Source organism: Schistocerca americana, chromosome 3 (assembly GCF_021461395.2).
Source record: "Schistocerca americana isolate TAMUIC-IGC-003095 chromosome 3, iqSchAmer2.1, whole genome shotgun sequence".
NCBI lineage: Eukaryota > Metazoa > Arthropoda > Insecta > Orthoptera > Acrididae > Schistocerca > Schistocerca americana.
In genome coordinates, this window is record NC_060121.1 from 915,211,389 (window position 1) to 915,499,746 (window position 288,358).

The following is a 288,358-nucleotide window of genomic DNA, read 5'->3' on the forward strand; positions in this document are numbered from 1 at the left end:
AGTGGTCCAACTAAAATATTCTTATCTCTTTACGTACTACACGAATATGTAATAAAAAATAGGGGTTCCTAATATAAAAAAAAACGCAGTTGATATCCGTTTGACCTATGGCAGCGCCATCTGGGGGGCCAACTATAGCGCCATCTGGTTTCCCCCTTCAAGCTAGATACGTTTTTTCGTTTGACGCTTATTTCGTGAGATATTTGGCCCGGTCACTATCAAGGGACTACCTGTATATATACGTAATCTGAAAACCAAATTTCAGTAAGGAGTGTTGTTAATAACACATGATGTTTAAAACATGGTGGACGATTGCTTCATTATCCACTGGTACGTCCGTTTTAAATATGTTGAAATTCTAGAATGTTTCTAAGCTTAGATCAAGGCCCTCTTGTGAGGAAGGCAAGATGTACCAACACAGAGTACTATTAGGTACTGTATCTTTCAGACAACGGTTGTATATTGTCTGTACCACGCTTATGTAACAAACTTAGAGTCCCGACACGGAACTGTGTCGTGGAAAAAGGAATATTTATGTCGAGAGCGATAGGTGGAAAAGCATATTTTATGCCGAAATAACTAACTAGGAAAGATGAAGAATTCAGCGTGGAATAGGCGTTTATCTTCGTCTAACTGCAATATTTCAGACTCTCTGTCACAATAAGTCAGTTATATTCTGTTTTACTGTCAGTTATCAGAAGAAATTGCGGTACACGAAGGATAAGTTACACTTTTTAACATTTCAATGGTCAGCCTGCTGAGGATTTGGGAAAATAAAATAACTAGAGAATTTTACTTCAGGGCATTATCACTATTAATCATTCTCTTATATGCTAACTAAAATGCAACGTAAAAAGCAACGACAATTTTCGTATAATTTGAGATGACTGCCAGTATCTAAAAATAAGCGTTAATGTCTCCTTTGCTAAGACCCTGAGCCTTTCAAAACCACATTAAATTAATGCACTAATGAAAGCGTTTCAGATTCCCAATGTACAGGGTGAGTCACTAACTATTGCCACCTAGAATAACTCCGAAAGTATGATACTAGCTGAAAACTTTGTGGGACAAATGTTGCATGGGACAACGGGGGCCATAATATGACATTGATTTTTTGTTGCTAGGTGGGGTTGCGTCAGAGATATGAAGGTCAACTTGGTTTTTTTAAATGGGATGCTATAGTTAGGTACTTATTTTCTGATAGCGGCTATAGAGACGAATCCAATGATGTGTAACACTAAGGTCTTTGAAGGTCAACGAAGGTCAAAAAAGTGGCATGAACGTCCATTTACAGAATGTGTTCGAAGTAATGACCATTGGTATCAATGCAGTGCTTCAATCTTCTTATCATGGATTAAGTGGTATTCCTTATCTCAACTGCACTTATCGAAGCACTTGCTCTGACAATTCTCTCTGCATATCGTGCAAATAGTAAATATTCGCCGAATATGGCGTATCTATCTAACGTGCCATTGACGTGTAAACACCATTCGACGGTTTCGCAATACCGCACTAATATGAACGCTAAGACTATTATTGTCGAATCAAGCGAATGTGAATGATGTATTCATTCGAAGAACATGTCGTTATGCTCTTCATTTACGGAGAATGTCAACGAAATTCAGTGAGAGTCAATGACTTATACGCTGAAAGATATCCTCAACGTACGCACCCTACTTGTCGTACATTAATTATGTGTATAATAAATTGAGAACAACTGGATCGTTAACGCGTCGGAAACATGCCCAACAAAGGAAAGTTACTAACGAGGAAATGGATATTGGTACTCCTGTCACTGTGGTTCATGATCCTTGTGTTAGTTCGCGTCAAATCGCAAGGGAATCTGGCATGAGCCAGAGTAGTGTTGTTCGTGTTATGCATCGCCATAAATATCATCCTTACCATATCGGTCTCCACCAAGAATTATCTGGTACGCATTGTATGCGTCGCACTGAATTCTGCCGATGGGCTCAACTTTAGATTCAGACGGATGACACATTTATTACTTTGATTTTATTTACTGGTGAGGCTACATTCAAGAACCATGGAAATGTCAATTTGCATAACATGCATTATTGGGCAACTGAAAATCCAAGTTGGCTGCGGCAAGTTGCACACCAAAACTCGTGTCCGGTGAATATATGGTGTGGGACTCTGGAGGACAGAATTATAGACCCCTACTTCATCGAAGGAAATCTTAATGGTAGGAAGTACACGACTTTCCTGTATGAAACATTAGCTCTGTTATTGGAAGAAATACGTTTAGGAACAAGGAACAGAATGGGGTATCAACACGACGGGCGTCTGGCACAATTTTTGCTGATGGCTAGAAATGAGTTGCAGAGACAATTCCCAAATCGTTGGGTTGGACGCGGATGAGATGTGTCGTGGCTGGCCTGTTCGCCCGACTTGACGCCTCTGGATTTTTTCTTGTGGGGATTCGTAAAAGACATTGTTTATAAAGACATTCCAGCTACACCTGATATTGTGCGACAGAGGACAGAGAATTGTCAGAGCATGAGTTTCGATGACTGCCGAAGTGATAAGGAATACCACTCAATGATAAGAAGATTGAAGCACTGCATTTATGCCAATGGTCATCACTTCGAACACCTTCTGTAAATTGACGATCATGCCACCTTTGTGACCTTTGTTGACCTTCAAAGACGTTACTATTACACATCATTGGATTCGTCTCGATAGCCGCTATCAAAAAATGGTACTAAACTATAGCACCCTATTTAAAAAAACAAAGTTGACCTTCATATCTCTGAAGCGACCCCACCTGGCAACAAAAACCAACGTCATCTTATGGGTCCCGTTGTTCTATGCAACTTTTGTCCCTCAAACTTTGCAGTTCGTATCATGTTTTCGGAGTTATTCTAGGTGTAAATAGTTAGTGACTCACCCTGTATAGTGTTTATCCGTAAAAATATATATCGATTCTAAAATCAATAAATTAATCACTACTTTTGGAAGACGAGTGGAACAAGAAATAAATTTCTGAAGAGTTGGACGGGAAGGGAAACACAGTTGGTGCCGGCCTTGTCATACGAAAGTGGAAAGACAACTGGGAATAAAAAGAACGAAGAGATAACTCCTACCAAAAGAATTAAAAATATACTTTATGATGTTGTGACCTTCGATCTGAGCACGATAGTCTATCCAGTGCAAGTATCTTCATCTCTGCATAACTACTGCAACTAATATTTACATATTCATCCCCGCTCCCTAAACTTAGTTCCAGTGCCAAATAAGATATTCCATTATGCTTCAGGGCGTCTCGTATCAACTTATGCATTCTTTTAGTCAGATTGTGGCTTATTTTTATTTTTTCGCTGATCCAGTTCAGTACCTCTTCATGGATTATTTTCTTTTTCTTTTTTCGCTGATCCAATTCAGTACCTCTTCCCACCCAATCTTCAGAATTCTTCTGTAGTAAGACATTTCAAAACCTTCTACCTACTTCCTACCTGTATTGTTTATGTCCACGATCCACTTCCGTACAAGGCTACACTCAAGACAAACACTCTCAGACAATCTCCCTAACACTTAAATTTGTGTTCGACGTTAGCATACAGGTATTCCTATATATCGGAAATACTTTTCTTGCTATTGCAAGTGTAAATTTTATATCTGTGTGACTAAAAGGAAACAAACAGTATTTTGCATAGGGTGGATTAAAAAAATTAAAATAGCAAACAGGATAAAACGTAAGAGGAGCTTTCAACCTCAGCAAGATTTTATATACGAGGGTTGTAACTTTAATAGTGGCAACTGTTTATTTACATCTCGTACAAAATAGATATACGTTTCAAAGTTTTATTTACCTTCAAAGTAGTCACCAGCATTGTGTATAACCCGTTGCCAGCGATGTGGATGTCGTAGGAACCTCTTAGCAGAGCCACTTATGTTGACAGTTCGAGTGGCGCGGTCTATTGCCCGACGAATTTGTAGCAGTTCTGAAGCGACTACCGTGAAGTGTTTCCTTCAGTTTAGAAAACGAGTTGAACTCACGTGGGCTTAAGTCAGGGGAGTGCAGTAGCTGGTATAGCACTTAGCAGCCCCATCAGTCAAACAATTCAGTAACAGCTTGCACTGTACGTGCTTGAGCATTGTCCTGCAAAATGATGGTCAGTCCTGCAGAAAGTGTCATCACGTCTGTGTGTTGTTCATTTTTGGAACACAACCTACTACCAGCTTTGTGACAGAAGTGATGACACTTTCTGCAGGATCTGACCATCATTTGCAGGACAATGCTCAAGCACGTACAGTGCTGTTTCTATTTGCAATCGAGGCGGATTCTTTATAATCATTAAATTATTCACGATTGCTGACGCTATGTTAAAAGTTCTCATGTCACTGATTTGTTTGACTGCTGGGGCAGCTAAGTGCTATACCACCTATTGCACTCCCCTGACATAAGCTCTCGTGAGTTCAACTCGATTTCTAAACTGAAGGAGACACTTCACGGCATTCGCGTCCAGAGGAAAACACCGCACATACGCCTTGGGTAACCCTAAGGAACAAGCAATACATTGGCAGCCATACAATCTTCGCATACCCCAGCTATTATATTCACATTGAAAATAATGTAACGAACGCGAGCGTTACACCCGACTCAAGCAACCAACTAAATCATCTGTCTCCAGACATTGCGTCGCCTGTGAACGTGAAATAAATACCGAGATACAGTCGCCTCTTGCCAATTCGAATCACGATAAATTTGATTTATGTATAAACCTAAGTTGGTTCTCAATTTCCGCAAGGTTGAAGAAACCCTCAGTATTTTGATCCACTCGATATGTCGAAGCGATTGCCATGACATACCGTCCGCAAGCACTCTCTAACTGAAATTCGGCGGCCATCTAACACTCGTTAATTCTAGTTGTTTCATCAGTTTCGTCATTCAGCTCTTCGCATCACCCTTTTGTTTTTTCAACGACACATGACTTACTACACTGGACCTACTGAATCAGTCGTAAAAATGACTTTAAAGGAATACAGCGTTCGACTTTCACAGATATAACAAACCCTGGGACGTGGAGTGAGAAAAAAGTGGCAAAAAGTTTCGGAATTCGTCGTCCACACCTTCGAAAATTCTGTAACATAGAGACAAGATTCCTGAAAAGTATCGTAAGGAAGGAGGAAATGGAGAAATGAATTCCCGCATCTTGCAGGAAGCTTATTGAAATGACTTATTGTTAGTCAATCTATGTGACAAAACACATCCGTCGCTGTTGGTTTCGCCACTGATGGAATCGCCACTTGTTGAGGATGACTCACTAGTTTAACAAAACGTTAACTTCGTTTTTATGACGATTTGTGGAGAAAATGCGAGCTTTTTTGACACAGCTTGTTCAGATGGAAAAATGAAAGAAATCAAAATTCTTATTTGTACATTCGGAAATTTTCATATCTCCCTCGTTGTTCCGTCTGTATGATACCATAAATCTTAGAAAGTACTGTAGGAATTTTGATAGGGTTTTCACCAACAGGCAGACTGATTCACGAGGAAGATTTGTTTACATAATTTAATATTTATAGTAATGATGTACGTCTAATATATGTACTTCTATCTGTTCCATATCGAACTGGCATTTGGAGTAACGTGTGTAATAGATGAGCTGTTATCTGTTCCAAAACGAGATGACAGTTATAGGAATCGAGGAGCATGAAAGGGAAGCAGTGGTTGGGAAGGGAATGATACTGGGTTGTAGCCCATCCACGATGTTATTCAATCTGTATACTGAGCAAGCAGTATAGGAAACCAAAGAAAAATTCGGAGTGGGACTCAAAATCCACGGAGAAGAAATAAAAACTTTGAGGTTCGCCGATGACATTGTAATTCTATCTGAGACGGCAAAGGACCTGGAAGAGAACCTGAACGGAATGGACAGTGTCTTGAAAGGAGGATATAAGATGAACATCAACAAAAGTAAAACGAGGACAATGGAATGTAGTCGAATTAGGTGATGCTGAGGGAATTGGATTAGGTAATGAGACACTTAAAGTAGTAAATGTGTTTTGCTATTTGGGGAGCAAAATAACTGATGATGGTCGAAATAGAGAGGATATAAAATGTAGACTGGCAATGGCAAGGAAAGCGTTTCTGAAGAAGAGAAATTTGTTAACATCGAGTATAGATTTAAGTGTCAGCGAGTCGTTCCTGAAAACATTTGTATGAAGTGTAGCCATGCATGAAAGTGATACATGGATGATAAATGGTTTGGACTAGAAGAGAATAGAAGCTTTCGAAAAGTGGTGCTACAGAATAATGCTGAAGATTAGATGGGTAGATCACATAACTAATGAGGAGGTATTGAATAGAATTGTTGAGAAGAGAAATATTGGCACAACTTAAGTAGAAGAAGGGATCGGTTGGTAAGAGATGTTCTGAGGCATCAAGGGATCACCAATTTAGTATTGGAGGGAAGCGAAGACCACAACAACAACATCGGTTCCATACGTAACGCATTTGGAGTTACATCTCGTGGCAGTGACGGGAGCTACGATCAGGTCAGCTAGAGAGAAGGCAGTATGTCGTGGGACAAGCAGCAAACAGCCACCGCAGCTCCAGAGGTAGAATCTACACGTTAGTTAAAACCCCTTTCCCGTTTTTGTCTTTGTGTAAAGGCTAATCCCAGAAACTACTGTGGAGATTTTGATGTGGTTTCCTGTAACAGATTGACTGATTCATGCGGCAGGTCTGCGAATATAACTATGTGCAGAGTGGAACAAATGAAAATGGCCCGGAGAACAGCATTCCAGGGTACAAAGAAACACAGACGAGGAAACCTGACTATAGCAGATGTTGCAAGTGACCACCATTCATCTCTTGGTACCTTTGGACCGTGGTCAGCAAGTTGGTGAAGACGGATCGAAGCAGGACTGCTGGAACTGCTGCAATCTTATCAGAAATTTTCTTCTGCAGCTCGTGAAGACTATGAGGGTTGTTGCGACACCCCTTAGACTTGAGGGCTCCTCATACAAAGTAATCGCACACTGACAGATCATGTGACCTGGGTGGCTAGTTAGTGCCGCATCCAGACTGATCTATATTAACAGTTCTGTCAGGCATGAAGTTTCCGTAACTGTGCCCCAGCGTTCGGCCGGCTGTATTGGCAGTTTCTCCAGCCTGTTGGAAGTAATTATAGGTCACTGGGTGTAGTTGTGTGGATACATTCACGTTCTACCGTATCCATTCGTCCAGGCCACTTTTATTTGCCCTACCCTGAATTATAAACAAGTCGTCCAACCATGATACTTCCTGCTGGCGCTAGGAAGCTGGGACCAGTAGCTAACGTTAAATAAATAACTACCGTCATAAGCGTCCGCAAGGGGCGTCGAGAGCGGGAACTTTGACCACACTGGACTCTGGAGCACAGAGATTTTATTCATTGCGATATTCTTGTAAATATATCATACACGTCAGTTCTCTATGATACATTGAGTTTACTGTGTCACCCAAAAAAATTAGTTTTTGTGGCCTGGCACGTCTGACCAGTTCATTTACATCAAAAATGTCTATTTTAGAGAACTGTTCCCTACTCTCCTCTCTCCCCTATCCCACCTGTTGGATAAATTTCTGCGAACGCCCACGAGTTCGTAGGTAAAAATTCAACTTTCTTATATCTTAGTTCTAGTTATTACTTTCTGCTTAACTTTGTAAAAAATATGCTTGTTATTGAAAATGGGGAGCATTTATTAACTTACACTCTTATTTCGACTTTTTTCATGGTTCCACCTTGTTACTCAAACTTCGTTAAATCGGACTCTGAATTATTACCTTTTGTTATGTCCCTTGAACTTCGCATTATCGAGAGTCGACTGAGTCATCATGCATGGTGCAGGAGTCGAATTCTGGGGCAGTGTATTAAAGGAGGTAATCGAGGTTATAGCAGTGAATAATTTAAACGATACGAACATAGGTTTTAATTTACGTAAAGCTTGGAAAATAGCACTCAGTTTACTTCAGTCACGTATGAAAACATCTCTACTCTCTCTCTCTGTTTGCTCGTTGATAAATTCCTAATTAGATGCATTTTAGTGAAGGGTTTTATCTTTGCCTCACATAAACGCTTGCACCTATTGACATGCTTTTCTGTTAGTTTTGATTTTCTGTAGACTTCGTCATTGTTGAGGGCTTTGGAAAACAGTCGATAGAACGGTGTGCAGCGTGTCCCGTTGAAACCTTCCCGTCATATAAATAAAAGAAATTATTCAACTTACTTTCCATCTAATGAAAGAAAGAAAGAGAAGTGAACTTTTTGAGCCTTGCAGCTTTCGTGTCTGCACTTACTTTTGTCAACGTGTCTGTCTTTAGCGTACACAATTTTGTACGCCTTGTGCCTTTATTGGTAACAATATTAATGTGATTGATCAAAAGAAGATTAATTCGACGTGAACACATAAGCTTACGCCGTGGCACTTAGTAATGGTTGTCTATGCAGTGAACCTGGATAACGTCATCTGACTGCATGTCTGAATATACTCACTCTACTCTATTGTTGATAATTATTTGGGTTGCCATTCATTTACTGGGATTGCAAATATGTGAGCTAAAACTGTAATTATTATTCATTTGTTTTTTGATTGAAGTTACTGGAGAAAAATTCAAACTCATTATTAAATAAAATATTGAGAAAACTCAACAGAAGTTAAATTTTGTGGTTACTGGGTTCAATGATAAATTATTCGATATTTACTGAGATAAACTAATCTATTCTGAAAATAATTGAACATAAATTTTTAGCTCTTTATAATGATTCACTTTATAAAACTTTAGTTTGACGATCGTTTACATAACACAGATTAAAAATGTAACAATGAACTTACAATAGTGCAGTAGACCATTTTAATGAAAATTTATTATACTTTAATTTTTGACAATACTTAGTTGTAACAGCCAAGTAACTAGCTACTGTGTGAATGATGGATGTGTGGAAAGCAGATATAAGTCTTAAGTCAGTAACTAGTGGAAGTTTAATTTTAAATCTTGTACATAATCTGACTGTTCTTAACTGAGGATCACTGAAATGAATAATTTACTTTAATTTTTGACAATACTTGGTTGTAATAGCCAAGGAACTAGCAAATGTCTGAATGAGGGATTTAATGAAAGCAGATGTAAGTATTAAACCTGTACATATTAGAAGTTTAAATGTAATTCATGTAGATAATTTTACTGTTTATTGTCTGCGGATCATTAAAATTAATGGAACTCAAGTTTTTCTAATTACATTTCTGTAATGTGTTTATCTGACGTGTTCCACATCCAGGAGGAGGCCTTCTTTTATGGGTCTATGGAATGAATAATTAATCTAATCTAATCTATTCTAATATGCAGTTAGCGCTTAAATACCTTTGATGACTTCATGACGTTGATATTTAATAACTCATAAATAATTACGATTATATAATTATAGTATTCTTCAAGTAATATATAGCTGGTGGCGAACAGGCACACTGCTCTGTCTCTACACACAACTTCACCGCACAAAGGTTGACTCAAGACTGTTCTATCGACAATGCTGCGTGCTTCTCGCCACGCTCCCTATGTATCAATGCGCGGGCTCTCCCGCCAACAAAGAGCTTGGTGCAGATACTTCACTGTCACCATCTATACGCAACAAACATAAATAAATTTCACAAAACATTTTTCTTAACATTTTCCTTACACACTATATTTTGATTTCCTAGTGACATATTTCACCGTTCAAAGATGAGTTGGATTCCACTCAGACAGCAACCAAATCTGCATTAGACACCTGACAAGGACGACGAAAGAAGTTGTCAAAATACCGTGAAACAGAATCACCACTCAGATTCAAACACCAGAACTTCGGGGTTAGAACGTCAGCCACTAGGATTATGTAGATAAAAACACGATCTTACAATTTTTATTACATTTTTCTCAAAATTAATGCCACAACTGTGAAAACTGAGACACAAATGAGAGCTCAGGAATTTAAGATTGCTTATTCATCAATCTTTTAACATATTTTCAACAAACAAAATTTTCCACTCCATATCTCCCTACACATTCCTCTAACACCATTATTCAGATTTCAGTGTAGTTTGCTGAAATCTATGACACATATGTCTAATTCAGAAGTTTTTCAAGTAAAACATAATTGAGTCTGTAACAGCATTTTGAAGTTACTGTACACTGAATTAACTTTATCTGGTACAATCATGTGCATTTCTCAAAACACTTCATCAAAGCAAATAATTCTAGAGTTTTGGATTTATCTTCTGACATACAACAACTGTTAAAACTTGCAGTCTGGCAGGTGTATGCTTTCAGTTTTTATATGCAACTGAAGTTACTAAGTTTTAATCTGCCAGGAAGTTTCATATCAGCGCACACTCCGCTGCAGAGTGAAAATCTCATTCTGAAGTTACTAAAGTTAGTTTTTGGTAAAATCAGTGTCCATATACAGCTAAAACGTTCCAGGGTCATAATCCTTTGCCTCCCTCTTCTTATTTCTTATTTACCCTTTTTGACATTCCTGGTCCTTTACATATTAACAGAAGTTTCCTTTCAGATTTCATAACACCTTCTCAGTTGAAGAGTAACAATGCTGAACAGTAATTGTTTTCTGAAACAAATTTCCTGGCTTGAGCTCAATCATTGAAGCAAATAACAGCTTCAAGAAGAAGAATTTCCGCCCAGAAACACTGTTTCTGGCAGCCTTTCCAAAATACTCTGGTCGAAGCTTTCATTCGAGTTCTGCATACAACCATGAATTTATTTATTTACTTAGCGCCCATTTTATCACATTCATGAGATTGGAGTTGTCAACATACAAACTGGTACAAAATTTTACATACTTCCATTCATGTACAGAATAAAGTCACATGTAAATAGTAATATTTGATCAAGGATAGATGATGGAGTGCACAAAAGAGAACAGTGAGAATAATTAGTGGTGTTCACCCAAGGACGTCATGTAAGCACCTTTTCAAGAAGTTAGGTATTTTAACTGCACTATAAGAGTACATATATTCGCTAATGAAATTCGTTGCAAATAATCCATCTCAATTCTCAGAGAACAGTAATCTTCATATGTACAACACTAGAGGGAAAAATGACCTTTCCTAACTGTTATTGAAGCTGTCAGTTGCTCAAAAAGGGGTACATTATTCAGCAACAAAAATTGTTGATCATTTGCCCAACAAAATAAAGTGTCTGGCAGGTAGCAGATGAAATTTTAAATCGAGCTTAAAATCATTTCTTTTGGACAACTCCTTCTACTCAATGGACGAGTTTCTGTTTCAGAAATGGTAAAAAAAAGATTGTACCTCTAAATATACTTGCATTTGTAGAACTAAAACTTTCGTTAATATTAATATTACCACTACTCATGTGTGTATATATATCTTGTAATCTGACCTGTTCTATATCATATCGATAAAATAATTGGGAAAATGATCTATGGAACATAACATAACTAAAACTAAAACTAGACTAAACTAAACCTTCTTATCAACACATCTTCATGACTGTAGTGATATAACAGTTTTGTACTTAATTTGGCATAAGAAAATAAATTTTTGTATATACGTTTAGAGAAAATAGACATATTGCTGAAAAATTACTTAACAACTAGGTATATTTTACTGAAGTATTAAATATTGTAGTTAAATAGGTATAATAACAAGTAGAATTTCAAATCAATGTATATGGCACAAAAGATAGGCACATAATTAGATACAAGAGTACATTAGTTAAAGGAGTTTAATTTTACCTAGGAATACTTCGATAATTATGAATTTTTGTTTAGATAAATTCTGAGACAGAACCTACAGATCTAAGCACAGTTGCAGATGTTATCTGGCAATGCACTGCAGAGGAATTTTGGTCTGTAAACTACACTGTCCTAATAAATTCATTTTCTGTGCGCGTACCTATGACAGTCATCCCTATTTCTTGTTTAATAATCATGAATCTCACTGTTCAATGCTGAAAACTCTCTGTGCCTCTTAATGAAGGCTATACATTCAAATATAAATATAAATGGTAGGATCAGGATTTTTAATTCCTTAGAAATACATCTACATGGGTCTCTGTAAGCCACATCCTTTATTAATCTAACAGCTTTCTTTTGAAGTTTACACGACTGTTTGCAAAACAGATATTTCCTCAAAATATTGTGCCATACCTTAGCAGAATATGCATGTAGGTATAATAAGCACTTAACTTTGTTTCAGCATTGCAGCAATCTTAATGTCTCTTGCTTAGCTTTTTGTTAAGCATTTCTTCATGTTTTGCCCATCTTAGATGTTCATCCACCAATAGTCCTAAAATTTTAATGTGATTCTTTCACTGAATTTAGCTGTTCCGTAATGTAAACTTTACATCAGGCCTACTTTTGTTCCTTATATGGTTGAAGTTAATCCATACAATTTTCTTATGATTAACAATTAGACAGTTATCTTTACATTTTATATTTTTCCTGCTGTTTCTACAGTTTAGTCAGTTTTTTGCTGCAAGTCATCATCATTTTTTCCTTTTACAAAGAAGCTGGGATCATCAGCAAATAATACAGTATCAGCTGTTGAAAATTGTTGAGGCAGGATATTAGTAAAAATCAAGAACATTGAGGGCACCCCCTAATTAACTTTCTTATATTAAATGTGGAACACATTACCATCCTGAAAAATTTGCACTCTTTGTTTCTGATCTGATAAATATGACTTGAACAACTCACAGGGAACGACTCAGACATCATAACTGTACGGTTTTAAAAGTAGTGAGTAATGATTCATAAGGTCAATAGCTTTGGAAAGGTCCAAGAACAACCCACAAATTAGTTCAATGTCCTCAGTAGGTTTGTAAACATGTTTTAGGAAATTGAAGACAACTGTTTTATGTTGATCTTCCTTTTCTGAAACCTTTCTGTGCATTTACCAGACCTTTGCTTTTGTTTAGGAATTACAGCAATCTATCATACTTTTTTCTTTCCATTACTTTTGAAAATACTGGTAATAATGACAATGGCCTAAAATTTCTCATCTCAGACGTGTAAACGCTTTCAAAAACTAGTATTGACGTTGACAGCTTAAGTTTACTTGGAAACACACAAGTTCAAAGGAATCATTGATTATGTACACAAGTTGAGAGACAACACTATTGGCACTATATTTAATAATTCTGTTAGGGATACCATCAACTCCACAGGTCGTTTTACTCTTTAGTTTACAGGTAGCCCACTGTAATTCTGTGGATGCTATTGGATATAGGTGCATTGTCCTTTCACTTATTGGATTTTCTATCTTCATCGTTGGATTATATTTACTTGTGATCAGGTTTTGAGTTACATTAATATAATGATCATTAAATATATTAGCTATTACAAGTGACTCATCAACAATTTCATTTATTTGTTTTATTGTGATTTCATTACTTGTTTTATCATGTTTGCCTATGTGATCATTAATAACTTTCAACATGTATTTAATTTTGCTGTTTGCCTTTCTGATTATGAATTAATTTACTTCTTTTTTGCTGCAACTATAGATTTCCTGTAGTAGTTCCTAAAGTACTTCACACATGGTTTCATGGTGGTGTTTTGCTTTGCACTGTTATATAGCATTTGACGACTTTCTGATGACTTTTTAATTTCACTTACAATCCATATATTTGATTTATTTACTAATTTTCGTTCTCTTCAGAGGGAATTAAATAGCACAGCAGTATTTATAATTAGACAAGAACATGCTGGAGAGTATTCAATAAAACTCTTCTGGGTTTGAGGCCGCTTGGTAACTATAAAAATCCTCAAACCCAGAAAAGTTTTATTGACTGTGACAACAGCCGCAGAAGCCTATGTTTATACAGGCTAGAGAGTAAATTATCGATTGCAAGGTCTGTATATGCAAGTTTTATTACCTCCATCACAGCTGCTGGTAAGTAATGTTTGTGTTGTTGGTATATATCTACTTCAGAAATCTATTTATGTCATCTGCCCCTAAAACCCAAGTCTTTTGAGCACAGTCCATGTATTGGGTCCTCCTAGGTAGCCAAATTATGAAAATAAGTAAGCCGGCCACGGTGGCCATGCGGTTCTGGCGCTGCAGTCCGGAACCGCAGGGCTGCTACGGTCGCAGGTTCGAATCCTGCCTCGGGCATGGTTGTATGTGATGTCCTTAGGTTAGTTAGGTTTAAGTAGTTCTAAGTTCTAGGGGACTTATGACCTAAGATGTTGAGTCCCATAGTGCTCAGAGCCATTCATGAAAATAAGTAACCCACACTGCCTTCAACTTTTTTAGATTTCTAGTATTAGCTCTTATGGCTAAGCCATAGTACATCTGGAGCTTATCTGTTTCACCATCTGCTACCCTTCCCTTTCATTTAATTGTTTTCCCATCTGACAGCCTCTTTCCTGATAGCTCTTTTTGTAGTTATTGCATTCTACAAAAAGCAGCAGCAACACCTTTATGCCTGTCACTAGCAGAAATGCTTCCTCTGCAGCTTTTATCTTGGAATCATCAGAAACATCTTTCAGAGCCTTTAGGATTATATTGTTACATATACAAAACTTGGCAAGAGGAACTTGCCAATAACTGGTTATCAGGTCAGTGGTACTTAAACATTTCAATAAACTTTACAGGCGCAGAAATAATCAATGTGTCTCTATTGTATGTCATTTGACTCAGAAAAGAGTTCTCTATAACACAGGTCAAAATAGAAAATTGGTATTTTTTGGCCATTTTCATGTCACCACCTTCATATATATTTTGGTGAGGAATCTTGAAGGATAAACACCAGGAATACTTCTGTGTATTTACTATTCCTTCCACCTCATCATATTTAAAATTAAATACTGGTCAGGCTAAGTAGCCAATACATTCAAGTCTCTGATACATCTAACATAGCTTGTTAGCTTTTGATTTATTATTGCAGAATACTTTGTACATCTAAAATATCTTAAAGTGCAGTGTTAATGTCAAATTTCGTTTACTGATTCCAAAATTATTTTGTTTATTTGTTTTTTATTTAATTATTTATTTATTTATATCTTTTTTTAGAAAAGCAGTCAGATTCCATATTACACTTTGTAAACTATGAAAAGGTGTTTATGTTTGATACTGATGCTCATGCCACCTGATGAACGAAATACTGTTTTACAGAATATATAACCAGCTTTGTGACAGGATTCTGGACTCCCTACAAGACAGAACTCAGCATCTCATTCTTAACAAGGTGAAAGTTTCTTACATGAAAGTACCTAGTTACTTAGCTTCATGTTCAATACATCGTTTGTACTGTTAATGATAATGATGTGAAATGTGTCATTTTATACTCACATTATATGAAGACCTCAGCGGTTAACAATAGTAAGTGACAAGATAGTTGTTTTGAGAAATTACACAGTCAAGTTTCAATAAAATCTCATGAATAAGATATTTAAAGTACAGCCATTGTTACTTTTTTATTCAGATAAGACATTCTTTCAAATATTTTTAAAATTGTTAATTCTATGCAAAACTTCTTAAAATACATTAAATTGCAAACTCCTTGCACCTAACAGAGTTCCCATCGAGCTATCGCTGTTTTGTTGCTGTGCAAGTTAACGAAACATTACCGCCAAATCTCTCAAAACTATAAGTTTAAAAGTTCCAAATTGTTTCAGTTTATGGTACTAAGATATGCGTTCGTAAGCTTTGAAGTAATAAAGTGAAACTTCCTGAGAAAGTGGTCTATGATATTGAGGATGTCCTTTAATATTTCTGCCATCACAGTGTCACAGAAAGTCAAATAAACAACGAAAGGGGATATTGTGTACTTCCATGATGATTTATTCACATTTAATTGATTAGCAACAGCTTTTGAAGCACATCTTCGTTCAGGAATAACTTCGGTATCCTTATCTGAGTCATAGTTACCCACGTCATCCTAGGCTTTGTGCAAATCATCCCTGAAAAGCGTTCTCCTGGCATGAACACCACACATGTTATTATCATTAGCAGCCATATTTTTGTCACTGAGAACTTTTTACGTGCACACAACTGACAAAATTACTGTTAACGAAGATCTGAAATTAGAGATAGGGCTGCCTTTTCTCGCTTTATCGCGAATTTATCGACTTATATAAATAAAGCACATTGCATACCATGTTTTACGTGCACTAACTCTGCTCCTCATTGGTTATCCCTTACCATTTTTTACAGCTGAGGTCTTCATATGTAAATATGGATACACGCTGACTATTTTACCACCATTTGCACATTACAAAAATACCCAAACCGCACTGTTGTAGGACCGTTTGTGTTCACATTGTGTATGGATGATTTGCGCATAACGGCGGACGCTCCAGCGGACAGTTCACGCATGATTCTGTTGTATGTAGGGAAAACACAATGCTAAAGCTATAACGAAATGCAGAATGATTTGAGGGGATCGATACTTCGTACAGGGAACATCTGTTGATCGTCAACATAACCAAATACCATTGTTGTTCGATTAGACTCTTGGAAATCAATCTCTGAAAACAGTATCAATCATAAAGTATCGAACAACATGCGTCTGAAGTAATGTAAAATAGAACAACCTCATAAAATTAAATATAGGGAAAACAGATGCCGTGCAGACCTTATCAGAAATTCTTTTTACTTGTTTTATTTTCTATCTATCTTCCGAATGGTGTGATGTGGACTGCCAAAACTTACTGTTCTCTGCACTTCAAAGTAGCACTTACAACCACTGTCCTTGCTTATTTGTTGGACTGCCCCAGATGGGGTCTTCTTCTACAGTTGCTGCCCTGTATAGCTCCCATTATTACTCATATTCGTATCTTGGAAGTTACTTCCTGATCTCTTAACAGATACTGTCACTCTGTCGCTTTTTTTGGTTAGCCTGTTCCACTTATTCAATTTCCCACCGATTCTGCGCAGAACCTCCTCAGTTCTTATCAGTCCACTTAATTTTCAGTGTCCTTCTGTAACGCCTTAATATAAACTCTCTAATTTGATTCTTTTCTGATTTACTGACAGTCCATGATTCACTTCCATAGAATTCTGTGCTCTACAGATATACTTTCCGAAATTTCTTACTCTGTGTTTGATGTTAACTGACTCCTTTTAGCAAGCAATTTCCTCTTTGCCTGTGGTGGTCATCTTTTTATATCTTTCTTGCTTTCCCATCATGCTTCATGTTGCTTTTATTTTTACTTGGAACGTAGCAAATTTCCTTTGTCTACTTTGTGGTCCTCAATTTTGATATTAGGCTTATCGCTAGTCCTTCTGCTGTTAGTTCTCATTAGTTAACTATTGTGTTCCTTCGCTTTACTCTCAGTCCATAAAGTGTGTCTACTAGAATGTTCATTCCATTGAACAGGGCCTGCAGTTCTTTCTCGCTGTCACTGAACAGAGTAATGTCACCACCCAATCTTATCAGGATATTCCTTAACCCTGAGTTCTAAGCCTACTTATGAATTTTTATTTTTTTCTTTCGTCAATGGTTATTGGATGTACATTGCGTCTTGTATATATAGTTTAGTATGTATCATCCTCTGTAGCTTATATCTGTCTTTCTGAGCATTTCAGGCATCCAGCACAATTTTATGTTGATGAATGCTGGTTCTAGTTCTAAAAGTCCCAGAAGGTGCCTTGATTTTTTAAAGTCTTGTCTGTATTATCAACGTAAGTAATGCCTTCATGTCTTCTTTATGATTCCTGAGGCCAATTTGTCATCTTCTAATAGAGCTTCAGTTTCTTTTTGCATACATATGTATAGTTTCCTTGTCAGCAACTTAATTAGCAACTAAGCTAATGATGCAATAGTTCTTGCACTGGTTTACCTTTGCTATCTTTGTAATTATATGGGTGATTCGTCTTTACATAGAAGAAAACAATCAGCGTCTCAAACGTTAAGTAGGGACCAGACACTTCTGAGGCCCATTAACAACTTAGATGCTAGGGTAATTCGACTTGAAAAGTAAGTAAACGACTTTACTGTAAAGCTTGATGGAACTGAAAAGAAAGTACTTGACTTAACAGTAAAGTTGATAGAATTACCTATTAAAACAAAAACAGGGAGGGATCTTGCACAGGTGTTTGAGCTTTTGTTGCAGACAGAGACGATTCGATATCTGGATAGTCCTCAAACTGATCATGGTGGAACATTTTACAGTAGGTATCTCAAGACCGTGATGCATCAGTATGTAATACACCACTACTCAACATTCACCCACCTGAAGGCGAGCATCATGAAACTTCTGAACAGAACAATAAAAGATCAAATGTGGATGCATTTGACTTGGTTAAAGAACCCAGGGTTCTGCCAATATCCAAGACATCGGGTTGAATTATTCCCTTCCTCATTCCTGCGCTCGTATGTCTCTCAGAGATGGGTTCACTGGATGGTGGTGCTACGGCTGCTACCAGAACAGCCAAGACCGCACAGAATATACAGGAGCAGCTAGAGGAGGCAGGGGAACATAACTGCGTGATGGAAGCAGTAGCCATCAGAAAAGGGCTGTACCTGAAACCATATAAGAAAGTATTCGGTCTCTTCATAAACAAAAAAAGAAAAAAAAACCCGTAGCCATCCTACCAGATACACCGCTTACGAAGACAGATCTGCTCAGGTTATTTGGGAAAAAATCAGCATTACAAGATTCCGCGGCATTCCAAGATTCAGCGATGTGTTTATGTGAAACACATTACTAAAGACTATGTAGAAATCCAGATAATGTGTAATTGCCTGAGGACCTGGAACCCACAGAGTGGCGTACGTTAAGAAAAAAACAAATAACGTATATGATCTCGACTCATCTCGAGACCTGCAACCACCAGACGAGTTGCAACAATACTTCAGCAATAGTAAATGCATGTTCTAAAATTTTCATTGCTACTAAAACTTTAGCACTTACCTGTGCAGACATCTACGCATCATGAACAAGGATATATAAGGAGGTTCATTAAGCATCCACTGATTAGTTGAGGTTCAGATGCAATGTTGTATACTTTGACTGTAAAAGAACAATCGTTTGCATTAAACGAAAAATTGCTTCTCACCGATTGATTTAATCAATAGAGAGTGGTATATTGCATTGATTGGACTGGAGACGTACAACAGCTTTACAAATATTACACGGACTAACAGTAAATTTCATCTGGATATTAATGGTGGAAAAGAAATTGTGGATATCGAGCCTGGTGCATACAATATTGATGATTTAAAGAGATTGTGCTACATGTAGATATTAAGACACTTAAATCTGACATAAAGACAGCGAATGCAATGATTGGCTTTAACTAGGTAGGTTTTGTAGAATGACTACTGGGTGTCACAAAAGGATAGGTTTTGAAGAAGGATCCCAATAAATTTTACAGAGATGATCAGGTGGTAAATATACTTCCTGTCATACAATCTGTGTCGAGTATAACATTCCAGAAAACTCAACAATAGACTGATTCATGCAATTTACGGATTCTTTCCATCAGTTGGAACCAGGTATAAGATTAGTGAGACCCCTACCAACGCTACATGCCTCCCAGTAACAGACCAGATATTGGTCTATCTGGAACTGTATATTGTGGACCAGGGTAATCAAGTTGTCGACTTTCGTGGTGATGAAATCATTGTATGACTACATCTAAAGCGGAACCGTCAGTGACATCGAATGAGCAGAGACCAGGAGTGACCTCCAACTGGTCGGGACTTGCAGTGGATCCGTCCCCAACCCCTTAGTGAGAACAAAGACACCACCTTGCCTGGGACACCGGAAATGGCAATGGTGACCTTCAACCAGCCGAGCCTTGAGGTACGCTGGCGGTGAGAAGTCAACGATGGGGGTAAGATGTAAAACCAAAGTGTGTATTCCACGTCAGGAATACATCCACATAAACCTTATGCTTCACTTCATTTAGCAATAACGATGAAATCAGGCTTGTCATCCAAAACCAAGACGCATTAATCCTCCCACGTAGGAGTTTCATATATCTTGATGGTACTGCTACAGTAGGATCGAGGCTTACATATAATGTTTTAGATTTCCTGTTTCAAGAGATACAGTACGAACTTCATGGGGTTGAAATCGAACGTACATGTAATTTAGGCATAGCGTCAACTCCTGGAATGTACGCCTCTACTTCTCCCTCGGATTTGAATGACTTAGAAAATGATGGGTCGTTCATAGATGGGCCAGTGGGTAGAACAGCTGAAGAGTCCATGAGATTTACTGCATATATATACGTCTAAAATTCCTGATTCCGGGATACTTTGAAGACACGCAACGACAATTTTGAACGCTAAACAGGAACTTATTCTGGTATGGGGTTTGGAGTGCAACAGATAACAATTCGACCATTCAGAGAGCACAAGAGAAGAACGAGATTACCATCAATAAAGTAATATAAAAAATGTCGCACATCACTGTATTGGATGAGCAGCATTTGAAGCTTTTAAAAGTTTTGAATTCAGGTGTAATTCTACCATTACCTTTCCATTCATTGGAGCTTTTTGAATACCCAGTTCTACCGTCTACAAGCAGACAAACACGGGCTATTAAAACCTCTGCTCAATTGGAGACGCCTAGATTCATCATACTTGCGTTCCAGACCAACAAAAGAGGGAACATAGCAAATGATTCCACCAAATTTGATAATTGTGGGTTCACTAATGCAAGAGTCTGCCTGAACTCTGAACTCTATGACTACAATAATTTACACCTGCAGTGGAATGAAAGTGCTTATAGTCTAGCATTTGACATGTATGCATGGTTCCATGCTTCTTACTACGAAGATGAAGGATGTCTACTCAGCCCATAGGAATTCAAGGAGCTGGACCAATCGTCATAACAGACAGCTCAAAACAGAACAAGATAATTAAATTGGGGCCTATGGGTGTGAGAATTGAATTTGAATCTTTGGTAAATTTCCATCAACACACTGCAATATTTGCTCTAGGTCTACATGATCATGTGATTAACTATTACCCGCTCACTGGTGTTGTGCGACAAGCTGTATGAATGAACAAGTGTTGTGCCATACCCAAAGTACTTCACAATGGCATCTCAAGGTGTTAACATCACTGCACGCGTTCAGCGTTTCCCTAATGAAGAGCATTGTCAGTTCATATTTGAGGATGTTACATTCTTAGCATACACAGAAGATGCTGGCATAATAGAGACATTCTCAGCACTTATTGCATCACTGAGATGTTTCAAAAATGTGAAGTATTGTAAAACAAGGACGAGAGTAAAGTGGCTAACACATTTCTACCATGGAATTCACTGGGATGATCCTAGCATACCCAAAAAGATATGGTGACACTGCTTCGATTGTTTGACCATATGGATACCATCATCTACGTCAAAGTCGAGGAGAAGGTCACATGGATACATCGGATCTTCAAGTTTGCTGATATTCAAGACCTTGAATTCTACAGATGCCCTGCTTTCCATCGACTCAGGAAGAAGTCATTGTATGAAATTAGTGTTGTGTCTGCTTATGAAAATGTAAAATTACTTTTAAGCTGGACGTGAAATAAATGAATTTTTATCTCAGAATCTGTATGTACTTCATTTCTTTCACGCTTTACCCAGATGCCATGTCTGTAGTTCTATTGAAGAACAGGAGATATAATTTTAGACATGTTTGCTATACTTCTTTCGAAGTGGACATGGTCATGTTACACTTGCCTCTACAACGAAACGTGTGCAGTGTGATAGGCATAATCCCATGCAATCATTACACATATTTGCTTGTTCTCCATCTTAAACTTCACCTCCTTAATAGGAGTCATGTTCAGAACTAATGTCACTTGTCTAATTTGCATCCGTTATGTATACAAGTGGGATACGTTTTCTGTGAGAAACAACAACAAATACGTATGGTAAGGAATTTTTTTCGCTTATTCCAACTTACAGATACAATTTGTTCTTGAGATACAATTTAGTTCTTGAGATACAATTTGGTTCTTCTAGACGCGGACATGCTTAGTAATACAATCTGGTTTTTTCTACATATTGGTTCCTGCGATACAATTCATAGATAGAAATAGTTTCATGTGATACAATTTTTTTATTTTTTTGGAAATCAATAGAAACACTGGATGTATCCAAAACCTATGTGAGTTGTATTGAACAGGGAAAAAGAAACAATTAAAAACTGATCGCACTGGAATGGCTAGTAGCAGGTGAAACATAAAAACTGGACTAGTTTCACATGTGCATGGCACACATTTTTATATGACGTGCTGTCAGACAGTTTATGAAAATGAAATACATTACAGTTCTTTTTTCAAATAGATTTACTAATAATTTTTTATAGTTCTATCATTATTTCTGTATAGACACACCTAAACTATACACAAGGCACATATGGTGTGCAGACAAAGTGTGACCCATATGGTGTGCATGAAAAAAGAAATACTAACATGGTGCTAAGCATATGAAAAAACTATTTGCACTATAACACAGACATTGGTCAAACTACTACTATTTACACACCATGGTAAACAGGTCATACTATTCCACACGTATTAATTTCTCTTACTGATGTGAACAGTACGAGTACAGGCGGGTTACAAACCCATTCTCATAAATTACCACTTATTGTCATGAGGCAATAGGCCGATTTTAGACTGCAGCACAGTGTACATCTTGTGCCCTCGTAACTGAATACTAGTTTGCTACACCATGTGCCACAGATGTGGCGGAGCATCACAGGCACCACCATAAAGGCACCTCAAATAATCTACATTTATGAGGGCCCTTGATGCAACATGCGTGATACACATATATCTTGGATATTAAACCTAAAAATTCCGCCATTGGTAAACCAATTTGCCACGTCTTTCATGAGGCCAATCACCTTCTTCTTCTGCAGCAGTACCGGCCGTGAATTATGATGTGTTGAGCTCATCACCATAGTACCTAATTACTGCATATGGATTGCAGCTCATCATCCAGTGGATGAAACTATCTGTATCCATATAAAGTAACTTTGGACTAGCGAATTGAGTTTTTGCAAACTCGTAATGAAAGTGGTACACGTGTAGTTTGGATAGGTCTAGTGCACAAATTCCCACAAAGAGAGCTTTTGCGAACTTAACTGCAACCTTCGCCACCTCCACAGTGACGAAGTTCTTATTGAACTGACCCATTTGAAATTTGGTCTGACAATGCATTTCTGTACGCTATAACGCCCATCCCATTCGGTTCTAATATTAATGTCGTGGCGGTTTCTTAAAATCTCAATATTTTTATCGGAAATCACATTATTCATTAAGTTAAAAAATCTATTTCGAACTCACATGCTTCAGAAGCTCTCTGTCTCTCATTCAAATCAATATACTCTTTCAACCAGGGGGCTGCTAGAAGGAGATAGCACACATAATTCCAACCAGAATCATCTGTAACTGAAGACATTGCTGGAGTTACGGTAATGAATAATGTACCTATGCTTGCCTCCCAGAATTGTTATCAGCTTTGAGATGGAACCAGTGCCTCACAGAGCTAGTCACTCTGGACATAGCAGCAAATCAGCATGTGCACCATGCAAACTAATAGGGTATATGAGGTCTGCCACCACAACATACCCTACATCATAATCATTCGGCATGCCACTTTTTTTTAATATCTCACTTAATTCTTTGAGATTATCTTTGGGCACCCCTTGAAACCCACCAACTGGCAATGACTGTTGCATGTCGTGCCCATATAAGTCGTACAGATCGAAATACGTGATATATCAAGACTCATCGGAAATGTTGAACATCTCACCCCCCCCCCTCCCTTCGGGTTATTTTCCTTGGTGTGCCTATGGACACACTGACAAAGTCCCCCATAGATCCCTCTCTCAAAGAAAATAAGCATGTCCACATCAGTCACTATCTCGATGGTTTTGTTCATTTTCTTGAGCACTGCATCCAAAGACAATCGAGGTGCTGTCTAATAAACGGCAGTATCGAATTTGCATGTGGTCATGCATACAGTCTGGAATTTCTCTAAAATGTCCACAAGCAAACGTACATCCGTGTCCATGTACAGTTTTGCTTAATGGCCCAAAGTTGGGATATGGAATTCCTGCCAGAAATTCACAGCAAGTTCATACTCTACATCCATTATGGGGTCACCCGAGAGACTGCTGGAGGATGTAGCTATGTTGGTTAGTCTTGTTTCGTCGAGTTTTGCCATACTATCCACATACTCATATGGGAAAACCCTCTTCCTATTTACAAGCTGCAGTTTCCTCATCAGAAAACGCATATTGGATAATATGCATATCCTTCGGAGATAGAGTTTTTACAAGTTTCTGGAGCAGTGCTTGCAGAAAACGTAGCGAGCTGAGCGAGTGAAGCGAAATTCTAGGCGTCATTCGCTTAATTCTGCCAATTACTCAACAAGAAAGTGAGCATCATACCTACTGAAATTATGAAGAAAACGGGTAAGTGTCGCGGTGATTGATACTTCAAGTTGCATGTATTGTGAGCTGCACCGCGAAATTTCCCCATATGATGACAGTAGTTCTTATGACGAGTCTAACAGCAACCCACAAATATGACAGTTAACTGTGTTTTGTATGGAACAATATTCTCTCGCAATTCGGTCATGGAAATGTTGGTGCTGTAAATCGTATCAGCCTCCTATGACAGTTTGTCGAGGTCAGTGACCAATCAAATCACAGGATTCTCCCCCCCCCCCCCCCCAACATATGATCAGTGGCAGCTGAGATAGGAATCAAAGTTACATACCACCTGGTACACGACCGCACAGAGTACGTGTTCCTCAGTGAAGGTCACATGTGAGGCTGTAGGATCCCCTTCGCATCGTATCACAGGAGTGAGTAGGTGCTCAAAGTCAGCATACATTACAAACGGACATTGCTCCTGGTGATGGTGGTTCTTAAACTTTAAAAAATTGTTTTTTTTCCGCATTTGAACACGTACCGCATCCACCGAAGAGCAACAATAGCATTCTCTGCTAACGATTTACTTGAGAAAAGTAGTTGAGGCACCAGTAGCAAACATGCTTTTTATTCTTGTGTTTATTCTGTTGGGAGGAAAGGAGTCAGTACATATCCTTGACTTACATATAGTGCTGATCTTCATTCTCATCTGACATTAGCAGTATCTTAACATGTCGCTAGTGCTGACCTGTAAAATCGGGTAAACGGAGGGCTCTGACGACTTTGTGGGTGATTACACTGTTACCATCTGGCTTGTTGTTTTTCAGGCCAAAATTTGTAACTGAAATAGCCTCATTTTGATTCTCGAATCTGGATACGTCCTGAAGTTTTATGGGAAAATCAATACCACCAAAGTTGTAATACCCATTAATAGTATCACCTGCATTGTATCTTTTAGGATGCTCCAGACGTTGATTATAATTAATTTCACAAGCAAGGACTGGCCGCGTGAAACAGGCCTTATTCTGAACGTTAACACACGCCTTATTGTCAGCTATACCTTTTGGTAGCTTGGTATAGCTGGACCCTCACGTATCGGGAGGTGTGTCACAGAACCGCTCAGTGATTAAGGTGCTCTGTGATATCACACCATTTTCCCTTTAAAGATATGAAATATTTTTCTCTTAGAGGACATCTTTCTCTTTGGGAGGATGGGATGTGATATTTTCTAGCATAGTATGGCACTGCATTTCACGGAGGGATATCAAGGGTCATTTTCGAGATCGATGAGCTCTCTCTTCACGACAGGGCGGCACGCCAACAGGAAACTTTTATCTCCTTGTACCACCCCTCCTGATTCTCAGTCCTTGTAAACAGGATGCTCTCATCAAATGTGTCCTCGATTACTGTGTAGTCTAGTTCTGGCATGATGTTCTAGCATGACATTCTGGCATGACTTTCTGGAATGACATTGGTAATCTGACGTCCTGTAATATGACAGGGGAGGGGACAGCTAGTAGCCATATCATTATTAGTACTACTACTACTGCTACTAATACTACAACTAACCAAACGTGATGGTGATGGCGATGGTGTAGGACGCTGATGTGGAGCACTGGAAGCCTGGCTTGGCCAGAACAAACAGCCAGGTTGCAAAGATGCCAGCCATTGTGACTGCAGTTGCGGGCTGCAGCGTCACTGTTTCTCTGGCCAGTGGCATGTGGACCAGTCCATGATGGGTTCAGCAAGCTGGAAACGCAACATCCACACAGGGGTCAAGTGCGGATGTAGCTTGCTACCAGATACTGCTGGCTGATTAATTGTAGTATGAAAAAGTACATTAATTAAACACATGGATGCATCGACTGTAGAAGGAGGAAGAAAAATGCATTGGTTAAAAAAAGCAACACTGATACCACAAAGAGACAACATGTGTGAATATAGTAATTTACCTGAGTCAGCAACACTGCTAATTTCATGATTTTGGTGCCAGGAGGCGATCATCTCTCCCAAATCATCAGGCACTGCATGGCCCAAATCAGGTAGCAGCAACATATAAAGTGGTGTTACTCTTTGCACATTGTTATTATCAGTAGCAGGTATGTGTATTGCTATTTTTTAATATCGCTGCAGTTCTCGTTTTCGATTGAATACCCCATGATTTCGATGCATACACTACTGTTTTAGAGGTTTCTTTCAGTTATAGATTCTCATTGAGTCTTCTTTCTGCCAATTCACAAGTGGAGCAGAGAGATTTATTTCGACCTGTAGGTGAAGGAAGCGTCCTATGTAATGTTTCTATTTATTTTCAGTCTGCCACCTACTATTTTCGAGGGGTATTATGCTTCTTTTCCCAGCAGGATAACACCATTTACAACAATTTTGAACCGTATTGGGATTTTAGGCACACATTGTGTAGCACTATGTCTATAGAAGTGTAATTAAGAGCGATCTTTACTTTAGTTCCCTACCAAAAATAAATAAAGTACACAAACCTAACTTCCCTTCCTACAGCTCAGCACAGTCTGACCGTTTCCCGCCATTTCCAGGGGAGGGATGTTGTTGCAGGAGGGTGGCATCATAGAAGTGGTGGCAGGGGTGGGAGGGGTTATTTTAGTGCATATACTCCAGCTGCCACATTTCCCACCGAAATTAGGATTTCCCGCCATGATGTCAGTGTGACATTGCCACATTTATGACCGCCATCTTGTGTAAATCTGGCAACAGTGCAAGCTGTCCAAGACACCACGTATCACCACTGGTAGTGACCAGTTGTAGTTCTCTGTATTTATACATGGATGTCATTCCCTGATGTCTTAACAGATGTCCTGTCATCCTGTCCCTTCTTCTTGTCAGTGTTTTCCATATACTCAGATGGTTCAAATGGCTCTGAGCACTATGGGACTTAACATCTGAGGTCATCAGTCCCCTAGAACGTAAAACTACTGAAACCTAACTAACCTAAGGACATCACACACATCCATGCTCGAGGCAGGATTCGAACCTGCGACCATAGCAGCAATGTGGTTCTAGACTGGAGCGCCTAGAACCGCTCGACCACAGCGGCCGGCTCCATATACTCCTTTCTCACCTATTCTACATAAATGCCCCACATTACTTACGTTATCAGTCCACCTAATTTTCATCATTTCTGTCGCACCACATCTCAAATGGTTCTATTCTCTTCTTTCTAGTTTTCCCACAATCCGTGTCTCACTACTACACAGTGATGTGCTCTAAATGTACATTCTCAGAAATGTCTTCTTCAAATTAAGACCATTGTTGGTTCTTGTAGATTTCTCTTGGCCCGGCGTTCCTATACTTCAACTACTTCATGAGTGATTTAAAATGGAATGATCATATAAAGTTGATCGTCGGTAAAGCAGATGCCAGACTGAGATTCATTGGAAGAATCCTAAGGAAATGCAATCCGAAAACAAAGGAAGTAGGTTACAGTACGCTTGTTCGCCCACTGCTTGAATACTGCTCAACAGTGTGGGATCCGTACCAGATAGGGTTGATAGGAGAGATAGAGAAGATCCAACGGAGAGCAGCGCCCTTCGTTACAGGATCATTTAGTAATCGCCAAAGGGTTACGGAGATGATAGATAAACTCCAGTGGACGACTCTGCAGGAGAGAGGCTCAGTAGCCCGGTACGGGCTTTTGTTAAAGTTTCGAGAACATACCTTCACCGAAGAGTCAAGCAGTATATTGCTCCCTCCTACGTATATCTCGCGAAGAGACCATGAGGATAAAATCAGAGAGATTAGAGCCCACACAGAAGCATACCGACAATCCTTCTTTCCACGAACAATACGAGACTGGAATAGAAGAGAGAAGTGATAGAGGTACTCAGGGTACCCTCCGCCACACACCGTCAGGTGGCCTGCAGGGTATGGATCTAGGTGTAGATCACCTATTACTAGTTAAGTTTTTCGCTGTTCTCATTTCTGCTACTTGTCGTTACTTTCGTCTTTCTTTGATTTACTCTCACTCCATATTGTAATCTCATTACTCACTAGACTGTTCATTCAACATATCCTGTGATTCTTCTTCACTTTCACCAAGAATAGCAATGCCACAAACAAACCTTAGTACTGATATGCTTTCATCTTCAATTTTAGTTGAGAGGCACCCACATGCCTTGCTCATACTGAGGCATCAAGCAGTCAGGCCTGCGAGATGAGTGGTCTGCCAAGCATGTGGATTCATTCTTATTTATCGAGTAACATGAACTCTAGAACTCGCACTTAAGTTACAAGTTATCCTCCTATATGTTTAATACGCAACGGAAACACGCATCTGACTATCAGTGATTTACAGAACTCTGACTGTTCACTACGCACTGGGAATACCACATTTTCTTTTTGTCTTTTATTTAACGGCTTTTATCAACACGTGGCCACCGCACTGAATATGAGTGGCGCACATATTATAAACATACAGTTCGAAGGAAAAGTCCACCAATCCTTTTCTTTTCACTATCTTCTTTATTCCGATAAATTCTATAACCTAAGCACGCATATTCTATAACCTACAACAATTACACATGAGAAATACCGCACAGTGGGCATGGCTTTACATTGGTGAATCTCTATATTATGGTCTCGTAATTATTTAACGCTGCAGTGCACTTTCTGGATAGGATGGTGGATCTTTTATTATTTCTCGCACTTCGACTCTCACAATCATCATCATGAAACTTTCCTCCAGACTGAGCCGTACAGAAGGAACAAGCATAACCCACTAATCTTTTGAAACTACCTTGCTACTCACCCATGCAAACCACACATACCCAAATTACATGACATACACCACACTACAATGTGAAATATTACACAGAGAATAGTCACAACACTATCACTTTCAGCTTTCCCACTTCAATTAATATTTATCCCAGTTTCACACGACACTGCCCCACTTCGTAATTCTACTTTCCTACTATGAACTCTGGAGAAATATGCACGTCTTCCTGTGCAATGCAGGCCAAGTGGCGTTGCTGGATAGACGGCCGACTCACCTTGCTTCTCTCTCAGAGTTTGAATCTAGTGTCACACGGAATCATATCACGCAAAGTAATATTAAGAACGTATTCATCACACACGCGAGTCCTCATCTGATACCATGGACGAGTACTTCTCTTTATCTTTTGTCTCATACACAGTTTGAGACTCACACAGTACTCACCACGTGGAAGTACTCATCTCTAATTTCAAGTCCTGCACACGCCATTTCTTAAATATTTCAACTTATGGTACACACGCTATTTCTTAAATATTTCAACTTATTGTACACACGCTAGTAATTCAGCTTAACTTAAGCACACGGAAGTATTTCAACTTATTGCTACACATGGTTTCATTGTGACCGTTGGTCACTTCCGAAGATTACTACAATCCCATTAATATTACCTGCCTGACATTTAATTCTCCCCACAACAGTTCCTGAAATAGAGAAAATATTATTTCAAACTACTCTTAAATATTCCACATGCATACCATGTCGCCACTCTTTCGTCATTACGGAGCACAACTAAAACAGGTCTTAACAGCACAAGATCCAGCGGCAGAGTGCTGAAACATGGCCGTTCTCTAGGTCATCTCGCACCTATCTTGAGGTGGGGGAAGACCATGCTACCGTATTGGTCAGCCACATTTCAGGCGCTCAAAGCTCAGGTAAATTTCATCTCTTTGGTCCCACCAAAGGTGGCCAAAGGATCGTCTCAAAGATGATCATATATTCACATTCACTATCTGCGGTTAGCAGACGACCATACATTCATTCATTTCACAGATCTCACCAAACTGGATGTAGGGATTTACTTTGTGGGAGTGCACATGTGATCAATTAAATAAATAAATTGTCCTTCTTTCCCACACTGGTATCTGGCTTCGCTGTATCAATTGAAATTGAGTTATTTTTACAAAAAAAATGTGTTGTTCTGACAAGAATAATGAAGTATGTTGTACCTATTTTCAATGTCGGGCGGTACTGTACCCTTTCACCACCGGCTACCCATGCAGAAAAAAATGGCACGGTACTATCCTTGCAATGCGAGGGTAGTTCCTAAAATTTTTTTAGGAAAACTGTATTAGAACAAACATAGCAAGTCATCAAAATAACCAGGAGGAGACCTTAGCCCCTGGTGACCTCAAATTGACGACCAAATGTTGTTACTTTACCAAATTATTGACACAGTTGTTGCATTATTGTACTCTCCGCAATCCGGAGTAATGTACACATACAAATTTACAACAATCCACATGACAAATAAAACATTACATCATACAAATAAAAAATAATGGTGAGATAAAAATTTGCTTAGTTACTGGGATCTTCGTTATTTTTATGAGTAATCCAAACTTCACTAATTTTATGACAAATAAAAAAATACTAATTGTACTCATGAAATTTTAAATAGCTCACCGTCCAAACACAGAGCAAGTAATCCGACATTCATAAATTGCGTTGTAACAATCTTTACACAGCAATGTCTAAATACAAGACAAAAGAAAAAAAATTGCATACACTAGTTACACGTAGAAGTCTGGCTCCATATCAATACACGCAATAAATAGCAATAAGTGCTTGAATTCACCAGTAGCTCTCGTATCTTACTCTACTGCTCATTTCTCTGTTGTCACACATTTAGACGACAAGAACTTGCATTTTGACTAGCCTTCATTAGACTTTAATGTGAAATATCACCACTGTGATGATGCAAATAAGTGGCTTCGGTCAACACACCAACAAGATTATTACTGTCCGCGACATCAAAATACATCAGTTAATTCCAATATTTGTTGTGCAATGCAAACTCTTGTCCCCTGTGTCAACCTTACTGACCAATGCAACAAGAGCCGCTACGTTAGTATTACGCCACTGGCTAATAATTAAGGCATCATTGTACCAAATATTCTAATAAACATGCTACGTGAACTTGATAACCAAGAACAAACAAAAAACAAACACTAACTATTCTAAACACAAATGTTAATGAAATACAATTACACTTGCTGTCTCTTTTCGAATGAAACATATAAAAAAAAAAATTTACGGAATTTACAAATACATTATTCCCTATCTTGCGAGTCACACGGAATCATTTCATTCTGTGATTTTCTTGGGGGTCAAAAAAGTTGCTGACAGGTTCCCTAGAAACACTGTCTCGGTGTCAAAGCTCTCCCATGGTTACCCGGACGAAAGTCTTTAAGTCACTCAAATCGGCATTTTGAACACACACTGAACAGTAAACTGTATCTCACATTAAACACAAATGTCATAGTCACTCTCAGCGTACCATCCACACGAATCTGGTCGTCCAGAAATAGCCATACAACTACTATTACTCACGGTTCTGTCCTTTCAGTTCATGGTGTAATTAAAAGTCGTAAGTTCCTACAAACAGCACTTATTCCCGCACCAATTCAAGAAATGTCTCCTACTACAGACGCAAATGTCAATGTCCCACTCTAGTTTCTTGCGTTCATACAATAATTAGTGACCAAACGACAACTGTCCTCCTTAAGTATACCAAGTGTCCCACATGCAATTCACAAAGCACACTTAAGAAGTCACTGCCAAAAGTTTATGGATCCCACCGTTCAGTGGTCAAGAGAAAACAAAACAATCGTCCTGTCTGCTAAAGACAAAATCTTTTCCACCACTCACAACGTGGAAACACCAGTCCACTTTCCACCTTATGGAGACGTAATGAGCAGTCATCTTGTTTCACAGCTCCACAGTCCAGTACTAGTTAATAGTTGCTGGTAACAAATGCCCGCCGGACTCTGCGTCGCATCGTTCATTCTGCCGTGGTGCCGCCGTGCGACTCGTTGAGCTGCAGAAACCACCCGCTGTTGCCTCCGCGGGATACTTTCTCCCATCGTAAGGGTGGCAGAACTTATGAATGGCCAGTGGTACGTGCGTGTCGCCCCAGGCCGTTGACCTGCTGTAGCGGGCGCGTGGAGTGTACCCCGACCGGCAGTGGAGTGGGGAGTGCCGCGGCTCTTATGCAGGTATGGGCGCGTTCTGCATGAGCACCTCAGCGCTGCGACACCCAATCAGTCAGACCCTTCCATGTATCTCGCAACATTACACACAAAAGGATATTCTTACAGTATTTAAAGACTCATTGATTACATGTATGATCTATTAGATACATTGGTAATAAAAGAATCTTTGTTCTAAAAAAAACATAAAATCATACACCCTAGTTTTCTACACATACAACATCAACACTTATCCCTTTTCTATATACAGCCCACACTTGTGCTATTGATTGTACCTGACGTCCCTCATACAAAACATGAAAGTATAAAAAAAAACAAAAGGAATAATAAACAATCTATACAGCTCATAATTACAATATCAAATAGTAGGCTACTCTAACATCCTATCACAATGAAAATATTAGAAACTGTTTATTCTAAAACTACAATATACAGTGAACCTTTGTGCTTGCGACAGACTGAAATTAATGCCCCTTGAAAGTGTTCTAACAAAAAAAAATAAGAAATAATCTACACAGCTCACAATTACCTACCACATGTTATTAAATAGTAAAGTACTTGAACATCCTAACACAATAAACATTTTAGAAACTGATGACTCTAAATCTACAACATACAATGCACCTTTGTACTTGTGACAGACTGAAATTAGTATCTCTTTATACATTTTACGTTTTATTATATATAACAACATTTCTAGGACATGTATGGGCCATCCACATGTCAGAGCCTGACCTGACATCGAGGTTCATCCCAATCAAACAATACACAATAATGTTTTAGTTACCGATCGGTAGCATCCCCTTTACAGGAGTGTGCGGATTGATCACACTACTCTACGACTCTCACTCACCAGACATCACATTTTCCATCTCATTCAATCCATTAATACACTAACAGAATAGGTCTAGAAGTCAGCTAACCTTAACACCACCACACTCACGACAACATACCATACTTTTGGTCCCTTATACTCATAACACCACCACTCTCACGACAACATACCATACCTTTGCTCCCTTATCCTCAACCACATAACACATGAAGCTGTTTCGGAGATAGCATTCCAGTCTCCGAATTCGTCCTTTCACTCTGGCACCTATCTCCATCGACTTACCTCTGCATTCACTTTACCGATTATTCATCCTGCTAAATATCAACTTAGAATTGCGACATTTCATCTAAGAACAAAAAATACACAAATTATTCGTCCTGCAAAATAACTGTACACATTCTTAGTACCGTTTTGTTTAGTTATACTGGTACCAGGCTTCAACAACAACGAAAAAACTATTTTTGCCAAATTGCAAATCTTATGCTAAGAATTAGATTTACACTTATAGTACATCCTACGTCAGTATTCCACAACGTTCACTATCTGGATCTCATACTCCCTTTATGGCCTTTCACATTGTGCAGTTGTCCTCATCTCTTCATTCGTATTTCGGCTCTCCATCCGTCCATTACTCCATCATTTCCTGGTCTTCCTTCGCCATTGGCATCAATCTCTATTGCAGCATACACAGGCCTCTCTGTAACATACATCTAAGACATCTCCACATTATTAATTCTACTCACCTTTATTTACCACTGTTTCATCACGTCGAATCTCTCTTTATTAATCACACTGCTTCTCGTCGCTTCTCTCCCTAAATATCACCTTTGTCCACTACTATTTATCACGTCGCTTCTCTATCTACCATCTTTATCCACTCATTAATCATCACGTCGTTTCTGCTTGATCCTTATTCATATGACAAAAAATACGTACATACACCACTCTTTCGACTCCTGTTCATGACTCATTCGACCAGTCTATTCCGTCATACTTCCTGACATCCCGCCTGAAAATTCTTATGTTCGATTTGACCCTGCACAACGTTACAAACCACAAATAATTACATTGACTATCTACCATAAACTGCCTACTTTCGATCTATCTTTAACTTTTCCATAATTTGATGTTAGAAATGTGATGAAGCCCACGAGATTGTTTTCCCTTGATCGTATCAATCAGTACAGCATTTTCACGGACAATCCGCCTCACTCTGAATGGTCCACTGTACACAATAAAGGATTTGTTAGTTAGGAATCTGTGCTTACATGAAAATTAAATGTGTGCAGAGAATATACAAGCTGGGAGAAATGAGCACCCCAAGTGTTAGAAACTTTGGTGCTAGTGGTCTCTTTCCCTAACACCAGATTCCGAACAACCATACGCAGCACCTCATAACAGATGCCATTACTGGTGTTTTATTCTCTGATCAGAAGTATGGTATTTGCATTCCTACATATTAGTAGAGTATGTCTGTTACATAGACAATTTTCAGTGCCAGCGGCAAGTGTTTTAAGGCAAGATGCTAAGGGCTGATATGTTGGATTAGTTTCTCCTGTTCTTCAATCCATTATGACAAGAATGAAATGCCAGGATTCCATGCTCTCCTGTCATTCTGATAGTTTCTGCCGTTCCTATCCTCGACACTATCTGACCTATGAGTCGTGTCTCTGTTCACGATATTGCTCTCATTACCCAATTCTTGTAACAAGTGCTGAAATGACGCAGAATCGTCTAAGCCTCTGCCTGCTATCGCTATATCTCTGTGCAATTTCACTGGCAACTTCGTTATACTGATCCTAATGAACTCCCCAGGTTCGTATGGCACATCCAAATACCTATTTCGTCTCAGCATTTCCTGATAGCACGACACTGGATCTCTTATACCACCTTCGTTACAATTTGGCATCATCAATATGCTTTGCTTAACCTGGTCCTGCTTACTTTTCGACCAGAATTCATTTAAAAACTTGTCACAAAATATCTTGTAGCTACTACAGTCTTTAATAACTTCCTGCATTTTCACTCTAACCTCGTCCCTCAAATGGTTACACACAAACTTCATTTTGAGGAGCGGTCCCCACGATGAACGTAATGAATCTTGAAATTGAGACAGCCACAGGCATGGATGTTGGTAATTATCAGGATCCGGAAAACAAGTGTATGTTTGTACCGACACGAAGTGCCTCCTACATTCTTCTTCCGCATTTATGTTTTCCGACCTTGGACTATACCCAGTTGGGTTTGCCACCTGTTTTATCCGACACAACCGTTCTTCTAACTCCCTGAGTTCGTCTTCCTCTTTCTGCCTATTTTCGTTTTTTGAATTTATCTCACTCTCCCTCTGCAGTCTACCTGGTGGTGTTTCACCTTCACTTCTGCACGCTAATTGCAACTGTGCAAGTTCTTCCCTATGTTTCCTATTTGTTTCTAATTGTGCCTCTTTAAACTGTAATAGTGATTGTATCTCCTCCTGGTCGGCATAAACCTCTCGCTGCGTACTGTCAGAGCCTGTTTTGCCTCTCATACTGATCTTTTCTACATCTGCGCTAATCGTATTCATTCTGACCACTACTTCTTTGATTCGCTCATCCAGCAACATGTCCCTACGTTCTGTAAAATCGCTCTCTATTGCACTTATTCGTACCTCCAAATTATTGGCTTTCTCTTTCACGGCGTCACATATTTGCTTCAATGCACCCAGATTCTTCTCCTCCTCATCTAACCGATTATTAACTGCGAGCAGACGCTCATCGATAACTGTGTGTAGCTTCCTCATTGCCTCTTTATTTCCCTTATCCATTGCCTCCAGTCTTTCCTTATTTGCTTCCAATCTTTCCTTAGTTGCTTCAGATCTTTCCTTATTCTCCCTATCTCTCTCCTTATTCTCCCTATTCATCGCTTCTAATCTTTCCTTATTATCTTCATTCATCACTTCTAATCTTTCCTTATTATCTTTATTCATTGCTTCTAATCTTTCCTTATTATCTCTATCCATCCTCTGTAAAAACTGCAGTAGCACACTGTCACTTGCTACTTTCGGTGCGCTCACCTCATTCGCCTGAGAAACCGTAGCTTCGCTAAGGGTAGCTGCACTTTCACTGCATACCTGACCTAGTCCCGGCTCGCCCGCGTCATCGGGAAAAGCCCCCGATTGTGAACAAAGCCCGCCGCATAAAGGATCACCTAGCCGCGGTCCGCTGAACAATTCAGCCCCTTCCGAGTGTTTGTCGTCCCCGCTCATTAGCCCATGGTCGACACATACTTCCTGCTGCACTGCTACATTCAGCCCAGAATCGCTATTCTCCATGGTGGCTACCCTTTTCGACTGCGACCTAGTTACTATGGACATTACGCAAAAAAAAATTATACCACGATCTTCCAGCCTTGGACGATATAGCAATTAATTACATAAAAAAAAATAAAAGATCCTCACCAATCCAGAAAGAATTTGCAAACAAAAAAAATTTTGCTCCTTAGCGGTATCACAATATATTCCATCAAAAATAAAAAAAATCTTAACAGCAAACCCTAACAGCAGAATATCCCGGCAGGGTCGAAATTATGAGAGGCACCCACATGCCTTGCTCATACTGAGGCATCAAGCAGTCAGGCCTGCAAGATGAGTGGTCTGCCAAGCGAGTGGATCATTCTTATTTATCGAGTAACATGAACTCAAGAACTCACACTTAAGTTACAAGTTATCCTCCTATATGTTTAATACGCAACGGAAACACGCATCTGACTATCAGTGATTTACAGAACTCTGACTGTTCACTACGCACTGGCAATACCACATTTTCTTTTTGTCTTTTATTTAACGGCTTTTATCAACACGTGGCCACCGCACTGAATATGAGTGGCGCACACATTATAAATTCGGGACATCATGACAACATACAGTTTGAAGGAAAAGACCACCAATCTTTTTCTTTTCACTATCTTCTTTATTCCGATAAATTCTATAACCTAAGCACACAAATTCTATAACCTACAACAATTACACATGAGAAATACCGCACAGTGGGCATGGCTTTACATTGGTGAATCTCTATATTATGGTCTCGTAATTATTTAACGCTACAGTGCACTTTCTGGATAGGATGGTGGATCTTTTATTGTTTCTCACACTTCGACTCTCACAATCATCATCATGAAACTTTCCTCCAGACCGAGCCGTACAGAAGGAACAAACATAACCCACTAATCTTTCGAAACTACCTTGCTACTCTCCCATGCAAACCACACATACCCAAATTACATGACATACACCACACTACAATGTGAAATATTACACAGAGAATAGTCACAACATTATCACTTTCAGCTTTCCCACTTCAATTAATATTTATCCCAGTTTCACACGACACTGCCCCACTTCGTAATTCTACTTTCCTACTATGAACTCTGGAGAAATATGCACGTCTTCCTGTGCAATGCAAGCCAAGTGGCGTTGCTGGGTAGACGACCGACTCACCTTGCTTCTCTCTCAGAGTTTGAATCTAGTGTCACACGGAATCATATCACGCAAAGTAATATTAAGAACGTATTCATCACACACGCGAGTCCTCATCTGATACCATGGACGAGTACTTCTCTTTATCTTTTGTCTCATACACAGTTTGAGACTCACACAGTACTCACCACGTGGAAGTACTCGTCTCTAATTTCAAGTCCTGCACACGCCATTTCTTAAATATTTCAACTTATGGTACACACGCTATTTCTTAAATATTTCAACTTATTGTACACACGCTAGTAATTCAGCTTAACTTAAGCACACGGAAGTATTTCAACTTATTGCTACACGTGGTTTCATTGTGACCGTTGGTCACTTCCGAAGATTACTACAGTCCCATTAATATTACCTGCCTGACATTTAATTCTCCCCACAACAGTTCCTGAAATAGAGAAATTATTATTTCAAACTACTCTTAAATATTCCACATGCATACCATGTCGCCACTCTTTCGTCATTACGGAGCACAACTAAAACAGGTCTTAACAGCACAAGATCCAGCGGCAGAGTGCTGAAACATGGCCGTTCTCTAGGTCATCTCGAACCTATCTCGAGGTGGGGGAAGACCATGCTACCGTATTGGTCAGCCACATTTCAGGCGCTCAAAGCTCAGGTAAATTTCATCTCTTTGGTCCCACCAAAGGTGGCCAAAGGATCGTCTCAAAGATGATCATATATTCACATTCACTATCTGCGGTTAGCGGACGACCATACATTCATTCATTTCACAGATCTCACCAAACTGGATGTAGGGATTTACTTTGTGGGAGTGCACATGTGATCAATTAAATAAATAAATTGTGCTTCTTTCCCACACTGGTATCCGGCTTCACTGTATCAATTGAAATTGAGTTATTTTTACAAAAAAATGTGTTGTTCTGACAAGAATAATGAAGTATGTTGTACCTATTTTCAATGTCGGGCGGTACTGTACCCTTTCATAGTGTCACTCTTGAACCTTTATTTCCGTCAGTGCTTCTTCGATGTACGAATTGAACAGTAGGGGCGAAAGACTACATTCCTGTCTTACACCCTTCTTAATCCGTGCAGTTCTTTCTTGGTCTTTCCCTCTCAATGACCCCTTTTCGTTCTTCTACATATTGTGTATTGCCCGTCTTTCCCAATAGCTTGTCCATATTTTTCTCAGGATTTCGAACATTTTGCACCATTTTACATTGTCGGAAGCTTTTTACAGGCCGACAAATTCTATGAATACGTCTTGATTTTTCTTCATTTCTGCTTCCATTGTCAACTGCAGCGTCAGAACAGCCTCTCTCGTGTCTTTATCCTTCCTAAAGCCAAAGTTGATCGTCATCTGACAGCTACTCAGTTTTCTTTTCTATTCTTCTGTATATTATTCTAGTCAGCAACTTGGATGCGTTAGCTGTTAAACTGATAAAGCGATAATTCTCGTACTTGTCGGCTGTTGCAATCTTGCGTATTGTTTGGATAATGTTTTTCTGAAAGTATGATGGTATACGGCCAGTCTCATAAATTGCGCACACCAACGTGAACAATCGTTTTGTTGCCACTTTCCCCAATGATTTTAGAAATTCCGATGGAATGTTATGCATTCCTTCTGCCTTATTGGATCGTAAGTCATCCAGAGCTCTTTTAAATTGTTGTTGTTGTTGTGGTCTTCAGTCCTGAGACTGGTTTGATGCAGCTCTCCATGCTACTCTATCCTGTGCAAGCTTTTTCATCTCCCAGTACCTACTGCAACCTACATCCTTCTGAATCTGCTTAGTGTATTCATCTCTTGGTCTCCCTCTACGATTTTTACCCTCCACGCTGCCCTCCAATACTAAATTGGTCATCCCTTGATGCCTCAGAACATGTCCTACCAACCGATCCCTTCTTCTGGTCAAGTTGTGCCACAAACTTCTCTTCTCCCCAATCCTATTCAATACTTCCTCATTAGTTATGTGATCTACCCATCTAATCTTCAGCATTCTTCTGTAGCACCACATTTCGAAAGCTTCTATTCTCTTCTTGTCCAAACTATTTATCGTCCATGTTTCACTTCCATACATGGCTACACTCCATACGAATACTTTCAGAAATGACTTCCTGACACTTAAATCAATACTGGATGTTAACAAATTTCTCTTCTTCAGAAACGCTTTCCTTGCCATTGCCAGCCTACATTTTATATCCTCTCTACTTCGACCATTATCAGTTATTTTGCTCCCCAAATAGCAAAACTCCTTTACTACTTTAAGTGCCTCATTTCCTAATCTAATTCCCTCAGCATCACCCGACTTAATTAGGCTACATTCCATTATCCTTGTTTTGCTTTTGTTGATGTTCATCTTATATCCTCCTTTCAAGACACTGTCCATTCCATTCAACTGCTCTTCCAAGTCCTTTGCTGTCTCGGACAGAATTACAATGTCATCGGCGAACCTCAAAGTTTTTATTTCTTCTCCATGAATTTTAATACCTACTCCGAATTTTTCTTTTGTTTCCTTTACTGCTTGCTCAATATACAGATTGAACAACATCGGGGAGAGGCTACAACCCTGTCTTACTCCCTTCCCAACCACTGCTTCCCTTTCATGTCCCTCGACTCTTATAACTGCCATCTGGTTTCTGTACAAATTGTAAATAGCCTTTCGCTCCCTGTATTTTACCCCTGCCACCTTTAGAATTTGAAAGAGAGTATTCCAGTCAACATTGTCAAAAGCTTTCTCTAAGTCTACAAATGCTAGAAACGTAGGTTTGCCTTTCCTTAATCTTTCTTCTAAGATAAGTCGTAAGGTCAGTATTGCCTCACGTGTTCCAGTGTTTCTACGGAATCCAAACTGATCTTCCCCGAGGTTGGCTTCTACTAGTTTTTCCATTCGTCTGTAAAGAATTCGTGTTAGTATTTTGCAGCTGTGACTTATTAAGCTGATAGTTCGGTAATTTTCACATCTGTTAACACCTGCTTTCTTTGGGATTGGAATTATTATATTCTTCTTGAAGTCTGAGGGTATTTCGCCTGTCTCATACATCTTCCTCACCAGATGGTAGAGTTTTGTCAGGACTGGCTCTCCCACGGCCGTCAGTAGTTCCAATGGAATATTGTCTACTCCGGGGGCTTTGTTTCGCCTCAGGTCTTTCAGTGCTCTGTCAAACTCTTCACGCAGTATCATATCTCCCATTTCATCTTCATCTACATCCTCTTCCATTTCCATAATATTGTCCTCAAGTACATCGCTCTTGTATAGACCCTCTATATACTCCTTCCACCTTTCTGCTTTCCCTTCTTTGCTTAGAACTGGGTTTCCATCTGAGCTCTTGATATTCATACAAGTCGTTCTATTATCTCCAAAGGTCTCTTTAATTTCCCTGTAGGCGGTATCTATCTTACCCCTAGTGAGATAGGCCTCTACATCCTTACATTTGTCCTCTAGCCATCCCTGCTTAGCCATTTTGCACTTCCTGTCGATCTCATTTTTGAGACGTTTGTATTCCTTTTTGCCTGTTTCACTTACTGCATTTTTATATTTTCTCCTTTCATCAATTAAATTCAATATTTCTTCTGTTACCCAAGGATTTCTACTAGCCCTCGTCTTTTTACCTACTTGATCCTCTGCTGCCTTCACTACTTCATCCCTCAAAGCTACCCATTCTTCTTCTACTGTATTTATTTCCCCCATTCCTGTCAATTGCTCCCTTATGCTCTCCCTGAATCTCTGTACAACCTCTGGTTCTTTCAGTTTATCCAGGTCCCATCTCCTTAAATTCCCACCTTTTTGCAGTTTGTTCAGTTTTAATCTACAGGTCATAACCAATAGATTGTGGTCAGAGTCCACATCTGCCCCTGGAAATGTCTTACAATTTAAAACCTGGTTCCTAAATCTCTGTCTTACCATTATATAATCTATCTGATACCTTTTAGTATCTCCAGGGTTCTTCCATGTATACAACCTTCTTTCATGATTCTTAAACCAAGTGTTAGTTATGATTATGTTGTGCTCTGTGCAAAATTCTACCAGGCGGCTTCCTCTTTCATTTCTGTCCCCCAATCCATATTCACCTACTATGTTTCCTTCTCTCCCTTTTCCTACACTCGAATTCCAGTCACCCATGACTATTAAATTTTCGTCTCCCTTCACAATCTGAATAATTTCTTTTATTTCATCATACATTTCTTCAATGTCTTCGTCATCTGCAGAGCTAGTTGGCATATAAACTTGTACTACTGTAGTAGGTGTGGGCTTCGTATCTATCTTGGCCACAATAATGCGTTCACTATGCTGTTTGTAGTAGCTTACCCGCATTCCTATTTTCCTATTCATTATTAAACCTACTCCTGCATTACCCCTATTTGATTTTGTGTTTATAACCCTGTAGTCACCTGACCAGAAGTCTTGTTCCTCCTGCCACCGAACTTCACTAATTCCCACAATATCTAACTTCAACCTATCCATTTCCCTTTTTAAATTTTCTAACCTACCTGCCCGATTAAGGGATCTGACATTCCACGCTCCGATCCGTAGAACGCCAGTTTTCTTTCTCCTGATAACGACATCCTCTTGAGTAGTCCCCGCCCGGAGATCCGAATGGGGGACTATTTTACCTCCGGAATATTTTACCCAAGAGGACGCCATCATCATGTAATCATACAGTAAAGCTGCATGCCCTCGGGAAAAATTACGGCTGTAGTTTCCCCTTGCTTTCAGCCGTTCGCAGTACCGGCACGGCAAGGCCGTTTCGGTTATTGTTACAAGGCCAGATCAGTCAATCATCCAGACTGTTGCCCTTGCAACTACTGAAAAGGCTGCTGCCCCTCTTCAGGAACCACACGTTTGTCTGGCCTCTCAACAGATACCCCTCCGTTGTGGTTGCACCTACGGTACGGCTATCTGTATCGCTGAGGCACGCAAGCCTCCCCACCAACGGCAAGGTCCATGGTTCATGGGGGGGTCTTTTAAATTATGGTTCTAATATCGGATCCCCTGTCTCTTTCCTATCGACTACTGTTTTTCTTCTACCACATCACCAAATAATCCGTCCCCTCATAGAGTTCCTCAGCGTACTCTTTGCACCTATCCGCTCTCTCCTCTGCATTTAACAGTGGAATTCTCACTGTTACCGCGCTTGCTTTTAGTTTCACCAGAGTTGTTTTGACTTTTCTACACTCCTGGAAATGGAAAAAAGAACACATTGACACCGGTGTGTCAGACCCACCATACTTGCTCCGGACACTGCGAGAGGGCTGTACAAGCAATGATCACACGCACGGCACAGCGGACACACCAGGAACCGCGGTGTTGGCGGTCGAATGGCGCTAGCTGCGCAGCATTTGTGCACCGCCGCCGTCAGTGTCAGCCAGTTTGCCGTGGCATACGGAGCTCCATCGCAGTCTTTAACACTGGTAGCATGCCGCGACAGCGTGGACGTGAACCGTATGTGCAGTTGACGGACTTTGAGCGAGGGCGTATAGTGGGCATGCGGGAGGCCGGGTGGACGTACCGCCGAATTGCTCAACACGTGGGGCGTGAGGTCTCCACAGTACATCGATGTTGTCGCCAGTGGTCGGCGGAAGGTTCACGTGCCCGTCGACCTGGGACCGGACCGCAGCGACGCACGGATGCGCGCCAAGACCGTAGGATCCTACGCAGTGCCGTAGGGGACCGCACCGCCACTTCCCAGCAAATTAGGGACACTGTTGCTCCTGGGGTATCGGCGAGGACCATTCGCAACCGTCTCCATGAAGCTGGGCTACGGTCCCGCACACCGTTAGGCCGTCTTCCGCTCACGCCCCAACATCGTGCAGCCCGCCTCCAGTGGTGTCGCGACAGGCGTGAATGGAGGGACGAATGGAGACGTGTCGTCTTCAGCGATGAGAGTCGCTTCTGCCTTGGTGCCAATGATGGTCGTATGCGTGTTTGGCGCCGTGCAGGTGAGCGCAACAATCAGGACTGCATACGACTGAGGCACACAGGGCCAACACCCGGCATCATGGTGTGGGGAGCGATCTCCTACACTGGTCGTACACCACTGGTGATCGTCGAGGGGACACTGAATAGTGCACGGTACATCCAAACCGTCATCGAACCCATCGTTCTACCATTCCTAGACCGGCAAGGGAACTTGCTGTTCCAACAGGACAATGCACGTCCGCATGTATCCCGTGCCACCCAACGCGCTCTAGAAGGTGTAAGTCAACTACCCTGGCCAGCAAGATCTCCGGATCTGTCCCCCATTGAGCATGTTTGGGACTGGATGAAGCGTCGTCTCACGCGGTCTGCACGTCCAGCACGAACGCTGGTCCAACTGAGGCGCCAGGTGGAAATGGCATGGCAAGCCGTTCCACAGGACTACATCCAGCATCTCTACGATCGTCTCCATGGGAGAATAGCAGCCTGCATTGCTGCGAAAGGTGGATATACACTGTACTAGTGCCGACATTGTGCATGCTCTGTTGCCTGTGTCTATGTGCCTGTGGTTCTGTCAGTGTGATCATGTGATGTATCTGACCCCAGGAATGTGTCAATAAAGTTTCCCCTTCCTGGGACAATGAATTCACGGTGTTCTTATTTCAATTTCCAGGAGTGTATATGCTAAGTCAGTCCTTCCAGCACTCATTTCTTTTTGGATTTCTTCGCATTTTTTACGTAGCATCTTCACCTTAACTTTCCTGCATTTACTGTTTATTTCATTGCTAAGTGACTCGTATTTCTGTATTCCTGAATTTCCCGGAACATTTCTGTACTTCCTTCTGTTGTCGATCAACTGGAGTATTTCTTCTGTTACCCGTTGTTTCCTCGCAATTACCTTTCTTGTGCCTACGTTTTTCTCTCCAACTTCTGTGATTTCTCTTAAGCAGAGATGTCCATTCCTCTTGAACTGAACTGCCCACTGAGCTATTCATTACCGCAGTACCTATAGCCTCAGAGAACTCATTCCTTAGTACTTGCGTATTCCAATTCTTTGCACATTTATTCTTCCTGACTAGTGTCTTAAACTTCAGCCTGCTGTTCATCATTATTAAATCGTGAGCCGAGTCTCTATCTGCCCCTGGATAGATCTTACAATTGAATATGTTATTTCTGAATCTCACCCTGACTATGATGTAATCTAACTTAAATCTTTTCCAAGTATTCCCCCTTCTCTTGTGATTCTTGAACAGAGTATTCGCTATTACAATCTGAAATTTATTGCAGAACTCAATTAGTCTTTCTTCTCTCTCATTCCTACCATCAAGCGCATACTTTCCTGTAACTCTTTCTTCTACTCATTTCCCTACAACCACATTCCAGTCCCCGTGACAATTAGATTTTTATCTCCATTCGCATACTGAATTACTTCTTCAGTATCGCCACGTACTTTCTCTATCTCTTCATCTTCTACCTGCGACGTCGGCATGTGTACTTGAGCTCCCGTAGTCGTTCTTCGTTTGTTGTCGATTCTGATGAGAACATCCCATTACTATAATGTCCACCGTATCCTATTCTCAGTCTTACCTTCCGAACCCTACCCCCGTTATAGGATTTTCTGCTGCTGTTAATATTACCCTACACACATGTGTCCAGAAATCTTCGACATCTTTCAATTTCACTTTAATGACTCTCGCTATAAATCATTTTCAGATTTTCCGTCTTCCCTACCACGTTCAAATTTCTGACATTCCAAGCCCCAACTAGTAGAACGTTATCCTTTTGTTGGTCATTCAATCTTTTTCTCATGGTAACCTCCCCCTTGACAGTCCCCTTTCAGGGATCCGAATGGGGCACTAGTCCGGAATCGTTTGCCAATGGAGAGATCATCATGACACTTTTTCAAATACAGGCCTCCTGTCTGTGGATGCAAAGTACGTGTCTTCAATGCAGTGAATTTCATTGCCTTCTGAATACTCATGCCGTCGATCATCGCTGATTCTTCCACCTTTGGGATAGTTTTCCAGTTTCTCAGTCAAAATATATCCCTGTAAGATGGCCATCTACATTAGATGTTAGTATACAACATGTTTATATTAATTAACTGTTATGTGCACTTAAGCGCATTCACGCACGCACGCACACACACACACACACACACACACACACACACATTAACGCAAACCAGGTGTCCCTCTTTAGAGCCGTCAGGAACATTTTCAAGCGTTGTTTCCCTTTACAGATAAAATGATTCTTAGAGGAAGATTTTATGTGCCCATTCGATAGGGTGGTCTCAACTTAGTCTAGTGCGTATATGTATCGATAGGCACAGTAAACCACGAAGAATAACAAGTATTACAGCAGCGACTGAGCAGCACTGCTGTATGTAGATCAGCGAGGGCCAGGGCTATACTGCCGGCACTGGAGTAGAGGTTACTCTTCGTGGTTTACTGTCGCTGTCAATACAAATAGATAAAACGAATATCGCACTACGCCAATTCTGGACCGTTCTATCCAGTTGGTCCCTAAAAACCATTTCGTTTGTAGTAGGAAACAAACACTCACTTCCCGTCGACGCCGGGCGTCGCATGAAAGACTGATAAGCAACATTTGTTTGTGCTGACTCCAGGTGCACTTTACAAAAACGAAATATTCTACGTTGCAAAAGCAGTTGTTACGCAAAATTAATATCAGTTTAATCACCTCACTTTAATCATAACAGTTTAAAGCTGTTCTTGTTCTCACTAATTCACTACCGTTACGGAAGGTGTCGAATATTTTTAATTGAAATAAGTTATACAAGAGCTACTAATCGCTAAACTCGTGGTTATTGAACGCTAGATTACTAAACCCTCGTAAAATTTACGATTGCAGTAGGGTATAAGACAGGACATTGTGTACTTAATTTGGTGTGTAAACATACCATTGGAGACCTAATTGTTCTTTGTGATCAGTTCAGTAGTTTTCAGTTGTTTCACAGATAAACTTACCACATAGAGGCCGTACCCTCAACGTATTGTCTACTGACAAAAAATCTAGATGTTGCTACGCCTGCTCTGAACGATGTACACCGCATGTAGTCCATATTGCACAATAAAGAGTAGATCTGCGCACAGATATTATTGTAAAGAATGTTAACGAATGGTGATTCATGAGCTATCGCTCTGAATAGCAATAGCTGGCATTGCCTGCAAGGGAGCGACTGTTAAACCTAAGTTTTTGAAAATAGCCATAAGCAGCCCTTAGTATTTTTTATTTACCGGTTACGTTCATCAAATGAATGACAACATTATCAGAATATCCAGTTTAAAGTTGACTGTAATTTAATCTTTCGCGCTATCTGTGTTATAATTTACTATTGTTCTTTAAACGTACTTTAAATGCAAGTTTAATAACTATTGTACAGCCAGTTTTAATCTTTACAGCCGTCAGCCAACTTTAAACGTAGTCTTAGTGCCGTCAACCTACTTTGAACTGTATGTTCTGATTATGCTCTCTCCCATTTGAAGAGCGAAACCGGTAAATAAAAAGAACAAAGTGCGTCTTGTGGCTCTTTTCAAAAACTTATCATTCTGTAGCTCTTCTTCAGAGGAATATTATCTCCTTTCAGTTGCGACATTCGAAGCTCCAGTAACCGGAAGTTGAATTTCAGTAGTCATGGTCTTATATCAGTTACACCCGGATTTGTAATCCTTATTCCTATGGCCAAGATGTAGATTTTTTCTGTTGGCTTCCAACGGGGTGATACAAAAATTATAGCGTGGCACATTGTCTAAGGAGGATGTCAGCTGATGCTCGGCTTGTCTGATGGTGTTTCATTCTGGATCTGGTGATAAACCGGTGTGTGTTTACGCGACAATATATTCAATGAGTGGGTTAAACAAAAGTTTCGGATCGCCCATAAAGGAAGTATTAATTTTCAAAGCGCAAGACTACATCTTCAAATGTGCCGTGTGATGAAGAGTTTTGTAAAGCCGGTGTCAGGTTATCGTATCTCCTTCCCTCCCCAACGCGCACACACGATTTGTGAAAGACTACAAAAGAACATACTGCAATGCCTATCATGAAGCTTGTTACACACATCGGGCCAGCACTGTCTATATGGTTACACTGCAAGGAAAAAGGATTCGAATTGTAGTCGCGGTACGGTAGTGGTAACTAGGTTCCGCGACGGTTTTTCGTCGGTTGGTGCAGAACAGTTTGTATGTACGGGATGCTCTGCTGACTACGTAGCCGGTCTCTGTGGAAACAAAATGTATAAAGACAATTTTTTTTTTTTTTTCTTCAGTCTACTGACTGGTTTGATGCGGCCCGCGACGAATTCCTTTCCTGTGCTAACCTCTTCATCTCAGAGTAGCACTTGCAACCTACGTCCTCAATTATTTGCTTGACGTATTCCAATCTCTGTCTTCCTCTACGGTTTTTCCCCTCTACAGCTACCTCTAATACCATGGAAGTCATTCCCTCATGTCTTAACAGATGTCCTATCATCCCGTCCCTTCTCCTTATCAGTGTTTTCCACATATTCCTTTCCTCTCCGATTCTGCGTAGAACCTCCCCATTCCTTACTTTATCAGTCCACCTAATTTTCAACATTCGTCTATAGCACCACATCTCAAATGCTTCGATTCTCTTCTGTTCCGATTTTCCCACACTCCATGTTTCACTACCATACAATGCTGTACTCCAGACGTACATCCTCAGAAATTTCTTCCTCAAATTAAGGCCGGTATTTTATATTAGTAGACTTCTCTTGGCCAGAAATGCCTTTTTTGCCATAGCGAGTCTGCTTTTGATGTCCTCCTTGCTCCGTCCGTCATTGGTTATTTTACTGCCTAGGTAGCAGAATTCCTTAACTTCATTGACTTCGTGACCATCAATCCTGATGTTAAGTTTCTCGCTGTTCTCATTTCTACTATTTCTCATTACCTTCGTCTTTCTACGATTTACTCTCAAACCGTACTGTGTACTCATTAGACTGTTCATTCCGTCCAGCAGATCATTTAATTCTTCTTCACTTTAACTCAGGGTAGCATTGTCATCAGCGAATCGTATCATTGATATCCTTTCACCCTATATTTTAATTCCACTCCTGAACCTTTCTTTTATTTCCATCATTGCTTCCTCGATGTACAGATTGAACAGTAGGGGCGAAAGGCTACAGCCTTGTCTTACACCCTTCTTAATACGAGCACTTCGTTCTTGATCGTCCACTCTTATTATTCCCTCTTGGTTGTTGTACATATTGTATATGACCCGTCTCTCCCTATAGCTTACCCCTACTTTTTTCAGAATCTCGAACAGCTTGCACCATTTTATATTGTCGAACGCTTTTTCCAGGTCGACAAATCCTATGAAAGTGTCTTGATTTTTCTTTAGCCTTGCTTCCATTATTAGCCGTAACGTCAGAATTGCCTGTCTCGTCCCTTTACTTTCCCTAAAGCCAAACTGATCGTCACCTAGCGCATTCTCAATTTTCTTTTCCATTCTTCTGTATATTATTCTTGTAAGCAACTTCGATGCATGAGCTGTTAAGCTGATTGTGCGATAATTCTCGCACTTGTCGGCTCTTGCCGTCTTCGGAACTGTGTGGATGATGCTTTTCCGAAAGTCAGATGGTATGTCGCCAGACTCATATATTCTACACACCAACGTGAATAGTCGTTTTGTTGCCACTTCCCCCAATGATTTTAGAAATTCTGATGGAATGTTTTCTATCCCTTCTGCCTTATTTGACCGTAAGTCCTCCAAAGCTCTTTTAAATTACGATTCTAATACTGTATCCCCTATCTCTTCTAAATCGACTCCTGTTTCTTCTTCTATCACGTCTGACAAATCTTCACCCTCATAGAGGCTTTCAATGTATCCTTTCCACCTATCTGCTCTCTCCTCTGCATTTAACAGTGGAATTCCCGTTGCACTCTTAATGTTACCACCGTTGGTTTTAATGTCACCAAAGGTTGTTTTGACTTTCCTGTATGCTGAGTCTGTCCTTCCGACAATCATATCTTTTTCGATGTCTTCACATTTTTCCTGCAGCCATTTCGTCTTAGCTTCCCTGCACTTCCTATTTATTTCATTCCTCAGCGACTTGTATTTCTGTATTCCTGATTTTCCCGGAACATGTTTGTACTTCCTCCTTTCATCAATCAACTGAAGTATTTCTTCTGTTGCCCATGGTTTCTTCGCAGCTACCTTCTTTGTACCTATGTTTTTCTTCCCAACTTCTGTGATGGCCCTTTTTAGAGATGTCCATTCCTCTTCAACTGTACTGCCTACTGCGCTATTCCTTATTGCTGTACCTATAGCGTTAGAGAACTCCAAACGTATCTCGTCATTCCTTAGTACTTCCGTATCCCATTTCTTTGCGTATTGATTCTTCCTGACTAATGTCTTGAACTTCAGCCTACTCTTCATCACTACTATATTGTGATCTGAGTCTATATCTGCTCCTGGGTACGCCTTACAATCCAGTATCTGATTTCGGAATCTCTGTCTGACCATGATGTAATCTAATTGAAATCTTCCCGTATCTCCCGGCCTTTTCCAAGTATATCTCCTCCTCTTGTGATTCTTGAACAGGGTATTCGCTATTACTAGCTGAAACTTGTTACAGAACTCAATTAGTCTTTCTCCTCTTTCATTCCTTGTCCCAAGCCCATATTCTCCTGTAACCTTTTCTTCTACTCCTTCCCCTACAACTGCATTCCAGTCGCCCATGACTATTAGATTTTCGTCCCCCTTTACATACTGCAATACCCTTTCAATATCCTCATACACTTTCTCTATCTGTTCATCTTCAGCTTGCGACGTCGGCATGTATACCTGAACTATCGTTGTCGGTGTTGGTCTGCTGTCGATTCTGATTAGAACAACCCGGTCTCTGAACTGTTCGCAGTAACACACCCTCTGCCCTACCTTCCTATTCATAACGAATCCTACCCCTGTTATACCATTTTCTGCTGCTGTTGATATTACCCGATACTCATTTGACCAGAAATCCTTGTCTTCCTTCCACTTCACTTCACTGACCCCTACTATATCTAGATTGAGCCTTAGCACTTCCCTTTTCAGATTTTCTAGTTTCCCTACCACGTTCAAGCTTCTGACATTCCACGCCCCGACTCGTAGAACGTTATCCTTTCGTTGATTATTCAATCTTTTTCTCATGGTACGGATTATTTAACCTTTTATAGGTTTGTGGTCGATTTTTCGACCACATCACGTAGGGTGCAATTTCTCATTGATTTACATTGTGATTTAGTCCTTTTGGCTCCAGCACATCAGAGAGATGGTTTTGTGGTTGGAAGAGTAGCCACAACGTAGTTCGCTAAATTCTCAGTAGGATCACATAGTCATTGTGGTTGAAAAATCGACCACAGAATGTTGCCGACCACGTCAGAGGCATTTGTCGCCTTTGTTACTTTGCAGGCAAGCGTATTGTTGTTGTTACATAAATTTTAGCCATTGTAGTCGCTCTCTGAAGTTTTATCTTTGGAAAAGTGTGAGTAGTGTCTTGAAATCGAAAGTTAGTAATCTTGAAATAAACGATTTGCAATTACCTTGTTCAGCAATCTCTTCATTACAGGCTGTCTGTTTTTGTAAACTGTGACCCAGAAAGGTGTGGTCATCATTTTCATACACGCTTTTTGGTAAATGAAATGTTGAAAGAACATCACAGAACTTGACATACAGCCAGTAACTTTACCACTAAGATGTTATTTTCAAGTAGTATGCACATTTGACGTGCTGCAGTACAGAGATCCTACATATTCTTCTGCTTGGCGTCAAGACCATTTGCTTTGAAGTAATTCTTATTTACGAAATATCTATCGTAGCTGCTTGTACTATGTACTACATGAGCGTTCAATGTTTTTATGGTTATTATTTTCTTTTGTGGTATATAATGGGTACATTAGCGTAATTTGTTTTGTAGTGAAATGTATAGACAAAGACTGGACGAAGCAGAGATACTGCAAATTCTTGAAGATTCATGTTCTGATGTTTCTTGGGATGATTCTAAGTATGGGGGTGATACAGATGCAGAAGATTCACGGATTCATCCTGATCCCAGGACCAGTCAGTGCCTCCCCGATACAGTTCATCCTGTGCAGGGTGGCAGTTCGACAGAGGAATTAGACTTCAATGACAGTACCTGTGATGAACGTGAAGATCCTGCAGTTTTTACTCAGCCTCCACATTCCTTGACAAGTTCTGCTACTCATTCAGATAGTGACTCAGAGACTGGTGGCACAGCAATAACACAGGGGCAATATCAGTTCACTAAATGTGGAAGTGAACCAAGAAAATTCAGTGACAGTGTTTATAGTGAATTTTTTGGGCCAGATGTTCCAGAAAATTTAAGTTCCCAATCTGATATATTGTCACTGTTTCTTTCAGTGTTTATAGTGAATTTTTTGGGCCAGATGTTCCAGTAAATTTAAGTTCCCAATCTGATATATTGTCACTGTATTTTTCTGACACTTCTCTCAGTTTCATAGTTGCTCAGTCCAACGTTTATGCTATTCAGAGAAGAGCAGCTCTCAATCTGAACTTGAAGGAACTGAAAGCTTTTATTGATATACTAATTATGATGGGATTCCATTTTCTTCCGAGAATTCACCAGTATTGGTCAACTGACCCCCAACTTTCACGTACCAAGAATTGCAAATATAATGTCACTCAAACTATTTCTAAAAATTGTTCGTTATTTGCATCTGAATGACAATGAAAAGATGCGCAGTAAAGGCGCTCCAGGCTGTGACAAACTATATAAAGTAAGACCACTTTTGAATCGTGTGAATGAAGTTTTCAGAGCATCATTCAGTCCAAGTAGATTCCTTTCAGCAGATGAAAATACGATAGCATTCAAAGGTATGACCTCTCTCAAGCAGTACATGCCGCTCAAGCCAATAATGCATGGCTACAAAGTTTTTGCTATACGCTGCTCTGTAACAGGATACATGTTGAACTTTCAGATTTATGAAGGAAAGACTAATGAACGTTATATACCCCTTTGAGGGAAAGTAGTATTGTCACTTTCATCAGCGTTCCAACATCATGGATACTGTTTGTTTTACAATCGTTTCTTCTTCAGCTTCCGTCTCCTATCTAAACTGTTCCAGAAAGGTATTTTCGAGTGGGGAACGATTTTATCTTGGAGGAGGTATTTCCCAAAGTGAATTCTTTCAACCGATAAAGAACTTAGTATGGGGAAATCTGACTTCGCTATGTCAGGAGATGTATCAGTAACAAAATGGAAAGACTGGGGTACTAAGTCAGTCATTGCTGCAAGCAGTATGCAAAATCCTGCAGAGAAAACATTTGTTACACGTCGTGACAAGAAGGAGAGGAAGCAAATGATCCCTTGTCCTCATGCATTTGCTGATTACAACCGCTATATGGGTAGTGTAGATAGATTTCACTAGCATCACGCATCCTATAATGTAGCATGCGAGTCTAGGCGGGGCTGGATGAAATTTTTTTATTATTTCATAGATGCAGAAATAGTGAATGCCTATGTTCTGTACAAGGAAACTAGCCATGCACAGCAAACAGCAGTTACATTTAATATTCCGGAGCATATTGGCAAATGATCTAAAAGGTAGTTTTTGTTCCAAATCAATGACGGTAACTATATCTCATCCAAAAGTCCTTATTAGTAAGAATAAATCACACATCACTTCCAAGGTCAGCTTGTCTCCTACCACTGCAGCACACATACCTGTGAAACATACTTCAAGGAGGTGCACAATGTGCAGTACCCGAGCAAAACCGAAAAGAAGTTCTCTTAATTGTAGTTCCTGCACGGTAGTACTTTTGCAAGCAATGCTTTGCGTCATTTCACGGTATGAAATGATTGAGTGTTATTGGATGCACTTTGCTTCGTTATCAAAATAATTTTGAGAGATGGATATGCTTACACAATTTAGTTAGAAAGGTAAAATTTTTATTTTCAATAGAAAAATTGTTTTGAAAATGTGAAGTTTGTCCGAAGTATTTGTTTTAACGTCAAACCCAGGAATAAAATTGTTTACCTCCTTCAAGATATGAATTTTTCTATATATGAGCTAAATTTATGAGTCTAAAGATTGTGGTCGAAAAATCAACCACAAAACATTCAGGTAATGTATGTGACCTTAAATGGATTGTAGCCTACTTTTAGCCAAGCAAAGAAATTCGTAAAAATTTCCTTTTTGTTTCTCAGTGTAGAAAGCTATATTTCCTGTTTCCATGTGTAAATAGAAGCTTAGTAATGTTCGTGTCTGCTGCTTTGAAGGAAAAAAATTCTGTGTCCTATAAAGGGTTAAGGAAGCCCGTGGAAAATATAATTAGAACCTGAGCATTCTGTTGTTCTCGGCCCAAACTTTATGCAAAATTTAATCTGTTGTCGGGTTAACATTCTTCTTTACAACAACGAAGCTAGAGCAAAAATTCATTCGAAAGGTTTTTTTTCTCTTTATTTCTTTTTGCTGTTGACAGACGACGTTCAAATACAGTGTGAGCGAACACAGACTGAAAGCACAGTGGTTATTAGCACGTAGTCGTGATCTGCTCCTCTGTCACCAGCCACCGATGCGGAGTACAGCGCCTCGCCGCGGCCGCGTATGATATTAACTCCACGGCAACACATCTCGGTAGACGCTTGCCGCGCCACACATTGACAGTTTATGTAACTACTTGCGTACACCATTTCAGCTTAGCGTATACAAACCGAAGATATTTTTTTAATTCTTCGAATGCCACTGTTACAGGTCATTTATTGATTATCAGGTCTGGAACATCGCCAGTAGTTTCCTGTTTTCATAACGACGTCGGCCCTTAGGTGGTAGTAATTAACTCAAATTCTAAAATTCTACCTTAAATCTAATGATGGTTCTACAAAATTGACATATTTCTTTGACTTTCTTCGTCGAAAATCTAATGATTTATAAAAATATACATATCTAGAAATAAACTGTAAGCTGTAAAACTTTAAGTTGTAATGAGGTCGATAAGAATGTCTCTCTACCAGCCCATTGCGTACAGTATTTTCCATCGGTTACAGTGACAGACTGTCCCATTTTCTTCATCTTTCTCATAATTCAGTGATTTTGTTATCGTTGTAATTGTGACCAATATACAGGGAAGTAATTCTACCCGTTGATTATTGAGTCATTCTCATGTTTGTTTCATGCACTCAAGGTATTTTTATATTATTTTTTCTCGACTATCACCCTGTAAATAGCAATCATTGAGTCTGACTGATAAGTTGCGCTTCCTATTTTGCTAGATTTTTGGTGCCATATTCTGTCCCAATCTCTGATATACTCGATGTGAGATAATACCGAGTTATATGTCACTACAACAAAATGGTTCAAATGACTCAGAGCACTATGGGACTTAACACCTGAGGTCATCAGTCCCCTAGAAAATAGAACTACTTAAACCTAGCTAACGTAAGGACATCACACACATCCATGCCCGAGGCAGGATTCGAAACTGCGACCGTAGCGGTGGCGCGGTTCCAGGCAGAAGCGCCTAGAACCGTTCGGCCACACAGGCGGGCCAATGCAACAGGAAATGTTATTTATAAATGGAAAAACTGGTAATACAAACCAACTACTTTCGCTAAAGCACAACTTAACAGTTTTATAATGTGAAGGTCCTTACTAAACAACCGAAGCTCTGATGATGAAGTTGTGACTTTGAAACGTAGGAGAACTCGGGGCGGAACGGGATACTTAATGTTTAACAATTTGTATAAAATAAGGAAACACAAGGAAACACTTCTTAAAGTTATAAAAAACACCTTGTAGTGTAACCTAATGTACCTTATTTTAAAATCACTTAAAACAATACATTTTGCAGTTTTTTACAATTTTTCAAAGAAAGTCTTGCATACTTCCTGTTCCGCCCCACCCACGGGGCAGAATGGGATAACGTTATTTTTTGTTAAATTATTGCATAAACGTTGAATTTGAATTACGAATATCGTATTAAACTACGACAAAATGTTGTGTAAAAGGCAATTCAGACTAAGGAATGTGTAATTTAAACAATTAAAAAGTCATTCTTCCAAATAAGAAAATATTTTAATGTCATTTTGAAAATTGTACAATGGTTCATGCTGTGGGTTCCTGTAGTCATGTCCTAGTTCATGAACCACGGGCAACGAATGAGTGGCCAAGTAAGTGGTCCCGACAGTCGGGATACCAGTTACTTTGGAATAAGGCTGGGCATCTCGGACATATTCTGAGTCGTGGTCACCTTTGTGCTCATACGCCTAAGACTACCAAATCCACCGGTTAGTCCCTCAACCGTTAGGGGTAAAACCCAATGGGACTTGGGGCAAGTAAGGCTAGCAACCTGCTTCCCTGGTACTTTAAATATGATGCTGGCAACAATCAGAGCAAAATGCATCGGACCTTTGGAGGTGACGGAGTCCCACCTCTAACTGACAAACCAGGGACTCCTAAGATACGACTTGGCAGACAAATGGTAATGAGATGGGGAGCTATTAATATCAATGGGGGCTACTCTGGGAAGGAGGTAGAACTGACAGAGGCTGCAAGTAAGATGGGGCTGGACGTTTTAGCTGTTAGTGACATTCGGGTAAGGGGTGAGTAAGAAGAGGAAGTGGGAGAATACAAGGTCTACCTGTCAGGAGTCAAAGCAGGAATAGCACAATTGGGTGCAGGGCTTTACATCAGGAAAGAAGTGGAACCCAGCGTAGCTGCAATAAGGTATGTAAACGAACGACTGATGTGGATAGATTTGACAGTGTCTAGCAAGAAAATTAGGATTGTGTCAGTATATTCGCAATGTGAAGGGACAGATCAAGATAAGATGGATAGTTTTTATGAGGCACTCAGTGATGTAGTTGTTAGAATAAAGGACAAGGACAGTGTTCTGCTCGTGGGTGATTTTAACGCAAGGATTGGAAATCGAACAGAAGGGTATGAAAAGGTTATGGGTAAATTTGGAGAGGATATGGAGGCCAACAGGAACGGGAAAAAACTCTTGGAATCTGTGCCAGTATAGGCTTAGTAATCACAAACTCCTTTTTTAAACATAAGAACATTCACCGGTATACTTGGGAAGGCAGGGGAACCAGATCTGTCAGTGACTATATAATAACAGATCAGGAATTCAGGAAGGCTGTGAGGGACACACGTGTATTCAGGGGATTCTTTGATTACACTGATCATCATTTAATCTGCAGTGAAATAGGTATTGTGAGGTCGAAAGTGCAGGAGGTCAGGTCCATATGTAGGAGGATAAGAGTGGAGAAACTTCAGGATAAGGAAATCAGGCACAAGTACACAACAGTGATCTCATAAAGGTACCAGTTAGTTGAATGTAGTCAAATACAGTCATTGGAAAAGGAATGGACAAGGTACAGGGACACAGTACTAGAAGTGGCTAAAGAATGTCTTGGAACAGTAGTGTGTAAAGGTAGGATGAAGCAAACAGCTTGGTGGAATGACACAGTCAAGGCAGCCTGTAAAAGGAAAGAGAAGACATATCAAAAATGGCTACATACTAGAACTCAGGTAGACAGAGAAAGTTATGTTGAAGAAAGAAACAGAGCCAAACAGATAATTGCAGCATCAAAGAAGAAATCTTGGGAAGACTTTGGAAACAGGTTGGAGACTATGGGTCAAGCTGCTGGAAAACCATTCTGGAGTGTAATTAGCAGTCTTCGAAAGGGAGGTAGGAAGGAAATGACAAGTGTTTTGGACAGGTCAGGAAAACTGCTGGTGAATCCTGTGGATGCCCTGAGCAGATGGAGGGAATATTGTGAAGAGTTGCTCAATGGAGGTGAAATTGCGATCAGTAATGTTTCAGATTTCGAGGTAGAATGGGATAGGAATGATGATGGAAATAGGATCACATTTGAGGAAGTGGAGAAAATGGTCAATAGATTGCAGTGCAATAAAGCAGCTGGGGTGGATGAAATTAAGTCGGAACTCATCAAATACAGTGGAATGTCAGGTCTTAAATGGCTACACAGGATAACTGAAATGGCCTGGGAGTCGGGACAGGTTCCATCAGACTGGACAAAAGCAGTAATCACACCAATCTTTAAACATGGAAACAGAAAAGATTGTAACAACTACAGAGGAATCTCTCTAATCAGCGTTGTGGGTAAAATCTTCTCAGGTATCGTTGAAAGGAAAGTGCGAATATTAGTTGAAGACCAGTTGGATGAAAATCAGTGTGGGTTTAGGCCTCTTAGAGGTTGTCAGGACCAGATCTTTAGCTTACGGCAAATAATGGAGAAGTGTTATGAGTGGAATAGGGAATTGTATCTATGCTTTATAGATGTAGAAAAGGCACATGACCGGGTTCCTAGGAGGAAGTTATTGTCTGTTCTACGAGATTATGGAATAGGAGGCAAACTTTTTCAAGCAATTAAAGGTCTTTACATGGATAGTCAGGCAGCAGTTAGAGTTGACGGTAAATTGAGTTCATGGTTCAGAGTAGTTTCAGGGGTAAGACAAGGCTGCAACCTGTCTCCACTGTTGTTCATATTATTTATGGATCATATGTTGAAAACAATAGACTGGCTGGGTGAGATTAAGATATGTGAACACAAAATAAGCAGTCTTGCATATGCGGATGACTTAGTTGTGATGGCAGATTCGATTGAAAGTTTGCAAAGTAATATTTCAGAGCTAGATCAGAAATGTAAGGACTATGGTATGAAGATTAGCATCTCCAAAACGAAAGTAATGTCAGTGGGAAAGAAATATAAACGGATTGAGTGCCAAATAGGAGGAATAAAGTTAGAACAGGTGGACGGTTTCAAGTACTTCGGATGCATATTCTCACAGGATGGCAACATAGTGAAAGAGCTGGAAGCGAGGTGTAGCAAAGCTAATGCGGTGAGCGCTCAGCTACGATCTAGTCTCTTCTGCAAGAAGGAAGTCAGTACCAAGACTAAGTTATCTGTGCACCGTTCAATCTTTCGACCAACTTTGTTGTATGGGAGCGAAAGGTGGGTGGATTCAGGTTACCTTATCAACAAGGTTGAGGTTACGGATATGAAAGTAGCTAGGATGATTGCAGGCACTAGTAGATGGGAACAATGGCAGGAGGGTGTCCACAATGAGGAAATCAAAGAAAAACTGGGAATGAACTCTATAAATGTAGCAGTCAGGGCGAACAGGCTTAGATGGTGGGGTCATGTTACACGCATGGGAGAAGCAAGGTTACCCAAGAGACTCATGGGTTCAGCAGTAGAGGGTAGGAGGAGTCGGGGCAGACCAAGGAGAAGCTACCTGGATTCGGTTAAGAATGATTTTGAAGTAATAGGTTTATCATCAGAAGAGGCACCAATGTTAGCACTGAATAGGGGATCATGGAGGAATTTTATAAGGGGGACTATGCTCCAGACTGAACGCTGAAAAGCACATGAATTGTGTGCCCACTTGAAACATCTCTGGTATGCGACCCAGTCCTCATTAGAAACGGAGTAGGAGTCCCCACAGTAGAGACACTCAGCATCCTCTCTCTCCGATTCTCTCTTCTCCATCATCTTCTTCCTTTCATTTTTATTAAGGTCTTCTTTGATTTCCTCTGTTTTTTTTTTTTTTTTTTTTTTGGGTGTACAGTTTGATATTTTTGCCTTATGTTGCATACCACCTGACGTCTCTGTCCTGACATTGCCGTCATATTTGTGCACTCTCCTTCTTTCTGTAGGCCTACTCCACGTGCGACAGCATTCTGCAGTTCCTCTTACAAGGAGAATCTGTTAATACGACGGTTTTTCCTTTTTGACTTGTAGTCCGCCGAGTGTTTTGGCAGATTAGTGGGATTGGAATGACAGCCTCGGGCGATATCTGGAAAGCTGACTTGTTCGGCGAACATAGCTGGTTGGGCCAGTGATTGAGCCTTGGCCAGTCTTAGTCGTAGGCCTATTAATGGCAGGTTGAGTAGACACTGGAGAGCCTGTAATCAATGTTTTAGATTGTCCATCTGTAGAGTTTGTAGTCGGACTTTCGCAGTTGTCTAAGTGAATATCTGTTGGCGCTGATGGGAGGTAGTCTGCGACTGAAAACACATTCAGGTCAGACGGCCATATTCCAGTTCTCGTAAAGTCATTTATAGCCGTCGGCATCGTTGCAGCACGTAAAAACGCGGCCCAAAATAGCTATGATATTTGGAAAAGAGTGACAACTTTTCCTGGATGGTTCCGTAGGCATTTTTTTTATCTCTTCACTGTAATAACAACCCAGGGGCTTGAAAAAAGTTGCGTTCAGGAGTTGTAATTTATGTGAAGTGTGTGGCGGTAAAGAAAGGAAGACTACACCACCGTCTGTAGCCATATCAAGCAGCTACAGGTTTTCATTGTGAGTTGAATGTCCATCAACAATTAGAAGCACAGGTGATTCTTTCGTGGCCTTAGAAAATACTAGAAATAATTCGCTAGTGATCCACGCTTAGGGGTGAACTTCAGACCAGCCTCCTGGAGGCAATCCAAGCTCAAATTCTTGTTTCTTCTTCTTCCTTGAAAAGATAAGCATCGGCGGCATGTAGAACACAGATGCACACATACAGATGACTGCTGTAACGGTTTCTCCACGTTCTGAAGATGTTACTGTTCGTAGTTGCCTTTTTCTCTTAAGTGTTATTATTTTCGACTGACTTATAGGATTAACTGTCAAGCCACTTTCATCACAGTTGAATATTTTGTCAGCAGTAAGCTTGTACTTATCGATAACATTATTGAGAAGAGAGTTAAACTGTGAAACTGCTACTTTGTTGAATCCCATTGCTCGAGTACCAGAAGTATTTTCTGGCTTGCGAATAGACAGTGTAGGATGCCTCGTAATAAATCCTTTAACCCACACTTGTACAGCTTGACAAGTTTGTTCGTCAAATCAGTGTGGTAACCCATTTCTTTTGGCTAGTTGATAGGCTAGTGATCTGAGATCTTTCATTGTTAGACCAAAACGTCTGCTTTAGATTGACTTGAGATATGTTACCAGCTCATGTTCTTGTTCTGCAGTGAACACCTTTTTAAATTTCCCATCTGATTTGTCAATTATGTAGTCAGGATTATTCGTAGCTTTACGCACATATTTCCAATGTTGATTTCAGTACGCTGAACTGCTTAGATGCTTTTAAAAATCCCATTTGCGAAGATGAAACGGCTGAAACTGCCATTTCCATCGCTTTTACGTCCCATTGCTGTCTATCAGTCTTTTTCACGTACGTTCGCACCATCTGGAACAGCAAGGGGGAAAGAAAAAAGAACATAGTTTGCTTTCTGCTTGTATCAAAATATGACGGGGCAGAACGGGACACTATCCCATTCTGCCCTGTCCCGTTCCGCCCCAAGAGCACTTTTGAGGTTAACAACTTTTATGGAGTGTAAATAACTGACGTATTTAAACGCATTAAATAACTAAAGTATAACAAATGTCATGCACTTTAAGGGAATGTGTCATTTTAGGGTATACAATTAACAATTAACAGCTTACCTGGTGTTGAAATTCACCAAACGTTAGAACAACGCAAGCGGTAACGTGTCGGACAACAATTCACTTAGATCTCGCACTTCAAAGTAAACCAAAATGGCTACCCTGACTTCCCTTCCATTCGGAGAAATAGTTACATACAACAGGTTGCAGCACTGTCCAGTCTAGAAAAGAGCAATTTCCCATTGTGCCCCACTATCCCGTTCTCCACCGAGTTCCCCTACTTTGACGTAAAACCGCTATTAAGAAGACAATACTGTAGACTGTTTTCATTATTATCTTTTAACTCTTCCATTCATTTCACTGTCTACATTTGCTCAATAGTAGCCTCTGTGGTTGCCGTGAAAAATTATTTATGATTTCTTGAAATTTCGTTCAGAAAAAGAAACTTTTTTATTTTGAATTTCAGACGATAGTTTCGATTCCGTTACAGGCAATGGTATACACTGATCTCTACACACTTTCTCTGACATCCAAGGTAATTCTTTAAGGAGAGATCATACTTCGGAAGCTGATGCATTGACATACTCCAAACACGAAGTATTTTTTTATTTTACAAACATTAAAAATAATTTGTTTGATGCAAATTTTTCTCACTGTCAATGGATTCAGTATTCCACTGAACCCTCAGGTCGACCTTTTCTATATCTAATTGGAGGATAAATCTATCACACTGGGGACCGTAATTCAAAGAACTGAAATATCCACCGAGAAGTGTAGCAGTAACTTCTGAACACCCTATGCTTTTGTTGATTTAAACTTTGCTGTGGTAAGGTGTTTTATGTGCCTACAGACTCTGTTTTTCAATGAGAGAAATTTCAATTTCCTTTCTAGCCTCCAGGTTTTTTTAAAATCGGTATTGCACCATTATTGTTGGAAGTGGAAAGAAAACGAAACGCTTTTTCTCTCCATCCACAGAATCGTGTGTAGAGATGGCATGTTAGTTCACCTGAAACTTTCTCTTTTGCGATATGCGGAATGATGTTAGATACTGCACCACGGAATTATGAATGAGATGCAATTACTGTGTGATCAAGAAGCCCCGATTTTGTTCTACTAGTGGGAAAATGGGTTCTAGATTCCAGATTTTAGGCCATTATGTTCCATCTGTTTGCACATTCTATATACTTCTGATATACCGAATTATTATTATGGAAATATTGTTTACGGACTTGTAAACAAGAAGCTGTCAGACTTGACTCCCTCCTGAGATGCTCATCTTGTGGCTATCGCTCACTTTTTGTGCGTGTTTGCCTCCTAACACACTGAGGTGACAAAAGTCATGGGATACCTCCCAACATCATGTCGGACCCTCTTTTTCTCGGCCTAGAGCGACAACTCGGCATAGCATGGACTCAACAAGTCATTGGGAGTCCTGTGTGTAAATACTGAACCATGCTGCCTCTAAAGCCGTCCATAACTGCGGAAGTGTTGACAGTGCAGGATTATGGGCACGAATTGACCTCTCTATTATGTCCCGTAAATGTTCAGTGGGTTTCATATCGGACGATATGTGTGGTCGAATCACTCACTCGAACTGTTCAGAATGTTCTTCAAACCAAAGGCGAACAGTAGTCGCCCGGTGACGATTCCATCGTTGTTTGGGAACATGAACTTTTCGCGGATGATGCTGTAGTATACAGAGAAGTTTCAGCATTAGAAAATTGCAGCGAAATGCAGGAAGATCTGCAGTGGATAGGCACTTGGTGCAGAGAGTGGCAACTGACCCTTAACGTAGACAAATGTAATGTATTGCGAATACATAGAAAGAAGGATCCTTTATTGTATGATTATATGATAGCGGAACAAACACTGGTAGCAGTTACTTCTGTAAAATATCTGGGAGTATGCGTGCGGAACGATTTGAAGTGGAATGATCATATAAACTTAATTGTTGGTATGGCGGATGCCAGGTTGAGATTCATTGTGAGAGTCCTTAGAAAATGTAGTCCATCAACAAAGGAGGTGGCTTACAAAACTCTCGTTCGACCTATACTTGAGTATTGCTCATCAATGTGGGGATCCGTACCAGATCGGGTTGACAGAGGAGATAAAGAAGATCCAAAGAAGAGCGGCGCGTTTCCTCACAGGGTTATTTGGTAAGCGTCATAGCGTTACGGATATGTTTAGCAAACTCAAGTGGCAGACTCTGCAAGAGAGGCTCTCTGCATCGCGGTGTAGCTTGCTGTCCAGGTTTCGAGAGGGTGCGTTTCTGGATGAAGTATCGAATATATTGCTTCCCCCTACTTATACCTCCCGAGGAGATCACGAATGTAAAATTAGAGAGATTCGAGCGCGCACGGAGGCTTTCCAGCAGTCGTTCTTCTCGCGAACCACACGCGACTGGAACAGGAAAGGGAGGTAATGACAGTGGCACGTAAAGTGCCCTCGCCACACACCGTTGGGTGGCTTGCGGAGCATAAATGTAGATGTAGATGTAGAAGTCCATGAATGGCTGCAAATGGTCTCCAAGTAGCCGAACGTAACCATTGACGGTCAATGATCTGTTCGGTTGGACCAGAGGACTCAGTCCAATCCATGTAAACACAGCACCCACCCGTATGGAGCACCCCCTGCTTGCACGATGTCTAGTTGAAAAATTGCGCCAACGGCTTCGTGGGGTCTGCGTCACACTCGAACTCTACCATCAGCTCTTACCAACTGAAATCGGGACTCATCTGACGAGGCTACGGTTTTCCAGACGTCTAGGGCCCAACCGATATCGTCACGAGTCGAGGAGAAGCGCTTCGGGTGATGTGCTGTTTAGCAAAGGCACTCGTGTCGGCCGTCTGCCCCCATAAACCATTAACGCCAAGTTTTGTCCACTGTCTTAACTGATATGTTTGTCGTACGTCCCACGTTTATCCCTGCAGTTATTATTTCAAGCAGCGTTGCTTATCTTAGCACTAACAAAAACCATTGCTCTCGGCTGTTAAATGCGTCGTCCGTGGTGAGATGTAATGCCTAAAATCTGGTCTTCTCGGCTGGACACTGAGGATCTCGGAATATTGAATTCCCTAACGATTTCCCAAATGGAATGCCCCATACGTCTGTCTCCAGCTACCATTCCGAGTTCAAAGTCTGTTAATTCGTGTCGTGCGGCCATAATCACGTCATAAAACGTTTCGCATGAGTCACGCGAGTACAAAGGACAGCTCCTCCAAAGCACTGTCGTTTTATACCCTGCGCACACGACATTACCGCCATCTGTATACGAACATATCGCTATTTCGTCACTTTCGTCATCAAACATAAATTCTTCTAGCGAAAATGAATGACATGTAGAGAGGGCCTCTCAGCGGGTTGACTAGATCGTATAGTGCAAATCTTTTGAGGTGACGCCACTTCGATGACTTGTGAGTCGATGAGGATGAAATGATGATGATGACGACGACGACATAAACCCCCAGCCCCTTAGCGGAGACAATCTCCAACCCAGTCGGAAATCGAACCCGGGCGCACGGCATGACAAACTGGCGGGCTGTCCACTCAGCTAGGGTGCAACATCCGAATACGTTTCTGTGAAGTTTCAACATCGTCAGGAGATTCATTTCCCTTCTGTCAAATGATGATGATGACGACGACGACATAAACCCCCAGCCCCTAAGCGGAGACAATCTCCAACCCAGTCGGAAATCGAACCCGGGCGCACGGCATGGCAAGCTGGCGCGCTGTCCACTCAGCTACGGTGCAACATCGGAATACGTTTCTGTGAAGTTTCAACATCGTCAGGAGATTCATTTCCCTTCTGTCAAATAACATGTAAAGAAATTTTGCATGATAATACACGCAGTTATTAAGGCTATAGTGTTTACAATTATAATAAACAGAAAAATACTAAGAGAATAAATAGGTATCTTACTACCATATGCTGACGTTTGTATGCCTGTCTGAAATTTACAACACAGCTGATTTTTTGTTCTAGCTTGTTATCTGAAATTAATGAGGATTTTTCAATGGTGTGTTACATATATTTACCAAACCGTTGGGTTCAAATGGCTCTGAGCACTATGGGACTTAACATCTACGGTCATCAGTCCCTTAGAACTTAGAACTACTTAAACCTAACTAACCTAAGGACATCACACAACACCCAGTCATCACGAGGCAGAGAAAATCCTTGACCCCGCCGGGAATCGAACCTGGGAACCCGGGCGCGTGAAGCGAGAACGCTACCGTACGACCACGAGCTGCGGACCAAACGGTTGGGCCCAAAATGAAAAAGAATAGCTTCTTTTCCTGCTTTACTAATGTTAGGTTACATTACTGTCATTATATTACATGCTGGTGTCAACGATGGCTTGCCTTTTATTCGTTAACTATCGTTTGTTAGGTTAAACTAATATTTCTCGAAAATTTTCGTTATGAATGATAGTTGTAAATCGGCGAGTGCTCCTAAGAGGTTGTGTCACTTTAAATAATTACGTTAAAATATTTAATTTCCGCTTTACGGCAACAATACCACATTGTTGTGACAGACTACTATCTTCCGAAACATTTTACCAGTCGTTAGTGGCTTCTGCGACTTTTTTAGTTCCCATATATTTTAGTCTCGCACAGCGACGTGTTTAAGTGTAATTGTTGTGAGAAGCTATATTTTACAAAAATCTTAGGCAGTTCGAGAGTTAAAAAAGCACTTAAGGTGTGTTAACCTTATAATTCGTAACTTTAACATAGTTGTTATCATGCAGATCAGCGCCTGTGTAAACGGCCGCACACATGAGCGGCAGATCGCAGCGATTTGTCGCAAGCAGGGTCGCGTGCAGTCGGGCGCTCGCCTCGACACCGCAACACACGAGCGACTTGCCAAGCAATTTCAGCCAGTGTTACCAACACTGCTGTGGCGAGAAGTGCTGCATGGAACATCAACTGGTATTTTTAGCAGCAGCGGTAGTTGATCTCCGTATCTCCGCAAATGCCTGCCACAATACTTTTTCCTTAAAAAAAGGCGAAATGTAATTTATTAAACTTGTTTTGAAATGCTTTTCTTGGGATCTGTATGCTACTTTTCAGAACATATTACATTTTTCACTGACGCCAAGTGGCTTGCGTACGTCTTTCCAGTGTGCTAATTCAATTCATTTTTCATTTATTAGTCCTTAATTCGTTTTTAATTCATTAGTTTTATAGTTTGCCAACAAATATTTACATAATTCGTTTTGTAATCTCGATCTACCTTTAGAAATGTTGTCAATATCAGCACTGATGATTACAATAACTCTTGTCTGTATGCGGGATAGACGGTTTATATGAAATGACAAGGGACGTGAGTGTAGATTATAATAAATTTACTTAAAATGCGAACATTTTAGGTTAGGCTTTACCGCGACTGTTACTGACTTACATGAAACGTCAGTCACTGTTTATTTATCTCCACACAGCATTTCAAACGTTTAAACCTCCATCATCAGGTGGATTTACGTTTGTTAGTATGATATTTGTGTGTGTGTTGTATTACGATTTTTTGAAGGAACTTCTGGCACTGTCTAGTGGAGAACACAAACCACTGTTTTTTCAACCATGTTCTGCAATAGTGTTTTGTTTTCTCCACTAGACAGTGCTAGAAGTTCCTCCAAAAAATCGTAACACAACACACACACTAATGTCATACTAACAAATGAAAATGCTCCTGATGATGGAGGTTTAAACCTTTGAAATGCGTCGTGGAGGTAAATAAACAGTGACTGGTAGCAGCAAACTTGTTGTTTCATTTAATAATAATAAATTTGCCTTAAAGAGTTAGATTAAAATCTCCACTTAATGTTGCGGAACATCGTTCTGTTTAGAAATTATAAACCTTGATAATGCGTGTAGTTGTTTCACGAATAACCCTAATCATCAGATGGATGATTCAGTGTATCGTTAATACTGCCTTGAACTTCCCATCACTTCCACTTCTACATCACGAGCACCAAAATGCTAATCACTGCACAGTCGGAGGATGTTAACGTTTTTATATTTGTATTACTTCTTAACACAAATAACAACTGCGGCCTCCGCTTGTCACAGTGGTTCGTGCTCCCTGAACATAAATCATAATTTAAAATTCATACTCAACGTGTGCAGCACGAAGCGAAACAAAGCTACACAACCACACTTAGTGATTGGACAAATGAGTCGCGGTCAGGCAGCCATATTGCTACACATCGCATGTGATTCTTCAGATCGCAAGAGAATCCTGAGAGATCAGCGATCGGTCACTGGGGTCTACATCTTGCCCACACACGTGAGACTTCCGGACAAACCGGTACACAGCGCGTAATCTTTTAAATGTCTCATCCCCAAACCACAACAACTAGAGAACATTCCACTGACGGGTGCAGAACCCATTTATTCCGTTTTTCAAGATTACTTTCTGTGTGGAATTACATTTTCTACACGCATTTCTCCCAATATTTGGATGTAACCTCTGAAGATAAATAATACTAGTCTTGAGAATTCTGTTAGTCTACAGAAAGTTCAGTTTAAATAGAAACAATTTCATTGCGTTTTTCCAAAAAAAAAAAAAAAATGGCTCTGAGCACTATGGGACTCAACTGCTGAGGTCATTAGTCCCCTAGAACTTAGAACTAGTTAAACCTAACTAACCTAAGGACAGCACAAACATCCAGGCCCGAGGCAGGATTCGAACCTGCGACCGAAGCGGTCTTGCGGTTCCAGACTGCAGCGCCTTTAACCGCACGGCCACTTCGGCCGGCACGTTTTTCCAACTCGATAATTTATTACAATACATTACCAGATACTAACATATGAGAAAAGTCACAGTCAGTGATTTGGAGACCTCCGGCAGCCCTGCATCAGATGGCTAATTACAGTGTGTTTGTTGTTGAGTCTTTCAATGAGTCAGAAATCGAACTGAGTCAAAAATTGAATTTTCCAGAAAAGTGTATGACCGTTCAAGATCCAGCTAGCTGAGCTCAATATGATATTCAATGCTCGGCATATCTACTACACGTATTATTCACTCCTGAAACCCTAACAGTTGTCACAAACTTAAAAATTATCCGTTTCTCGAGTGTGACGTAGCGATTATTATCCATTATCAGCAATAATTATTTTCATTCAAACACACTGATAGTACTCTTCAGATGGTTGACTGCAAATAATTATTACTGGAGCCAGATAAACACATGGAATTACGAGTATGACAGTGTGGGGCAGTTATTTTTAACTTGTCAAATACGATTGTATTAGCCAAAATGGCGATCTACGCGGTGGTACCCGAAATTTTTCGAAATTTGAATTTTGCGTGCAATATCTTACGACTACATTGATATACGACTGTTTGTTTCCCCAAACATTCATCTTGAACCGGTGTGGGAGGTGCCTTCCAACAGAGTGGTTTTGCTTAGTTGACCGTCGTGTTTCCGTGAGTTGGCGATTTTGCTGTGGTTTACGTCAAAAAGCAGTGCGTTTCTATAAAGTTTTATTTGGAACTTGGAAAACCCGCTGCAGAAAGGCACCAAATTTCGAAGCAAGCATGTCAAGACAACGTCCTAGGTCACTTCTAAATACGGGCCAACAGCGACTGATAACGACCGTTCTGGTAATCCGCCAACTGATATCACACTAGAAAAGAGTTAGAAAGTGAGGGATCCGACTCTGCAAGATCGTAGAAGACTGTCCAAGACTTCTGCAACAAGCCTGTGATCCTGAGGCAACAATCGCCGTAATGCAAGAGTCTTTCTTCACCTCGGCCAGAGACAGCTCTACAAATCGAGAGTAACTTTAAGTCCATGTTATTTTTTTCATCTTAAACGTATATACTGATGGGGCTGCTTGCAAAGATTTCGTTCCCTCTCATCAGACAGTCAATAAGGAGTTATAGCGCGACAATCTAAGACATTTGAAGGAGCAGATGAGGATAAAAAGTCCGAGAAGTGGGATGGGGGCAACTGAGTTCTCAGTGATGACAATGCATGATTGCATATAGCCTACATTATACATGAATTTATGATTAAAAACAAGGTAACAATTTTCCCTCCTCGCTTTACTCATTAGAATTCTGCTCCTTTGATCTCTTCCGCTTACCAGTGATGAAAATCAAGTTGAAGTGGGAAGGTCCAGGCGGAATCGCTGAATTCACTACATACCGTAAGAAAGAAAATCTTCCATGATGGCAGAAATGTTGGATAGGTGTATTTGCTTCCAAGGGGGACTGCTTTGAAGTTGATGGTGAAGAATAAGAGATGTAATAATTTTAATTAACATATATCTGGAACTTCTGGATACTACCTCGTGGTAAGAGACAGTCTTCACTATTTCCGATCTGATTATGTAAGTGTAGAAAAGTTGTGGAATGTTTTTAAAGAGATAGTATCGACAGCAATTGAGAGATATACCACATAAATTAATAAGTGATGGTACTGATCCCCCACGGTACACAAAACGGGTCAGATCGTTGTTGTAGAAGCAACGAAAAAAGCATGCCAAGTTTAAAAGAACGCAAAATCCCCAAGATTGGCACAGTTTTACAGAAGTTCGAAATATGGCGCGTACTTCAATGCGAGATGCTTTTAATAATTTCCACAACGAAATTCTGTCTCGAAATCTGGCAGAAAGCCCAAAGAGATTCTGGGCATACATAAAGCACACCAGTGGCAAGACGCAATCAATACCTCCACTGCGCGATAACAACGGCGAAGTCACTGATGACACTCCGACTAAAGCAGAGTTATTAAACACGGTTTTCCGAAACTCCTTCACCAAAGAAGACTAAGTAAATACTCCTGAATTTCAATCAAGAACTGCCAAGATGAGAAACATAGAAGTAGATATCCTCGGTGTAACAAAGCAGCTTAAATCACGTAATAAAGACAAGGCCTCCGGTCCAGATTGTATACCAGTCAGGTTCCTCTGAGTATGCTGATAAAATAGCGCCATATTTAGCAATTATATACAACCACTCGCTCACAGAAAGATACGTACCTAAAGACTGGAAAATTGCTCAAGTCACACCAATACCCAAAAAGGGAAGTAGGAGTCATCCGCTGAATTACAGGCCCATAGCACTAACGTCGATTTGCAGTAGTGTTTTAGAACATATACTGTATTCGAACTTTATGAAGTAAGTACCTCGAAGAAAACCAATTATTGACATATAGTCGCACGGATTCAGAAAATATCGTTCTTGTGAAACGAAACTAGCTCTTTATACTCATGAAGTAATAAGGGCTATCGACAGGGGATGTCAAATTGGTTCCATATTTTTAGATTTCCAGAAGTCTTTCAACACCGTTCCTCACAAGCGTCTTCTAACGAGACTGCGTGCTTATGGATATCGCCTCAGTTGTGCGACTGGATTCGTGATTTCCTGTCAGAAAGGTCACAGTTCGTAGTAATAGACGGAAAGTCGTCGAATAAAACAGAAGTAATATCCGGCGTTCCCCAAGGAAGTGTTATAGGTCCTCTACTGTTCCTGATTTATATTAACGAGATAGGAGACAATCTGAGTATCCGTCTTAGATTGTCTGCTGATGATGCTACCATTTACCGTCTTGTAAAGACATCAGATGATCAAAACGACTTGCAAATTGATTTAGATAAGATATATGTATGGTGCGAAAAGTGGCAATTGACCCTGAATAAAGAAAAATGCGAAGTTATTCATATGAGTACTAAAAGAAATCAGCTAAATTTCGATTACGCGATAAGTCACACAAATCTGAGTGCTGTAAATTCAACTAAATACTTAGGGATTACAATTACAAATAACCTAAATTGGAACGATCACATAGATAATATTGTGGGTAGAGCAAACCAAAGACTGCGATTCATTGGCAGAACACTTAGAAGGTGCAACAGGTCTACTAAAGAGACTGCTTACACCGCACTTGTCCGCCCTATTCTAGAGTATTGCTGTGCGGTGTGGGATCCGCATCAGGTGGGACTGACGGATGACATCGAAAAAGTACAAAGAAGGCCGGCCGGTGCGACCGTGCGGTTAAAGGAGCTTCGGTCTGGAACCGCGTGATCGCTACGGTCGCAGGTTCGAATCCTGCCTCGGGCATGGATGTGTGTGATGTCCTTAGGTTAGTTAGGTTTAATTAGTTCTAAGTTCTAGGGGACTGATGACCACAGATGTTAAGTCCCATAGTGCTCAGAGCCATTTGAAGTACAAAGAAGGGCAGCTCGTTTTGTATTATCGCGAAATAGGAGAGATAGTGTCACAGACACGATACGTAAATTGGAGCAGCAATCATTAAAACAAAGGCGTTTTTCGTTGTGACGGGATCTTCTCATGAAATTTCAATCACCAGTTTTCTCCCCCGATTGCGAAAACGTTCTGTTGGCACCCACCTAAATAGGGAGAAATGATCATCACGATAAAATAAGAGAAATCAGGGCTCGCACGGATAAATTTAAGTGCTCGTTTTTCCCGCTTGCCGTTCGAGAGTGGAACGGTAGAGAGACAGCATGAAGGTGGTTCATTGAACCCTCTGCCAGGCACTTTATTGTGAATAGCAGAGTAATCACGTAGATTTAGATGTAGATGGTACTCCAACGGGCACGAATTGTAACGAGAAAGAAACAATAATGGAATTTTATAAAACAGCTGTTGCTGCTATCTACCTATACCGAAATTAACACTATGTAATAAACGAAAAATCCATACTGTAGAAGTAAGATTTTTAGTTTAGTTTTGTGAACACAAGAAGAGGAAGAGTGAAAAAAACGTGAGACGGACGGAGTTGAACATCCTGAGCTCAGGAGAAAATATTGTAAATTATTAAACAACTTATGGAACGGCGCACGGCGGACGGAAGATTATGCACATGGCCACCAAAGTGAAAAAAGCGTTGACAGGGCAAATGGCACACAAATCCAACTGCTGTAAAACTGTGCTTGCAACGGAACTTTTGTCTCTATTGCAACGGACCTTTCGTGTCTGTACTTGATGGAAGAACAAAAATAGGAAGAAGACGCTGTAGTGACGTCATTCTGTTGTAGATTTTCTTTGGTTTCTTTTAATCACTCAACCTAATGTAAAAACGGTTATCAGGAGGCACTACCGTGTAAAACTCTATATGTTATTTCGAAATGTTACAGACAGCTCCACCGTGAAAGGACTGCACTCACTGCAGGATACACTACAACTGTTGGGGAGTACATAAACTAATGTTCTAGTTGAAAGCATGTCCGTTGATCAGACGAGGTAAATTAATCTGAAGATAATTTCTAACGATAATTTTTAACATTTTTATGCAGCGACAGCAACTGATATTGTTTATATAAGAATATACATAAGAATATATTTCTAACGAACCTAACTAGGTAGACAATGGGAATGAGTTTACTGCGTTATAGTGAAAAGTGCAGGATGTGTTTGTACTAACCTCATAGCCTGGCCGCATTAGTTTGCCAGCCTAAAATCAGGTCAGACCTACAGTTACGGCTGGGTCATCCCCATGCACTGAGCTATGGGCCACGTACATTGCAGTACGCACTGAATGAATGGGAAGGTCATTTCCGTAGCCGTGCTCTGTTCAGTAAATAACTGAACCCTGCCTCCTGAGAATACGTGGTGGCTGACTCACAGATAACAAAATTTTAGCTGTGCTTTCGAAATTCTGTTCGGGATCTTTGCCTGCTGATGATACATTTTTGATCTCGACAGCGAAACGCCATTGTCGGCCAAAGAGATGGACAGCAAAACCGACTTCTAAAAGTACATCTACGGCTACGTCCATGCTCTGCAAACCACGTTTTCTTACCGTTCCACTCTTGTATTGAGAGAAGGGAGAGTAGCTCCTTAAACGAATTATGCGTGCTTTAATTAGTCTTACCTTGTCTTCGCGGTCCCTACGAGAGTGGTACGAATGAAATTGTAATGTATTCTTAGTGTCCTCACGTAAAATGAATTGGACTGTCATGTGTTCCTAGTGTCCTCACGCACTGCGGGCTGCTAAAACGCAGAGCGTAGGCTGTTACTGGGTAAATATTATATGGAACATTGTCCTAGGGTAAACAGCGATCTAAGGTATGTCAATAAAATTTTCTAAAAACAGTCTTGATCGTATAAATATTTTATGTAAACTGATATTGGTTTCGATGTATTATACTTAGCTCGTCTTCAGACCTTGTACTCCATGTTGGTGGCAGGAACTAGGCTGGCTGGGCAGGCTGCTCTAGAAAGCAGTCGATTACATGACGAAATAAATCTCGGGTGAACAGCCTGGTATTAGTGTGCATACAGACTTCCAAATACTGGGACTGTGTCATCAAAGAAGCCATAGAGGTCAGAGTAAGAGAGCCACAACTAAATCGTGACAGCGGTTACATCCTTAGCAAGGCGTGGGAAGCCGCGGTCACCCGGATGAAGAAGAAAAAGGATATTTCCCAGAGTGTACCGACTTCGGGGGAGGAGGGAAGAATTACGAGAGCGGTGCCGGCAGACCCTCCTGAACGAGAGGACGTAGGACGCAGCGCCCAGACGGCGGGAGAACGGACGCTGTACCTGGACCGCACCGACTCATAGGAAGCGCCTGTGGGAGGAGCGGGAGGGGGACTGTCCTATATTTACATGGCGCCGGCCCACCGCACCTGATGATGGCAACGTGGTCGATTGCCGAAATATTGTGTCCTATGCACACTCATACCAGGCTGTTCACCCGAGATTTATTTCGTCGTAAAATACGCCTGGAGAAATTGAAGAATCACAGTCGATTACATCTCTCTAGAGCAACCTGCTCAGTCAGCCCATCTCCTGTCACCACCATGGAGTACAAGGTCTGAAGACGATCAAAGTATAACAGATCGAAACCTGTCACCAGTTTAAATATAATATTTATGCGATCAAGAGTGTTTTTAGCAAAATTTTATTGTTATTGGGTAGTTGGACTCAATATTCAAGCGTCTGCCAATTCATCTTCTTCAACAATTCTGTGACGCTCTACCACTGATTAAAGAAACGTGTGAATATTAATGTTGCTAAAGGTCTTTCCGCATGGTAACTTCGGTTCTTGTCTGATCAACGAAGTTAAGCGCTGAGCGGCTCGGCTATAACTTGGATGGATGGTCGTCCGAATCTGCCGTGCTCTGTTGCCAACCGAGGTGCACTCAGCTCTTGTGAGGCCAACTGAGGAGCCAGTTGACTGTGAAGTAGCGGCTCAGTTCAAGAGAACTGACAACGGCCGGATGCGCGGTGTGCCGGCCCCTGTAGCCGAGCGGTTCGAGGCGCTTCAGTCCGGAACCGCGCTGCTGCTACGGTCGCAGGTGCGAATCCCGCCTCAGGCATGGATGTGTGACATCCTCAGGTTAGTTAGGTTTCAGTAGTTCTAAGTCTAGGGGACTGATGACCTCAGATGTTAAGTCTCATAGTGCTCAGAGCCATTTGAACCATTTGATTTGAAGCGCGGTGTATGACCACATGCCCATCTGTTTCCACATCCAATGATGCCGATCGGCTTCGGATGACAATGTGGTCGGTCGGTACCGTTGGGAATTCCGAGGCCTGTTCGGACGGAAAGAGAGAGTTGTTACTAACGCTGACCATCGTTGTATACGTTCCTGCTAGTCCTATGCCTTATGGGTCCCATACGGTTGTGCAAAATTCTAGGGTTGGCCGTAGGAGTGTTTTGTAAGCAACCTCATTTACAGGCTGAATGCAGTTTCCCAACATCCTAGCAATGGACCGAAGTCTGCCATGTGTTCCCTATATGATCATTCCATACAATACGCTCATAATTTGTTACATTCGATTATTTGCATGGTTTGACTAATTCCAGTTATGACTCACTGTTTTTTTAGTTATAGGATAAATACTACATTTCTGTATCTTACATGCACGAACATGAAATCAATTCTCGATTTTTAGCAACACTTTGCACTATCATCAAAGTCTGCCACGACATTTGTGGAGCCTTTTTTCAGATAGTGCTTCAGTATAGATAACTCTATCATTTTCAGAAAGCCAGAGGTTGACGTTACTATAGTCTGCCAGCTCATTAATATACAGCATGAGCATCAAGGGGTCCGAAACACGTCCCTGTGGCACGCCTGAAGTTACTTCAACATCGTCAAAGACTTTCCACCCAAGATAAAATGCCACGCCCTCCCTATCTAGAAATCGTCAATCCAGCAACAAATTCCGCTTGATAGCCTATACGACCATAATAAGCGTAGGAATGGTACTGAGTCAAATGTTTTTCGAAATAAATAGTGCCACCTTCTGATTGCCTTGATCCATGGCTCTTATGATGACATGGGAGAAATGAACAATGAAAAACGGTTCCGGAATCCACGCTGGTTGCCATGAAGGAGAAGGAGGTAATTCTGTCCGAGGTACCTCTCCACATTTCAACTCAGAATATACTCAAAGACTGTAGGGTAGTTTTGCGAGTCAATACTGCTACGTAACTTGAAGACATTTACGAACCGTATGTTCTTTATTTACCGCCAAAATAATTATCCCGTAAAGAATGTCACACATTGTTCGACCATCTTGATAACAAGAGAATTTATCACTTCTTTCAGCATTCCCATATTTCAGACTGTTCACGTTGTACCCGAACCCAGAAACAGGTTACAACTAACATTCTAGAAAAACGTCAAAAGCGTGTCCTTATGTCGTCCTGAGTTGTAGACAGCCGCTTGTAGTCGGTCTTCCGTCACTTTGGTAGTCAATCAGTCTGTCGAAAGTTGTGTGTGAGGTGAAATTAGCATGGGAGTTGTTCCGTCTTTTGCGACACTATGCAGTTTTATTTTGAGGAGACGCGTGTTGCATTACCTAAAGCATATTTAGTGGCCGCTGTAAAATTGTGGTTTTGTTTTCAAATCGGTTTAACGAGATCATAGCCGGCCGAAGTGGCCGTGCGGTTAAAGGCGCTGCAGTCTGGAACCGCAAGACCGCTACGGTCGCAGGTTCGAATCCTGCCTCGGGCATGGATGTTTGTGATGTCCTTAGGTTAGTTAGGTTTAACTAGTTCTAAGTTCTAGGGGACTAATGACCTCAGCAGTTGAGTCCCATAGTGCTCAGAGCCATTATTATTAACGAGATCATAAACAGATCTCACGTTTAAAATTACTTTTATTATTCACATTTTACGGCCCCTGCAATATGTTTAAGCGTTCTTCTATACACAAGCGTTAGATCTTTAGCACAATGCACTCAACTGACGCAAAATGTTTTCTCGCTAGCATGTTTTTATATACCCACATTAACATCGTGTGGATCGCGCGGAATGTCTGCTGTGTATTTCTATGTTTTCAACTCGTGTTTGTGTGTGTGTGTGTGTGTGTGCGACCGATCTGTAAGCAATAACGCAGTTGCCACAGTATCCACTGATGATGCTTCAATTAGAGCAACACGTGTCTGCTTCGAATAAGACTATATACAGTCGCAAAAGATGGAATAACTCCCATATTACTAGTAAAACTGCGCCTGGAGAAAAAAAGGTCACAAAAACAGAACGACAACATGGATGTGTCTGGGGGAACCTACAGCTAATTCTGCACTCCCCTTCACAAACTGTGATTTGAATAACTTTGTGATTTACATTTCACCGAGTCGAGTGGTGGGGGCCAGCCACCAGCCAATCACAGTCTTTCTACAGCGGTAGGAGCTTCCTGTATTAAAGGACGTCAGGTTTGCGACCCATCGACAGCGATATCGTTAGAACCAAAGTGCTCTCTCAGATTATGGAAACGGCAAGAAGGGATCAAAATACGTCGTTTTCAAAGCAACCAGCGCCTTCAGGGAAGTACCGGGAAACCAAAATACGAACCATTGTCCTGGCGAATAAGAGCCCATAGTGGTAACTGGCTCGGCTCCTGTCAAGAGGACCATCTTTAGTTACTGGTCGGTAGTATCCACTGGCAACGACACGGAGATAGCTCTGTCAGAATATCCGTTATCACATAGTTTGGGCCGCTATCTGATAGACTCAGTCGTGCAGTGACTCGTTGATCAGGTGAGAGTAGGTACCCGCTGGGGAAGTCGTCTAAAATGTGAAGCAATCTAGCAGTCACTAGTACCACGGTTCCTTTAGGAATACAATGCAACTCCTTGGCAGATACACGCTGGTTATTCCTAGAACTGTGTCAAACTGCCATGCCTCAAGTTCCTAGGATGATGGGCAATCTCAGGCAGTGTAACATGTGTGGTACGGGTAGAGTCCAAGCGCCCTCGTCGGTTACGCGTCCATCATGGTGAGAGAAGCCATACTAACGTGAGAAATAATATATTCATGGGTTTGAAGGCTAATTTCTCGAGGAACTTGGATAAACTGGACTAAATCCTGGCGAGCCAGAGAGAACAAGGTTTCGACAGTTGGCAGGTCTGGTCAACTACATTCTGTAGCCATTTAAAGGACAAAAATGGTTCAAATGGCTCTGAGCACTATGGGACTTAACATCTGAGTTCATCAGTCCCCCAGAACTTATAACTACTTAAACCTAACTAACCTATGGACATCATACACAGCTATGCCCGAGGCAGGATTCGAACCTGCGACCGTAGCAGTCGCGCGGTTCCGGACTGAAGCGCCGAGTGCCGCTCGGCCACCGCGGCCGGCATTTAAAGTGCACAGTGCGACAGCTATGGAAGCTGAGTTACATAAACGCAAAGGGGCAGTTTGACTTGGCGGAAGTGGGGACCTCTCCACGCTGGGTCCACACAGGCACCGGCTACGGTGTATCCAGGCGGCTGGGGCTAAGTGGGCTCCTCCAACTGGAAATCTCAATCTCATTTTTAGGAATAGTTTCCATATTGGTAGCTGATGAAGCTGCCAGTAGATGAAAGCATAGACCTAACACCAGGCCAGAGAACTAAAGACAAGTAATGTGTTGTGCACACCATGCAATAGCGAATACCAGGTCTGTGTAGTAACTGAAACAGACCTTAAGCCCATTAACCTATTTATACGTTCGAACATCCACACCACTAGGGTGGGCTCAACTCCCAGACTGACCAGCCATATTCACTGTCGGGTGTAGGCTAAACCAGGTTATTAGGCAGTTATTATGACGCCCATGTAATATTACGATTATTTATATATTATTTATATATTGGCGAGATTATTCCCACCACTTCTGAGGAGTTGCCGGCGAGGATCCTTGTCCACATGTTGCAAAGTCAGACTTGTGCAGTTGAGAACTGGTTTAGCATGCCATCAGCCCTCAACACTCTCGAGTATTTGTCATTATACAGAGCCTGTCGTAAGAGATAAGGGCGTCAGAAATGTCAAACACAAGTGTGCTTAAGAAAGACCGTTTATTGTACAAAGTTCACACATGGAAGGAGAGATGTTAGGAGCCGTCACGCTGGACGAGCGCGAGCACGTCGTTGAGGACGGAGAGGACGCTGTCGAAGGTCTCCTCGCTGGTGGGGACGATCTGGTCTGCGGGCAGCAGGTGGCCGAACTCGCCCGTGTCCCGCAGTTCCCATGCGAAGGGGAAGCGTTTGCCCTGCACGCCCATCAGCCAGTCGATGCTGCTGCCGGCCGCCGGGTCTGAGGCAGAAGCGCGTCCCTCAAACACTTTACAAGTTTCTCTACGGTATCATGGTCAAGTAAGCCGTCAGGAAGAATCCATTAGTAAAGAAGTTTACACACGAAAAGCACAAACATGTCATCATTAGACTACTGCCGACTATATTCATAAAAGATCAAACAGCACTGGTGACCAACTTTGACAGGATATTATACGTAGAGACTGAGGTGCAAGAACAGAGAAAATGACATCTTTGATAGTGCAATTGTAACATAATTGAAAGCATAGAAGCCAAACAGTAAACAAGCGTGAAAGAGCTATACCATAAAAGATTAAGATTAAACTTAGACAAAACAGTGATCTGTGTGTGTGTGTGTGTGGCGGGGGGGGGGGGGGGGAGGGAGAGAGAGAGAGAGAGACAGACAGAGAGAGAGAGAGAGAGAGGGAGAGAGAGAGACATGTGGTGAGGCGAAATAAGAGGACGACAATATGAGGAAATAATATACTCAACAAAGAGCAGAGATACATGTGGACAAAATAACAGAACAGCCCATACAGAAATTCAAATTAAATTGTTAATATCATTAAAATAAAGTAAAATAAATACAAGAATATTGGAGAAAAGCCTGGAAAGGAATAACACATGGAAGGTGATGCAAAAACAGAGTAAAAGATAACACTAATAACTATAACGCGATAGTATTGTATGTACAATGTTTAGGCGACCGAATCAGTCGTCTTCTTCAGGTACTGCGAGATTTGCTGTCACATTACATTAGATTAGTACTTGTTCCATAGATCATGAATACGACACTTCGTAATGATGTGGAACGTGTCAGGTTAATAAAACGTGTATATACAAGATATTACGTTACACAAAATATTACATGACACTTAATATTTTTTATTTTTTTGCGGGGGGGGGGGGGGGGTTGGGAAAGTTACCCACTTACTATATCCAAAAATTCATCTAATGAGTAGAAGGAGTTGCCATTAAGAAATTCTTTTAATTTCCTTTTAAATGCTATATGGCTATCTGTCAGACTTTTGATGCTATTAAGTAAGTGACCAAAGACTCTCGTGACAGCATAATTTACCCCCTTCTGAGCCAAAGTTACATTTAACCTTGAATAGTGTAGTTCATCCTTTCTCCTATTGTTGTAGCCATGTACACTGCTATTACTTTTGAATTTGTTCGGATTGTTAATAACAAATTTCATAAGTGAATATATATATTGAGAGGCTACAGTGAAGATCTCTAGCTCTTTAAATAAGTGTCTGCAGGATGATCTTGGATGAGCTCCAGCAATTATTCTGATTAAACACTTTTGTGCAATGACCACTGCTTTACTCAATGATGAGTTACCCCAGAATATGATGCCATACGAAAGCAGAGAATGAAAATAGGCATGGTAAGCTAATTTACTCAGATGTATATCGCCAAAATTTGCAATGACCCTAATAGCATAAGTAGCTGAACTCAAACGTTTCAGCAGATCCTCAGTGTGTTTTTTCCAGTTCAACCCTTCATCAATGCATACACCTAGAAATTTTGAATATTCTACCTTAGCTATCGATTTCTGATCTAAGTCTATATTTATTAATGGTATCATTCCATTTACTGTGTGGAACTGTATATGCTGTGTTTTGTCAAAGTTTAATGAGAGCCCATTTGCAGAGAACCACTTAATGATTTTCTGAAAAACATCGTTTACAATTTCACCAGTTAATTCTTGTCTGTCAGGTGTGATAGCTATACTTGTATCATCGGCAAAAAGTACCAGCTTTGTATCTTCGCGAATATAGTATGGCAAGTCATTAATATATACATTAAGAACAGCAGAGGGCCCAAGACCGAACCTTGCGGCACCCCATTCTTGATTGTTCCCCAGTTTGAGAAATCACCAGTTTTTTGCATATTATGTGAACTGCTTTATACTCGCTGTCTGGACTCCAACTGATGTAGCACTTGAAGAAGGCGATTGGGTCGGTCGTCGAAGTATTGCGCATAAGTTTTAAAAAACAACTTGGCAGAACACCCGGAAGAACATTTATCAGTCAAGCTGAGAAAACTTGACGTGACATGGACACAACAAGTCTTTAGAAGTCTCCTGCAGAAATACTGAACCATGCTGCCCCTATAGCCTCCCATAAGTGCGAAAGTGTCGCCAGTACAGGATTTTCTACATGAACTGACCTCTCGATTATGTAGCATAAATGTTCTATGGGATTCTCGACTGGCGATTTGAGTGGCCAAATCATTCGCTCGAACTATCCAGAATGACCTTCAAACCAATCGCCAACAATTGTGGCCCGCTGACAATTCCATCGTTGTTTGGGAACATGAAGTACATGAATATCTGCAAATGGTCTCCAAGTAGTCGAACATAACCATTTTCAGTCAGTGATCGTTTCAGTCCGTCAGGGGACCCATTTCATTCCATATAAACACAGCCCACACCATTATGGTGCCACCATCACGCTGCAAAGTGCTTTGTTAAAAATTTGGGTCCATGGCTTCGTGGCGTCTTCGGCACTCTCTATCTCTCCCATTAGCTCTTACCAACGCAAATCGGATCACGGTTTTCCAGTCGTCTAGGGTCCAACCGATGTGGTCACAAGCACAGGAGAGGCGCTGCAGACAATGTCGTGATGTTAACAAAAGCACTCGCGTCTATAGTCTGCTGCCATAGCCCATCAACGCCAGATTTCGCCGCACTGTCCTAACGGATACGTTCGAAGTACCTGCCACATTGATTTCTGCGGTTATGTCAAGCAGTATTGCTTGTCTGTTAGCACTGACAATTCTACGAAAACGTAGTTCCTCTCGGTCGTTAAGTGAAAGTCGTCGGCTACTGCGTTGCCCGTGGTGAGATGTAATGCCTGACGTTTGGTTTTCTCGGCACACTCTTGACACTATGGATCTCTGAATACTGAATTCCGTGACGACTTCCCAAATGGAATGTTCCATACGTCTAGCTCCGGCTACCATTCTGCGTCCAAAGTCTGTTTATTCTCCGTCGCTATCCTATGCGTTTTTTATCACCGCAGTGTATAACGATTTGGAAGACATTGACAGTCGCAATAAAATAAATAAATACACGGAGAAATGGAAGCATAGAATGTAACGTATAGTGTGGGAAGAATTGAAGATATTTTGAGCTTAAGTGATGTTAAGATAGGGGAAGTATTAAACTATGTTCTGTCATGTAACATTAAATGAGGATTGTGTGTGTCAGATGTTTATTGATCTCCAGGGCTTCGGATGGATTCGGTTTTCACCCTTTGCTTGCCAGAAAAAGGACCTCGGACTGTGGCTGGCACACGCTCAGCCAATGTGTAGTCAGAATTCTACGACTTCGAATTGCGTCAATGGTCAGTCATTATTTTTGCTATGTCTCTGCCTGACTGACGCATGTAAAACGTATTAGTCAAGATGAACCAGTTTACATCCACCACTGTCGTCTATTCAAAAATGGTTCAAATGGCTCTGAGCACTATGGGACTTAGTCATCAGTCCTCTAGAACGTAGAACTACTTAAACCTAACTAACCTAAGGACATCATACACATCCATGCTCGAGGCAGGATTCGAACCTGCGACCGTAGCGGTCGCGCGGTTCCATACTGTAGCGCCTAGAACCGCTCGGCCACCTCGGCCAGCTCTGTCGTGTATTAACGGGGTCTTGTATGTTGAAAATATACTGGATTGTTGCTTTTCTCAAATAGTAAAAATCTTCACACATGCAGAATTTCAGTGTTTTAGCTACAATCTACGGCACTTGTCCTAAGTGCGAGATAGTACACCACCTTTTGCAAACACTGGAAAAAACAGCTGAGGAAACATAACGGAAGACTGTGGCTTGGTTTTTCGCTTGTTGTGTTACGTGTGACCAATCATGACTGGGTTATAGCCTATGGTTGACGCAATAAATTTCATAGTGTCTAACTCTCCTCGGAAATCTTCTTTGGACGCTGGACCTGGTATGAGATGGTGCACCAATGAATCGAATGCTGCTTGTTTGTGAATGACTGGGTGCTGTGGACAAGAAATTATTAGACAACAGTGTCTGCAGTTATACTCTTCCTATATATTTTGCCTTTGAGGCCTCTGTTCCATTTACTGACAACTTTGCGAAATCTAAATTAAAGAGTCAATATCCGCAATGGGCGGTTCAGATGTTTCGCTAAAGTGTTTCACTTTTCTAAGACTGTTATTATAATTATAATTATTACCATTATTATTATTCTTATATTTATTTTCAAATCTTTTTTTTCTTTCGTTGGATGTGAGATGCAATCCCAGATCCTTTCAGTTCAAACACCGAAAGCGTGGAACAATCAAAAGCCGTTGTAATGAATATTGATTTCGAGGCAATTAATTTCCGTCAAGCGACCATCTTCAAGACACGGTTTAACCCACACAAGCTCAAGGCAGATTCCTTTGCGTAAAATATGTATTTATTTGGTTGCAGCATCTGACGCATAAACTAGCTACCAGTCTCCGTAGATGTAGTTTCAGTGACGCAAATATATACGTAATACTTTTTTTCTCAGGATACGTGCAATTCCAAAGAATAATATGTCTGCATTACCACTGCCGAATAATAATTCCTATTAATCTAATTTTTGATCTTATGGTGAAACACGTACGTATTCGGTAGCAGCGATGGCGAGGCATGACAGAATCTCTGACCAGAGAGTTATTTATCGTTGCTAGTCTGCGCTTGACCGCGAGAGAGTTCTGTTCTGTTGCGAGGCAGTTGTACGTAGCGAGTCGCGAGAGCATGTAGTTCAGTCAGTGCTAGTAGCGCGCGCGAGATAGTCGGAGTTGTGTGTGAGGAGTCGGCGGTCGTCGACATGGGTCTCTGGTCAAGGTTCAGGACGAGGTATATTTTAAATAAGGTAATGAAGCAGCATTGCGCACATCTGATAACGTAATGTATATTAACTATAATTAATTTGTTCAAGAATTGCCCCAATAATAATTTTGTTCTGCAAGCAATCGTTTTAAGAAAATAATCATTACAATTGAAACAATATTTCCTTTGCTTTTCCTACCAGAATCAATTTATCAGGTTGATTATTGCACAGGGCCTAAGGTCAGCGCAGATGACCTTATATAAATTTATCAGGTTGATCTTAACGTTAATTTTGTGGGGACTTAGCATTTTTGCACATTTTTATTATCATTGAGTTTTATTACTGTGGGAAGCTAACACTTGGCTCTATTTGCAATTCTATTCAATTCTTTTCATTTTGCTTATTTTTACCGGGAGGATACGTTTAGCACGATTTTCATTATCATTTAAACATTGTCATTAAAATTTTTGTGGGGAGGTTACACTTGGCGACATCCGGTCCAGGATCGTATTTCGTTGAGAATCTTCTGAGAAGTAGTTAGATATTTGCTCTTATTTACTTAATATAATTAGCATTTGGCGCAACGCTTTTACTAATTTTATGACTTTCTTTCCTCAGATCATCGGCAATTCGTTGCTCTGTTGTATTTGTGTTTGTTGCTTTTTGCATTGTGCTTATTTCATTTGTGAATAATTGTGACTACTGTAAAAATGCCGCGAAAGACTGTGAATAGTCTATCGCGAAGTATAATGAGTGAAATTACTAACTTAAACAACTTCACTGATAGTACTTGTGACACGCAGAGTAATGATGACAGTCCTGCGTTCACTGACAATCAGTGCGTTCCAACCACTAATGATGATTTTTATCTTAATGATAAACAAACGAAGTCAATTGTGTCCTCTGTTAATAAGACGACAATTGATGATGCGGGCACCCTATTGTAATGAGCACTGCCCAGCTTAACACACCCGGTTTGAAAAATTCAAGTGACGAACAGACAAATTTGTCTAATGAAAATGAACAGGATACACAAAATAGGACGGATTTATTTAATTCCGAATTAGTGACCGACTGTGTACATTTGACTGGCAAACAATTTTGTAAATTACAGAATGACCAAATGGTCACACAGAACGCGACAATCGCAGGTACGGCACTAAACAGCACAGAGAATAGAAATACTAATTTTGATTTGGAACAAATTATGGCAAAATTGCTACAACAACAATTTAGTGAAAATTCAAACAACTTAATGAAAAACTAGATAACAATAAAGAAGATTTCAAACAACTTAGTGAGCAGAACAAACAGTTTAATGAAAAATTAGACAACAATTCCAGACAGCTTAATGAAAAATTAGACAACAATTCCAGACAGTTTAATGAAAAATTAGACAACAATTCCAGACAGTTAAATGAAAAATTAGACAACAATTCCAGGCAGCTTAGTGAACAAATTAGAGCCGTTGCCGCACAGTGCCATGACACTAAGGAACAGTTACCCGAGGAAATTGAGGCTTGTTGAAAGAAAAGTAGCGAAGAAATTAGATCTGTTGCTCAAGAATTAAGGGATATGCAAACAGTTACAACAGAAACACTTAGAGAGGAAATTAGCGCAGTCGGTAAACAATGCTCTGAAAAAGCTACACAATTACGCGACGAATTTAAATTAATGACAGCAGAACTTTCGCGCACAATGGACGCAAAGATAGACGCGAAATTTCAACAACAGAACACTCAAATTGACGAGCGCTTTAATCACCACATACAAAACAGTGATACGCGTTTCCGCAAATTTATACAGGATCAAAATAAAGTAAAACGTCAAGTAATGGAAACAATCACAGCACAGAGACAAGAAGACAAACGTAAATTGTTTGCGAAGGCAAAAACATACGTAGACAACAATATTGCTACAGTGTCCGACGAAATTAATACCACCAAACAGTTGAACATAGAATTACGTGATGAAATTTCTGATCTTAAATCAAAAACAAATACACACACAGCAGATATTCAGACAGTGACAGACAGATTCGAACAATTAGAACTAACACAGGATTGCGATGTCATCAAAGCTGACGTTAAAAAACTGAACGAAACTACACGTAAATTGCAAAAACAGATTAATGCTTCTGACAGTAAAAACGATGATGAGGCAAAAATACTGACTGAAAAATATGATGAATTGGCCAGTCGTATTGATGTTATCGAAAGTACTAATGACAATAAATCAGACGATACCTCACCGGTTTCATTTAATCAAACACCTGAATTTCAAAATCTTCAACAGACAATCAATGAGATAGATTTATCTAATAAAACATTGCGTAGAAAATTGTCAAGTTTACAGCAAGAAGTAACAGAGATGAAAAATATTTCAGTTAATAACACATCACAGCAGACGCTACTTTGCGAACATTTGTCAGACTCACGCAGCGCGTATAATTTGGGTAATCTACAGAGAGTACGGGACTTAGATTCCGAACAACCACAGTTCAATAGATTCTCATACAATCATGAACCTGTTCCATCATACAGAGACGATAATTTCGATTACAAACATTTTCTATCAGTGAGAAAATTTAAAGTGTTTAAAAATGGCAGAACACAGATTCATCCGCTAAATTGGATACAACAATTTAGCTTTGCTTTTCCACCGACTTGGCCCGTAACACACAAACTTGAATTTATTTGCAGTTTTTAGGAAGGCGAACCGGCAACTCGTATGAGACCGATCGCGAGACAATGCTATTCGGTAGAAGAGTTTCAGAATGCTTTTCTAACAGCATATTGGTCGAAGACGACACAGCGTGGGATTAAAGATCAGTTAATTAGTTTACCGAATTATGAGAAAGCAAATTTTCCCAGTGTCACGCAATTTTTTGAGCACATGGTCCAACAAAACCAGTACTTAAGTGAACCATGTAGTGAATCTGCACTGATACAATTATGCATTTCTAAATTACCACGGTCATTAAGAGTGTCACTTTTAACAGGTCAGCAAAAAGAAAATATTTCGGCATTCAGGGATCTGCTGCAGCTTTTAGAAGTGCAGCAATCAGATTATTCTTTCGTAAACAAAAATTTTTCATATAACAACCAAGGCCAACAAACGTACGGCAATTACGATCAGCCACGTAATTTCAATAGTAAAAGTAACAGACGGTTTAGGAATGACAACCACCAGAACTTTAATAGCAGACAAAATTTTGATTATCAATATCGTCAAAATTTTCAGCAACAGGAACCACATTTTAGTAACAATAGAGGTTTTTCACAACAACAGCAACAAAACCAGCCGGTTAGCATACCTAACCAACAATGTAGTACACAAGGTCAACCTAACATTAATGTTTCGCCGCGTGGACGTATAGTCCCAACTGCAACAAATAGTAACGCACGCCGGCAAGGAAATAATTACGTGCAGAAAACACAATACTTCAATTCCTATCGCAATGCACCGTATAGGAATGACTATTACGACAGACGTAAAACTAACGAGGACAATTTTCAGCGTACATCTAACAACAGGCGGTCATACCAACAGCAAAATTATCCACAAGAACATATTCTCATGAATGAACCCGACAGTAGGTATCATCCAGAGCGTAATACGTCTGGAAGAAGTAATAGAACAGTTCAAATAGTGGAAATGCCACAGAATCCTCCTGATAATAATAACACGTCAGATAGAATCTGACTAGATACTGTACAGGTCGCATCTTCCAGTAACACAAGCACTACCTTTAACACGCAAAATGTTGTTCACGAAAATGTTATTACTTTTGACGACATCAGAGATACTCTCTTGCAGGAAAGACCAGTTGTTCAGAAAACTATTTCACATCCTGTCATCGAAATTAAAATTGGTTCATCGAAATTTTCAGCAGTAATCGATTCTGGATCACCTATGTCAGTTAGAAATGAGGAGACTTTCAACGAGTGCAACAAAGAGAATACATATCCTACATTACCATTAGGCAAAACGAAAGTAAAAGGAGCAGTATCGAGTAAAGGTGTAGACGTTAAATTACAGACGCATTTATCATTTTGTATTGCAGGTCACACATTCCACTCAAATTTTTGGATTGTTCCTTTATTGACAACAGACGTTATTTTAGGTAATAATTTTCTGGTACAACACGACGCAGTTATTGATTTTCAAAATTCCTATTTAATGTTGAAGGATAAAAATGTGCAATTGGCTTTAGAATTTCAGCATTCTTTATCGGCAGAAGAAGAAACAATTAATTGTACAGAGGTCATTTCCGTATCACGTAACATAGACTGTAATTCTATATTGTTCACTGATACGTACGTGCACAACTACACTCCTGGAAATGGAAAAAAGAACACATTGACACCGGTGTGTCAGACCCACCATACTTGCTCCGGACACTGCGAGAGGGCTGTACAAGCAATGATCACACGCACGGCACAGCGGACACACCAGGAACCGCGGTGTTGGCCGTCGAATGGCGCTAGCTGCGCAGCATTTGTGCACCGCCGCCGTCAGTGCCAGCCAGTTTGCCGTGGCATACGGAGCTCCATCGCAGTCTTTAACACTGGCAGCATGCCGCGACAGCGTGGACGTGAACCGTATGTGCAGTTGACGGACTTTGAGCGAGGGCGTATAGTGGGCATGCGGGAGGCCGGGTGGACGTACCGCCGAATTGCTCAACACGTGGGGCGTGAGGTCTCCACAGTACATCGATGTTGTCGCCAGTGGTCGGCGGAAGGTGCACGTGCCCGTCGACCTGGGACCGGACCGCAGCGACGCACGGATGCACGCCAAGACCGTAGGATCCTACGCAGTGCCGTAGGGGACCGCACCGCCACTTCCCAGCAAATTAGGGACACTGTTGCTCCTGGGGTATCGGCGAGGACCATTCGCAACCGTCTCCATGAAGCTGGGCTACGGTCCCGCACATCGTTAGGCCGTCTTCCGCTCACGCCCCAACATCGTGCAGCCCGCCTCCAGTGGTGTCGCGACAGGCGTGAATGGAGGGACGAATGGAGACGTGTCGTCTTCAGCGATGAGAGTCGCTTCTGCCTTGGTGCCAATGATGGTCGTATGCGTGTTTGGCGCCGTGCAGGTGAGCGCCACAATCAGGACTGCATACGACCGAGGCACACAGGGCCAACACCCGGCATCATGGTGTGGGGAGCGATCTCCTACACTGGCCGTACACCACTGGTGATCGTCGAGGGGACACTGAATAGTGCACGGTACATCCAAACCGTCATCGAACCCATCGTTCTACCATTCCTAGACCGGCAAGGGAACGTGCTTTTCCAACAGGACAATGCACGTCCGCATGTATCCCGTGCCACCCAACGTACTCTAGAAGGTGTAAGTCAACTACCCTGGCCAGCAAGATCTCCGGATCTGTCCCCCATTGAGCATGTTTGGGACTGGATGAAGCGTCGTCTGACGCGGTCTGCACGTCCAGCACGAACGCTGGTCCAACTGAGGCGCCAGGTGGAAATGGCATGGCAAGCCGTTCCACAGGACTACATCCAGCATCTGTACGATCGTCTCCATGGGAGAATAGCAGCCTGCATTGCTGCGAAAGGTGGATATACACTGTACTAGTGCCGACATTGTGCATGCTCTGTTGCCTGTGTCTATGTGCCTGTGGTTCTGTCAGTGTGATCATGTGATGTATCTGACCCCAGGAATGTGTCAATAAAGTTTCCCCTTCCTGGGACAATGAATTCACGGTGTTCTTATTTCAATTTCCAGGAGTGCATAATACTCCAGACGAAGCTGACTACGATGTAATGCAGATGATTTCTGATAAAGTTAAGCAAAGCAGTGCAAATACAGACGACGAACGCACGCAACTACACAAAATTCTTTTACAGCAAGCTCCAGTTTTCGACAACATTCCTGGTACTATGTCCGGTTTTATGTATGAATTTCAAGTTAAACAGCACGATACATTTAAAGCTAAACATTATCCCATTCCATATATCCACAGAGAACAAGTTAAGAAAGAATTGCAGGATATGCTTGACCAAGGAATTATTGAACCGGCAGTTAGTCCGTACATAAACCCGCTGCATATTGTTAAGAAGAAAGATGGCTCACTTCGCCTTGTACTTGATTCGCGTCACATTAATGACATTATTATTAATGAAACAGATCGACCACAGACACTAGAGGAACTTTTACAGAAATTTCATGGTACTGCTATTTATTCCACACTAGATTTGAAATCGGGATTTTGGCAAATTCAGCTCCATCCGAATTGCAGAAAGTATACAGCTTTTCTCTGTTTTGGTGACTGTTATCAATTTTGCAAATTACCATTCTGCTTAACTATTTCTTCTGCAGCCTTTATTCGCGGTTTGAACACAATACTTCGGACAGAACTTGACAGAATTACGACGTACGTAGATGACATTCTTATTGCAGAAGCTAACTGGTGTGAACACAATATGATTCTTGAACGTCTGTTACAAACTTTTCATGCTCAAGGACTCACAGTTAATCTCAGTAAATCGCATTTTGGTAAAACTTATATAAAATTTCTTAGACACGTAATTTCAGCAGAAGGCATTGCGCCTGATCCGGAAAAACTTCAAGCTCTACGTGACATTACTGTTCCTACAACGAAGAAACAACTACGCAGTTTTTTTGGGCTTAATTAACTTTTTTCGTAAATTTATTCATCACTCTGCTTTAGACACACCTAGATTATGCCAATTAACAGGTAAAAACACTATTTGGTCCTGGGATAAGCAAGCACATTCTGAATTCATGAACCTGAAACATGCTTTGTTGAATGCACCACTTTTATCGCACCCAGATCTTACCAGCGCATTTGCAAGTCGCATTCTGTCACCTGCTGAACGAAATTATTCCGTTACAGAATTGGAAACATTATATGTTGTTTGGGCTTTCACGAGATTTTGGCACTTTCTTTATGGAAGACATACCACCGTTTACACAGACCATAGAGCAATACAATTTTTACTTTCGGCTAAATTTACACACGACAAACTCGGCAGATGGAAACTTTATTTACAGGAATTTAATTTTACAATTGTTCACATTCCCGGCACACAAAATATTATAGCAGACGCACTATCCCGTTCTCTCAGCAACAATCAGCAAGACGTCGCAACCAACTTCTGCAAAGCAAATTTCAGCGTGATGTACATTCAACAAGCTGCATTTGAAAATTTTATTTCGTCGTCATTACAGGACATAGCAAAAGAGCAAAATAAAGACAACGTGTGGAAACAAATTAAACATCTTTGGCAAGATAAGAATAATGTTACGATTAGAAACCACTACACTGTACGCAATGACATTTTGTTTCGCCGCTCTCATCCAGACAGCAACAGTTGGTTATTATGCATTCCTGACGAACTGGTTAACAAATTAATCTGGTACACTCATTTAAGTTATGCACATTACGGAGCCAGAAAATGTTTTCTTATACTGAGACAGAACTGTTATTTTACCAACATGGAGAAACGTATACGACGACTTTTAGCGTCATGTAAAATTTGCCAGAAAGCTAAGTCAGACACAACTTCACATATTCCTCCATTACATCCAATTGTACCTGTTAAATTAAGACATATGGCCGCTGTAGACATTTTTGGTCCGATTCCGAGAACTAATAGAGGTTTTTGCTACATCTTTGTCGCTGTTGAACTCACTTCAAAATTTGTTACTTTCACTCCGTTACGCAAAGCTACTGCTAAAACCGTTTCGAAAGCATTTGTAAAGCATTTTCTATTTCATGTAGGGCATGTGTTGAAAGTAATTTCTGACAATGGATCACAATTTCGTTCTGCTATATGGACACGCATGTTACGAGCTAGAAACATTTCTCCGATCTATATATCCAGGTACCATGCTTCTTCGAACTCTTGTGAACGATTAATGAAAGAAATTGGTAAACTGTGTAGAATATACTGCCACAAAAGACATATTGATTGGGACACACACATATTCTCATTCCAAGATGTAATTAATTCCATTCCAAATAAATCCACTATGCTATCTCCGTCTGTTATACTGAAAAATGCTGAACCACCTAACAAAATTAAAGAATTAGTAACATTTCCTACATCTCGTCGATTACGACACCACGAAATAATTGACATTGCGCTGAACAACAACAGACGTGCCGCAGAGCGCCGGAGAAGACAGCAAAAACAAGTTTGTATACGCCGTGACTTTCACATTGGACAGAAGATATTAGTACGTACACACTATTTATCCAACAGAATAAAAGGTAAGTGCAGTAAATTTGAACTTCTATACGCAGGTCCATATCGGATTCGCAGCATTCCTCACCCCAATGTAGTACTCGTCGAAACTCTGAGAACCAGAAAAAGTAAAGGCAATCACCATGTCTCCAACATTAAACCCTTTATTGAATGAACATACTTTATGATTTATCACACTGTAATGCCATTTACTAATTTTTATGACCACTTATGCAATTATATTTATGTGACTACTTATTGATGATTATCGTATTTTTTTTGGCAAAGTGCCCGGCAAGGTAAAGTTAGCAGGTCACTCTTCTTGTCGTTACACATCAGACCGTGCACATTTTTCATTTTTTTTATGTATGTACGATTGTTTTCATGTTTTGTTTCTATGCACTGTGAAATAGTTAAGATATAACACACACCAGTTGACTTTGACATTTTTTTTTTGCCCTATGATATCTCAACATCGTGACTGTTTTACAATTTTTTTTTTTTTTTTTTTTTTTGCATTGTGATATTCTGTGTACATTTTTGCATCTGAACACTGTCAATGTCTTTGACATATTACGTTTTCTGTCATGGTATGCTGTATGCTCAAATTATGTTACTATAAACCAGTCATTATTTAATGGGTATATGATTTAAATGCAAGACATTAATCTTTGTTCATCATTTTCAGAAAGAAATAACGTGTAAAGGAAATAAATTAAACAGATATGGAATTTCACCTACGGAATAAACGAAAGAAGATGCAAAAAAAAAACCTTATGAGGAAGAGTAAATGGATCAGACTTAACAAGCATTAACAAGAATATACTATACACATCGTAGAATAGCAGTCTTAACTAATTTTTTCTTTCAGAACACAAGGCGATTGATGCAGGCTGTCAGACAGAACTAGACACCCTAGTTTTAGTGATGAAATGTGCTAGAGATAAGGAATAGTTATATAATGAGTAATGAAGTGATTTTTTTGCAGACGATAATGAATGCTGATGAATAATGATGAAGAATATGTTACTATGGACAATGAAGTTTTTCTTTACAGGTGATGCTAATAATGGAGTTATGATAATATAAGTAATGAAGTGATGGATAATGAAGTTTTTTCTTTACAGATGAGGATAATGTGGAAGTTATGTATTCATGCTATGTAGTTATTTAAGTATTTGTTGCAGTTCGCTTTGACAGCAGGTGTTATATTGCATAGTATAATGACCGAAGGTTTTGGAAAGGACAGCTATGGAACACATTTTAATACACATTTCACTACCTGTTAATTCGAAGTTCACTACTTTTCAGCATAAAATGCATTTCTTCTTTCAGCTTAATAATCCATTTTTTGTATATTTTTGCAGGAGAAATTATTTATGAAGTTAATGTGCTATAAGCACATTAATTAAATCTATGTCATCTATGAATGTGATTACATATACTCTACTTGCTTCATAATCTTGCCACAGCTGACTTATGACGAATGATGTTACACATTTTCATTTACACCAACAACCCAGAAGCAAATTTTTCTCTCTTGCTTTCCCTTATAATTACCCAACGCAATGCATTGCTAACAAAAAAAAATGTATTACCAGTCCCAAATAATGATACCAGTTTAAGAGAGTTCTGAGTAATGCTGATCAGCTATGAATAATACGTCACTTGAAAAATGAATGCTACTAATTACTGTATAGAGATGACCAATGCTTTGTAACTAGGAAATGAATGCTATTCATTATGCTTTGTAATTGGGGAAAGAATGCGATTATTTAATAATGCTTAGTAACTAGAAAATGAGAAGGCTACTGATTATGCTTTGTAACTGGGAAAAGAATGCGATTATTTAATTAGGAAAAGAATGCTACTAATTATGCTTTGTAACTAGAAAATGAGAAGGCTACTGATTATGCTTTGTAACTGGAAAAAGAATGCGATTATTTAATAATGCTTTGTAACTAGGAAAAGAAGGCTACTGATTATTACTATATTGAAATGACAAATGATTAATTAATAATGCTTTGTAACTGGAAAATGAATACTATTAATTAATAATGCTTTGTAACTGAGAAATGATGACTGTATTGGGATGACCAATGATTGTGTATCAACATTATTATTGACTACCTCCTGTTTTAAGTAATGACTTCTGATGATTTGTAATTAGAGAATAGGTGCAAATATTCTATGTAAAACAACTAATGAACATTTTTCTGTAAGACTACATACATGGTACAGAAATGTTCAATAACTGGCCTATGAATGCCGCAAACTACTAATGTAATTCCTAATGAAGACTAGTATGTGACTTAATGTCCTTCACCTTCTGACCTCACTACCCTGAATTATTGCAATGTCCATTTGTCCTGTACACCCTCCTGATCATGGAGCACTATATTTGGTTTTTGCACTAATTCTACGTTGGTGTGCCTTGTAAGAGCGTGGTGTTGACACGACATGCTGTCCACCACCGTGAGCGATGGAGACGTTATTATGGTCGCACTCTTTGGTGTACCTGATGTACTGCCAAAATGATAACATGGAATATTACTAAGACATTTCAGTGTCTTGGGTACGCTGATAAATACTTCTGGGAAAAGAACTTCAGATTGTCTGACTTGGTGTTGTACTTCTGTGGAAAGGTATGGACTTTCAGTGCAGCTGCGTGCAACCTAAAAGTGCTACAACCATGATGCAATCCTTCCCTTTCCCATTCTAATTCTTGTAACATAGTGAAAATCATTTTTTGCTAACATCATTTATATTCATGGCCTATACATTTTTTTCGATTTGCTGAACTGCAGTACATGTGCACTTATGTCACTTATAAACATGATTTTTTTTGCCATTATGTTTATTTGTTGTGAAAATGCTAAAGAGTTGTTCAGTGCGTGTGCATTTATGTCATTTGTTTTGTACTCACATTTGTCATTGTCTAATATGTTTTGCATGTGCACCATATTTCCTTCATGTTCTATATCTGTATATATGCTGTAATTGTAAAGTTAATTAGTTAAGAAAAAATTTGTTGCTCATGGCAAGTCCAAATGACTCACCATCGCTGCCAAATTTTTGCCCCCCCAGTGGAGGGTTAATATGAAACACGTATGTATTCGGTAGCAGCGATGGCGAGGCATGACAGAATCTCTGACCAGAGAGTTATTTATCGTTGCCAGTCTGCGCTTGACCGCGAGAGAGTTCTGTTGTGTTGCGAGGCAGTTGTACGTAGCGAGTCGCGAGAGCATGTAGTTCAGTCATGCTAGTAGCGCGCGCGAGATAGTCGGAGTTGTGTGTGAGGAGTCGGCGGGCGTCGACATGGGTCTCTGGTCAAGGTTCAGGACGAGGTATACTTTAAATAAGGTAATGAAGCAGCATTGCGCACATCTGATAATGTAATGTATATTAACTGTAATTAATTTGTTCAAGAATTTCCCCAATAATAATTTTGTTCTGCAAGCAATCGTTTTAAGAAAATAATCATTACAATTGAAACAATATTTCCTTTACTTTTCCTACCAGAATCAATTTATCAGGTTGATTATTGCACAGGGCCTAAGGTCAGCGCAGATGACCTTATATAAATTTATCAGGTTGATCATAACGTTAATTTTGTGGGGACTTAGCGTTTTTGCACATTTTTATTATCATTGAGTTTTATAATTGTGGGAAGCTAACACTTGGCTCTATTTGCAATTCTATTCAATTCTTTTCATTTTGCTTATTTTTACCGGGAGGTTACGTTTAGCACGATTTTCATTATCATTTAAAAATTGTCATTAAAATTTTTGTGGGGAGGTTACAATGGTATTGGGAATTTCAGTATTGAGGAGAGATGGAAAGAAGAAACATGCTGTCCAGTCATGGGCTATGTTGCCGCATTTCTTGCAGGCACGGAATGATTCTGGAGTAAGCAGTATCGCATATACATCTGTTTAGCCGATTATGTACAATAGGTTGTGTTTCAAGAACAGTGAATAGCACTGAAATGTTACAGGAAGGTTAAATGTCTTTCAAAGATGCTGTAAGGAGACGGGCGACTATATGTCCCATCTTCCTCAAACCAAACCTGTAAGTATGTGAATGACTATACATATGAATTACATAATTTTTGTTGTTCTTCAGTTGTAATACTACAACATATCCGATATCCCCGTAAAAGTGATCTACGGATGAATAAAACTACTAATGCTACAATTATTATATATTTTTGAACTGATATCTTTTTAGTTGCAATGGCTTTTGTTATTGGTGCACAGTATATTGTTGCATCAGAATCGTGTTGGTACTCACAGATAGTGTCCACAATGCTGCCGTATGTGAACTGGGTGCCGTATCTGGAAGCCAGAACTTCTGCAGCCCTACCCGCTATTTCAAGCTGGAAAAAAGCGGAAACATTCGTTTGAGTCATTTTTACGTTAGAATACAGACTGAAGCAGTTGTAGATTTAGAGAAGGCTTTTTATAGTATAGACTGGAATACACTCTTTGCAACTTTGAGGACAGCAGGGCTAAAACAAATAGAGCGAAAGGTTATCTACAACTTATCCAGAAACCAGACTGGTGTTTTAAGAATCGAAGGGTACGAAATAAAAGCATTAGTTGGGAGTGAGACGATGTTAACTAATCTGTACAGCGAGCAGACAATAAAAGAATCCATGCAGGAATTTGTAAAAAGAATTGAAGTTCAGGAGAAAAAAATAAAAACTTTGTAGTTTGCCAATAACACTGTAACTATGCCAGAGACGGCAAAGGACTGACAACAGCATTTTAACTGGAAGCATAGTCCGCTGAAAATAAGGCGTAAAGTGAATATCAATGAAAGAAAAACGAGGGTTGTGTAGTCGAAATGTAAGGGCGATCAAAAAGCTCCCGTTCGAGGGCGTTGCTGCACCGTACATGCAACATAGCGCTACTCCGATGCGTGTGTATAAGAAGCAACACGTAGGCAAGATATTAGTGTAGCATTCGTGCCTTTCCGACGTGTGTGCAGTAAATGGAATCGTGAGCTATGCCGACGTTATTACCAGATGCGTCCAAAGAGAACCAACGACGTGTTATTTTTTTATGGACTGCCGAAGGACCAACACCGGCAAACATCCATCGGAGAATGAAGAATGTGTACGGGGCAGCAAGTCCGTAGAAAACCGCCGTTGTGGAAATGTGGTGCAAGTACAGTGCTGGATGTTGCTGTTGCATGACGTCGCACGTTCCCGCATCGCAAATATCGTAACGCAAAGTTACGCCAACTCGTGGGAAACACTGGAACACCTACCCCAAGGCCCTGGTCTCCCCAGGCAATTATGACGCCTTCGATCCCTTAAAAAAGGCCTTGAAGGGTCTGCTACTCCTTTCGAAAGAGAATGTACAGCAAGCAGGTCGCTTGCAAGGCCTCAATAATCAGTGTGTCCATCTTTCACACGGATAACAGTGGGGAACCGTAGTGGCGTGAAAACAATGAGGTCTTGGTAGGTCTCTGGAGGGAGCTGACACCACATCTGCACACACACACACACACACACACACACATACACACGCACATACACACACACACACACACACACACACACACGCACACGTCACCCAATTCCTGTAAACTCCGTGGAGGGGGGCGATGAGGTCTGACGTCATCCACAATCACATCCCAGACGCGTTCGCCCCAGCTCGAATCTGGCGAGTTGAGGGGCCAGAACGCCAATGGGAACTCGGCACTGTATTCGTTGAACTACCCCCATCACGCTCCCGGCCTTGTTACATGGCGCATTACCGTCTTGAAAAATACCACTGGCTCTAAGCACAATGGGACTTAACATCTGAGGTCATCATTCCCCTGGACTTAGAACTACTTAAACCTAACTAGCCTAAGGACATCACACACATTCATGCCCGAGGCCGGATTCGAACCTGGGACCGTAGCAACAGCGCGGTTCCGGACTGAAGCGCCTAGAACCGCTCGGCCACAGAGGCCGACTGCTGTCGGGAAACACGATCGTCACGAAGGGATGTATGTGGTCTGCAACCGATGTACGATACTCCTCGGCCGTCATGGTGCCTAGCACGAGCTCCGCCGTAATCAAATTGCGTGCATATGGAGTATCGTCTCAGTTGTGTGACTGTATTCGTGATTTCCTCTAAGAGAGGTCACAGTTCGCAGTGATAGACGGTAAATCATCGAGTAGAAAAGAAGTGATATCTGGCGTTCCGCAAGGTAGTGTCATAGGCCCTCTGCTGTTCCTGATTTACATAAATGATCTAGGTGATAATCTGAGCAGCCCCCTTAGAGTTTCTGCAGATGACGCTGTAATTTACCGTCGGTAAAAACATCAAACGATCAATTCCAATTACAAAATGATCTAGAGAGAATTTCTATATGGTGCGAAAAGTGGCAATTGGCACTAACCAAAGAAAAGTGCGAGGTCATCCACATGGTTACTAAAAGAAAACCGATAAATTTTGGTCCGCAGCTCGTGGTCGTGCGGTAGCGTTCTCGCTTCCCAAGCCCGGGTTCCCGGGTTCGATTCCCGGCGGGGTCAGGGATTTTCTCTGTCTCGTGATGACTGGGTGTTGTGTGATGTCCTTAGGTTAGTTAGGTTTAAGTAGTTCTAAGTTCTAGGGGACTGATGACCATAGATGTTAAGTGCCATAGTGCTCAGAGCCATTTGAACCATTCGATAACTTTTGGGTATACGATAAATCGCACAAATCTAAGGGCTGTCAATTCGACTAAATACCTAGGAAATACAATTACGAGCAACTTAAATTGGAAAGACCACATAGATAACATCGTGGGGAAGGCGAAAGAAAGACTGAGCTTTGTTGGCAGAACACTTAGAAGATGCGACAAACCCACTAAAGGGACAGCCTATATTACATTTTTCCGTCCTCTGCTGGAATATTGCTGCGCGGTGTGGGATCCTTACCAGGTAGGTTTGACGGAGGACATGGAAAAAGTGCAAAGAAGGGCAGCTCGTTTCGTGTTATCACGCAATAGGGATGAGAGTGTAACTGATACGATACGCGAGTTTGGGGTGGCAGTCACTGAAACAAAGGCGGTTTTCTTTGAGCCGAGATCTGTTTACAAAATTTCAATCACCAACTCTCTCTTCCGAATGCAAAAATATTTTGTAGACACCCACCTACGTAGGGAGAAATGGTCATCATAATAAAATAAGAGAAATCAGAGCTCGAAAGAAAAGATTTAGGCGTTCCCATTTCCCACGCGCCATTCGAGAGTGGAATGGTAGAGAAGTAGTATGAAAATGGTTCGATGAACCCTCTGCCAGTGTGAGTTGCAAAGTAACCATGTAGATGTAGATGTAGACATGAATGTTTCCGAGAGTGTAATGGAGCCGCCGCCAGCTTGTGTCTGCCGAGCAATACAGGTGACAAGGAGCCGTATCCCTGGAAGACGACGGTTTCGCGTCCTCCCATCTGCTGATGAAAAAGATATCGGGACTCACCAGACCATGCAACGCTCTGCCACTGCGCCCAAAGTCCTGTGTCGATGGTCACCTGCACGTTTCAGTCGTAGTTGCCGATGTCGTGGTCTTAACATTGGCACCTGCATGGGTCATCGGCTGCGGAGGCGCGTCCTTAGGAGTTTTCAGTACATTCCGTGTTCAGACACACTTGTACTCTACCCAGCATTAACGTCTGCTGATAGTTCCGCTACAGTTCGCCGCCTGTCCTGTTTTACCACTCTGCCCAGCCTACGACGTCCGACATTTGTAGTGAGGCGTTGCCGCCCAACCCCACGACGTCTATACATCGTTTCACATTGGTTTCGCCCCGTGTTGGAGCACTCCTCCAACACCCGACATGTTGTGCAGTTTTGGAAATGCTCGTCCCGAGCCTGAGGCCATCACAATCTGCCCTCGGTCAAAGTTAGATCGCATGCTTTCCCTATTCTACACACGGACAGCGCGCTCATATTACATGCACAGTGCGTGTCTCGGACTAGCAGTCATTCCTCGCCAGGTGACGCTGCTACCACCCGGACGGGTTTATATCGATTGTAAGTCGATGGTGATAATGTTCTGGCTGATCAGTGTAGGTATAGCTGCCTTCTCAGTGTTAAAGAGAACTTAAATAATTTTAACCTTATAATGACTATGCACTAGACAATCAGTTCATATACCCGGAAGTTGGGTAGCTAATGTTAACAACAGCCACAAATATCCAGGCAGCAGGTTTTTCAACATACTTCCAAAGCTGCCCATTCAGTTCCCTACAGTATATCAGAAAGTTGTTTTAGCAGAATGGTTTAAGAAAAAAGCGTGCTACTTCAAAAAGAGTATGAGGGATTAGACTGAAGTGACATGAAGTTCTCACTAATTACTGTCATACTAACTTGTAAGTTGTTACAAGTCGTCGGTTAGTATATTCCTGTATATATGATTTTCACGTTATGTGTAACGATGTGCCACTGATATATCGTGAAATATTATGTGCCTCTTGTATCTTAGCTTTATATATAAATATTTACACCAACAACATGTAAAATGTTAGAAGATATACAAACTCTGTACTACTCTATTCTTCTTTACCCAGCAGTAGACGCTGTTTTAGCAAAAAGATATTTTCCACCTGGTACATCGGTGGGATGGTTGCCTCAGTGCCCGTAGCGGTTTTTCCTGATTGGCGTACCAAGTCTGGATTGTATGGCGTTCGAACAGAAAATTTTTGATTGTCCGTTATAAATTTGGTGATACAGATAGAATAAGATTATTAAATGAGATCCTTCATCCATTCACTGAATTTTGCTATTCTGGCAGTAAAATAATTGTCAATGGCCGAACTGAAGAGGATCTAAAACACAACCTAGCAATTGTAATAAAAGGGTTTTTCAATAAGATAAATTTCCTAACGTCGAATAAAAATTTAAGTGGCAAAAAGTCGATTCTGGAGGAATTTACCTGGACTGGAGCCTTGTATGGAAGTCGAAAAAAAATGGTTCAAACGGCTCTGAGCACTATGGGACTTAACATCTATGGTCATCAGTCCCCTAGAACTTAGAACTACTTAAACCTAACTAACCTAAGGACATCACACAACACCCAGTCATCACGAGGCAGAGAAAATGGAAGTCGAACATGGACGATAAATAATTCTGGCAAGAAGAGAATAGAAGATTTTGAAATGTAGTGTTATAGAAGAATTTTGAAAATTAGGTGGGTGAATCGAATAACGAATGAATTATGCTGAATAGACTTAAGGAAAAAAGAAATTTGTGGTCCATTTGGACTAAGAGAAGGGATCGATTGGTAGCTCACATCCTGATACATCAAAGAATCGTAGTTCCTTAATGGAAGGAAGTATGTGTGTTGGGGGGGAGGAAGGCGGGGGGGAATCGTAGAGGGAGGCCAAGACTTGAATACAATAAGTAGATTTAGGTTGCAATTTTTATTCAGAGATGAAGAGCTTCGCACAGGACTGAATAACGTGAAGAGCTCCATCGAACCTGACTTCTGATTGAAGACCCCTGTGACAAAGATTCATTTTGCAAGGCTGTTTCTTAAGAAACACGGACAGCAAACAGTATGAGAAGTTTGTTATTTATCCCTGCTTAGATTGGGGAAGATGGTGGTATTATCAAACAGAGTGAAGTATGAGTGCACTGCAACAGACTGGAATGGTGCTTCAGCTGCCTCACCAGCTCGTCGTAGTTGGGTGCGACCAGACTGGAGAGTCCGTAGGGGAACATGAGCATCTGGCCGTAGCTGTGGAAGTCCAGGTAGAGCTGGAAGTCGTCACCGAGGCTGGCCAGGAACTGCGAGTAGGTCCTCGTCTCCACCTCCGAGAACGGCGCCGGCCCGGCAAAGTAGTTGGTGCAGCCGGTCGTGTTGGCGCCCTCCTCTGTCGGCACCAAGGTAAATTCCATTGTTACTGAGTAACTAAAAAAACTTCAACTGCAATAATACAATGTAAAATGGACATGTTTCAAAATCTGTCCTCCTCATCGTTTCGATTCCGCTGCTAAGATCTCCTTCAGGATCATCACTGCTCAATGATTGAATTTACTCAAGAAGGGTTGCCCTAAAGCAAATTTCAGAAGTGAGAACAGACGGCGAGGTGGAGAAAAAAACGTGTGCCCAACAATATGCAAATGACTTTGCAGTGGGGTTATCCTGCCCGCATCTCGTGGTCGTGCGGTAGCGTTCTCGCTTCCCACGCCCAGGTTCCCGGGTTCGATTCCCGGCGGGGTCAGGGATTTTTTCTGCCTCGTGATGGCTGGGTGTTGTGTGCTGTCCTTAGGTTAGTTAGGTTTAAGTAGTTCTAAGTTCTAGGGGACTGATGACCATAGATGTTAAGTCCCATAGTGTTCAGAGCCATTTGAAGTGGGGTTATCCGGCGCTGTCAAATCTTGTTCTAAACACGAAAAACTTTGGAGTACGTCACCAATCAGTTCAGTAAGTCCTTCTGCTATGGATCCGACACTAATATCGTCCGTTTTGGATTTTTTTTATGCCTTCTGTAAGCGTAGAATTGTGTCGTTGACCATCGATAGTCGCCTCTCTGCCGAGCGCAGAGCAACAGTTGCGAGTCGTGGCGTAGCTTTCGTGGAGCGCGGGCGGAGTATTGTGTTGATGCCGTGGCTGCAGCACGTATCTTACAAGCTTTGGTGAAGCAATTGAAAATGTTTGCCACAAAAGTTTTACGTTTAATTTCAATGTTCACGACGCAGTGCCAATGTTTATCCGAAAGGTGATGTTTCTCGGTTTCGTGTGTCGTGTCGGGAGAACAACAATGAACCGCGTCGCGACGGTTACGGAAAAATAATGTGAACTGGTACGATCATGATTGCAAGTTATAAGTGAAAGAAACACATATCGTTTTGACTGGCTGAATATCACGAGCGCAGGTACTTTCGCGTTCGTGTCGTACCCGAAATTTTATGGAGCATTCGCGTAGCGGTTCTGTCACGCGCATGCTCATGTTATAAGCTAATAAACTGCTCAGTACTGTTGGAAGAACTGTGCCAATCGTCGACTGATAAAACATCCGTCGAACAGTGATTATCTTGTGTTCTACGCATCGTGTTTTTGCATTGGATGTCATCATTTAGACAGCAACCTTATACGGCGCAACGGACACGTACTTGGAGTACAAATACTGCTCACGTCCATTGTGGAATAATGTTAGTTGTGAACAATGCAGCCCCACACTGTGCGAGTGTTTAACGGAATACAGTGAATTCTACCAGATCAACTTGGTGTTGTTGCTGTGAGTGGCTCCTCTCCCTGCTAGATAATACTTATTAAAGGACGCATCATAGCAGGCAGTGCAGAGAGCAGCAGATCAACCGCTGCGGGAACGACTAGGTATGTGTGTTTAGCACACGGTTGTTAAATATCCAGCCCCGTTCCTGTGTCTAAGGAGTGCTGTATAGTATCGAGTGCTGAAGGCTAGCTTTTATTAGTACTGCATATGCACCCCCTTTCCTCCCGGGCGCGTTACACTACCCCTACACACACTGACCACATCCCTTCATCTACATCTATACTCTACATACCACTGTGAAGTGCAAGGTGTACAGTATTTCCCACTGTATCATTTCTCGTTGTTTCTTCCTGTTTGATTCGCGTATGGAGTGTGGGAAGATTGCGTGCTTAAATCCCTCAGCTAATCTTGTCTTCGCTGTCTGTACGAGAGCAGTATGAAGAATTGGTTCAAATGGTTCTAAGCACTATGGGACTTAACATCTGAGGTTATCAGTCCTCTAGACTTAGAATTACTTAAACCTAACTAACCTAAGGACATCACACACATCCATGCCCGAGGGAGGATTCGAACCTGCGACCGTAGCAGCAGAGCGGTTCCGGACTGAAGCGCCTAGAACCGCTCGGTCACATCGACCGGCAGTATGTAGGGGTTCGTAGAAAACGTCCAGAAACACTTGCATTGCAGAGAGTATTTGAGCTGAAACTTCCTGGCAGATTAAAACTGTGTGCCCGACCGAGACTCGAACTCGGGACCTTTGCCTTCCGCGGGCAAGTGCTCTACCATCTGAGCTACCGAAGCACGACTCACGCCCGGTACTCACAGCTTTACTTCTGCCAGTACATCGTCTCCTACCTTCCAAACTTCGAGTTTGGAAGGTTCGAGTCTCGGTCGGGCACACAGTTTTAATCTGCCAGGAAGTTTCATATCAGTGCACACTCCACTGCAGAGTGAAAATCTCATTGTGGAGTATTTGGGCTGTTTCCCGTGACGTTACGGTTACACTTCTTGTTTGGAGTGTTTCAATTTTATGTGACTTTATGACGTTCATATCAATGAACTTGTGGGAGTCGCTGCAATCAGAGAAAATAAATGCACAGCGAATCAAAATGTTGTGCTTTGGAGGGAGTAGAGCGACATCATTATTACTCTTTGTTTTTTATAACACTTGAATGTTTTTTAAGACGGCCGTGAAAGCGGTGTGTTGACCACATACTTCATATCCGCATCCAGTGACGCCAATCGGCCAAGGATGATGCGGCGGTCGGTCGGTACGTTGGGCCTTCCGAGGCCTGTTCAGATGGAGATCATTGTTAAGAATTTGTTATTCTCAATTTGTTATCGCATAGCTGCATAAAGAGTTACTTCATAGCTTTATGTCGGTGCGTGTTATTTGCATAGTATTTAATAGCGAGCATGGCCGTCAACTGTTATTTGTTTATTATGTTTATTTATTTATCAAACACAAGAAAGCCATTTAACTGGGGCTTGAATGCTTGGGGTTTAGCACTCTGTTCTTTCCGTTCTTCTGAATGCCCACTAAAAATGAAACCTGCTAAAAAGTGCGCACCTATCTCTACAATGCTTAAGCACTTGTTATACAAGAGCACATCGTCTCGACTGAATGAACGTAGCAGTTCACTCTGAATGATTCAGTATTGTCAACAACAAATCCCATAAAGGAATAGATGCAGAAGGATAGCAGTGTTAAAGTCCGCTGCACGTGAACATCGGCCTACACGAAGTTCGCGAACTGACACTGCAAGTCGCTCTGGCCGCACTATTGTAAGCTAAGAATATCCCTGTCGTGCACACAGAACTGCCCCAAATATGATACCAACGGCGATACTAGAGTGAATGTAAGGAAAGTAAATAAGTCTTCTTCTTGTTTCAGTGTCAGAGGCGCTGGAGATCATTTTTACAGTGAAGATAGTAGCACTAAGTTTCTACACAAGTTTTTGAGTGTGGTTCTTCCGAGCAGACTTTCTGTCTGTCCTCAGTCCTATGAATTTAAAATGGTATTCATTGATTGTCTGACCACCTGGGCCGGCCGGGTGGCCGAGCGGTTCTAGTCGCTACAGTTTGGAACCGAGCGACCGCTACGTCGCGGGTTCGAATCCTGCCTCGGGCATGGATATGTGTGATGTACTTAGGTTAGTTATGTTTAAGTAGTTCTAAGTTCTAGGGGACTGATGACTTCAGAAGTTAAGTCTCCTAGTGCTCAGAGCCATTTGCACCATTTGACCACCTGGTGACAGCAAAATTTTACTTTTACAGTAGTCCCTGTAATAAACAGTATGCGTCGCAGTTTGCGTCACAGTTAATCAATAATCTGTTCTCTGATAGTCACTTGCTGACGTACCTGACTAACTTATTAGCTACAAGATTTACATTATGTTCCACCTCTTTGACAATAACGTTTGTGTCGTCTGCAAAGAGTAGCTGTTCTGAGTCAGTTGTCATGGGAGAATAAAGTAAATACGGCAAATGTCGTTTAAGACCAGTCCTTAACGACGTTGTCCAGTTTGAATGGGCAATAATGTAAATTTAAAGAAGTTAATAACAATACCCTAGCTACCTGAGTGGAGATGTTTAAAACAACGTTCTTCAGGCAATTTCGCAATTTCCTCAGTCTCCTTGGTTAATCTGCAACGAATGCTCTATTTGGACGACAATTCGGGGAGCGGGTTCAAGAAACGAAAATGCTGGTATAATTATAAAACAAGGCGATGACAATGTTCCAAAAAGTCAAGAAAATGTTTGCAGGAACGAGCAGCTAAAATGATGAGACTACCATCAATCAGATTTCCACCAACTGATAAAAAAACAACTGTACGTGTTCCCCTATCAGATATGGACTGTGTTCGAGGGTCTTCCCGAAATCTACTTTCTATGGCCGCAGGAATTAAAAATGGGATGTATGAGCACCCTTCTACAATGGGTATAGCTCTACAACACTCTCGATAGATATTCCGGCAGTAGTAATTAAAATAAATATGGTAGCCTAAAGTTAGTTCGTGGCCGTGGGCTGATGGATAAGGGTAGTAGGGTCGGAAGGGCAGATGTTGCAACAATATCACAGTGCTACTTTATAATATTGACATTAATTTAGGTTCCACTGTAGTCAAAATCATTGTAGGCTTTTAACATGCAAAAATGTATTCTTTTTAACACAAATATGATGCTGTCACCCCCTCGTCACACAAGCTAATGATTGTTAATTTCTGCAAGGTCAAAAATGAAATAGTAATCGTCACGCGCCACTTCGATGACATATGTGCAGGATGGCCAGAAACAGTTGAAAACCTTGTAAGGATGTTGCAAGGGAGGTTCTGCTGAGAAATAACTGTTAAGAAAAAATTCGTAACGTTGCTCCGTTTCCGAGTTAAGTTGCATGTTCATTTTATCATACCTCTTTTATTTTACACGGCAGTGACTAAGTAATATACTGTACTTAAGTTTATATGACACTCTATACGACCATGCTGCTAGAAGTAAGAAAAAGTAAACAAAAAAACATAAATTTTATGCCGACGAAGTCATTCAACTCTTCAGGACTTACCCAATTGGACCGGCCTCCCGCAGTTCAGCTAAATGGTGGTCGTCTGATCCAGCGCTGATGTGTCAAAGGCACACTTACAAGCATGACCTGTGTTTCCTAATACCCTTTGGAAGGGAAACTTGTCACAAGACTGGCAGGAAGCAACAACTTTCAACTACTATGAGCATTAGCACGGAAGTACCAACTGAAGTGCCTAGATTCTTCTCTGGAGGCTGGTTAACCGAAAGGCCTGTATGTTAAAATAATATCGTGGTGCGGTTTAGGTTATCGGGAGTCAATCGGCAGTCCTCGCGACGGTAGAACGGGAGTCGTGAGCCATGTGGGGCGAAGCTGACGTTTTAAAAGTGTTAGGTGCGTAAAGTCAACATTCAGTTATCCTCGGCGAACAACGATGTTGTTTTCCGGTTTTTAGGAAAAGGGTATCGACTTAATGAGGGAGCATTTGCTAGATGGTCAGAGATCTCATATAATAATATTAAAGACATGGATTAGTGGTATGGAAAAAATGACCTTTTTGACCCTTTTTCACCGGTCAAAGCGTGGCTGCCCGCCCTTATTTTGCTTGACAGTATGTCTATGGAAGTGCACAGAAATGTACGGCCCAGTCAATAAATGTTTCGGAGGACGTGTACAGAGCAATACATCACGTGATTTGTCTCGTGCACCGCATGGCACAGTTAGTGCGTGGATTCGCCGCAGTGGCGAGTAGGACTTCGCCAGATGCTACGTAAGCTCCGAGACGACAGATGAGAGGCAACGTCTATTACAACTTGGCCAATAGCAGGGAGTATCTTAGGTAACAGCCCACTAGAGCAGAGGTAGCATTTTCACAACGAGGGTTGTTGCAATCCGTCTGCTGCACAAACGAAAAGAATCCCATGCACATGAGGACGACTTTACGAACAATGCGTTATTTGACGAAGTATAAATAGACAAGTCTCAAATTTAATAGTCATTGTGTCCTTTAAAAGTGCAAATTCCGGAATAATCACGAGCTACTTGTGGTCAAACAATCTAATGGCGTTCACTGCCGTGAAAGGGGCGATAACAGCTATGCGTCGACTGAAATTTGTACATAATCATCTCTTAAAGTATTATACCTATTTTCTGTGTTGAAAATTTAGTGTAACATCGGTCCTATAAATGACATAGTGATTTTATAGCTTAAATGCTGACTGTTCGTGTTTACAATAAATTCTAACAAATAAGAGTTACTTCTATTCAAAATAAACTCTTCTCGACACTGCATTGTTTTCAAAGTAATACATGCCGAATGTTTCCTCGTTTTTCGCGGATATTACAACGTTTTTTTTTTCATGTGGTGGAATTAAAAAAGTGTTATTTGGTTCAGATGCATGTTGAATGAAATTGGTTGACGTGTTACTTATCAAAATGTTTTACAAGGAAAATTTCAGTGCTACCGACACATGTTCAAGTACTAAATGTTAGTATTACACCGTTACTGACTAAATATATGAATGCGTTTAGAACAAAACAGTGACAGACTTCTGGTGCTTCATCATTATCACTTAGAAAACATACTTAACACCCATAGACTTCCTCCAGACTCAACATGATAAACTAATCATTCGACAAGGCAATCTGTAATACTTGCTTTCAAAATTACACCTCAACAGACTCTGAATTCTGTCATGAATTGCTATATCTTCAAGATGTATACTGCCCTTTCTAAATCAGAACATATAGTGGGCACCAGTGAGTTACTCTTCTTGCTTATAATCGTCAGCTCTGCTATTTCTCCAAATAACGCGGAGGTTTCTCGAAGCTGACTCGTATGCGGGAGGACAACGGTTCAAATCCCAGCCCGGCCATCCAGATTTACGTTTTCCGTGTCTTCCCTAAATCGCTCCAGGTAAATGGCGGATGGTTCCTCTGAAAAAGGCACGGGCGATTTTCTTCCCCATCCTTGCGTAATCCGAGCTTGTACTCCGTCTGTAATGACCGCTGTGTTACGCGGACGTTGAAATTGACTCTTCCTTCCTTCACTCGAAGCTCTTCGTAATTACGCAAAATGTATTCGAAAAAGTCGCCAATGTTACCAAAAAGTGTGCTTTAGGAGACGCAGGGAACCGGCAGGTGCCTTACCTGCCCAGTGGAAATCCCAGTTGCGGTTTGGATCAGCGCCGTAGCACGGCGAGTAGGGGGTGCGGGTCCTGCGCCAGTTGCGATCCTGCGAACAGAAGTCCGTCACATCAGACGCGCAGTAACAGCTGGGAAGCACTCTAGTTCTGACAATTTGACGAGGCATTAGGTATCCGAACGTCAGATCGTGTAATGTCTCCATAACCGCTCACTGTAACAAACAGTTAACAACATTCAGGAATCCGAGTTGCACGTCAAAGTAACGAACATTTACTATGAAATACTTGACTCATTGACACCGACGAGGATGTCAAATGTCTACTTCATCACATTCAATGGTCTATAGTAAACCATATCCTTACTCTCTTGTTTTATTGTTACAATGTGTACTGATTCACCCTCTAGTTTTGTGTAGTGAGTTCTAGAATATCGATTTTGGATATATCAGATTACTGTGAATAGTCAATAGTCCAGACTTCACTACTAGCAAATCTGACACCCAAGGTTGTTGCTGCTTTGAGGAAGCATCAAAATTGCTTACAGTTTACAGTGCAGACACTGAAAAATCGAATCACGAATTGTCGTTAACTTCAATTTCGAGTCAGTTTACTATTTTCTACAAAAATTTATGAAAGTTTCTATTGCATGCCAACCATTATAATTTTCCAGACAATTATGAATATAAATCAAACAACAATTGGACATAGAATTTTCTAGTTAAGGGGTTATATATCGAAGGTCTCTGACGATACTTTCCCATAAAAATGTGTGAATTTTTAATAATCATTTACTTTTCCATCTCAGCTGCACATGTGCAACTGTAACGGAAAAATAAATAATGTATAACATTTTTAATGTCGACACAGTTGCTGAATTTTCTCGTGACGAATATTTCGGTTATATTGACAACTGTATTTTTATTCGTTGTTTGAAAGGTGCCTATTGTATAGGCAACACTGTGTATCTAATAAACCATCTTTCCACATGTCATATGTTTCAGCTAAAATACGACATTTAGATGTTGCAAAGGAGACAAAGTAAAGAAACAGAGCATTGCTGTTACAAAACATAATGCGAAGGACATCAAATTTTATGCAGTATTTCAAAAATACATCCCCTCGCTTAAGCTTTCGAAATTTTGTCTGTGAGTATTTAATAACTTCAATTAACATAACGTTATGACGGACACGTAAACCAGTTTATTCGCTAAGCCGCTGAGGCCTTTGAAAGCATGCTGTTTGCTTGTATCAGCTGTGGCAACGTGAAACACCCAGCTGTATGAGTCTCAGACAAATTGTAGCCAGATGACTAAAATAAAGAGAGTGAAGCCGAATAAAGACTACCCCAAAGAAAACATTTCGAACCAAGATATTTTCTATTAGCCAGCATGTGATTACAACAGTAACATTTTAAGTGAAACTACACTGGTGTCCAAAATTAAGGCAACAAACCGTTATTTCCCCTTCCTGTGTATAATTCAGGTTATAAACATGTTAGCCATCAACCAGATGTTCGTACGATCTTGTTCTGCACGGAAGTTGGATTTCCGGTCAATGGACAACCATGCGAACGATGTCGTCAGGACACCTATGAAACGGGGTTGTATTTGCTGGGTAGTCTCACATCCACAGTCGCTGCGTACACAGTCACAGACGGTGCAGTATGGCACAGAGAATATGCCTACTAGACTCTCTGCCATGGGGGGCCGTAGAAAGAACGGAAGCAGGTCAATCGCCCGATGGCTTAGTGTGAATCGTTCCGCTGTTTATCAGTTGTGGCGACAGTTTGTAGAGACCGAAACTGTCTCCCGAAGACCATGGCAGAGCCCACCACGTGTGTCTTCAGAAGAGAGGACCGTTATTTGGCTGTAAGGGCACGACGGTACCGCCTTAGTACTGCTCGGCAACTGGCAGATGAGCTCGCAGCGTCCGCTGGACGTGTTGTATCGAGGCAGACGGTGCACGGAAGGCTTCGGCAGAGTGGCCTTTGTTGGAGGAGACATGCTGTACGTATTACGAGGGCAGTTCAATAAGTAATGCAACACATTTTTTTTCTCGGCCAATTTTGGTTGAAAAAACCGGAAATTTCTTGTGGAATATTTTCAAACATTCCTGCTTCGTCTCGTATAGTTTCATTGACTTCCGACAGGTGGCAGCGCTGTACGGAGCTGTTAAAATGGCGTCTGTAACGGATGTGCGTTGCAAACAACGGGCAGTGATCGAGTTTCTTTTGGCGGAAAACCAGGGCATCTCAGATATACATAGGCGCTTGCAGAATGTCTACGGTGATCTGGCAGTGGACAAAAGCACGGTGAGTCGTTGGGCAAAGCGTGTGTCATCATCGCCGCAGGGTCAAACAAGACTGTCTGATCTCCCGCGTGCGGGCCGGCCGCGCACAGCTGTGACTCCTGGAATGGCGGAGCGTGCGAACACACTCGTTCGAGATGATCGACGGATCACCATCAAACAACTCAGTGCTCAACTTGAGATCTCTGTTGGTAGTGCTGTCACAATTGTTCACCAGTTGGGATATTCAAAGGTTTGTTCCCGCTGGGTCCCTCGTTGTCTAACCGAACACCATAAAGAGCAAAGCAGAACCATCTGTGCGGAATTGCTTGCTCGTCATGTGGCTGAGGGTGACAATTTCTTGTCAAAGATTGTTACAGGTGATGAAACATGGATTCATCACTTCGAACCTGAAACAAAACGGCAATCAATGGAGTGGCGCCACACCCACTCCCCTACCAACAAAAAGTTTAAAGCCATACCCTCAGCCGGTAAAGTCATGGTTACAGTCTTCTGGGACACTGAAGTGGTTATTCTGTTCGATGTCCTTCCCCATGGTCAAACGATCAACTCTGAAGTGTATTGTGCTACTCTTCAGAAATTGAAGAAACGACTTCAGCGTGTTCGTAGGCACAAAAATCTGAACGAACTTCTCCTTCTTCATGACAACGCAAGACCTCACACAAGTCTTTGCACCCGAGAGGAGCTCACAAAACTTCAGTGGACTGTTCTTCGTCATGCACCCTACAGCCCCGTTCTCGCACCGTCGGATTTCCATATGTTTGGCCCAATGAAGGACGCAATCCGTGGGAGGCACTACGCGGATGATGAAGAAGTTATTGATGCAGTACGACGTTGGCTCCGACATCGACCAGTGGAATCGTACCGTGCAGGCATACAGGCCCTCATTTCAAGGTGGCGTAAGGCCGTAGCATTGAATGGAGATTACGTTGAAAAATAGTGTTGTGTAGCTAAAAGATTGGGGAATAACCTGGTGTATTTCAATGCTGAATAAAACAACCCCTGTTTCAGAAAAAAAATGTGTTGCATTACTTATTGAACTGCCCTCGTACCTCTGACGCGTCTTCACAGAAGGAACGTCTAGAATGGAGTCATCAACACGCCACCTGGGCAGTCAAACAGTGAGCCAATGTTGTTTTTACAGATGAGTTCCGATTTAGTCTGGAGAATGATTATCGATGGATTCGCATCTGGTGGGAACGTGGAACACAATTTCGGGACCCAAACATTGTGGAAACAGACCGATATGCTTGCCACTCGAACCCCTTTTCATGAAATTGTACGGGTGGCTCGGCAAGATTTAACTGCTGACAGGTATTGTGACGAGATCTTGGGATCTCGTGTACATTTGCTGCGAGGTGCTGTGCGGCCAGACTTCGCATTGATGGACGGTGATGCTCGACCTCATAGAGCATGAGTGGTTGATGTTTTCTTGGAAACGGAAAATACTGCACCCATGGAGTGGACTGCTCGCTCTCCAGATTTGAACCCTATAGAGCATTTCTGGGACGCAGTAGGGAGATGGTTTGCACCGCATCAGAATCCACCTACTACTCTCCAAGACTGCGAGCAGCTCTGCAGGAAGAATGGGCGCTATAGCCTCAACATGAGACTGATGACATCATTTACAGCGTGCCTGTCCTTCTCAGGCCTGTATTGCAGCCAGAGGGGGACACAACCCATACTGAGCGCATTAACCAGTTATCGGAATGTGTGTACAAATCTGTTAAGTTGGAAAAACGAAGAACATTTTTGTCTACCGTTATGCAGGTTGCAGTTGTTGACGTTCTGAATTCTTTGCATCGTTTCTACATTACAATCACCTGTTTATACTGTTTTGTGGCAAAATAAAAGCACCTTGCGAAATTTGCTTTTGTTTCTTTAATTTTGGACACCAGTGTAGATGCTGAAGTAGATGTGTATTCACGAAACCCAAGTGAGTTGTTTTAAGTTATGGCGGTGTGCAGAATGATAACTTGTCGCAACTATTCAACATATCTTGAAAAAAATTCAAAGCCAAGATTCGGATAGCTTCTCACCGTAGTCCAGGTGTACTCGTAACCGTCGGGGTTGAGGTTGGGGAAGACGTAGAAGTTGAAACGCCTCACGACGTTGCTGATCGCCGTGTCGTTAGTGGTTAGCATCTGGTTGACAAACCACGTGACGCTGGCGGGGCCGATCCACTCATTCGCATGTATACCTGTCGAGTCAGAATTCCGCAAATTATACTTTCGGTTAGAAGACGTTCACATGCCTGAGACTGAATACTGTCATGAAATGTTACCATACTTGTTCCCAGTATACAACCTAATATACTGATTTTTTCGTATACTTTGAACTTATGGACGAAGAAATGATAGTGCCCACAGGCAACTGTTGAAAACATACTTAATTTGTTTCACACTGGAGATGTGTGAGTTAAGTCACAAACCAATATAACAACGTCATTTCGTAATATAGCTTTGAGACAATACACAACTTCAGTTGAATCTATCTATCCGCTGTCATAATTCATTCTACATGATTTTGAACAGCAAAATGCAAGACCTACTAGCATGGATCAAGTGATTCAATTATACCGCTCTCTGAAGAAAACTTCCAAATTCCAGGTAACACTTGAAGCTCCCCTCTTTTCTTTTTTTGTTAGAATATAGGACTACAGCTTTTCTGGCATATTCTAATAACTTTTTGCACTGCAATTCACCACACATACTAATTACAATTGGGGTTATAAGCCATTAATAGCGATGTTGCCCAACCCACACGTCACCGAACCAGTTGGTACATCTGTTAAGGCACTGGCCTCACATATCGAAGAAACGAAATTCAAATCGCGTTCCGACTATCTAGATTTCCCATTTCATAAATCCTGTGAAAGGTTAAGGTCGGTTTTTAACCTCCCCACCCTGCTCCTCACAATCTCTTGACACATTTACTGTCCAACAAGCATTTTTCCCGGAGAGCAGAAAATGCTCCTCCTTGACTTGCCCCTGTGATATCGTCATGTCTACTTATACAGTAACAGTTCACTCGACAACTGGCCGTTTAATAATTCTCAGTAATAAGCGACAGTTGAAAATAAAAATTTAAAAAAATATTTAAGCAAGAAAACCGTTGGAAAAAGACCACACGGCCCTGTGTCATTATATGTAGAACACCGTATTAAGCATAGCGAATAAAAAATTAGTCGATTCCCAGTAGACATCACGCTAATACCGCGTAACATTCCATATGATGACCTCAGTTCGGTGAGGAAGAGAACGCAAAACTTTCTTCAGATACGCCGCATCAATCTGAAGACGTACACTGATTGGGTACGTTAGAGCTACCAAATTACGGAGATGTTGATCGTTATGTTTCGGCTAGTATTCCACATAATTCTGGGGATCGTTATGGGTTAAGATTGGTTGATTTGACAGGCCAGTCGATACACGACAGGGTGCTTGAGGATTCGTCAAACCGGAAAAGTGTGCGTGAAACCTTTGAAGTCGGCTATTGTCGCCTTGGAATACGAGACTGTTTATTGTGTACTAAACGTGAAGATGTAGAAGAAAGATCAACCTGAAGTAAACATCCGGGTTTTTGTTCAGGGTAACCTGAATGAGTGATCGCAAGTCGTGGTATAGAGAACACCCTCAGAACATCAGGGAAGTATCCTCTGCCATAATTACACCCTCCACACTGCGGGGTAAGCACGACGTGGGGCCGTCGGTGTACTCGGCGCCTTTCACCATCCGAAAAAGAGGTTCAAAAAATGGTTCAAATGGCTCTGAGCACTATGGGACTTAACATCTGAGGTCATCAGTCCCCTAGAACTTAGAACTACTTAAACCTAACTAACCCAAGGACATCAGACACATCCATGCCGGAGGGAGGATTCGAACCTGCGACCGTAGCGGTCACGCGGTTCCAGACTATAGCGCCTAGAACCGCTTGACCACTCTGGCCGGCCCGAGAAAGAGGCAAAATCGTGACTCATCAGAGCGTAACAACACGTTGCGTCAGATTTGTGCTCAACTGAAGACTGTTTCAAAATCGTGCAATGATCTTATCTGGAAAGCTGATGAACTCAACGAACCCTCTTCCTTTAACTACACCACAATGAATTTCTTGAAACAGAGTAATAATATACACGGTGATTTTTTCCACTGTGTACAAACTCTTGGGGTTGATCGGTGTGAGGATACGAAACAAAAAATGTCTAACGAAATTATGATCGGAAATGCATGCTTTTCATACTACAGACCATTTTTTGAATCATATTTTGTTACAGACACTGCGCTGTACCACGCAGCCACAGTTATAGAATGCATGGTTCCCTCCTAGAGGATGGCACTGTTGCTCATACGTCATGCTCTAGCACCCTCTGCTGCCATAGCAATTGGTAATGTTGTGTCCGATTCATTTCTCTTGCTGACTCACCTTGTAGTGAATGTGATACAGTGTTGTACACAATATTTCCGTATTCGAATCGAGAGCTTGCCGATCAGGTGTTTTCTTACGGAAAGGCAAGTAGCAACGGGCGGTGGGCAGCAAGGTTGTGTCAGGACACCTATCTCCTACGGCAACAACCACAGCATTCAACGTCTACAACATTGTTTCGCCGTTTCTCTAGACAGGATCGTTTCAGAAAGCAGGAAATCATGAAGGGAATACCCGCAATGTTAGGCACCAGACTTGGGGGAAAACATGGTTAACACTGTGGCAGGTGACTGCCGTGTCAGCAACAAAAACCTGGCGTGCCAGTACAGGGTAAGCCAGACGACCGTGTGGAACATTCCCCATGACAACTGTTACTACCCTAGTCGCTTACAGCGTGTGCAGGACTTACTAGCGACAGACTTTCCGCTTCGGGAGCAGTTTTGTCACTGTTTTCTTCACTAGGTAACCACGATTCCCGAACTTGCTTATCCACTCTATTCACAGATGAGGCCACATTTACGCGGAGTGGTATCTTACACTTTCATAACAGTCATCTGTGAGATAAAATGCAAGACCCCCATGATATCTTGGCAGCGAATCACCAACAAAGGTGCAGCCGGAATGTGTGGACCGGGACAGCTGGTGACCGCATTTTGGGGCCAGTCTTCCACCAACGTCGCCTAACGGGCCGGAACTACCGGAGTTTCTTGCGCGTGACTTTGCCTCCCCTGGTGGAAGAAGTGCCAGTGATAATTCGAAGCGTTATGTGACTGCTGCATGACGGTACTCCAGCCCACTCCGCTGTTAACGCCCGGATTCATCTCAATAGTGTCTTCCCTCGTCGGTGGATCGGACGAGGGGGTCCATCTGCGTGGCCTACTCCTTCACCGGATCTCAACCTGTGCGATTTCTGGTTAAGGGGGCATCTCAAAAGTATCGTGTATGCAGAGCCCATTCCAGATGTGGAGGTAGTGGAGCAGCGCATTCGTGCTGCCCTCTGTCACTGTTCGGATGCAGCCTGGCCGGTGTGAACGTGTGAGACAGAACATGCTCCGGCGCGTACACGCATGCGTTGGGGCACATGGAAATCATTTTCAACACATACTGTAACCGTGGCTGCATGGTACAGTGTGTATCAGACTGCAGTCTCTGTAACAGTGTATGACTGAATAAATGAACTCTAGTATGGAAACCATGCATTTCCGGACATAAGTTCATTACGCCTTTTTTGCTCCGCATACTCTCATCGATCAGTCCCTAGTGTTCGCACACGGTGGGAAAAATCACCCTGTATAGAACTATAAATTTCTGTCATTAATACATTAAAAATGTACTGAAGCTTTTATTGTGATGTATTTTTCGTTCTACGAAAAATGGTTTAATTATTTAGTATTAACTTGTGTAGCGACAACAGTTCTTAATAAAATCAATTCAGTTGTTAAGTGAAGCCGGCCGGGGTGGCCGAGCGGTTCTAGGCGCTACAGTCTGGAACCGCGCGACCGCTACGGTCGCAGGTTCGAATCCTGCCTCGGGCAAGGGTGTGTGTGATGTCCTTAGGTTAGTTAGGTTTAAGTAATTCTAAGTTCTAGGGGACTGATGACCTCAGAAGCTAAGTCCCATAGTGCTCAGAGCCATTTGAACCATTTTTTTGTTAAGTGAACCTTGAAAATCAAAGGTCCTTTGGTAATACTTAATATCACACTATCCGTAAGGATCATGACCATACCCGGACACCATCTACCAGAAACATATCATATGAACGGATTTTGTGTACTATGTAGTATACGAGATGCAAGCATGGTATTGGAAAGGAATATGCAGTGTGTTTGTCATCCTTTGAAGGAAAGGAGAGTTACAAGCAGTAATATTTTAACGCAGCGCGAAACGTAATACAGCATAATGAAGAAATCTAAGTAAAGCAGCATATACGGAACATGAACTTACCATAAATATAACGTCGCGTAGAAAGTAAGCATCAAATGAAGTTTGTAGTACGTTTCAGAGAAGAAATACCTCGTCGACAAGAAAAATGGATATCACAATGACATGCATAACATCTGAATGTTGAAAGGATATTACGGATAATTAATGCATGAGATCTAAGCGAAAGTTCCTTCCAAGAATTTTATCTGCAACGCAATAAGCATTCTTGAGTGGAACCGATCATATACAGTCAAACAGGGCGAGTTTTCACCAGGCAGGGTATCTTTGTACCATTTGCTACTTTTGTTTCAAATGTCTGCTGCTCCACCTGCTTTCATTATTTTGCACTAAAAGCAAGGGTTTTATTGCCTCTGTGATTTCTAGTTAGTATTTCAGTTGTGTTCTCACCTTCATATAAGCTCTAAGGCTTTCGATTATCCTTTAACTGTATTGGCTGTGAAGAGAGCTTCTGGCGATAGTGATTTAAGCTGAGCAGTGACAGCTCGATACAAATAGGTTGGCATTCCAAAGTAAACCTACACTACCGAATTAACACAATTTTTTTTACTTCTTATTAATACCTGATTTCTTTCTGGAGTGATCTAAAGTTACCCAGAGCATAAGACATAGGAAAAATACTATACTTTTTAGGACAGGTCTAAAGTTACCCTACATGACAGGGTAAGAGTATTAAATTTGAAATTTTACTCTACTAGGTCACAGTTAGTAAACATTTTAATTTTCTCAATCACTCAGTAACTTTAGATGTAAAATGTTACAATGTGTGCTCTGATGGGGAATTTTTTTTGTGTCCAGATTTTGAAAAAAATGGAAAAAGTGATACATAGTAACCTCGATTGACCGTAGTCAAGAGTGTATCTCCATGAGGTTTATTCTAAATAAAACATATGTAGCAAGATACAAGCACCGCTGGGTGGTAACGGTTAGCCAGAATCATTGAGTTCAGCTCTCTGGGAAAATCAGGCCGTCGGTGGAAATGCGTGTATTTGGTTAACGGCCGTTATCAGACTGAGTATTCTTCCATACATTTCTGTCCCATGTCGACAGGACGTTAAGAAATATAACTTTAGTTTTACCGTTTACTATTGATTATTACCTTAAAAATTATGCTACTGGCCCCTGAACACGTACGAATGACTGGAATAGTGTGATATAAGTCTTATCACTTCTCGTTAACTCGTTTACGGAAGCGCAATGGAGAAACAGTCCAGATGACGCAGGACTGTCGTCAGCCATCTTGAATAGTCAGTGTGGTCAGAGTACCGAACGAGGTGGCGCAGTGGTTAACACACTGGACTCGCATTCGGGAGGACGACGGTTCAATCCCGTCTCCGGCCATCCTGATTTAGGTTTTCCGTGATTTCCCTAAAATCGCTTCAGGCCAATGCCGGGATGGTTCCTTTGAAAGGGCACGGCCGATTTCCTTCCCCATCCTTCTCTCACCCGAGCTTGCGCTCCGTCTCTAATGACCTCGTTGTCGACGGGACGTTAAACACTAATCTCCTCCTCCTCCTCCTCCTCCTCAGTGTGGTCAGATAGATATGTCAAGATGAGAAGACGAGATGGCAAGAACTTTTCTATGTTAAAATTTTGACAAACCAGTGCCGGTTTAGTACGCAATAAGTGAACAGCGTAATTACTAAACGTATATGAGATATTTAGAACACTGGATTAAGCCATCAAATTATAATTAAGATGTATGTCGGAAGATAAAACAGAAATTGTAACAGGGGTTTAACAAATTAATTTACTGTTATTGTCTAACAGCTTCTCCCATACAAAAAATAGAAGTCGAAAGTAGGTTTTCCAAAGTGAATTAAAATGAAATTTTATTGTGTTTATGTTGGTGTGTGTGTGTGTGTGTGTGTGTGTGTGTGTGTGTGTGTGTGTGTGTGTGTGTATGTGTGTGTGCGTGCGTGTGTGTGTATCTAGGGAAAGAAGGATGGATGCGTGTGAAGCTAACTATTTTAAATATCTTCTCCTCCTCCTCAAAGCATTCACTCTGGATTTATTAAATACAAATTAATTATAATTTTCAGATCCCTAAGAGTAGGCTAATTGTGTACGACAATAATTAAATTCATTTCGCGCTATTTCGACCAGCTTTTATCAGTGCCTCCTTGTTTTTCAGATGTTAGTTATAGAATTATTGTTTAAATGTCTCCTGGTTAAACAAGAAAAAAGGAAACTGAACGTTTGGTGTGAGAATTTTATGCGTCAAATTGTGAATATAAAATCTGTGAATGAACGCAAGGCTACGGTGCTGAAGACTGCTATTAACTTTCATTGTTAGAAGGGCTCATAAATTCTTGAAAGATATGTTATCCACTATGATAATGATTCTGCATCTGTTGTGATTTTTGACAATACTTTAAAGGGACTAACAACCGCATCGAGATTTTTAGGTTTGGCTACTGATAGAAAACTTGTGTTTTACTCACCTCCCTCAATGACTACGATGGGATTGCCCGGTGCGAAGGTGATGTTCACACCCAGGATCTCTCGACCTTCGTAACTGGATCCGCCCACAACCAGTGTCACAATGTCCGGGTATGTCTCCGACAGAGAGTTCAGCCAGGCATGAATCTGTAAATCAAGCTTTTGGTTAGAACTGGGGTAGGCTCACCTACAGCTATTGCAAAGGAATGACTCTGGCAGTAGTGTGAGGATTTGGATGAAACTCATAGAAAATATAGTACTTGGTACGTACTTTAACGCCTCTGCTCTTCAATACGTGCTGGTTGTCTTTGTGCGTGTTTTGGTTTGCATTTCTCAGGTAAGCTCTTTGAACAGCTTCGTTTTCTTGATGAGCCAATAAGGTGACGATGATAAATGGAGAGCATTCAGTGGGGAATGCATGAAGTCACATCAATGCTTGGGAACATACGGGCCAATCTTTTGATGATAACTATAGCTATGGGTAGTTTGTCGCAGAAGTACTGACGTATTTCTTGAGAAACTTCCTGGTACACTCTCGATCATAAATTAAGGATAATTGCAGAATGTGGTGCCACACATACATGTGCCGAAGTACATGTGCACAAAACATTACTGTTTCTTGCGCATGTAACACGACATCAATATGGGATATGGTCACCATGTACACGTACACAGCCCGCACAACTGGTTGGCATACCCTGGATCAGGTGGTCGAGCAGCTGCTGGGGTATAGCCTCCCATTCTTGCACCAGAGCCTGTCGGAGCTCCTGAAGTGTCCTAGGGGTTTGAATATGTGCAGCGATACGTCGACCGAGAGCATCCCAGACGTGCTCGATGGGGTTTAGGTCTGGAGAACAGGCAGGCTACTCCATTCGCTTGATATCTTCTGTTTCAAGGTACTCCTTCACGATGGCAGCTCGGTGGAGCCGTGCGTTATCATCCATCAGGAGGAAGGTGGGACCCACTTCACCCCTGAGGCGGACATACTGGTGCAAAATGACGTCCCGATACACCTGACCTGTTACAGTTCCTCTGTCAAAGACATGTAGGGGTGTACGTGCACCTATTATAATCCCACACCATCAAACCACGACCTCCATACGGGTCCCTTTCAAGGACATTAAGGGGTTGGTATCTGGTTCCTGGTTCACGCCAGATGAAAGCCCGGCAAGAATCACTGTTCGGACTACATCTGGATTCGTCTGTGAACATAACCCGGGACCACTGTTCCAATGACCATGTACTGAGTTCTTGACCTTGCAGGTCAGACTATACCTGGACTCGTCCGTGAACATAACCTGGGACCACTGTTCCAATGACCATGTACTGTGTTCTTGACCTTGCAGGTCTCCGGGCGAATAAATCATCTCTGTTCAATCGTCTGTAGACTGTGTGTCCGGAGACAACTGTTCCAGTGGCTGCGGTAAGGTCCCGAGCAAGGCTAGCTGCAGTACTCCGTGGCCGTCTGCGGGCACTGATGGTAAGATATCAGTCTTCTTGTGGTGTTGTACACTGTGGACGTCCTGTACTGTAGCGCCTGGACACGTTTCCTGTCTGCTGGAGTCGTTACCATTATCTTGAGATCACACTTTGTGGCACACGGAGGGCCCTTGCTACGACCTGCTGTATTTGACCAGCCTCCAGTCGCCCTAGTATTCTACCCCCCATAACGTCATCAATATGTGTTCTTTGAGCCATTTTCAACACACAGTCACCATTAGCACGTCTGAAAACGTGTGCACACTTACTCGCTGCACCGTACTCTGACATTCACCAACATACTTCTGCGTATGTGGACTGCTGCCAGCGCCACCGTGCGACGACCGCAGGTCAAATGCACCGCTTGGTCACACCCCGAGGTGATTTAAACTCGCAAACCGCCCATCAGAGCGTTGTTTCACCATGTATTAGCTTTATCCTTAATTTATGAGCATGAGTGTAGAGTGAAAGTGTGTACCGGACCGGGGCTCGAACATAGGGATATTTCCTGTGAGTTGCCAGTGATATTTTCGCATGAAACTGACAGCCATTCGACAGATAGATCCCACCCAGTTTTATAAACAGTTCGTTCATGTCGGTTCTCTTGCTGCATGTATATCACTGAAACTGAAAATTGCAAGATTCATGCACTTCAAAACATGGAAAGAAAAATTTAACAGTGTCACCTATTTCACTAAAGTAGGCATTAAAACGAGCACTTTAACCATAATCCAAAATTTATTTCCAACAAAGATCTTGATGCAACCTGTAGAAATGATCTGAAGTAGTACTATAGAACGTAGACAATCACAGTGGGACTAACAGCTTTGAACTGCTTGTGTACACGAGTATATGTGAACTGTCCAAGTATGGGACAATGTCCAAGAGTATAAGTAATGCTGTAGTATCCTCCCCCAGTGGCGTAAGCTGTTGCTAAAATGGGCACTCGTTGCACAGCTTTCTGTCGTGACCGTGACCGCGACATCAGCTCCCTCTTGTAGTTACCTCGACCTCTAGCTTAATAATTGTTATTGTATTCAAACTACCAATAGCAATTATGGACAGGTAGGAAGATTACAGAGCTACAGAAGTAATATTCGCGGACAGACTGAAAGGAACATTTCTCGAATACAACCTTCACATACAGGTAAAGGAAAACAATTTCATCAAATCAAATGAGAGCATTAAAATGAGTGGTAAAATATGCTTAAACTGTTCAACTTGTACGGCTTATTCAATTGGCAGCCACACGTCAGTAAAAAGGAGAAAATCACACACGATCAGTGCTAAAATGAGAAACATAGGTAAGCCAGAGAGATTCTGTCAAACGATGTTGTGGCGGTGGAAGACTTTACCTGAATGGCAGCGTAGATGGGTCCGACACTCGGTTGCGCTCACATTTTGGAGCTATCATCGTAATGTTTATTAATCAAGTTGTTGCGCCATACCAGCAACGAGCACGTTGAAAACTGGAAGCCATGACCAAACTTATGACGCTTCAGCACTCAGGAACCTACTACAACATGGCGCCTGCATGTGACCCACAGGCTGACTGTCCTTAGCGATGAAAAACAGCTTGACGTCATCGAGGAGGTTCAAAAAATGGTTCCAATGACTCTGAGCGCTATGCGACTTAACTTCTGAGGTCATCAGTCGCCTAGAACTTAGAAGTAATTAAACCTAACTAACCTAAGGCCATCACACACATCCATGCACGAGGCAGGATTCGAACCTGCGACCGTAGCGGTCGCTCGGTTCCAGACTGTAGCGCCTAGAACCGCACGGCTACTCGAGCCGGCCATCGAGGAGGTCCAAAACGTGCTTAACTGAAGGTTACTGCCCGCTCTGAGTGCTTTTTAAAGCCTCAGCTCACAATGACGACAATCGACTCAGAGAAGTAGCATTATTTTTTATGATCAACCTGTCTTTTGCAGAAGGACCACTGGAAGGACCACCAAGTGACCTTACTTTGCCAGGTACAAACGTCCCTTAGTTGCGGTTCTGCGCTAACCCGGACGAACATCTTCAGCAAGTATGTTGACGAGCTCCCACTCTTCCAATCTGGAGAGGCGCAGTAGTTTTACTCTTGGCGTCGTAGTGCTGGGAGCCATCGAGAATGACTTCAGGTAACGGTGGTAGTGATTTAGGGACACGTCACTGACACCCCGCGTCCTTACATGTCGCCGGCCGTGGTGTCCTAGTGGTTCTAGGCGCTTCAGTCTGGAACCGCGCGGTCGCAAGTTCGAATCCTGCCTCGGGCATGGATGTGTGTGATGTCCTTAGGTTAGTTAGGTTTAAGTAGTTCTACGTTCTAGAGGACTGATGACCTCAGAAGTTAAGGGCCATAGTGCTCAGAGCCATTTGAACACTAGCTGCTTCATAAGGAGTGGCGCCTGCTCTGTTGCAGATATGAGACAGAACGCGATACCTATCTGGGGACTGATGACCTAATATGTTAAGTCCCATACTGCTCAGAGCCATTTGAACCTTACATGTCACCTCTCATGCAACAATACCAGTGTGCCATTTTTCAACAGGACAATGCTCATCCACACATCGCACATGTCTCTATGAACTGTCTGCTTGATGTTGCGGTGCTCGAGCGGTCACAACCACCCCCAGATCTGTCCCTGATAGCACATGTGTTAAGACCAGTTTGGACATCAACTTTGTCTCAGTGTCAGTGTCCAGGAAATTAAAGACCAGTTGTAACAACTGAGGGTTAGTTTGTCTCACGAAAGGACGCAACTGCTTTATGACATCCTTCCTTACCGAATAAGGACATGCATCCAGGCCAGAGAAGTTGCAATGTCACACTGACAAGTGGCTCATACTGCCAAGTTCTTTGTAAATTTTTCTCGATTTTGTAATCATGAAATAACATCAAATGACCTCTCAACCCGTAAAATTTCATTTCATTTCCTCCTTCTATTCTGCATGCTTAACGTTTTCTGTCAGGCAGTAGATTTATCATCTGACCCATCCAGATAGCCGCGCACGTTAGCACGTTCATTGCAGAAAAAAATTTGGAAATTTGTGGTAAGTACTATGGGACCAAACTGCTGAGGTCATCGGCCCCTACGCTTACCCACTACTTAATCTGACTTTAACTTACGTTAAGGACAACAAACATACCCAAGCCCGAGGGAGGACTCGAACCTCCGACGGGGGGAGCCGCGCGAACCGTGACAACACGCCTCGGACTGCGGGCTACCCCGCGCGGCTTCTTTGCAGGACTCGGGTAAATTTGCCGTCCCCGCGTCGAATCCTCCAGGCAGATTAACAACGAGGGCTGGTGTCCCGGCCAACCTGCCTGTAGCTTTTAGGCGATATCCCACTTCCGATTAGGTGAATATCGGGCTAGTACTCAAGTCCTGTCTCAGTTACACGAATCGTAAAAATTTCCAAAATTTTCTCACGCTTTCATGTGGAATAACAATAGACGCAGAATGATGTCGTACGCAGCTTCCGTCCCAGGGAGAATAGGTGGCGACAGAAAGGGCTTCCATCCACCGTCAACCATTAACATCACCAACATCTGAGGTCATCAGTCCCCTAGACTTAGAATTATTTAAACCTAACTAACCTAAGGACACCACACACATCCATGCCCGCGGCAGGATTCGAACCTGCGACCGCAGCAGCAGCGCGGTTCCGGACTGAAGCGCCTAGAAACGCTCGGCCACAGCGGCCGGCCCGTGAAAACACGGCATATGGCCTAGAGAAGGAAGAAGGGTGTAATAGTAAGGCAATGCTTCTTTTTTTTTGAAATCAGGTTAGTTTTGTCCAGGATTCCAATACACAGTATTATTGTGCACTCTTTTGGCTACAAAACCTTATTTTTCAAAATAACCTTCATCGAATGCGGCGGCCTCGCGCCACCTCACTGGGTAAGCCCACGTAATTCCACCCTACTGGTCGATATCGGAGCCAACTTCTTGCTGCATCAAAAACCCCATCATTCACGTACCGCTTTCCGCGGAGTGTATCCTTCATTGGGCCAAACAAAGGGTAGTCGAAGGTGCGAGATCCGGGCTGCAGCGTGGATGAGCAAGAAGAGTCCAGTGAAGATTCGTGAGCTCCTCTCTGATGCGCAGACTTGTGTAGTGCCTTGCGTTGTCAGAGAGAAGCACACGTGCGTTTGCATTTTTGTGGTGACGAACAGTCTGAAATCGTTTCATCTGTTTCCTGAGGGTGTGTGATGTCGGCCGGCACGCGGCAGATAGGACGGATTTGTCCGGCCTTCTTACGATGATGACAGACGGAAATTGAAAATTTGTGGTAAGAACTATGGGACCAAACAGCTGAGGTCGTTGGTCCCTAGGCTCACACACTACTTAATCTAACCTAAACTAACTTACGTTAAGGACAACACACACACCCATGCCCGAGGGTGTTCTCGAACCTCCGACGGGAGCAGCCACGCTAACCGTGACAAGGCGCCCGAGACCGCACGGCTACCCCCCGGGCGATGATAGACGCCTCGCCCAACAATTCACAGTTCTTTTGTTCACCGTCAGGTCTCAGTGAACTTTCTGCAAGTGCCTATGAATACCTGCGATGCTCTGGTTTTATACAAAAGGAACGCAATGACACCTGTCTGCTTGGAACGCTCCTCCATTACAGACGCCATTTTGAATCCTACGTATAGCGTCGCCACCTTTCGGATGTTATGAAATTACAGGGGCTGAAGCGAGAATATTCCACGAAGTCATACAACAAATTCAGTATTGGCCGAGTAAGAAATGTGTTGCGTTACTTATTGAACGCTCCTCGTATTATCAATCAGTTACCATGGCATCACACATAAAACTGAAATCTTTTTCTTTAGTCTAGTTGGTTCTAAGGTTTTGTCGCCACAGTACCGTGGCTCACGTTCCCGAGATTTAAGTAAGTTTTTGTGCAAATAAATGGACAGGAATAGTAGCGTTGCTCATTCGAGGGTTGGATTCCCTCTCTTCTTCATCGAAGAGTTTCACTGCCTGGGCTACTCTCAGGGTGCACCTTCGACGTGGAAGATCCGCGCCGTTTCCCTGCCGTGTCGTCTGCTTGCCGTCCATACTGCCTGCCGCCGCCGCCGCCGCCGCCGCCGCCGCCGCTTGGTCGCCGCCTTCCGGTCCTCGCCGCCGCCGCCGCCGCCGCCGCCGCCGCCGTCGCCGCCTGCCGGGGCTCGCCGTCGCCGCCTGGTCGCCGCCTGCCGGTGCTCGCCGCCGCCGCCGCCGCCGCCGCCGCCGCCTGCTGATCGCCGCCGTCGCCGTCTGCGCCGCCGTTTGGCCGCCTTCCGGTCCTCGCCGCCGCCGCCGCCGCCGCCGCCGCCGCCGCCGCCACCGCCGTCGCCTGCTGGTGCTCGCCGCCGCCGCCGCCGCCGCCGCCGCCGCCGCCGCCGCCTGCCGGTCGCCGCCGTCGCCGTCTGGTCACCGCCGCCGCCCTTCTCGCGCGCCGCCGCCATGTCCCAACCCACCACCACCACCACTATCATTTTCACCTCTCCCTCCGCTGCTGCAACCACCATCACATGGAGCTCCTCCTCCACCCCACTTCCCGTCCTTCCTTCTCTCCCTGTCCACCCCACCCCTGCACCACATTCGGCCGTAACCACCCCCAACTCCTCCTCCCCTATCACTGTCGCCCCATCGACAGCTACTGACTTTCCGCCGCTCCCCGCACCGCCTCCGACAGGCTCCAAGCCAGCACGGATCTCTGCTCGACGTTCCACAGTCTCAGTGACACCCACGCCCCCACCGTCTGCGTCATCCGCTGCTCAGGGTGGTCCTGCCCCCCACCATCTCCCCCTGCACCCCGTACCCCTGCCCCCTCTCCACCCGGTCGTGTCCGCGAAACCTTCAAAGCGCCCGAATGCTGACCCTTCCCCTGCAGTCTCCTCCAAAAAAACCCCCAGCCCCCGTGACCCACCCACCCCCATGGACGCGGCTCCGACCCCCGTCCCCGCCCCGCCTGCCACCCACACCTTTGTCCTCTCCAATTCTGACCCTCAATTCCTTGATGCCCGCTCCCTCACCCTCGCCATCCGGAAATACTACCCCAATGCTCCCATCTCCCAACTGATTCCTCGCAAGGACTCGGTCCTCATCAAATCCCCCAGTGCTTCCCTCCACACCGATCTCCTCTCCCGCATCCCCCGTATCCAATTTGGCCAACGTGCAACCCTCACCCCCTACCACACCCCGTCCTCTCCCCGTCAGCCTCAACCTCCCCGGCGTCCACTGACCTTCACCGCTGTGATCACGAAGCTTAGCCCCGTGATCACGGAGGCTGAGGTGTTGGCGGAACTCAACTCCCGGCCCGACATTGAAATCCGCTCGGCCCGTCGCATCTTCAATGATGCCGGGCCGACTTTTCTCATGCAGATATTCACCGAATCCTCCTCCTCCATTGACCGCCTCCTCACCGAGGGAGCCCTCATCTACAATCAGCGCCATAAGGTGGACCCCTCCCGTTCCCCCGTCCAATCCTACCGCTGCCAACGCTGTCTCACCTACAACAACCACGTTACCTCTGCCTGCAGGAACCCCCCTACTTGTCCCCACTGCAAAGCTTTCCACTTCCTCAAGCATTGCCCCAACCTCACCTCTCCCCCCTCCTGCAACACTTGCAACGAACCACATCCTACCTACTCCTCGAAGTGTAAAGCGAAACCTCCACCAGTAACCCCTGAGCTCACCATGCCTGTCCGTCCTGTTGATGACCCCATCCACCCCAACAACTCGCTCCGCCCTCCCCCTACTGCTGAGGACATCATCCGTTTCACCACCATTGTGCTCCAAAACATCCACCCCTTCCAGCGCTCACACACTCTTTCCCAAATCGCCCTCGCTGCCCGTTCCATCTTCCATCTTACCACCTATGCCACATACTCCCACAACCAGGCCCACTTCACCTTCACCCCCCTCACCACCCTTGTCTAACTCTCCACTCCCATGGCACAACAACCGTACCGTATCCTGTACCACAACATTCGCTCCCTGCCCACCCACAAACTCCTCTTCCTCCACAACCTACGTCAGCACCGCGTGGATGCCTTCGTCCTAAATGAAACCTTCCTTCAACCCCGTCTCTCCGTCTCCACGGCTCCTTACACTCTACACCGCACCGATAACCCGTACCCTCTCGCGCGTGGCGGAGTTGCTATAGGCCACCTCAAGCACCTCCCTGTCCGGCCCCAACCTCTCCTTAACAATCCTGCCGAGCATCTCACCCTCAGCCTCTTCTTCCCCACCCTTACCATCACCTGTGCCACCATTTATGTCTGCCCTCGCACCCCCATCCCGTACGATTTCCTGGCCCACATTGACCGCACCTTCTCCACCTACGTGATTGCCGCTGACCTCAATATCCACAGCCGTGATCCTGCCGACCTCCGACGGTGGCATCAGTTTCTCACCACTCTCCAGGGAGACCTGGTTCCCCTGCCTCAGCACACCCGGCCTGAATCCAACACCACTCCTGATGTGGTCCTTGCCTCTCCAAACCTCCTTGGGCGCATCACCGCGGATGTCCTTGACCTCATTGGCAGTGACTGTGCTCCTGTCCTCCTCACTATCTCTAACGGTCGCCATCCCCGCCACACTCCTCGCCCTGACGTCCCTCCTAAACTTGTCCATGATTACTCCCATGCCAACTGGGATGCCTACCGGGATTCCATTCACACCCAGGTTGACGGCCATGACCTTACCCTCCAGTCTCCTGATGACATCGCTCGCGCTGCTGCCTTCCTGCACCAGACATTGTCTGACGCCGTCGCCACCCATATCCCCACCAAAGCCATCCACCCTCACCGCCCCGCCCTGCCTCCACAGGCCGTCCTTCTCCTTCGAGAGTCCCGCCGCCTCTACCGCTCTTTTCTCCACACTCGTGACCGGGATACACTTACCCGCCACCGGCAATTACAGCGCCACATCCGCAACCTGCTTGTTGCGAAGAAACGCCGAGCCTGGCGCCAGACATGTACACGACTCAACACCACACTCCTCATCAACTCTTCCAAGTATTGGTCTGCCTTCCACCGCCTTACTGGGAACCGCCCCACCCCCCAGTACCCTCTCCTCCTTAATTACCGTCCCTTTCCTGACAACCTCAGTAAGGCCAATCACTTTGCCTCCCACCTCTCTGATGTTTTTTCCATCCCAGATGATCCCCACTTTGATTATTCCCTCTTCCCTGATGTCATGGACCGTACGAATACCTCTGTTCCTCCCCTTGCTCCTAGCTTCCAGTACTTGGGCCACACCCCACCTTCTGCACTTAACACTCCCATCACTACACAGGACATCAGCCTCACACTCCGCACTAAACGCACCACTGCTCCCGGCCATGACTGCGTTACCTACCGCCACCTCCAACACTGCCCTCCCTCCTTCCTTTCCCTCCTTGCCACCCTCTACAATGTCATCCTTGCCACTGGCTTCTATCCCGACCTGTGGAAAACCTCCCGTATCCTGATGTTCTCCAAACCCAATAAGCCTCCATCTGATGCCTCTTCCTATCGTCCTATCTGTCTCACATCGGTGTTCAGCAAGCTCTTGGAATCCATCCTTTCCCGGCGCATCCATCTCCACCTCCACCAAAACCACCTCCTCCCAAACACCCAATGTGGCTTTCGACCCTCCTTCTCTGCTGATGACCAACTCCTCCGCCTCACTCATCTCCTCTTCCTCCAGCTTAACTCCCGTCGCTCCGCCATTTTTGTCTCACTTGACCTCGAAAAGGCCTACGACCGTGTCTGGCATCCCGGTCTCCTGTTTAAACTCCAAACCTACGCCCTTCCTATCAACTACATCCGTCTGGTGGCCTCCTTCCTCTCCCACCGCCCCTCCTATGTTACCGTCCAACATGCCAATTCCCACACCTTCTACCCCTCTGCCGGTGTGCCCCAGGGCTCTGTCCTCTCCCCTCTCCTCTACCTCCTGTACACGGCAGATATGCCCCAACCCCCCCCCCCCCCTCCAGTACACCTCTTGCAATATGCTGATGACACCGCATTCCTCACCCTCGCTCCTACCCTCCAACGGTCCCAACGCCTTCTCCAGAATCACCTTGACCTTTTTGCTGCATGGTGTAGCCAATGGCTCCTGAAACTCAATCCTTCCAAGACCCAGGCAATCATCGTAGGTCGTACCACTCGCTCCTTCCGCCTCCTGGATTTCTCCCTTACTGTCTGCGCACGTCCTGTTCGCCTCACCCCCACCCTCACCTACCTTGGCCTCACCATTGACCGTCACCTCACCTGGATACCTCATCTCCGCTCCATCCAATCCAAAGCCCACAACCGCCTCTGACTCCTCAAACTCCTCTCTGGCCAGACATGGGGGTAGCACCCCTCTACCATCCTCCACACCTACAAATCCTTCATCCGTCCCATCCTATGTTATGCCAGTCCTGCCTGGATATCTGCCCCCCCCAAATTCTATCAGTCCCTCCAGATCCTTGAGCGTCATGCACTCCGCCTTGCCTTCCGTATCCGCCTCCCGTCCCCCACACGGATCCTCTATGATCTCATTCCTTTCCCCCATCTGCTCCTATTCCTCGAACATATCCGCATCCTCTACACCTCCCGCCGTCTTGAACCCCCTCACCCCCTGGTTGCTCCTCTCCTCTCCCGTCCCCGCCCCCTGCCACGTCTTCACCGTTGTGTCCCCCCTACCCTCCATCTCTACACCCTTCATCTCCTTTCCCAAGTTGGCTTCCGTCACCTCCCCCTCCCGGATGATGCCCTCTCTCCCTCCATTTATCCTTCCTATCAACTCTGATCCTCCATCCCCCTCCTTTCCTCTGTCCTTTCCCTGGGCTCCCTCTCCCCCCCCCCTTCTGTCCTGTTTTTCTCCCCACTAAACCTCTCCCTACCTCCCTTCTCCCCCCCAGTCCTTTTGTATTCCCCTCCTCTGCCTAACCCACTCCCTGTCGCGTCTGCCCCCCACCCCTCTTATGGGTCCTCATCCTCCTTCAGCTCCTTTCCCGGCTCCCCCCTTCGCTTTTACTCTCCTTTCCCCCCCTTTTTCGTTTTCCCATCTTCTGTCCAGTTTCCCCCCACCTGCTCTCGACTGTGGTGTCACATTTGCCAACTTTTTAGTGCAGTGTTCCAGTGACTATTCAGTGTTGTTTGTCTTTCTCGTGTTGCGAACAGAAACCATGCTGTCGCTCGGTGTGAATTTTATTTCCTTTGCGAACAGAATCCAGACTGTCGCCATGTTTTTTAATTGTCTATTGTTTTCCCTGTCTACTTCGTATGTATTTATTAGCGTCATCATCCCTGTGTTGTTGTTTTAAGTTCCACGACTTCTTTTCGCCTTGTTACTCTCTAAATCTCCGATTTTATCGCCCGTTTTTTTTTATTATTTGTTCTCTTGCTCTTTGTCACAAAATCTGTCGGCTGAAGAGCGGCGTACTAAGCCGCTGCCAGCCCGCCCCCTTCGGGGAATTGAAATTCAATAAATGAAAAAAAAAGCGTTGCTCATACTGAGTCATAATTAAACGACAGCTGTGTGAAGTTTCTCATCACGAGAAATGAGAAGGAACGATCTGTGTCTACTTCACAGAAATTCTTACAGTTAAGGTCTCGCTCAAAACTATTTTCTATTGAACGGTTTCGACAGGTACAGCTCTCATCTTCAGATCTACCAAAACTTTTTTGGTTGTACGTCATGTTCCATTGTGCGTTCATTACTTATGCCATACTAAAATGTGTATCTTACATGCCGCACAGGTCTATCACAAATAAAATTTAAACAGGTTTGTCACAAGTAAATGCAACTTCTAAAATTTGTCATGTCCAAATACAGAGCACTCGTTTGATGCTAGTCAGTTGTTAAACTCCGCAGTATATAGTGAAAGGGCACATTTATACCAATATCTATATTTACTTGACGAATGAAGCACATCTTAGAACCATCTCATTCGAAATACGTAGCGCATAGAGCAAGTTTTTGAAGATCTCAAGATCACAGTTTCTACCTTCGAAACCCGTCAATAAAAGATAGTTTTGAACGCGATCTTGGCTATGAACATTTCTTTAACACGAATCTCCATGATGCTGGAATTGCTGTGGGTCAGCAATTTCTGTTAATCATTACAACAAAAAAGAAGCCAATACTGGTTGGTATGCGCTGTAACTGTACATTCTCACATTTTTGACATGATTTTTGCATTTTCGAAAATGGCTCCCGGTCCGAAACTAGTCATCGAGTGAATAAAAAAAAGTGAAATCTGCAACTTGGGCTGGTTTTTCGTTGCACTGTTTTCTTTAACAGTTAGTTGTATGTATCAATTTCTTGCCCTGAGGATTGGCATCGATTATTATCACTTTGGAGCCAACGGCTTTGTCGTGTTGATAACTCCGGTTCCCGGCTTATCACTGAAGTTAAGCAACGTTGGGCTCGGCTAATACTAGGATGGGTGACCCTATCAAAAAATACCGTGTTACGAAAAGTATAAGTAGAGTGTTCGTAGCAAGAAAGCGACTCCTCGCTACAACAGTTACCATTGTCAGAGAGTGTTAACGGTGTTGAAAACATTTAATACAGAAATCCGTTATGAGGGGGGGATGACATGTTCAGTACGCTCTGTGTGTGTTTGCTGAATAAAGCCACTCTGCCGTTCTAAAGAGCAAGTGGTATCTACCATCGTAACGTCAGAGTCACTAGTGCCTCACGTCTGCTGTATCCTTCTTGACAACAATACATAGTATATACGCGATGTAAAGAACATACCTCCGTGAGGTTGTAGTAGTCGTCCCATCCAAAGGATTCTCCTTGTCTCCTGAATCCTCTCTCGTTGTCTATAAGTCTGGAAGAAGAGATACGTGATTAGATGTGCCCAGCAGATATATTCAAGATATAACACAAAGATAGACAAGATGTAGAAAGTAGGGCTAGTCTTGTGTTTCAGTCTTTGCTTCGGAGGTCAAATCAAAACAGTATGAATAGATGAATCACCTTCTTAGTTATATAGCAACAACGTGCTTATTGAATCTATTATTCGAAAGTTAACATGGGGTGTGTCAAACCTTCACCTACAGCTCTGCTGGGGAACCTTTCATAGAGGTTTCTGAATGTATCTGCAGGAACGGTAGACCGATCTTCCTCAAGAGCCTAATCCAGACAAGAGGAGGAGATTAGTGTTTAACGTCCCGTCGACAACGAGGCCATTAGAGACAAACCACAAGCTCGGATTTGGGAAGGATGGGGAAGGAAATCGGCCGTGCGATTTCAAAGGAACCATCCCGTCATTTGCCTGAAGTGGTCTAGGGAAATCACGGAAAACCTAAATCAGGATGGCCGGACGCCGAATTGAACTGTCGTCCTCCCAAATGCGAGTCCAGTGCGCTAACCACTGCCCCCCTTCTCGGTTCCAGAGAAGATATTGAGTTTGGACGCAGGAGTTTCAAGTGGAGTCGACATTCTGACTCATTCTAAAGGAGTTCTGGGTTCAGGTCAGCACTCTGGGCAAGGCAGTTCATTTCATGAATGTTTCTGTCCACAAACCACTGCTTTATAGCAGATTGCATTGTCATGCCTATACAATCATCGTCTACGAACAGTTGCTCCACTGTACACTGTACACAATGCTGCAAAATGTGTTCATATCCTTCCAGATTTAGCTTTTTTGTAAGTGCAGTAAGGACCACACCTTAACCAAGAGAAACACTCCCACACCGTAAACACCACCTCCTTCGCACTTCACTGTTGGCACTATGCATGATTTCAGATAACATTCTCCAGGCATTTGCCAAATGCAAATCCTTCTCGTTTCCACTTCACAATCACACCACCAACAGTCGAGCAACTTTGGAAGGGTTGAAATGTCCCTGTTGGATATGTTACTCATGTGACATCCAACGGGTAGGCCACGTACAAAGTCACTGAACTCTCCTGATTGACCACGCATTCTACTGTTAATACTTCTCTTACTGACAGTACAGTATTCCCCGGTTCATTTTATACTGGCAGGTCTGCCTCACGTGGCATCTAGTGGTCAATTCCGCTTTGCATAGCAGTGTCGAAACACTTTTTATCAGATAGTGTATTTGCAAGATCCTAGATGGAACACTGGGAGAGGCCTTGGGAGCCTTCTGTATACCAGCTTCTACAAGCCCTTGGAGCAGAACTGTGTATATCTAAATAATCAGTCAGTTCGTTAGTTACACTTCTCAAGGGTTAACTTTGGTCCATATATAGTAGTGTCGTGGAACGACTTGGTTTAAGTAATATCACCTAAATTTTTGTTTAAACATGGCTACATGCCGACTATTTTTCAAAGGAGTCCACGTAACGGAGAACAATATTTAGTTTAATAACGTGTTTATGTATGTACATATTTCAATTACATACGCCAAAATATTCGAAATATGTAGTCCTGTTAACACTGTTCTATATTTCACTCCGCGGTATCGTAGAAAATAAATATGGTATCAATCAGTAGTATGCACATACTTTTGCACGTTGTCCACGTAGACAGCCGCCTCCATGCCATAAATTTGGATCATCTCCAGGAAAGCACCCTCTATCCGCGGTGATACCATGACATCCACCGGTTTGTTCACGGCTTTGGCTTCCTTCCAGAACTGTATCTGCAACATAGTGTTAGATTTACAAATAATGCTGAATTAATCTACAAATGTCACTAAAATAATTTTTAAGTCATTGATTACTGGGCGCATCTCTGCTACTTCTTGAGCCCAGACTTCTATTACTCAGGAAAGAAAAAAAAAATGGTTCAAAAGGCTCTGAGCACTATGGGACTCAACTGCTGTGGTCATAAGTCCCCTAGAACTTAGAGCTACTTAATCCTAACTAACCTAAGGACATCACACACATCCATGCCCGAGGCAGGATTCGAACCTGCGACCGTAGCCGTCGTGCGGTTCCAGACTGTAGCGCCTTTAACCGCTCGGCCACTCCGGCCGGCTCAGGAAAGAAAATCAAATAGATATGAAGTGCAAAATCAAAATTATTTTTTGTGACTTTTTAAAAGTCCAACTTCAGTATGCAAATTACGAAGTGTGTTCGTTTGTACAAGTCTATTATTAGTTGGCTCTGAGCACTATGGGACTTAACATCTATGGTCATCAGTCCTCTATTATTAGTTGTAACACCTCCACTGACGAGTCAAAGCATTATGTTCACCTACTTAATAGCTTGTCTGTACGTCGTTGGAACGAAATACATCGCTGATTCTGCTTATCAGGGATTGCACAGATTGTTCGTATGTTTGTGGAGGAATGTGGCATTAGACGTCTACGCATAGGACATGTAATTCCCGTAAATAACGGGCGCTGATCTGCGTATGTGGTGCTGGCCCTCGATAGCGACGCAGATGGGTCCCATAGGATACACATCAAGCGAATTTGGCTGCCGAGACATCAATGTGAGTTCACTATAATGCTCCTCAAACCGCTGAAGCATGGTTCTGGCTCCAAGACACGGGCAGTCATGCGAGGGTTATTCGGAAAGTAAGGAACGATCGGTCGCGAAATGGAAACCATAGTGAAAATCCGATGAAGTTTTGCACACGTATGTTGGGCAGTGTCTCTAGTATGCCCATCGTTGTGTTTAGTTCTGGCCGAACAGGGAGCACATAAAGATATATAGAACAATAGTGTCTCCCGCCAAGTAGGAGGGCCTGGTGAGAAATTTCGCCTGAAGCTATGCAGCCAACATTACATGACTGTCATGCGTTTTCTTCTTCAAGACTATTCTCAGCCGCATTCTGCAGGGGCAGTCGGAAATGTTTGATCACCCACAATTCAGCCCGTACTTGTCTCCGTCTTAGTTTCATCTCGGCTCACATGATCCGCTGGCTATGAAGACATTTTGGCACAGACAACGAGCTGTAGGCCAGCGTAGAGAATTGGCGAAAAGCACTGGCGGCTGCCTTCTATAACGAGGGTATTGGAAAGTTCGTACAAAGCTACGACAAAAGTCTAAATCGGATTGGCGACTATGGAGATAAGTAGCTGGGAGTTGTAGCTAACTGTTGCAAATAAAACAGTTTTGATTTTCACTGTGGTTTCCATTTCGCTACCTATCGTTCCTCACTTTCCCAATGGCCCTCGTACTTCTGAAGGATGACATCGCCGTCGGTGAATACATCATACGTGAGGGATGCAGGTGGTTGGCAGCTGTCAGCGTGTCTTCGATTACTACCAAAAGTCGCATGCAAGCATGGGAGAATGTCTTCCATGGCTTAATACTACCAGGCTGTATCCGTGACATGCTGCACCTTTCGAGCCACCGTTCACCTCGATTACGGCGTTTGTGGAGACGACCAGCGATTTAGCGTAACAAAATGTGATTCACTCGAAGACCACCATATATGTTACGTTTCCATTGATCGACGGTCGAATCCAGATGGTCCCGTGCCCACTGCAATCGTAACTGACGATGTCGTTGGGTCAACATGTGCACTCGTAGGGGTGGTCTGCTGCGGAGCTCCATGTTCAACAATATACGCTCCGAAGCACTCCTGCGTGGACCAGAATTGTGCTCTCTCGGCATAGATGCCACAGATCACCATCTGTCTTACATTACAGAGCAGACAAGCCTGCAAACCCCGCGTTCTGTGAGGAGTCGTGGACGTCCAACCATTTAGCGCCTAGTGGTAGTTCCACAGTCGTTCTACGTCTTTCCATAGATGCTCACGACAGTAGCACGTGAACATTCGATCAGCTTTGCCGTTTTCGAGATACTCGTTCACAGGCTCTGCGTAATAATAATCTGCCCTTTGTCAAAGCCGCTTATCCTCAATGAATTTCTCCATTTGCAGCCCGTATCTTCGTTTGGATGATACACCGTCCGTGTCTGCTACGGTTACATACGGTATTTTTCGTACCGCATCATGTGCCCGCAACGGCAGCAGGCGCCATCCCACGTCGCAGAGAGCAGTGGTCATGATGTTTTGTCTCCTCAGTGTATATGGCTGTTAGCTGTATGTTTAGAACTCTGACGTTAGCATTGTAAGTATCACTATAGCAAGTTGTTGTTTTGAACCAAACAGTAGCTACCGAGATACGTTGCAAGTCTTCCGAAGTAAGAGTGATTTCAGGTGTGCCGCAGGGTAGTGTCGTAGGACTGTTGCTATTCACAATATATATAAATGACCTTGTGGATAACATCAGAAGTTCACTGAGGCTTTTTGCGGATGATGCTGTAGTATATCGAGAGGTTGTAACAATGGAAAATTGTACTGAAATACAGGCGGATCTGCAACGAATTAACGCATGGTGCACGTAATGGTAATTGAATCTCAATGTAGACAAGTGTAATGTGCTGCGAATAGATAGAAAGAAAGATCCTTTATTATTTAGCTACAATATAGCAGGTCAGCAACTGGAAGCAGTTAATTCCATAAATTATCTGGGAGTAGACATTAGGAGTGATTTAAAATGGAATGACCATATAAAATTAATCGTCAGTAAAACAGATGCCAGACTGAGATTCATTGGAAGAATCCTAAGGAAATGCAGTCCGAAAGCAAAGGAAGTAGGTTACAGTACACTTGTTCGCCCACTGCTTGAATATTGCTCACCGGTGTGGGATCCAGACCAGATAGGGTTGATAGAAGAGAGGTGTGTGTGTGTGTGTGTGTGTGTGTGTGTGTGTGTGTGTGTATGTGAAATCTTATGGGACTTAACTGCTAAGGTCATCAGTCCCTAAGCTTACACACTACTTAACCTAAATTATCCTAAAGACAAACACACACACTCATGACCGAGGGAGGACTCGAACCTCCGCCGGGACCAGCCGTTAGAAGAGATAGAGAAGATCCAACGGAGAGCAGTGGAAGACTCTGCAAGAGAGACGATCAGTAGCTCGGTACGGACTTTTGTTGATGTTGAAGTTTTGAGAACATACCTTCACCGAGGAGTCAAGCAGTATATTGCTCCCTCCTAAATATATCTCGCGAAGAGGAGCATAAAATCAGAGAGATTAGAGCCCATACAGAGGCATACCGACAACCTTTCTTTCTACGAACAATACGAGACTGGAATAGAAGGGAGAACCGATAGAGGTACTCAAGGTACCCTCCGCCACACACCTTCAGGTGGCTTGCGGAGTATGGATGTAGATGCAGATGCAAATGTAGATGTAGGTTTGTACACAGGACTCAGATCCGGGAGGAAGATGGTTGAAATGTCCGGCCATTCAGATTTAGGTTTTCGGGAAATGCCGGGATGGTTCCTTGGAAAAGGTTCAAATGGCTCTGAGCACTATGGGACTCAACTGCTGTGGTCATTAGTCCCCTAGAACTTAGAACTACTTAAACCTAACTAACCTAGGGACATCACACCTTGGAAAAGGAAACTACAGATTTCCTCCCCATCCTTTCGTAACCCGAGCTGTATGTGTTTTTATTTGTCTTTCCGTTGCTCTACTGATCATGGGAAATCACTACGTACAGCTACCTATGTAATTTAGGACGGCTGAATTTCCAGTATAGCTCAGTAGATTGCCATGTGACTCGAACGGTAAATGCGCCAACGCGGCACACATATGCTGTTGGATCTGTCAAAGTGTCTCTAAGAGTCATTTCAAGCGTAGTCCAGACGCGCGTTGCTATATTATGGCAAGAAAGGTTGCCCATAAGAATTGGCGCACACGACTGGGATGTCATTCAGACATCCAGCCGCTGTCGCCGCACACAAAAGCTAGAAGATATGTCGCCCGTTGTGAACACTACCACCTAAGGACCAAGACGTACAGGTTATGGCTCGTGGTGTAGCGAATCTTAAACACTGTAGGACGTGAGTCGCGTTGTGACCCCAGGTGTGCCAGCCCTCGCACTATCTTATAGACTGGCGGCATCGTCCTGCTGTGCACCACGGTTCGTGTTAAAGACATATGAAAAGCCAAACACTAATACATGGCAACGCTAATGGTCAGCCTGCAGACCTCGCCTGAAAATCTCAACATCCGTAATATAAATACGCTGGATACTACAAGTATAATTAAAATGCTTGCTGTGATTCAGTAGTTTATTCTGTTGACCTTATAACAGGCAAGTAAAATAACTGATCGTATATTTATGGTTCCAAACTCAAGATTCATCTCTGCACTAGATGTGGGTACTGTGAACTACTAGCTCAACTTGCTTGAACCACCATATACGAGGGTGAGTCAAATGAAAATCTTAAATTTGTAATAACAAATCGAAATTTAGCGTCGTTATCCTGTAAGTTGGTAAGCGTGCTACAAACAGCGTGCAGAAGGGCCTGTAGGTGGCAGCATAGTGCAGATGCACACATACCGTCGCAGTGTCAGTATAAAGATAGCCGCCCCACTTGCGACTTGTACGAGGGAAGAACAGCGTTCTGTTATTCGGTTTTTATAGTGAAGGTGTGGAACCTATCGAAATTCATCGACGAATGAAGCTTCAGTGCGGTGATGCATGTTTGTCACAGCAGCAAGTCTACGAATAGAGTAGGAAGTTCGCAAATGGTGTGACCAGTGGAAGATGCTCCTCGTCCAGGTCAGGCACAACGAGTTGTGACTCCACAGAACATTGCAGCAGTTGAAGCCATAGTGAAGGAAAACCACCGAGTGACACTGAATGACAGTGCACCATGTTTACAGATTAGTCATGGATCAGCACACCACATTGTGCATGATGTGCTCCAGTTTCACAAAGTGTCTGCAAGATGGGTGCCACGGCAGCTGACTCCTGAAATGAGAGAACGACGTGTTGATTCTTCGGCTGTTTGAACGAGAAGGTGATGGCTTCTTTGCAAGAATCGTTACTGGGGACGAAACCTGGCTTCACTTCCACCAACCGGAAACGAAGAGAGCGAGCAAGGGATGGTGCCATTCCTAATCACCAAAACCAAAGAAGTTTCGAAAAGAAACATCAGCAGGGAAGGTTATGCTGACTCTCTTTTGGGACGAAAAACGCGTCATTTTGGAGCATTACATGCCTAGAGGAACCACTGTCACCATTGCATCATACACAGATCTAATAAAATATCATCTGCGATCTGCAATAAAATCAAAGCGACGTGGATTGCTGTCAGCAGGTGTCCTTTTGCAACATGACAATGCAAGGGCGCACACTGCCGGTACAACAGTTGCAACAATCAGAGACCTGCATTTTGAGTGCCTTCCTCGTCCACCATACTCACCAGACCTTGTCCGAAGTGATTTCCATATGTTTGGACCACTAAAAGGCGCAATGGGAGGAAAGAAGTTCCGATCTGATTAAGAGGTTACGCGGACTACCAAAAGAATTCTTTTCTAAAGGAATTTATGCAGCCGGCCGGAGTCGCCAAGCGGTTCTAGGCGCTACAGTCTGGAACCGCGCGACCGCTACGGTCGCAGGTTCGAATCTTGGCTCGGGCATGGATGTGTGTGATGTCCTTAGGTTAGTTAGGTTTAAGTAGTTCTAAGTTCTAGGGGACTTATGACCTCAGCAGTTGAGTCCCATAGTGCTCAGAGCCATTTGAACCATTTTTGAATTTAAAAAAATATTTAAGGTTTTCATTTGACTCACCCTCGTACGTTACCGGTGTGCACTACTAGAGCAGGTCCACCTCCTAGTTTGGTCCGTCACAAAGTGGCCGAATTTATCAATGCTTTCACGCTCCTTTTAACTGTGGTAAAAAAGTATTCTGGTGTGTGCTGAGCCTAGCGTTCTGGCGATCGTTTGAACTTCGAGAATGGAGCGTTTTCACTCACGCGGTAGTTGGCACGCACAGTATGTTGGAGCACCCAGCAGGGTTGAGTCCCGCTATGTTCCGGGAGTAGCCCAGCTTTTATTATTACGTAGGTCAATTTGTTTACATAATTTCATTCGCACAATATCTGTGGATACAAAGGAAACAGCGAGGAATGGAATAAACTAGATGTGCGACTGGATCATTATGCCTGTAAAATAGAGATCATTTTTCACGAAAATGGGAAGTAGTGAGCGGAGGGAATACTCACGTCTTCGTGGAACTGGTCAAGCCCGGCCAACAAGTGCAGCTGTTCCTCGTCCGAGGGCAGAAGCCGGTAGACGCGGTAGCCGTCGTAGCGGACCACGTGACCGCACGCCGCCGCCACGGCAGTCGCCAGCAGAAACGCAGCCCTCCACAGCATGCTGAAACTTCAGTTCAGACCACTTGTGACTTTTGGTATCAGCTGCATCGAGCTGCCGTGACAAATGGAACGAACCTAAATGTAATAAAGATAGCATTAATCACTGTTCTGCGAGATACGAATTTACTGTCGGCAATATTTTAATGTAAGTACGAAGTATTTAATTTCTGTGGCCTTGCTGCACATCCTAGCATTTATCTCTATAACTCAGGAAGTACGGCAAATCACATGAAGAACAGGTTGAGATTAAACTTTGTCGAGTAATGCTTACGTATCTCCACTTGGACATGCACAGTAGCATTCAATCAGAACAGAGAGTTTATAACAGTTCAATACAGGCTTTAACAGCTGATATTTGCGTCCTTGACGATTTTTGTTTTATGGTCACCTGAAAGTGTTCCATGGCATATTTCTCCATCCAATGTCCCACCTGATGGCGTGGCTATGCGGAAACCACCCAGCTGTGTTGTAGCGAATCTTTATACGGCAAAATTTGACGAAACTGCCCTTCAGATGGCGAAGAAGAAACCTTGGCTTCGCTACGTTGATATTTTCGCTATATGGGCTCAGGGAGAAAAGGAACCCTCTGAATTTTCAAATTTTCTTAATGATATTAATTCTAATATAAAGTTTACCATGGAAAAAGAGAAAGATGGTTAAATTTATTTTCTGGTCCTACATATAATTAGAAAACCATAATCAGCTTTAGGGTATAAAGTTTACATATACCCTACTCACGTGGGTAGATGCTTACACAAAAATTTCAGTCACTTTCCCAAGCAGAAAAGCGGAGTGGATCGAGCTACAAAATCTGTGAACCACAGCTCGATCATTTAAAAACTGCTTTCAGGCGAAACGACTGCTCTGACAAAAAGATAAATAGGACACTATTGCCTAAAACATCTGGAGCTTCTAGTAATAAACAACCCACTATGGGATAGCTTTCCTCTCATTCACAAAAGCAGTAAAAAAATTGCAGCAGCAGATATTAGTGATACGGTTAACCAACAAGAGAAGGACGCGAATAGTTGAACACTGCAAAGCACCTTCACCCGACGCCTGTCACGGGAGTACTGTACAAAATTCCATTAAGTCAAGTGTAAAATTGGAACTACAAAAAGAAGTATTACGACCCGACGTAAGAACCACAAGAGCCATTTTCGTCTGGAAAACAGGAATGAATCAGCAGCAGCAGATCATGTAGTGGGACCAGGAACAAACAAACTCGTTTCTCCGATACTATGGTTTTATCAAGAACCAATCGTTACTATGCAAGGATATACAGAGGGGCCATAGAAATTCAAAAGCTCAAAAATAACTAACAGAAAATAAGAAAGGTTGAAGTTACACAAGTTGTTGGCCTTAGTGCCAAATAAAGCAAACAGCACCAACTCCTCGCCACTGCCAAGTTCCTTAACCCACAACGCCGTGACTCTGCGATCTTAGGCTGGGGCCTGATGACGTCACAAATCGACCGTTTCGTAGATACGTAAAAACAGGTCATTTTATTGAACTTGATTAAAGTTTGAAACTGCTATCTGAGACTTCATACCGTCTGATAATGCCTCCAGCAGTGGGAGACTAAACGTTGGGAAGAGAAAATGTCATTGGACCTTGATATCACGTTCACAAAACTAAAACCACCAAAGGTTTCATATTAATTGTTTTTATTTTTAGTTTTCTAAATATACATTAGTTTTCAGTACATTATCAGATGTAAAGAGAAATTTTTAATCAACAAGTAACAGTAAAACGCAAAAATAACGTTATCTGTAACGAAGAAGTTCAGGCTGTTTCAGGATAATCGTTGCTGTGTTTTGTTGGCAACATCACTGACGGCCATGCTGCACACTTCATCAGGTTAACGGCTTTGCGCACCCTAATATACGACAGACGGTGGTGTAGCAAGATGCAAGTGTGTTAACTGCACATAAAATTCTGCAGCTTCCGCTGACCTAGAGCCGACACCGACGTTTCGACAGCAAATACGCTACTGGACATTAAAATTGCTACACCACGAAGATGACGTGCTACCAGACGCGAAATTTCACCGACAGAAAGAAGATGCTGTGATATGCAAGTGAGTAGCTTTTCAGAGCATTCACACAAGGTTGGCGCCGTTGGCGACACCTACAACGTGCAGACATGAGTAAAGTTTCCAACCGATTTCTCATACACAAACAGCAGTTGACCGGCGTTGCCTGGTGAAACGTTGTTGTGATGCCTCCTGTAAGGAGGAGAAATGTGTACCATCACGTTTTCGACTTTGATGAAGGTCGGATTGTAGCCTAGCGCGATTGCGGTTTATCGTATCGCGGCATTGCTGCTCGCGTTGGTCGAGGTTCAATGGCTGTTAGCGGAATATGGAATCGGTGGGATCAGGAGGGTAATACGGAACGCCGTGCTGGATCCCAACGGACTCGTATCACTAGCAGTCGAGATGACAGGCATCTTATCCGCATGGCTGTAACAGATCGTGGAGCCATGTCTCGATCCCTGAGTCAACAGATGGGGACGTTTGCAAGACAACAACCATCTGCACGAACAGTTCGACGACGTTTGCAGCAGCATGGACTATCAGCTCGGGGGCCATGGCTGCGGTTACCCTTGACGCTGCATCACAGGCAGGAGCGCCTGCGATGGTGTACTCAACGACGAACATGAGTGCACGAATGGCAAAACGTCATTTTCTCGGATGAATCCAGGTTCTGTTTACAGCATCATGAAGGTCGCATCGTTGTTTGGCGATATCGCGGTGAACGCACATTGGAAGCGTGTATTCGTCATCGCCATACTGGCGTACCACCCGACGTGATGGTATGGGATGCCATTGATTGCACATCTCGATCACCTCTTGTTCGCATTGACGGCACTTTGCACAGTGGACGTAACATTTCAGATGTGTTACGACCCGTGGCTCTACCCTTCATTCGATCCCTGCGAAACCCTACATTTCAGCAGGATAATGCACGACCGCATGTTGCAGGTCCTGTATGGGTCTTTCTGGATACAGAAAATGTTCGACTGCTGCTCTAGCCAGCACATTCTCCAGATCTCTCACTAATTGAAAATGTCTGGTCAATGGTGGCCTGGCAACTGGCTCGTCACAATACGCCAATCACTACTCCTGATGAACTGTGGTATCGTGTTGAAGCTGCATGGGCAGCTGTACCTGTACACGCCATCCAAGCTCTGTTTGACTCAAGGCCCAGGCGTATCAAGGCCGTTATTACGGCCAGAGGTGGTTGTTCCGGGTACTAATTTCTCAGGATCAATGCACCCAAATTGCTTGAAAATGTAATAACATGTCAGTTTAGTATAATATATTTGTCCAATGAATACCCGTTTATCATTTGCATTTCTTCTTGGTGTAGCAATTTTAATGGCGAGTAGTGTATTTATGTAGATAGCCATCCATACCTGTGCGGCTCGCGACTGACCGCTCACTCCAAAACCCTGACTTCTACCACCTAAGGTATTTCACTAACGCGTATTAACATTTACGGTCGAACCATAATTACAAAACAATATTTCTAATAGGATATCTTCCTTTTTATTTCACAAGGCATTGCAATCATTATTTGCTTCACATCCGTTATGGTTAGGCGCAGCGAAAATATAGGATCAATCTCTCATGAAGAAACCTAAATTATTTACTTTATAAGTTTTTCTTTTATCTTCCTGACATCGTTACTAATAATACAAAAACGTTCACTGAGTGAATTTTCGCATTCGAAGAAGAAATTTGGTGATTGAAATTTCGTAAAATATATGTCCTCAAAGAGAATCGCCTTTGTTTTAATAATTGCCGCTCCAATTAGGTTATCGTACCCGTGGCACCTCTCCTACTTCGCGATAATACAAAACGAGCTGCCGTTCTTTGTAATTTTTCGATGGCCTCCAACAATCCTATCTAATGCGGATCCCACACCCCACAGCTGTAGTTCCGAAGAGGGCAGACAGGTGTAGCGTAGGCAGACTCTTTACTACACCTACTTATCTAATTGTTACTCCAGTAAATAGCAGTCTCTGATTTGCTTCCCCCACAAATTGTATCTTTGTGATCGTTCAAATTAAAGTCATTCGTAATTGTAATCACTAAGCATTTAGTTGGATTGACAGTTTAGTTATGTGTGATTCATCGTGTAACTGAAACTTAGCGGGTTCCTTTTGGTAGTCACGTGGATGACTTCACATTTTTCATTATTTTGAGTCAACTGCCACTTCTCGCATCATACAGATATCTTGTGTAAGTCTCTTTGCAACTAGTTTTGATTACCTGATAAATTTTCAACGCCGGCCGCGGTGGTCTCGCGGTTCTAGGCGCGCAGTCCGGAACCGTGCGACTGCTACGGTCGCAGGTTCGAATCCTGCCTCGGGCATGGATGCGTGTGATGTCCTTAGGTTAGTTAGGTTTAAGTAGTTCAAGTTCTAGGGGACTGATGACCACAGCAGTTGAGTCCCATAGTGCTCAGAGCCATTTTTTAAATTTTCAAGATGGTAAATGACAGCATCCTCTGTAAAGAGTCTAAGAGGTCTGCTCAGATTGTCACGAAAATCGTTTATGTAGATGAGGAGCAGGAGAGCGCCTACAACATTTCCCTAGGGAACGCCAGATGCTACTTCTGTTTTACTCGATGACTTTCCGGCAGGAAATCACGAATCAAGTCACACTACTGAGACGATACTCCGCAGTCAAGCTCTTTCACTAGGAGTTGCTTGTGAGGAACTATGAAAAAACAGTTCTAGAAATCAATATGGTATGAACTTGACACCCACTGCCGATAGCACCCCTTTCACCGTGTGAACACCGGCCTTGCTGCAAGCAAGCCCATTTCCTTACGCAAGGTCCATGACGTGGCTGTGCGATGTTGTATAACCGAGCGAACAGTATGTCTGTCTTCCCGGCCACTAGGTACACGCGGACCCTGAGGTGCTGCATGGATCTGAATATGGCCTTTCTGAACCCACGGAGCCAGTAATAGCTCGACAGTCGCGGAAACCCGACCAGTTGAGAGTTTATGTCTGACGAGAAGCGTGCTAGGGTGGTCCGCGCGATTGTTGTGCTCACTGTGTCTGGATGGCGTAGTGGTCAGCGCATCTGACTATTGGGTTCGAGCCCCCTCCATCACAAATTTTCAGCATTCCCCCTTGATGAAAATCAATGCCCACTGGCAGCTAATGCCTTTAATTCCTTTGTGCCTTGCCACTAGCAAGGTCGCGGGATGATAAACCGTAGTCTGTAAGGACGACGAGGCTACCGCTGTCGAATTGCAACACGTGCTGGTAACCGTCTCTCTTTCTCACACGAGGCATAACAGAATCCTCTGACAGACAACACTGAAACACTATTTCTGCTTAAGGAGTCCGCTACAAAAAACTTCTTTTATACACAGAGTTTAGATGCCGTTATACCTGTCTCCTCTGTGTGGTTGATGTGAAACGCAGATGGTACGCATTTAATGGATTTCATATCAATTTGACGTTTTTGCTTTTCCCCTTTATGGTGCTCTCACTTTAATGACCAGTGGCGTACAAGATCAACGCTAGCTCTATAAACCATTGGTAGGCTTTCGAGTTTCCTACCGCAGTCGCTCACCGGTGTCCTCGTAAGGGTCATGCTGATTTCTTTACGTCACCGAATATGAGCATGATGCAGTAAAGCGTTCACACGTTTTCTGAAACGGAACTTACGTGTTCTGAAGCTCCAATATCATCACACTACGCTTCGTGCCAGTTGTATGGATACGAACAGATTATTTAATTCGTTATCTCGCAGTTATCAAACTATTCTGGACTAGTCTACCGCGAACAGATTGAAGAAATTTCTCGTGTAAGAAGGAGAAACGTCTGCCGGCATGTTGTATTCATCGTTAACTTAAAGTTAACAGGAAGCGAACCCCCGCTACAGACTTCAGTGGCTATAGGACAGTTCCATAGCTGCACGCGTACTACTGTCACGTCATAGCTGAAATAAGAATAAATAATGTATTAAAATAACTAGCTGTACCTGGCCACGCTCTGCTGTGGCTCAGACTGCTTAAATGGAAAAGAAAGAAAATATGTATGGGAATTGGATATACGTCCTAATATCCTTCTGTCCACCGTGTCTGTCAATCCCTCCCTTCGCTTTTCTTTGTCCATCTCCTTCTCTTTCCTCCTCTCTCTGTCCATCACGTCCTCCCCATCCTCTCTCTCTCCCCTTCTCTCAGTCCACCAACTCCTCCCCCCCTCCCATCTACCCATTCTCACCATCTCCTCATACAGTCTCTCTTTTTGTTCATCTCCTTCTCGTTTTGTATGTCCATTTTCTCTCAACCACATGTCCATCTTTTCGTCCCCGTCTGAATTTATGTTTGTAAATATATATATATACGAGGGTAATCTCAAAAGTAAGGTCTCCTATTTTTTCATTTCTGTCGATGCATTTTTGTAGACGCTTTGGCAGTTTTTGCATGCCCATGTCATACCAGCTCGCCGCCATGCTGTTCAGAAAGTTATGAACGTCCTCTTTCACCTCGTCATCGGAGCTGAATCGCTTTCCGGCCAAATGTTCGTTTAACTTAGGGAACAGGTGATAGTCACTGGGTGCGAAGTCAGGACTATAGGGTGGGTGGGTGATTATGTTCCACTGACATTGTTGCAGGAGACAACGGTGTGCGGAGCGATGTGTGGGCGAGCGTTGTGATGGAGAATGTGTACATCCTTGCTCAACATTCCTCTTCTCCGGTTCTGAAATGCCCGTTTCAGTTTTTTCAGAGTCTCACAGTACTTGTCAGCGTTAATTGTGGTTCCGGTGGGCATACAGTCTGAATTGCAACAATACCCCTTTCCGATCCCAAAAAACGGCTGTCATGACTTTACCGGCAGACTGTGTTTTCTTGAATTTCGGCGGCTTTGGCGAAGAAGGATGCCACCATTGGCGTGATTGTTGCTTTCTCTCAGGTGTAAAGTGGTATGCCCAGGTTTCGTCACCCGTGACAATTGAATCCCGTAAGTTGTCCTGTTCGGCTGCAAGGCGGTGAAGAAATGCACGGGAAGCATCGACTCGTTGACTCATGTGATCCTCAGTCAACATGCGTGGCACCCATATTGCGCACACCTTCCCGTAGTTCAATGTTTCCGTTAAAATTCTGTGAGCGGTGCTTCGGGAAACCTCAGAAACCAACTTGCAGAGATCATCCAAGGTGATCCGCCGATCTTCACGCATGCTTTGCTCAACCTTCAACACTGTCTCCTCAGAAATTGACGGTCTCCCGTTCCTTCGTTCGTCGTGAATTTCGGTCCGACCTTCGAAGTGTGGAGTCCATAACGATGTGGCTTATGGTCTGAGGCACGTCTGCACAGTCGTAGAAAGTGATATCAGCAATCTTCCACTTGTGCTTACAAAACTGACGTCTGCCGTGTTGGGTTCTTATCCAGATAAGTGATGTCCAGATTTTCCTGGGATGGTAGAAACCAGGGGGTTGCTTGGTTGGGTCCGAGATCAGTCCAGATTTGTCTGGGTTTGGAGACAGACAGTCGCTGTGCAAAGCTTGACTTACTGTAAACTTATCCTGAACAAGCTTCTTTCCTAGAATCCAAGAAGGGTCCCGAGATTTCAGCCTGAGATCTTCATGTAGACAGTCTTCATGTATTTGTAACAGAGGGCTGTCACAGCACTTATGCCATTCTTTCTTCAGTGCTAATGCTCTTCGGCAAAGAGGTGGTGGAATGTTAGAAGGTGCCGGTAGCCACTTCTGAAGTGTAGACTGGATGGTGCCTGATATAATCCTCATTGTGTCATTCAGCTGCCGGCAGTGGTGGCCGAGCGGTTCTAGGCGCTTCAGTCTGGAACCACGCGACCGTTACGGTCGCAGGTTCGAATCCTGCTCGGGCATGGATGTGTGTGATGTCCTTAGGTTGGTTAGGTTTAAGTAGTTCTATGTTCTAGGGGACTGATGACCTCAGATGTTAAGTCCCATAGTGCTCAGAGCCACTTGAACCATTTTTTTGTCATTCATCTGGACATCTACCTTCTTTGTATGGGTACTGCTAAGCAGACACTCAGGAGGGCAATAGGGCTATAATCTTCTGCATTTCTCCACTTTTCCCAGGTTTCAGTATTGCGACAATTTTAGCTCTTTTGAGTATTGGTGGTAGCTGTCCATTGCGTAAGATGTGTAAAATTTAGCAAGCCATTCAGTTGTTCGAGGGCCACAGTCTAATAGAAATTCTGGATGACTGAAGCTCAAAATGGCCCTTCTCTCTGACCTTGAGCCTTGTCTATTGTTACTGCAAATTCAGATTCTGTAGTAGTATTCTAATTGTAAACCAATAAGCCATAAATACAACTTTCCTGTTTGATAACAACCATTAATTATTGTTTTATGACGTTTTCCTATTATTAAATTTATGTAAATTTGTGTAGTACATATGTTTAAAAAATAGGTAAATAAAAACACGAACGTATGGCATTGGAACATTGTGCCAAAATTCCGAAGCAATCGGCCAAGAACTTCCGGAAATACGTGATTTTGAACAAATGGACTTTTACATTTTTGTTTATGTTGATGTACTCATACACCACAATATGCTGACATTTTACTTTGTTAAGAAGGCCTGGGGCTGAGGTAAAGTTCTGAGGCTAAGCCAACCTAACGCCGTAGAAGGTTATGAACTTACTGTAGTTCGGTTTGGACTGCAGTTTTAAAGACTACAGCCTCTCAATAAGTAAACACTTTGATTATAACTTCGACAAAACTTCGACACTCGGCGTTAACTGTCCGGCGACTGGATCTGGTTGGCAACCGAGGCTGCAGAAGAGGAATGTTTGATTGCTGTACGGAGCTGTAACTGTAGACAACTATATCTAACAGAATGTCAGCGTGCAGACGCTTAAACCTTGTATTCTGCGTATCAGTTTGCAACTTCGGTCTGTCTGGTGGTTGCAAGAGATAGTTTCGGGTTTTAGCGCTCTATATGGTGACAGACGTAGCTATTGACGGACGAATGGGCTATATGAATGTCTATTAGCGGAATTATAAAGGAGTTCCTGGTATAAGAGCGTGGTTTGGTAAGTCTGGTAAACATCCGAAAAAGAATGGAACATTTTTGTTGCACCTTCATGGTCGGCAAGCTTGATTATTACAAAGATCGTGTAATTAATTTCAACACTGTACAGCGTACAGCTCATTGTTGACAGCTGTCCGAGTTGGTGAGCGTGTCGACAGCGACTGAAAAAGGAGAAAAGCGAGTTTTATGCTGTTATTAAACATTTCTATTTGAAACGTTGGACTGCCGCACTAATCACAGGGTGGAGTTCACGCAGACTCTGCACCATCAATGAAGGCCATTTACATTTGGATTAATAAATTTAAAAGTGGTCGGAAAAGCACCTAAGACGAAGTGCGTCCCGGCCGTCAAATTGATGTCACCACAAAGGAAACGACTGACAAAATCTATGATAAGGTAATGCAAAATCGTCGAATAAAAAATCGTGAGATTGCTGAGACTGTAGATAACTCAGCTGAGCGAGTACATAATATCCAGCGCGGAGAATTGGCTATGAAGAAGCTGTGTTGAGGTGGGTGCTGCAACCACTCACAGTCGACCAAAAGGCCATCCGGCACAACTTTTTAACATAATGTCTGGCGATGTGTAATCACAATCCACAAACTTTTTGCGCCGATTTGTGACTGTTGATGAAACCTCAAATCATCATTACGCACCAGAGTCAAAACGGGTCAAAACAATGGACAAAGACTAATGAAAGTGCACTGAACAAGACAAAGACCATTTTGTCAGCTGGTAAACTGATGACCACTGCTTTTTGGGACTCCCAGGAATAATCCTCATAGAATCGTAACTGGACACTATTACGCTTTACTGTTCGTTTGAAACTTGCGATGGCCGAAAAAAGACCAAGGTTGGCACCCAAAAACGTGCTCTTTCATCAAGAAATTACATCATTCCTCACATCAACGACAACAATGGTGAAAGTGCATGAATTTGGCTTGAAATGGTTCCTCATTCATCCTATTCACCAGATTTAACCTCATGTGACTTCTTCCTGTTCCCTAACTTGCATCTTTGGGTTGCCGGGAAGAAATTTTCATCAAATGAGGAAGTGATAGTGGCTGTCATTGAGTATTTTACAGTGTCTGAAGGAACCAACTTTTCCGACGGTATGAAAAAGCTGGAGGCTCGCTGTACCAGGTGTATATCCCTCAAAGGAGGCTACATCGAGAAGTAAAGTGAGTTATTTACGAATCAAACATTCTTTTTTTTTTTTGTATCAGACTTATGAAACCACCCTCGTATATGCCATCTAGCAGACCCCGCCCATGTTATGTGTGAAACCACGCTCCGACTGCATGAAGTGTGGCGCCCTCAGAAGTCTAGCACTGTTTACCGCATCTGGCGGAGACAAAGACGACAGCGACAGCATTATGGCCTGTCGAAACTGTTTTTTACAGTTCCGAGATGGTCCGGATCCCACGACTGTATGAATGTAGAATCAATGAATTCAGCAGGGTCATAGCGCCATGTTGCATTTCAGCTGGCCCACGCGTCTAGTGTTCGAGAGGACAGATAAGTTGTTCACTCAGCCTTGCAGCCACGACACGTACCTCGATTCAGGAAATGGACTTGTTGGTAACTAGACAAGTACCCGCAACAGATTGCGGCGACGTCTGGAGCATGACGGACTCTCCGCACGACGACCATTGTTGCGCCTTTCCTTGATGCAGCAGAAGACATAAGCGCACGTAGTGGGGTACCTGACAGGCGCATAGGACACAGGAGTGGCAAAACGTCGTCTTTTCAGACGAATCTTGGTTCCACATACAGCATGACAATGGACGTATCTGTGTGTTAAGGCACCGAGTTGAACGAATGTTCCCATATCGTGTTCAACATCCTCATACAAATTCGGCACCTGGCGTGATGGTATGGAGCGCCACTGGTTACACAATACAATCATCTGTGAAGTTAGGAACATAATGGTGGAAGTAAAGTTTTTAGAGTAGTAGTCAGTCGTGCCTCAGCCCAATCAGTAAGATAACTAGAATGAGATTTTCACTCTGCAGCGGAGTGTGCGCTGATATTAAACTTCCTGGCAGATCAACACTGTGTGCCGGACCGAGACTCGAGCTCGGGACCTTTGCCTTTTGCGTTCAAGTGCTCTACCATCTGAGCTACCCAAGCACGACTCACGCCCCGTCCTCACAGCTTTACTTCTGCCAGTACCTCGTCTCCTACCTTCCAGATTTTACAGAAGCTCTCCTGCGAAACTTGCAGAACTAGCACTCCTGAAAGAAAGGATATTGCGGAGACGTGGCTTAGCCACAGCCCGGGGGATATTTCCAGAATGAGATTTTCACTCTGCAGTGGAGTGTGCGCTGATATGAAACTTCCCGGCAGGACAAAACTGTGTGCCGGACCGGGACTCGAAGCCGGGATCTTTGCCTTTGCCTTGGATAGGAAAAGGTCCCGAGTTCGAGTCTCGGTCCGGCACACAGTTTTGATCTGCCAGGAAGTTTCAGTAAGATAACTGTTTGCGAGAGGCATAGTTCTCAGTTCTCGGTTTGAACACTGCTCCGGCACACAGTGTTAATCTGCCAGGGAATTTCACCAATTAATTCTCTCAGTTCAATAAAATCCGTCTTTTGTACACCCATAAAAACATTGCTTGTTTTCTGTTGTAACTACTGTTATGCACACCTTTACCTCATTGCAGTCAAGTATCCTTTTTCCCCACCAAACCATCTTAGTTCCCGATACCCCCAGTGGTGTGCAGTCTTTCTGAATTTCTCTTCTTCGGCACTCTCTGTGTCATAAAATCCGACGTTTGTACACCCATAAAAATATTTCTTATTTTCTGTTGTAACTATTGTTATCAAATTTTTAACAGTAGTAGTACAATGAGGTAACAAAAGTCGTGCCATACCTCATAATATGGTGCCAGACTTCCTTTCGCCTGACATAGTGCCAGCAGCTCGACATGGCATGGACTCAACACGTTCCCTGCCAAAATACTGAGCCAAGCTGCATCTATAGCCGTCGATAACTGCGAAAGAGATACCGGCGCAGGATGTTGCGCACAAAATGACCTATCGATTAAGTCGCATAAATGTTCGATGGGATTCGTACAGGGCGATATGGGTGGCCAAATCTTAGCTCGAATTGTCCAGAAAGTTCCTCAAACCAGTCATAAACGGTTGCGTCATCAATAAAAATTCCGAAGTTGTCTGGGAAAATGAATCCCTGAATTCCTGCACATGGTCTCCAAGTAGCTGAACATAACCATTTCCAGTCAATGATCGGTACAGTTGGACCAGAGGACCCAGTCATTTCCAATTAAACACAGCCCACGCCATTGTGGAGCCACCAACAGCCTGCACAGTGCCTTGTTGACAATTCGGCAACAGTGGTTCGTTGGTTGCGCCGCACGCGAACCCTACCATCAGCACTTCCCAGCTGAAATCCTGACTCATCTGACCGGGCCACGGTTTTCCGGTCGTCTACGGTCCAACCGATATGGCCACGAGCACAGGAGAGGGGGTGCGGGCGATGTCGAGTTGTTAACTGAGGCGGTCGTCTGCTGCCATAGTTAATCGACGTCAATATTCGCCGCACTGTCCTAACGGGTATGTTCGTCATGCGTTACACATTAATTTCTGCGGATATTTCACTCAGTGTTGCTTATCTGTTAGCACTGAGAACTATACGCAAGCGCTGCTGCATTCAGTCGTTTAAGTGAAGCCGTCGGCAACTGCGTTGTCAGTGGTGAGAGGTAAAGACTGAAATTTAGTATTCTCGGCACACTCTTGACACGGTGGATCTCTACTATTTATTGATTCAAATGGCTCTGAGCACCATGGGACTTAACTTCTGAGGTCATCAGTCCCCTAGAACTTTAGAACTACTTAAACCTAACTAACCTAAGGAAATCACACACATCCATGCCCGAGGCAGGATTCGAACCTGCGACCGTAGCGGTCGCGCGGTTCCAGACTGAAGCGCCTAGAACCGCTCGGTCACTACGGCCGGCCTACTATTTATTCCCCAACTATTTCAGAAATGGAATGTCCCATACGTGTAGCTCCAATTACTACTCTGCTTATAGTGTCTGTTAATTCCCGTCTTGCGCCCACAATGACGTCGGAAACCTCTTCACATGAATCACATAGGTGCAAATGGCAGCTCCGCTAATGCACTGCCCTTTTATACCTACTGCAAGTGGTACTGTCGCCGTCTGTATATGAGCATATAGCTATCCGATGACTTGTCGCATGTTTGTAAGTAGTATCGCTAATATTATTGATATTCGTTTTTAGTCATCATTGTTAAACAAAATGGCACAGGATAAATTCAGATCTTGCTCCAAATAATCCTCAAATATAGTTATTACCGTGTATCATATCAATATTATTAACGTTCTTTAAGTAACAATGATGTAAAACGTATTGTGCCCACAAAATTCTGGTCTTATGCAACAGAGAACCTGAAGGCCTTAATCCGATCTGGTTAAATAAATAAATAAAATATTACGATAAATTAAGATGTGACATTCAGTACCGCGCATTAAAGGCGATAGGTAATTTACGCAACTCCCGTTCGACAGTTGCTTGAGTGGTGCTCTTCAGTCTGTAACCCTTACGAAGGAAACAGATAAGATCCAAAAAAAGCTACACGGAGATCATCTACCAACTCAAGTGGCAGGCATAACAAAAGAGGCGCTGTGTGTCAAGCTGTGGTTTATTGTTAAAATTCCGAAACTGTGACCCACCGTTTAATTTCAGAGGAAGTACGTTCCTATAAGAGCCAAAATTCATACTGCGTCCTCCTACATATATCTGCGTAAGGACCATGAAGATACAATTAGATTCGAAATAACGGGAAGCTTATCATCAGTCGTTTTCTCCGCGCGCTTTTCGGTACTGAAACAGGGAAGAGAGAAAGAGACAGAGGTACACGCAGTGCATTCCGCCACACACCGTAATGTGGTTTTTGTAGTATATATATTTAGATGAAGGTGCAGACTTTGCATCAAAAAAATATAAATTATGCTGCGTCGTAAATTTCCAATGACTTGCCCGGTGGCTTAAAATACCTAACAGACACTAAAACTAACTAACCGTGCTACGAACGTTGATAAGCTCTCCTAATCTAAAGAAGAATTTTATTTTTTTTAAGCAAAAAGCTGAGCAGTACGTCCAAAAGGAGGCTACACTTGGAGCAAATATTTTTTTCCCTTGTGGAGTAGTATGCAACCTATCTTGAGATGTTAAAACAGTCCTACGAACGGGAACTTGAATCTGGCTTTCCCTACTTCCTGCCTAGCACACTTGTTTAACTAGTCGCACATGATCAGCAGCGTATATGTCTGTTGCTGTTCGTGAGTACGCTCCTCTGTTGGTTCTACTCATTTGTAAAGAGCGCTAAACAGTTATGAATAATAATGAAAAGTATTGATAGTATGAAAAGTGAAACGTTCAACATCATTACAGTTAGACTTACTTATACAGCTGCATGTCCACTCTGAAATTCATACTTAAGAACCTAACAGAGGGTTCGTCGAACGACCTTCAAACTTGTTCTATCCAGTTCCACACTAGAAAAGCACGCGGGAAAAACGAAGACTTAAATATTTCTGTGCGAGCTCTGAATTCTTTTACTTCATTGCATGATCGTTTCTCCATATTTCAGTGGTCTTCAACAGAATATTTTCACATTCGGAGGAGAAGTCTGATGATTGAAAGTTAGTGGAAGACCTCGCCGCAACTAAAAACGCCTTTCTTTTAATGATTGCCATCCCAACCGGCGGATCATATCCGCCACACTCTTTTCCTTTTCTCGAGTTGCCCTTCTTTGAAATTTTTCAATGTCCTCTGTGAAGGTAAGAATCCCACACTGCACAGCAATATTCTAGAAGAGGACGGTCAAACGTAGTGAATGCAGTCTCCTTAGCAGATCTGCTGCATCTTCTGAGTGTCCCGCAGATAAAACGCAGTCTTTGGTTCGCCTTTCTCGCAACATTATATGTGATCGTTCAAATTTAAGTTTAAGTTGTTCGTAATTCTAATCGTTACGTATATTGTTGAACTGACAGCTTTTAAATTTCTGCGATTTATTATGTAGCCGAAATTTAACTAATTGCTTTTAGTGTTCATGTGGACGATCTCATACTTTTCATTATTTAGAGTTAATTGGTACTTTTAAAAACCTTATAGATATCTTGTCTAAATGATTTTGCAATTGATTTTGATCTTCTGATGATATTACTATACAGTAAAAGATAGCATCACTTGCAGACAATCCTCTCAAGGTGTCTCCTAAATCGTTTATATAGATTAGAGTAAATATTTCAAAGGCATACTATGGGAAAGTACACAGTTTCACTCTCGACATACTTGCAATGCGTGATACGAAACGCCTATTGTATTTATAAAAAACCATGCAAACTTTACGACTAAGCAATAATACTTACAGATGTATGACACTTGTGTGGTCACAAAATCTGAACTGTGAGTTTCTTTTATAGCCCCTCCAATCTTCGAGGACGTTTGTAATGCGTGCCCGCAAATCTTCCATTTACAAACTATCAATATCTGATAAGATGGTGCCCAGCACTTCAGGCGACTCACTTAGTAGCGAGGAAGGCATCAAACTTTATTACGTAACATAGACTGTAGCTGCCTTTGAACTCTACATCATCGACTGAAGATTAAACCTTCAGTTACAAATTTATAGATTAATGCGTTGCATAGGTACTGATAAGAGTCGTTGTATCTTCCTTTTTAGTAAGGTTTACTTTGGGTTTAATAAAGCTCCGAATCAGTACATTTTTACTAAAAGTTTCACGTGATTATGACGGACCAAGTCGGAAAATACACAGCAAAAAAGTGTCAAATTGAATAAAAGTGTATGAATGAAAATTTCTTACACATTCCTAGATATGCTGTCATGACAATAATAAAGCAATCAGCCAAAATGATATACAGATAAGATTTTAAATTTTGCGGATTCGCAGAAATTATGTCAGTTTCTGTAATGGTCCAGCAGTAATTTATTCATTTATAAATGAATCCATCGACTCCATACGATTTCTGTCAATTATGCATGATATATTGAGAAATCCTGTACAAAAAACGTGAAGAGTTTATATTATGTCACTCTGTCGAGAGTTCTTCAAATCTTTGTACCTCTCCTGTAGTAAGCAGTAAAATGTTATCAAAATGTAAGCAAATTTCAGCAGTCGGACACTTTAATTACTATCAGAATTCTCATTTTTTGTCGTTTTCGGTTTTAACAATGCACGGCAACCACTATGAGCACAGTTAAAGCCAATTTGCTTAGGACACCACAGCTTTTATTCCAGAATATTTGCTCAGCCGTTAATGCCAATATTACACACTTTAAATAATACAATATAACGAGTTAACTGTTTCCCAAGTCATTTGTTTGTGATGATCGTGGCAGTCTTTAATTAATCGTGTTACAAACAACTTGTTTGAACAATATTTATCAAAAAGATTGAACAATTAGTGCTGAATAATTCCAACAATGCTGGAACGATGAACATTGCAGTAGCTCAGATATCATGAATCGACTCAATCAAGGTTTGAATTTGGGCCAATTTTCATTATTTATATGTGTGATTGACTTATCACACATAAAGGAGAGATCATGTATTTTACAGATGACACGAGTATTACAATTAATCTGAAACTTTCTGGCAGATTAAAACTGTGTGCCGGGCCGAGACTCGAACTCGGGACCTTTGCCTTTCGCCGGCAAGTGCTCTGCCAGAAAGTTTCATATCAGCGCACACTCCGCTGCAGAGTGAAAATCTCATTCTGGAAACATCCCCCAGGCTGTGGCTAAGCCATGTCTCCGCAGTATCCTTTCTTTCAGGAGTGCTAGTTCTGCAGGGTTCGCAGGAGAGCTTCTGTAAAGTTTGGAAGGTAGGAGGCGAGGTACTGGCAGAAGTAAACCTGTGAGGAGGGGGCGTGAGTCGTGCTTGCGTAGCTCAGATGGTAGAGCACTTGCCCGCGAAAGGCAAAGGTCCCGAGTTCGAGTCTCGGTCTGGCACACAGTTTTAATCTGGCAGAAAGTTTCATATCAGCACATACTCCGCTGCAGAGTGAAAATATCATTCTGGATACAATTAATTTGTTTAATGTAATTGGATAGATGAAAAATCTGCTAACCAAGTGGAGGCAGGAGAACACACATGTAAGAAAATGGTTTTACTTATCCAGCTTTCAGAGCCAGTGACTCCTTTTTCTGGCAGAAGGGTTGAAGGGGATGGAGGAGGGCTGACGGCAAAGGACTGGAGAGGTTCAGGAAAGGGGGTAGAATTCGGAAAAGTCACCAAGAACACCGAGTCACGGGAGATGTACGACACTGGATGACAAGGAAAGACATTGTTGGCTACTGCACCGAACGAGATGTGAAAACCTGAGAGCGTAAAGGTGGAACACAGGGTAATAATCAAGACGGAGATTACTGCAAAAACATCATGCATAGGTTAATAAGAGTGAAAAGCTAAGTCCATTGTACGTAACAGAGGTGGGAGGGGTACGGTGTAAAATAGACAGGTCAGAATATGAAAGACGTGGAAAACTAAAACAGAGTGAAGAAAGGAGTAGTCACTGTGAAGAAATGCTGAGACGGTAGAAATTAACGTAAATTAAGACCAAGTGGGTGATCAGAACCAAGGACATGTTGTAGCGCTAGTTCCCACCAGCAGAGTTATAAGATACTGGTTTCTGGGGGAAGAATTCAGAAGGAGCGTGTGGTGAAACAGGCACAGAGGTCGCGACTTTCAGGTTGTAGAGCATGTTCTGCAACAGGACAGTGTGTATTACCGGTATACAACATCTGCCTATGCCCATTCATACTAACTGATAACTTGATGGTAGGCATGCCGATGTAAAACGCTGTACAGTATTTACATGACGTGTCGTTTCACTTTGATAGTATACGTTTTTTCCAATTACGGAGCTGATATAGGTGTTGATATGAGGATACATACGGGAAGTCTTCCAGCGGGGACGGTTACATGTGTAGGAGCCATGGGGTAGGGAGATGGGTGCAGAAGGAGCGTAGGGTCTGACAAGCATACCATGGAGACTGGGAGAGCGACGAAAAGTTATTGTAGGTGTGGTGGGCAAAATCTCAAACAGAAGAAATCTCATTACAGGACCGTTTAGGAAGATAGCAGTCAATAAAACTATTAAAAAAGTCTTCAGAGATTTAATAAGTAGTTCTATACAAATGTATTCTCCCTTAATTTTGAAAAACTACTATATACCAACCAGTTAACTGAACATGTTAGTGGTAGTCAGAGACTGGAGTAGATGGTTCAGAGTTTTTGGTACATATGTACTGACAAAAAATTATACTCAAAGAAAGAAATTATTGAGTGTCACAGATGGTTAAGCCAAGCTAATTTCGCTCCTTATGTAATTGCTAGTTTTGGGAATTCGGAAATAATATTTTGTGTTTTTCCACTTATTAACACAGTTCAGCGTAATATTGCCATCATTTGTAAAGAAAGTATTGATTCAAAAAATTTCAAAATTGTAAATATAAAGACGATTACCTATTGACGAAGTGGCACATAGTCTGCAAATTAGTCACTGTTCCGCCTACGAAATCATCCACAACAGACTTGGGTTTCATAAAGTTTGTGCAAGATGGGTCCCAAAACGACTCACACAGCTGTATAAATAAACGCACGTGGACATCTGCAAGAAACATTTGGAGCGCTGTGGTAATGATGGGGACAACTTCTTAGACAGGTTCATTACTGGTGACGAAACATGGATCCATCATTACGAGCCGGAGAGTAAACGGCAGAGTATGGAATGGAAACATCCAAATTCGTCGTGCAAGAAAAAGTTCAGACCCAACCGTCCGCAGGAAAACTGATGCTTAACGGTTTTTTGGGACGCACAAGGTCCAGTACTGGAACGTTATGGAGAAAGGGGCACAACAATAAACAGTGTACGTTACAGTGAGATGCTTACTGCCAGGCTGAAGCCTCCAATTCGAAGCAAACGCTGAGGATTGCTGTCAAAAGGTGTTGTGTTGTTAGTTGCACAACAGCAGTGAGATGATTACCGCCAGGCTAAAGCCTGCAATTCGAAGCAAACGCCGAAGATTGCTGTCAAAAGGCGTTGTGCTGTTTGTTGCACGACAATACCCGTCCACATACTGCTGCCCACACTGCTGAAACGCTCCAGAAACTCAAATTTGAAGTCCCGATCTTGCCCCTTCTGACTATCACTTGTTTGGTCCACTCAAACAGGCATTAAGGGGCCGTCAATTTGCCTCGGACGAAGCAGTGAAAGAAGTGGTGCATTTCTGGCTCGCAGCTCAACCGAGAATCTTCTTTTATGAGGGCATCAGGTTCAAAATGGCTCTGAGCACTATGGGACTCAACTTCTGAGGTCATCAGTCCCCTAGAACTTAGAACTACTTAAACCTAACTAACCTAAGGACATCACACACATCCATGCCCGAGGCAGGATTCGAACCTGCGACCGTAGCGGTCGCGCGGTTCCAGACTGAAGCGCCTAGAACCCCTCGGCTACAACGGCCGGCAATTTCGGTGGCTTGTCATTATTCTGAAAACGAACTAACATGGAACGGTGGTGTCAGCATATCAGGTAGGAGAGAGGCTTCTTAAAGAGTTGTATTGGCACTAAGCTGCTGACCACGGCAGTTAATTATGGGAGGCTGACGATTTTATTTTACCTGAATTGAGACACCAACCCCATAAGAAACCCAGTGATGGCAGAAATTTCTCCGTATCAAGTGCGTAACTCCGATGATTTTCAGTCTAAAATATTTCAATGACTCTATTTCTTGTTTAGACGTTGGAACACAAAGCCAAGACGGCAAGGTGCCTCGTCCAGCTGTCCTATTCACTAGGCACTGTGTCTGTAACATGCTGGACACTTCCAGTTCAGTCATTCATTGAAGAAGTCAATGACGCTTACTTACAGGTCATGTGAGGTTGCTATTATGTTGGCGTAAGAGTCTGCTATGTACTATTAGTAAATAGTGACTGGCATTGTATAGTTAATACCATAAAGGCGAAAACAGAAAGAGCGAACACAGAATTCCTTTAATTCAAGATTGAATTTCCGTCGCATCCGTTTTCCGAGATGCCATGCTGATGTTCTTTTGAGATGGATGAAACGTAATCTTCGATGATATAACACCACCGAAGATTACTACCACCAATGTGGCTCTCTAGAACAATCGTTTTCGACCTGCAATCAAATCGAAGGCTACGTGCTGTCTACAGTGTGTCATTTTGGAACATAGAACTCCAAAGCTTCTTTTTGGATCAAAACGTCTTCGACCAACGAAGATTCGCCATAACATATCGAATCTCAGTTCCACTCATCTCCCGACTTTCAGAGTGGTCACACAAATAAATGTCCCCCTTTATGACAAAACACGGCTAGCGGCGACGAAAAATATCATTTGTTCAAAATTATTCACACATTTTGAAAATATTGGAGGCTTTGTATTGAGAATACGTGGGACTTTCAAAAATTATGAAGCTTTACTTGATTTTAAACCGATAAATAAAGTTTCAAAAATTAAGTAATATCTCCATTTGGCCACCCGTGTATCTGTCTGCATATAGACTCACTGACATCTACATCCACATGACGACTCTGTAATTTACACAGCATTCGCAGTGATGTGCCTGGCAGAGGATGCAGACTATTTCTTCACCGTTCCATTCTCAAACATCACGCTGGAAAAACGAATACTTAAATCTTTCCGTGTGAGCTCCGACTTCTCTTATTACAATGATTATTTCTCACTATGTTGATGGGCGTCAACAGAATTTTTTCACATCCGGAGGAGAAATTCGGTGGTTGAAATTTTGTGAAAAGAAAAACGCCTTTGTTTTAATGATTGCCACCCCAACTCGCGTATCTTATACGTGACACTCTCTCCCCTAGTTGGCAACAATACAAAACAAGCCACCTATATTTAACCTTTTCAAGTCCTCCGCCAACATACCGCGCAGGAATACTCTAGAAGAGGACGAACAAGCGTAGTGTAGGCAGCCTCTTCAGTATATTTTCTGCATCTCCTAAGTGGCTCTCCCAGTAAAATGGTTCAAATGGCTCTGAGCACTATGGGACTTAACATCTATGGTCATCAATCCCCTAGAACGTAGAACTACTTAAACCTAACTAACCTAAGGACATCACACAACACCCAGTCATCACGAGGCAGAGAAAATCCCTGACCCCGCCGGGAATCGAACCCGGGAACCCAGGCGTGGGAAGCGAGAACGCTACCGCACGACCACGAGCTGCGGACTCCCTCCCAGTAAAACGCAATTTTTTATTCACCTCCCCCACGACATTATTTGTGTGATTGTTCCAGTTTAAGTTGTTCGTAACTGTAATATCTAGGTAGCCTATTCATACATATTTATGCTCCGAATAAGTCTGAATAATCGTTTTGACACTAATACAAACTGGAATTAGAAATCCAACGTAAAAACTACTTTCATAAAGACTGTAACATCTATACATCTCTAAAAAATAGATCATCGGTTTTATCGCTGAATGTAACGACTGTTTTAGTGTCGGCGGATGTATGCTGGTGATAAAGGTGAAGGAAACGAGACTGTTTATAAACTGTTTCGTAAAGTTCGTGCTTTATCTAAACAGTTTGTTTGCGTTTTATTATCTCTGTCACTCGAGCGATACCCAAAGTTCGCTTCAATTCGATGGAATTATATTTCGGAGATAAGTTGTATTTCCAATATTTGATGGAAACTGATGTCATCTTCGTTGAAGTTACACCAGCCTCACGCTCACACGACCTCACTTCATTTCACAGTAATATGTATTTAGTGTCTAATTTATTCGTTTCAGATGCGGAACTCTGGCTTTAGTCACATTGTAAGCAACGATCATATTATTTTCAAATTTATCTTTGATTTTAATTGTACCTTACTCTGTCCGAACAGGCCTTGGTAGGCCGAACGGTACCGACCGGCAGCCGTGTCATCCTCAGCCCACAGGCGTCACTGGATGCGGATATGGAGGGGCATGTGGTCAGCACACCACCCTCCCGGCCGTATGCCAGTTTACGAGACCGGAGCGGCTACTTCTCAATCAAGTAGCTCCTCAGTTTGCCTCACAAGGGCTGAGTGCACCCCGCTTGCCAACAGCGCTCGGCAGACAGGATGGTCACCCATCTAAGTGCTAGCCCAGCCCGACAGTGCTTCAGTTGGGTGATCTGATGGGAACCGGGGTTACCACTGCGGCAATCATACCTTACTGCTATAAAATAAGCATACTATTTTGTTATAGCATTTAGGATACTGAATAGAACTATGACTCATTATGTACACAAAGTAAGAGACGGTTACGAGAAATGTTTCACCGCCGTTTGATAAGATTATTTCTTTTTCACGGAGATTTATGCGGTAACGTTCACTCCAAGTTCCGCTACGTGATTAGACTTAGTCTATCAAATGCTTTCCTTTGTGTGTGACAACAGTCACATAGAATTTTTGAAAGAAATTTCCGCCATTTGACTGACAATTATCCATTTGTTTAACACAATCATGATTTAGGCTTTATAATCATATAACAGGTTGAAATGTGAAATGTTTCTACGATGACGTCGCAGACAGTCAGACAATATTTAACTTTTCAACATGCGCTTGAGCCGGCCGGAGTGGCCGTGCGGTTCTGGGCGCTGCAGTCTGGAGCCGAGCGACCGCTCCGGTCGCAGGTTCGAATCCTGCCTCGGGCATGGATGTGTGTGATGTCCTTAGGTTAGTTAGGTTTAAGTAGTTCTAAGTTCTAGGCGACTGATGACCTCAGAAGTTAAGTCGCATAGTGCTCAGAGCCATTTGAACCATTTGAACATGCGCTTGAGAATGACTGTAAAGCCGAAATCATGATTTGTAAAATAAATGAACAATCAACACTAAAATGGCGGAAACTTCTTAAAAAAAAAGAAAGGTGTATCGAATACGATCTTCCTGAAACAGTTCTTGTTTTGTGCTGCGCGGGGTAGCAGCGCGGTCTATGGAACCTTGTCACGGTTCGCGCGGGTACCTCCGTCGGAGGTTCGAGTCCTCCCTCGGCCATGGGCGTGTGTGTTGTCCTTAGAATAAGTTAGTTTAACTTAGATTAAGTAGTGTGTAAGCCTAGGGACCGATGAACTCAGCAGTTTGGTCCCATAGGAACTTACCACAAATTTCCAAAAATTTTCTTGTTTTGTCAAACCCTTTTTGCCAAATATCCGTACATGCAAAATCTATAAATACTCTCTGTTTCCAATGACCTATATAAACAAAATCTAAAAATTATCAACTGTATGTGTCAGGTCTACGAAGTTACAGCTTCATATCTTCAACTGACAGGCTCTCGTTTGTCTAGGCGTTGGACATTTAAGAAAAAAGGACGCAACTTAAAGATTAGGCTTGATTCCGAGTTTTTGAATGAAGAGGTTTCCCGGGGAGACAACCATGTGACAGACTGAAGTGCGAATGACTAACGCACGGTTTAAGCGCGACTTGGTAGTGCGAATCGTGCAGACTCTATAGAAATGGCCATAGGATGCGGCGACAAAGGATTGTCGTAGTGGTTTGTGTGCCTGATACAGTAAATAAAACGGTTATTCACACTCACCGTTATCGGAAACAAGAAGTGAGATTAGAATTTAACGTCCTGCAATTCTGCCTGGCAGAGGGTTCTTGGCCATGGAAGGACAGGGAAGAAAGGTGGCCTTTCCTTTTTAAAGGAAAACATCTCTACATCTGCCTTTAACAGTGTAGTGAAATCGGGACTGCCGGACAGAGATTTGAACTGTCATCCTCCCGTATCTGAGTCCAGTACTTCACCATTGCCTGAGCCACCTCAGTTTCACCTGTTCGACCGTCCACTGGGTCTAAAGAGTCTTAAAAACTTTTCCATCTACTACGGATTTCACCAATAAACACACCAATGTTCTTGTGTTGTAATGTTATTTATCCACAATCCGTTATGCTGTCACACATTCGTTTCACACTCAGGCGCAGCATATCGAGTGCGAGTTGCAACGCTTGGAATGCGTGCTAAGGGAGAATGAGGACTCCACCAGTTATGTAAGAAGTGTTACGAAACCTAACATTCCTACCTTTTTTATGAGCATAATGAATATCGATAACTGTTATTATTTACTGTAGCATCTCCATAACGAATCGGGACAATCGTGGAGAAGTGACAGATCAAAAGAAGAAGCTTTTATGCCATTCATCTCCAGGGTAAAGGATAGAATCGGCTGTATCTTGCGCAGACACGGTCTAAAAATACAGGGTTTAGAAAAATTGTGTTACGAAAGTTTAACCCTGGATAGCTGATGCCAGTAGTAACCAAAATTACTAATGTTGTGTTGGTCGACAACGCACCATTGTTAAACTACGGAAACTTGGCGCCACGCGCTCCGATTGGCGGCAGCATTACCCTGTTGCCGGATGCTCTGGACACCGCATAACCGCTAATGCTTGGCCTGCCGGAGATCGCGATTACCAAAGGCGGCCCCACGCTCGGTGGTTGCGCGCCAGCCTTCCACTCTGGGGGCGAATCCGCCGGGGTCCCGACACATCCATTGTAGTTTCATGATAAGACGTACCGGGAACAAACCCAACAGCGGTTAGTTCGAATACAGAAAGTCTTTTACAAATTGTGTCGGCCCTGTGAAGGACCTTTTTTGTAGCTAGGACATTGTTTACTTAAAGCAGGTGCTCGAAATGGCGACCCTCTGACGCGACACAGGCTTGGTAACGTCGAACGATGTTTTGCCGAACTCTTTCAAAGATTCCTGGCATTGCCCTGATGCGATTGGCGGCATGTTGAATGCGATCTATTAATTCCTCTTCGTTTCTAGGTGGTTCGCGTCTGGGTGGTGAACTAGAACTTCATCTCCTCAAGAAAAAGTCTGGTGGTGTGAGGTGTGGTGATCGCGGGGGCCGTGTCCTACGAGCACCTCTGCAGTTTATCCGGCCGTCTAAGAGTTCATTTAAATATCCACTAACATCACGACTGTTACGTGCGGCACCCCATCATGCTGCAACCACATGCGTAGCCGTATATCCAGTGCAACATCTTCCAGCAGGCCAGGTAGAGTTTCTTGCAAAAAGTGAGGGTAATTTGGCCTGGTAAGTCGAGGAGGCAGACGGCCCGCCCCAATCAGATGGTCATCCACAATGTCTGCCAAAATGTTGAGGGGAAAATCGTTCCTGGTTTCCGTGGACGTACGTGATGTGAGAATTTATCCTTCCCAGTAATGAACGTTTCAAGTGTTGTAAAGGCCATCCCTATGGAAGGTGCACTCGTCGGTAAACAACACAATGGCGGAGAAGTCGGGATCTCGTGCAAAACGTCGCAGAAATCACCGGCAAAACCCTAGCCTGTGTTCATAGTCCACCATAGGATTTAGGCCTTGGAGAGGGTTGAAACTAAATGGATGCTAGCCGTCATCTCTCAAAACCTCCCAGACCAACCGATGAGTGATCCCCATGTCATGTCCAACCGCTCGAGTACTTGTCGTGGGCGCTTCCTCGAAGCGCTCGAGAACAGTCTCTTCAAATGCAGCATCCCGTCGTGTTCGTGGTCTTCCAGCATCACCATGGTATCCCGCTAACGAGCCTGTTTCGCCAAGTCGCCGGGGAATTGCTGTAAGCGTTTGTGGGCGTGGGTGGCGTATTGCTGGGTACCGTTCCTCATACAACCGTCGAGCTTCATGCGCATTACTGTCAGCTAGTCCATAAACAAAAACCATATCTCGTTGTTCTTCAAACGAATACTGTGTTACCATGCTTACTGTATGACTAAATCGCAGGTGACGTGTGTGTGCTCCGAAGCGAAGCTTACTTGTGAATGTCTCTGACGTGAGGTGGAGACAAACAGCAAGACCTATTCGACACGTGAACGTATCACGTCGGGCAGTGGCGGGGCGAAGGACGTTTGTATGTATGATCTGAGTGCCATAGTGGTGCCCAAAGCATATTGCTGCTCCCACCAGCCTGCTACCGTGGCGCGTTGCACGTTTCGAACCGTCGTTCTCTTCGATGACAGCGTTTGTGGAGACGACCATCGACCTAGTGTAGCAAAAATGTGATTCACCCGAAGAGCCGACAAGTTTCTTTTGAGCGACGGTCTAATCCCTATGGTTCCATGCCGACTGAATCGTAATTGACGATGTAGTTGGGTCAACAAGTAAACACGTAGGGGTGGTATGTTGAGGAGCTCCATGTTCAACAATGTATGATGAACGGTGTGCTCCAAAACACTTTTGCGTGCACCAGAATTGTGCTCTATCGGCGGAGATATCACAGATCACTATTTATCCTCCTTTGCAGAGTAGACAAGCATCCTAACCCCAAGTTCTGTGAAGTGTCGTGGACGTCCAACCAGTTAGCGCCTAGTGGTAATTTCACTGCCCTCCTACCTCTTTCCGTAGATGCTCACGACGTTAGCACGCGAGCGTTCGACCACCTTCGCCGTTTTCGAGATACTCGTTCACAGGTTCCGCGTAACAATAATCTGTCCTTTGTCAAAGTCGGTTATCTCAATGGATTTTCCCATTTGCAACCCGTACCTTCCCTAGGGTGATCCCCCAATCAGGTGCCTGCAGCGTCACCAGTTGACATCCAATGTCTCCGAGGGCAGTGGTCGTAAAGTTTTGGCTGTTCAGTGAACACTCTTTAGTATAATCGAGTCTTGGTCTGTCTTAACAATTTTTACCTCCCACACTTCTCTGTAGAACCAAACTGACTATTCTGTGATGCCTCAGGATATGTCCTATCAACCGCTTTAGTCAAGTAACATAAAACTCTTTTATCCGCCAATCCGATTCAGCGTATCTTCATTAGTTACCCTATCTAGGCATCTAACTTTCAAGATTCTTCTGTAGAACTACATTTCAAATTATTATATTCCCTTCTTGTTTATACAGCTTATCAGCCAGGTTTCACTTCCATATATGGCTACACTCCCGATAAATATTTTCCGGTAAGACTTTCTAACACATTTATGTTGACGTTTTTCTCGCAATTTCTAACGTGCATTTTATATCTTACTTCGGCCATCGTCAGTCATCTTGCTGCCCAAATAGAATAACTATTATTTTTAGTGTCTGATTTCGTAATCTAATTTCTTCAGCGTCACCTAACTTGATTTTACACTTTTACACTCCATTACTCCATTCCCCCCTTTTTTTATTTTTGTTGCTGGCGTCACCATTTTACGCAAAATTGTTAGCAGCCTATGAAGCGGTTCCATACTTCATGCTCATGGTGGAAGGGTATGCCTTCACTATATACACAGACCATCGGCCACTGACTTCCACGTTTTCGCAGCCACGAAATAATTATCCCCTAGTGCAGATCAACGACCTACATTTTATTTCGCAGTTTACAACAGACATTCAGCATGTAAATGGTTCGAAAACGTCAGCAATGATGCCTTGCCTAGAGTGGAAAGCATACCTCTGTGACTCTTACCGTACTGGCAAGCAGCACAAAATGGCGACGAGGAGTTGAAGGACCTGCTGAAAGGCGAGACAGCTGTGCACTTGTGTCGTATGACGCTGCCAGGCACTGGGGGCTGATATACTGTGACGAGACAGCAGGCCGACAGTCGCCATTATGTATCTGATCTTCTACAATGATGAGTTTTCGGTTCTCTAGATGGGCTCAGCCATCCGGAAATTCAAGCTACGAGAGCGCTAGTAACGCAACATGTTGCGTGGCTCGGTATACGGAAGGGCTGCCGTAAGTGGACTCAGACCTGCACAGCCTGCCAGAAATGCAAAGTAACACAGCATGTACGAGCTCCATTGGGAAGTTTTGACATCCCAGACGCACAATTCTCACACATTCACCTGGATTTGGTACGACCACTCCCAGTTGCACGTAACTATCAGTACTGTCTCAAGCCAATCGACAGGTGGCCAAAGAAATTCCCTCTGGAAACCAAACCGCCGCGAACGTGGCGCGAGCCTTCACCAGTGGTTGGATTTCACGTTTTGGCTGTCCCCAGCAAGTGACTTCCGAACACGGTAGCCAGGGGATGGAAAATATCTTTCGTGCAATCGCCTAGTTGTACGGAATACGCCTGATAAGGACATCACCATATCACGCAGCTCCAAACGGCATTTTGGAGCGCCTATACCGTTCGTTCAAGGTTGCTATAATGTGCCACACGACAGACGCGTGGATTGACGCCCTTCCGGTAATGTTGGGATTGTGCAGTGCATTAAAAGAAGACCTGCAGGCCTTCCCAGCACAGCTAGTGTATGCTGAACCTGTGCGTCTACCAGGAGAGTTTTCCAAAGAACAGCCTGGTCGCCACACTCTACTCATGATTTCCTCACGGAACTCCAGAAGGAAATGGAGGCCATACAATTGAGTGGAACAACACGGCACGGAAAACAGGATACCTTCGTTTACAATGATCTGGCAACGACAGTGGACGTTTTCTTCCAATGTGTCCCTCTACTCACAGCACTGGAACTGCCCTACCATGGCCCACAAGGGAGAAATTGATAGAACACTTACTCTCCGCGTTAAAGAGGTATATACAGTAGTGTACATCGACTGGTGCAAGCCAGACTATCTACTGCTAAGTTCAGAAGGCGCCATCTCCTGCAGCAGTCATCTGAAACACCAGCCGATCCGCCATTATCCAGCCACAACAGAAACGCATTACGAAAGGAAAGAGCAGTTCCGTTTCGACCCAGTAGAATTTCACAGTTCAAGTCAGTAAAAGTATTTTATTTTTCTTTTCATTGTCGTGGTGTGGTGTAGCGACCTTAGCTCGCGCGTCACTCCATACCTATCCGGCAACGTCGCGAACGATCAACGCTGAGAACACCCCGCTCTCTAGCGGCCTGTTCGCTTCTCCAACCCGCGGCACGACCAACGGTGTGTGTACGGTTATCGGACGGGCGTTCGTAGCAATGACAATGTCATATTAGTTGTGTGTCCTGTAGTTGCGGGGTCTAATAAAACGTTCTCGTCTCAAAGTGAAGTAGACCCTTTATTAAGTACCTACACTGGTGAGCAAAATTAAAGCAACAGGCGGAAATCTTGCAAGGTTGCGTTTATTTTGCCGCAAAACAATATAAATAGGCAACAGTAAAAAATAATATGAGCGTTTGGCATCATTGGCCGGGAGGCCCCATCCGGGAAAGTCAGCCGTCAAGTGCAAGTCTTATTTCAGTCGACGTCACATTGGGCGACTTGCGCGCTGGGGATGAGGATGAAATGATGATGAGGACAACACAACACCCAGTCCAATCCACGAGCGGAGGAAATCTCCAACCCGGAAGGGAAGCGAACCCAGGCCCGCTTGCACGGAAGGAAAGCACGTTACCACCCAGCTAAGCAGGTGGACAGGCAACAGTAAAGTATTTCACACATACACACACAAAATTGCCATAATGTACAAGAAGACCTTTATGTGCATTAACACTATTAGGAAAAGGATAGTTTGCTATTCTCTGTACAGGCACAATGTAAAGACTGTTACACATTTAGTTTTTGGCCAAAGCCTTCTTCAGAAAAGAAAACACAAACAGATTTACACACGCAAGCACACTCCCTGCACACATGTCCACTATCTGCTGCGGGAGATATTGGTCACGTGTGCTTGCTAGTGTTAATCTGCTCGTGTTTTGTTCTCTGGAGACGGCTTTGGCCAAAAGCTAAATATGTAACATTCTTTACATTGTGCCTGTCTGCAACTCATCAATATTCCAACCTGGAGTTTCCTTTTTTTGTATTAACACTTCATCACCCCTCACAAAATCCTTTTCCGCTTTGTGGAAAAAAATCTAGCCTGAGATTCAATTTTGGCATTCACATTTACTGTATTTTCTTGTGAGAAAGAAAAATCTTTATTAAGATTACCAATGATCTTCTTCAGACCCTTCAATACTTTGGCCTTAGTCTCCTGTCCACACTGTGTTCTTTTGCCGAGTGAGGCTATAGTTTCACAGTGAGACATCACATCCTGTTCAGATGTGTCAGCAGATTTTTCTGAATTGCCAGGAAGCAATCCTGACACACATTCATTGTCTGCACTAGAGGGCAAGGAACACTGTTCACTCTCCTGAACAGCACCAGACAATGATTTGGCACATGGATGTGTATGCTTACAAATGTTAAAATCTAAAATGTCTAAACAGCTGCATTTATACGAATGCACACATATGTTGCAGATGCTACACTTAAGTGAGCATTTTCTTTCGCATATCAGTTCTGAATTTTTTACAACAGCATACACTTCACAACCAGTGGAAGAAAGCACTTCCCACAACCCTTCACCCCTGCATGAAATCATCCCATTTGTTATCTCTGAGCTACCGTTGTGGCTTGTTTTTACTCTTGACGCCCTAGAGCACTGTTTACGTTTTGAGAGCTTGACTAAGCCCTCGTATACTTTGTCTCTCACTAAACATAACAAAGCGGTTAATGACTTGTCCAGCCTTCTGCACTTCTTCCCTTCTAGGTAACTGTATTTCATTCCTTTATGTAGGGACTCCAAGTAATTGTATTAATGCCCAATCGGTGCCTAAAGCAATACGTCCACTTTTCCACTCGCTGGCAGTACATCTTAAGAAAGTACCTACCAAATTCTGCAGTATCTGGATCATTCAATAAGTCTTCCAGCACTTTCTCCAGACTACAACTATAAACATATATATCCAGTTCAGTCTCAAGTTGCTTTTGTGAACTACACACTGCTGATTTTTTCTCACTACCCCCAGCAATTCTCCTTAAATTCTGAGACCAGTTCCGTTGTATATTCCAAGAACACAGCAACTGGTTTGCCACAGGTCCCATTACTGCTGACGATGTATTATAAATTGCTGGTGCATCATCAGACATAAACACATTGGTCTTTACAGTGCTCACCCTTTCTCTCAGACATTTGAAATAAAAAGACAGTAAGCACACGTCCACCCTATTTGAAAAACAAAATGCAACTGGCATTCCAACACCATATCTATCAACAACGACAATAGTAAAAAGTTGGAAATCGTATGCAGTCATGCCGTGAGTGCTATCCACACAAATTTTATTTTCTCCATACTTTAGAAGTTGTTCAGCCTGAAAGTCTGTCATTATAATAAGAATGAAGTCTTCATCTTGAAAATTAGTATCCACTTGTTTTTGCTGCTTCAAATACAGCACTGGGTTGTCACTTTGTCTCTTCATTTCTTCAACCCACGATTTCACACTCACTGCATCATTTTCATGCTTCTTCATTGCTTAACCAATATCAAAATCTCTTTTTATGTTATGCAAATCTTTTTTCTAAAGGAGATGGATTCTCTCCATACTTGCAGCGATTGGTGCACTTCGCACATCTTGTAGAACTCGCCCAACAGGAACACTCTGTGACAGCTGTCCTGAAAAAAGAAAAAAAAAGGAAATAAGAATGAAGCATATTGATAGGCCCTACATGTCTGTTCACACAAATAAATTTGATGATTTCATGTTTCATGTACATAAGTGTCACATATCCATTTTACCTGTCAACTCTGTCCTCTCATTCCTATGCAGAAATGTTCTTCCAACGTCTTGGGTGTGTCCCATATGTTTCGGAAAAAATTTTAAGCGGCATTTGTCGCCTGTTATTGTCACTTGCATGTTGTATGGACAAGTGCTGCCTACTTTATTCGTGCCCATACTTTTGACACACCTGGCATCTGTTCCTTTAGCACTGAAATTGAAAGAGCGATGGCAGTGGTAATATCGGACACGTTTTTCTAGTCGCTTCTGCTCCGAACAGTTCATTACATAACGAACATGGTTTACTTTTTCGTAAGAAATTTTCCACTCTTCAAAGTCTGAAAAAAATGTTAAGGCAGTATTTTTAAGTCATTTACTTGGACCAACAAAATTTACTAAAACGTGACTAACACAATAAATATAAAAAGAAACCTATTCTATCTCTATCTCTTGGCACTCAAAACTAACATCATGGTTCTCTTGAATATTTGTTCTCAGTGTGTCATAGGTGACAAACGAGAGAGAGCACTGTGGGCAACTAATGCGGCATTTCCGACTGTTTTCCTCCGATTTATGCATGCACAGTTATTTAATGCCTGCATCTCATAAATGCAATTCCGCACTGGGGACACGATTCACTGCCTTTTCCTTTTTTAGACACATGGATGTCAAGTTCATGAACTTTCCTCATATGGGCGTAGAGGTTCTTTCGCATTTTAAACTCTGAACTGCATTCCTCACACTTATAGAGCGCTTCGTGGGAACCACTCATGTTTACCAGAAGAAACTAAACAATAACAAGAAACAATAACAAAACGGAACAGCAGCAACGAAATAACAAGAAGCAGCAACAAACAACGAAAGCAGTTAAATGGAGCACAAGACAAACATCAACATGAATGGCGTCTTCGAACAGGATGACTCGTCACGTGGAACCAACTTCCGGTCAGTGAACGTCAAAACAGCCAAGTGCGTACTGTCGGAAGACACTCTCCGTTGACAAGTTGTAAGGAGTGTGTCATAACTCTCCATTACATAAAACAATATATCCAATTAACGCTCGTGACCGCTACGGTCGCAGGTTCGAATCCTGCCTCGGGCATGGATGTGTGTGATGTCCTTAGGTTAGTTAGGTTTAAGTAGTTCTAAGTTCTAGGGGACTGATGACCACAGTGCCTAGAGCCATTTGAACCATTTTGAACCAATTAACGCTATTCCTTTCATTGTGTAAGCACTCAGATATCGATAGTAACAATCTGAGGGTGAAACATGGAAGCGCGCTTCTAAGCATTGTCGTGAGAGGAGGTCTGTCTGCGAGAGAGGAAGTAGTAGTGTCGGTCGAGAGCCAGCAGACGGAAGAAGTGTTACGCTGCCCTAACGTCAGTGATGATAGATCTTACCACACTGAAGGCCTGATTTCAGTCATATAGCCAGGAGAGATTTAGATGGCTTAACTACGCTCGAAGATGGAATTCAAGGTAAAATTCGCAAGCATAGCGCAAAAGCAATTGCAAGGTTAGGCTCGTGATTGTTAATCCGAGTTTGCAATAATCCCATGTTTTGCTTGCCCGTGAAAGAAGCCTCCTTATCCTCCAAATAATAATTATTATTTTCCATATCTAAATAATATGCTGTGGTTACTAAATGTTAATGTAACTTTGAAATTGAAATAATTTGTTAATCTATCACTCAACCACTATTGACACATATGTCATTTGTCATTGTTAATACTTGCTCATGATGATTCTGAAGTTTTAAATAGACTTAATTAATGAAATCCCTTCTCAAAAGTTCTTTAGTAGTTAACAGGACCCAAGAAAACTTCTTTTTATTAAATTCATTCTTAGTAACTATAAGCTTTAGCCACTGCTGCTGCATGCTGCTGCGAATTACTGTAAACCACATGGAAAAGGGCAATAATCGAAAGAGATGAGTTAAAAACTTAGGGCCAAAACAGAGACACTGACACATCACAACACGTCATGTACTCTAGTCCAGTAAATTCGCTTGCTCAAGTCAGATTCTGTATCACTTGTAAATTCTTGTTCAAAAACGCAGGCTGATGGCTTATCCAGATGTTAGTTTTAAGTTTTCCATGTAACGAATTTTTGAGGGCTTAAGTGACAGTGAAACTGGCACTCATAACAACGCACACAGTGTTATGCACGTTAGATTCCGTTTACTGATAGCTCAGGGTGCTTATGGAGTCCAGTTCCACAGACAAATGGTTCAAATGGCTCTGAGCACTAAGGGACTTAACAGCTGTGGTCATCAGTCCCCTAGAACTCAGAACTACTTAAACCCAACTAACCTAAGGACATCACACACATCCATGCCCGAGGCAGGATTCGAACCTGCGACCGCAGCAGTCGCGCGGTTCCGGACTGCGCGCCTAGAACCGCGAGACCACCGCGGCCGGCTAACAGACAAACATAAGCTATATTGGCTGCAGCTACGTTACATATTAGTTGCATACACGTTACAAACTATGCCTCTTCCGTGCAGAACACGATCGTATGGACATCTGTTGAGAGTTTGTATGATTATATCATGAATCAGACACAGTACGAGGAAATAGCGGTTTGTTGCTTTAATTTTGCATACCAATGTACAAACGTTTATCAGACATTATTACGAGAATAAATAAATAGCGGAAATTATAGCACACATTTCATTGACATGTAAGCGGAACAAAATGTCGTGTAACACAACAATAAATTGCCCCTCAACAACTCGCTGTAAAGATGCTGTGATGATGGCTTGTACCTGCGCAGTCGAATGTGCAGTGTGTGCCGGCCACCGACGACGCGCGCAGCACTGTAAATACGAGATGTTATTCGTCGTCTTCTGACAGTAAGGAAGAAACAATCTCAGATTACAGCGAAATCAGTTTTCAGTGTGAAGACAACTGAGTGAGTCAAGAGCGTGTATGAATACGTTGAAATATCAAATAATTAAAGACATAAAGTCGGTGATGAACAGCAGAACGGAAAAGTACTGTGCATGTGAACTGCGACACTGAAACAGTAGATCCACCAGCGTCTACCTGCTCACAGGTACGCCATTACTTATGAAACTGACGTTCACGTCAACGTCAGACACGTGTCTCCGTGGTGTTACCCATCGTGACTGTATCTACAGGACAATATTTAATCCATAGGAAGCATAGTGGCTGTACGGTGGTTACAAACACATAGCCTCAGGAGCACCTGGACCTCTTTACGTATATGCGCAGTCTTATCACTTTTTTTTCTCTAAGGGCCACAGTTCTGCGAGATACTACAATATGAATTGTTACTTCACATTTAGCGTTGCTGACATCGGATTTGTTGTTGTTGTTGTTGTTGTTGTGGTCTTCAGTCCTGAGACTGGTTTGATGCAGCTCTCCATGCCACCCTATCCTGTGCAAGCTTCTTCATCTCCCAGTACCTACTGCAGCCTACATCCTTCTGAATCTCCGTAGTGTACTCATCTCTTGGTCTCCCTCTACGACCGAGCGAGGTGGCGCAGTGGTTAGCACACTGGACTCGCATTCGGGAGGACGACGGTTCAATCCCATCTCCAGCCATCCTGATTTAGGTTTTCCGTGATTTCTCTAAATCGTTTCAGGCAAATGCCGGGATGGTTCCTTTGAAAGGGCACGGCCGATTTCCTTCCCAATCCTTCCCTAACCCGAGCTCGCGCTCCGTCTCTAATGATCTCGTTGTCGACGGGACGTTAAACGCTAACCACCACCACCACCTCTCCTTCTACGATTTTTACCCTCCACGCTGCCCTCCAGTACTAAATTGGTGATCCCTTGATGCCGCAGAACATGTCCTACCAACCAATCCCTTCTTCTAGTCAAGTTGTGCCACAAACTCCTCCCCAATTCTATTCAATACCTCCTCATTAGTTATGTGATCTACCCATCTAATCTTCAGCATTCTTCTCTAGCACCACATTTCGAAAGCTCCTATTCTCTTCTTGTCCAAACTAGTTATCGTCCATCTTTCACTTCCATACATGGCTCCACTCCATAACAATACTTTCAGAAACGACTTGCTGACACTTAAATCAATACTCGATGTTAACAAATTTCTCTTCTTCAGAAACGCTTCCTTGCCATTGCCAGTCTACATTTTATATCCTCTCTAGTTCGACCATCATCAGTTATTTTGCTCCCCAAATAGCAAAACTTCTTTACTACTGAAAGTGTCTCATTTCCTAATCTAATTCTCTCAGTATCACCCAACTTAATTCGACTACATTCCATTATCCACGTTATGCTTTTGTTGATGTTCATCTTATACCCTCCTTCCAAGACACTGTCCATTCCGTTCAACTGCTCTTCCAAGTCCTTTGCTGTCTCTGACAGAATTACAATGTCATCGGCGAACCTCAAAGTTTTTATTTCTTCTCCATGGATTTTAGTACCTACTCCGAACTTTTCTTTTGTTTCCTTTACTGCTTGCTCAATATACAGATTGAATAGCATCGGGGAGAGGCTACAGCCCTGTCTCACTCCCTTCCCAACCACTTCTTCCCTTTCATGTCCCTCGACTCTTACAATTGCCATCTGTTTTCTGTACAAACTGTAAATAGCCTTTCGCTCCCCGTATTTTACCCCTGCCACCTTCAGAATTTGAAAGAGAGTATTCCAGTTAACATTGTCAAAAGCTTTCTCTAAGTCTACAGCTACGGTCGCAGGTTCGAATCCTGCCTCGGGCATGGATGTATGTGATGTCCTTAGGTTAGTTAGGTTTAACTAGTTCTAAGTTCTAGGGGACTAATGACCTCAGCAGTTGAGTCCCATAGTCCTCAGAGCCATTTGAACCATTTTCTAAGTCTACAAATGCTAGAAACGTAGGTTTGCCTTTCCTTAATCTATCTTCTAAGATAAGTCGTAAGGTCAGTGTTGCCTCACATGTTCCAACATTTCTACGTAATCCAAACTGATCTTCCCCGAGGTCCGCTTCTACCAGTTTTTCCATTCGTCTGTAAGAAATTCGCGTTAGTATTTTGCAGCTGTGACTTATTAAACTGATAGTTCGGTAATTTTCACATCTGTCAACACCTGCTTTCTTTGGGATTGGAATTATTATATTCTTCTTGAAGTCTGAGGGTATTTCGCCTGTCTCATACATCTTGCTCACCAGAAGGTAGAGTTTTGTCAGGACTGGCTCTCCCAGGGCTGTCAGTAGTTCTAATGGATTGTTGTCTGCTCCCGGGGCCTTGTTTCGATTTAGGTCTTTCAGTGCTCTGTCAAACTCTTCAAGCAGTATCATATCCCCTATTTCATCTTCATCTACATCCTCTTCCATTTACATCGCCCCTGTATAGGCCCTCTATATACTACTTCCACCTTTCTGCTTTCCCTTCTTTGCTTAGAACTGGGTTTGCATCTGCGCTCTTGATATTGGGTTGGGTTGGGTTGTTTTGGGGAAGGAGACCAGACAGCGAGGTCATCGGTCTCATCTGATTAGGGAAGGACGGGGAAGGAAGTCGGCCGTGCCCTTTGAAAGGAACCATCCCGGTATTTGCCTGGAGCGATTTAGAGAAATCACGGAAAACCTAAATCAGGATGGCCGGACGCGGGATTGAACCGTCGTCCTCCCGAATGCGAGTCCAGTGTTTAACCACTGCGCCACCTCGCTCGTCTTGATATTCATGCAAGTGGTTCTCTTTTCTCCAAAGGTCTCTTTAATTTTCCTGTAGGCAGTATCTATCTTACCCCTCGTGAGATAAGCCCCTACATCCTTACATTTGTCCTCTAGCCATCCCTGCTTAGCCATTTTGCACTTTCTGTCGATCTCATTTTTTAGACGTTTGTATTCCTTTTTGCCTGCTTTATTTACTGCATTTTTGTATTTTCTCCTTTCATCAATTAAATTCAGTATCTCTTCTGTTACCCAAGGACTTCTACTAGCCCCCGTCTTTTTACCTACTTGATCCTCTGCTGCCTTCACTATTTCATCCCTCAAAGCTACCCATTCTTCTTCTACTGTATTTCTTTCCCCCATTCCTGTCAATTGTTCCCTTATGCTCTCCCTGAAACTCCGCCTCCACTATTTCATCTCTCGAAGCTACCCATTCTTCTTCTACTGTATTTCTTTCCCCCATTCCTCTCAATTGTTCCCTTATGCTCTCCCTGAAACTCTGTACAACCTCTGGTTTAGTCAGTTTATCCAGGTCCCATCTCCTTAAATTCCCACCTTTTTGACGTTTCTTCAGTTTTAATCTACAGTTCATAACCATTCCCCCTGGAAATGTCTTACAGTTTAAAACCTGGTTCCTGAATCTCTGTCTTACCATTATATAATCTATATGAAACCTTTTAGTATCTCCAGGGTTCTTCCATGTATACAACCTTCTTTCATGATTCTTGAACCAAGTGTTAGCTATGATTAAGTTATGCTCTGTGCAAAATTCTACCAGACGGCTTCCTCTTTCATTTCTTAGCCCCAATCCATATTCACCTACTACGTTTCCTTCTCTTCCTTTTCCTACTGTCGAATTCCAGTCACCCATGACTGTCGGATTTACTCGAAGTATTTATCATTTGGATCTCATTTAAACCATATTAAAACAGCCCATCGGTAATATTTACGACCTACCACACAAAGATACTTGAAAAGCAACTGTGTACCCTTGTTGCTACTGAAATAGATTCTTTTACTTGCTGACATCGGATTTACTCGAAGTATTTATTTTTTGGATCTCACTTAAACCATATTAAAACAGTCCATCAGTAATATTTACGATCTACCACAATTACACAATGATACATGAAAAGCAATTGTGTACCCTTGTTGCTACTCAAATAGATTCTTTTACTTCAGAAAAATCCGAAAAAATTGTCGTCTCTGATTTTCGGTTGCAAATGTATAGGAAAACAGAGCACACTCGGTACTGCGTCGCTTCCGGCAGCTATATATCAGCATCTAGTCGAAACATGTAGTTATCTTTTGAAAAGTCGTCTCTAAAAATGACGCTATATTTCGACGGAAGTCAATATTCCCTTCGCACTGCATTTACACGTTGCTTTAGTTGTGTGTACGAATGATAAATCCTGGAAAGATATTACGTACCTTTGTAGCAGTATTTGCTCTCCTTTGATTATATTAAACATATTAAAGAATAAGGCAGGATCCGAAACTGAAGAAACTGCAAAAAGGTGGGAATTTAAGGAGATGGGACCTGGATAAACTGAAAGAACCAGAGGTTGTAGAGAGTTTCAGGGAGAGCATAAGGGAACGATTGACAGGAATGGGGGAAAGAAATACAGTAGAAGAAGAATGGGTAGCTCTGAGGGATGAAGTAGTGAAGGCAGCAGACGATCAAGTAAATAAAAACACGAGGGCTAATAGAAATCCTTGGGTAACAGAAGAAATATTGAATTTAATTGATGAAAGGAGAAAATATAAAAATGCAGTAAATGAAGCAGGCAAAAAGGAATACAAACGTCTCAAAAATGAGATCGACAGGAAGTGCAAAATGGCTAAGCAGGGATGGCTAGAGGACAAATGTAAGGATGTAGAGGCCTATCTCACTAGGGGTAAGATAGATACTGCCTACAGGAAAATTAAAGAGACCTTTGGAGAGAAGAGAACCACTTGTATGAATATCAAAAGCTCAGATGGCAACCCAGTTCTAAGCAAAGAAGGGAAGGCAGAAAGGTGGAAGGAGTACATAGAGGGTTTATACAAGGGCAATGTACTTGAGGACAATATTATGGAAATGGAAGAGGATGTAGATGAAGACGAAATGGGAGATAAGATACTGCGTGAAGAGTTTGACAGAGCACTGAAAGACCTGAGTCGAAACAAGGCCCCGGGAGTAGACAACATTCCATTAGAACTACTGATGGCCTTTGGAGAGCCAGTCATGACAAAACTCTACCATCTGGTGAGCAAGATGTATGAGACAGGCGAAATACCCTCAGACTTCAAGAAGAATATAATAATTCTAATCCCAAAGAAAGTAGTTGTTGACAGATGTGAAAATTACCGAACTACCAGTTTAATAAGTCACAGCTGCAAAATACTAACGCGAATTCTTCACAGACGAATGGAAAAACTGGTAGAAGCGGACCTCGGGGAAGATCAGTTTGGATTCCGTAGAAATGTTGGAACACGTGAGGCAATACTAACCTTACGACTTATCTTAGAAGAAAGATTAAGAAAAGGCAAACCTACGTTTCTAGCATTTGTAGACTTAGAGAAAGCTTTTGACAATGTTAACTGGAATACTCTCTTTCAAATTCTGAAGGTGGCAGGGGTAAAATACAGGGAGCGAAAGGCTATTTACAATTTGTACATAAACCAGATGGCAGTTATAAGAGTAGAGGGGCATGAAAGGGAAGCAGTGTTTGGGAAAGGAGTCAGACAGGGTTGTAGCCTCTCCCCGATGTTATTCAATCTGTATATTGAGCAAGCAGTAAAGGAAACAAAAGAAAAATTCGGAGTAGGTATTAAAATTCATGGAGAAGAAGTAAAAACTTTGAGGTTCGCCGATGACATTGTAATTCTGTCAGAGACAGCAAAGGACTTGGAAGAGCTGTTGAACGGAATGGACAGTGTCTTGAAAGGAGGATATAAGATGAACATCAACAAAAGCAAAACGAGGATAATGGAATGTAGTCAAATTAAATCGGGTGATGCTGAGGGAATTAGATTAGGAAATGAGACACTTAAAGTAGTAAAGGAGTTTTGCTATTTAGGGAGTAAAATAACTGATGATGGTCGAAGTAGAGAGGATATAAAATGTAGACTGGCAATGGCAAGGAAATCGTTTCTGAAGAAGAGAAATTTGTTAACATCGAGTATTGATTTAAGTGTCAGGAAGTCGTTTCTGAAAGTATTTGTATGGAGTGTAGCCATGTATGGAAGTGAAACATGGACGATAACTAGTTTGGACAAGAAGATAATAGAAGCTTTCGAAATGTGGTGCTACAGAAGAATGCTGAAGATAAGGTGGGTAGATCACGTAACTAATGAGGAGGTATTGAATAGGATTGGGGTGAAGAGAAGTTTGTGGCACAACTTGACTAGAAGAAGGGATCGGTTGGTAGGACATGTTTTGAGGCATCAAGGAATCACAAATTTAGCATTGGAGGGCAGCGTGGAGGGTAAAAATCGTAGAGGGAGACCAAGAGATGAATACACAAAGCAGATTCAGAAGGATGTAGGTTGCAGTAAGTACTGGGAGATGAAGAAACTTGCACAGGATAGAGTAGCATGGAGAGCTGCATCAAACCAGTCTCAGTACTGAAGACCACAACAACAACAACAACCGTCAGAATCACTCTAATATCGCAAACAGAAAAACTACACTCCTGGAAATTGAAATAAGAACACCGTGAATTCATTGTCCCAGGAAGGGGAAACTTTATTGACACATTCCTGGGGTCAGATACATCACATGATCACACTGACAGAACCACAGGCAACAGAGCATGCACAATGTCGGCACTAGTACAGTGTATATCCACCTTTCGCAGCAATGCAGGCTGCTATTCTCCCATGGAGACGATCGTACAGATGCTAGATGTAGTCCTGTGGAACGGCTTGCCATGCCATTCCCACCTGGCGCCTCAGTTGGACCAGCGTTCGTGCTGGACGTGCAGACCGCGTGAGACGACGCTTCATCCAGTCCCAAACATGCTCAATGGGGGACAGATCCGGAGATCTTGCTGGCCAGGGTAGTTGACTTACACCTTCTAGAGCACGTTGGGTGGCACGGGATACATGCGGACGTGCATTGTCCTGTTGGAACAGCAAGTTCCCTTGCCGGTCTAGGAATGGTAGAACGATGGGTTCGATGACGGTTTGGATGTACCGTGCACTATTCAGTGTCCCCTCGACGATCACCAGTGGTGTACGGCCAGTGTAAGAGATCGCTCCCCACACCATGATGCCGGGTGTTGGCCCTGTGTGCCTCGGTCGTATGCAGTCCTCATTGTGGCGCTCACCTGCACGGCGCCAAACACGCATACGACCATCATTGGCACCAAGGCAGAAGCGACTCTCATCGCTGAAGACGACACGTCTCCATTCGTCCCTCCATTCACGCCTGTCGCGACACCACTGGAAGCGGGCTGCACGATGTTGGGGCGTGAGCGGAAGACGGCCTAATGGTGTGCGGGACCGTAGCCCAGCTTCATGGAGACGGTTGCGAATGGTCCTCGCCGATACCCCAGGAGCAACAGTGTCCCTAATTTGCTGGGAAGTGGCGGTGCGGTCCCCTACGGCACTGCGTAGGATCCTACGGTCTTGGCGTGCATCCGTGCGTCGCTGCGGTCCGGTCCCAGGTCGACGGGCACGTGCACCTTCCGCCGACCACTGGCGACAACATCGATGTACTGTGGAGACCTCACGCCCCACGTGTTGAGCAATTCGGCGGTACGTCCACCCGGCCTCCCGCATGCCCACTATACGCCCTCGCTCAAAGTCCGTCAACTGCACATACGGTTCACGTCCACGCTGTCGCGGCATGCTACCAGTGTTAAAGACTGCGATGGAGCTCCGTATGCCACGGCAAACTGGCTGACACTGACGGCGGCGGTGCACAAATGCTGCGCAGCTAGCGCCATTCGACGGCCAACACCGCGGTTCCTGGTGTGTCCGCTGTGCCGTGCGTGTGATCATTGCTTGTACAGCCCTCTCGCAGTGTCCGGAGCAAGTATGGTGGGTCTGCACACCGGTGTCAATGTGTTCTTTTTTCCATTTCCAGGAGTGTATATAAACTACTACGAATGCTACTTTCTAATATGGCCCTTCTACCGAATACCGCCACAGTTTTCTAGGCAAATACGCCTTCTTGTAGTCTCCCCAGCTTAGTACTGAACTCACTGGGTAGAGAACTAATTCCTTGGAAAAGGACGTAGCGGGTTTTGTTCCTTGTCGTATCTGAGCTTATCATATCTGAGGTTGTTTCCCCATCTCTAAAGATCCTAACCTTCCTTTGAGGCTATTCATCCTCGATTCACACTTTATTCCTGCACTAGTGGTTTGCCTCCTAGTTGTCTCACAACTCTCGAATTACTTTGCGGATCTACGATATTCACTGTTGTTTCAAACCACATTGCGACACACCATTAATTCATTGATGTGAATGGATGAATAAGAGCACTGTAACTTTTTTTTTTTGAGTCATCAGTCTTCTGACTGGTTTGATGCGGCCCGCCACGAACTCCTCTCCTGTGTCAACCTCGTCATCCCAGAGTAGCACTTACTACGTACTCATTTATTTGCTGGAAGTATTTCTATTTCTGTCTTCCTCTACAGGTTTTGCCCTTTACAGTTCCCTCTAGTACCATGGAAGTTATTTCCTGATATCTTAACAGATGTCCTGCCATCCTGTCCCTTCCCCTTGTCAGTGTTTCGCACATATTCCTTTCCTCTCCGATTCTGCTCAGAACCTCCTCACTCCTTGCCTTGTCAGTCCACTTAATTTTCAACATTCTTCTGTAGCACCACATCTCAAATGCTTCGATTCTCTTCTCTTTCGGTTTTCTCACAGCCCATGTTTCACTACCATACAATGTTATGCTCCAAACCTACATTCTCAGAAATTTCTTCCTCAAATTAAGGCCCATGTTTGATATTAGTAGACTTCTCTTGGCCAGGAATGTCCTTTTTCCCAATGCTAGTCTACTTTTGATGTCCTCCTTGATCCGTCCGTCATTGGTTATTTTGCTGCCTAGGTTGTAGAACTCCTTAACTTCATCTAGTGCATAACCATCAATCCTGATGTTAAACTTCTCGCTGCTCCCATTTATGCTACTTCTCATTACTTTCGTCTTTCTTCGATTCACTCTTAATTCATATTCTGTACTCATCACATTGTTCAAATTTGTGTGAATTCCTAAGGGACCAAACTGCTGAGGTCATCGGTCCCTAGACTTACCCACTACTTAATACGAACTTATGCTAAGAACAACACACACTCACCCACGCCAGAGGGAGGACTCGAACCTCCGGCGGGAGGGGCCGCGCAATCCGTGACATGGCGCCTCAAACCGCACGGCCACTCCGACCGGCCATTACATTGTTCATTCTATTCAGTAGATCATATAATTCTTCTTCAGTTTCACTCGGGTTAGCAATGTCATCAAGGGATCGTATCGTTGATATCCTTTCACCTTCAATTTTAATTCCATTTCTGAGCATTTCTTTTATTTATATCATTGCTTCTTCAATGTACAGATCGAACAGTAGGGGCGAAAGACTACATTCCCGTCTTACACCCTTTTTAATCCGAGCACTTCGTTCTTGATCGTCCACTCTTATAATTCCCTCTTGGCTCTTATACAAATTGTATATTACCCGTCTCTCCTCATAACTTACCCCTATTTTTCTCATAATTTCGAACACCTTGCACCACTTTACATCACGAACGTTTTTTCCAGGTCGACAAATCCTATGAACGTGTCTTGATTTTTCTTTAGTCCTGCTTTCATTATCCACGGGGGCTATTCGGAAAGAAAGAAAGGTCCAATTGGTCGCGAAATGGAAACCACAATGAAAATCAATAATTTTTTGTTTGAAACAGTTTGTTACATGTTCCAGCAAATTCTCCACCCAGTCGCCGATTCGACTTAGGCATTTGTCGTAGCGTTGCACCAATACCCGCGTCATAGAAGGCAGCTGCGCTTTCCGCCACTTCTCTACATTGGTCTGCAGTTCATTGTCTGTGCCAAAATGCCGTCTTCGTAGTTAGTGTTTCATGTGAGCACCGATGAACATCAGAGGGAGCAAGGCCGGTCTGTATAGTGGGCGATCAAACATTTCCCATCGAAAACTCTACAGAGGCTTCGTCATTGCCCCTGCAGTGTGCGGCCAAGAATGGTCATGAATAAGGGAACGGGTGACAGGTACATTATAATGGTTGCATGAAACCAGGCGAAACCTCGCAGTGGGCACCCAAACTTGGCGGGAGAGACTATTGTTCTAGACATCTTTACGTGCTCACTGTGTGCTCAGAACTGAAAAGAGCTACGTGACACGATCGACAGGCATACTAGAGACACTGCCCAACACATCTGTGGAAAGCCTCCTTGGGTTTTCACTGTCGTTTCCATTTTGCGACCTATCGGACCTTACTTTCCGAATAGCGTTCGTACGATAGGTAAACTGTCTCTGCCTTTTTGTGAAATCCGTGATAGAAGTACCCTCTACAGAGAGGGTCCTATGGAAGCTAAAAATCAGACGTCAGAAGAGCAGAGAGTCGAGTACATGAAGCCGACCGGTGTGGCCGAGTGGATCTAGGCGCTACAGTCTGGAGCCGCGCGACCGCTTCGGTCGCAGGTTCGAATCCTGCCTCAGGCATGGCTGTGTGTGATGTCCATAGATTAGTTATTTTTAAGTAGTTATAAGTTCTAGGGGACTGATGACCTCAGAAGTTAAGTCTCATAGTGCTCAGAGCCATTTGAACCATTTCGAGTACATGAAGTGTTCCGTATCCTAGCGGCGTCACAGCGAGTGGTAGTTGCCCCATCACGCTCTGTTGTAACATCGTCTCTGAACGTCTATAGTTGTAAATGTCGTGTGACTAGGGCCTCCCGTCGGGTAGACCGTTCGCCGGTGCAAGTCTTTCCATTTGACGCCACTTCGGCGACTTGCGTGTCGATGGGGATGAAATGATGATGATTAGGACAACACAACACCCAGTCCCTGAGCGGAGAAAATCTCCGACCCAGCCGGGAATCAAACCGGGGCCCTTAGGATTGACATTCTGTCGCGCTGACCACTCAGTTACCGGGGGCGGACAACGTCTATAGTTAAAAGCAACGGACTGCAGAAGTCAATAAATTCGAAATTAAGCCCACTACGCCGTGCTACTACGCGGTAACGTAATTAGCTGCATTGACCGCAAATGCAGGGTGGCCCACGAAATGTGTTACCATTTTGTTTTTGAATATAAACTTTATTGTCAATACAATCTGAAAGGAACATATACTACAATGAAGAGCCGTCCATGGAGATTTGTTCTAACTCAGCACATGCTCAATATGTCCACCATTTCGTTTCCTAACTTCCTTCAAACGAACACTGAAGTTAAATGGCTCTGAGCACTATGAGACTTAACTTCTGAGGTCATCAGACCCCTAGAACTTAGAACTACTTAAACCTAACTAACCTAAGGACATCACACACATCCATGCCCGAGGCAGGATTCGAACCAGCGACCGTAGCAGTCGCGCGGTTCCAGACTGAAACGCCTAGAACCGCTCGGCCACCGCGGCCGGCGAACACTGAAGTTAGTGGACACCCTACGGCACATGTCTTCCGTAATTTCACTGCAAACTTGAAGAATAAGTCATCTGAGCTCCATTAAATCAAATGGACGTTTCGGTAAAAATTTTTCCTTTGGGTACCCCCAAAGAAAAAAGTCACATGGATTGAGGTCTGGACTATTGGGGGGCCAATTTTGTCCGTCATTGAAGCAACCTGGAAACCTGAGTGAAACGATCCGCATGTCGAAATGCTCGTGTAAAAACTCCAACACAGTGTTTGCAGTATGTGGCCTTGCTCCATCTTGCGTGAACCACTGCGTGTTGAAGGGCAAGGCAGTAGCAAGAAGCTGTGGAATGAAGCTGTTGCGAAGCATGCTCAAATAACGCTCGCTGTTCACAGTTTCTTCAAAGAAAAAGGGTCCAATAAGTCTGTGACTGGAAATTGCTGCCCACGCTGTAATCCTCGGAGCATAATGTTGTCGTTCATGAAGCACTTGTGAGTTTTCAGTGGCCCAAAAGCGTACATTTTGTTTGTTAACCACACCGTCTAAATGAAAATGCGCCTCGTCTGAAAACCAAACGTTGTTGAGAGTTTCTTGCCTATCCTCCGCCCACTGAGCAAACAGTAGTCTCTGCTGCTTGTGTTCTTCAGCGAGCTTCTGTGCACAGGTCATCTTGTGTGGGTACATATGGAGGTCACTTTTAAGAATGCGTTGAACGGACCGTCTGGATATTCCGAGTTGCGCTGATGCCTTTCTACACGTTTTCCCGGGACTTCCCTGTACAGCAACTCGTACCGCTTCAATATTCTCTGGCAAACAAACAGGCTTAGGTCGAGGTCGCTTCGCTTCCAATACTGTTCCTTCCTGTACAAATTTATCGCACAACCTGTGGATGGTCTTCTTGCAAGGGACCCATCGTGTGTTAAACTGTTGTCGAAAACGCCTCTGAGTCACGACAAGGCTTTTCGTTTCATGAAAAAGTAACACAATTGCCGATCGTTGCTGTGTCGTCAGTCTTCCATTGTCAGCCATTGCTGCTTACTGGTCTCCTAGCGGCAGTATCGTGAATTAAACAACATTTCGTAAGTCATTTGTTTTTCCAGGCTCTGCTAGTACTGCTGTAGAGATCCCAGAGGGATATCTAATGTGCGTCGTAAATTGTGAAGGAAACAATTGGCAACACATTTCATGCGCCACCCTGTATGTGATCAGAAATTCCCTACTAGATGCTCTACCACTTTCGCCAATAAGCAGCGCCTTGAAGTGGTCTACAATTTGGTGAAGAAATAGCTAAATATGACAAATAAAATGCAGAACAGGATCAACGTTACAAATTGAAACTAGAGTTCACTGGATGGCTTAACAAGTGTCGTATTTAGGTCGTCCAAATAACTGTTAAAATACGTAGGATTCAGAATCAAGTCTCTCATCGTTAAGCAAGGTTACAACTGCCCTATTTAGTCATTAAAGTGTCCATAGCTTACAAGTGGTGCCAACGGCCTTTCCCCAGTGGTAACACCAGTTCCCGTCGGATCACCAAAGTGCTGTCGGTCTTGGCTAGACGTTGAATGGATGACCATCCGACTCTGCCGAGCGCTGTTGGCAAGAGGGATACACTCAGCCCCCGTGACGCCAACTGAGGAGCTACTCGATTGAGAAGTAGCGTACCAGTCACGACAACAGACAGCGGTTGGGAGAATGGCGTGCTAACCACACGCCCCTTCATATCCGCATGACACGGCGGTCGGTGGGTACTGGTGATCCTTCCAAGGCCTGTTCGGACAGAGTTACAAGTGCTAACTCTTTCTCACAAGCACATCTAGATGACAATGGTGTAAGGATTATATTATATTACACATGCTTTTTGTTTCATACAACCTGATGGAGGAGATCCTTAAGAATGTTGCACATTTAGCTGGGCGTGTGGTGAGCGAGGACCGTAGAGCACCAAACCACAAGTTATTTTTAAATATGATACCAAAGGCAACTATGAGCTGCATAAGTTAAATTTATTAATCAAGTTCGGCTGTTTCCCTGTCTCTGTTGCCGCCAACAGAACGGGAAAGAGGCTGCAGTAATAAATAATGAAATAACAAAAAGGCTCCAAGAAAGGAGGCTTATCTTACCCCATCAGAGGCTGGACCTCCTGTAAAAGCAGCCATATCATGTACCAGCTCAGCTGCAAACATTGCACAGCTGTTTATGTCAGTATGATGACAAACCAGCTGTCCACCAGAATGAATAGCCACCACCAAACTGTTGCCAAGAGCATAGTTGATCACCCCATGTCACAAGATGCAGCTGAGCATAATGTACTTGATTTCAGTGGCTGCTTCAGTAGGCCGCAGTCTATGTGGATTCTTCCCTCTAAACCACCAGCTTCTCCAAACTAAGCACATAAGAGCTATTTTTGCAAAATATCTTTTGCTCCCATAACTGTACTGCCCTCAGTATTCTGTAACCCACTGTCTCTAGAACCTCTGTCAAACAGTTCCTCCTTCCTCCATCCTGTCACTGCCTCCCAATTCACATCCCTGTCATCTTCAGTATACACTACTCCCTGCTGGCTCCAGCAACTGTGCATCACATCCATATCCTGTGTACCTGCCACCCTTCCCTCCAGTGTTCCTAGCTGGCAAATTGGCTTTCTCCCTCCAAGCCAGTAGCCACACACCTCCAGTCCATCTCCCCCACTAGTGCCTCTATCTCCCTCAACCCAACCCAAATGGCAAAACCCCACCACATCGATATGCAGCACTGGCACCGTTCATCCAGCCGGTATCATGTAGGGACGTGTGTGTGAGTATGTGTGTGTGTGTGTGTGTGTGTGTGTGTGTGGTTATGTGTATGTGTGCACGCGCGTGAGCGTGTGTGTTCTGTGTATGTTTAAATTCATCAATTCATCATATTCACCGATCGGGCTAGCCGCACAGTCTAAGGCGTCATGTCACAGTTCACGTAACTCCCTCCCATCGGAGTTTCAAGTCCTCCCTCGGGCATGGGTGTGTGTGTTGTCCTTAGTGTAAGTTAGATTAATATAGATTAAGTAGTGTGTAAGCCTAGAGACCGATGACCTTGGCAGTTTGGTCCCATGAGACCCTACCACATGTTTCCAATTTCTGATCATATTCAACACTGGGAGGTATCATCTGCAGGAAAGTGCAGTGATTCTGCAAAAAATTGAAATTAATAGTTCATAGTGCAAAATATGTTTGAAATGGTTAGTATAAGGAATTCTGTACCTGAAATGTAGTTTCTGGCTTATGTGCAAAAGTATGCCTACATGTTATTAGTACCATCTACATCTACATTTATACTCCGCAAGCCACCCAACGGTGTGTGGCGGAGGGCACTTTACGTGCCACTGTCATTACCTCCCTTTTCTGTTCCAGTCGCGTATGGTTCGCGGGAAGAACGACTGTCTGAAAGCCTCCGTGCGCGCTCGAATCTCTCCAATTTTACATTCGTGATCTCCTCGGGAGGTATAAGTAGGGGGAAGCAATATATTCGATACCTCATCCAGAAACGCACCCTCTCGAAACCTGGCGAGCAAGCTACACCGCGATGCAGAGTGCCTCTCTTGCAGAGTCTGCCACTTCAGTTTGCTAAACATCTCCATAACGCTATCACGGTTACCAAATAACCCTGTGACGAAACGCGCCGCTCTTCTTTGGATCTTCTCTACCTCCTCCGTCGACCCGATCTGGTACGGATCCCACACTGATGAGCAATACTCAAGTATAGGTCGAACGAGTGTTTTGTAAGCCACCTCCTTTGTTGATAGACTACATTTTCTAAGGACTCTCCCAATGAATCTCAACCTGGTACCCGCCTTACCAACAATCAATTTTATATGATCATTCCACTTCAAATCGTTCCGCACGCATACTCCCAGATATTTTACAGAAGTAACTGCTACCAGTGTTTGTTCCGCTATCATATAATCATACAATAAAGGATCCTTCTTTCTAAGTATTCGCAATACATTACATTTGTCTATGTTAAGGGTCAGTTGCCACTCCCTGCACCAAGTGCCTATCCGCTGCAGATCTTCCTGCATTTCGCTGCAATTTTCTAATGCTGCAACTTCTCTGTATACTACAGCATCATCCGCGAAAAGCCGCATGGAACTTTCGACACTATCTACTAAGTCATTTATATATATTGTGAAAAGCAATGGTCCCGTAACACTCCCCTGTGGCACGCCAGAGGGTACTTTAACGTCTGTAGACGTCTCTCCATTGGTAACAACATGCTGTGTTCTGTTTGCTAAGAACTCTTCAATCCAGCCACACAGCTGGTCTGATATTCCGTAGGCTCTTACTTCGTTTCAGGCGACAGTGCGGAACTGTATCGATCGCCTTCAGAAAGTCAAGGAAAATAGCATCTACCTGGGAGCCTGTATCTAATATTTTCTGCGTCTCATGAACAAATAAAGCGAGTTGGGTCTCACACGATCGCTGTTTCCGGAATCCATGTTGATGCCTACAGAGTAGATTCTGGGTTTCCAAAAACGACATGATACGCGAGCAAAAAACATGTTCTAAAATTCTACAACAGATCGATGTCTGAGATATAGGTCTATAGTTTTGCGCATCTGCTCGACGACCCTTCTTGAAGACTGGGACTACCTGTGCTCTTTTCCAATCATTTGGAACCTTCCGTTCCTCTAGAGACTTGCGGTACACGGCTGTTAGAAGGGGGGCAAGTTCTTTCACGTACTCTGCGTAGAATCGAATTGGTATCCCGTCAGGTCCAGTGGACTTTCCTTTGTTGAGTGACTCCAGTTGCTTTTCTATTCCTTGGACACTTATTTCGATGTCAGCCATTTTTTCGTTTGTGCGAGGATTTATAGAAGGAACTGCAGTGCAGTCTTCCTCTGTGAAACAGCTTTGGAAAAAGGTGTTTAGAATTTCAGCTTTACGCGTGTCATCCTCTATTTCAATGCCATCATCATCCTGGAACGTCTGGATATGCTGTTTCGAGCCACTTACTGATTTAACGTAAGACCAGAACTTCCTAGGATTTTCTGTCAAGTCGGTACATAGAATTTTACTTTCGAATTCACTGAACGCTTCACACATAGCCCTCCTTTCGCGAACTTTAACATCGCTTAGCTTCTGTTTGTCTGAGAGGTTTTGGCTGCGTTTACACTTGGAGCGAAGCTGTCTTTGCTTTCGCAGTAGTTTCCTAACTTTGTTGTTGAACCACGGTGGGTTTTTCCCGTCCCTCACAGTTTTACTCGGCACGTACCTGTCTAAAACGCATTTTACGATTGCCTTGAACTTTTTTCATAAACACTCAAAATTGTCAGTGTCGGAACAGAAATTTTCGTTTTGATCTGTTAGGTAGTCTGAAATCTGCCTTCTATTACTCTTGCTAAACAGATAAATCTTCCTCCCTTTTTTTATATTCCTATTAACTTCCATATTCAGGGATGCTGCAACGGCCTTATGATCACTGATTCCCTGTTCTGCACTTACAGAGTCGAAAAGTTCGGGTCTGTTTGTTATCAGTAGGTCCAACATGTTATCTCCACGAGTCGGTTCTCTGTTTAATTGCTCGAGGTAATTTTCGAATAGTGCACTCAGTATAATGTCACTCGATGCTCTGTCCCTACCACCCGTCCTAAACATCTGAGTGTCCCAGTCTATATCTGGTAAACTGAAATCTCCGCCTAAGACTATAACATGCTGAGAAAAGTTATGTGAAATGTATCCCAAATTTTCTCTCAGTTGTTCTGCCACTAATGCTGCTGAGTCGGGAGGTCGGTAAAAGGAGCCAACTATTAACCTAGCTCGGTTGTTGAGTGTAACCTCCACCCATAATAATTCCCAGGAACTATCCACTTCTACTTCACTACAGGATAAACTACTACTAACAGTGACAAACATGCCACCACCGGTTGCACGCAATCTATCCTTTCTAAACACCGTCTGTGCCTTTGTAAAAATTTCGGCAGAATTTATCTCTGGCTTCAGCCAGCTTTCTGTACCTATAACGATTTCAGCTTCGGTGCTTTCTATCAGCGCTTGAAGTTCCAGTACTTTACCAATGCAGCTTCAACAGTTTACAATTACGATACCGATTGCTGCTTGGCCCCCGCATGTCCTGAATTTGCCCCGCACCCTTTGAGGCTGCCACCCTTTCTGTACTTGCCTGAGGCCATCTAACCTAAGAAACCGCCCAGTCCACGCCACACAACCCCTGCTACCCATGTAGCCACTTGCTGCTTGTAGTGGACTCCTGACCTATCCAGCGGAACCAGAAACCCCACCACCCTATGGCGCAAGTCGAGGAATCCACAGCCCACATGGTCGCAGAACTGTCTCAGCCTCTGATTCAGACCCTCCACTCAGCTCTGTACCAAAGGTCCGCAGTCAGTCCTGTTACCGATGCTGCAGATGGTGAGCTCTGCTTTCATCCCGCTAGTGAGACTGACAGTTTTCACCAAATCAGATAGCCGCCGGAAGCCAGAGAGGATTTCCTCCGATCCATAGTGACATACATCATTGGTGCCGAAATGAGCGACCACCTGCAGATGGGTGCACCCTGTACCCTTCATGGCATCCGGAAGGACCCTTTCCACATCTGGAATGACTCCCCCCGGTACGCACACGGAGTGCACATTGGTTTTCTTCCCCTCTCTTGCTGCCATATCCCTAAGGAGCCCCACCATGCGCCTGACGTTGGAGCTCCCAACTACCAGTAAGCCCACCCTCTGTGACCGCCCGGATCTTGCAGACTGAGGGGCAACCTCTGGAACAGGACAAGCAGCCACGTCCAGCCGAAGATCAGTATCAGCCTGAGACAGAGCCTGAAACCGGTTCGTCAGACAAACTGGAGAGGCCTTCCGTTCAGCCCTCCGGAATGTCTTTCGCCCCCTGCCACACCTCGAGACGACCTCCCACTCTACCACAGGTGAGGGATCAGCCTCAATGTGGGCAGTATCCCGGGCAGCCACAGTCGTAGTCCGATCGGGGGATGCGTGGGACGAGCTGGCCGTTCCCGACAAACCCCCATCTGGACCCCCACAGTGATGCCCATTGGCAACAGCCTCAAGCTGTGTGAGCGAAGCCAACACTGCCTGAAGCTGGGAATGAAGGGATGCCAACTAAGCCTGCATCCGAACACAGCAGTTGCAGTCCCTATCCATGCTAAAAACTGTTGTGCAAAGAACATCTGAACTAATCTACAGAGAGCACAATTCGACACAAAACTTAAACGGTTATTAAAATACAAGATTGCCTAGTAAATGCAGTAATGCTGCTACTTGCGCACTGCTGACACACTGCTCGGCGGCGGAAGGAGACTACACGATTTTACACTATTCAGGTACTAAAATGCGATGCTACAACTCTCAAATACTATAATATGCCCGAAATTTATGGATTAAACAATGCAAATACCAAAAACACGCAAAGAAATTAAGAATTAACTATGTAACAAATAAGTGAGCTAAGAGTATACGACTTGCTGCTGCAGCTGCTTATCCAACGGCGGCAGGGAGCACACTGGCTGTGACCAACCGACACTGGCCGTTCAAAACAAAAGCAGAAGACAGACGACTACGCAAATTTACACTATTCAGGTACTAAAACGCGATGCTACAACTCTCAAATACTATAGTACGCCAGAAATTTATGGTGGTCATGTCTAGACTATTTAGATAACTGATCTGAAACACAAAAAATTATATTTGTAAGAAAACTAAAGTGATAGATGATCATAACTGCAAAATCACGACAAGAGATTACTTTTATCACTCAGATGCTGAGTGTGCTACAACTGTAGAAGAAACCCCCACAGAAATTTCACAATCTGAATATAAATACAAGTGGACAACTATAACACATGATAAGAGGAAAATAAGACGTCACTGAAATGAAAAACAGAATGAAAAAAGTTAATCTCTTGTTATAGTCAATTCCCTGCCAAAAAGTGTGCCAGTTACACATTCCACAACAGACTTTTACCCAGAAATCATGATACATTAGTTAAACAATTCCATAACGTGTTGAGTTTACAGGATGGTATAGCAGATGACTCTAGCAAGAAATATAAAGGAATCTTCATCCCACATTCTTCAAAGCATCAGCGAAAAGGATATTGTTAATCAAATTAAAAACTTAATTCAGCCTGCCAACAGCCTCCACAAGACAATGGGAACACTTTCAAGAAGATTTGTCAGTGGCTGATATACAGATAGAATAAACTTAGATATGAACAAAGTTTATAAATCTAGGTGCTGTGTTTATAAATCTAAATAAATTCTTAACTTTATCACAGCAAAAAGGAATCAAAAGACATCTTTCAACTTTTATTTCCACAATAATGAATTCAATTTTTAACATTTTTCCACCATACTTCGTGACATTTGTTCATTTATTCTACTTTTGACAGTAGTGTACTGCAACTTGCTGAAATTTCTTGATTTCATGAAAATTTCATTAACTGTACCTAGTACACTGGAAGGAGTCAGCTAACCCCTGGCATAACTTCTTTTTAGAATACTTCTGTTCTCATAATTACAATGGTACTTGTGTTGTATTTGGTTTGGTCAGCAACCACTTCATTGAATGAACTGTCAGAAAGCTTTCCACACAGGACACTGCAAACATAAGTTTTCAGTCATATTTCATGTATTGTACTTGTTACTTGTCTCATCAATTAGATAGCATGGTGTGTAATTGCTGTTTTCATTTATGTCCATCAGTTTGGTCTTGCTAATAAGAGTTTCTCTGAATTCTGGAAAACTCAGATATTGAATTACAAAGTGTGTAATCAGATTCAGATAGTGATTATCTGCCCTAGTCAATTTATTATGAAAGTAGTGAGAATGAGGAGGAGCTGCCATTAGTAGATGGGTTCTAAATGTCTTCCCATCTCAGTTCTTTTTACAAGCATCCTACAACTGGCTCTACACCAGAAATGGCAGCTACCAATGGAACAGAATGGAAGACTGCTAACATCCCATTGCCTTGAAGAAGGTCTTCTTTAAACATCCTGAAGGAGTGAAGGGAGCCCACTGCATATGCTTGCCACCAAGTGGATGACTCCCTCATCAATGCCTTCTGAGCTCTTTTTGATGTCTGAATGCTGAGTAACACAAAAAACCCACAGAATGAAGTACACAGAATGACACAAAAAACACGACTTAGACCGTTTCATTGGAGGAAATAGAGACCATGGTTGGTGTCATGGACAGCAGAGGTGCTTTTTGTGGTAAAGCTGTTTCACTGGATGGCCTTAGGATATGTTCTTCAGTGCATAATTTTATTAGGGATCAAAAGACAAGAGGCAGAGTCCATGAACACATCAGATTCCTCCACTTTGATGAGAAGTCGTCTCAACCTCAATGCATCCCTGCTGGCAGGTTCATTCTTATTTCAGCTGTTACCATCCTGGAGAAAATACACTCCTGGAAATTGAAATAAGAACACCGTGAATTCATTGTCCCAGGAAGGGGAAACTTTATTGACACATTCCTGGGGTCAGATACATCACATGATCACACTGACAGAACCACAGGCACATAGACACAGGCAACAGAGCATGCACAATGTCGGCACTAGTACAGTGTATATCCACCTTTCGCAGCAATGCAGGCTGCTATTCTCCCATGGAGACGATCGTAGAGATGCTGGATGTAGTCCTATGGAACGGCTTGCCATGCCATTTCCACCTGGCGCCTCAGTTGGACCAGCGTTGGTGCTGGACGTGCAGACCGCGTGAGACGACCCTTCATCCAGTCCCAAACATGCTCAATGGGGGACAGATCCGGAGATCTTGCTGGCCAGGGTAGTTGACTTACACCTTCTAGAGCATGTTGGGTGGCACGGGATACATGCGGACGTGCATTGTCCTGTTGGAACAGCAAGTTCCCTTGCCGGTCTAGGAATGGTAGAACGATGGGTTCGATGACGGTTTGGATGTACCGTGAACTATTCAGTGTCCCCTCGACGATCACCAGTGGTGTACGGCCAGTGTAGGAGATCGCTCCCCACACCATGATGCCGGGTGTTGGCCCTGTGTGCCTCGGTCGTATGCAGTCCTGATTGTGGCGCTCACCTGCACGGCGCCAAACACACATGCGACCATCATTGGCACCAAGGCAGAAGCGACTCTCATCGCTGAAGACGACACATCTCCATTCGTCCCTCCATTCACGCCTGTCGCGACACCACTGGAGGCGGGCTGCACGATGTTGGGGCGTGAGCGGAAGACGGCCTAACGGTGTGCGGGACCGTAGCCCAGCTTCATGGAGACGGTTGCGAATGGTCCTCGCCGATACCCCAGGAGCAACAGTGTCCCTAATTTGCTGGGAAGTGGCGGTGCGGTCCCCTACGGCACTGTGTAGGATCCTACGGTCTTGGCGTGCATCCGTGCGTCACTGCGGTCCGGTCCCAGGTCGACGGGCACGTGCACCTTCCGCCGACCACTGGCGACAACATCGATGTACTGTGGAGACCTCACGCCCCACGTGTTGAGCAATTCGGCGGTACGTCCACCCGGCCTCCCGCATGCCCACTATACGCCCTCGCTCAAAGTCCGTCAACTGCACATACGGTTCACGTCCACGCTGTCGCGGCATGCTACCAGTGTTAAAGACTGCGATGGAGCTCCGTATGCCACGGCAAACTGGCTGACACTGACGGCGGCGGTGCACAAATGCTGCGCAGCTAGCGCCATTCGACGGCCAACACCGCGGTTCCTGGTGTGTCCGCTGTGCCGTGCGTGTGATCATTGCTTGTACAGCCCTCTCGCAGTGTCCGGAGCAAGTATGGTGGGTCTGACACACCGGTGTCAATGTGTTCTTTTTTCCATTTCCAGGAGTGTATTACTACCATTGAACAGTTACTTCCAAATAAAGCAAAGTGCAGCTTCACACAGTTTATGCCAAATTGCTGACAAACATGGACTCAAGTTTTGGATAGTCATAGCCATGGTATCCAGATATTTTTACAGTGCCCTCCTCTATGCTGATAAGGAGGAAGGCTGACCAGACAACCAACCATTGGGGGAGTATGTTATTCTTCACCTCATAGAGCTGTTTCTAAAGTAGTGAAGGTTCATAATAACAGATAATATTATCTCATCCATTAAGCTTTCCAAGAATCTTAAACAGAAGAAAACGTAGTTAGTGTGAACAATCAACAAGTGAGTGGGAATTACCAGGATCAGGGAAATGACATGGAAGGACTAGCCACTTTAACTAACATCATTTATCCTTTTGACAAGGAACATTTACTTTTCATACTAACAACAGGTCCTCTTTAAGAAAAACAGATAGGAAAATTCCAAGTTAATTTGCCATGTTAAATTTACAAACTTGGAAAATGTCCAGAATGGTGAATAACACACTTACCATTTTAATGGCCTTAAACAAAATGCTAGAAGATAAGACTTTAACAATATTGACCTTAAGAAAATTTAAATTAAAAAAAAAAAATAAACCAGCAAAAAATTAAAACTAAGCTCTAGATAACTTTCTGCAAGCGATGTCAAAATCAAGACATTAGGCGGACTCCCAAAAGACAAATTTTAACTACACTGCTGGCCACTGTAAATGCAACACCCTGAAGGAAGCATCCGAATCAAGTGAAATTTACACCATGGGTTTGCAGCGATGAGATATGCAACTGATTAGAATTTCACCGCAGACGCACATCACGCGCGCCTGTGGCGCCAACTCATAGCACCATTTAAGGCTTAGTGATTTCGACGAGTGTACGTTCGGCATGTGTGTTTAGTTTGTGGTTGTTTCACAAGACGATCAGTTATGCCTCGTAGACAACAGCGAACATCTTTTGATCAAGTATCCGAGTTCGACAGAGGAAGGATAGTGGCTTACCGAGATTGTGGATTATCATACAGAGAAATCGCTAGTTGTGTTGGACGAAACCAAACAACTGTAATGCGGATATGTGACCGTTGGATGCAGGAGGGTACGATGGACCGACGTGGTCAATTGCATTCACCTCGGTGCACCACTGCACGTGCTGATAGGCAAATTGTACACATGGCAGTGACGGATTGCTCAGTGACATCCCGAACCATAGCACAGCACATTGCGTCTGTAACGCATCATCCAGTGTCTGCGCGTACCATTCGACGCCGTTTACAGCAGAGTGGTCTGTCCGCAAGACGTCCATTGCTTCGTCTACCATTGACGCAGAATGACAGACGTCTCCGTCGCCAATGGTGTGATGACAGACGGATGTGGACGGCAGAATGGAATGACGTTGTCTTTACTGACGAGGCACGCTTCTGTCTGCAGAACCACGATGGTCGGATTCGAGTGTGGAGACACCGTGGAGAGAGGATGCTGGACAGCTGCATTATGCACCCCCACACTGGTCTTGCACCGGGTATTATGGTATGGGGCGGTATTGGGTATTATTCTCGCACGCCTCTAGTACGCATTGCCAGTACTTTAAATAGCCGGCGCTACATATCCGAGGTGCTGGAGCCAGTTGTCCTTCCTTACCTTCAGGGCTCGGCAACAGTCATATTTCAACAGGATAATGCGCGACCACACGTGGCATGCATTGTCCAAAGGATATTCATCAATAACCAGATTGAATTGCTTCCCTGGCCGGCCCGCTCTCCGGATCTTTCGCCAATAGAAAACATGTGGTCCATGGTTGCTCAACGAGTGACCCAGATTACATCCCCAGCTGCCACACCAGATGATCTTTGGCAACGTGTGGAAGCTGCTTGGGCTGCTGTACCCCAGGAACACATCCAACGTCTCTTTGACTCAATGCCGAGATGTGTGGCAGTGGTGATCTCCAACAATGGCGGCTACTCTGGCTACTGATTCTGGCAGGAACCACATGTCACAGACGTCTGTAAACGTAATCATTTGATACTTGGTCAACATGTTATCTACAAAATAAATCTTGTTGTGCTACCTCTTGTCTTTCTTGGTGTTGCATTTACGGTGGCCAGCAGTGTAGTTAACAAGGCATAACAATTTGGCTTTATGGCTTACAAAAAGGGTTTATGCCAAATAATTTGAAATAAAATTTAGAACAAGGTTATAATATGTATTAAACCCAACAATAACATTAAAGGAAAATTTCCTGAGCAAAGCCACTTAATCAGATAAAGGCCTCTTGACTGACAGCAAAATTTCATTTACAGTGCAAGTCAGATAATGTAAAGTGCTCACCTAGAGCAGACAAATAGCAAGGCACACTAGGAAATGCTAGAGAGCCATCCACACAGTGAGAATAAGCCATAATACGAATATCTGTTCAACCAGCTTGTGGAGTGGGAAACTGGTGCACAGAGCTGAACAACCAGATATGCATGGCATAGGTGAACCAATCCTTTTGCCTTATACCCTGTCCTGGCAAATAAGAGTGAATGATGAACCAGAAAAGATGCTGTGCCAGTCAGAACTGCATGTCCATTGCACCGAGCACTGCTGCTGGTCCCAATTCCACAAGGCACAGAGACTACACATAAACTGCCTGCACTGCACTGTTCAAAGGCCTCCCTCGATGCTGCTCTAGTGGCCGATTTTGAAGCCTAACCAGAACACCGATAACTGCAAAAGGGAGTTATATCTGCCACTTGGTGGGACACCAGCTAGGAGCTATTGATAGTGGGAAGGTGAAATGAGCTGCTATGGCTCAACAGAATTCTTATTCTTCTTCCTTTGGTACACTGTCAGGGCATACTCTGGCTTATCAGTCCTTTTCAAGATCTTCATAAAGAATGCACCCTGACAGTGTACCAAAGGAGGAAGAATAAGAATACCCTGAAGCAGCAGTGGCTGAAGAAGGAAAGAAGAAAAAACAATTTTTTACCTTCTGCAATGTCACAAAGTGTGGTGTAGACACTGTGGATAAAATTATTTGTAAATATTCATCTAAGGTTGCTTGCAGGAGATGGCCAATGCATATTTTACAATGTCAAAGACATGGCAGCAATAAATTCATGGATGATCTACAGTGAAGTAATCATAAATAACCTGAAGTGGAAAGAGTTTAGTTTACAGCTGGAAAATGCAGTCACCAAATAGGTAACAATCAATAAAATGGCCATAGACTGGACAAATGAACAATGTGGAAGAAGTGTCAAGTTAGAATGTGCAAAGAAAATAAGACCAACAACATCTGTGAGAAATGCAAAATAAATAATAAGTAAAAAATAAAAACATCTGTGGAAAATGTATATGGAAAATACCAATAACCTACTCAAAGTGTGTTTTGTATTTAGAAACAAATAAAGGAAATAAATGAATAAATGTTATGAGCTTCAGAAATAAGTAAAATTTAATGTAAAAATGCAATGTCTTGCAGCTAAAACAGTAATCTAAAGTAGTTAACACTTCAGTATAAGTCTTTGCTGAAATTTGTGCATGATGTAGAAATGAATGGAAAAAATAAATGTGTGTGTTAACTGCTTTGTGAATTTTAATGAAAATCACATTTGAGTCAAATGACATATTCCCACTGTTTAAGGACTGTGTCATTTCCTGCCATTCTAATGTTAAGCAATAAGTGCATGCCTAAGTACATTTTGCATTTAAATCAGCTAGGATCAGAAATGCTTACTAAAAGGTCTGCTGGGTGGGTAAAACATTAAATAACATGGGAAATTAATAAGGTATGATGAGGATAATAAACAGTCAGTTTTAACAAAATATCAATACCTAAATGCAGCCTTGTTATTGTGGTTGTCATTACAGCCTTCAACCTGAAGATTGGTTAGACACAGCTCTCCATGATTATCTATCCTGTACAAGCCTCTTCATCTCTGCGCAACTAACACAATCTACAACCATTACAGGTTTTTGTAAATGAACAGTCACCTCATATAGTAGTGCTAACTGAGCATGGATTAAAATCTGATGAAATTATTTACTGTAAACTAGAGGGCTACTCCTTAGCAAATAGTTATTGTAGACAGCAACATAAGAGTGGTGGTGTGGCACCTTACATTAGTGAGAATCTCGAGTACAAGAAAATAAACTATCTAGACCAGTACAACAAAGAGGGCTTGATTGAAGTGACAGGCATTGAAGTCCACACCAAAGAGTGTAGAGAGGTTATGAGAAAACATAAAGTTATTGGGATTTATCATCCACCAAAGGCTGATGTAGTTAGCTTCATAGACATATTTAGTTGAGTAGTGGGACACTGTGGTCCCAGTAACCTAACTATACTTGGTGTAGCATAGCATCATCAGTGGTGGCAATGGCATTACGGATCCTTTGCTTCAAGTCAGCAGTGTCCCATATCTGTGTTTGATACGTGATATCTTTTACATATCCCCATAAATAGAAGTCTAAGGGACTGATATCTGACAAATGCAGTGGCCAAGGAATTGGCCCATCTCTCCCAATCCATCTGCCTGGAAATGTTTCATTGAGGAACTGACGAACATGCAGTCCCCATTGTGGTGATCCACCATCTTGCTGGAAAATGACAGTTGGTTGTAAGTCAATCAGTTGTGCTGCTACATATTCGGTCAGAAGGTCGAGGTAAACATCTGCAGTAATTGTTGACTCTTTGAAGAACACTGGACCAATTATTCGGTTGCACATGATTCCACACCACACATTCACTTTTGGGCTATCCGGATGAAGCTCCCTAGTCACATGGTGGTGTTCAGATCCCCAGATTCTCACATTGTGCCTGTTTAATGTCCCAGGAGCATAAAAAGTTGCCTCATCACTGAAATAAACTCGCTTGAGAAATGCTTCATCCCCTAAAAGGTGTTCCAGCATATTGAGTGCAAACTCTGTCTCTTTTGGCCTGTCATTTGGCTCAAATGTCTGTAACAGTTGCACTTTGTAAGCGTAAAACCATAAGTTGTTGTGGAGGACCTTATGCACAGTTGAATGTGGTAGTTGCAACTGTCTGGCATCAGTGTGGATGGACTTCATAAGAGAATGAATGAAACGTTTAAAACACACTCGATGTTTTCCTCGGATGTTCTAGGTCACCCACTCCTCCCTTTATTCAACACTGTCCCTGTATCCATAAATTTTTTGTGCCATCCACAGATTGAAGGGTGTGATGGTGGATCTCTTCCATACTTTGTCATTGAGTCTGAACTTCTGATGAAGGACACACATTGTGCCTTCTCTTGAGTTGCCATTTTATAGAGGTTCAGTTCCTTCCATCAACAGGGTATCTGAAACATAAAATTTTAGTATATATAAAAACTTTACTAAACAATGATTGCAATAAAAGAAATTTTGTTAAAATATTTCAACAACTGCCGTTGCAATAAAATTTTGAAGTTGTAAACGAACTTTATGGACACCCTGTAGATCATCTTTATATTTCTTACACCTTTCATCTTTCCCTTCCATGCTTAATAATCACCTGTCATATGAGCTCTTCGTATTCGTACACTTGCATCTCTTTTGTCCGAAGTTCTCTATAATTTTTCTGTAGGTGGCATCTATCTTTTTACTGGTTGCAACTCATCTGGATAGATAAAAAACCTACTCAGCAAGTGTTGGCAAGAGGAAAGCATATAAAGGTACTGAAATTTGCAAGTTTTCAGAGCCAGTGGCTCCTTTCTCTGGCAGAAGGGTTGGACAGGAAGAGAGGTTTAGAAAATGAAGAGAGTTCAGAAAAATTGTCCAGAACCCCAGATGGGATGAGAAGGAAAGACTCATCATTGGGAACTGCACTGAGTGAGATTTGAAACTCTGAGAGCTTAAAGGTGGAAGATAGGTAATATGCAAGACAGAGATTACTGGCAAAACACCAAGTATGAGTTAAAAAGAGCAGAAAGCTAAGTGCATTGTATGTGGCAGAGGTGGGGGAGGGGTGGAATAGACAGGTAAGAAAATAAAAGATATGTAAAACTGAAAGGGAGTGAAAAAAGGAATATTTTTAGAAGAAATTCTGAGACCAAAGAAATTTATGTGAATTAATGCTAGGTGGGTGGTGAGGACCAAGGACATGATGAAATGCCACTTCCCATCTGTGGGAAGACTGACTGGCGGAAGAATCCAGGTCCTACTGTACACCTACTCCTTTTACAATTTCAAGTATAGCAGTCTCTAGCATTTTCCCAGCTAGTCTATGAGCTTTGTGCCCCATCTGCCAATTTTCATTCCAGAGGACTTCTCTCCTTCTTCAAAATCCAACAATTATCTGCCCCTCATATTTTCTTCAGTTGTATCATCTACCATGTCAACTTCAAACTGCACAGCAGGGCAGACTTCAGCTCAAAAAGTTATCCCACCTTCTCCTAAACTACCTCAATACTGATGTTCCCCTTCCTGTCCCTCATCAGCTCCCAAAACAGACTCCATCAACCATCACTTCTCTCCTACAAACCAAGCTTGGTCAACCTTCTTAACCTCCCTCATCCTTCACCACTGCCTCTCAGAGAAATAATAACTCACAATCACAAGAACTAGTCACAATAGTACAGTGTTTCCAACCTCTCATGTAAGGCACTCTCCCCTCCTGAATTATCTGTGTTATCCAAGGGTCTCACTTTTAGCCCTTAACCTGCATTTAATCATGATGCTTTGGGTGAAGGACCTACTTTCCTTCATGTCTAATGTAAGATGGAAAATATCATTTTGCAAACCAATCCCAAATCTTTTCCAAAAGCAGACCTGACATTGAACCCTGCTTAGAACAGTTCCAACCACAATCCCAACTTGATCCACCACCACTACTTCAAAATCATTCCTTATAAGCCTTCCAAGAAGTCTCACCTTCCAACATTGCTTCACAACCTACTTCAAGTCCGTACAGCATGACCCTAACCTGTTGTCTGCGGAACCCCAGGCTCCTTGTTTCCTAAAAACTAAAGACTCCATCATTATCTTCCCAGTGGAGAAGGGATCTATCATTGTCGTAATTGACTGATTGGAGTACTTGTATGTAACTGAGGGTTTACACCATCTTTCTGACACCTCTATGTACAGCATCTGTCATCAAGATCCTATCCCTATAATACAAACCAAACTAAAGTTCCTCCTTAAAATCTTAGACCCCTTACACAGACTCACACCTCAGTCCATAGAACGTCTTACCCCACCAAAACCATGCACACCCACCTTTCACCTTCTTCATAACATCCACAAACCATAGAACCCTGGCTGCCCCATAGTTGCTGGCTTCAAAGCATCCTCTGAACATGTCTGCCTTAGTTAATCAACACCTTAAACCCTTAGTATAGAGAGTTCCCTCCTATATTAAAGACCCAAACTATTTCCTAGATTGTCTGAGATCTGTACCTGTCCCACTTCCACTACACACATTGCTTGTCATAACTGATAACACCACCCTCTATATCAATATCCACCATGTTCATGTTCTGTCTGCTGCTGAACAGTTCTTCAATCAGTGTCCACCTGATTCCAAACCTATGATATCCTTCCTGCTCACCTTAATCGACTTTATACTTACCAAAAACTACTTTACCTCTGAGGGGCATATTTACAAAACAGATCAGAAGCACAGCCATGGGAACCAGCATGGATCCTTCCTATGCCAACTTTTTCATGGGTGACCCATGGATGATTTATATACGATGATGACATCTTTGCCATATGGACTCATGGTGAGACTAATCTGTTAGAATTCTTGGGATCTGTGAATAGATTCTCCCAATTAAATTTCACATGGTCCTATTCCCAATTTTGTGCCACTTTCCTTGATGTTAACCTCATCCTCACTGAGCGTCAGCTACACACTTCCAATCACATTAAGGCTACTAACAAACAACATAACTTACATTTTGACAGTTGCCTCCTTTCCACATACAGCCTTGGAATTTGAGGCAAATGTATTTGTTCAGATGCAGGTGCTTTACAGCAATACACCACCATTCTCCCCTCAGCGTTCATTGGACATAGTTCAAAAGCAGATTTTCTGGGCCATCACATTCAGTCCGGTTAGGGCTGATCCATCCAAAAACAACTTAGGAGTACTCCTCTTGTCACTCAGTATTTCCAGGTCTTGAAGGCGTTAAACAGCTACTTCAATAAAGCTGCGACTTCCTAAAATCATGCTCTGAAATGAAGTCTGTTCTGCCTGACAATTTGCTCACCACATCTACAATAGCTTTTTTTTGCCCTCGCAGTCTCTGCAATATCCTTGTCAGAACCTATGCACCTTCAGCACCCCATTTCCCCGCCTTATAGCTCCTATGCCTGTAACTGTCCCCACTGTACGACTTGCCCTATGCACCCTCCAACCATCACCTATACCAGCCCTGTAACTGGCAAAATATATACTATCAAAGGGAGAGCCACCTATGAAACAACACATCATGTAACAGCTGTTACAGAATCTCTGTTCAGTCTTTACATTGGCATGACTACCGTCAAGTTATCAGTTAGAACAAATACACATAGGCAGAGGGAGTACACTGGCAACACACAATACCCTGTTGCAGAGCATGCTCTATAACATGAGAGTCTTGATCTCGGTACCTGTTCCACCACAAGTACCATCTGGATTCTTCCCCCAGACACCAGTTTCTCAGAACTCTGCAGGTGGGAACTGGTGTTAAACATGCGCATAATTCTCGCCACCCTCCTGGCCTTAATTTATGTTAATCTCTTCAATCTCAGCATTTCTTCTAAATAACTTTTCCTTTCTTCAATCCCTATTAGTTTTCTATATCTTTTATTTCTGACCTGTCTCTTTTTCCCCACCCCCTACTTCTATCACATGCAATGCAATTAGCTTTCTGCTCTTGTTAATTTGTACATCATGTTTTGTCAGTAATCCCTGTCCTGTGTATTACCATAGCTTCAGCCTTTAAGCCCTCAGGTTTTCAACTCTCGTCTGGTGAGTGGATTTTTTTATTCATCCAGTTACATTATATTTTCAAAAATTGATTATTTTTGTTGATATATTTCCCAGTTTTCGCTACTTCTACAGTCTTGCAGTTGTCCAATAGCCATTCCTGTTTAACCATTTTGTACTTTCTGTCAACCCCATTTTCCAGATGTCTGTATCCATTTTTGCCCACTTCATTTGTTGTATTTTTACATTTTCACCTTTCATCAATTAAATTCAATATCTCCAGCATTATAAAGAGTTTTCTAATAGACCTTGTCTTTTTACCTATGTGTACCACAGCCACCTTCCCTATTTCATCTCTCAAAGCCTTCAATTAATTTTCTGTTGTATTTCTTTCCCATGTTTCACCCCAACATTTCCTAATGCTCCCACTGACACTCAACGATTTCTGGTTCTGTTGAATTTATCCACATCCCGTCTCCTTCATTTTGTAACCTTTTGCATTTTCTTCAGTTTTCATCTACAATTCACAACCAATACGTTATGGTCAGAGTCCACATCTATACCTATAAATGTCTAACAATTTAAAATCTGGTTTTGAAATATGTATGATACCATTATATAATCTACTCAGAACATTCCAGTGTCCCCAGGTGTTAGTGATGATTATTATACTCTGTGCAAAATTCTATCAAGTGGTTTCCTCTCTCATGGTTTTCCCCAGTCCATATTTTCCTATTATTTTTCTTCTCTTCCTTTTCCTACAACCAACTTCCTGTCAATCATCACAATTAAATTTTCATCTGCTTTAACTATCTGAATAACTTCTTTTGTCTCGGCTAGCATTCTTTCAGTCTTTTAATCATCTGCAGAGCTAGATGGCATATAAATTTACACTACTGTGGTGGGTGTTAGATTCATGTCTGTCTTGGCTGTGATTATGAATTTCATATGCTGTTCATAGTCAGTTACCAGCATTCTTAATTTCTTATTCATTTTAAGCTTACTGTGTATTATCTCTGTTTGATTTTATGTTGATAACCCTGTACTGATCTGACTAGAAGTCCTGTTCATCCTGCCACTATACTTCACTGATCCTCACTGTGTCTAAATTCAGCCTATCCATTTCCATATTTAAATTCTCTAACATTACAATCCAATTAATGGATCAATGACAATATTATGAATAGGACAGACTGCTACTCACACACAGAGCAGAAGTTGAGTCACAGACAGAAACAATAAAAAGACTGCTATATTTGTACATTTGAGCTTTTGACCAAAAGGCCTTCTACTAAAGGCCTCACTGGCCAGAGACAATGGCCATGTGTGTGTGAGTTGTGCTTGCATGAATGTGTGTGTGTGTTTTGTACTTCAGAAGAAGGCCTCTTGGCCGAAAGCTCATATGTATAATAGTCTTCTTCTTGTGGCTGTCTACGACTCAGAATCACCTCTATATAGTGAGTAGCAATATATCCTTTTCATAATATTGACATTGTTCCCACCTGGATTACCCATTTATTGATTAAGGGATCTAACATTCCATGCTGTGACCCACAGTACACCAATTTTGGTTTTGCTGATGACATCATCCTCTTGAGTAGTCCCTACTGAATGGAGAATGTGGGACTATTTTATCTCCAGAATATTTTATCCAAGAGAATGCCATCATCAGAAAGCCGCACAGTAGGAAAAAAAAGCACAGCTGTAGTTTGCACTTGATTTAAGCTGTTCACAGTACACCGACACAACAGTCTGTGTTGGTTGGTGTTACAAGGCCAGATCAGTTGATCGTTCAGACTGTTACCCCTACGACTACTGATAAGGCTGCTGTCCTTCTTCAGCACCGACAGGTAGCCTGATCTCTTGCAGGTACTCCTCCATTATTGTTGTATCTACATTACATCTGTCTGCACCTTTTAAGTAAGCAAGCCAGTGACTTCAGCAAAATCCATGGTTTGTGAGGGGAAATACAGCCTAGGAAAAAGAACAAAAAGGAATAAATAAAATGGGTCTCTGAGTGACACAACTAAACATTCAGTAGTTCAGAAATAAGTGCATAAAAACATAGCAAATGATAAGTGAGAAGATGCAGTTTTAGCTGTTCTCACAGGACATGGTTTATCTACTAATTTCTGTTGTCAAAACATAGAACTGGCAAGATTACCATATAGTATGAAGACCACCTGCAGTTCACAAAATATGATTTAATCTCCAAACTTTGTGTAGAAATGACATTTGAAGTTGCAGAAATAACTGAAGGAGCAGCAACGAAGCTAGTAGTAAACAGTGTCCATGAATTTTACTAGATCTGTATAGTTTCCCTACTAATAGAGTTAATGATTTCTTACAAACATAGAAAATGTTATTGTGATTTTATGTAGGAAATATAGACTTATTTTAGCAGTTGATTTAAATAATGATTCCTTAAATTACTCTACAAAAAATCATGAACATCTGAATGACATTCTGAGTAAATATTATTTTTTAGACAGAGCTGATGGATTAACTGGACTGACTAAAAATACCCCTGGCTGTCTTGGTCATATCTACATCAATTTAGATTGCTGTAGAGTTAATGTAATAACTGCTCATCCCTCTGATCACCTTTTTCAAGCAACTGAAATATTAAATATGTATGACTCACATAGTATGAATGAATAAGGGAAATTAGATGTGTAAGTGAAAAATCTTTAGAGGATGTGGAGCCCTCACTGTAATTTGAGACTGTGAATGATGTATACTGTGCAGAAAAATTTGCAGACAAGTAGAATAGCTGTTAATAACACAGTCCCCAAATATTTCAATGTAACATGCCCATGATTAAAGAAACAAAAGTTCATAAGTTTGTGAGACTTTCATATGAAGTGATACAACTGAACGAGCACATGTTAATCACCTGGAAAATATAGAATGAGATCCTAGATAGGCATAACTGTCAACCTTGTTGAGCAGCCTATAGATAAGCCTTGAATATACACACCACAAATATACACACCACAGAAGTTGAAACTTCCTGGCAGATTAAAACTGTGTGCCCGACCGAGACTCGAACTCGGGACCTTTGCCTTTCGCGGGCTAGTGCTCTACCAACTGAGCTACCGAAGCACGACCCCCGTTCGGTACCCACAGCTTTACTTCTGCCAGTACCTCGTCTCCTACCTTCCAAACTTTACAGAAGCTCTCCTGCGAGGAGAGCTTCTGTAAAGTTTGGAAGGTAGGAGACGAGGTACTGGCAGAAGTAAAGCTGTGGGTACCGGACGTGAGTCGTGCTTCGGTAGCTCAGTTGGTAGAGCACTTGCCCGCGAAAGGCAAAGGTCCCGAGTTCAAGTCTCGGTCGGGCACACAGTTCTAATCTGCCAGGAAGTTTCATATCAGCGCACACTCCGCTGCAGAGTGAAAATCTCATTCTGGACCACAGAAGTTATTTAACAAAAAGCATACAGCTCAAAAAAGTCCACCTGAAAAGTGAGAACTTTAATGCTTGTCGCCCTAGTATGGTCAATAATACTTCAAACAATTGTTTTATTAATTCATGAATCTTATGAACTTTGGCTCTGGGGATTTTGGAACTCATAAGCAGGTACAAATATCAGTGTACAAGCGTGGTGCAGATAAACTGAAACAAAGACAGTCATAAATATTACGCAAAATATAGCCTCATTTGGATGGTATATGAAATTTCTTCACTTATTTTAAAAATATATAAATATTGACTCATTCCATTCTGCTTAGCCCAATTGTTTAAATAAAGGTGAATTTCCATCAAATTAAAATTTGCAATAGTTGAACTGTTGCACAAAAAGGGTAGTGCCAACAAAGTTGAAACCTATTGACCAGTCATTTTAATTTCTGATCTTAATCAAAGTGGCACAAAAAGTTATTGCTTTGAGATTAGAAAATTTTCTTGTCAAAGGAAAAGTAATATGAGAAAGACAACATAGTTCTAGGAAAGGTAACTGAATTTCATCTGTCATATATATCTAGTATACACAATATTAATGAAAATCAAGGACAAAGAATTATACCTACCACATGCATTAGATACTGTTTCTCATGAGCTGCAGCTTAATAGTCATGAAACTTATTGTATCAGATGAATAACTGAAACTGTCTTACAATCATACTTACAAGCCAGTTATTATATTACACACACTGAAAACTGATAGGCTAACATTATTCAGATACACAACTCTAGTCCAGCTACAGTTAAGCATGGTGCACCCCATAGATCAGTTCTGGGAATCTTATTCACAATGTAAAATAGCAAAGCATTTAATTATGCAAATGATACAACACAATAACTCTTACCAGGGGATGCAGTGAGAATGATCTTACCCTGAACTGTTTTGAATAAACACAGTGATTTTGTGGACATTATCCATAACTTTTATATTTCATAGTGACAGTCTTAACTGAACTTGGACACACTGTGTAGTGACCTCAGACATTTCTCAGATGGTGCACTTGCCTGTAATGAAGTACTATCTGGAAAAAAGTCTCCTATGGCTACAATATCAGTGAGTCACAATTGGAATCACTCAACTCATCTGCGTTAACAGTTAGCAGGGATATGAAATGGAATGATCACATAGGCTCAGTGAATGCTAAAACAGGTAGCAGACTTTGGCCCATTGGAAGAATACTAGGGGAATGCAATTAGTCTATGAAGGAGATTGCAAACAAAACACATGTGACCCACCCTAGAACATGAATAGTAACAGGTTTATTTGACACATGCAAGAGTGTCACGAAGATGCTTTACAAACTGAACTGGCTGATACATGAAGATAAATGATACCTATCCCTTGAAAGCCAACTTACGATGTTTAAAGAACCATCTTTAAGTAATGAATCTAGGAATATACTACAGTCACTACATATTACTCACTTAGAGAGGAAGACTAATTGCAGCATGTACAGAGACATTTAAGGAATCATTCCTCCCATGCTTCATATGTGAATGGAATGGCAAGAAGCCCTAACAACTGTTAAAATGGGCAATATCCTCCACCATGCACTTCACGGTGCTTTGTACAGTATGGACACAGACGTTCAAGATGAATAAATTATTTACACCATCATCAAAATACGTTTCTAAACTGTACAACTAATTTAAAGATACAAGCAGTTCAATGTTTTCAGTTAAATTGTCCATACTTATAACACTGGGGGATGTTGTGATTGTCACCTGCCAGAGCACAACAGAAAAGGTGTAGACAACAGCCCTTGTCACATGGGGATCAAATCACTTAGCAAACTTCCAAAATTTAAAGAAAAGTTGTTTTAAAATAGTTCTGAAGAGCTATCTTACTAACAACCTTTTTGGAGCATTAAAGAACACAAATAATAATGAAACATCACCAACTTGACCTCTTATTTTAAGGAGAAAAAAGATATTAACTCCAAAAATCGATCCCACTTGAATATTTGGACCATAATTTTGACAGCACACAGTTATAACCTTCTGAATGTACCGCTTTTAAAAATGGATAGGCAGCAGTTATTAGACACTCCTCACTTCAGCTCCCTAATGCCTGAGCACAAATACTGTACAGCAGAGTGAATAAGAGGGCTGTGTTTATAAAGTTGATGAACCAGTAAGTGATAGTCCAGCACTTCCAGAAGCATGATGGAATGATCGTCAAATCACAACTTTTAAAAATCAAAGATTGAGAGATCCTCAAAGTCATAACTGGTAATCATCATTATTTGCAGATATTCAACTAAATATGATACATGGCAAACAAAAGTGTATAGGAATTTCTTTGTGTTATTATTCACACCTTTCAGATTCATTGCAGAATTCATAAAAGAAAGGGTAAGGACAACACAAACCCAAAAGCATGTAAGTTGTTTTGGAATAAAACTTTACACAAGGAAGTAAGTGATGATGAAGCCTGCTGTGGAACATGTGATAAAGAATCAGTGCATGCAAATATTTAAAAGCGGTACAATCAGAAGATAATAACTTCATCTTATCAGAATTATGACCCAAACTTTTGTGTAGGATCAATTTCTGAAGCTAGTATCTTGCAAGTGTGCTTTTTTCTTCTCAAAATGAGAGATCAAGTGAGTGATGTTTCCTACTGAGACAAGTAGATTCTATTTATCTGCACCATATTATTTATATGTAGTTGAAATATAATGTGGTTTTGTAATTTAACACAGGGAGTTATGACTCGAATTGCAAAATTTGCCAAATCTTAAACAAATCTGTATTTTTATATGGAGAATAAATAAATAAAAATTCCGTATGTCCCTTCAGAAAGGGTGGGATTTGTTGTCCAATGACAACTAAAATGTAGAAAATTAACTTGCACACTGTATTAATAATGAGGTATCACTCTGTTACTTAACAAAATGAACTAGGATAGATTGCTACTCACCATATAGAGAAAGCATTGAACAAAAGAGACTTGCATTTAAAAGTAGATGATATGTATTTATAATTATTGGAGAAAGGTGTTGAATAATGATGAAGTAAAATTTAAGACTGAGCTTAAAAATTACCTTTTAAGCAAAACTTTCTATGATGTAGATGAGTACTTTGATTGTGTGTAAATTTATTGTCAAAAATTTTAATTTATATTTCTAAATTTGTACTTTTTAAAAAAATGACTTGAAAGTGATATTCCATTATTATGTCTGTAGTACTTGTACTAGTATGATAACTTTGTTGTGACAATTCCTACATCATGTAAATGATTTACAGGAAGATAATAAAATGAAATGAAATGAAAATGAAAAAGCTTCATGAATGAAGACAAGCTAGGTTTAGAACAAAATAATGAGCTGACATTCAATGCTTCTTTATGTGAGGACACCAATGACAACAATGGGTCTCATCTTACACACAGTTACATTCACTAAACAGCTTCATTGGTACAATAGGGAATGGATCTATAAACAAGGAAGTAAGTGATGATGAAGCCTGCTGTGGAACATGTGATAAAGAATCAGTGCATGCAAATATTTAAAAGCGGTACAATCAGAAGATAATAACTTCATCTTATCAGAATTATGACTCAAACTTTTGTGTAGGATCAATTTCTGAAGCTAGTATCTTGCAAGTGTGCTTTTTTCTTCTCAAAATGAGAGATCAAGTGAGTGATGTTTCCTACTGAGACAAGTAGATTCTATTTATCTGCACCATATTATTTATATGTAGTTGAAATATAATGTGGTTTTGTAATTTAACACAGGGAGTTATGACTCGAATTGCAAAATTTGCCAAATCTTAAACAAATCTGTATTTTTATATGGAGAATAAATAAATAAAAATTCCGTATGTCCCTTCAGAAAGGGTGGGATTTGTTGTCAAATGACAACTAAAATGTAGAAAATTAACTTGCACACTGTATTAATAATGAGGTATCACTCTGTTACTTAACAAAATGAACTAGGATAGATTGCTACTCACCATATAGAGAAAGCATTGAACAAAAGAGACTTGCATTTAAAAGTAGATGATATGTATTTATAATTATTGGAGAAAGGTGTTGAATAGCAGACAGGCACATTAAAAACAGACTATTACATATTTCTAGCTGACAGACAACATTATTCACCAGATAGACCCCAAACACACACACACACACACACACACACACACAGCACCCTAAGATGAATTTGGCCTTATGGGGAGGGGGGTGGATAAATGGTTGAATGGGTTGGCTTGCACATGTGTGTATTTTTTCATGTGATAGAGGATAGGACTTTACCCAAGAGCTAAAATCTAACAATCTACTATTAAATGAGGCTGTCTGCTGTTAATTGCCTTCTCCGTGTGGTGAGCAGTAATCTATCCTAATTCATATTACTGTGCTCTCCAAGGTTTTCTATTGTTTGACTCTGTTACTTGATGTTTTTGTGCTTACAGCAGCTAAATGTAACACAGCAGATAGAATGAAAGCTGCTACTTTGAAGAAAGCTGCTACTTTGAAGAAAGCTGCTACTTCTACACTTATAGGAAATAAAAGTAGTTTATATACACACATGTCTGAAAGAACAGATGCTTTTGACAGTCGACAGCTCTACAAAATAATTCTGAATTAATTTACTGAATATTACTTTCTTGGCATAAGCTGTGTTGGGTATAGATCTACTACCAAACAGCGACATCAAAATTTGTGCCAGACCTGGACTCAAAACCGGATTTCCTGCTTTTTGTGAACAATCACATTAACAACTTCAGCCAACCATGCATGCTCCATAGACCAACCCAAACTTTCATATATCACAATGTCTACATCCTTATATCATAGTCCACTGAATTCATCACCCAGTGCTTGCAATATTATATGGATTCCTACAACAGGGATAATCTCACTGTTGGGTAAGAGATCAACAACTAATACAGCTGATGTCAAGAAATTCTCATTCATAGAATTAATTTTGAATTATTTTGTACAGCTTCGTATTGTCAACATTTTCTATTCTTTCAGGAATGCAAATCTAAGCAAACTTGTAATGTCAAACAACACTGTTCTCGATTTCTCTTTGTCTCATTCTCCCTGTTGTGGGAATCCAAGTACAGGGTGTTTCAAAATGAATATATGGGTTTTAAGGCTTTGTACCACATATTACATTTGCCTTAGGATTATAAATAATACACCAAATGAAAGAGTAACAGGTATTCTTACAGTTATTCCGTGTGAACACCAATCACACATCGAGTTGATAGGTGAGTTGTTCCGAGACCTTGATTTACATGTTAGGAGTAACTGTTGCAATAACACTGTTTCTAAAGTCAGATATATTAGCCAGTATTGGAGGCATATACACATGATTGCATCAGATCACATGTGAACTTGGAGGTCATGCATATAATGCTGTGTCAACTGGCCCATTGCACCCAGCCCATCAGTTGGATACAACACTGTTTAACCAGTCGTGTACTGAGATATGCCAGTGAGGCAGTGTACCATCTTGCTCCCAAATAAAGATGTGTATTCAGCTTCTTCCCATTGAGGCATTGGCTATAGCTGCAGCGCATCAAGATAAGAAACATCAGTTACAGTTGATTCACTGGAAAAGAAAGGCCCATAAACTTTCCAAGGGGATATTTCTTGGGGCTAAGCGTGAAAGACTCACCCTCGTTCAACACGTTTTTCAGTCACTTTTTGTCACTCTATACTCTTACTGTTGTGCACAGGTATACAAACAAAACTGTTTGAGTTGCTCTTTCATTTGGTGTATTATTTACAATTGTAAGTTGAACGTAATAAATGGTACAATGCCTTAAAACCAGTATGTTCATTTTGAACACCCTGTAATGTTGTGAGCATTTGGGATGATTTCAGTGGGATGTGATATAAGGATGCAGACAGTGTGACATGTGAAAGTTTGGGTTGGTCTGGGGAGCATGCATAGATAGCTGAAGTCGTTAAGGTGGCTGCTCGTGATAAAAAGCGAAATGTGGGTTTGAGTCCTGGTGCAGCAAAAATGTTCATGTACCACTGTTAGGTAATAGAGCTGTTCCTAACACAGCTGATGTCAAGGAATTCATATTTAGCAAATTAATTTCCAAATATGCAATTTATTTTCTATTTCTGTCTTTGTACAGCCCAGATTACACAGACATTTTACAAAGGAAACAGTTTTCAGCATCACATTAAAGGACTCCTATTTATTTCTTGTTGATAACCCAGTACTTATTTGATTATATAAGTATTTTTCAAAAAAAGTAGTTACCTACATTTGTAAATACAGAGTTCTGTTTACAATACATTACTGTTTATGATGCAGCTTTACAATTAACAAGGCTGCTTGCCATTTAGCTAACATATACATTAGATCCTTGAAACTAGATAATTAGATAATCATAGAAAGTTCGCCTAATGAGGCAGGGTACTCTTCCAGTTTTCTTTTGAATTGGCGGGGTTTCACAACACCTTGCTTTATGTTAGATGGAAGTTTGTTAAGTATCATAACACTAGAGTAAATAACTCCATTCTGAGCCTGGAAAAGGAGACACTGTCTACATGCAAATCATTTTTGTGCCTTTTGTTCTATTTTGTACATCACAGTTAAGCTAAATTTGTTGTTATTACAAGTAACAAAACTGTTAAGGAGTAAATGTACTCTGAAGTGAGTGTAAGAAAAATTGGAGCTGTCTTAAGTATTCCATCCTTACCAAAAATGTTGATTCTGATAGAAAAATGATTGTGCAGAAGCAGACATCTCATGTGATAATTACTATGAAAGTGCGGCACCGATGAGGTCGACACCAGTATCGATCTGAGTATCGTCTTTGAACTAAGCTAAACATTATCTTTGTGCAGTTCCGCCAACCAGTTCTTTTTAAGCCTTGCTTGTGTAAAGAGGTGAATAAATGAACTCCTGATAATAAGGTGTTGTTTGGTGTAGCTGACCCAAGCATCCACCTCAAAAGTAACATGCTTGGGGAATCTCAGTCAGCAGACATTTGACCCCTCCTCTACATTATGGGTGTTCCCCCTCTATACTTGTCCATGCAATGCTGTCTTTAGCAACACACATTCATGTTGTCTCTACATGTTTTCCAATGTCATCCACCTACCTTCCATTATTTTATTTATGCTAATTTTATTTATTGATTTATTTAGCCTAGTAAGAGGGCCATCAGCTCATCTTACATCTAACCAGTCATTTTATATTTTACATTATGTTCATAATAACGGACATATTATCAGACATCTTACACTGAAAATGGAATCTGACACATAGTTAGTGAGCTTCATGTTCCATGAATCAGTTCAATGATAAATCATAATGATGTGGAACAAGTCATTTTACACTCACATTACAGATCAATTTGTAAATATGGCTACATGCTGAACATTTATAAGATTCTTTTTATACATATAAAGATGTGAGTTAGTAGTTCCTACCCACTGCCTTTTACAAATCACAATAATAGAAATTCTTCTACTGAATAGAAAGGTCAGTCAAAGATAAATTTTTTTCAGTTTGTTTTCAGATTTTACTTTGCTGTCTGTTGGACAGTTTATTTCATTGGGTAAATGATCAAAAATTTTATCTGCAGAATCATGCACACCTGTCATGCTAAAAAAACGTTAATGTGGAGTAATTAATGTTATTTTTTTCTTCTGATGTTGTAATTGTGTACATCACTGGTCCTTTTGAACTGCAGTGGATTGTTTATGACAACCTTCATGAGAGAATAAATATACTGTGAGGCAGTAGCTAAAATGCTCAAGTCCTTAAACAGATGTCTACAAGATGATCATGCGTGAGCACCATATATTGTTCTTACAGCATGTTTTTGAGTAATGAAAACTTTCTTTCCTAAGGTATTCTGTATAACTTTATTGAATGACAGTATGTCATCTTACTGCCTTGTCTCTCCCTAACTTTGGCAATGATTCTATCTGCAAATGTAGCTGAACTAAGTTGTTTTAGGAGTTCCAAAATGTGTTTTTTGCAGTTTAAATCCTAGTGAGTATGGACTATAACACTCCTAACTGCTACTGCTATACCTTAACCTCAAAACTGGAGGCAGTTTTGCAAAACATAATTATTTTGTTATAGCGATTATGGTATAAAGCAACAGAGCAGTGTTACTCTCTGAGAGGAATTTTGTTAAGTTGACCGTGTTGTTCCTAACGGAGGTGGCTTATCGAAAATGAAAGTCAAAATTACGTAAATATTGGAATAGTAACAAACAAAATTTTGCCTAGCTATATTGTTTACAGAATAAGAGAAACGGTCGCCAGCCTAATTAGGCAAGAGAAAGATTAACATTCTCGTTTATGAAAGTAGGTATAAGTAACTATAATGGACAAACTCAACCTAGACTTAGCCACACGCGAGTGCAATGAACTCTGACACACATATGTTTTAAGATTGAAGCTAACAACTGGAGCAGCACAAGCTATTTGCAAAAATTATAAGAGATACCGAAACACCCTATTACTTTCAGGCTTACATAAAGTGAATGGTCTTTATAACATTACTATTAACATGCACTTCTAATACACAAGATACACAAACACTTAGCAAACTTGAATATATATAATGTTCCACAAGTGCAGCTTTCTCACTTTTACTACAGCAAAACACAATACTGACCAAATTGCAAGAACTGACTCACCTTTAAGAATTTACTACAGACAATAATGTGATCGTTGGCCTTATAAGCCTCAGTCTTAAGAACTTTTAATATTGAAGTTGGCAACAGCACTTTAAATAGCAGTTTTAATAGGAAAATTATTTTGAGCAAATAACATTTACTTTAACTCACTCTATTGCCACATCAACTTTAACTTTCTTTTTACTAAGTTCAAGAGGCATTAATTAGCAAAACTCTAGGCTTTAATTTCTTTTAGTAAGGACACTCAGATATCACTTTAGCTCAAACGGAGAGGAACCTGAGAGGTGTTATGATGAGGAGAAAATCAAGGTTGGTATATAAATTTAGATATAAATTACCTTATATTTGAGCACAATAACACATCCATTAAGCTGATCCTTCACTGTACATCATTATAGTATTGCTTTACAGTGATTGCGCAACGTGGTGGCAACTGCATGTTGGTAGGTGGATTCGCAGACTGAATTGCTGGACTCTGTTATTTCTTGGTGGCGACGACAGATACAAATTCCAGAATAGTTCCAGCTATTTATCCATCCATCCGAGGCCTTGGAAAGTAGCAGGAAAAACTTCTCTCAGAACTAGCACCATATGCACCTTTTTACATAGCAGTGCACGGACTCGTAGCTCGTCCCCGACTGCTGGCTCGTCTCCGACTGACTATCAGTTCCAACTTTTCCACCTAAGCCAACCACAATTTGCACGCGCTACACAGTTCCGTTCCCGAGGGGAACCACTACACCTCTTATACACAAAATTACTAAGATTCCTAAGTGAGGATCAGCAGTTTACATAACAGCAAACAAACGCATTGGATAACACAGAACATTTGCACATATTAACATGTCTACAAAAAATTATTCACACAAAATTACAATTATATATAGTAAGTTTTGTTCCCTCCAAATGGGACAAAGAGTTTAAATGAAATATATGCTACACAGCATAGAACCAACCCATGACATCAAAGTTTGTATAAAGAAAGCAGTATACAATTTTATGTTATCGATTCAATCACACACATTTACAGAAGCACAGCAATGTAATATTAAATGAAAAAAAAGCAAAATAAATCAGTACAGCATTAGAGCTGTGGTGTTACAGGACACCTAAAATTTTTGATGTTGCCATAGTATTCATTATTTCCTCATAATGTGTTATTAATATAACTGTGACATAAATAATGGAAACATTAGTAGCTATAACAGAAAACCAAAACTTAGCTTGTAGTAGTTCATGAAAAGTAGAACAAAAAACAGAAACTAAAAGTTAGTAGATTTAAACTGAGAGCAGTGGCAGTAATGAAATGAGAGAAGGGATCGAAGTGTGAAACATTCCGGGTCACTATTGAGACATACATCAGTTATAAGGTTCAGCATACAGAGATACTTGCAAATGACAGACTGTTTCTGGAGCAGGAAACTATTCACAGATATTCAAATACTTATGCTGATATATCAGAGGTGACAGTGGTTTTTATCAAATTAGTACATCATTCCTGTTCACTGCAGAAGTCCGGGGTTTGCTTTTGGAGTATTCAAATTCTAATGTAAATCACATATTTTTATTTTTTGAAAGAACTTTTCAACACACAAGTTTTTTAATTTCCCGACTAGACTGACAAATCAGCCAACCAGTTGCAAACAAAGGTTTATTAACCCTTGACCATGGTTTCAATATTTGTAAAAATATCTTCTTCAGAAGTAATGGCCTTATTACCTCATATGACGCCACAATAGGTTAGATGAAGCTGAACAGCTCTTGTCATACACAAAATTGATGAAACAAGAGTTATTGCAAGCCATGGCTTTAGATAGCTTCAGATTACATATATCATACTTCAGAAAGACTATTCTTTAGTAAATGCCCACAGGTAGAGGCTCTTATTTCATTTCATGATTAAACATTCTTTTCTTACATTAACATATTGACAAAACATTAAAAACAAAGAATTAATGTTAGTGGTACCATTATACGGCAACATTACATTTGCTGATTAACTTTCTGTCAGCTGCCCACCTTTGCATGACATAAAGCATCTCATAGATTCCACATCTGTATGAAAACTCATGTTGAAGGCCACATCCTGACTTGCCTGGAGGTGAGAGAGTACATCCATGTCTGTGTGTTGAATTGCGAAGTGGTACTGAATGTCATACGCATGCATCAATGAAAACATGGCTGATTGCTGGAGGCACTGTGACATTTTCTGTGGAACATTGGCTCCCATATGAAAAAGGGTCAGCAGAAGCTTTTCATCAGTTAGGTGGTTGAACCGCTGACTGTAAACATAATCATGGAATTTTTTGAGTGTGAAAATTATTGCTATGGCCTCTGTCTCTAACTATATGTAGTTTCATTGGACCATCATCTAAGTTTTTGAAGCAAAAGGTATAAGGCATTCCATGCCATTTACATTGGGGGGTACAACCATTCTAAGTTCACAATCTGATGCATGCACAAGTATATTAGAAATTTCTGAAGATCATAAGCTATCAAACAAGTTAGCTGGAGGACAGCCTACTAGAGGCCTTGTGATACTTTTTGGCAGGGGGATGACCAATGCTGTTTTATGTCTTTTCACAGAAGGTGGTGCAAAGGTTATGCAGTGCCTGTGGCATGAGAAATAAACTGTCTGAGAACTGATTTTAATTTTTTGGCCTCAGTGGCACTGGAATATTTTGTATGGCCCCACATGTTGAGGTGTTGGGTGGATCTCTGCGGCATAAAAAATGTGTCTGGGATATTTTATCTGCCAGACAAAAAATAATTCATATTTCTCTTTCAAACAATGGAAATTCCAAGATGGGATGTAACAATATTATGAAAAGGAAAGTTGCTACTCACCATATAGTGGAGATGATGAGTTTCAGATAGGCACAACAAAGGGAAAAAGCTTTATTTGTGACAGTCTTTTTGTTGTGCCTATCTGCGACTCATATTTCTCTTTGTTGCATTTAAGGTTGGCTTTTTCCAAAACTTCAAACAGTGTTTCCAGATCCTGCCATAGGCCTCTTAAGTCTTGTTTAAATAGTACACTGTTCCTGGGCCATCACATGTCAAGTCTTGTTTAAATAGTACACTGCTCCTGGGCCATCACATGTCAAGTCTTCTAGGTAGCACTGGCAAATGGCAGGTGCACTTGAAATTCCAAGCAGCAACCAGACGTACATGCATAACCTGAACAGAGTATTGGTCACTAGGATGTGTCTGGCCTTTTCATCTAATGGTACCTGGAAGCATGCTTCTCAGAGGTCTGTTTTACCGAAAATGGTGTCACCTGCCAGTTTGAACATGATGTATTCAACTTTCAGTATAGGATATGTGTGCACAGCTGTCTGGGGATTCACTATGGACTTGAAGTCTCCACAGACATGCAAGAACCCATCCAGTTTTTCAACCAGTACAATGGGTGTGGCTCACAAACTGACGGATGCTGGGATGAGTACACCTTCTTCCTGCAGCCACTGGAGCTCTATCTTTCATTTGTTCTGCAAGGCAAATGGAGCAATCCTTAATTTGCAAAACTTTGGAACTGCTGACAGGTGCAGCCTGGGGTGGGCCTTGTACTTGTGAACACGTTGTCTGTCGACTGAAAATGGAGGCATGTTTTACAAGGAGATTCTGGAGATTCAAACTGGATAAAGAGGTCTGTATCTGATTGGTGCAGTTATGCATCTCAAGGCTTGATTTGCAGAAAGGTCTACGGTAGTCCTAAAATGTTGGAGACCCCTGGCATCTTGATTAGTAATAATTTGGCTGTGGGGGCTGCGCTCAATAGCAGATGGTATGACTTAAGTGGCTCAGCACCGCAATAGTATTACTGCTGCAGCTCTTCATTTGCTTTAGAAACCACTGAAATGTCAATGATACTAGTTCCTGATACAGTGGCATATTGATAATTGTCACTGGAGAGCCAGTGTCTATCTGGAATCTGACTGGTGTATCATTTATCAACGCTTTCAGCTTCAGTGTACAGGTGGAAGAGGGCAATACTCCGTGACCTTGGAACACATCAGGCTCTAATCCTGGGAGGTCTGGCTCATTGCCAAAGTCTGCATCCAGAAGGTATGTGTTGTCCAGATTCATTCTATGGGCAAAGTTGTAGACCTCAGTCTTCTATCCTACCTTATGACACAGTGCACACATAAATTTTTGAAGTAACTCTATTGTTGTTGGTGGGTGATGAAACAATGAACACATGACCATAACTTCTTGGAGGGTCATCTACCTAATGCCTCAGGAGACTGGATGGTAGAGTATGGAGGAACCATGCTCTCAGAATGGTAGGTGTGAGTCTGGCTCTAGTAAAGTTGGCATGTGGAAAAAACCTAAGACAAGTCTTGTTCGACCACTGATGATCACATCATTTGTTTGGACACCCAAGTGAATGTGGACATGTTGACAAAGAGGGTCACTACGCTTCACTAAATTGTTTCTGAGGCCTTCATCCAGCAAATGAACAAGGATAACACAACACAACAATGAGTCTAAACATTGCTGTTTACGTTTTGGATTTACACACTGACATCAGCAGTCCCTGGTCAGGCCTTGTAATTGAGTGATTCATTCCCAGTAGCTTTAGCTACTCTTTTTATTACAATAAAAAACTTACAGTGAGTTGCAGCCACATGAATCTGAGAGTCAAAATAGTTGAATAACTTGGTTTGAAGTGGCACATAAGTTATGCTGTGACACTCTACTTCTGATTTCAGCTGTTGGTGCAGTCTGTATTCTTCAACAGTAGAGTGAACTCATAAGAAAGCCCTTTGTTAGATATCACATGTGATGCAGAGTGTGATGAAATGCTGCTTCTAATCTGCCACCTTGATCCTACTTGCAGTTATTGTCTACAATAAGCAAAATCTTTTCTGAAGATTTGAGAAGAGCAAAGATTACAATATACCTTCTAGTTTTTTAGCTTTCTATGTAGCATTAGCTCCATTTTTCTCCTTTTCCTCTTTGGCAGAGCACCAGTCCATAGTTGAGAAACTGAAAGTATTAATGAATAATGGACAGTGGTGCTTAATGATGTACACAACACCACAGGTTTTGAATTAAGTTTTTCACACATTTATTAAACAGGTAGCCATGCTGATGGAACAATGCCTAGATTCTTATCTTTGTAAAATAAATGACACAAATCAGGTTTGCACTCACATATAATGATAGTTCTGTGGCAGAATTTAATGGATAAATTACAGTGATGTTGAAGCACAGTTGTTAGAAACATTGCCTAAGAATCAACCATAGCTCTACAACACAAAATGAGTAAGTGTGGCATATAACACAGCTCATATTTACACTGTACATCACAGTAATTACAGTCTTTCCATGTTGAAACACAAGCGCCATGAGTGGCATAGCTGACACCACACTTCCCCTTGGTGTCTGCCAGCATCTAACTTGAAAACTAACTGACAAGTTTTGATCAGCCTCTGTGTTGATATACAATCCACCCTGTGTTGGAAAGCCAGTGTGGGTCCTGAACTGCAGCAACCCACTGGTCATATCCATATTGCGGGTAGGTGAGGTTAGTATGCAGCACATACACTTGTCAGCCAGAACATTATGACCACCTCCTAACAGTCGCTATGTCCACCTTTGGCATTGATAACAGCAGTGACTCATTATAGCATGGAAGCAATAACGTCTTGGAAGATCACTGGAAGGAGTTGGCACCACATCTGCACACACAAGTCACCTGACTCGTGTAAATTCCGAGGAGGGGTGCAATGGGCTCTGACGCTATGTTCAATCACATCGCGGATGTGTTAGATTGGGTTCAAATCTGGTGAGATGAGGGGTCAGCACATCAATTAGAACTTGCCACTGTGTTCCCTGAACCACTCCATCAAACTCCTGGCCTTGTGGAATGGCACATTGTCTTGTTGAAAAATGCCACTGCCATCAGGAAACATGATCGTCATGAAGTGGTATATGAGGTCTGCAACCAGAGTATGATACTCCTTGACCATCATGGTGCCTTGCACAAGCTCCACTGGACCCATGGATGTCCACGTGAATGTCTCCTAGACGATAATGGGGCCACCATCATCTTTTGTCCATCCTGCAGTATGGGTGTCAAGGAGCTGTTCCCCTGTAAGATGACAGATTCATGCCCTTCCATGAGCATGATGAAGAAGTGTTGTAATTCATCAAACCATGCAACACCCTGCCACTGTGCCATTATTCAGAGCTGACGGTCACATGCCCTTTTCAGTCTCAGTTGCCAATGTCATGGCATTAACATAGGCACATGCATGGGCTGTCAGCTGCAGAGGTCCATTGTTAGGAGTGTTCAGTGCACTGTGTGTTCAGACACACCTGTACTCCATCTGGCATTAAAGTTCACTGCCTATCCTGTTTTACCAGTCTGCCTATCCTACAATGTCCAACATCTGTAATGAAGGATAGCTGCCCAACCCCACAACATCTGGATGTGGTTTCACTTTAGTTTTCCCCTATGTTGAAGACACTCACCACAGCACTCCTTAGACACCTGACAAGTCAAGCAATTTCTGAAATACTCATGTTGAGCCTCTGGGCCATTGCAATCTGCCCTTAGTCAAACTCAGATAGATCATGCTCCCATCCCATTCCACACACTGACAGCATGCTCACTGATACTATATGCAATGTATGTCTGACTGGCAATCATTCCCTCCTGGGTGACCCTGCCAACAGCTGGATGGGTTTCTATCGATAATAGGTTGATGGTCATAATGTCCTGGCTGATCAGTGTATGTATTGTGTTCTATATTAGTAACATGTATTGTATTCTACAATAGGTTAATCTCAATCTGTTAAATTGGGGGGGGGGGGGGGGGGGGGGGGAGAAAGAAGAATACAATGAATTTTTTTGGCTTGTGGCTGGGAACAGATAGAAGACTAGTTACATGACAGCTTGTGTCCATTAGGACATTGTCTTGGTCCTTTCTTTTGACTAGAATACAGCAGAGAATCCTTTGACCATCGACCATTCATTTGCCTGCCTATATGCACCACCCAGTTTCAATTCAGTTTTGTTAGTCGTAATTAAATCTTCCACTTCAGTCCCTTCCTTGCTCCATTTTTTTGTTTTTATGCCTCTCACATTAATTCACAAAGGATGTCTCTCCCTTTCTCACTGAGTAATTCCCAGTTTTTGAATGATTTTTGCATTAAAATTCCAAGTCTCACAGTCAAGGGTGATAATTGACACTAATTGTAAAACATTTCTCAATAGACACTGTGGAAAAGCAGGATGGGTCCCACTATCCTACTTTGGGTACACTCCTGTATCAAATACTAATGTCCATATTAAATTTTCACTAATTTTTAAAATTCCAGTGTTAAAGTCCCTACATTAAGCATGTTACTCAAATTATTAAACTTGTAAAAACAAATTCCCCCAACATAACTTTATTATTCAGCTTGTTGTTGTGGCTGCAATGAGCTAATTAGTTTTGTCAGAAATGCTAGCAATCAAAAGTTACTGCAGTTCTAAAATTTTGTACATCTAGCCATAGGGAATACCTTATGTGCTAATAGGTAAATTTTCAGAAATTCATTTTCAGTAACTCAAATATTAATTAGTTCAAAAGTCACTGATAATTAAATATTTCACCTGACCAGACTTTCAGTGCCAATTATGGCCAAACCAGTGTAAATTTCTAGGATCTGTTGATATACTTTTGATTGTCTGATTCTTCTGAATCCATTTTCACCCATGTTAATGAGCAGAACACACTAATTAAAAATGACTAAATTTGAATACACAAAACAGATCGCATGGGCCATAGACCTGGGATTCCCATTGTGTAGGCATAAGCTTGTACTGCATACTAAAGCTGCTGATCATACCAAATAATACAAAAACAAAACTTGATATTAGCCTTGATTGGCAGTAAATGGTAAACTTCTAACCTACAGAATTAATAAATTATTATTAATCAAAGAAAATTGCACATTATCCTGAAGCACCTCATAAGGCCAACACTTCCATAAGCTCACCCACTCACACCTCAGTCCTCAATTAGTCTGCAATTAGATCAGCATAGCTTGTTCCAGGCAGTATTTAGTGCTAATCTTGTATCTGTCGCTGTTCACATTGGCCTCATGGTATGCTTGGACTACATAGGCCACTTACCTAATCAAAAGTGAGTGAACTTATTTTGTAGCTATGATCAGTGTCTATTAAAAAAGTGAGTGATTCTGTTTAGGTGAGTATTGTTGTAGAATGTGGTGAGCTTTTATGAATTACTTAATTCATACAAATGATGCAACCTCATGTCACTTCATATGTGCTGTGTGCACCTTCATTTTGAAGAGACAGGAACACTTAAGCTTTGCATTTGTCCATACTAACTACCTCATTGTAGACATCACTGGAGACTGTTAAGAGACCTGGTCATCACCAGTGGCATGTTAATGGTGCAAATTAAAGTTTGGTGAAATTCCAAATTTGAGCTTCTAAAAGAGTCTTCTGTTATTTTGTGGTAGGATTAGATCCTACAAAAACAACTACAGGTTGCGATTCATCAAAACAGCACAGCTACCACAGTCCTGTAAAACAGAAGTAAAACAGAAGTTAGGTTTAGTTATGTGACAAAACATCAGAAGCTTACTCTTGAAAACACTATTTATTTTAATAAAAACACTTCATATTATTTTACTCTCCTCTTTATTTCTTTTTGTGTCAGCTTAGTTGTTGTCTTTTTCCCTTTTTCTTGTCTCTGCAGCCATAGCTTCCTCACTTCAGCAGTCCTCTTCATCTATGGGGAATATCCCACCCCACTGATCATAATTTCAAATAGTATGTTCTTGGTATCCTCATTTTCTTCACTATGATCAAGCCTTTAAGAATGTTTTGTGGCAGAATATTATGTCTGATTTGCTTCTTTCTACTCTCCTATTTCCTGTAGAATCATTTCATTTGTTTTTCTATCAGTCCAGCCAGTTCTTGTAATTCTCCTCCAGAATCACATTTCTGCAGCTTCAAGATGAGCTTTCTCCTGCTTTGCTAATGTCCAGGTTTGACATCCTTATGTCAGGACACTGCACACACAGGTCTTTACAATTTTTTTTCTAAATGTGGAAATGAAAATGGGTGCAAGTCATTATACTACCATTTAAAAAAAAAAAAATTGAAGTTGAAGTTTGTGACAAAGTATACACTTCAAAATGGATGGAATCATTACACAGTTTGAAAATAAGGAAATTTTATCATACTTACCTGGCCTGCAACATAGTAGATACTGGTAAATTGATGAATCAGTGATTTTAAAATGTTAGGAATACACTTCAGACAACTCCTTTTCTAACAGGGGTGGCCACCAAGAGGTATATAGGCCTGAGCTAACAATTAACATCTGTACATGTAGGTGTAAATGACACTTATTCCAATATTCAACAAAATGGAAAGGATAGATAGCACTCATCACTTAGAGGAGGCTCTGAGCCACAGACAGGCTCAATGAAAAAGAATTCTCGAAACATTTCAGCTTTTAAAGAAAGCCTTTCTTGAAAAGTAGAAAACTTACACACTTTAACAAAATAATTGTTCACACACACATGGCCACTATGGTGCATTAGCATTGTCTGTGTTTAGAATTGTACCAGGACTTGTAGGGTATATCTGAATAAGGGATGTGAGTAGTGTCAGATGCTGAGTGATCAATGTGAAGGATAACTGAGATGCCATATATTCATGTGAGATAGTGCTATCAGCACCTGTCAGGTTTTGGAAGGGACCACATCATGGATCTCCATTTGCCTGGTTGGTTGAATAGCATAATATCCAGATTTGTGGGGGATCCAGACACTCTTACATCAAGGTTCTGACCAACTACGTCCAATCACCACATGGGAGGATCACTGTATTGTGCACCAAGAACATCATGACCCCTTCAAATCTGTGCTTACCATATGAGAACAAGTAGCGGACTCCCTCCAACATTCTGTCATTCCGCTCCATTAGTCGGACACCAGCAACAGCTGGAATAGGGAATTACTGCCCTGTGTGTAGGTATTAATTAATGCACAACATAAACACCTGTGTTCGAAGTGGTGCTGTGACTGTTATGTGTAGACTGTTTACACTTAATGTTCAGTGATGAATGATGATTCTGCACTACACTGGACAACCATCATCGGCGAATATGGTGGCAACCTGGAAACAGATGCCCTTCTTCTAACGCTTTGGAGTGCTATGGAGTTGTTACTCCTGATATCATGATGTGGGGAGCCATTGGGTGTGACATCAAGCCATGGCAGTTAGTGATTGAGGGATGTCTGATGGCACATGACAGACATCTTGCCTCCTCAAGTGTTACCTCTCATGAGGCAGTATCTTGGTGCTATTTATCAACTATACAATGCTTTTATATGAATGGTATGTCTCTTTGAACAGTCTATGTGATGTTGAGGCACTCCCCTGGTCAGCAAGACCCCTAGATCTGTCACTGATAGAACATGTGTGAGTCCAGTTCAGATGTCAACCCTGTCTCAGTGCTAGTACTCCAGGGCTTAACAACTGGCCGGTTTTGAGCGCGAGTACTCGTGTCTGCTCACGCACGTGCTCGCGAGCAGGTGCAAGGTCGCGGAGTAGGGAGGGAGGGGAGGAAGGGGAAATGCGCGCGCACGTTTGAATGCGATCTCGCGTTCTTTGCAGATTTAACTAGCCATCTGAATGCTTTGAACATTTTACTACAAGGTAACGATCTGCTAATTACTCATTTCATAGATCGAATACGAGCTTTTAACATGAAATTGACACTTTGGGTGAGTCAGCTGGAAACAGGAAACCTAGCTCATTTTCCTAAATTATCATCCATGCAAGATGTTCACAAAGACTGTGAAAGTTATTCACATAGTTTAGTTGATCAGCGCTTTCAAGATCTGACAGCACTAGACAGTGATTTTGATCTGTTCTCTCCATATTCAGCTAAAGAGATTCGTCCTGAGCTGCAGCAAGAAATTATTGACCTGCAGTGTGACAGAGAATACAGAGACAAATTTCAGAACAAGAAAAACATTTTGGAATTCTACAGACACTTCCCTCAGGATAGATTTCCTCGTTTGCACAAACTGGCGGCTACAATAATATCAATGTTCGGTTCCACGTATGTTTGTGAACAACTGTTCTCTGCATTGTCTGATCGAAATTTAAACTGCACGCTGCGCCTAAAATGCACAAGAACAATTACTCTGAACATAGACGCAATTGTAAAGGGCAAAAAGTACAAGATAACCGAGGATCCCACACTTCAGTGACACCTTTTATTGTGTAACAGTTCACAAGTTAATGGGAATGTAGAGGCATACACTAAGCTAATAAAATTATGTGGCATGTGTACATTCTCCTTTATTTGTTTCATTTTTCGCAGTAGTAATTCGTGAGTGATATCCCTGCAGGAGGCCGCGGATTTACATTGACTGGCGGCAGCTGTTGTGTGCCCCATGTGACTCTCGCCACTCTCCGCTCTGGTTCGGTGGTGGGGGTAGCGTGCTCGCGCTGCTCCATGCTCGCGCCTTGCTGCTCACAGCTTGCTCCGCGAGCACGTATGTTGTGAAGCCCTGTAATACTCGGTATCCAAGTAGGCCAGCTTGCCTCAAGATAGGATCCAACAGCTGCATGACACTCTTCCCAAACCAGTCAGTACTTGCAACCAGGCCAGAAAGGGTGAGTCAGCTCATACTGCCAAGTCCTTCATAAATACTCAATATTGTAATCATTGAAATAATGTCATATACCATCTGAGTCCATGAAGTTTCATTTTGTTTCCTCCTCCACTGCCAGGTGCTGCAATGTTTTTGTAAGGCAGTATATATAGAGTCTCAAAATTACTATCTATAAGATGAATATCATAGGTTAAAGTTCAAGAAAAGCAAATGAACAAAACACGTAAATTTCACTTTGTTGTGATACTGTCATCACTAACTTTGAAAGACTCCTGTAATTATCTGAAGAAGATTTGTGATGATGAACATCTATGAGACTTAAGAGCAACCCAAAATCAGGTTGGAAACTTTACATACTGTAGACAGGTTTGACACTTGGCTCATATTGACCCACAATTTGTTAAATTTAGACATGAGTACTAAAGAAAAAAATCCATCCCCCCTCCCCCACAAATTTGATATAACCCCCTAAGCATCTGGATAAGTTATATGCAACCAGGCCATCAATCCACTATACTTCAGATAGTCTGCCAATGGCAGCTGCAAGGGCTGCCCACCAGAGATGCAGAGGGTCACAAGATTGTGTGCATGGCATGACACCCTCTGCATTGCCTACCACAGCCCTTATCTATATAAAGACAGTGCAGCCAGTGCTCTCTCTCAGTTTGTGTTCTACTGCTTATCTTACTGTTTCAATGTTTTTTTGGTTACTTGAATGTGGATAAATAAACTTTTATTCTTAGTTGTTGCACTAGTCATTGTGTCTAGTATTGTGACACATATGGCGATAAGTGTGGTGTTGACTTCCGTATATTCAGTCTATGGTTCTCATGTCCACAGAGGCAATGCTCAAACCTCTTCTAGTGCAGCGACAGGCTCCTACAGCTGCTATCATAAATTTATCAGCCTTGTTGACTATGCAGTCTCCTACACTTTCAGTATACCTGCCACATTTTCCCCCTTATGATGATGTGGGAAAAGACCAGGAGGCTTGAGAGAAGTGTCTTCGGCAACAGTTTCTAACTTTTTGTGTCACTCATGCAAACATGTTAAGTCTTTGTACCTTTCTTGAATTTCTCCTCAGATTTACCAGTTGTTGTGCCTATTAGCCCCACTCCAGGAACTAGCATCGCTGTTGTTGAACAAAATCTGTAAGTTGCTCTCCAGTTACACCATAAACACACGCATGCCATTGCAGCACCTTCGAGTTCTATTGTTGTCATAAATAGACCCAGTCTGATGAGAATGTATCTATTATTCAATTATATTGGACTGTACACCAGATTTAAGTCACAAGGAACAATTAAGCATGGTTTTAAGAGTGGTAGATGTGTTTTCCAAACCACTTAAAACTAAAGAATTTCTTTTTCTTGTAAAAAAAAAAAAAAAAAAAAAAAAAAAAAAAAAAAAAAAAAAAAAGGAAAGCAAGCAAGCTAGTGACACTGCTGGAAAACGTCCTGCAGAACTATTACTTCACATACTACATAACTTCGACATACCACCTGCACGTTGTTGGGGACAATCTTACGATGGCGAGAGCAAAATGATGGTCAATAAGAGTGGTACCCGAGCTTGGATAATTGGGTTGTAAGATCTCAGTTCAACAACATTAGACTTTCATTAACAGAATTAAAAAATACATGTAAAAATGGTCCATTATGTTTCAGTGAAGTATCTAGCATCTTGAAAGATATCTCAGAATTTAAGTTTTATTTGTGTGCTGTGGTTTGGCATAATGTCCTTTGTCATGTCAACAGTCAGTAAAACAGTTCAGCAAGAAGGTATGCAATTACACACTGCAGTAAAACTAATAAGACCAACACTTAGTGTTATTGAAGAATATAGAGCCAACGGTTTTGAAAAGACTAAGAAAGAAGAAGAGGAATTGGTAGCATCTTTTGGAAATGTTACCGAGTTAACAGAATGTAGGCCTAGATCTGTAATTTTACAACACAGTTTTCTTATGACAGTAAGGATGAACCCCTTTCCAGGGAAGAGAACCACTTAAGGGTAAACTTCTTCTGTGTGGTGGCATATAGGACTACCGCTATTCTGTCTTTGAAGGGAAAGTTTCATCAGTCCAATAACTGGTGCGACGTGTTCAGTGCTATTTTTGACATTAAGAACTTACCAAAAAAGGAACACGACCTCAACAGAGGATGTAGAAATCTTGCACAACCTTCAGAGACTCTAAAATGCATTCAAGAGACATAAATTAGCAGGATCTTGCAAACGAATTGGAATTGTTGTCCCTTATGCTTCCACAAAATGCAAACACATGTGAAGAAGTACTTCAGTACATCTTAGAAATGAGCTTGCAAGACATTTTCCCAAATGTAGAGAAAAAAACTTCATTAAGTTTATTTTTGTGCATGCCAGTGTCTGAGTACTAGCTTACGCACGACTTCGCATGGGATTACACTGTGAAGTCAGGTTAAGCTAGTAGTTAATAAACTCCTCGTCTGTATCTACATAAATTCCAAGAATCGTCAATCCATGAATTTCATCCAAACTGTTCAAACTACACACACACACACACACACACACACACACACACACACACAGATTAGATTAGTACTTGTTCCATAGATCACGAATACGACACTTCGTAATGATGTGGAATGTGTCAGGTTATAAAAGGTGTCTATACAAGATATTACGTTACACAAAATATTAGATGATACTTCATATTTTTAATTTTTTTTTTTTTTGTGGGGGTTGGGGAAATTACCCACTTATTATATCCAAAAATTCATCTAATGAGTAGAAGGAGTTGCCAGTAACAAATTCTTTTAATTTCCTGTTAAATGCTATATGGCTATCTGTCAGACTTTTGATGCTATTAGGTAAGTGACCAAAAACTTTTGTGGCAGCATAATTTACCCCCTTCTGAACCAAAGTTAGATTTAACCTTGAGTAGTGAAGATCATCCTCTCTCCTAGTGTTGTAGCCATGTACACTGCTATTACATTTGAATTCGTTCGGATTGTTAACAACAAATTTCATAAGTGAATATATATATTGTGAGGCTACAGTGAAGATCTCTAGCTCTTTAAATAAGTGTCTGCAGGATGATCTTGGATGAGCTCCAGCAATTATTCTGATTACACGCTTTTGTGCAATGAACACTCTTTTACTCAATGATGAGTTACCGAATAATATGATGCAATAGGAAAGCAGAGAATGAAAATAGGCATGGTAAGCTAATTTACTCAGATGTATATCGCCAAAATTTGCAACGACCCTAATAGCATAAGTAGTTCAACTCAAACGTTTCAGCAGATCCTCAGTGTGTTTCTTCCAGTTCAACCCTTCATCAATGCATACACCTAGAAATTTTGAATATTCTACCTTAGCTATCGATTTCTGATCGAAGTCTATATTTATCAATGGTGTCATTCCATTTACTGTGTGGAATTGTATATACTGTGTTTTGTCAAAGTTTAATGAGAGCCCATTTGCAGAGAACCACTTAATGATTTTCTGAAAAACATCGTTTACAATTTCACCAGTTAATTCTTGTCTGTTGGGTGTGATAGCTATACTTGTATCATCGGCTAAAAGTACCAGCTTTGCATCTTCGTGAATACAGAATGGCAAAACATTAATATATATTAAGAATAGCAGAGCACCCAAGACCGAACCTTGCGGTACCCCATTCTTGATTGTTCCCCAGTTTGAGAGATCACCAGTTTTTTGCATATTATGTGAACTGCTTATTTCAACTTTCTGAACTCTTCCAGTTAGGTATGATTTAAACCATTGGAGCACTGTCCCATTCATACCACAGTACTTGAGCTAGAAGTATTCCATGATTTACACAATCAAAAGCCGTTGATAGATCACAAAAAATCCTAACGGGTGACTTCCGGTTACTCAGAGCATTTAATATTTCATTAGTGAAAGTATATATAGCACACACACACACACACACACACACACACAAACACACACACACACACAGGCGCGCGCGCGCGCGCTATCACAGCAATCATATACAATGACGAAAATCATACAAAGTGTCAACAACATTAGAGGCCCCAAAATTCCTTAACCGGCCCTGATCATCGACTTAAAACAATTTTGCTTGCACGTACCTTCATTGTTTCCGTTAGCACAATCATATCTTTCTTCTTCTCATAGTCAATAAATTTAATGGCGTTAAGGGAAAATTGCTGCTGTTGCTCGTGGAGGTATTTTCTGCGATCATTTTCCGGGCTTGCAGCGAAGTAACAACGCGCTGTACTTTGAACTCGAAGGTGGCAGTATTTTTTCACCTGAGCTAGCTAGTTGTCTCTACAATTCGCTTTGTCGAGTAAATCATAATAAGCCGCGGAGATGGTGTTTATTGAGAAAAACGAGCAGGAAGGAGTTTCGGTTCATAGCTGCGATTCCAGCCGCTCGTCGCTGGAAGATACATCTGATCATGACCGTTGCTAACTTGCAAGCAATTGCTGCAGTTCCCTTGCAATGAGGAAAATGACGCGAGGATAGCACCATCATTTGTTTCAGCTAGTTGTGTCTTGCGCTTTTCATTTACGGACATCTTCTCTTACATGAGAACAGCTTTCATAACCTTAAATCTTTTTCCAAAAAAAATATTTAGACACACTAGCATGAGTGGCGTCAGACAAAAAAATCAGCACGTATTGCATTCGGGGAGTCGTGTTATTTTATTTTATTTTTTCCAATTTTCAATACAGGACCGGCACTAGCATTTTCGGGCCGCGGGTAAGCGTTTAAACACATTAAGCAACAGTGATCCACTTCACTGCACTCGAGAACTGGAAAATGTGATGAACTGTAACCATTCCACGATCGTGCGACATTTACAAGCGCTGAGAAAGGTTCAAAAATCGACTGTACGGGTACTGCATGCTGTAAGCCAAAATCACGAAAATCAGCATATTTGCATCTCTTCTTGCTCGTTATCAATTGGTTCGTGCACAACACCGACCATTCCTATCCTACATCGTTACTAGTGATGAGAAATGGTGTCTTTACGCTAACGTAAGGGAAAGAAAGGAATATATAAGAAACTATCAGCCTCATTTGCGTTAGTGTTCAACCTTTACCTAGGTTTCAGCCCAAGTAATTGAGCCTTCTTCAGAAGATAAACCTGATTCTATAATATGTCTGTGAGGGCATGGTCTAAAAATAAAAGTAAAACAGCCTGAATTGGCGTAGCCACATTTTAAAAATGCGGTACGTAGGTACTAAGTCACCACCAAGACTGAAGCTCCGGCGAATGCCTCGTCTCCATGGACGCCGTGCGGTGGGCCTCGGGAGCTCACGTGAGCTACGCCTATTCAAGCTGTTTTAGTTTTATTTCTAGACCATGCCCTCGTAGACATATTATAGAATCAGGTTTATCTTCTGAAGAAGGTTCAATTGCTTGGGCGGAAACCTAGGTAAAGTTTGGTTTCATTTCCGCAGTCGAGGCTGGTAGTTTCTTTTATATTAGATCATCACGATTGCTGACTGGGCTGCAATGTTGAAAGTACTAAAAGAAAGGAATGGTTGAGCCCAAACAAAGCAGCAGCTCCTCGTACAAAGTCCTGCGCGCGTCCACCAGAGATAATGATATGCTTCTAAAAATGGTTCAAATGGCTCTGAGCACTATGGGACTCAACTGCTGTGGTCATAAGTCCCCTAGAACTTAGAACTACTTAAACCTAACTAACCTAAGGACAGCACACAACACCCAGCCATCACGAGGCAGAGAAAATCCCTGACCCCGCCGGGAATCGAACCCGGGAACCCGGGCGTGGGAAGCGAGAACGCTACCGCACGACCACGAGATGCGGGCCGATATGCTTCTGATGGAACAGCGGCAATATGGTATACTGCCCTCAAGCGCCAAAGAAACTGGTATGGGCATGCGTATTCAAATACAGAGATATGTAAACAGGCGCTGCGGTCGGCAAGCCTGTATGAGCCAAGTGTCTGGCGCAGTTGTTAGATCGGTTACTGCTGCTACAATGGCAGGTTATCAAGACTTAGTGAGTTTGAACGTGGTGTTATAGTCGGCGAACGAGCGATGGGATACAGCATCTCCGAGGTAGCAAGGTTCCCGTACGGCCACTTCACGAGTCTACAGTGAATATCAGGAATCCGGTAAAACATTAGATCTCCGACATCACTGCGGCCAGAAGAAGATACTGCAAGAGCGAAACCAACGAAGACTGATGAGAGCCTTTCAACGTGACAGAAGTGTAACCCTTTTGCAAACTGCTGCAGATTTCAGTGCTGAGCCTTCAACAAGTGTCAGTGTGTGAGCCATTCAATGAAACATCATTGATAATGGGCTTTCGGAGCCGAAGGCCCACTTGTGTACTCTTGATGACTGTGTGAAAGCTTTCCATCTCACTTGAGCCCGCCAACACCGACATTGGACTGTTGATGACTGGAAACACGTTGCCTGGTCAGACGAGTATCGTTTCAAATTGTATCGAGCAGATGGACGTGTACAGGTATGGAGACAACCTCATGAATCCATGGAACCTGCATGTCAGCTGGGGACTGCTCAAGCTGGAGGAGGCTCTTTAATGGTGTGGGACGTGTGCAGCTGGGGTGATATGGTACCCTTCATACGTCTAGATACTACTCTGACAGGTGACATGTGTGTAAGCATCCTTTCTGATCACATGCATCCATTCATGTTCACTGTTCATTCCGACGGACTTGGGCAATTTCGGCAGGACAATACGACACCTCACACTTCCAGAATTGCTACAGAGTGGCTCCAGGAAGACTCCTCTGAGTTTAAACACTTCCGCTGGCCACCAGACTCTCCAGACATGAACGTTATTAAGCATATCTGGGGTGCCTTGCATCGTACTGTTCAGAAGAGATCTCCATCCCCTCGTACTCTTACGGATTTATGGACAGCCCTGCAGGATTTATGGTGTCAATTCCCTCCAGCACTACTTCAGACGTTAGTTGAGTCCATGCCACGTCGTGTTGTGGCACTTCCGCGAGCTCGGGGGTTTGTACACGATATTAGGCAGGTGTACCAGTTTCTCTTCTGAAGAAGAGAAATTTGTTAACATCGAGTATAGATTTAAGTGTCAGGAAGTCGTTTCTGAAAGTATTTGTATGGAGTGTAGCCATGTATGGAAGTGAAACATGGACAATAAATAGTTTAGACAAGAAGAGAATAGAAGCTTCCGAAATGTGGTGCTACAGAAGAATGTTGAAGATTAGGTGGGTAGGTCACGTAACTAATGAGGAGGTATTGAATAGGATTGGGGAGAAGTTTGTGGCACAACCTGACTAGAAGAAGGGATCGGTTGGTAGGACATGTCCTGAGGCATCAAGGGATCACCAGTTTAGTATTGGAGGGCAGCGTGGAGGGTAAAAATCGTAGAGGGAGACGAAGACATGAATACACTAAGCAGATTCAGAAGGATGCAGGTTGCAGTAGGTACTGGGAGATGAAGAAGCTTGCACAGGATAGATTAGCATGGAGAGCTGCATCAAACCAGTCTCAGGACTGAAGACTACAACAACAACCAGTTTCTTCGGCTCTTCAGTATATGAATTGCTTTCCGAAAGTGTAACCTTCACTGCTGAGATGTCTTGCACACGCAATTCAAGAACAACGACCAGGAAGACTGAGTGAAATGATGCTAATCCACAATAATGTCCGCCAGCATTCTGCCAGACCAGGGGTCGCCAAATTACTGCCCGCCGACGGTACCTAAATGTGCATCTTTAAACATATGGAACACGAGGTGCTGTGATGCAATTTAAATATTATTTTTAGAATAATATGAGGCCTCCTAGCTGCAGTGTGCCTTAAGCTTACCATTTTCAGTTTTGAATTATCGTATCCAGATATAGTACAGAAGGGTAGTATGGCCCGCATTCGTCATTTTGTCAGTTATCTGGCCCACAGTGACAAAAGTTTGGCGACCTCTGTACTAGACTGACAAAAAACACTACACAGGAGTTCAGTTGGGAAGTCATTCCTCACCCGCCTTATTCACCTGATCTTCTTGCGCCCTCAAATTTTCACCTTTTCCGATCTCTATCGAACAGCCTTCAAACAATGGAAACTCCAGTTAACAAACAATATCAACAATGTAGCAAAAGACAGACTGCTACTTACCATAAGGATGACACTCTAAGTTGCACCAAACATTCACCATTCATTCACACAAGCAAGCACACGTCACACACACACATGACAGCAGACTCAGGCATCTCGGGCCAGAATGCAAGAACTTCATTTCTGTATGAAAATGCACTCCGAAGATGCCTCGACGAGTTCTTCGCCTTAAAATCACTCGATTTTTACAGTCGCAGAACCGAAAAATTACCTCACCGTTGGTAGACTTGTAATATGAAAGGGGAATGTATTATTAATGACTAAAGTCTCTGTTATGTTTATCTGTTTTCAGTTAGCCATTTGGAGAAACGCTATGAGCTTATGCACCAATCCAATATTATCCCATCTATTTTTTAAGTTATTCTTCCACTGGACTCTTAAAATCGGCACCTTCAACATTTGATGCTGCTTCCCACACTTGAAGCACAACATTACGTAAGTTTATTGCTGCTGATACTTTGTACCACAATGAAGACATCAAGACGTATTGAATCGATTTAAGTTAAAATCAGGTTCAATCATCCTTTGTAATCCTGGGAATTGCTTGGCAAACGGACGCACGGTATCTGTCCGTGCAGATCATCTCGTTTTCGATGGCCCATGAAGCGACGATCCAATATTTTCTCTTACAACTTTTCATAATTATCCCACAGGTTCAGTGAGGGCGTCCAGTATTCAGGCCTATTATCGTTATTGCAGATTTTAAAATTTGCGTTTGATTTCTATTTAATAAGGCCTTCGGCCGTCCCCCCCCCCCCCCCCCCCCTCCGTCCCCCTGCTTCCACCAAACACTGTTGTCGCTATTTATAATAACACTGGCCAACAATGAATATGTTTCGTTCTCAAAAATAGTTAATTCTTGTGTATTTCCATCTGCTGAACTAAAAAGTCATTATAAAAATTACAGATTAGCTCTTGTTTTGGAGATAAAGTGACATTTCATTTTTATAGTCAACATTTTCAGTTTTGGGGAAATTTTGTTTTCGGAGTTGGCACACCTGTCCAATAATAAAACACAAATGCTCTTAAGCTGTTTGTAAGTCATAAAAATAGATGTTGTTACTGTGACGGTGAGTGTCACATAGTTTCTGCTGTAATAAAAGCAGGATATCTGGTCTGAGAGAGCTTTTGTAGTGTAAAGTTCGTAAAAATGCCACGAAAACGCTTAAATAAAGTGAATAATTTTTATTACATTCATGGTTAAATAACATTTCCCTCACTGAAACGCAGTCTGACGCCTCTTGTGAAGACTGATCAGCATTATTCCGGAATGTAAACAGAGGACCAGGATAAGTGGACTTGTAGTCCGGGGTGATATGTTACAATACAGCATCACCGCTCTATTGCGGTCTGGCTGTGTTGGTGAGGCAGTGGATTTCCACAGGGCAGTGACTGCGTCACTGCAATACACTTTGGAGGTGTGGCGGTGGGACTTGTAGTCCCGTACCACCCTCTAACGGTGATAGTGCTACATGAGTCAGGCGGAAAAATTTTGCCTAACGTGGGCAGGTGAAGGTGTGGATAAGTGTTGGATTCCATATATATGTTGCAACGCATGCTCAGTTACACTGCGAGAATGGCTGAAAAATAAGAAACGATCTATGGATTTTGACGTGCCTATGGTTTGGCGGGAGCCTGTGAACCATACACCTGACTTCTATTTCTGCTTCAATCCACCTATAAAGACAGAATTGTTGCTGTAGAACAGAAGAACAGTTCAGTACCAGAAGCTTCGATATGCTAATCGACCCATCCCGCATTCGGATGGTTTACCAGTTCCTACTCCACCCTAAAATTGTATGTTTGAAGTAGAAAATGAAGACTGTGTGGTACAAGAAGAAGAACCAAACAAACCTTCCACATCCTGAGGCCCTGATTTTGAGGGAACAGATGATAAACCGCATAAATGAGTCAAGCGAAATTGAGTGATATCATTAGAGACTTGTCAAACGAGAAGCTAGAAATTCTTGGGCCTCGACTAAGCAACGGAATCTTATTGAAAGTGAAGTCACAGTCTTACAGTGCAGAAAACGTCGCATGGAACTGCTCCCCTATTTTGAGAAGAAAAAGAATTTTGTTGTTTGCTGCGATATTAATGGCTTGCTGGAATCTTTGAATCTGAACCATGATCCAACTGAATGTAGGCTATTCATAGACTCCTCCGAGCTTAGTTTGAAAGCTGCGTTACTTCCCAATGGTAACCGTCTTCCTTCTATTACTGTTGGTCAAGCAGTTCACGTGAAAGAGACACATGTAAACATGGCAGCTCTCTTGGACTCAATCAAACATCATGAACACAAATGGAAAATCTATGGTGATCTAAAAGTTATTGCCATACTCTTAGGAATACAACTGGGGCACACAAAACATTGCTGCTGCTTGTTTATGTGGGACAGTAGGGACAGGAAATCGCAATACATTAAAGCAGACTTGCCTGCAAGATATTTTAACGCTAGGGAGAAAAATGTCAATACCGAGCCTGTCGTGGACCCAAAAGATGTTCTTCTTCCAGCCCTGCGTATCAAGCTGGCTTTGCTGATGAATTTTGTCAAAGGTACAATCAAGAAGGACGGGCCTTAAGTACATAAGAGAGAAATTTCCGAAAATAAGTGATGCAAAAGTTAAGGAAGGTATTTTTAACGGGATACAAATTCGGCATCTTGTAAAAGATCCTGCATTTGACTGAGATTTGGAGGGAAAAGAAAAGGTAGCTTGAGAAGCCTTCAAGGGAGTTCGTGGATTTTTAGGTAACAAATTAGATGATAACTACACTCAGTTGATAACAGTGCTCCTGCAAAACTGCCATGTCACACTTGGATGTAACATGTCTCTTAAAATCCATTTTCTCCAGTCCCACCTTGGCTTTTTCCCTCCTAGTTGTGGAGCTGTCAGTGATGAACAAAGAGAAAGATTCCGTCAGGACATTTCTGTTATGGAACAAAGATATTAGGGTCATTGGAATGAAGCAATGCTTGCGGATTACTGTTGGTCTTTGTGTAGGGATGCTCCGGAACTCGCAACTCGGTTTGAGACGTCATGTCACGGATTGCGCGGCCCCTGCCGCCGGTGTTTCGAGTCTTAACTCTGGCGTGGGTGTGGGTGTTGTTCTTAGCATAAGGTAGTTTAAGTAATGTGTAAGTCTAGGGACCGATGACCTCAGCAGTTTCGTCCCTTAGGATTTCACACACATCTGAACATTTTTGAACAGCTTCGGAACTCGTTTACAAGCTAAAGCTAAAAGACGACGATCTCATGCAGCCACCATATGATTCTCTTCAGACCCAACCATCTGCGAGGTATTCTTCCAACAATTTAGGACTTTCAAAATGTAACTACTATTTAAAAAAATTCAAGTACACTTTCAATGTTGTAAGCATATGTAATTAAAATGTATCTTTTACTCTTAATCCGTTAATATGAAATACTTCCACCTAGTGTGTATCACAGAAACTAGAGCTAAGGAAAATTTTTCATTGTCATATTCGTTTTCCTCGACCCAAAATTAGTAATAGTGACAGAGCCGCTCGTGTTCCTGCTGCTAATAAAGTGAGTACACCGTTCGTTTATTACATATCTTTACGAGCTTCAAACAGGAGCGACTTGTGATGTTTAAAGCTTTCCCGGCGTACTGATTGTTCCATAAAAACACGGGAGAACTGCCGGATATCAGTAACTTCCTGCCACGATATTTCGGCGCAGAGTCTTCTGGCCATCTTCAGGTGAGTGCCACTGTAGTAGTACTGGCGAGTACGCGCTGAGCTCCGCTATTTAAAGCCTTCTGATAAGGATCCCACGAGTCGAGTAGTGCGAAAAACAGCAGAACTTTTATCAAATAGTTCTCTACCGAAGGAGGTCATCAAGAGACTGAAACCAAACAGTTCAGTTCCACCTAGGCTATATGGACTGCCTAAGATCCACAAGGAAAATGTGCCATTACGTCCAATTGTGAGTAACATTGGAGCAGCCACCTACGACCTAGCAAAATTTTTGGCATCTTTGCTCAAACCAATGATAGGCAAGTGTGCACACCACATAAAGAATTCTGGTGATTTTATCAGTCGACTTCAGTCACTACAACTGCAAAGTAGTGATTTATTGGTCAGTTTTGATGTGGTTTCACTGTTCACAAAGGTGCCTCTGGTGGACTCACTACACCTCATTGGCAATATGTTTGGTGCAGACATTACAGCGTTGTTTGAGCACACTCTCTCCTCTACATATTTTATATTTAACAACGAATTTTACGAACAATCTGATGGTGTCGCCATGGGGAGTCCTTTGTCTCCCCTGGAGGCCAATCTTTTTATGGAGGATTTTGAGGAGAGAGCACTCGACTCTGCCACTTTTAAACCGACAGTATTTTGGCGGTACGTTGACGACACTTTTATAGTGTGGCCTCATGGTCTGGACCGTCTCCAAGAATTTTTACGTCACATGAACTCCATACATGAAAACATAAAGTTTACCATGGAGATAGAGAGAGATGATTGCCTGCCATTTTTAGACGTCTTGGTGCGACGGAAGAGTGACGGCACACTAGGTCACTCGGTGTACAGAAAGCCCACTCATACAGACCTGTATCTACAAGCTACTAGTTGCCACAATCCAGCACAAACAATTGGCGTTCTCAAAACCTTGGTCCACCGTGCCCATACTATCTCTGACGCCGACAGTCTTCAAGCGGAACTGGAACACCTGCAAAAAGTATTTTTGAAGAATGGCTTTTCACCTAGGCAAGTGAACAAAGTGATGAAGACCTACAAACGACGGAACAAGGAAGAGGAAGAGGCCTTCAGGTCCACTGTTTATCTACCATTTATTGGGAATATTTCTTCACAGATAGGCAGAATATTGAGAAAGTATCAAGTGAGAGTCATCTTTCGCCCTCCTTCCAAAATTTCATCACTGGTGGGATCTGTTAAAGACGACCTGGGCCTGCGTAAACCAGGTGTTTACAAAATTCCGTGTGAATGAGGTGAATCATACACTCCTGGAAATGGAAAAAAGAACACATTGACACCGGTGTGTCAGACCCACCATACTTGCTCCAGACACTGCGAGAGGGCTGTACAAGCAATGATCACACGCACGGCACAGCGGACACACCAGGAACCGCGGTGTTGGCCGTCGAATGGCGCTAGCTGCGCAGCATTTGTGCACCGCCGCCGTCAGTGTCAGCCAGTTTGCCGTGGCATACGGTGCTCCATCGCAGTCTTTAACACTGGTAGCATGCCGCGACAGCGTGGACGTGAACCGTATGTGCAGTTGACGGACTTTGAGCGAGGGCGTATAGTGGGCATGCGGGAGGCCGGGTGGACGTACCGCCGAATTGCTCAACACGTGGGGCGTGAGGTCTCCACAGTACATCGATGTTGTCGCCAGTGGTCGGCGGAAGGTGCACGTGCCCGTCGACCTGGGACCGGACCGCAGCGACGCACGGATGCACGCCAAGACCGTAGGATCCTATGCAGTGCCGTAGGGGACCGCACCGCCACTTTCCAGCAAATTAGGGACACTGTTGCTCCTGGGGTATCGGCGAGGACCATTCGCAACCGTCTCCATGAAGCTGGGCTACGGTCCCGCACACCGTTAGGCCGTCTTCCGCTCACGCCCCAACATCGTGCAGCCCGCCTCCAGTGGTGTCGCGACAGGCGTGAATGGAGGGACGAATGGAGACGTGTCGTCTTCAGCGATGAGAGTCGCTTCTGCCTTGGTGCCAATGATGGTCGTATGCGTGTTTGGCGCCGTGCAGGTGAGCGCCACAATCAGGACTGCATACGACCGAGGCACACAGGGCCAACACCCGGCGTCATGGTGTGGGGAGCGATCTCCTACACTGGCCGTACACCACTGGTGATCGTCGAGGGGACACTGAATAGTGCACGCTACATCCAAACCGCCATCGAACCCATCGTTCTACCATTCCTAGACCGGCAAGGGAACTTGCTGTTCCAACAGGACAATGCACGTCCGCATGTATCCCGTGCCACCCAACGTGCTCTAGAAGGTGTAAGTCAACTACCCTGGCCAGCAAGATCTCCGGATCTGTCCCCCATTGAGCATGTTTGGGACTGGATGAAGCGTCGTCTCACGCGGTCTGCACGTCCAGCACGAACGCTGGTCCAACTGAGGCGCCAGGTGGAAATGGCATGGCAAGCCGTTCCACAGGACTACATCCAGCATCTCTAAGATCGTCTCCATGGGAGAATAGCAGCCTGCATTGCTGCGAAAGGTGGATATACACTGTACTAGTGCCGACATTGTGCATGCTCTGTTGCTTGTGTCTATGTGCCTGTGGTTCTGTCAGTGTGATCATGTGATGTATCTGACCCCAGGAATGTGTCAATAAAGTTTCCCCTTCCTGGGACAATGAATTCACGGTGTTCTTATTTCAATTTCCAGGAGTGTATATAGGGCAAACAACACGAACTGTGCAGGAACGCATTGTGGAACACCAACGGCATACTCGCCTTCTCCAACCCACCAAGTCCGCAATCGCCGAACATTGTATTTCCACAGACCATTCCATGAATTACAACGACACAAAAATTTTGGCTCATACATCAAACTTTTGGAGCTCTATTATCAATGAATCTGTGGAAATAAGATTGTCTGACAACGAGACTCTCATCAATCGAGATAGTGGTTATCAGCTGAACTCTGCTTGGAATCCTGTTATAGAGAAACTTCGTAGTCGACGTAGTTATCTGCATAAAGATGGAAATCGACCTGACATCGATACGCCAGGCTTTCACAGTGGAGGGCGCGAGGCGCAGCGCACGGAGCCGTTATGAACGCGCACGCTGAGCTGCGCATGCGGAATGTCACCTCAGAAGGCTTCCAATAGCAGAGCTCAGCACGTACTCGCCAGTACTACTACAGTGGCATTCACCTGAAGATGGCCAGAAGACTCTGCGCCGAAATATCGTGGCAGGACGTTACTGATATCCGGCAGTTCTCCCGTGTTTTTATGGAACAGGAGCGACTTATTTTCAGTTACCTCTGTAGTCACTAGCATATTTTTGTAATTTATTGCATGTTTGAGTGCTGGCTAGAAACAACCTTTTATTTTAAAAACAGTGTATCCTACAGTACCGCCGTTGCTATCGACCCTCATATCGTAAAGGCTTTTGTTTGTTTTACTTAGAACAGCTCAGTGTCAGTTAGACCATCAGTGACAAAGCCACTTGTGTCCCTGCTGCTAATAAGGCGGGTACACCGTTCATTTACTATATATTTTTTCGAGTTTCAAACAGAAGCGACTTCAGTAATGGATAGGCTCTGTGATTGCTGTGTACAGATGTGAGCTGAATTGGTGACCATTTGCTCACAGCTCCAGGCAGTATTGGCTTCTGTCACACATCTTGAGGCTGCTGCCACACGGCATCATTGTCGGGGGTCGGACACGGAGATGTGAGGGACATCGAGCACGACCCACATGTCCTCTGATCGGTCCACTGCTGTGGCCGCCCTGGGTACTGCCTGCACTGAGGCTGACCAATCACCTGTGGTCGAGTGGGAGCTCACTCCAAAGTCTGGGAGGCAGCGAAAGACTTTCCAAGGGGCCAATCGTAGGGCCTCCCCGGTTCGTTTCACGAACAAGTTTTGGGCGTTGTCTGTAGCTGACGAAGTCTCTGAGCCGGATGCAGTCGTCCATCCTGTTCCAGAGGAAGCTTCTCGGCCTGCAAGGTCTGGGCATTCAGAGAGGGTGGGTTTGCTGGTAGCTGGGAGCACCAACGTTAGGCACGTAATGGGGCCCCTTAGGAACATTGCTGCCTAGGACGGGAAGGAATCCAGTGTGCACTCCATGTGCATTCTGGGGGGAGTCACTTCGAATGTGGAAAGGCTACTTCTGGATGCTATGGAGAGTGTACCACCTGCAGCCAACTGCAGGTGGTGGCCCATGTTGGTACTAATGACGTGTGTCGCTTTGGATTGGAGGAGATTCTCTCTGGTTTCGGGTGGCTAGCAGAAATGGTAGAGACAGATAGTCTCGCTTGCGAGATTAAGGCGGAGCTCACTATCTGCAGCATCGTCGACAGAACCGACTGTGGTCCTTTGGTGCAGAGCCGAGTGGAGGGTCTGAATCAGAGGCTCAGGCGGTTCTGTGACCGTGTAGGGTGCAGATTCCTTGACTTGCGCCATCGGGTGGTGAGTTTCCGGGTTCCGCTTAATACGTCAGGAATCGATTACACACAGGAAGCAGCTACACAGATAGTGGGGCCTGTGTGGAAGGGACTGGGTGGTTTTTTAGATTAGAGGATCTCAGGAAATCACAGAAAGGGCGTCCGTCTGAAAGGGGGCAGGTAAAACACAGTAAGGTAGTTGAAGAAACGATCGGTACTGTAGTTGTAAATTGTCGTAGCTGTGTTGGGAAAGAACCAGAGCTCCAAGCCCTAATAGAAAGCACTGAAGCTCAAATAGCCATAGGAACGGAAAGCTGGTTAAAGCCGGAAATAAGTTCAGCCGAAATTTTTTCAAACGATCGAACAGTGTTCAGAAAGGATAGATTAAATACAGTTGGTGGTAGGATATTTATTGCTGTCAGAAGTAGCTTACCTTGTAGTGAAATTGAAATAGATAATGCCTGCAAATAGTATGGGTAGAGGTTATACGTGACAATCGGACTAAACTATTAATACGATCGTTTTACCGACGCCCCGACTCAGAAGATATAGTTGCTGAACAGTTCAATGAAAAATTGAGTCTCATTTCAAATAGGTACTCCACTCATACAATTATAGTCGGTGGCGACTTCAATCTACCCTCGATATACTGGAAAAATTATTCGTTTAAAGCCAGCGGCAGGCATAAAACGTCATCCGTAATTGTACTGAATGCTTTCTCAGAAAATTATTTTGAACAATTAGTTCATGAGACCACTCGAAGCGTAAATGGTTGCGAAAGCATACATGGCCTCTTCGGCAACAAATAATCCTGGACAAATAGGGAGTATTGTGACGAATACAGGGATTAGCGACCACAAGGCAGTTATTGCTAGGCTGAATACCGTAACACCCACAAGCATCAAAAAGAAACGCAAAGTACATCTATTTCATAAAAGATGATAAAAATGCTCTTAACACCTTTTTAAGAGACAGTCTCCACTCCTTCCGATCTGATCACGTAAGAGCAGAAAAGATGTGGAATGATTTCAAAGAGATAATATCGACGGCAATTGAGAGACATATACCACATAAATTAATAAGTGATGGTACCCATGGTACACAAAACTGGTCAATCGCTGTTGCAGAAGCAACGAAAAAACAATGCCAAATTTAAAAGAACGCAATCCCCAAGATTGGCAAAGTTTTGCAGAAGTTCGAAATATAGTGCGTGCTTCAATGCGAGATAGTTGTAATAATTTCCGTAACGAAACACTGTCTCGAAATCTGGCAGAAAACCCAAAGAGATTCTGGTCATATGTAAAGCATACCAGTGGCAAGACGCAATCAATACCTTCACTGCGCGATAACAACGGTGAAGTCACTGATGACAGTGCCACTAAAGCAGAGTTATTAAACACGGTTTTCCGAAACTCCTTCACCAAAGAAGATGAAGTAAATATTCCTGAATTCCAACCAAGAACTTCTGCCAAGATGAGAAACATAGAAATAGATATCATAGGTGTCGCAAAGCAGCTTAAATCACTTAATAAAGACAAGGCCTCCGGTCCAGATTGTATACTAGTCAGGTTCCTCTCACAGTATGCTGATACAATAGCTGCATATTTAGCAATTATGTACGGCCGCTCGCTCACAGAAAGATCCATACCTAAAGACTGGAAAGTTGTTCAAGTCATACCAATACCTCAAAAGGGAAGTAGGAGTAATCCGCTGAATTACAGGCCCTTAACATCGATTAGCAGTAGGGTTTTGGAACATATACTGTATTCGAACTTTATGAGTTACCTCGAAGAAAACGATTTATTGACACATAGTCAACACGGATTCAAGAAACATCGTTCTTGTGAAACACAACTAGCTCTTTATGCTCATGAAGTAATGAGTGCTATCGACAGGGGATGTCAAACTGATTCCATATCTTTAGATTTCCAGAAGGCTTTCGACACCGTTCCTCACAAGCGTCTTCTAACCAGACTGCGTGCCTACGGAGTATCGCCTCAGTTGTGCGACTGGATTCGTGATTTCCTGTCAGAAAGGTCACAGTTCGTAGTAATAGACGAAAAGTCATCGAGTAAAACAGAAGTGACATCTGGCGTTCCCCAAGGAAGTGTTATAGGCCCTCTATTGTTCCTGATCTATATTAACGACATAGGAGACAATCTGAGTAGCCCTCTTAGATTGTTTGCAGATGATGCTGTCATTTACCGTCTTGTAAAGTCATCAGATGACCAAAACGACTTGCAAAATTATTTAGATGAGATATCGGTGTGATGCGAAAAGTGGCAATTGACCCTGAATAAAGAAAAGTGTGAAGTTACTCACATGAGTACTAAAAGAAATCCGCTAAATTCCGATTATGCGATAAGTCACACAAATCTGAAGGCTGTAAATTCAACTAAATACTTAGGGATTACTGTTACAAATAACCTAAACTGGAATGATCACATAGATAATGTTGTGGGTAGAGCAAATCATATACTGCGATTCATTGGCAGAACATTTAGAAGGCGTAGCAGATCTACTAAATAGACTGCTTACACTACACTTCAAAGAAGGGCGGCTCGTTTTGTATTATCGCGAAATAGGGGAGATAGTGTCACAGTCATGATGCGTGAATTGGAATGGCAATCATTAAAACAAAGGCGTTTTTCGTTGAGACGGGATCTTCTCATGAAATTTCAATCACCAGTTTTCTCCTCCGATTGTGAAAAGATTCTGTTGGCACCCACGTACATAGGGAGAAATGATCATCACGATAAAATAAGAGAAATCAGGGCTCGCACAGAAAAATGTAAGAGCTCGTTTTTCCCGCGTACCGCTCGAGAGTGGAATGGTAGAGAGACAGTTTGAAGGTGGTTCATTGAACCCTCTGCCAGGCACTTAATTGTGAACAGCAGAGAAACCACGTAGATGTAGATGTAGATGATGTAGTAAGAATTGACTCATGAAGCGGAGGAAACATTGAGAAATTGGTTTTTTGTTGGCCAGTGTAATTTTTCGTGCATGAAAAACATAGAAGAGACTTGTAGCAAGTGTCTTTTAGGAGTGCTGTTTTCTTAGGCACATCTGTTTTCTAATTATAACTGCAGAAAACACAACCCTAATTTAAATGATTATTCAAACCGCGGTCGTAGGTTCTGCTAACGGTTCCATATCAGAGGAAACGAGCTTTCTGAGCGTTCTATAACATGCAGTAAGCAGATTCAGAAGGATGTAAGTTGAGAAGTTATTTGGAGATGAACAAGCTTGCACAGGATAGAGCATCATGGAGAGCTGCATCAAAACAGTTATCGGACTGGAGACGACAACAACAGCAAAGCAAGCAACCCCGTCCGAATCAACGAATAAGGGAGACAACTTGCTTTCTGTTGATTCTCCAACATCAACACAAGTGCAGTACACAATTATTCTGTGCTGTTATATCTGGATGGAGTTTGCTACGAAGCGCGCATGAATGTGTCGCGAAATAAACGTTTAGTTCATTACGATTCCTTATAACTCACCACGAATGTACTATCGTTACTATTGTTACCCGTTGTGAAGAAACATAATTCATTGTAGCGATACAAGAGTCCGGAGGAAGATCAGAAAAAGAAACTAACTGACGAGACTCGAATGCAATACAGGAAGACTCGTCTGCCATATTGGCCGGTTGCGTTGTCGCAGTACTGCGCAGAACGAAGCAGCGTTCGTAGGCGCGGAGCATGAGTCTAATGTGCGTGCGATCAGTAAAAACGACAGACGAAACTCTGAAAATTGCAAGTGCTGCCTTCATAGTTATTCATCATGAGCAGAAGGGGAAAAAAGTGGGAAACGCTGTCCTTGGATGGCACCAGTACTTAAAAGACCAAAAATATATGTCCGAAATTATCTTTTGAGTGATTTACGTACATGCAAAATTTTTATCGAGTCCCATTAGAAGACTTTGACATTTTGTTTAAATTTTTTATCTAGTAATCAGTTTCGGATCCCACAATTTTTATTTTTCCGGTACAGATCTATAAGGGTTTCTTATTTTCTGATGATACCATCGATACTCATTTTGAGACACGATGTAAATTAATTTATGCAGCACCTGTCGGAACTACTGAAGTCACGTTCTGGATTTGCAGCGAGAGATCCCGTCCAAACAGAGCGAAAACGAAAGAACCGTTTCCTTTCATGTGACGACACTCTTTAGGACCTGTTCGTTGTTGCTCGACAATTCACAAAGCGATGAGGTTTGTAGTCTACAAAGGACGCCCCGCGCTGAACCCAACCTCCGGTCTTGATTTAGCGCGGAGCGGCGCGTCAGGTGTGGACACATCTTAAAACTTTGAATGTCGATTTCTCGGAGACGCTTGAGAAATGCACCGTATTCGAGCAGCATTCAGCGTATCCACGTACATACTAGAGTTGTGCGAAAGAGGAGTAAATTTGGTGGCCCGTTGGGTGTATAGTACGCGGAAACAAAGTTGACAATCGGCGCGGTAGCTTATGGGAGCGACTGAAAGTGGGAAATGACTTTACGCTCGCTCCCATCAGCCACCGCGCCGAATGTCAACTTTGTTTGCGAGTGTAGTATGCTTCCCCTGTGAGAACTCTCATCTAGCAGAGGAAATGTTGTGATAGCGCAAAAATAGCATTATGGAACAATTTTCGTTTTAAAAGTTTGTACCACACAATTCAAGGTTCATTATTTCTATGGAATTTTACTACACAGTATATGAATTAAGGATCTGAGGAATCAAAATTAAAAAGGAGTAAATTGTTAAATTAAACAACATGGGTTACTAATACCACTATGAAAATCTATATTTAAAAAATAAATAAAAAGCTGAGATACAATTACATGTGAAAAATTTTAATATCATCTTGTTAACTACACTGTCCAGTCACATTCATGTGATTACCCGCCAAAAGCCCGAATAACCCCCATTTTCGGCGTGTACGTGTAGGAAGAGAGTTAAGTGGTTCAAAAAATCGATTTTTTTAAATTGCATTTTTAGATCCAGAAAAGTGTTTAGAGTCCACCCCCCCAAACGATTTTTCCGAATACGGAACGGAAATGCTTGTTATTCGCGGTTGAACAAAAAAATGCACTTGCCTGAAATCGGCCTTTTTTACGCACCAGCTTTTTTCTTTCGGAGGATGAGTTATTGTACCGCTGCTTGGGAGAAAACACACAAAATTCAAACGAAAGTTTGAAGCATGTGTTTTGAAGTTAGCCTCCAATCATTTGCATTCTGGTGCGAAGACTGCGGAGATTGCGATTTTCCTAGCAGTGAGCAGGTTATTCAGTAATTATGAAGACCATGACAACGGTGGACGTCACGCCAGGACTCTATTCGACACAGCTCGCCAGGCATTCGGACGACCACCGGATTCAAGCAGCCGAAAACCGCTTGTCTCCGGCCGTACGAGCGGCTCTGGAGTAGCGCAGGATGGCCCAGATCGAGCAGAACGCCCTCTATGAGGAAGAGGAAAGACTAGTTTATGGACCCGGAATAGCAGACTGATCGTAAGTTGCATAATATTACATTTATATGTAGTCAAAACTTCAAACGCGCTTTTCTCGAAATGACTTTTATTTTATTGCGCGGTATGGTAACTTCAAACCTACTGAAGCGATTGGTATGATTCTTTGTTTCCGACAAAGCTAACTAAATTGTCTAGAAGTTGTACTACTTTTATTCCGATCCATCAACTATAAATACTTTTACTTGGCCGACGAAGTCGAACAATCGATGAAAAAAACCCTATTTTTTTTCAAATGGCCACCATTTTGGTTCCTATGATCCAAATAACTTAAGCGAGGTACAACTCCTAAAGAATCTTATATACTTCGCTAACGTCAACTCAATTTTGATTTCAGGCGAGCCGGCTGACCTGTGACATACCGCGCGTGGAAGTCTACATCGAAATTTTGTTTCGTTCCGGCGGCACTTCCGCCTTTGCTCTTCGACATTTCCGGTCGAAAAAATTCCAGTTTGTAGAGAAAATATCAATAAACATTTTGACCAAATTTGACATTGATATCTATAACACATCTCGAGAAAAAAATTCTCAAATAACAAGCTTTTTTCGGGCGAAAGATAGTAAACCTCCCCTTAACGAGGATCTAGAAGGTATTCACAGGGATACCTGGGCTAGATTTGTCGCTTGAAGGTCTGTGGCGCGAACAGCGCGATCGAGTTGGTTCTATAGATTCTCGACGGCATTGAAATCCGGGGAGTTTGGTGGCCAGGAGAATATGATAACCTCCTCTTGGTGCTCTCCGAACCACGCACGTATTCTGCGGGCTGTGTGACACGTTGCATTGTCCTGCTGGTAGATACCATCGTGCCGAGGAGAAACAAACTGCGTGTAGGGATGAACATGGTGCCCAAGGATTGATGAATAATTGTGTTGATCCATTGTTACTTCCAGAATGACGAAATCACCCGGGGAATGCCACGGAAACATTCCCCAGACCATAATGCTCTCTCCTCTGGACTGGACCCGCCCAACGATTGTTGCTGGGTCTTTGCTTTCAGTTCGATAGAGCATAAAACGTGACTGATTTGGAAGACCACCTGTCGCCACTCAGTGGATGTCCAGATGTGGTATTGGCCTGCAAATTCCAGCCTTCATCGCCGATGAACTATAGCCATCATGGAGGCATGAATAGGTGCCTGCTGCAGATGAACGTACGCTGCAACGTGCGCTGAACTGTCGTTGAAGAGACACTGTTGGTAGTCCCTTGGTTCATCTGGGCTGTCAGTTGCTCGACAGGTATACGTCGATTGCCCGTATGGATATTCGCAGCCGTCGTTCAGCCCCGCCATCTAAGCCCTGTGGTGCACCGTAGTTGTCTCGGCGCCGGATTTGGATAGCGCCATTTTGCCACGCTTGGTATGCTTTACCCATGGCGACAGTTTACGAACTTAGCCGTTTCAGATATGCTTCTATCCATGGCTACAAAGCCAACGATCATACCCTTCTGAACGTCAGTTAAATCGTTTCTTGCTTGGCTCTGAGCACTATGGGACTTAACGTCTGAAGTCATCAGTCCCCTAGAACTTAGAACTACTTAAACCTAACTAACCTAAGGACATCACACACATCCATGCCCGAGGCAGGATTCGAACCTGGGACCGTAGCGGTTGCGCGCTTCCAGACTGAATCGCCTAGAACCGCTCGGCCACACCGGCCGGCTAAATCGCTTCGTTTCCGCAATACGACAACGACTGTACTGTTATCCGTGTCTCCCGACACGCTTTATACAGGGTGTTACAAAAAGGTACGGCCAAACTTTCAGGAAACATTCCTCACACACAAAGAAAGAAAATATGTTATGTGGACATGTGTCCGGAAACGCTTACTTTCCATGTTAGAGCTCATTTTATTACTTCTCTTCAAATCACATTACTCATGGGATGGAAACACACAGCAACAGAATGTACCAGCGTGACTTCAAACACTTTGTTACAGGAAATGTTCAAAATGTCCTCCGTTAGCGAGGATACATGCATCCACCCTCCGTCGCATGGAATCCCTGATGCGCTGATGCAGCCCTGGAGAATGGCGTATTGTATCACAGCCGTCCACAATACGAGCACGAAGAGTCTCTACATTTGGTACCGGGGTTGCGTAGACAAGAGCTTTCAAATGCCCCCATAAATGAAAGTCAAGAGGGTTGAGGTCAGGAGAGCGTGGAGGCCAAGGAATTGGTCCGCCTCTACCAATCCATCGGTCACCGAATCTGTTGTTGAGAAGCGTACGAACACTTCGACTGAAATGTGCAGGAGCTCCATCGTGCATGAACCACATGTTGTGTCGTACTTGTAAAGGCACATGTTCTAGCAGCACAGGTAGAGTATCCCGTATGAAATCATGATAACGTGCTCCATTGAGCGTAGGTGGACGAAACTAAAATGAGCTCTATCTAACATGGAAATTAAGCGTTTCCGGACACATGTCCACGTAACATATTTTCTTTATTTGTGTGTGAGGAATGTTTCCTGAAAGTTTGGCCGTACCTTTTTGTATCACCCTGTATACCCACCACTGCCAGTACAGCCACCTGCGTCTGTGAGCGGTTACTGCATGTTGATATCGAACATAGGCGGTGGTCACATCAATGTTTGTTAATCAAAAATAATTTAACAAAAGGAATACGTCAGCAACGAAGACTTTACCTGTATTTAATCGAAGTACAATACTTTTCCAAATAATCTGTCTTACAATTAAAGTTTGAAATACTCTTACAAGTTTGCGTGCACACTTCCTACTGATGGGCTACTTATAATACCTTCATAATTTAGTGGACCTAAAAATCACTTTCTAAACTGAGCGACGCGAAAACGTTGAGCCTGTCTTGCTAGGTTCGAAGCCTGGTTTTGATCAACTTCAGTTTTGAAAATTACCTTTTTCCACTGCTGTTTGTGATAACAAGTGGCGGGCATGTTGTTAGAACGACTTCGAAAATAGGAAAACAAACCCGGCGTAGGTGAACTCAGTCACGGAAGAAATCAACTTTTCGCGAAACTGAACTCTTTCAAATTTCCAAAACTACGCTTACCGTTCCTTTAAAAGGACGTGCTGTTTAGTCACCTGAACCCCAGACTCCTGACAGGACGCCACTGAGGACTCGATGCGAGGAACGCGAGGTTTGAGAGGTGAATATTGACTTGATTCAATCTGGTGTACACTGAAAAATTCACCCGAACGATCCCCTTCAAATAATCAGCCACACGTCTTTTGCAATTTGAAGGGGTCCTGCACCACAGTATTAAAGAAAGGTATTTTTTATTTAATAGTTTTGGGGTGGGGCCCCCCGGACCGCAGCTTCGAAGTCTACTCGTTAAATGCGGCCGTAGTGCTCCCCTAGTCGAGTGAGAGGAATTGTGACGGCAGCGATCGGCTTGTGCGTGCTGCGTTGCCGAGGGTATAACAGGCCGTTTGTCAGCCTGCGTGGCGTGACGCACCCCAGGCTGTATCGTGGCAACCGACAAAGCTCGAGCCCTCCCGTGGCAACCACTCTGCTTGTCATTGCATTGTCGGCTGCACTCGCCGAGCACCGACGTCGGCAGCTCCTCTACCAGGTAACTGAATACATACTAAGCTTTCGATGGTAATGATCGCGCTCCCCGAGACGTACCAGTGACGGCATTACGATCTTTTTATTGTCTTAAAAATGTTATTTCTACATCTGCATCTGTTCCCTGCAAGCCAACTTACGGCGTACAGCGGAGGACGCTTCTGGCAGCACCATCATTTAGTCCCCTTCACTTTTCCACTCGTGACTTGTGCGTGGAAGGTACGATAGTTGAAAATGGTTCAAATGGCTCTAAGCACTATGGGACTTAACATCTGAGGTCACCAGTCCCCAAGACTTAGAGCTAGTTAAACCTAACTAACCTAAGGGCATCACACACATTCATGCCCTATGCAGGATTCGAACCTGCAACTGTAACAGCAGCGTGGTATCGGACTGAAGTGCCTAGAACCGCTCGGCCACAGCGGCCGGCTAGATAGTTGATAAACGTCCGCATGAGATCGGTAATTTCTCTGTTTTCTGCGAGATATATGTGGGAGTAGTAACACGTGTTCTTGGAACGTCAAATCTCAGAATTTAAGCTATGGTACACAGCACTGAGAGAAAATATGGAGAAAGGAGGAGTTGCCATATATGTCAAAAGTTATCATTGTGCAAAAAGTATAGAAACAAAAAAGTTTTGTGTAGAGAAACATATAGAAGCATGTGCCTGTGAGGTTAAATTAAATAAAAGCACATTTATAATTGTAACTGTATATAGGTCCCCATCAGGAAATTTTCATCTATTTCTGAAAAATTTGGACTCCTTGTTGTGCTATCTGTCAGACAGGGGGAAGCAAATTATTATTTGTGGGGATTTCAATGTAGATTCTCTGAAAGAGGGTAATAGGAAAAATGACCTTGAAGTATTACTCGGTTCTTTCAATTTGACACCCGTTATTGATTTTCCTACTCGGGTGGTAAAGGATAGCAGCTCACTGATAGATAACTTCTTTATAGACCAAGATAAGTTTAACCAGATAAATGCTCAGCCTGTTGAGAATGGTCTTTCTGATCATGGTGCACAGCTAGTTACAATATATGACGTAGCTCCATTCAGCAATACTAAACAGTCCTCCAAAGTAGTACGTTCAGTCAACGATTTAACAATTGCAAATTTCAGGGAAAGCCTACAGCAGTTAGACTGGGATGAGGTGTACCGTGAACCTGATGCCAATTTAAAATATAAATTATTTCATGACATTTTTGTAAATGCATTTGAAAACTGCTTCCCCAAGAAAATAGTTAAATATACTCGTAAGAAACCTTGTAACAAACCATGGCTTACTAAGGGTATAAAAATATCTTGTAACCGGAAACGGGAAATGTATCTGACAGCAAGAAAGAGTAGTGACCCAGAAACTATCAAAAATTATAAAAACTACTGTGTTATATTAAGAAAAGTTATTAAAAAATCCAGGAGTATGTGTATCATGTCTGAAATCAGCAACTCTGATAATAAAATTAAAACAATTTGGAATATGATTAAAAGAGAAACAGGTCAACCAAGAGCAGAGGAAGACAGTATTACCATCAAATTGAATGAAAATTTTACGAAAAAAAAGTCAGAAGTTGAAAATATTTTTAATAATCATTTTCTAAATGTTGTGGATATAGTAGGATCCAGGTGTTCATTAGAAGATGCTAGGCTGTTAATGGAAGTGGCCATACCTATGCAATTTGATACAATTGAAATCTCACCCACTTCTCCCTCTGAAATTAGGAAAATAATAAACTTGCTTAAAAGCAAAAACTCACATGGAATTGATGGCATTTCCAGCAAAATACTAAAAGCTTGTTCTCAACAGATAAGTAAGATTCTCAGCCACCTGTGTAATAACTCTCTGGAACAGGGCATTTTCCCTGATAGACTGAAATATGCTATTGTTATACCTTTGCATAAAAAGGGGGATAGATCTGATGTCAACAATTACCGTCCAATCTCCCTTCTAACAGCTTTATCCAAAATTTTTGAGAAAGTAATGTATTCAAGAGTAGCTTCACATATCTGTAAAAATGAAGTACTAACAAAATGTCAGTTTGGTTTCCAGAAAGGTTTTTCAACAGAAAATGCCATATATGCTTTCACCAGTCAAATTTTGAATGATCTGAATAACCGAACACCACCCATTGGGATTTTTTGTGATCTCTCAAAGGCTTTTGATTGTGTAAATCATGAAATTCTGCTAGACAAGCTCAAGTATTGTGGCATGAGTGGGACAGTGCACAAATGGTTTAATTTGTACCTAACTGGAAGAGTGCAGAAAGTTGAAATAAGTAGTTCCCGTAACATGCAAAGATCAGCACATTCCTCAAACTGGGGAACTATCAAGAATGGGGTTCCACAAGGGTCGTCAGTCTTGGGTCCTTTGTTGTTCTTATTATATATTAATGACTTGCCATTCTATATTCATGAAGAGGCAAAGTTAGTTCTCTTTGCTGATGATACAAGTATAGTAATCACACCTGGCAAACAAGAATTAACTGATGAAATTGTCAGTACTGTCTTTCAGAAAATTACTAAGTGGTTCCTTGTAAACGGACTCTCACTGAATTTTATAAGACACAGTACATACAGTTCCGTACAGGGAATGGTATGACGCCATTAATAAATATAGACCTTAATCAGAAGCACATAGCTAAGGTAGAATATTCCAAATTTTTAGGTGTGTCCATTGATGAGAGATTAAATTGGAAGAAACACATTGATGGTCTGCTGAAACGTTTGAGTTCAGCTACTTATGCAATAAGGGTCATTGCAAATTTTGGTGATAAACATCTTAGTAAATTAGCTTACTACGCCTATTTTCACTCATTGCTTTCATATGGCATCATATTTTGGGGGAATTCATCACTGAGGAATAAAGTATTTATTGCACAAAAGCGTGTAATCAGAATAATAGCTGGAGTCCACCCAAGATCATCCTGCAGACATTTATTTAAGGATCTAGGGAAATTCACAGTAGCTTCTCAGTATATATACTCTCTTATGAAATTTGTTATTAACAACCAAACCCAATTCAAAAGTAATAGCAGTGTGCATAACTACAATACTAGGAGAAAGGATGATCTTCACTATTCAAGATTAAATCTAACTTTGGCACAGAAAGGGGTGAATTATGCTGGCACTAAAGTCTTTGGTCACTTACCAAATAGTATCAAAAGTCTGACAGATAACCAACAAGTATTTAAGAAGAAATTAAAAGAATTTCTGAATGACAACTCCTTCTACTCCATAGAGGAATTTTTAGATATAAATTAAGAAAAAAAATATTTAAAAAATAAAAAAAATAAAAATAAAAAATAAAGAAAAACAAAAAACACAAAAAATAAAGTTGTTATATTAACTTAAGTATGTTGTTAAATTAACCTAATTATGTCATGTATTAGAAAATTCGACTCGTTCCACATCATTACGAAATATCGAATTCATGATCCATGGAACTAGTATTAATCTAATCTCTAATCTACTTCTCTAACGGTGTCCCTCTAGAGCTCGGTGAGCATATTAAACGCTCTCGCTCTTCCTAATCGAACGGATGAAGGAATCACGGAACGCGACACTCTTCTTTGGATCTTTTCTATCTCATCTAGTAATTATCCTTGATAGTGGTCTCTGGCGGAAGAGCATTACTAAAGATTCGGTTGCACGGGCTCCTATTTTTTAGGTAACTTCTTTCGTGAATGAATTATACCATCGGATCCTTCCAGAGAAATTCCACCTGGTATCTGCTTTACCTTTACCTAGTTTTATGTGGTTGTGTCACTTAATGTTATTCCAAAGTATTTTAAGATCGTCAGTGTACTCAGAGATTTATCGCCAATGCTGTAGTTAAAAACCAGTGCTTGATTTGTGACGGTAAGCGTCTGTACGCCGTACCAGTACGTCTAACGGAAAAAAGCGTTAGAATAACGTTCTAAGGCGTCTAAATTTCAAAACGACCCCCCTCCCGGAAGTTAACAGCACCGGAACTTTTTTCTATTTTTTTATTTTTATTTTTATTTATTTATTTATTTATTTATTTTTTTATACGTTACACTTATTTAGGTGGATGGTTCTGTGCCAGTCCCTACAAGTACACGAGCATTGATCCTCCGCAGCTCCTCCTACGTTTCGCTCCGATTTCGCTGCAAGTTTCCTCACCCAATTCCAGACCTTATCCACGAAATCATTTATAGACAATATATCTCCACAGTAACAGTCCTATACACCCTCCAGGGACGCTCAAGAAGTTACTTTACTTATGACGATTTCATCTCTTTGGCTGCCATCCTTTATTGTGAAAAAAACTCTTTAAAAAGGCCGGGTTGAGTTCTGTCTGGAGAATGCACTGAATCCAACTAGAAAACTTATTCGATTCTCGGTAAATATTTATTTTCTTCACTAAGCGACGGTGCCGAACTTTACCGAATGCCTTTCAGAATTCGAGGTGAACAGCACCATCAATCTGTGCCCCATGTCTACAGCATCTGAATCCTACAGACAAATAAGTCGAGCTGGATGTCACAATACCTCTGTTTACGAAATTCATGTTGACTTTTACAACTGAGTTTTTCGATCTCTAAAAACGTAATAATGCATAAAACATATTCCATAATTCTAAAACAGGCTGACATCACCAGCATAAGCCAACAATTACGTGCATTTGTCCCAGGACCTTTCTTGAAAACGGGGATGACACGTGCTTTTTTTCCAGTCGCTTGATGACCTGCGGTAGACTGCTGCTAGGAGCTGAGCACGTTCTACTTTTACATCTATACTCTGTGAACCACTGTAAAGTGCGCGGCAGTGGATACGTCCCATTATACTGGTTATTAGTGTTTTCCTCGTTCCATTCATGTATGGAGCGCGGGAAAAAATAATGTTTAAATACCTCTGTGTGTCTTGTAATTAATCTAATCTTATCCTCACGATCCCTGTGGGAGCGATATGTAGGTGGCTGTAGTATATTCTTAGAATAGTCATTTATAACGGGTTGTTGAAACATTGTTGGTCGACTTTCTCGGCCTAGTTTCCGCCTAACTTCAAGTTTCTACCAATTTAGGTCTTCCAAAATCTCAATGACACTCTGCCGTGCGTCAAACAAACATGTGATCATTCGTGCTACCCTTCTCTGTTTAATACCTACTGCCAGTCCTATTTGGTGCTATTTGGCACGGGACTCGCGCAATTTAGCAACGTTGTAGGGTGGATTGCGTGAGTAATTTATATCTCTTTTGTAGACTGACTGCACTTCCCTGGTATTCTGCCAATGTACCGAAGTCTGCTATCTGCTTTACTCACAACTGAGTTTGCGTGATCGCTCAAAAGTGTTACACCCAAATACGTATTTGTACGAGTTTACAGATTTCAACTGAGACTCAATAATGTTGTATTCATAGGATGCTACATTTTGTTGTTGTTAAGTGCACAATTTTATATTTTTGAACATTTAAAGCAAGCTACCAAACATTGCATCACTTTGAAGTCTTATCAAGATCTGACAGAATATTTATACAGCAGCTTTCAGATGATATGGCCGGGAGACCCCTCGCGGGGCGGTTCGGCAGCCGCTGCCCAAGTTAACGCCACTACGGCGGCTTGCGAGTCAATGAGGATGAAATGATGATGAAAGACACACAACACCCAGTCAACTCGCGGCAGAGTGTACGTGTGTGTGTGATTATTCCTGTAGTTTTTTTTGGTGTCCGTGAAATGTGATGATTGTTGTGAATGTGTCTGGTACTTGCCTGAGGTTGGCGAGATGATTGGTGTTATATGGGAAGGGGCAGGATTGGGTGTTGGAATTTTCTCTTCGACTTAATCATCGGTTCGGCAGCCGCTGCCCAAGTTAACGCCACTACGGCGGCTTGCGAGTCAATGAGGATGAAATGATGATGAAAGACACACAACACCCAGTCAACTCGCGGCAGAGAAAATCCCCCACCCCGCCGGGAATCGAACCCGGGGCCCCGTGCGCGGGAAGCGAGAACGCTACCGCAAGACCACGAGCCGCGGACCTCTTTCAGATAGTACTTCATTATAGATAACTGTGAAAAGTCTGAAGCTACTATTAATATTGTCCGTTAGATCATTAATATATAACATGGACTCCAAGGGATCAAATACGCTTCTCTGGGGTACATCCGAAGCTACTTCTACATTTGTTGATGACTCTCCGCCCAAGATAACAAGTTGCCTCCTCCGCATAAAGAAATCCTCAATCCAGTCACATATTTAGTCTGGTATCCCATATGATCCTACTTTTGACAATAAGCGTAGATGTGTTACTGAGTCAAGTGCTTTTTAGCCGCGCGGGGTAGGCGCGCTAAGGCGACGGTCCGCGCGGCTTGTCACGGTTCACGCGGCTCCCCCCGTCGGAGGCTTGTGTCCTCCCTCGGGCATGGGTGTGTGTGTTGTCCTTAGCGTAAGTTAGTGTAAGTTAGATTAAGCATGTGCTCTCGCGGTAGTTTTCTGAAGCTTGGAGCCAACTGCAAATTGGCACCACCTGACCTCATAAGCGCTGTGTGAAAGCCGCGGCCATTGGTTTCTACTTTCTACGCACTTCTGATGGCAGAGGTGGAGTAACAGCTAGGCTCACTCAGAGGTTTACGTCCCTTTTGCTAGCGAGCTGCTGCTGCTGCTCTCATATGTTACTTTCCCCTCCTTGGGGAAGTGTGAGGGGGAGTTTTCAACCTTTCGGCTTTTACTCCCCAGTGTACGTGTGTGTGTGATTATTTCTGTAGTTTTTTTTGTGTCCGTGAAATGTGATGATTGTTGTGAATGTGTCTGGTACTTGCCTGAGGTTGGCGAGATGATTGGTGTTATATGGGAAGGAGCAGTATTAGGGATTGGGTGTTGGAATTTTCTCTTCAACTTAATCATCGAAGATCGTCATGGGGCGCTTGTGCTTGTCGCGGGACATGTCATACCGACCTAGCGAGTGGATGAGGGCTTTTCCTGATCTGGAAGAACCTTCATAGAAGGCCCTTGCCAGATCTTGGAAACGCTCTTTCAGGAGTGGGATTTCAGCTGCGGCATGCAGATCATCTATGGGGAATCTGAGAGATAAATGCAATGCCCTCCTGAGGCGCGGTTCTGCAGCCTCTGGAGTTTGTCCAGGTGCTGCTTCGCCGCGGATCCCCAGACAGGACACGCGTATTCCATTACTGGCCGGATCAGGGCCTGGTACACATTTATTGCTACTGGGGGGGGGGGGGGGGGGAAGGGGACAGGTTGAGTTCAGGATTGGGTATAGGATGGACATTCTGGCGCAGACCTTCCTGTGGACGTCGTCTATGTGGGGTTTCCACGTAACATGAGAGTCCAAGGTTACGCCGAGGTACTTGGCGGTTCTGCGCCAGGGGAGTTGGGTTCCATTTAGGTGAAGATGAAGGGGGGGGGGGGGGGGGGCGTTGAGGAGGCTCGCGCCTTCCGAGCCTGCGGGTAATCAACATAGACTGTGTCTTTTCAGAGTTGATGGTGATACGCCAGCGACGGGTCCAAGTTTCTGTGTTATCTAAAACCGTTTGTAGCCTACGGATGACCAGGTCCTTGTTCGCATTTCTCGTGTAGAAGGCTGTGTCGTCTGGGTACTGTGAAGCGTGCACCAGGGGGGCCGTTGGTGTGTCCGCAGTGAACATACTGTACAAAAAGGGCCCCAGGAGCGATCCCTGTGGCACCACTGCACGAATACGCCTTTTGGTGGAGGTGGTAATTTCTACTTTGATGGAGAAAGTTCTATTCGTGAGATAACTTTTGATCAGCTTAACTGTGCTCCCGGGAAACCCTTGTATGTTCAACTTGTAGAGTAGCCCATCTGCTAGAGAGCAGTAAAGTGCAGGTCCTATAAAAGCACGCTCTGCCGTCTAGCGATCATCTTGGAATATATCGGGGCGCAGATTTCTTCTAATCCAGTTTTACAGTTTTTCTGCGACTTAATGCAACTGCGTTTCTAAACGCTAATTAATGCTTAATTAAATCGAATACAGAAATTAAAGGCTTAAATATCGTTATAAATAACTATATGCAATTTGAATATAATTATGCCCTTAGATTTTGAAACTAAGAGGCGTTATTTCAATATTGGTATAGCTCATAACAGCAGGGCTATTGCTACAGAACAAGAAAACTAATGTCTTCACCGCATACTGAGCATCTGTTTTCCAAACCAAGGTGTAGTATTTCTGTTTATATTGATTATGTTCGTGTAATACAGTTCAGTACAAACACATTGTAGTTATTGCGAGGTCAGGTAATGGGTTATATACAGCTGTCTGCACACTGTTATCTGTTAGGGAAATTTCAGTTGACTGAAAATATCAAAAGTAAATGAGTTAAAAACGCCATTTAGCGACAAGACTCTCACAAGGGGAGGCCGCCAATTGTGAAATTCAGATTCGATTCATACTGCGCATAATAAAAGCTTATGGCCAGAGGTGTAATGTGGCAAAGCACCAAGATGCACTTCTCAGCCGTTGTCGATAAAATCGACAGTTAAAAGAAACCGTTGCGGTGAAATACTCTCTACGATTAACAGCCTACTACAGCGTCGTGGCGCAGCGCTAAGCGCTCGGGTTCGTAATCCGAAGGTCGCTGGATCGAATCTCGCGCCATGCAACGTTTTTTTTTAGTATTTGTTTTTTGTAATTCAAATGTATATATATATATATATATATATATATATATATATATATATATATATATATAGTTCCTGGCAATCAGTTGCAACAATTATGCATATAATAAGTTGTTGAAAGTCGTTTGTCGTGGAAAAACTGGCGACTTCGAACATCATTATGTTTTCCGCAAACAAAGTTGTATTTCAGAAATGTTATTAATTGTCTTCATAATGTTAACCACGTATAGTTAACGGAAGACGTAGAAACGATATTCCGAAATGAATACGTATAGCGTAAGTCAAACGTTCGAATTAGAATAGAGACCCCACGAACACAAGTTTGCTGTGGCAGGTATGAAATATAAACTCCGTTACTCGCTCGTTACACTTGAAGGACAGATGTTGAATGGGCCGAAACGAGCCGCCGCATAACAGCGTAGTTGCCTGCAAACTTCGAAAGAAGGTAGATGCGGTCCCTAGCGCAACTTATAACATCGTCGAAAATCAGTGCGGACGGAAGAGCTTTGGTACACCCTGTTAAACAAACGGAAAAATGGAGGCGGTACAATTGGAGAGCGATCCGCCTTCACCAACATGCATAAACAATTCATTAATAGTGTATATATATATATGAATTACAAGAAACTAATAATAAAAAAAAGAATTGCATGGCGCGAGTTTCGATCCGGCGACCTTCGGATTACCAACCCACGATCTTACCGCTGCGCCACGACGCTGTAGTAAGCTGTTAATCGTAGAGAGTATTTCACCGCAACGGTTTCTTTTAACTGTCGATTTTCTCGACAACGGCTGAGAAGTGCATCTTGGTGCTTTGCCACATTTCACCTCTGGCCATGAGCTTTTATTATGCGCAGTATGAATCGAATCTGAATTTCACAATTGGCGGCCTCCCCTTGTCAGATAAAAAACACTAGGTGGGCCACTCCCGAATCTGAATCTGTAGCAGCAAACAAAAAATCGTAAGTTCAGTCCAGAAATTTACCAGAAACAGAAATGGATTTGGGGTTGTGAAGAAAACAACGCTGTTTTTTGTTTTCCTTGTCTGTTATTTGGGGGAAATGTTCATTTGTGTAAGACCGGAATAACTGATATTGGGCATACATGGTCTAAAACGAAAGCACATGAATAATGTGCTTAGTCTTTCATTTCTAGGCAAAACCAACATTCAGCTGAAATTAGATTCGCAATACAGACAACAAATTTTGAGCCGCAACAAACACAAAGAAAAGAATGGATATATATATATATATATATATATATATATATATATATATATATATATATATATATATACACTCCTGGAAATGGAAAAAAGAACACATTGACACCGGTGTGTCAGACCCACCATACTTGCTCCGGACACTGCGAGAGGGCTGTACAAGCAATGATCACACGCACGGCACAGCGGACACACCAGGAACCGCGGTGTTGGCCGTCGAATGGCGCTAGCTGCGCAACATTTGTGCACCGCCGCCGTCAGTGTCAGCCAGTTTGCCGTGGCATACGGAGCTCCATCGCAGTCTTTAACACTGGTAGCATGCCGCGACAGCGTGGACGTGAACCGTATGTGCAGTTGACGGACTTTGAGCGAGGGCGTATAGTGGGCATGCGGGAGGCCGGGTGGACGTACCGCCGAATTGCTCAACACGTGGGGCGTGAGGTCTCCACAGTACATCGATGTTGTCGCCAGTGGTCGGCGGAAGGTGCACGTGCCCGTCGACCTGGGACCGGACCGCAGTGACGCACGGATGCACGCCAAGACCGTAGGATCCTACGCAGTGCCGTAGGGGACCGCACCGCCACTTCCCAGCAAATTAGGGACACTGTTGCTCCTGGGGTATCGGCGAGGACCATTCGCAACCGTCTCCATGAAGCTGGGCTACGGTCCCGCACACCGTTAGGCCGTCTTCCGCTCACGCCCCAACATCGTGCAGCCCGCCTCCAGTGGTGTCGCGACAGGTGTGAATGGAGGGACGAATGGAGACGTGTCGTCTTCAGCGATGAGAGTCGCTTCTGCCTTGGTGCCAATGATGGTCGTATGCGTGTTTGGCGCCGTGCAGGTGAGCGCCACAATCAGGACTGCATACGACCGAGGCACACAGGGCCAACACCCGGAATCATGGTGTGGGGAGCGATCTCCTACACTGGCCGTACACCACTGGTGATCGTCGAGGGGACACTGAATAGTGCACGGTACATCCAAACCGTCATCGAACCCATCGTTCTACCATTCCTAGACCGGCACGGGAACTTGCTGTTCCAACAGGACAATTCACGTCCGCATGTATCCCGTGCCACCCAACGTGCTCTAGAAGGTGTAAGTCAACTACCCTGGCCAGCAAGATCTCCGGATCTGTCCCCCATTGAGCATGTTTGGGACTGGATGAAGCGTCGTCTCACGCGGTCTGCACGTCCAGCACGAACGCTGGTCCAACTGAGGCGCCAGGTGGAAATGGCATGGCAAGCCGTTCCACAGGACTACATCCAGCATCTCTACGATCGTCTCCATGGGAGAATAGCAGCCTGCATTGCTGCGAAAGGTGGATATACACTGTACTAGTGCCGACATTGTGCATGCTCTGTTGCCTGTGTCTATGTGCCTGTGGTTCTGTCAGTGTGATCATGTTATGTATCTGACCCCAGGAATGTGTCAATCAAGTTTCCCCTTCCTGGGACAATGAATTCACGGTGTTCTTATTTCAATTTCCAGGAGTGTATATATATATATATACATAGAATTTAATTGTAAACTGTATTCGTTTCTGTGGCGCTTTGGAACTGGCTCTCAGGGGCCACGATGAATCTGATGCCTCTCAAAATAAGGGGGTTTTTCGCGAGCTAATTCAGTTCAGTGCGGAACTGGATAAAGATATTAAAGTTCATCTCATTGAAGCATCAGTGTTCAAAGGCGTTTCTAAGACTGTTCAGAACGAACTACTGCAATTCATGTAGGAACTGAACCATGATGAAATTCATAAAGAAATAAAACGTGCTGATTATGTTGCAATAATCGTGGATGAAAGCACAGATGTGTCTTGCGAATTTCAGTTGGTTATTGTTTTGCGTTATGTTGTTGAGGGAGAACTTGTTGAAAGATTTTGGAACTTTGTTGATCTAGAAAGTCAGAATGCTCATACTGTAGCTGAGAGTGTCCTGAAAGAAACTGAACCATTAATTGTCGATGACTGAGCAAAACTAATAGCTCAGATTTACGATGGTGCAAACGTTCTGAGTTGCAAGTCGAACGGGGATCAGATATTAATTAAAGACAAATATCCAAATGGAAACTACATCCATTGTTATGTGCATCAGTGCAACCGTATGTCTACGGCAGACTCTGTTAATCGCAAAACCCACATCTTTTTTGCACACCTTTCAGGGAATTCCTCTTTCTTTTCTAACTCTTCACAGAGATCAAAAGTGTTGCATAGCATTATTCAAAAAAGCTTGCCGCATGTGTGTGATGAGATAGAATTACCATTCGCGAGTAGTAAAAGATGTTTTTGAAAACAGGGAAAAATGTTATTACTGTTGTGGAAGTCACTGAAACAACTGAGAGCATAAAACTACCTTCTACTATTGAAGAGGCTGGTTAATACAAAAAAAGAGTGCAAGATAACGAATTCAGTTTCTGGCTATCATTGTTCTATTAGATAATGCCTCATGCAGATATACTTTTTAATTAGCTTCAGAAGAAGATAACCGAACCGACCACAGCAACACAAGACAACCAGAACTTTGAAGCCGTAATGCAAAACATCAGAGATGACACTGATTCCATCCTTAACGAGATTAGTGTCGAAACTGACGAAACGGTGCCTGCCAAGAAGCCACGGATTCTTGATGGGCATAATAAAAGATGCTTTGGAAGTGTGCGATGCCATCCTTCCTGAAATAAAGTTACATTTTCAGTTCACTGGACACCGCGCGCTAGACCAAGACAACAGCATATGTTCTGGACCATTTTTATTAGGCATGACAATGCGCGACCACATCAAACTGAGTAGGTGTAGGACCCCTTGGCACAAGAGGATATTCAGGGAATGGACTGGCCTCCCTGTACCCTCCGATTTAAATCTTTGGGAAGACACTGCAGCACGTCCACATGCACCAAAGACCATGTAGCAGTTGTCAACCGCGCTGGTGGAGGAATGGAACGCCCTTCCACAAGAACTCCTTTACCAACCTTGTGGCCAGCATGGGAGCATGCATTGCCGTCTGTGGTGATCACAAACCTTATTATGAACCGTGTCCAGCCTTTTGTAACGTCCAGGGGACCATCATAAATCGTGGTGACTTCAGTGTAATTATTGTCCTTGAGCAAAGGTGGCACTTCTGTTCATCTCATTGTGTATTCTTTTCAGCTACCTTCTTTACTATACTGTAGCAGTTCTTTCTGTGTATCGTCGAAGTTTCATTAAGCTATGTTAGTTGGCAGTGACGCAGCAGGCGAAGGTTACTTTCGCCCGTAAGTTTTGCACACCAGTGTAGTCATTGTATGTATGCATTCCAGTAGACATTACACTGAGGTGACAAAAGTCATGGGATATCTCCTAATGTCGTGTCGGACATCCTTTTGCCCACCATGATGCAGCAGCCCGATGTGGCATGGACTCAACAAGTCGCTGGAAGCCCCTGCAGAAATACCGAGCCATGCTGCTTCTTTAGCCGTCCATAATTGCGAAAGTGTCGCCAGTGCAGGAGTTTGTGCACAAACTGACCTCTAGATTATGTTCCACAAATGTTTCATATCGAAAGATCTGGGTGGCCAGATCAGTCGCTCGACTTTTCCAGAGTGACCTTCAAACCAGTTAAGAACAACTGATCGATTCAGTTGGACCAGAGACCCCAGTCCATTTCACGTAAACACAGCCGATACTATTATGGAGCCACCAGAAACTTGGGTCCATGGCTTTGTGGGCTCTGTGGCACTCTGTGGAACCCTACCATCAGCACTTGCGAACTGAAATCGTTACCCATCTGTCCAGGCCACCGGTTTCAGTAGTCCAGGGTGCAACTGTTATGGTCACCAACACAGGAGAGGTGCTGCTGGTGGTGTGCTGTTAGCAAAGGCACTCATCTACCATTCCGCATTCAAAGTCCGTTAACACCCGTCCTGCGACCGTAATCATGTGGGGAACCTTTTGACATGAATCGCCTGAGTACAAATGACAGCTCTGCTTTTTTTTTCCTTTATTGAATTTCGATTTCCCCCAAAGGGGGCGGGCTGGCAGCAGCTTAGTATGCGCTCTTTAGCCTACAGAATTTGTAAACCAGAAGAAGAAGACAATAAACGATAAAAGCAGGCAATAAAAACCATGCCTTAAATTGTAAAATGGCTGAAAACTGTGGAAGGTAAAACATAAAACAAAGGGGCGATGCTAACGAAATACACAGGAAGCACGTAAGTAAAACTGTAGACAGACAATTAAAAATACACGGTGACAGTCTGGTTTCTGTTCGCAAGAGATATAAAAATCACACCCAGCGACAGTATGATCTCTGTTCACAAGACTTCAGAAAAGACGAACAACACTGAACAATCGCTTAAAATACTGCACTAAAAAGTTGGCACGAAGATGTCACGCCACAGCCAAGGGCAGATAGGAGGGACCTGGACAGATGAGGGGGAAAAAAGGAGTGAAGGAGAGGAAAAACGAAGTGGGGGGGGGGGGGGGGAGGAGCCGACGGAGGAAGTGGACTCATAAGGGAGGGACAGCTCTGCCAACGCACTGCCATTTTGTACCTTGTGTATGCGATACTAACGCCATCTGTATATGTACAAATCGCTGTCCCATGACTTTTGTCCTCTCAATGAATATTATTTTTATATAACGTTACGAGCGCTTCCTGAACATGATATCTGTTACTGCTGAACTATAGCCCGATTAAAATTACTCGATAGCTGACGTTTATAACTTGTCGGTACAGTGCTGCCACGCCCACTGCCTGCTACAGCTCGGTTATAGGTGGGAAACACGGTTGGTCACTTCCATGGTCGCTTCATAAGTGCTGTTAATGTGTAACGCAGAGCAATGTTCGAAGCAGCCGCGGCAGGTATGACGGAAATGGGAGATGCATTGTCGATAGATGATTTTAAGTAACCAGTGACTAAACTGCGGCAGACGAGGCGTTTTGTAGCCCTGAATTTAAACTTATATTCTAACCTAACCACTACATCGTGACGTGCAATGTATTCGAGAAAATGGCGGTCAACAATCAGCGGCAGAACTAAAATCACGGTCGCTTTGTTGACCTTGATTGAATCTGATCTCTAAGAGCAAATTCAGGACAGAAAAATTTCAGTTTCAGAGCTAAAAAACAATCTGTGATTTCTCGCTGCCATTCATTGGTTACCTTGAACTATCCTCAGACTGGCTACACGAACTGCCGCTTTCTCAACCAATCAGCAGTCCTGGGTCGCTGTTGGTTGAAAATTATAGACGATACAGGCAGATTCCAAACGGAAAAAGCTTACAGGAACGGAAAAACCGTATAGAAGGCAAATAAGAGTAAATAAAAAAGGGAATACGATAGTGTAAATGTCTCGGTAATTTATTAGAAATTAAAAAAAAAATCATTTAAATCAATTAATTGAATAAAAGTAATAATTAAATTATTTTGGTTAGATTTAGAAATAGGAAAATTTTCGTTGTGCGTCACGAGATTTGAGCCTATACCCTCCTACACAAGAGGTGACTGTACCAACCACTGTGCTATGACTCTATGCGGTATAAAGTTGTTACGTTTATGACTGACAGGCCAGTAATAACGATGAATTGCAGCCTTAAAAACTGAGCTTCACGTGCTGTCTTGCGAAACTTATCTAATGTAGGTCGATCTCTGTGATTATAATAAATGTATATGTGATGCTGAATCGCTTCTAGTGCAACAGGATCAAGCAGTTTTGTTGAAATACACTATTGGCCATTAAAACTGCTACACCAAGAAGAAATGCAGATGACAAACGAGTATTCATTGGACAAATATATTATACTAGAACTGACATGTGATTACAGTTTCACGCAATTTGGGTGCATAGACCCTGAGAAATCAGTACCCAGAACAACCACCTCTGGCCTTAATAACGGCCTTGATACGCCTGGCCATTGAGTCAAACAGAGCTCGGATGGCGTGTCCAGGTACAGCTGCCCATGCAGCTTCAACACGATACCACAGTTCATCGAGAGTAGTGACTGGCATATTGTGACGAGCCAGTTGCTCGGCCACCATTAACCAGACGATTTTCAGTTGCTGAGAGATCTGGAGAATGTTCTGGCCAGGGCAGCAGTCGAACGTTTTCTGTATCCAGAAAGGGCCGTATAGGACCTGCAACATGCGGTCTTGCATTATCCTGCTGAAATGTAGGGTTTTGCAGGGATTGAATGAAGGGTAGAGCCACAGGTCGTAACACATCTGAAATGTAACATCCACTGTTGAAAGTGCCGTCAGTGCGAACAAGAGGTGAGAGGTTACACGTCTGTGTAACCAATGGCACTCCAAACCATCATGCTGGGTGATACGCCAGTATGGCGATGACGAATACACGCTTCCAATGTGTGTTCACCGCGATGTCGCCAAACATGGATGCGACCATCATGATGCTGTAAACAGAACCTGGATTTATCCGAAAAAATGACGTTTTGCCATTCGTGCACCCAGGTTCGTCGTTGAGTACACCATTACAGACGCTCCTGTCTGTGATGCAGTGTCAAGGGTAACAGAAGCCACGGTCCCTGAGCTGATAGTCCATGCTGCTGCAAACGTCGTCGAACTGTTCGTGCAGATGGTTGTTTTCTTGCAAACGCCCCCATCTGTTGACTCGGGGATCAAGACGTGGCTGCCCGATCCGTTACAGCCATGCGGATGAGATGCCTGTCATCTCGACTGCTAGTGATACGAGGCCGTTGGGATCCAGCACGGCATTCCGTATCACCCTCCTGAACCCACCGATTTCATATTCTGCTAACACTGATTGGATGTCGACCAACGCGAGCAGCAATGTCGCGATACAATAAACCACAATCGCGATAGGCTGCAATCTGACCTTTATCAAAGTCGGAAACATGATGGTATGCATTTCTCCTCCTTACACGAGGCATCACAACGTTTCACCAGGCAAAGCCGGTCAATTGCTGTTTGTGTATGAGAAATCGGTTGGAAACTTTCCTCAGGTCAGCTCGTTGTAGGTGTCGCCACCAGCTCCAACCTTGTGTGAATGCTCTGAAAAGCTAATCATTTGCATATAACAGCATCTTCTTCCTGTCGGTTAAATTTCGCGTCTGTAGCACGTCATCTTCGTGGTGTAGCAGTGTTAATGGCCAGTGGTGCACAAAATGAAAAGACCGGATCCAGGATTCGGGATACAAATACAACAATAAAGAAAGCTGGACAATGTGAACTGACCATTAGTTGTGGCAGTCTGGCATCGGTGAGCCGTTCAGGTGTAATGTTGAGCTCTCTGATTGGAGGCAACCAGCTCCAGCGCTTAAAGTGTCAACTATCGAGTAATTTTAATCGGGCTATAGTGCGGCAGTGTCGTCGACACTGGCTGACAACAGCTGTTGAGTTCTGCCCCTTCCCAGAGTGTGTGCAGAGGAGTGATGGCGCAGCAGCAGAGCGCGCCCGGGGGCCTGGCGCTGTTCGGCACGCCTGCGCCGCGCACGCTGCACACCCCTGGGGGCGGCATCCGCCGCCTCCGCCGCCCTCGCCCCAGGCCAGCGCCGCCGCCGCAGACGCCCGCCTCCAGCCGCCGCTCCTCCTCCTTTTCGTCTGACCCAGAACTCAGGCTCGACCTGGATGGGCTCAGCTGCAAGGCCGTGTCTTCCCAGGGAACACCGACATCCAGCAAGGTAACACTCAGTGTTACATACCACAATAATCTGCATCCTGGAACGAATCCTTTTTGGATCGTGATTTATCCCTACTGTCGCTACCTGCATTTATCACAGGATGAACTCACATCGCTGTAACCGTTATTTGTCATATCAGTGAAAGTTACGTGGGTTCGTAGGCGTCCACAAAAAGAGGGGCAGGGGGGAGCCACTTGCAGCTTGCTGCCCCCTTCCAATCTGGAGTATATAGTTTTCATTAATTACTGAAATCTCATACACTTATAACTTATAGAACTGATTTCGCTAAGCCTCTCGTTTAGTCAATTGCAAGAGTTTCCTGTGTACTGACGGGACTGGCCCTTTTCTTCGAAACTAGTCGTGCTAATAAAATATCATTTATAACTGAAACGAATTTCTCATTTCATCAGTATGATTCTCAGTTGTGGCTATTCACCAACTTAGACTTTATGTACCAATTTATTACTTTACATAAAGCTAACTGGTAACAATCACTTACATTTGCCAACACTGGTACAATGACTGACGTCACAGGCACAACAAATCATGCATGACAAATGCGTACGGATATGATCTATCTGTTGTGAGCTCATCCATTCTTTCACACTATTAGTCTCATAGTTATTAGCGATTCAGATCTGGCGTTATTGTCATATAAGAAAGTTCGACCGACGAGCAAACAGACATTTTCACGTCAACAAAGCTCAAATGACAGCCGCGTTCCATCTGTGAATGGTATAGGAAAAGGAGAAAACTGTGCTGGTACATCTGTGACACTCCACCATATGCTTTATGCGGGCTTACGGAGCACAGATGTAGGTATAGAGAAGACTACAATACAGAGGATCTGTAAAAAGAAATGTGGTTGGATTAAGAGTCAGAGAGAAGGTAACAACCCTCCCCCCCCCCTCCCCCCTCCCCCAGGGCAGAATGCATCATGATGTTGACAAATCACTTGAAGGCTTAGAGAGTGGCACCCAAGGCTAAGTCACAAAAGTGGAAGATCGTAACTATAATTTAGAAGCCTATTCAGCTCACTGTCACAAATGCTTTAGCTTTGTGCTGCAGCGCTGAATGCTGATTCAGTTGTCGGGTCTCCATCCTAGACATTTAAATATACATATATCTCCACAAGTCATTAAACAATGTGTAATCAATATGAATACTGTTCCGTTCCTGTATAGAGCAATGGGAAAAATAACTGATGTACACACATCTTAAGCTTTTGGTGTTGTTTTCATCATCTGCAGACGAGTAACACAACTGAGATAACAGAATTCACGCACAAGTATACATCAAATACTCGTTATCAAAATTTACCTAAAATGATATGTTTTGTAGAATAATATGGCCTTTCAACTACATCAGCATCTATATGATTTCTCTGCAATTTGTACTTAACTGCTGGGCACAGGGTGCAAGACAAGACTTGAACCTATATCTTCAATGTTACTTTCTTGAACGGTACATACCTTAATCTTTCCTTGTTATCTCTGATTTCTCTAACTTTAGTGGAATAGACATTCCCCTCTGTATGGACAGTAACAAAATGTTTTGGCATTCAAAAGAGAACATGTCAATTCTTACTGTTTTTTTGCGTTTTAACCTTAGGTACGACAGTAAGCTGAAGGCAGAAAAATCAACATATCTGATAAACAACAGTTGCCATGTATGGTGGCCTTGCAAAGAAACTTATTATAAAGAAGGAAACAGTTTATTTAAAATTTTTGAAAAGGTTTCACTGCACTGAAAATTGCTTTTGTTTTAAATGATTACTAGTCCAACATGCTTACCTTTAAGTGAACCACTCTCTCTTCTATTTCATGATAACATCAAATGAGCGTCTCTTCCCTGAAATTGTTCAATGTTTATCAGCCTTATCTTCTAATGATCCCATACTGCACATCTTTCTTATCTTATAATGACCCCATACTGCACAGCAGTAGTTCGTAAGGGGAAGAGCAAACATAGTGTCAACAGTTTCTTTAATGGACATGTTATAACGTCTGAGTGGTCTCACGATAAAATTGTCTCCCTACAGCATTTTCTGTATGTTTGTTCTAATTTTAGTCGTTCCGAACTGCAGTCACTACATATTCATTTCTTCTAAAGATTGCTATTTAAGTGCCTTTAACAGCTGTGTTAGAATTTGGTATGAATACCAATCTGTTCGACAGTGTCTCCCTGAATTCCTTTGACGTCTTCTGCCTGACCTACTTGATAAGGAGCGTTAATCCAGAATAGATCATACTCATGGCATCTATGCCGGTTCCTTCACAGATGCTGTCCACATTCCTAGATCCTCCAAAAAAATTGTCTTCGATTTGCCTTCATTTCTACTGACTCATGTATTTTGTTCTACTTTATAGCATTTGCTCTGTTATTCCTAGGTAATGACACCTGACACACGATTAGACCAAACGAGCTGTTGCAGTGGTCATCACACTGGACTCACATTTGGAAGACTGACGGTTCAAGCCTGCATCCAACCATACTGATTTAAGTTTTTCATTGTTTTCCTAAATTGCTTCAGACAAATTCTGGGATGGTTTCTTTGAAAGGGCACAGCCAATTTCCTTTGCCATCCTTCCATAATCAGATGAGACCAATGACCTTGCTGTTTGGTCCCCTCCCACAAATCAACCAAACAACCAACAGCTGGGAGACACACATCTGTAGCAGGCAAAAGTGCCTGAGTTTGGTGAAGAGGACAGTCCCCAAGTTTCTTCAGGTATGCCATACCCAGTTGGAGCTCCTCACTGATGATTACATTTTGTAGAGCTTTTGAATTGCGGGGGCATTGATTAGTGCGTATTAACTGCCATATCAAATAGTCCCATATATTTTCTAGGAGATTTGCACTGGAGGATTCAGTAGACCAATTGAGGTGTAACAGGGTACCATGTGCTTGTCAAATCAGAACGTATTCATGCAGCTCTGTGGTGTCAATTTGAACATTCGGTATCACTTGTTGACTTTGAGCTGTGATGAGGATGTGACGTTATTCATTCAGTTAATAATTTTGATACCACCTTCATTTTGCTGTGCATCACTCTGCAATAACCTCATTCTGTCATTTTCTGTGCTGCTCTTCTTGGGTCGGGTTGGCCATGGCAATGCCTGCCCTATCATCCCATGGTACGACACCAGTTAGTCTGCTGCGCATCAGTTGGTTAACATTCTGGTGAGTCTTGCCTCATTCTTCCACTAGACATTGTCAAAGAGTTCCTCCCAAAGAATGTACAGGTGATGCAGGAGGATTTGCAGAACTCTGGCTCACAGTTTAATAAACATTTGGCTATGAGTAACACAGTACTACTTACTGAAGCAGGGTCTGAAACGAGCTGACTAGCAGATGATGCTTGACATTGCATGTTCAAATATTGCCTGGGATATCTCAATTAATTTGAGATGTTTAGAGCAGTGGCATTGACAGCAGCTTCTATAGAAAGGCTGTCGCTATGTAACTGTCTAAATTATTCTAAATGAGCTAACTGTCATATTACGACAAGATCTTTCTGTATACAAAAACGTCATTGGTGAATAATCTGATACTACTGCTAATTCTATCTGACAAATATATGAAAATATTTGCAGTCATGGTCACATCCAACTTTACTTTCATCTCTCTTAAATGGTCATTGTCTGCTATAATGTGTTGGTACCATCAAACGTTCTCGATATAATCTCGTCTTGTTTATCAGCTGACAATGAGTTGCCAAATGCCTTTCAGAAGTCTGTGTACATATGTCCACTTATCACAAGATATCATGTGCAATAAGGCAAGCTTTGTCCCATAGAAGTGATTTTTTTCCTGATACTTCTAGTGATTGCATAAGAGAAGCATTTTTTATTCAAAGAATGTTCTTATTTTTGACATTAGGATGTGTCATACAATATTTTAAGTGCATCTGAAAATTGAGTCAGACATTATTCCATGCATCACTACTCAGTGATGTTCTTCTCATGCTAAAAGTACTGATATCACACATTTGAACATTTCCTTAACACACTTACAATTTTGATGTTTCTTCAGAATATTGAAGCAGTTAAGCCAGATTAGTCAGGAAGCTTTTGAAACTTTTATAAAACTTCCTCATCAAAACTCTTGGCGTAACATCTGCTCACTGTCCTAAGGGTGCACAAACTTTGTCACACTAATAAGCTTTAACAGAACAGCATGAGGTGTAGGACCAAACATGCTGAAGAATTCCTCTGTTATAAATTCTCTTCAGTTTCTGATGAATAATGTCCATCTCACGATAGTTGATATATGGTGTCATGTTTGTGTTGACTGTTACAGTGATACCGATCTTGCTTGATAGCCACTTCTGGTGCCAGAATTGCATGTGCAGGAGGCTGTGGTGATGTAATCTTCCAGTATCACAGAGAGGATGAAGCCAAGAATGCTGCTCAATAAAACATTCTTTTTTTATTCAACCGCTTTCATACGGTAGGCTGACAGTTGCAGCCCAGGTGCTGAAAGTGGCTAATGGCAGCGAGTAATTCTACTGTGGCAGCAGAATGCTGAGACTGTGTGGGAGCAACTGGTAGTGTCGGCAGCCTTCCTGATGCAAGACAGGTGCCCTTCCTGGAGCAGAGTAACTGTACTCTGTCTGTGTCCCAGGGCAGGCTGGCAGAGGCGTGCAAATGCCCCATGCTGAAGGGTAGCTGGAGCATCAGACGATGGAATCCAATGAGCGGCCTTGCCTTAGTGCTACCAGTTCGAAGTGCAGAACAATAAGGGCTAGTGAACAGCTCTTTGACCAGTGAGTCTGTGTAGCTGATGGTGCTGTTTGATGAATCTGTAGCTGCTCAACTTCTCATCTGACTGATGAAGGACACGTAGACTGCACTGGATGAATGCACCATGTCAATGGAATGGAGCTAGTGGCTGAACTGGAGACGCATAAACTTATCCTGGTCATGGGTGTTGTGACAGGAGCTCGGTTCTTGTCACATACTTGTCTGTGAAATATTGCTTTATGTTGCAACATGTAGCAATACTGCCCATCACTGCTATAGACTGCTGCATTTCGAAACACCACGGCAGCTTTATTTCAGTCCCCAACTGCAAAATTACACAGTTGGCTGACCCACGTACCCCATAGCTGGATACTGTGACCAGTCTGAAGATTGATTTGAACATGACAGTGCTTTATCAGCTATGGTCCTATTGCAGATATGCCTTTGTTTTGCTGTGACCTCTGGAGTGACTTACCCATCTGAATAATGTGACTTGATTATCATAGACTTTGAACCGCAGTGCAACTTTTCTTCTTTCAGTTTAAGAAATCATAACCAGAGGTGAAAGGAAGCTATAAATGACAGAAGAAAAATCTTAGGACTATTGAGGCTTGAACCTCAGATCTTAAACACTTAGTTTGCTTACCCATTTGGCCACAATATGTCAATGCAGGGTGGCCTTCCTAAATGAAAACAAACTCAGAAATGATCCCTAAAAGGACAAAGAACAAAAAATTTCGTATCAACACATGGCCAAAAATGCATGCCAAGGGAGGTACACCCACTTGAAGGGGGAGATAAAAGATCTTTGACAGTGACATTGATCAGCACCATTCAAGTGCTTTGCCACAACTGTGTGAAACATTTTCCATGGCAACAGCCAGTGCCCTGTAGACTTAATAAACTATGGAGTAGCCTTCTCATTGACGGATTTTTCTGCTGGATCATTACACAGACCACCTCGGTGCTGTGGTTTCTTTATTCCTTCCTGTTCACAGATGAGAGTACTTTTACAAGGAGCAGCATTGTCAACCTTCACAATGTACACCTGTGTGCTATGGACAATCTCCAAGGCACAATGGCAGGGAACCATCAGCTGGTTCATCCTCAGTGTGTGGATGGCTATTATTGGTGACCACCTCACAGGACCAGCCATCCTTCCACTATGCCTGACAGGTGAAGCATATCTCCACTTCCTGCAGGTGACCCTGCCCCCCCCCCCCCCCCCCCATAGGAAGATGTTCCTTTAGTGGTACTGCATGATGGCGCTCCAGCTCACTACTCTCTTGAGTATGAACAGTCTCACTTGAATGTTGTGTTCTCATGTGTACTTTCAGTCATTGAAACCTACACCATCAAAGATCTTTTATTTCCACCTTGAAGTGGATGTACTGTACCTCCTTTGGAATGTGTTTACAAGCATATGCATATGCCTTATTTTCTTTTTGTCCTCTCTTTGTCACCAGTTAACAAAATCACCATGTATATCCCTCAGAGACTCATTGAAATAGACACTGACAATCAACTCCAAGCAAGACCTCCCAAATGGTAGTTTGTAGTGAGGGGGTAAAGGGGGGATTGGGGGGGGGGGGGGTGAGGCACCTAAATCTGTAGGTACAGAGTACTTTTAATATCTCTGAAAATGAATGGTGACTTGTAAGTTGCCATAAGTCGCCATAAAAACTTCCAGATCTGACCCTGTTAAAACCTTTGTCCTCTCAGTAAAATCCTAGGCCAAGGTCCTCATACCCTATAAAAAAGAATAAACATTATTGAAAGAAAAACACCTTATTACACAATATTTTTTTCTTTCCCTTAGAGCTAGAAGAGGGGAGGGGGAGGGGGTGCAGCCTCCCCTTCCCCCAGGCATAGGCATAATATTTTTTGTGTTTATCAGATTACCCCATTATACTCATGATGTTTAAGAAGGAACAGTAAGCACTCCTCTGGGTGACTATGACTATTAAAACACAAGAACATACATTCACTTAATCACAAATGGTCATTCTAATTCCTACTGCTGAAAGAAATCTTCGCATATGGTATTTCATCACGAAGCTAGGCACCTGTGCCCTGGATTACTTTCCATAACTCTCACAAATGAATCATTGTTGATGCTGATTTGTCTGCCAATGAAGGGATAATACGTTTCACAGAGAGAAGACCAATAGTAGCACTTGGTTTCATCCTGTCTGTTCCTTTTGGCTCACACTCACCCAGAACAATATTAATGTTATATTACATTGTACAAGTGCTCATCATTGACCTCAGCATCATTCAGTTATATGCCTGACACATTCATTGAGTACCCTAAATGAACATCAGAAAGAAGAACCTTAAGAGGTGTGAAATGAGTCAAGGTACACATTAACAAAACACAAGAAAATTATGTAAATTATCTGCATAGTGCATTAAATACCACCTACAGTGCACCTAGTAAAATAGCAGGAGAACCATTACTTTCAAACAAGCTACTGTTTGCCCAGTTATGTCAAATAGCTGTCTTTTCACCATCCATTGGTCACTTAATATTTACTCGATTACATTGGTGATTTCCAAAGACAATAGTTACGACGACAGATCTACAATATTTCCAAACTGGGTCAAAAACTTGATAGTGTCCCTCCCCTCCCCCCTTGAGTGTTTGAGACAGAACATCAAAAATTAAAATAAAAATCGAGTTTTTAAAAATAAGTTCATTTTTTAGTGCACTGCTTTCTGAGAGTTTGATATATAAAACATATATGTTCGACGAAATGTAAGACATGTTATTCAGTCTTATGTGCCAAAGTGCAGTGCCACACCTCTTCACACAGCATTCTCCTACAGCATGTCACTGTTTTTTGCTCAGTGTAATTCAAATGTGTGTATTTTGTAATGGATGATATGAAACATGTATTCAGGACAGTGAAAATTAAAATGTCCTATGTCCTGTGTTGCCTCTCCTGCTCTCAGGTGGCAGATCTGACATCCTACCCCCCTTTAAAAAAACTAACAATTAATTCTGGGTGTGATTATTTTTGACCAGGAGAATGAGAACTCGTCAAAAATTTTTTGGTCTTTATTGCCTATTAGCTGATAACTTTCTCTTTTGTGTGACATAAAATTAAATATAAAGAACATAATACCAGTAAAAACAAGAGACAAGCAAGACAGTACACATTTCGTCAGTACTTAGGTCCCACCATTCTTTTCCATCTAATCTTGCTAAAGCTTTACCCAGGGTGCCAAAGAATCTATTACCTCGACAAAGTATGTCAAATGTTTTGCTATGTGAAAAATCAAAATGTCATTGCCTAATACTGAAAATGCTTTAAAACAAATAGTACCCAAGCCTGGTGCAGTTTCTTGATTTGATTACATCCATTTTGTCACTGTCTGTGAGATAAAACGAAATTGCCCTTTCTAATATTGCAGCAATTGTAACAAACGCCAAATAAGCAAGACTGTTTTGGTGCGACTGGTCATTTTATGTACCTCATTTACATAAACAACACATCAGAACACATTTCATGAAGTATCAATACCCAATGCTTATTAGGCCTACTACAAGCAAAAATTTTATGTTAGGAAATAGTTTCATATTTCATTCATACACTCCATTTTCTCAACCATGAGATTGAAAAGTACTAGAACAAAATTTTTGTATAAATTTGGAATTATCATATTCTTCCATATCATTTGTGTGATGTCCCCATTTCTTCTCCTTCCTCATTCCAACAAACAATCTTGTCATCATTAATTCTGTAACTATTCCTGCCACTGTCAAAACTTATTTCCCAGTTAACTTCACTAACACTGCCAGACTCACAAGGTCAGTTGTCCTGCATTTATTCTCCTGTTAACTGTTATTACGTGTTCGATAACACATTTTCTGCACTATTTCAAGCATAGAACTTAAAGCAGCTGCTAACAGGGCACTCTACCACTGGTAGTGTAGTGACCTGGCAAGGTGAGTTCTATAAGACATGCAACCAAATTCATAAAAAATCATTTATTGAATATATTCATACAAATAATCAAAAACTTTCAAAATAGCACCCTCTTGCACCGATACACTTCCAGAGGGTGTGTTTCCATGCCTGGAAGGCATCCTGGAATGCCTTTTCCAGAATGTCCATTAGAGTTGATGTAACATGTGCCTGGATGCTTTCAATCGTGTCCCAGTGTTTTCCTTTCATGACTCCTTTTAATCAAGGGGGAAAAAAGAAAATAACAGTGGGAGCCAGATCAGGACTGTAGGGAGGCTGGGAAACCAATGGGGTCTTGGTCCTGACCAGGAAGTCATTGACAATGAAGGCACTGTGACTCGGTTCATTGTCATGGTGACCTTTCCACATGTCCTTGATGTCGCTTTGGCAGCACGAGACCCTCCTTTGCAGTCTTTTGAGCACTTCCAAGTAGAAAGCTGAGTTCACTGTAGTCCTGGTAGGAACAAATTCATGGTGGACAATGCCTTCGACGTCAAAGAAAACAATGAGCATGGTTTTGATCCTGGACTTGCTCATGTGTGCCTTCTTCGGATGGTGCAACAATGGGGTGTCCACTCTGAACTCTGCCTTTTTGTCTCAGGGCCGTACTTGAAAATCCATGACTCATCACCAGTGATAACTGAGTTTAAAAAAATGAGGATCATTTTCACACATTTCCAATATTTCACGGCACCGAAGCAATCGCTTTTACTTGTGTTCATCGGTCAACACTTTTGGGATGAGTTTGGCACACACCTTTCTCGTGTTCAAATCTTCAGTCACAATGCAGAAAATGGTTGTTTTTGACATGTTTAGAGTTTGTGCTATCAATTGAAGGCTCAGCCGCCTGGCAAAGCTCAAATAATCATGCACACACGTCACATTTTTGTCGACTCGTGCGGTTGATGGCCGTCCACAGCGAGGTTCGTCAGTGATCTTCTCTCGGCCCTCCATGAATGACTTGTGCCATCGGAAAGCTTGTGATATGGACAAGCAATCAGTCTCAAAGGCATGCTGAAGTAATGGAAACGTTTTGATGGCGGACTTCCCAAGTTTAACGCAAAATTTGATAACGTACCTTTGCTCTACAGAATGATCCATTGTGCCATGTTACATAAACTCAAAACAGGGTTGACAGAAACGCATGTCCTGACTCTCCGGGAGCTCGTAGCTGAATGAGACAAAGAGCGTTTTGAAGCTAACACCCCCTTCCACTTATCCCAGCCGGTTACAACACGCTGTGGTGTACCATTGCGTCAGAAAAAAACTGGTCGCATTACTTATGGAATGCACTCTGTAATATGTAATCTTTCTTACCCATTATTCCTGTTAGTCATTTATTTATACTCTGATAATATCAGTCTATGGATTTTGCTAATAATTATAACAATGCTGATCATTCGTGTATCCCATTCAACCACATGAACACACGGCATTCGCCCACTCAGGTCTGTTCGTTTCAGCTAATGTAGCCCCATCCACTTTTGTCTGTGGGAAAGTTTTTTTATTTCTAGATGTGACAGGGATTCCTCTGGCAGAGACATCACACACACTGTGCACTCATTTAAAAATCAACTTATGATTCATTCAGAAGTCAACTTAGAATGTGTTCAAAAATTTTCAAAAACCAGTTGGGATGCATTTCAAAATCACACGAATAATCGATAGACCAACCAATGATGCTATCCACTTTGTGAAATGAGGTTTTTTTCTTTACTAATACGAATTTGGTGCCCCCTGAAATTGCCGCCCAGGGAAGACACACTGGTTTGCTCCTTCCTAGATCCGGGCCTGAATAGTTATCTACTTCTGTAACAGCATAGCCTTGTTTACAGTACATTACTACTTGCCACACAGCCTGACAATAAACCCTGTTAGTTTACCATGTGACTAAGAGAACTTTTCATTTGTTGAATCTAGATAATTTGTAGAATAAATTTTCTCTTGTGTTAAATCAGAGTTTGTTGAATACCTTTGTACCAGAGTATTTAATTCCATTTTGGACCCTAGATAAGGAGCACAAGTCTATAGTAATATTATTTTTGTGTCTTGCATTGATTATGTGTAAACCAGGGCTGCCTGACAGAGCTGTCCCATGTGAACTTAGACATTCATTGTCATCATCATCATAATCATCATTATCATTCATCAACCATCTCCAGTAATAAGAATGTAGTATAAGGGCACACTTCAATTTTGTCTGTCCATGAACACTACTACCCTCTTGACAAGGTGCCATTTGACTCTTCTTCCATCCAGATCCTGGGCCAGCATCGGGTCTCTTGCTTCCAGGTTTTTTTTCAGGCCATTTTCTTGATGTTCCCCATTGTTTCCTTCTCTTTACATGTCCAGAACATTTCAGTCTTGATGTCCTTATGCTTTTGCATAATTGGTTACTTCATTTGTGTTTCTTGATGGATATTTTCAGTCCATATCTTGAGTTTTCTTATATTTTGGAGTACTGAACTCAAGAACTTTATTTCTGCAGTCTGGAATCTGCTACTGTCTCTACTGTTAGGTTTCAAGGGCATCCACAGTTATTAGTTAAAAAACCATGATAAAGGGTTTTCTTAGCTCTTAAATGGATTTGTTTGTCCCATGGAAGAGTTGTAACTTTTCGCCTAACATAATAGTAAAAGTGAGGTCCTTTTTTAAAATTCTGTTAGTTATTTTCATGGAAGACTTACTGTATTAACTTACTGTACTACCAAGGAACTGATTGTTGTCAACATTTCCCAATTTCTCTCCATCCAGGTCAACATACACATGTAATCCTTGTTTGCTAACTGGCATCATAATGTTTTTGTGTGTCTGGTTTTTATGTCAAACTGCTTTAATTGGTGGTTACATATGTTTAATTTCTGTTACTCTTCTTCTGTGCTTTCCCACACCACCACATCATCTACAAAGGCCTATTATTGGATTACTTAGAAGTGTTTGTTTCCCTCTCTTTAGTACTTCATTTATCATAGTGATGAACAAGTATGGTAATAGTGTTGTGCCATGTTCCACTCCTTTGCTTATGGTATACTATGAGGGTTGCCCAGAAAGTAATGCACCACATTTTTTTTTTCTCAGCCAAAAACAATGCTACGAATGTGAAACATTATGTATGTATTATTTGAAGTTTACTAAGTGAGTGTGCCAAGTTTATGTCACATCTGATGGATAGTGTAGCTGCAGGACAGTTTCAAAATGATGTCTGTAGGTGATGTATGTTACAAGCAACATCCTGTCATTGAATTTCTCATTGCAGAGAAAGGAACTGTCAGGAATATTCATAAATGCTTATGCGAAGTCTGTGGAGCATCTGCTGTCGACAGGAGTACACTTAATTGCTGTCCATGGAGGGTGAGGTCATCAGAAGGCCGTTCAGCAGAGCTCCATGATTTGCAGCAATCGGGGAGACCATCCACAGCTGTCACACCTGATATGTTGCAGTGAGCTGATGTTGTCATTCACGGGGACAAGTGCATTACAACTTGGCAGTTGGCGCTGCATCTGTCAATCAGCAAAGGAAGTGTGGATGCAATTATCCACCCTCTTGGATATTCAAAAGTGTATACAAGATGGACCCCATGGTGTCTTAACGGTGGATCACAAATTGCACGGAAAAAACATTTGTATTGATTTGTTGCAATGTTTTTTATGGTCCCATTCTCACTCCCCACAGAAGAAAAAATTCTACGCAACTGCTTCCACCGGTAAGGTCATGATCACTGTGTTCTGGGGCTGTAAAGGTGTGATTCTCATCAATGTGATCCCAAGAGGCAGTACCATTTATTCAGAAGCATACATTAACAAAACCCAAGAAGTGCTTCTGGTGACTTCAGTGTTATAACAACCCAGGAGACGTTTTGTGGCAACATGATAATGCTTGGTCCCACACAAGTCTGAGGACTGCTGAACACATCACAAAACAGGGTTGGAGAGTGTTGCCCCATCCGCACTACAGCCCAGACCTAGCCCCCTCAGACTTCCATTTCTTTGGGCCAGTAAAATTTGCCATTGGTGGAAGACATTTTGAAGACAATGAGGAGATGATTCACACAGTGAAGCACTGGCTCCGCCACCAGGACAGAGATTTGTACCAACAGGGCATGCACACCCTTGTTTCATGCTATAGGAAAACTATAGAATGGGATGGAGATTATGTGGGAAAATATGGTGTGTAAATGAAACAACATTCTTTCATGTGTGTAATTCCTATTATGTTCAATAAAGAATTGTTGAAGAAAAAAATTTGATGCATCACTTTCTGGGCAACACTTGTAGTCAGAGCACCTCCTATATGGGTGCATCATGGCAGTGGTTATAAAACAGTTTTACTTTGCTGATAGGAGACTCTGGTACTTTCCTCCTTTTATAGACATTCCCATAATCTGTTTCTTGAAAGCTTTCATAGGTCTTTTCTGAGCTTGGAAGACAAATATGATATCCCTTCTTTTCTCCCTGGATTTTTTCATTATCATTTGAACCTAGACATTGGTGTGGTAAAATATTTGTAGTATCCTTTACATCTATCAGATTGTTCTCTTAAATTTTGAGTGTTCAAATAGGACAGTGAATGACCATGCCCTGGAGTAATCACAGCTGTGTGCGTGAGTTACATTTGCATGAGTGCGCGCGCGTTTGTGTGTGTGTGTGTGTGTGTGTGTGTGTGTGTGTGTGTGTGTGTGTGTGTGTCTGTGTGTGCATCTGTGTGTCTATTGTTGATGAAGTCCTTACTGGCTGGAAGCTTTAATTGGGAGAGTCTTTTTGTTGTGCTACCTGCGACTCAGCATCTATCCTATATGGTGAGTAGCAACTTTACTTCTCGTAATTCTGCTAGTAAATGTTAGTATCACAAGTCAGTCATCCAGAGACAGCAATTCTCTAGCTGAAGAAATATTCACATACAGAACTGGCCAATAAAGGGAAGAATGGTTATCACTGAGGTCGTTGGCATTTTCCTTGGTTGCTTTCCACAGCTTGGGGGTAAGTGTCATGGGGAGTGACCTGCATTGTGGTGTTGACTTAAGACTATCTGCATCTTTCAACCCATATTCATTCAGTACAATGTGAATGGAGTACCACACAGTACATGTACTCATACCAACCTTCAGTAACAGTCAGTAACATCTGAGACAGCCTCCATTATCATAAAATTTCCTGCTAGGATTTCATGCCTTTTTGCTAGCTTTCTACACATGTTTGTAAATTTTTCTCTTTGTTTCTTTAGAAGGTATAGAACTTCAATACTGAGTCTCCATTTTCAAGTTTTCACTGGCTCTTCTATGACACTTTTATTCAGAATCAAAACTATTTCATTTCTTGTCTGCCTTCAAAGTACAAAGCATTTTTTGGTGACATCCATTCCAATAGATTATTAAGTAGTCTACTTCCATTTGGTTAAGCCATCCAGTTCATTTTTCGTTATGATTTGGCTCCTATCAGATATTTCTTACACTTTGTTTGTAGCCCTCAATGTTCTGTGTATTACAACAAATGAAAATTTAGAAGAGACTGAAATTTAAACCCACATCTATTCCTCAATGTGAGATGTTGCCGTAACTATTACACTGTCTGAATATGCATTCTGGAATGACCCAAACATTCATTGTCACTTATGTTATTCTTCTATTTTTCAGTGCACCAAGGCCTAATTGTTTAAGGTGATTCTTCACAATAAACAAGAAATTTTAGATTGGCACCTCAGTCTGGCACAATTTAAAAAACGGGAGAAAGACTGGTGTTTAACATTCAACTACAACATATTCATTACTTTGCAAGTTCAGCATTTCTGAATGGATTTCACTGATATCAATTCATGTCATTGTGTTTCATTGATTTCATACTCACTGTATCTATTAATTTCATGACACTGGCTTTAATCCGGCTGATTAATTTTTGAGTTTTATTTTAATGTATTATCATACAATGTTGTTTAAGCACAGACAGTTTGTATCATTAGCACTAATAATTTAAGATACATCTTGACATGCAGTTACTAAGATGTAATAGACTAAGCTTATTTATTATGATAAGAATATTGTATAGGGTGAACATTAATAAAACTGACAAGCTGCAGGGAAGGATTTGTGACTGTAAATTGAGTAAAACAGTTCCCATGAACATGTGTCCTGGAATGGACAGTGTGTGTGCAATGACAACAGATCATCTCAGAACACAGTATTAAGTTGCATCACATCCACTTCATAACAGTTGTTTAAAGTATCCTTCATGGGATTGCAGGTGATAGGGGTAGCAGCACTTGTCGTGCAGGATACACATAATTATACTTTGGCTTGAGCTTGCACTAGGATTTGCTTCAATATCCAGCAGAACCTGATCTTCTAAATCTGGTGTACACACAATCCACCACCTCCCTGCATGTTCATCTGTATGAAAGGACCCATGATCACACAAATGCCCAAAAAAGGGCTTGAAAAATTGTGT

The 288,358-nt window shown here is 42.4% G+C and overlaps 1 protein-coding gene across 1 annotated transcript; it reads right to left on the minus strand.

Annotated features, from left to right (window-relative positions):
* Positions 1–78,315: 78,315 nt before the first annotated feature.
* LOC124606516 (zinc carboxypeptidase-like) lies at positions 78,316–175,536 on the minus strand. The gene is made up of 10 exons (XM_047138500.1): positions 175,471–175,536; positions 141,000–141,159; positions 134,517–134,653; positions 132,795–132,870; positions 119,595–119,739; positions 112,827–112,987; positions 108,461–108,569; positions 101,249–101,451; positions 95,891–95,975; positions 78,316–78,518 (listed from the first exon to the last, which is right to left on the minus strand). Exons 2-10 carry the CDS (start codon positions 141,150–141,152, stop codon positions 78,316–78,318), a joined length of 1,272 nt encoding a protein of 423 aa, XP_046994456.1. The 5' UTR covers positions 141,153–141,159; positions 175,471–175,536.
* Positions 175,537–288,358: the final 112,822 nt, after the last annotated feature.

What these genes read in the sequence shown, in the direction of transcription:
- LOC124606516 (XM_047138500.1), bottom strand. Translation starts at nt 141,152, where the DNA reads ATGCTGTGGAGGGCTGCGTTTCTGCTGGCGACTGCCGTGGCGGCGGCG. An exon ending in CATCGTAGTCATTGAGGGAG is followed by an intron (nt 112,988 to 119,594) that starts GTGAGTAAAACA and finishes CTGACTCGACAG; the next exon opens with GTATACATGCGAATGAGTGG. An exon ending in GGCACCTGCCGGTTCCCTGC is followed by an intron (nt 101,452 to 108,460) that starts GTCTCCTAAAGC and finishes TGGTGCCGACAG; the next exon opens with AGGAGGGCGCCAACACGACC.